Genomic DNA, 288358 nt, shown 5'->3' on the forward strand with positions numbered 1-288358 from the left:
AGTCCTTTCTTTAGGCCATTTTTAATCTGAGTTCTACTGTGAAGTTTTACTTTAGGGGAAAATAAACTGCTTGGTGTTGAGCTACTAAATATTACTGATTTAACAAGTTAACAAAAAGGTAATATTCCACTGGTAACCAAACATTTTAGTTTTAGTGAGTATTTTGTGAATGGCTTTTCACTTGTCCTTTACAATATTTTGGATACCGTAAGTAAAATGGGAACCAATCAACTAGATTGCTTTAAACTTGAATTTCACGTTATAGTGTGCTTGTTGTTTTGAGTTGCTGTGATTCAGGAAAACTTGAAACATGGTAATTAATATAAAAAGACGCACACATAGATGGAAAGGTAATTTTTATTAGGTGCTTTACAAGGTAGCTTCTGATTGTGTATGCAATGGAAAGAACTCATGCTAGGAATTGCAGGAACTGCAGCAGTAATACTCACAATTAAGAAAATAGACTCTGAGCTTTACTGTGGTGAGAAACTTCACAGAGCTCCACATTGTACCCAGATACAATTTTAAAATTTTTACTCATCCTAAATTATCAGTGAAAGTTCTCAATTATCATTTAGGTTACAATGAATTCATTTACATCCCTGGAGCATTACAAATGTCAACATTTTTGTGGGTTTACTGCTTCATACTTCAGCCAGAGGCTTAAAGTTTTATATCTCCTTGGTTTTTCAACATCTATAGTATTACAATCCCTCTTATGCTAACTTAAATCTACCTAATATCCCAATAATGCTTGAATTCTAAAAGCTGATTATCCTTTCCACTTCTGCAAGGGATGAAATGATGATCCTCTTTCAAGAGATGATGAAGGAGCAATAGCAATAATCCTCACTTTTTTAGGATTCCACTGGAGCTCTGTGCAGTCAGAGGTCCCCAAAATTTTGGAAAATGGGCAAAATTAGAACAATGTGGTAGAATACTCATTTCTGAAAGTGAGACTTCATGTAATCTAAAGTGTTTGAAGAGCAAGCCATGTTATTTGCTACATTGTTGTCCTATGGTCCTTCTGCTGTAGCTGTTCTGTGTAGATGATTAGTCTTTGGGAATGGCAGGAGTGATTGCTCAGGAAAGATGCTCCACTGGGTTGTCAGTGTAGGGCCAAGCAACACTGAACACCTTCCTTCCCAAACTGTGACTACTGTTCCATCACATCTGTGACAAGATCTGTATCTCCTTTGCTTTCTTTTTCAAGCACCTGCTATATGAGAACACAATAATCTAGAAATTCTAAAAGCTAATTTGTTCTGGTTTTGTAATCATCTACTATGATATATTTCTCCTTACGTATCAACTTCTTTCTGTTCATGAGAAGCTACCAAAAAAGTACAAAGTTGCTTAATATTAAAATGACCAATAAGGAGACACACTACCAAGCTAAAATTCTGATTCATTTCCTTTAAATGCTATAGCAGTTCTTAATGTGCAATTTGTAGGCTGAAGCCAGATAGTTTGTTATTATATGTTCTTGATATTATGTCCTTTCATCTTGTTATATTTTTATTTGTATAATTATGTATGCTATTGGACAGAATACAAACTAACTGCATATATATTTCTATCTAAAAATGTACAGATTTTAATAATTTTTCCAGCATCCAAAAGCAGCAAGATCCAGCTGCCAGAGATGCCATTGTTTGTCCTCCAGAAAAATTGGTTTTTGATGCAGGTAACTTACACAAAATCTAGAAAAGATATGTGGCTACTATTTTCTTTTTTTTTTTTTTTTTATTAGAAATTATTTATTCTATCACTGTGGCATATCAGTAGTAGCTTTATTCAGTTCATTGCTATACTCACTTCAAATTAATACAGAATTTAGAAACAGTAACTTAACATCAATGAAATTTACCCTAGAATAAACATAATAGTGCTCCTCATAATCAAAGTTTTTCCTTTGACTTTATTAGAAATATGTTTTCCATCCTGTAAAAGCAACAGATTCTTTAAAATTGTTGCATGCATGATAACATCCTATTATTTTTTCGACAGACTTGAGTGAATCTAAAATAATTTTCAGTTACACTGTTTTGGAATTAAATTCTTTTAGAATTAAATTAATTGTGTCCATGTCCTAGAATCCTTTGTCATCTAATATGAGACTGAGACTTAAAGGGACTGATGCCTTTTGCAATGTTTTTATTTTAATGTGGTATTGGCTGCTTTGTCTGCAGTAGAAATTAGGCTATAAAACTGTCAGAACAAATACAAGACAAGAACCAAAGAAGTTCTTAAAATAAGTGAGTAAAGGAATCTGGTGTCTAGTTGTTCTGAAGTGTATGTGAAACATAAAATGCATGAGAAACTTGCTTTTAATGCATTTGTTCATTTTAAAACATGTAAATATGGAGTCATGGTGAGTTAGGATTAGTAATTAACACCTGTTATTAGTTTGTTATTCTTTTCTCCCATTTTTCCATCTCATCTGCAAGTAAATTGCAGACCTGCTGAATGGCTCTAATTTAGCCAGAGTGCTTACTTACAAATCTCATTCTTTCTCTAGCTAAATTTTTCTATAATGTTATATTCCAGTGTGGTTGAACTAGACTAACATCTTGAGTATATATGAAATCCTCAAATTCTCTCTCCCTCCCCACAATGCGAGCAGTGGTAATTACTACAGAATGGCAAGTATCTCTCATTTCTAAAGTCATAAAAATCACCCCAGCTGTATGATGAAATAATTCCTCCCTTTCTCCCAGCATGGCAAGGAAGAATTCTCAGCTTGTCAGGCAGCATATGTTCGTTCTCACTGAGTTTCTCTAGTTTCGTTACGTTTCCCTGTTAATACTCTGAAACAAAACAAGCAAACAAAAGTAGAAATGTTTGTGTCCAGTTCCACAGTAACCCCATGATGAAGGGAAATGTAACTGCCTAAAACTCTGGTATGTTATCCACTACACAGAAAAACAAATGTTATCATAATGCAATATTTAACTAAAAAGATGTTTTATATTAAGTCTGAATAATTAAATTTCTATTATGAAATTAACAAGTTTGAAGGCAGGTTTATACGCATTCTTAAGTGAATACTTGTAGAGTAAGTTACTCACGGTTCCTTCATAAATGCTTCAATTTTGGAGTGTGGAAATATTCCCTGTGGTTAAGACTTATAGGGACTGTGGTTAAACCTTGACTTGTGGGCATGATAGTAAAATATCACAACTTTTGAACAAACCTGGTAATTTCCTGGAAGGCTTTTAAAAATTCACATCAGCCATGTGAAAGCCACAAATCAGATTCTGGTAGTTTTAGATGAATGAGAAACCATGTTGTTATTAAGCTTGAAAGGTACCAACATCTCTGAGCTTGACAGCATCCCATGGAAGATATATTTCCTGCTGCTACAGAAACATTAAGGTGATCCAAAGGTAAATCAGCAGTGACAGATCAGTGACCATATTGCACACTCAGCATCCTCAAGAGAACTGTGTTTGTCTGCATATCTCATGCTTTTCTTGTCTGAAGAGTTTTCCAATCCATAATTAACGTGAGGATTTGATAGCCGTAAAGCGTTTATTTGCAAGGTGTTTTCAGGCAAAATAAAAAATAGCTCATGCTGTGACTGCCTCCCTTTCTGTGACTGGACTACAGGTTTGGGCAGAGTGGTGTATAAATTGAAGTCTCTGACACTTTAATGTTGCTGTAGCAGCTTCAAAACAAAATACATTGAAATCAATTATACAAGAAGCCGAGATATGCATTGCAATATTGCAAAATATGCAAATACAGCTCAGCAGTTCGTTGTATCTCTTATCTCTACAGACTTTATATGCTCATATATTTTACTGATAGAATAACTCCATATTTATACATATAAATAAGATTTTAAATTATTCATAATTTTAAAGGGACATTATGGGTAGCCCTATGCCATAGCTTTCCTTCTTTGGATTGTTTTATAAGTAATATGTGATTACTTACACAGGGACAGAAGGTGTTTGGTTTCCTTAGTAAATCACAAGTGGGATGTTTTTCTAATAACAAATTTTAGTATCTACATGTATGCTGAAAGAAGTTAAGGAAACAATATTGATTTTTAATTAAATTTTAAACAAAGTCTGATTTAATATGAAAAAATATTTATTAATATTATGACACAATTATGGTTGCTGTAATTTTTTATGAATGCCAAAACTTCCAGTTTACTTCTAGCTCTTAGTAGCAGTGCCCGTCTCTGCCTGAAGAACTATTATGTGGCCGCTATTTTATAACAAAGTGCTCAATATATGATTAACCAAGAAGCCAATAGCTTTCAGAGCCTATGCATAAAGTCTTCAGTAATTTCACCCAACTTAGTATTGGGTTGGAAACAATATTTGTAAGAAAAGTTTGGACAGATGCAGAAATAGTGGATGGCATGATTATCACATATTTAACGATTGTAACACAGTCCACAGCATGTAAGTGATAGCAACACCAAAACTACTACATTCTCAAGGACTCGGTTTCCATAAAATTGTTAGGGATGACTTTGTAACTATCAAACAGGTTGAAACTTCTGAAGGAGAAAGGATTTGCCCAGTGCTGAGGGCCTTATCTAGCACAGTTATGTATCCGTGGTGAACCACAGTGAAATTAAGCTCACATACTTTGCTGAATTGAAGCCTAAGCCTATTGCCAGCATCTGAGCAAGCAGAAAGAATGGTAGCTATAATGCAGCTTTTTACACCCAGGAGAAAAAGGAAAATACAAAAATTAGTACTGTAAGTGCCTGTAGAAAAGCAGGGGTTTATACATATTTTACAGAACAGATCTCAGGAGAATTACTTGGCTACCTTCAGAAGAATGTTTCTCAGAACTGCACGTGATACTACAGGATTTCCTCAGATAATATTTTGCATTGAGGAACATGTGAACCTTTGACTGGTTTGTTGGTTGGTTTTGGTTTTGTTAGGTTTTTTGGTTTGGTTGGTTTTTTGTTGTTGTTTGTTTGTTTTTGTGTGTGTGTGTTGATGGGAAGGTGCCTGTACACTACCACAAGATGAAAAATTTGTATATCAGTTTTTTTCTTGCATTGTAACAATGCGAATACAACAAAAATACAGAACCCCATATAATTTCTAAGGAAATCTTCTCTCTTCTCTAGCTAAAACGAATTGTTATGCTCAGGGTCAAAACATGATGTGACAGAACCTTCAAGAGCAGCTGTATCTTTATCCAACTTGAAATGCCAATTATCTTCACTGAGACTCTTTTCTGCTTAAAATTAAGGAAATTTTTAAGTCCTGGAGAATCAAAACTAATCTCAGCTGCTTATGTGATTTTTTTGGTACCATAATGGTTAAGCACTCTGTAGTTATGGTTAGCAGTCTGGCCCCAAGACAGATTACTGACTACATGAGGTCTGATAATTCAGTTAGAAACCCAGTTTACTGCAACGAGATTCTGCCTGTCATTGGTAGATTATATTAAGAGCTCAGTCCCCACTGGGACATTAACGTGGCATTTCAGGACTCTCAGAAAACCATATTCTGAAGGATCAGCATCCCCTCTCATTGTTCCATCGTTTTGTCAAAGTAGCTTCTCAGTAGCTACTGCCTTTTCTATGAGAATACAGGCAAAGCAAATCAGCATGAATGACTCACCATATACTGTGCTTTTGGGGGAGAAACTATGCTGTAGAGATCTTTCCAAAGCAATGCTTGGGTTTCACCTGGAGCTGGGTGACTGTGGTCATTCCACACAGATGTTCCTGACATGGTGGTTTTAGGAAATGGTTCTCTCTCTGCGTGGATTGTTAGAGAGAACAGTAGGAGTGCTGTTGTAGAAGGTTGCTAGGGCAGAGCCTTTCAGGCATTGCAACTCATGTATCTAGAACACAAAATAAGCCAGACAGAGTTCAATCTACTTTTTCACCAGCTGCAACACTATTGCAGAAGAATCTAGGACACATGTTGTGCTTCATAAAGTCATCTTGCAATGACAGAAGTTCTTCAGGTCATCTCCTCTCCCTCCTTCCTCTCCTTGGAGTCTCCAAATCCTTGAGTAACAGACCTGACACAGGGTGTATTCTAAGAAGGGTGTAGCTTGAATTTGTCAAGGTGATATATTGTGAATGGGATAAAAAGATAAAACATATATGCGCCAACTGTGGCAATGTACATGTAAACAACATATCTTTAGGAATTCTTGTTATTTGTAAGTAACCTCCCTTTCTGAGGGATGTTGCCGTAGAAGACCAACAAAAATGCCATGCGTTCTCATCCAAACAGCCATAGTAGCAATAGAGCACAATTAATTTGAGCATCACATTTAATTAAAATTCCAAACCTTCCCAATGTATTCTCTTCTAAAAGAAAACACTGATTCCAAGGTACATTCCATTTCCAAAAGACAGAAGAAAACCACAACGCCCCTTGACGTTACCCCCTTTAAGGATTAATCTTGCTTTTATTCATTATTATTAGATCCTAAAGATACTACATTAGATGACTTTAAAGGGCCTAAAATACATCAGTAGTTTCTTCTTCAAAGATGAGATTGAAAAAGTTACCATGATCATACCTACAAGAAAAAAAAATCATAACACTGAAAACTTACCGTCTAGAATTTTCACTTGTCTTTCTTCCTTTGATGTAAAAAAATCTTTTGAGAGATGAATGTAGACTTAAAACCAGTTAAATTACTTAAATACAGTGGAAGACTTACCTTTTGACTTCTGCCCAATATCCCAAATCCTACTGAAAATGTTCAAGGTGATTCAGTGAAACGAGTTCAAAGCTCTGACATCTCATCTGCAATTAAGAGTTGAAATGGCCCTTTTACTTGAAAAGCTTTCTCCTTCCATTTCCATATTCCTCTTCTTTCTATGACATTCTATTAATTCTCTTAAATTCAGTCTTTCCCCCCATCTTTCACACCTTTCAATGTCGAGATTCCTGGTGACACTGCCAGGTCACTTGTTTTCTTCCAAGCTGAGTCAATCCTTTCTGCAGCTGCAATTCCCAACAGCGAACAAGGAAATTCTGCTTGCAGAAATGCTGTGTCGGCAGAGGGTGACCCTAATGCTAGAATCTTGGAAATTATAAAAAAATACGATGAAGATGAAAGCAAAACACTGTTAACACCACCCACAAAATTGGGCTGGTTACCTATATGCATATTGACCACTGTTTGTTGTTACTGATATGCATATTAACTATTGAAACTGGGCAATACTGTGATATTACATTCTCTGAGGATTTTTGGAAGTGATTTTTGATTAAGAATTTGACAGTTTAAAAAAAAAAAAAAAAGCAATTATATTAAATATTAGACCTGTATAACAGTAGGAAACCTATTTAGGCTATACCACAATTACAAATAGTATCATAAAAATCTGGTAAAACCCTGAAATAAATAACACAGAAGGAAATAACTGTCGTATGTTTCCATTGTAATTAGTGAGGTATCAACAGTTAATGAAGTGAGAATACTGTCTCATGATAACATTTCAGCTAAAATTGGAACTCTCTGGTTGTAGTTACCACCTATTTTCAGGTTTCTTTTGGTGTTTTTTTGAGGTTTTTCTTTAAATGCTTCTGCTTGGTGAAGTTTACATTACGAGTTCTTTAGGGCTTTTTACACTGAATACATTGGCTGTAAGATGAGAAGGAAAAAGAGCACAGAGAGGCAATAAAGTGCTCTCATCTACATTACTACTGAACTTACGAACATTTAGTGATGAAAAGAGGTTGTTCAACAATAATCAAATACTAATAACGGAGCTGATGATATTTCTTTCAAAGACTCTGTCAGCTACAATTGCATTGAATCAGTTATCAGAAGCTCTAAAATGTACAAATAGATTCAAATATAATTGCGTGAGTTACCATTACTTCAGCTTTCATTTTAACATGCTTCAAGCTAGTCGCCTCCTTGTAAAAGCTTTCTTGCATATAATCAATCCCCTCTGGCCTTTGCTTGGATCTACAGAATAGATTTTAACTCTGCCAGAAGAAAAAAAGTAAAAACATCTGAAGGAAAAATATTTTAGAATATACAGAAAAATGAAATTCAAAATCTCTCATGAAGGAAGAATGAGCTGGCTTGGTAGATCAGGCAGATCCAGGCTTCTTCATCCCCCCTCATCTACAGAGCGCTTCACTTTGCCCTGTCCAGACATGGTACCTGGGTAACATCTGCAGAGAATGTGGTTCTTTGTTGTGTGCTGTGTGCAAAGAGTTCCCAATTAGAATTACAGCTCATCGAGACAGCGCCAGCAGGCTTCTGGGTGGTGAAGCCTCCAATTTTAATTGAACTGCCTGTAGCTGCTGATAAAATCTGTCTTTTTAAACAGGCAAACTGCATAGCTTCTCTAGCAAGTTAAACTCAAGTTGGGTTTGCATTCAGTATAATTACATGGAGTTGAGTATAATTGTTTTAGTTGAAATGTGTATTTTATTCACCAAAGTGCTACAAAATGTAACTCTTTTGAGTATCCTGCTTTTTTCCATTTCCTGTTTCTCTCCTCCTCTATTTTTCATTTTTGTCATCATGTTGTTCCTTTCAGAGTAATTAATATGTAAGGAATAAGACACGAGGAGAGTTCTCTGGTTGAAAATCAAGGTTCTTCAGAGTTTCCATACATATGGAAAAGTAGTTTAAAGACTAATCTTAATGCACATTATCCATTTGTACTGCCAAAACCCCTCAGCACTCTGTGAAATGTCAAGAAATATATTGCTCTAATTTATAAGACAGCAATACCAGAAATCACTGGAGTTTTTCCAGCTTCCTGTGCAACAAAAGAAAGAACAAGGAAAGACTCTATTTTTTTTCAAGACATTCACTAACTAAAGTGTAGTTTTAAAACAAGTCCCCTCCAAGAATAGCATGAGGGTCTTTAGAGGTATGGAGTCATTCCACTATAATAAACACATCAGCCATGTAGACATAGAAATATAAAATTATCCCTTGGGGGTGGGAAGTAAAAATGGAAGCAATGCTTGTATTAAATCTCATCACACGAATGAAGTTATAACAATGAAATAAAATTCTTAATTAAAGGAGTAGAATAAGGATACTTTTTTACTATTACATGTTATTTTTAAGATTCACAGGTGTAACTGGGACAATATGAAACTGGTCACAACTGTACATGGTGTAATTAAGCTACTTATGTTAACAAATCTATCTGTCCCTACCCAGCAAAATGGGTAAGCACAGCTATGGCTTTGAGTGCTCCAGTAATCGCCTCAGCTATGTTTTATTATATTAATAAAGAAAAGTGGAGATGATAACAAAAAAGGTATATTTTGCTTTCTGTGTGCATCGCCATGCAGGCACGTCTGACAGCAAAATCATCTGCCTGTTCTACCCTGGCTGGCTTGCCCAAGGGGTGCCATTTAGCTAAAGGCCTAATTTGCAGCTGATCAAATACGTGGACATGTCATTATTTTTCAATGACGGTGGGAAAGTAATTATTGATCTTCTGTTGTAAAAGCTGTATTCAGAGCAAAAAAAGGATTTTTGAGACATTCAGCAACAAAAGCTAACAAATGCAGCAAAAAATATTCTCTGAAGTGTGAATGTTTCCTATTAAAAACATTTTAAAAATCAGATTTTTCTATCCAAAATAATAATGATGCATCTTCTAACAATGTGTTGTGATCTTTTTCTGGACAGAGGTGTTCATGGGAGGTACCCAGAATTCAATCTGAGTGCACACGCCTGGAATACTGCACAAGAGTTTATTTTCTTACAATCTTAGTGTCGTTTCCAAGTTTGTATCTCAGGTGATACCAGACCTGCCTTTCAGGATTATCCCAGCGTAAGGGTGGTCAAACTACCTCTACAACCCCTTTTGCGATGCTGGAGGAAGCCCAGAGTTACATTTTCCATTGTAACTAGTAAGAAGTAAAACAACAAAACATATCGCAAAGTTGGAACGCACTATCATCAAAGATTACTGAGCTTTTTCTTGACTGTTTTTCTCTCTTCATTTTTATGTTTGCCTCGTTTTTTCTAGCAGTTAAGTTAGATGTTAATGGAAAAACCATTAAAAAAATCCATTATCCTATGAAGAAAAAATGAATGCACTCAAGTGGAAAAGGAAGACTTATGGATCAATTTTCAGGTAAACCTTCTTGTCTGACACTTTGCAACAAAGGAATGCATTTTTATTACTTGGCCAGATAGTTCAGATTTCTGTTCACTCTTAGTAAAAACCTTTTTTACAACATTTATAAAACTTTATTGCAGAGTTATGAGAATAAAATTAGATTTCATAACTCACATGAGATCTTGAGGGACCTGCATCTATAAGCTTTAAAATCATTATTAAACTTAGCACATCTATTCTGATAAAAAGTGTGTTTCTTCTCATTTCTTTGAAAATTGTAATAATATTATTTCTTTCCTTGGACAAGTGAGATTGTCTTTGGCAACCATTAAATAAGTTATTTTATTTTTTAAAAATCCTATAACTATAATTAGTTGATGTTATAAGTCACTTGGAATTTACAGGCATATACTGTTGAGGAACTTAAGCTGTATAGTTGATGTCACCTGAACTTGCCTATGCAATGAGCATGTTTTACAAAGCTAGTTGCTGTTCTTGTAAATGCATTCAAAGTAACTACAAACAACTATTTGTACAATCTGTCTCAATAAATAGTTGGGAATTGTATATGTTCTAAATTACATGTACTAAATAAATTCTAGAGATGTCAAAATTAAATAGTAGTAAGCAACTGGAACATTAGGAAGGAGATATTCCCAGTACTGAATGAATTGTATCTGCTTGAGGTACAGTTAACAGAGGTTCCTCCAGAGCAATATTCAGAGTTTGGAGCCCAGTTTGGATTATCCAAACTGGTGCCTGGGGGATCCTCCCTCTCTTTACTGTTCATACAGCTGGAAGAGATCAGCCACACACATTAGATTTTTCGAGTAGGTACCTAAACCAAGGTGGTACCGGTATCTCCTTACAAAGAATTTTTGAAGAGTCATCTTGCAAATCCTGCTTCCCATGTTTTGTATTTTAATATAAACATTTAAATTGTATACTTTAAAATACATGTCTTCTGAAAAAAAAGAAATTTCTTCTAGTTCTAGATTTGAAAGGTGCAAATAAATTAGGATGAATGGTGTAATTTACCTGATATTAAAAAGCTTTGCTCACTAAACATAGGCTTATTTGAAAAGTTAAGAAATGTTATAAAATCATCTGTGTCACATCCACAATTATATTGAAATTAAAGATACTAGGCACGATCCTCACCAGAGGTAAATTAGAAATGGTCCAGTTAAGTCAACTACACTATGACTTTAAGTCTTTTCATTGAAAGCAAATCTGTTTCTTTTTTGGGGCTGTTTTTCTGGAGTGAAGTTTTTGTATTATATAAATTCTGGGATATGTTTACCACATTATTGTGAAAATTCCCTTCTTTTCAGGTCATCTCTGAGTTTAAAGACTCTCTTCAAACTCAGCTCAAACCAGGACTCATTAAGTAATTTACTCTTATTTCAGCTTTCTGCTTTTCACACTTTGGATTTGATTTTTTTCCCCACTAGAATTCCCACTGGTCACATTTCCATGACAAAGGCTTATTTCCAAAAGCAGTAAAATTCTGAAGTTATACTAAATGGGTAGAGGTGGGATAAATAGTGGAAATCCAGTAGTGTTTTAGAATTACAGACAAATTAGTAGTGTTTTAGATTATAGACAAATTTACGCTGTCCTGACTATTCCAGGGTTGCTTTTTTAAATTATTCCAGATATTTCTGTAATTATTGTCATAGATAGCATCATTTCTGCACGGAAGCGATGTATGTGTTTAAGTTACCACAGAGTCCTAGCAACAGATGCAATACTGGAAATAACTGTGAATTTGCAAATTCTATCTTCTGGTTTCCTCTTAAGTAATTAATTTTTTCCACAATCCTTAGAATTCTGCTAAGTATGTTTGCACAAAACTGATTATCCAAAGGGGAATATATAGCTATTTATTTCCAGGATCTAGAGCTGAAATAATTTATTCCCCAAATAGGACTTCTGAACGAGGAAGTTCAAATTCAGTCATGGCTATGTCAGACTCCTCCATTACAAGTTTCTTGAAGCAATACAGAGTACTTTTCCCTACTGTGTGAAGTGGAGACCATATCCAAAGGTAAGAATAAACTGTAGAATATAGAAAACTAAGATAAGTGTTCCCTATAGTCATAGATATTTGGATACACCTGCTTATCACAGAATCACAGAGTGTCAGGGATTGGAAGGGACCTCGAAAGCTCATCCAGTCCAATCCCCCTGCCGGAGCAGGAACACCCAGATGAGGTTACACAGGAAGGTGTCCAGGCAGGTTTGAATGTCTCCAGAGAAGGAGACTCCACAACCCCCTGGGCAGCCTGTTCCAGTGTCTGTCACCCTCACTGAGAAGAAGTTTCTTCTCCAATTTAAGTGGAACCTTTTGTGTTCCAGTTTGAACCCATTACCCCTGGTCCTACCGTTGGTTGTCACCGAGAAGAGCCTGGCTCCATCCTTGTGACACTCACCCTTTATGTATCTGTAAACACGAATGAGGTCACCCCACAGTCTCCTCTTCTCCAAGCTAAAGAGCCCCAGCTCCCTCAGCCTTTCCTCACACAGGAGATGCTCCACTCCCTCCATCATCTTTGTTGCCCTGCGCTGGACTCTCTCCAGCAGTTCCCTGTCCTTCTGGAACTGAGGGGCCCAGAACTGGACACAATATTCCAGATGTGGTAATTGGTTTCATATCACAGTCTATTTTCCATCTGCGGTTCAGCAGTCTTTATTTATTTATTAATTTTAGCAGAATTGGCTACTCCTGTATTTTCTTTTTTGATCATGAATTTTCTCAAAGTCATCTGTTATCACAAGAAAACAGTTTTCAAAATGTAACAAGATATATCCTTCCCTGAAGACTGAAGAACTTGGGCTTACTAAAATGGCAAGTTTCACTATTGTGAATAACACACACAGATTTTAAAAACAGAAATGAGATGTGGTGAGGCAATGTCCTAATTGGTTTTATGCATTAGGAATAAAATTTTCATGTAGTTTAATGCAATTTTTAGCACAGGCTTGATAAAGCTTTTCCAAATAGACGGAAGACTTAGCTGGAAGCCATGGCTCTTCAGCTTGTATTAGTTAGTATGATTTAAGCAGACATAACTCAATAGTCTAGACATGTTGTGGTTTAAATAGCTTTAATCTCATTATTTTAGATTTTGGTTTAAGTTTTGAGGGGATATTAGGAAAAAAATCAAAAGGGAACAAATAAGTTCTTAAAAGTCACTTTGATTCTTCCTATGTTAGATCTCATTATTAAAAGTCTTAAAGAGAAATCATTTTCTACTGAAAAAAGCTAAACTTGATGCCCACAGTGTTCTGTTCTATAGGTAGCAGCAAGTGGACAATGATAAGTCTCTGATCTTCATAATATTATACGATAATTGAAGTTGATGGGGTTATTCTAATGTAACTGAGAGGAGAGTGAGGTCCAGTCTTTTGAATTCCCTGCTTAAAAATCATGAATGAGAGTAGCTTTAATAAGAGGCGTTTCTGTAATGAAACATAATTTTGATTATTCCAGAAGGCTGGGCCCCCTGACACAAGATAATTCCTGAAACTTCCCAGGCATAAAACTGGAAACATTATAAAGACGTGAGAGGAAGAAACGCGGCTTGTGATTTTTGAAAACTCGTAGTCTTTCAGTCTTTTTGAAAGACTGGATTTCGAGGCAGTGATGATGAGGACATTTGTATTCATTGCAGCTTAGTTTTATTGGGCATAAACATTTATACCAGGCTGATATAGCGACATGCTGCAAATTTCTCTACAGAAAGTAGGAGGCACCAATACATATCAAATAATCTTCAAGTGAAAATAAGAGTAAATTTTTGGAGTCAGGTACTGAATACACTGAGGTGTGGACAGTGCAGACCTTGGCACACTCATATGCGCATTCAAGGATATTCTTCAGGTATTTTATGTACATCAGTTAACTAAAAGTGGTTTAGAGACTGACTCCCACCAGGAAGAGAATGCGAGTATATGACTTGTCAATGGAGTTAAATTAGGAGGCTCCTGAAACACTTTACTGAATCATCATCTTATAGCTTCAATTTTCCTGTGGCTTATTAATTGAATAACATCATTGTTTAGTGATATTTTTTTTCAAATAACTGTAAATAATATGTGATGTTTAATGAATGAAGGACAATGAAATCTACTGTTTGATTTTTTTTTTTCACGTAATTAACTGTTATTTATAGAAGTAATTGTATTTAAATCTAGATAAACAGTAGTGTGCTTTCTCCTATGAGCAAGGCTTTCAAGGATAAATCAAAAGTTATCTATAAATGCATACTTTTTATATTGGGGAATAATTTAAATAACTTACTATGTGTCATTTATGCATGTTTGCCATATACCACCTAGAGTTATTGCAGGATCCATAGTCATTTCTAGCTTTTTAAAAATGCTATGCAAGACAGACTAAATTTGGTTGGTGTTTTTGCCACAAAATTGAATTCTTCATTTGTTGTGTCTTGATTACATGATTATTAATTCCAGTGATAACTACATTTAGCACAGATGTAACATGTATTTCTGTGCTATTATTGATATATATATATTATTTACTATTTAATCTTTTTTTTTTTTTTTTGAGGTGGAGCTTTGTAAAGCCGAGCTTATAAAGCATTACAAATGTATTTTTACATAAAATATTGGACTTGTTTATATACAATGAACCAGTGAGATCAGTAGGATCACACATTCGCTGTTAAACCTGTACCTACCTATCTGGACCTCAGCTTTTAAATGTCTTAAAATCCAAGGCAGGCTCAAACACAGGATTAGGGCATCTGTCAGAAAGAGACAGATTTGGTTAATGCTTTACTCAACAAGGATAACTTAAAACCCAGTGTAAAAAATTGGAGGGGCTTTTAATGGCTCATTTGATCTTAGATCTCATTCCAGAAACAGTTCTACTGAAATCAGTTCACACTGTGTCAAGTACATGCATGTGTCCTTACGCAGTCACGGGCTGAGTGTGAAGCCCAAACAATGACTTAAAAATAAAGTTACTGAACTTTCCAAAAAATATCACTGTGCATCTCAGAATTGCTTACGTACCACAATTAATGCAGGAATGGCATTAAAACAGAGGAGGCAGGGCAGTCAAGAAGCAAGGTGGTTGGCAGAACCTTCGGTGGGTTTTTGTTTACAGTACTTGGCTACTTTGGATACACTAAATTCATGTAAAATCTAAAATGCAAAGGGAAGTCCCATGCTATAAGAAGCCATGGCTTCTTGTGCTGCTTTTGTCTCTTCCTTACATCATAAAAATTTTTCATTTGTCAGGTTCAAGCAGAAGTTGAACCTATCCTCAGAGTTCCAGCTATTCTGATTTACTGCCTGATTCTGTACCACTTTAGAGAAATATGAAACTTTAACGTATTGGCATGTTTAATACATCTATGCTTAACAGAGATTCTTTGTTATTTGACTCATACAGTAGCTGTTATTGAATGAAAGCTATGTTATTAATTTTATTAAATTAAAGCTCTTGCTTTGAAGGTGCTATTAAAACTTGTTTCTGACAATAACTGTAGCTTTTTTTTGTAGGAAGAAGAACATTATTTTAGTCCTCAGTACCTACAAGAAGTTGGTAAATTGTACCAATTCCTTCTGATATTTTTGTTACTTGTTTTATGTTATTGATACCTGAATAGACAGAGATTAGTTCCTTTAACTCCTTCCTTTTTGATCTTCAGAGGTTCTGCCATTCAGCAACTTGCAGGACAGGGCTCAGGAGGAAGAGTCCGATATATGAAAGGTTATTTTTCTTTTATTTAAAAGGAGGAATGGCGGGATTCAATCTGCTTTCATATTGATCATAGTACTTGTAAGATTCTCTATCATGTATTAAAAGCTGTAACTGTTATTAAGGCAGTTATTAACAGAAGAAATGCACCAGAGCATTTCTGAAACATATCTGTCATATCAAGGGGGAGTACAAGAGAACACAAGCGTATTACATGTAAATATTTTAAAATATAAGTGTCAGGAAATAGTATTTCCTACTTTGCTATTTCATTTCTGTAACAGCACACAGAAAATGCCAGGAATGTGTAGAGCCCCTAAGCTCAATAATGTGACACCAGACTTTTCGCTCACACTCCTTAAGATACAGAATAATGATCATTATAGATTTTTGCCTCATGCTGACATCTAAAACTCACATGGAAAATGCACCAGAGTGGCCTATGATGTTAGAACAGAGAAAGGAGACTTTTAAAACCAAAAAGAAAGTACTGTTAGGAGCCAACACAAATCTTTTTAATTGCCATGTGGTGAATAGGGAGGCTGTGTCACACTATGCCACCATCCTGCACAAGACCAATGCAGCATTTCAACAACCCTTCACACCTAATTAGTTATTTTTTATTACTGCAATAGGAACACGTCCCAACTGCTACCAAGGCCCAAGTGTGCAGAGTGCTGGAGCACACAGAAGGTGCAACTCTGGAGAGCATCTCTTTAGAGCTCAGAAATCAGGTGCAGGGTATAACTCTGCTACAGCAGTTGATTAAATTATTGTGACTCTCTACCATGATTCTCTTCTTAATTTCTTACACCTTAGATCTTGCTCTCATTTCACAGATGGAACTTCTCTGCACCTCCTGCACGCAGCTCCCCAGGCCTCCTGCACTGGGACTGTTGGGCAGTTCAGGACTTTCATCACTTTAAATAATATTTTTATTGTTATACCTCTTACTTTCCTTGTTGATCTATAAACGGCCAAAGCAATTGGGTAGATGTGGGCTAGGGAGCAGGGTAGATGTTAGCAAAATGACATTCTCTCATTACCCAAAATCAGTTCTCACTCAGCATTTTGTTGCACCCTTCAACTGATGGGAAGACCCAATAATTTCAGAGAAGTGTAAAAAAATACTGCTTTTCTGAGCTGCCATTAAGCCGGGCCTCAGCAGCTGGCAGGAACCAGCCATTTGCAGGCACTGCTTATGTAAAGAGGTAAAGAAACGCGTTTCATTTGTCTGGATCTTGATGCGCCCTAATGATTTACTTTGTTTTAATTACAGGTAAGGGGGCTTCCCCGTAATTAGGGAGGAGTCGCTCCAGCGAGGCCGCCACCGGCCGCTCCCACCGCCAGGTGGCGCCTCAGCGCCGGCAACCGCCGCCCCCAGAGCGATGGGGGCCAATATCTATATATTTTTTTCAGGTCTTGAGTTGCTCGCGGTGAATCGTGGCAAAGGGAAGGTTCAGCGATTTAATAGAGACGTATCGCAGTTGTCTGAGGAAGGACTTTGCTTTCCAGTGCTTGCTAACACCCTTCTATGCTTGCTGGGAAGATTCAGCCCTTGAAGTACGCATGTCTCCAGTTAGTATATTTCTGACTTGCTAGTTGGGTTTTTAAGTCTCCACTAGATTTGTCCTAATTGTTCCCAAATGCATAAATATATTTCCTCTCTTAGCTGGGCACATACTTAGAATATATATACACACCTTTGGCGTGAACCTGGTGCGGTGAGCTGTGTAATGCCCTTGGGAGCTGAATGAGCACTTCAATGGGCTGTGAAAGTGCAGAGGGCACCCCAGACATGGGCAGGGACACAGCAACCCTGCTGGCCGGTTAGTAAAGGTTTTATGGTTTAATGTCTCTTCTGTTGAAGCCTTCTTGGCTAGAAGACAATGTACAATATTAAGACAATCTTAATATGTGGTTGCACTAAAGCTTCAGTGGCTTAGATGGTATTTCCACAGGAGTTCATTAGCCCCTTTGCATACAGTGAAGATTCATCAGTGGTGTTTTTTTCTCCTGTGTTGCTTTTGGAATAGTAAGACTGAAGGGCACAGATGGGCTGGAGCAGTGGTTGTGGGTTAGCATAGTCATACATAAAATGTTACTGAAATATCACCTTTCAGGTGTAGCCTCCTTCCAAGTGGCTATGCCTTCTGTTGTGATGCTTTACTTTTTTCTTCTTCCCTTGGGAAAAAGAAGAATACCGTTGCAATGTAAGCCTTTCCTTAAAATGATACCTTTGGGTATGACATGGCTCCACGACAGTCAGACGCAGAACACATCTGTGTATTTTTGGGCTAGAAGGACTGGTGAGGAGATGGGGAGCTCAGGTGGACATTCTCCACTTATGTTATACTGAGGCACTCGGTTTTGTTAACATGTTTTCTCTTTTCTCTGCTTGTTACAGGAAATAGCCTGAAATTTGTGTCCTATGAGTGCTCTCCATTAAGTCAAGCATGATCTGGGCTTCCATTTACAATTTCTAGAGAAGTGAGCATACGTGAATATATATCGCTAAATTGTTTTGCCTTGCTAAAGTTGACAGTAAGTATCATTCTCAAATTGCTCTTTAGTCGGTGTGATAAGACTTTTCTTCTCTCTCTTTGCCTCTGAGGCACGCCAAAGTTATTAACCAGGTCTAAATGGTATCACCACCATGTGATTTCTTTGAAAATCATCCAGCCAAGGATGTCACTCTTCTTATGGTAATAAGAGACAAGTACATCCCCTGATGTTCTTCTCATAAGCCTAATTTAACTGCTTGAGGGGAGGCAGGGGCAGATTTAAAAAAAACTGGTTTAACTAGCTTGTGGCATTGAACTGTTTGCCTTTAAGCTTTTTTTCTCTTTTGGAGGAGTTTAATCTGTAATGAAATAAATTTTAGATGGATACATAAATATACCTTGCATTTGTTTAAGCTTTGTGTTTCTCACATGTTTGGTTATTTTTCATGTAAATAAATGCTGGATCAGATCAACTGCTGAAATGGAGCAGAACTGTGCGGACATGAAAATAGCTGTTCTCATTTGTACCAGCTGAATGTACGTCCCTGTATGGTCAAAACCTACATGTGATTTATTTTTAAATAGAGGATACTATCAGTTTTTAGTCAGATACAGAATTAATTGTCAGGAAATACAAGGTTTTTTTCTGCCCTGGTCCTGAGTTCTTGTGTAACCTGGAGCAAGTACATAACTCCCTTATGCTTTGTCTATAAATTGAGAACAATTCTTTCCCCTCTCACGTGGGTATTATTAAGTTTAATTCAGTGGTGCATAAAATGGGATAAATACTTAGATTAAAGTTGGTATGCAGAGTGTCAGTCAGAATATGAAAATAAATACATTTTTAAGCTATGGGGCATTTTCTCAGCCAAGTTAAGTTGAAATGGTTTCCTTAAACCTCTAAGGTATGTAGGTTCACACAAGCTCTGAGGGTCTGATCTGTATGTATTTCTTGAGAGGTCTTCTGCAGTTCACCCTATACAAGAATATCGGGTTTTCCATATTGGAGGTGCTGTGAAGGCTGGAAGGAATCTGTAAATGTTACTTATTAATGGTCTCTATTAATAGCAGGAAAAAAGCTTGTGTTAAATATTTCAAATTGGCAATGCATTTGATTCTGCTGGCTGCACATAAGTGAAATAGGTCACCATCACTACTACTCCAGTGGGCTTTTTTTCCTCCCTTAAATTGACAACACCTTGCAAAGCTTGAGGAGAAAAACTATGCACAGCTTCAGTATACATACTTTATTAAAAAAAAAATAATAATCTGTGCGTATGTACTCGAAGGGAATAATAAAGCTGAGGAAACACCAAAGTGCCTGCAGGCTACTTAACTTTGGTAAAATGACTTTGTGTTGAATTCATCTAAACTGTACTTGCACAATATAATGTAAAATAGCATTTATTTACTTTGTGATGCTGAGTGACCCACTTATTTCTGCCCCATATTAAATGGCAAGGGGGATGAATGTGATCTCCAGGTGAAAATTTCACTGTTCTCCAAGGACTTCTGTCCTTGGCAAATATTCCACAGCTTCTGTATATGACTGAGTTATTCTCACTAGATGTGGTTGGATGAGAAAATTAGTTTTGGCCCATGCCGTGTAGACCTTTAAAAGAAAAAGCCTGAGGGGGAGATTTTATTTAATAACCCTCTGCACCCCTGCATGACAATCAAGTGCTTCAGTACAGCCAGAAATGGATTTGTGCAGCTGTGGAAGGTGCTGGTTGGTGTGGGAAGGACAGTCCAGCTCAGAAATGGGCTAATAGTGGCACATCCCGCTAGTCCTGAACTGGAAAAGCTGGATGGAGAGTCTGTACAACACTTCTGGCCTCAGGCTGTGCTATAATGACACACTGTAGCTTCTTTACAGTCCTTTGTTTTTTTGCCTGTTGTGCTTTTATGCATCTCAGAGCAACTAGCTGCTATTTTGTAATGCATATAAAAATGCGTGGTTATAGAGAAGGGATGCCACTCTGCAGAGTGTTTTGTGTTCAACTTAATGCTCTGTACATACGCAGGGCACCTGTCTTATACTTCCTTGTTTACTTATCTCCACCGCTATTTCTTTATATTTGATCAGTCCATTCCTCTTCAGTCGCTGTGACCGTCAAAGGGTGCCTGGATGACAGAGTAACAGAGATCATTGCCTTCCCGGAAATGTGTTGCCTGTTACTAGCACAGGCTACTGATACTGAGAACATCAGGATACTAAGAGTGAATAATGAAAGTGGATGAACGCATTTGATTTTCATATGGACTGGTGGATTGTGCTGGTATTAGGCACTCAGCAGTCTGTAGCTTTAGGATGTCAGTGTTGGAATATATACAGCAATAACATGTTGTTTCCAGACATCCTGTCTATAGGTAGATATCCGCATCAAATGGGTAAGGTGTAGGAGGGAGAATAAGGTGGAAGTTATAAGACCATCCCAGGCAATAATAGAAAAGCATGTAAGCTATGCTAATTGATACTCTGAGAGAATCTGATTTATTTCCCCCCTCCTTATATTGTAGATAATGACAAATGGTGAGCATGGTTCTATTCCCCCACCCCAAGGGTTTATATAAATATATCTACACAGCTTGTCTCCAAGGGCAAGTTTACTTTCATCACTCTGTTCTTTATACTTAGCCTGTTTGCAGTTGTCTCCACCATTTTGCTAGAACTTCGTTTTCCTCCAGGAAGATTTGAATTTTTATTTTGCCAAACATTTTGTTATATGTTGGTTTCCTTCTCTTGTAGAAGGATAAGTTGAGTAAAGAGCTACTACTTTGTCTTTGTGCTTTCTCCTATTTTGTGTCATTTTGTTCTGCTAGACAAACTATCTTTGATTTAGTGGGGTTGAAGTATGAGTGCATAATAGATTATCTGTCACTGGACCAAATCAATCATGGTTAACAGTGTATTGACAGAGCATATAGCAAGTATCCTTGACCTGAGGTTGAAAATACCTGTTATCAACATCATGTGGTTCTTGCTGCTGCTTGGTGTGAACTTTGAGGCACAATATTCCTTATCAGCTTTTTTAAAATCCTAATAAATGTATTAGTTTTCTCTCTGTTTAAGCCTTTTTGAACTAATATAGGTCTCCTCCATTTGTGGAGCACACAAAAACCCAACCAAGCATGTTTCAGAGTTTTAGAAGTAAAAGAGAAAGAAATTCTTGCGCTTTAAGTAGAAGCCAGATTTTAAATGTTGAGGTTACAGTGAGATTTTTCCCTATAGTTAGGCTGCCATTTAATTACCCAGGCCAGAGTGTTTTACATATTCATTTGTAGTATCTAATACTGTATGTTGTTGGAGGGAAATGATGGAATTGGTCTTGTCCATTAAGGCAGTTGATTCCTCCATTTATTCATCATAAGCATTTGTGTTTGAGCATTTCTTTCACACAGCCTTGGGCATTTTTAATGGTATTTTTTACTGTTAAAGCACAATGTTCCTGCTGTTTGTTGAATAGCATTGGTGCTGTAGTATTTCCTGTTGGAGGAGGAGTGTCTTTTCCCTCCTTGATGATGGTGTTTTGATATTTGTCCTGCGCTTCTGCACAAATGAGGATCCTTTGCTACTTGCAAAAGTGTTCAGGAGGTGAGAGGGTCAGACCAAAGCCTTGCTCTCCATTGCAATGAACAGGTGAGGTACGTGCTCAATGATTTCTTGTTCCCAGTTCCCACAAACTGCTGTTTATGTCTGAATGCAGAAATCAGAAGGGTGATTATATCTGAGCATAGGAACAGCCCAGCTGAACTTGTTGGTATTTAAGTTCAACACGTGCTTAAATGCTGTGCAGAATTAGGAGCTTATTTTGGGTCTTCATGTGTCTTTGCAAAGACGAAATGGTGATGTGGAGTAAGTAAATTATTTACTACCAAGTGAGAAATAAAAGACTTGGAGGAATATTATTGATGTACTTTTCTACTTCAGGAAAAATGTATTTGGTAAGCTTCCAGGCAAGCAGTGTCTTTGCTCTAGTTTGGCTTGCAGTTTATGGACTAATGAGAATATATTCTGCCTATGGACAATGTAATTAGATCTTCTATGTCTTGCTTATCAATATATACATATATTCACACAAGAGTGGCCAAACTTCTACCAGAATGGATTTTTCTTCATTGTTACCTCTTTTGCTTTATGAAGATGCTTCCTTGTGTTGTCTCCTAATCCTGGCATCTGAATGCCTTCTGTTTGCATAATCAGTGATATGTTAATATCTTGTCTGCTCCTTATCTCCCAAACAAGGAGTATACATTTTTGAAGGAGAAGGTGAAATGTTTTCTTCTGTGGACCAGCTTGTAAATACATGTTGTTGGCAAGGACAATATTGTAGGTTGCTTTCTGTTGCAGTCAGAAGTGAGGAGGTTTGTAGTGACTTTTAGCTCCTGCTCTTCTGTATTTGTTTCAGTTTCTTGCTTGATCTGTGCAATAAAGAGAAGCTTGTGGCACAGAGTTGGGAGCATGGTGCCACTGGCCCAAGTGTGGTCTCTCCCAGTCTCAGGAAACCACATAACAAATTTTGAATCCCAAAAGGTCTGTGGAACTTCTGCTGCCTGGCTACACAACTGTTTCTAGTGCTCTGTAATAGGCTCAACATACATGTGCAACATTTAGCATTTTGCTATGTACTAAACCATCTTTGGTTTCTTGACTAGTTTTGTCAAGAATTTTGTCAACTAGCTTTTGACTTTCAGAGATCCTGGCCTCTGAAATACCTGGGTTTGTGACAGATGAAATTCACAGATGATTACAGGAAGCAGAAATTCCCCCCCAGGTTGGTTTTTCTTAGTCTGTCATTGCAAACTGACCTGGAGAAAACACTGTCCCCAAGTTGCTGATCAGTTTAAATCTCACCATGAAGGCACAGCCAGGCACTGGGGGGTTGATCTCCACCCATGTATCCCATCCTACTGGCAGTCATGTTTCTGCCCCATTCATTAGCAGAAATAACGACATCATGCCCAGTTGTCTGTGTGCCATGGCGGGGACATTAAACTGGGGGTGGTGGAATGTCTGATCGTTGAGTAAGCAGATGATGGTTTGCATCTGGAGTCCCACATGATGTTTCAAATGACCAGGACCCAGGCTCCTGCTGCTATGAAAACAGGTGGAAACTCTGAGCTTTTCTCACTATTTGAAAATGTCGAGATGTGAAATCTGTTTTGTTCCCTCAGGTATTGCTAGTTGGCCGATTTTTTGTGAGAATTCCAGCATGCATGCAAAAGGGTAATTATGTGAACTATACTCCTAGAAAAGTTTCAGACATAATTCTTAGGTGAAACAATATCAGGCAATATCAGTTGATTTGTATGTGGACATCTAAGCAATAGATCATGCTGTAAGAGGAACACGTATTGGAAAACTGCAGGGTTCCAGCAGATTTATTCCTTGGGACTAAGCTGTGGAATTAAGTAATTTTGTGTCCTTCTGTGAGCAGACAAAACTTTAAGAAACTTTGCACAGTATCATAAAAAGACTTTAGACTACTCATTTTGCTGAAAACTCCCAATGAATAAAGCAATTCAAAAGAAAATATAATTTATCATGATAACCTGTAGTCAAGCATAGAGTAGTTGAACTGAAAACACAAGAAGAGAAACTACATTTTATATTCTTCATGTTCTTCTTGTGGCAAGAATTTGAAGATACCCATCTGTTATGGTTTGATTTGTTTGTTTTTTTTTTTTTTCTTAGTTGGATTGGTAATATCCATATATTTCTCATGTCCAGACCAGTAGAACTGAAATATGGACAAGGCTGTGTGTGAGAGCTGTGATGGATTTTATAACTCTGTTGCCAAGTTTCACATCCCTAGATGCCAGACCAGGGACCTATGTCTCTGTTTCAGAAAGATGAACTTGCAGCTTGCCCATGGTGTGATTTGTGTACCAGTTGCACCTGTTGTCACTGTGTTCAGCACACATGGAATATACTTCTGTACTTTGCTTGGCTGAAATATGAGAGAAGCCAGGTTATAAGGAAGTGTTTGAATTTTTTGTTAATGCATTTATTGTAGTGTAGTACTGCAATATCATGGAACTTTTCCTACTATCCCTGTGGGAGCCCAAACATGAAAACAGTTTTGTGACATCCAAATAATACAGCACTGGTTTCACAACAAGAGATGAAGGAGCTCAAGTGGAGAACTCTGATCACTGTTTGTAGTAAATATGGAATAAATAAGCAGCTACTGGAGGGCAAACAGATAATATGGTAAGAAATGCCACTGACCTTTGTTTTAATCTGGGCAAAATAATTAAGCCCTTATTTCTTTACATCTGTATAAAGCAAAGGCAGAATTGGCGTAACATACGCAAATCTGCCTTCTCTACTTATTTGCAGTGACATATCCATATACTTTTTATTCTCTCTTTCTTTAGGTGAAAGGGCTATAGTATAGATACTGAATAAAGTAAATGCTGGATATTTTAAATTTTCTACCTTCCCTGGGCAGAAAAATACTTATAAATGTGGCATTCAAACAGCTACTTCCTCTTGTTGCTACAAAGGTAAATCAGAGCTTGGTAGAGCTTTCAGGAGGGAGAGAACAAGTGGAGGTTTTGCATAAGTAATGTTATTTTCTGGGGTTATGACAGAGGTGGTGTATGTGCATACAAAGTCACGGGAGGGCATAAGCTGAGGACAAAAAAACAAGGTGTCTCTGGAGATCACAGCTTTCTGTTATGGGATTATTTTAGATCTTGTCTGGAGCTTTGGGACCAGTTGCTGTTGTAGAGAGAATGGTATGTTAGGTCACAGATTTGACCCTGAATTTTTCTGTTTCTTTTCTGTTAGTATTGGCGGTAGCTAGGAACTGAAATGGGGGCTGTTGTTTTCAGCTGTTATTTGCTTTTCAACATTTCCTCTTTATGTGTAACTAATGACCTGTTCCACTGTTAATTCCCTTGTTGTCCATTCACTAAGAACCTCATAAGAGGCTTTATGACAAACTCAAATATTTTTCTTAGTGAATTTCATGACTGCTGGACTTTGTCTACAAGGAAGTACTAGCAGCCGCCTTCTCTTAATCTCTTATGACATCTACTTGTTCCTCTATTGACATTCAGTGTCGTACCACCTCTTCAAGCCACCACTATTTCTCCTTTCAGGAGTTCAGAATACTCTGACCAGTCCGTTCCTCAGAACTTGAGTGTGAGCACATGCTCCTTTCCCAATAGCTTCCCTACAGGGCTGTGTTTACATACAGCCACTTTATGTTATTACAATTTTTTTTGTAATGGTATATTTGCCATTTCTGAAATAAAAAGTTTAGTAGGGTCAAATTTAGTTTAACCTTGGCTCAGTTGAAATACCACTAGCAAGCAGATTGCTTGTAACAGTCTGGAACCAGCACAGTCATTGCTAGAAAGAAAACAAAATCAAATAACAAGAAACATAAAACTCAAGTGGGATAACTGTCATCCACCCTGAAACGCAGCACTTTGGGAAACATAATTGTACTGTAGATAGTACAGAAAGGTTGTCGGTCATCCAGTTTCTCAGCAAGCTCATGTGAGCTTGACAAAGAGTTTTCAACTGAGCCAAAGTTTTTTTCTAGGTTAAAAAGGAGAAAATAACAATTTACTGTATTAACTTGTGGAGCACAAAATACTGATAGCAATAACATTCCAAAGAAGTGAAATTGCCAAAGACATGAACAAATGCTAATCCTTCTCAGATTTAACCCAAAGGGTAGTACTGCAATGATGCTCCTTTGTCATTGTCATCCTTGGGGGTTGGCTGGGGGAAAGTTTGGGGTTTGGGGAGATTTTTTTGTTTGACTAGGGTTCAGGGGTACAGTGACACCGAAGGAGCAACCACCTGATAACATTTCAGATTTTCTTTCTGCTTTCTGATCTAGAAAGCTGGCTACTTTATCAAAGTATCAGTTTTCTTCAAAGTTAATGATGAGACTTTATCATGGGTTTATTTTATCTTGAGAGATCTGTTTTAAGCTATGTTCTGGTTCAGCCCTAGCTAAATTAGGGCAAGTTTTCATTTTAAAAATCAAGCAAAACAAAGCTCTGGATACCACGTATTTTCCTTTTTGTAACTGCTTGGCTTTAAATGTCTTTGTGTGAATGTCTGGTTGAGATAGAGTATTACAAGGGAGACGTAAACTCTCTGCTAATAGTGTGTAACTTCTGTGAAGTTTTTCCCTTGCATCAGAGCTATAAACAAGGTTAAATGAAAAGCCTTTCTAGCTGTGCAGGGGATGGGGAGAACCCCAACGAATGTGGTGAGCAAAAGGAACCAAAGCACAGCAAGCAAAGAGATGAGAAGAGCAGCATTGGAAGGATCTGACTGTATTTCTGCAAATGGATGGCCACATTGCCTGCAAAAACATCGCCTCAGAGGCCAGGGGAACTCACATGAGATGGTCCTGGCCATCTTCACACACCCAGCACAGCCCATTGCTTCAAAAATCTGTAGTGCATTTGGTGGTTTTGTTTGGGTTGTTTGATATTACAATTCCGTTATTGTGGTTCAATATTCTTCACTATTAACATCTGCTGAAGTTTTCCAAGCATGGTGGTGGACACCAGCTCATTACAGAGAAGAAATCCAGGCTGCTGTGGTTCCTGGCATAAGGTCTTGTGGAGAAATGTGAGAAGATGAGAGAAGGCCTTGAGGTCTTTTCCTATGGTGGTTAAATACCAAGGCTTTCAACAGCTTCAGTTCGAGCTGGGTCATTGGGATTCTGAACTAGGTACTTCAGCACAGCTTATGGATTTTAAACCTGTCACATTGTACTTTTATTATAGATACCATCCTGCACTTGCAAGCTGTTTTCTTGATCTTTTGCCAGCAGGGCTTTTGTAGCAGTCCTTCGAAGATATACTATAGCAGTTCCCTTTTATAATATCTATCATTAACACCTCTTTGGCATCTGTAACAGTTTCTTCTTTGCTGGAGATCGGAGCAGTTGATTAAGCAGCCTTTTGCCATCCACAGGCAATTTCTCAGATTTCCACCTTGTTTCAAATCTGCCTTCCTAGCAAAGGTCCTGGAAAAAGGTTGTGGCAGGGCAACTGCAGCCCTTACCTTCATGGTTATAATAAACTGTTTGAAAAATTTCACTCAGGCCAAAGCAGTGAGACAGCTTTAATGAGGATTCGTAGTGACCTTCTGTTTTATAGTAGGTGGATTCTGGCACATTGTCGATTTTAATTCTTACTGATCTTCCTGTGGCTTTTGATACCAGAGATCATAGGTTTCTCTTAAAATACCTGTGGAAGATCCTGGACCCCATGGGCACTGTTCTGACATTGCTTCATTAGTATTTGCCTCAATGGTGCCAGTTTGTCACTGTAAATATCATGTCTTCTGATATTGCCCCTGTGAACTGCCAGGTTCCCCAGGGCTATGAATTGGGCGGGTCTCCGGGTTTCCTCTATGTATATATGAGCTGCAGCTTGCATTTTCGGAATTTATACCCGTTCTAATGGCATGCAGAAAGTGCTTGGACATATTTATTTCTTACAAGCATTTCTGTGCATATGACAGCAGAGCGTGCCTGCCAAAGTTTAAACTGTAAAATGTTGCCAAAGTAAATACAAACAAAATGGGGTTATGACTGCCTGTTATCTCTTTTTTGATTAAATCACATTGTTTTGGTCTTCATTTGGTATTTTAAATCACAGAAGTAGTCTAGGCATGGGGGTGAATTTTAGTCTGTTTCTGGTTAGTTGTGTGATGCTGGAGAAGTATTTCTGCTGTTACTGTTTGAGGTAGTAATGACAGTAAGACTTGCTGATGGAATAACTCTGCTAAATCACCAACTTTTCCTGTCCTGTAGAATTTTGCTAATGTGCCATCTGTTAGAGGCTTCTACCTAAAAACAAACAAACAAATAAATAAATATCTCCAAGATGCAGCACCTTGTATGGCAGGAACCTTTTTTTAACCTGATATTCTTATTCTTTTTTCTTTTACTCCAAGTTATTCTAGTAACTTGAGGTACAGTTAATCTTGTTTAGAGGGTATCAAAAGTTAGATAAATAGCTACCACTGGGCCAGAAATCTTGACTGTGGACTTCTGTCTGTGGAAAGATGGAATAAACCTGTACCGTGATTCATTTATTCCATCGGAAGGCTTATACAGTGTAGACATTTAAATCTTGGGCCTCAGCCATGGAACTGAACCATCATAGTTTATGATGGTGAGTGGATATAGAAGATTGTGGTCTGGAGATGTGTAGGCTTAGGAAGAAAAACCACAAAAAGGCAAAATGTCAAGGGACTTACAACTCGTTTGTGCAATGTTTGCATGTCACAGGCTTTTTAGCAGCGCTACTTCTGGCAATCTTGCCCACCCAGGATGTGCAGTGCATCTGCCAGGGGCTGTATGATGGACTGACTTAGGGAAGTGTTGGGATCTGTTCTGGGGGAGTTATTTTTGGAGTGAGAGAAGAAAAATGGGGAGAATTAGTTCCCGGAAGGGCTCCTGTGTCACAGCACAAAGATCAGGACAAGTGTGCCAAACATGGAAGGTGCTTGTATTGCTGCCAACTGCCGTAGCTTCATCTCCCCTCTGCCACTCAGGCAGTGGTTTCGTAACCCAGGTTGTCTGAGCTCCTGGTTCATCGTGGTGTCCGTTCAATTATATTGTCCCTGTCCATCTTAGAAGAAGAGCTAGTGGATAGTTTACCTTCTGACTCAGTGCCTACATCCTCAAATTGCACTTGCCTATTTGGATCATGTTTTACTTTGAAATGATTTCTAAGGTCTCTTATTCACAACCTCAGCGGATTTAGATGTGGCAGCTAAATCTGACAGGGATTATAACCACCGCAGTTCACAGTCCAATGTATTAAATTGAACTGAAATCAATACTGGTGTACATTATAATGTGCCTGGCCCCGAATTGGAAACTGAAGAATGGACACATCACCTGGTTTTTCCTCTTTTGCTGGAAGGCAGCAGCCTCCAGCAGAGGGTAAGGTGACCATCACCTGAACTTTGCTAATAGGACTTGGAAAATCCCACAAGGAAATGTTCTTCTTTGATAGCTAGTTTGCTTTCTGTGTTGCTTGTTCACTTCTTCCCTCTGTTTTGGATTATATTTGCCACGTATTAAGTTTGCATGTGTTTCTAATTTACCTAGTTTCTTCACATTCTGTAATCTCATGCATTTTTGCCATTTATCTCAAATTGCTACCAGCTGTAAATATCATGAGTAAGTTTTTTCACACTACTTTCCTAATTACAAATGAAAATGCTAACTAACACCAAAATTACAGCCCTTCTATTCCACATGAGGCAATTTCTGTATTTAATACACTGCTGCAAGTCAGTTGTTATACAGTGCTGGAGTTATTATCTGTGTAATTCACTGTTCTGTCTCCACCAGCGGTCATCAGCAAAAAGGACGAGGCAGCAGCTTGCTTAAATACATGTCTAGAAATTGTGTAATGATTTCAGGTTATTTTGAGTGTTTCTAGTTTTATCTAGCTGCCTTTTAATTCTTTATTGTCTAATTAAATGTAAAAGAGGTGGTAGTACTAGATGCCTCGGTAAAAAGGAAAATTGCATTCACATTACATCGCATTATCAGATTAAAATAATGGATTAGTAATTTAATTATATTTGAAATAGTCTATGTAAACCAGTGATATTCTGTAGATGCGATCCTGTTTTTTCTCGGAGTTCTTTTAAAGCTGGAAATCCGTAAATGTTGTTCCTACATAATGACACTTTCATAATAGAAGCATGCCTGTCTTTCCAGTTCTGCCAAACAGTATTGTGTTTTCTTTTTCCTAGTTTCTCAGTCTCTCCCAGCTGGCTGCAAGTTTTCAAACATCCTCATCAGTGCTGTGCTAAGTGTGGCAGAGAATTCCCTCCAAGCCCTAAGGTGTGGACGCCTGAACCATCCAGGTATGCTTGTACTTTGTTTTCAAGGGCCTTGCCCGCTCTTTTCTGTAGTTGTGTTTGATGAATACAAGACTACGTGACCATCAGATAGCATTGTTGAGCAGCAATGTTAAAGTCCTATTTATTTCCGTGAAGCAGAAAGACAGCAGCAAACCCTATCACCCGAACTAAACATTCGCGGCGCAGTCTCCCTCCCCTGGGGGATGTACTGGCTTTGTGTTAAATAGCATATTGATTACAAGATTGCAGCATTTTGTGTACAAAAAGTGTATGGTCATGAGCCTTTAGATTTCAATTGCCTATTTATCTCTGTGGAAAATTGTATATATTCACAGAGGAGCTGGTTGGAGTGGTTCAGCACAACATGGGGGGAAACAAGTTGGGACAAAGCAGCAGATTTGACGGTCTCCTGGGGACTCTGTTCTTCAGTGGCCCCTTGTACCTTAGTGCATGAACATCAGTGGCAGCAGAAAAGGTGTCAAGGCTTTGTCTGCATTATCACAGATTCACAATATGGTGTCTCCTCATTCCTTCCTCTCCCCTCCCAGCCACCAAGGAGGATGTGGGAAACACAAAGGATTTCTTCATCCAAAATGCTGTATGTGCAGTTGTGAAGTATTTCTGCCATCTCAGGTTGGGAAAGTGGCGTTATCTTTCCAGTGGCTACAACCACTCTCATAGAAGAAATCAGGTGTTGGGTTAAAGCGTATTTTATGAACGACTGGGTAAAGCAATTTCCTGTGCAACCTGGGAATGCCCGAGATGTGGAGCATGTTGTGTGTGGATTGGCACTGGTACAAGTAATGTATGTTTGCATAATTTGTAATAGGCCATGGTCAGCTTCATCTTTTAGTTGTAATCCAGTCCGTTTGGCTGTTCACTTTATGGATGACTTAAGTACGGCTGCTTCTCGGATAATATGATATTTCACCCTCTGGTGAATTAACTTAAAATCCCATTGCTATTCTCCTATAAAGTGCCTGCCTCTCTTTCTTTAAAGTGTTCTGAGATCTGGCTGCAGCAGTGTATTGACTTTAATTTAAAAATAAGAATAAAATTCTGTATTATATGAGTCTATTTGGTCATTCAGGGCAAGTAATAATAATGAAATTTCCCACTCTAGTTCTCTGGTTTTAACTAGTTGCTTAATTTTTGCTCGATTTCTCCAAACTTTCAGTAAAAATTTGGAAGACTAACCTGATAGTATGAGCTCAATGTTGGTATAAATGTTAGAAATAGTGATGAGAAACTTGAATCAGTACGGCTGTATGCAAAACTGTTGTTACTGAGTAGTGGAGAATGGCAGATACTAGGAATTCCCTATGATTTGGATGCATTTAAAGTATTCTCTTGACAGCCGTACACTACCCATGTAAAAAATATTTATTTGATCATACAAAGGTCAAGTACAATTCAGTGGCCATGAGAAGTGTAAAATAGGCCTGTATTTGCTAGAAGAAATATATATTTTAGGACTGTTTTGCACCAGGAAATGCTGATCCGTTATGAACCCAGTAGGAAAGGAACTCAAACTCTGTAAGGTGTCATTTAAAATGGAACTTATTAGAGCTAACACTAAGAAGATAAAGAAAATACTAAAGTCTTATATCCCTTTAGATGCTGGGAACCCTGAGCTGTGCAGCATCAAAATGGGCTGCGATCCACCTACAGCACATCGTGTGGGCCCGTCCGCGGAAAGCATTGCCCCATTTTGGTCATTCAAGCTATTATAGCACTTTCTAACAAGAAAACAACTCTATTCATCATTCCTACTGACAATGAGAAAGGATGTTCACATGAGAACTTGTTGCTGCACTTGTTAGATAAAGGCAAGGTGCCATTATTGCTGGTACCAAGCAGGAACTGTCCACAGACTCCTCTACTACAATTAGCGCTAAGTCAAGCCTAAGTTTATCCTGCGCCCAAGGGATACACACAACACGTCATGGTCCCTAAGGCCAGGGCTGTACAGGCAGCATGGCACAGACCCAGGACTGCTCAGGTTTACTGTCAGCAGGATCACTAATGTCTCTGTATACTTTGCCTGTATTGCCGTTCATCACATTCTGTTGCCCAGTGCAACACCAAAAGTAGTGTGCACTCTAGCTTGTAAATGCTGATGTGTAACAGGTGTTTTAAGGATCAAGTCTTCTGTGACAAGAACTACAGTGCTCTAGGCTGTCAGGGCTCGGAGTGGCAGGTAGAACAAATAGGCTGAACCGTAAGGGAAAGAGCTGTATGCTTCTGATTACACAGAACTACCTGGATTTCAAAATTTGAATATTTGTGTGGTGTTTGGGTTTGGGGTTTTTTTGTTTGGTTGGTTTGTTGGTTTTATTTGTTTGGATTTTTTTTTAATACAGTATGTTAAACCAGATGGAATCCTTTTTCTACTTCCAAGGTATTTAAGGATATTTTACTTTGGAGGGACTCCACAAAGTAATTATTACCCTGTTCTATAACTGCTACAGAATGCAAGAAACTCAGAGAAACTGCTAATTAAAATCTTGAAGGAGTGTGTTTCTTGGGCTAGGTTGTGTTTCTTCTTCCCTCCTAGAAAATCCAATTGTTTGAATGCCTGGTAATTACAGTAGGGATGGTCTATATTAGATTACCTTCTCTCCTCCCACTTTCTGGTGTATTTGAAGAGGCATGTTTCAAATTATCTACAGCCTTGAATTGAGATATTCCCAAATGTTTCACTGACTTTTTTTTTTTTCCTGCTGTTGCCTTAGATTTAATGTAATTAGTTCTCTCCTTTTCATTAGGTCACTCAGGCTGATGTATATCCTGGATAAAATCTTATTTATATTTAACTAGTAGTTATAACATACTTAACCGAGTAGGAGCTGATATTTATCTTACTGTTTTAAAGCCCTATCTTCTGCATTCTGAAAATGTGAGGGTTAAGTTTGTAACGATACCTTAATTATTTGTTTTGATTTTTATCAAATACATTGTTTTGTAGCATCATACATTATTTTAATATTCTTTCAAACTATTGTGGTTTTTATTTTGTGTTCTGGGTTTTTTTTGTTTGTTTGCTTCCATCTGGACCACATTGTCTTAAACTTACTCTGAACACACACCCAAGCAATGCACAGTGCTCTTGAACCTGTTCGGTTTTCATAAGATAAATGAAGCTTTCTCTTCCCCCCTCCTTTGTCTGTTGGGTCCCTTTCACTCCTTGCGGGGAGCAGGAAATAATTCTCCTATTAAGACGAGGATACGCAACCTATTTTTTTTCTCTGCCACATTTAGAGTGGTCTCTAGTTGCTAAATGTTTTGTCCTGTCGACTCTCTTGCAGATCAGGTTATTAGGAAGTAGAATATTGATTATTTAGGATGAGATTTTCAAAGCTTGCCTAGAGGGTTGGGGTGTCCAATTAGAAATTAATGACCTAGAGGCAGCTTTGAAATTCCCACCTGTAGAGCTGAAGCTTTTAAATTAGTCTGAAGTTAAGAGTGCAGCCATAATGAGTGCGCAAATGGTGTGATATTTTCCTGCGACTGGAAGGAGTGTTAAATAGCAGCTCTCTGTCTTCAAGTCAAATAATTAAGGAAGTTACCAGAAGTAGACTTCAGATCAGTAAACTGATCCTCTTTTCTTTGGAACAGGCTAACAGGCACTTATCTGAAAATACTAAGGCACAGTACAGCCCTGGTAATGACAAGTTTTGTCTAGGAAGCCATGTTATATCTGTTTTGTGAAGATAGTTAAGCAGAAACTTTGAAATAAGCCTAGAGCAAGAATAAAAGCAGGAAACATAGATATAGATTTTTAATGTCTTTTTCCTTGCCAGTGTAGTAAGTGAAAAATACATTTTAGTTCTAAGATGCAAAAGTAATAGTACATCAGCTATAAGAATAAAACTAAACGAAGGCTCTTGTGTGCCAAAGATTTTTTCCCCCTCTTTTTTAATGAATCCAAGGGTATGGCAGGTGAATCCATTTAGCAAGTCTAATGACTGGAAAGCGGAATGTTTTTCAAATAGCATGGATGAAACGATCTGTAGCCCATCAGCGTACAGCTGGAATGATGTCATACATGGTTATGCTTTAATTCTTCCTGCATTGCTAAAGGGGGAATGGGGTCTGTAATATCCTCAGACTGCCTTCTTGAATGCAAATCCTCAAGCTGGAAATGGAGAGCCTTCTCTTTCCCCACATGACTAATGTTAATTTCTTTAGCAGAAAAAAATTTAATATGTCTCTCTAATGGTAAATTACCATTTATTGTAAATGTGCCACATAAAGGAAGTAATAAGTCATTATTATTGACCTATTACTGTTCTTTCTGTTTTACCTCTAATTAAATAAAAATGTGCACTTTGAGTTAATATGCTTTTTGTTTGAATATTCTTGTATTAGTCCAGAACTGGGGCTGATATTCCAATACACCATAGTAATCAAAGCTTCCTTTTAGATTTTGCTTAAGCTAGAGCTGAAGTTTTCTTCTTAGTTATTCACCTTTAATTGGCATCCCCCACCCCATTTCTCTCTTTCTGAGACTTCTAATCCCAATATCATGTTGTTAGGTGATGTTTTTAGTCAATTGTTTGCTCCTCAGGTACAAAGGCAGAAGGGAGATACAAAGGGAGGTACAAAGTGGGGAGATAGTGCCCTACTGAGCTAATGATAACTTAAAATACGTTAGCACTTTAAAAAGTGGATTATAATATAGCAAAATAAGTGACAGTAATTATAAAGGAAAGCCAGAAATGCGCAGGGTGTGAGTGATGTTACAGTGCAGCTGGAGGAAGAGCTGAATGATTGAGGTGGTGGAGAAGTCCATGTGCCAGACAGTGTTAGAAAAGAGCCTCAGTTCTTTCTTCTCAGGACAATCTATGCATTTACAGAAAACTGCCACTAGGGCAGAAGCTATCCCAAAGTGGGCTCAGGAACACATCATAATCTGGGAACCTAGAAGCAAAGTACCTTATCTATAATACAAAACCAGCGATGCTCATTCTTTCTCATGTTGGCTTGTTTGGTTTTTCCCCATGGGTCAGTATTTCTTTCTGCATAATAGCACAGGGTTAGCAGGAGGAATCACAAGAACCATTTTGTGACTTGATATACACCCTGGGGGAAAGACACTTTTCTTGGAGCTGGAAAACCTAGACTTGAACCTCATTAGGTAAGGAAGGCATTGACACTCCAAGCAGAGATATGAGTGTTGTGGTAGTATATGAAGGTGAACAGTGCAATCACCACCTTGTTATCAGTCACATTTAGAAAACCCCCAAAATAAAACAGAGAACCCTGATCAGATCTCACAAAGAATAGATGCAAAAGGCAACTCTCAGAAGAAGATCCAGTACTCGGAGTGCTGGCGCTTGTCTGCATCTCTGAATAAATATATTAGCTCTGGCATTTAAGATGCTCTGTGCGCTCAAATTTTTCTTTGGACTTCAGTGCACTGGTGGTTTTGAATCCCACTCTGAAATGCCAAGTTCCTCCATGCATTGCAGAAAGCAGGCTCTGAAATCTGAATTCCCTCCTTGGGATCAGAAGCCTAGAAGTTAAATGTCACTGCTCGTTCTTTATGGACTCCTGTGTCTTTTATTAGAGTATCTAATCCCAAGTGTGTAGGCAAAGTGCAAAGACAATATGTTACCTCGTGTCTCTTTAGTGATCCTATTGCAGTAATTGTCATAGAACTCCAGAGCCACCCTTGTTCAACTGCATGTGGGCAAGAATACTAGAACTACAGTGAGGCCAAATCTTCGTTTTGTAGCTCTGTTAACTCTAATTAAAATATGGTGACATCAAAGTAACAGTGCACCAAAATGATTGCAGTATGATGGAAATGCAACCACTGAAAATTTATTTTCAGCTGACGATAATGATCACATTAATAAATGTTAGTACTTTCTAAGTCAAAATTTAAAACTGAGCCCAGTATTTGTTCTCCAATGTACATGACTAATCCCACTAAATTTGATTCAGTACTAGCTCTCTAGATTCTTGGCATTTTGTAAAAAAAGATATTACAACATTTTGAAATAAAATTGCTGCCTTTACTTGAAAGAGCAATGCTAAGGAGCATTGCTAACGGAGGCCTGTAAGTCCTCATAGACCATTAGGACTGTTGAGAAGGGTGGCGGGCTGTGGATGTTGCTGTAGGAGTAAGCAAACCTGTTAAACCACCCATCATCTTGAATTTCTCTTTGCACGTAGGCATTTTTCTGAACTGTGAAGTCTTCTGAAATGCTGAGTCAATTTAAATTTTGCTTCTTGGTAGCCATAGTTCCCTTCGTTGCCTCTTCTGCAGCCTTTCTATTGCTTCGCTGTTCTTCTTAGATGCACTCTGCTTCTTCCTTTGCCTCTGAAAAACACCTCTGACCTTGGACTCTTTTCCCAGATTTCAGCCTTTTCTTTCCAGCAGTCCCCTGGTACCCTTCACTCTGTGCTTTTTTCCTTCCTTCCTTCCTTCCTTCCTTCATGAGCCCTTTGCTTACTTGAACTTTATATGAGGAAGACTTTGAGGAACACTGGTAACTGAGACCAGATAATAATGAAGTAATGCATTTTAGCTAATTGCCTATACCCAAAGAAAAAAAACATCCTTTCTAGTAGAAGTGACATTGTTCCATAGTAAGAACTCTTCAAAAAGAAGAAAAATTTCCTAGAATTCCTAAATGTTGATCTATTGGGCTCAAACATTTAAATCTCTGGTGTCTGTGTTATTCTTCAGCAGTGGTCCTCAATAAGATGGAGAAAAAAAAATAGGAAGTATAATTTCTCTATTAATGCTCCTTGTGTAAGAGTTCTGATGTAGAAAATCAATACTTGCTATTCAAAGGAAAGCTATTGAAACAAATAATATTACTGGTTGGCAGGCTCAGGGGGCTGTTTGCTTTGATTGCATTCTTGCTGACATAGTATGTCACTGGTGTTTAGAAAACCTAAAAAACAATTTTAATTAAACAATTTAAGAAATTTAGTGTTTGGGATATAGTTGAAATAAAGCTCCAGAACAGATGAGAATATGTTGTTATTTGTGCTAAAAAAAAAGTTGTATTAATAAGCAAATGGATTTTGTATGTCAACTGAATGACAGCCACTGTCCCACAAACTCTTGATTTTGGGTTTTCTTTTCTTTTAAATTTGTTATTTGAATTCTTAAGTGAAAAGTAAGATAGTTGGACTTTTTAAAGGTACCTCTTAGCCCATATTTCATCACAGGCATTTTCCTTGTTATACCTGGAACATAGATTACTCAATGGTCTTTCTTTCTCTCTGCCAGCTCATATAATTCACATTTTTATTACCTTGATCAATTGAAACATTTTATTAAAGGTCAAAAGAAAAGAAAAATTGTAAAATTAGAAATGGAAATGGATTTGATTAACGATTGAAAGCATAAATATGGAAGCAAATGATCCAATTTATTACCTTTTTTCTGTTTAATAAGTATCTTTGCCTTTGATTCTAGTTCTACTTTTTACTCCAGCTGCTTTGTCTACATAGCTATCTGTTCTTTGTCTATCTAGCCATTTATTAATATAAGCATGGGAGAAATCTGCGTTAACCTATGCATGTGTAAAGCGGCTGGTAGCAGTGGCAGTATGTGACATAGTATCGAACTTGGTCAAATGTGTTAAGCATTCTTTTCCAGATGTGCAAATTCAACATAACACTGAAACTGCGTGCGTATGAGATTTTTGTTTTCCCTGAAGACTTAAACTGTACTGCTAAACATTTGTTCCTATTGAAAGGCTATTTTGCAAACAGAATACGCACGCATAGTGCTTAGAACAGCAGTCACTAGGGTTGTGCCCGCAGTCCAGTAGTGATTTGTGACACTGGCTGTTGGCTGTAAACACAGATGGTGCAGATTGAGACTTCTGCTGACAGTCAGACCTGCTCTGAGCACCCATTGTCTCCCAGTGCTGGCACTTTCCTCTGGAAGGAGATGGGGTGTTTAGCAAGAAGGGAGCCCAGGTACAGCAGATCAACAAATCTGGTGATGGGGTGACCAGGACTGGAGGATTTTCTGCATGTCTGAGCATACTCTACTCCACAGTGTATACACAGTGTAGGCTACTCCCGTTTGGTGGTGATGATGTAACTGCTGATTTCAGTGGTGGTAGAGTGTTTAATGGATATAAGGTAGTGGAAAATGAAGCCAGTTTAGCTGTGTAGTGGAGGGTGTTCTTCCTGGTCAGCAAAATACTAGGTACTTCCTTAACTGTTCAGTGTGTGAGTGGTTCCCTCAAAGTTCGTGCCAGTTAAATGTGAGCGTATGTAACTTGCTGAGCTGTAGACTATTTTATTTTTTTGGTTAAGAGGGGGATCTTGAGACCCTTTGGGAAAAGAAAGCCCTCTATGCAGTCAGTGACCAAAGCATCAAGCAGGAGAAAGTGAACCCTGGGCATGATGTGTTGTCCAAAGTGCAGCTAGGCTACCTCGGAAACAGATGGTGAGGGCAGTTGGGCTTAGAGGGGGAAGCAGGGCTGACAGCACAGTCGATGCCCCCCAGAAAGCTGAGCTGGCAAGGCTTGGTTCCCCATCACAACCCAGTTAAGATTATTCAGTGGGCTGATGGTCCAGCCATCCCTGTGACAAAGGCTGTGAGGGATGCCTCTTCACAGATCTTCAGATGTCCAGCAGACAAGTGGGTGACTATTATTATGGTCTTCATGTAAGTAAGGCAGTAATACATAAAAAAATCATGTAAAGAGCAGAAAAACACTTCCTGGACCTTTAATTACACAAAACAAATCGCCAGGTGTAACGCCATTGATGTAGCTGAAGACTGAAACAGACTCAAGTCTTTCATCAGTGAGCTGAGTGATGACTGTATTCAAAAGAGAAGGAAACTGAGGTTATTTTTTTTTGGTTTTTTTTTTTTGGACTAGTAGTAGTGGGGTTTTTGTTGTCTTTTAGGAATCATGGCATACCATTTTTACCACTATAAACTCATGTCCCTAATAACTTGTATAAATCTATTTATATGTAGTACTTTACCTTCTAGTGTGAAGTGTTTATCTTAATGCCTACTGCTTCTATCTGACCCTGAATTAACAACTTCCTCATAAGCTTTTCATCGATGATTACAGCTCCATTATCCAGCACAGCCGTGCCTCCAGCAGTGACTATGGTCCAGTGGTCCACTTTGGCTGCAGGAATCACCATTCATGCTCCCAAGCCTCAGTGAGCTGCGGTCTTTCCACCTGGTCAAGTGTTGATGGTAGAGGTCAGTGGGAAGCACAGAGAATGTCCAGTGAGAAAGTAAAACTGGTGAAAGTTAGAAATGAGTAGGATGGGAAGACAATGCTTAAAAGGTTTGTTTCAAAAGAGCTAGGAACCACTGCACTGATTCTTGGATACTGAATGTAAGATGACTAAGACATCCACTTGAGAACATTTAGTGGCAACAGGCACTTCGTCTGTTGAAAGCTCAGCTTGCATTGAGGTCACTTCGAACACGCTCTATTTGCAGAACTTTGTTCACACTTCTGGAAATCAAACCCTGTGCCTGAAGTCAGGACTGACAAAAAGAAAATTAAGGAATTAGTGACCATCTGAGGGGAAAAAAAAGGGATGCCAGTGATTTATATAGCGTCATATAGAACTGCTGAAGAAGTTGTATATGCTTTCCAGGTCAACTTGTTTGGTATCATCCTGGTCTCTTTCAAAACATATATGTGTATATATATATATATATTTTGTTTTTCCCACCTAACAGCCGAAGTGGGTGTTCCTTTGGTTACAGTTCAGTTCCCTTCCCTCAAAAAACTCTACCATGTGCAATGAATGAAGCAAGAGACTTGTTACAATATCGTTACAATCTGTTTTGTGTACATTGCATCATTTCACACTAAGGAGTGAATGAAATTTTATGACCAGCCCTAATCTGATATTTCTCAGGTTTGGAATTCTAGATTTTTGAAAACTGTGTTGTAACAGATCATACTGTTGTAACACAAGGTTTTTGTGTGTGTGCAATTATACAGTACTGCAAACACATTAATATCCAGTGGTTGAGCAGATTGATGGATGCTAAATATATCAACAGGGAATTAATGGAGAATATCTCAAGGGGTTATTTTAGAGACAAACAAGACAAGACAGTTATTTTGAGCAACAGTCATATAATTCTTTTACATGGAACAAGTCTCTGAGAGATGTCTGATTCACTGATAATTAAAATTATAAATGAGTCTTGTTTGGCCTGAGTGATTATGTTCATGCTCCAGTGACCATGGCCTCTAAGTACTAAGGCATATAATTAGACCCTTCTTTGACCTTTCAATATCACAGTGACCATATCTAGGCTATAACAGATCCATAGCCTAGATAGTTGTTTAGGGCCAGATGGTGTTTTCATGCAAAATTAACACAAGAGGTTGCTTCAAAGCTCCTTGTTCCATGCATAGCACAAGAATAGATTATGGAATCGGGGGGTCTGGTATGATATGATGAACCGTAACTGAACTTACTGAGGGTGGGCACTTTGTATGTATCATCTTCCGTCCCGTACAGCAATTTTCCATGTCATTCTAGCTGATTTAACTTGTAATTTTTAAAACTTTTTTTTTCCCCATACTGCAGCAAGACGTAGGTTGTAATCTGACTGTAGGAATAATTCGTACATTTTACCAATAACAATCATTTGTGTATTTAGCTAAATATAATAATTCAACTTTTAGAATTGCGTGTGACAAGGTATATAATTCGCATGAAGCATCTATGTATTTCGTACATCGAAAGTAAGCATTACCTTCCCAAACTTCAGGAATAAGGTTTTGTTTTGTTTTCATTCAAATGTAATTATATAGTATGGCAGACTTTCACATACAAAATCCAATTACTAATTCCTTTTCCTGGAATTTTAGTTTTGCAATTTCCACTTCAAGCGTTTTAAATTTTGATGATCTTCATAGGATGAAGGGTCACACTAAGGCAAATGACAAAACACAGGACAATAACAAGTCTGTCAGACACCACTGTGAATTTCCTCAAGTTAGATGAAGATAGCCAAGGTAAACGTTCCCTTGAAATATCCTGATGAGCCTGCACTTTCAGGAGGTAGTTGATGTTCAGCGTATGAACGCAGCACTTATTTTAGGTACCTAAGAATACAAATAATTATTTTGGAAATTATAATCATTATGGAAATAAAAGAAAGTTATGAAATAGATACTAGGAAGAAATACATATTAGCTACATCTTGACTGCAGCTGTTACTTCAGCTTCTTAGGAATTCATCAAGAAATAATGAAACAAGCCTTAATATTCTGTGAAATCTTTAAATCTGTGCATAGGAAGAGGAGACATACAATTTTTATATATTCATTGATTTGATGCTAGCAAGTTGACAAGATATGGGGCTAAACTATGCTCTAGTGTAGCTTTAGTACTGCAGTACGGAGAATTAACATTGACTGTCAGTTGTGAGAATTTCAGCAGTGCACAGTTTCCTTTCAATACACTCAAGCAGACTTTGGAGATGAGGTCCAGCAGTAACTTTTTCTGGCAGTGCCTCATTTTGCACATGTTCATTTAAATTATTTACATAATTTTCTACCCTGACCCCAGCCAAAGTCTGCATTTTGTACCTACTGCTGCAGGTAATGGGCCCAGGATGTATTTAGGAGCCCAGATGAGGGGTTATTGAATTTACATACTTTGTGTATGAGGCATACGAAAGTCATATAAAATACTCTGATGTCAACAACATAAAGGAGCGGAGTACTTTTCAATTATTGATTTTAAACTAGCCTTTTGGTAAACATGGCTTTGGTTCTGCTGTTTCTGGCACTTAAATGTGAATTAAATTGGTGTCTTTTTCTGTTTGGTTTTTAGCCTCCTAATCTGTTTAAACTAGGCTGCTACAGATGCTGTTTTTACAATGCTAGCTTCACGATTTTCTGTTTCCTTTTGTTGGCTTCACATATAAGTCAGGAGGAAGCCACTAACCTACCCAAGTTATGTAATAGTAGCTTTGTGTGGTTATGAAATAGATGAAGAGTTGGTCTCAGTGTTCGGTTTTGTTGGGTATCATTTCCTTCATAACTATTTATGATGAAGTCTGACTTGCTGGAAGTGCTGTGCCTGTTCATGGTGTGGAATTGTTTCATCAGCCTTGTTCCTCTTGTTCCTCTGAATCTCATATAAAACCTGTACTGTGCAAATGTTTGTTCTACTGCAAAAGTACTTGTAGGCAAAGGTTGTGCTGAAAAGGGCTGAATAAACTGTAATTCTTCATTTATGGGGCTGAAGGTCCTGTAAAGTGTAATCTGAATCTGAAGCTTTTTTTAATTACCAGGGAAAATTGCTCCCACTTGTTTAATTCCATCTTTCATTCTAAAACACTGACAGGAGGTTGTGTCATCCACTGCTGAAATGGATCTAACACTTGTATTTAAACCATGTTATCAGCAAGAAAACGGCCTCGGTAGGAAAGTAGTGGAGAGATGACCCTTTATATAACTGGATATTCTGGTTTGGAGTTTACCTCTCTTAGAAAAGAGATGATGGGGAAAGGATGGATCCACAGCTGGATGGGAAAGGGTTTCCTGTCACCCTTTTGGAAACCAGCCTGTGTCCCAGGGGGACACTGTGTGCTGGGAGCTGTTGGAGTTTTAGCTCTAGGGGGCAGAGTGCAGGAGAGATTGGGGCCAGAATGGATCCAGAAAACACTGCACCTCCAGTACCGGGTGCTCGGGGCATCACTTAGGGTTGGGGTCTGGCCCGTTCTGATCCTCAGACATTTTTCATTCCCTTTCTGTCACCTCTCATGTCCTGTCAGCTCCACAACTTTTACTTTGAAAGGGACAACAGGGAATAGATACAGTTTGACCATATCCATGATGGAAATTTTGAAGCCCCCTTGGGAAAGAGAAGATAAGACCCCTTAGAAGAATTTTCTAAGATTTTTTTTACCAGTGCAGGACTTGCTTTAGTTACCATGTAGTTTGTTTTATTCTCTTGTATTTTATTAGTACTGATACTGTCATTCAGTTTTTCAAAATATGAATATTCCCTTTTTATTATAGAAAGAGGATTATGAAAGGATGCTGTGTTTAGGCCTTGTCCTTTTGTGGTTACTTGGGAGAATGCTGTCCTAAAATAACCCCCTTCCAAGTCAAGCATATCAAAAGCATCTCCTTTCAACTGATTGTATTTTAACTATTGACTATGAAATCCTGATTTAAATATTAATAGATGTGATTGTTTTTTTTTTAACTCGAGTTATATTATTCTATTTGATTTTAGGTCTTTGCCTGTGTATTCTCATTTTGTAAGGCAGCTGTAAAGGCTTATGCAATACTAGATAATGCTGACTGAACCTCCTGTGTTTGTTTGCATTATGCCTTTGTTTTAGTCTGCAGTTCCAAATGATAGGTTGCAGTAAGTATTCAATTTTCTGATGAGGCTTAAAAGAACTTTGGCTCTCCAGTGCATCAGCACATGGCTTCTGTTTCGCCATGATAAGAAAGTGTTTGCCTTTAGGGAAAAGGAAAATGATTGAATGCGTGTGTTTTACATTACTTGAACCATGATCATTTTACTGAAACAGGCCAAGACATTAACAAGGGTTTGGCCATAAGGGAATTAAGAGTCAATCATGTATCTTATATCCTAGTCAGATGTTACTTTTCTTTTCTTTAAAAAAAAAAAAATACAGCACTGGAGTTAAATGCAGTTGGTTCTATGTAAACTTATATAGATAAGAGCATATGTGTGTCCATCCACGTGCACTGGTGGCCTGTATGCAACATCTGTATGTAAAGTACAGTGTTATCACTGAATGCTAATAGTGATCGTCAACTAGCAAAATGTATTCAGAGAAGAAAATATCGCTTTTAGCATTTACATAGTGGTCAGAAGTAATGAAGAATGAGATGTGGTTATTCCAAGTCCAGGGCAATTATTCATATAGATTTGAATATAAATCAGAGGTGTGTAAAATTCATATGTAAAACTGTGTTTAGTTATATATGTATTGTATTATAGTTACTTGGTAGTTATTTTAACCTCCATCTAGACTTCACACGATTTTCAGACCTTAGATCCACTCTCCTTCAGGTGTTGTCTGGCCATAGTCTTCTTTCCTCTAAAAGTTTTAGTTTTTATCTTTGAAGTCTCCCCTGAGCTGATCTAGAAGTATCATTGCTTATAAGACTCTGAGATTCCACGTGTCACTTTGCCCCCTGAAAGACTGGGAAGCCACTAGGATGGTAGTTCGGATTATAATCTTGATGTTGTAGCATGATCCTCCGTGCTGTATCAGTGCCAATGTTTGTCCATCCACTTTCTTTCAAACAGTAGCTGCATTGATCTCTTCTTGTGCTGCGTGATGTAAGGGACCAGTGCTGGACCATTTGCTGGTATTTTGTAAGAAGATGTTCCAAAATATGAGAATTGTTTACAGAATACTTCATAACCAAGGTACTTCCATAGATTAAACCATGCCAATGATTAGGGCATGCAAACAAAATACTGGAATCTTCTGACCAAAAATACAATGGCACAATTCATAATGCCTTATAATTTCAAACAACGATATGATAAAAATGAATCTTCATTAGATGAAATTCAGTCTTTCTCCTGAAGCTGATAGGGCACTAGTGGTTTACCACAGAATTGTTAGGAAAAGACCCGTAAGATCATCAAGTCCAACCATTAACCTAACACTGCCAAGTCCACTTTAAAACCCTGGAAATAGTTATCCTGTTGTTTGAGAATGATACTGCAAACTCTTGGAGGTATTTGGCTGCCGGCCCCCTGAGAGTCACCATCTGGACCACTGAAGCTTACGCCACATCTGCATCCCTGGGCAGCTCCAGGATTAACCCTCAGCCAAGCCCTGTTCTTTCGTGCAACCTGGTGAGACACATGGGACGATGTCCTCCAAAAACTGAAAGGGTTGCAGTTTGCATGTTTCTATCCACTAATTGCATTGACCAGATCCTTTGGCTGTTTATGTCAGCCTGTGCTGATACGGCATATACGTCTGTCTATAATGTACAGGAAATAGACCTTTCCTGTATATTTTTAGTTCTAATGACAGACCTGATGAGACCACAGCTCTTGTGACATTTCCTTATGTGTGCCTGGAGTATCACACTGATCTACAAGAGAAACTGTTTAGACTCCAGCCAAGGTTTCTGGTGGTAGATTTTGGTAGTTTCTAAGGCCTGTTGTTTTCCCTGGGCTGCCAGGGTTTCCTGTGGGGAACACGGGAACTTTAGGCCTCACGGAACATGCAGCATTAACCTGTGAAATCAAGATTTTCACTGCAACAGAAGCTGTCACCCAGGAAAGCAGTGTACAATGCATTTGTGAAATGTATGAAAAGAAGTCCAGGAATTCAGTTAATTAACCACATCAGTTTCTTAACGTGATCAATTTTAATTAAACTGAATTTTAATAGAGATCTGTGTAGTCTGTAGAGAGCAATTGCTAATTCTACAAAGCATGTGCTGCTTTTCACTTCAGATTTGCTCCCATCTAATTAATATGGATAGGGCATTAAGCCTTTTTGGACTCTGGTGGTTTTCATTTCATGACTATTAATGATTTTAATGAACTGGACTAATTCAGTAGTTTTCATCCTAGTGTTTCAGAGCTTTGTTCATCACAAATTTCAGGTTTATAATTGGTTTCCAGGTCTTAACAGTGGTCATTGATCAGCTTCAGCAGTTTCGTTTACAACTCAGTAGGAACATAAGAAAAGTTTTTAACCCTTTGCTAGCACAAGGGCACATCAAAACTGCCTTAGTATCCAGAGAAAGATGGGATCTATGAGTTCATTGAACATGTTAATTATGTCTGAATGCAAGTTGAGTAGAAATGTTGCTGTTTACAACTTAAGACAGATGAAAAAGCAAACACACAAGGTGAAACTGTCACTTAACGTATAATTGTGTCACAGAGTTTACAATACAGAGGACCTGATTCTGCGCTCTTCCTCATGCTAGTTTTTTATGCCAATATAGAACTGTCTTAAAGCATTGCTATTCTAAATGTGTATTACCTATCTGATTTATATATATATATATATATATATAATGGTTGTGAAAAGTGTGGGGACTTCTTGTTCACACAGTGCCAGGTATATACAAAACTTTGCATTAATAAATCAACAGACCTTTTTAACTCTTTATTATGTGTTTAGTTGGAAACCCTTCATAGGTTCATTTCTTTGGCTGCACAAAGACTATCTCAAAGTGTCCTTTTTCAGTAGAACCCTTTAGTGTGCTATGTATTATTACTAATAGCAGACACCTTCTTTCAGGAAGTCTTAACTCCACTATTGATATGAGTAAAAATCCATCCATATATAATTTTTGCATTTAAAAATATTAAATATTTTCAGTGGGGTTTGAGTAAGAAACCTTGTACCTGTAAGACAAGTTTTATTGATTCCTACATAAAACATTAATGCTGGAAGTTCTCTTTCAACAAGCAAAGCCCCTGGTTTTGTTCACTCTTGTAGCTACTTGCACTGCCTTTGGGACAACCAATTTGAAGGAAGCTTGGGAAAATTAAAAAAAAAAAAAAAAAAAAAAATAAAACAAAAAAGTAAAACCACCACCAACAACAAAAACTTTTGGAAATTTGTTTTACATGTAAACACTCACTTTCATTTACAAGCTGCATGGAATGCTTTGCAGTTGCTACAGACAATGTGCAGAGCCATGGAACTAAGCAGCAGCCATATGTGTCCTGGTGCCTTGGCAATGGTATTGGTGTTTTGTTCATTAAAAATCTTGGCCATCGATGAAGATGAGTGTAGAAGGTAAAGCAGCATTAGCCCATGACCCCGTGTGCTCAGCAGTGACCTGTCTGTGTGCAGCTGTCTGTCTGCAGAAGGACACTGCCCACCGTGGGACCACTGTTTGTGGGCCTGGGAAGGCAACATGGCCTGGTGAACTGTGGACGTTGACTTTCTCTCAAATGAGCCAGGAAGAAGCTGTGCTCTACAAGTCTCTTCTTCAGTTACCTACCAACCTTTTCATTTATCTTTCTTATGGGCCATGCACATTTGGAGTCAGTGAAGATGAAGAATTCCACACCAGCAGTTTCCCAATATTTATATATTCCCCTCTACTCCGCCCTGGTGAGACCACATCTGGAATATTGTGTCCAGTTCTGGGCCCCTCAGTTCCAGAAGGACAGGGAACTGCTGGAGAGGGTCCAGCGTAGGGCAACGAAGATGATTAAGGGAGTGGAGCACCTCCCTTATGAAGAAAGGCTGAGGGAGCTGGGTCTCTTTAGTTTGGAGAAAAGGAGACTAAGGGGGGACCTCATTAATGTTTATAAATATATAAAGGGTGAGTGCCATGAGGATGGAGCCAGGCTCTTCTCGGTGGCAAATAATGATAGGACAAGGGGTAATGGGATCAAACTGGAACACAAGAGGTTCCGCTTAAATTTGAGAAAAAACTTCTTCTCAGTAAGGGTGACAGACACTGGAACAGGCTGCCCAGGGGGTTGTGGAGTCTCCTTCTCTGGAGACATTCAAAACCCACCTGGACATGTTCCTGTACTGACCTCCCCCTGCTCCAGCAGGGGGATTGGACTAGATGATCTTTTGAGGTCCCTTCCAATCCCAAACATACTGTGATACTGTGATATACATTTCTAGTCTTCAGTTACTTGATTTGTAGCTGTTAATGACAGCTTGGAATTAATTTGCAGTCTGGAAAAAAAAAAAAAAAAGCACCTTTTGTCCAGAGGAAGATCAGAGACCTCAAATATGAACCTTCAGTAAAGCATCAGGAGGCTCTGAATTAAGAGAAAAATAACATGGTGTAGGTTTGTTTTTTGTTGTTATTTTTTGTTTTGTTGGGGTTTTGTTGTTATTGGTTTTTTGTTTGGTTATTTTGTTTGGTTTTGTTTTTTAGCTTTCATTTGAAATCTACCAGAAGAAATAATAGCAGCTTTGATATGTTACTAGAGATGTATTTTGTAAGCTTGGTCTTGAATGGAACAGTATTCGTGCCACCAGTATCAGTTGTTACCACTTGCTCATCATCTACTGCTGAGTGTTGGATGATGGTGTTCAAGTTCTGAATGGAAAAGAGCAAGTAACAAGACAGAAAGGCTTATGTATACTCAGAAGATTAAACAGTGATCATAACTATTCCTTCTGGTCCTGCAATCTCTGCAGGCATTAGCACAGGGTTCCCATTCCTTCAGAAAGACACCTTGCTCTCTGGCAGAATGATCTCCTTCTTATTGCTGCCAGCTATGATCTCTTTGGTTGTACATTAGATGAGATGAGATGAGATGAGAAATCAGCTGCAGCAAAGATCCATCATGCTTTCCAACCATCTGTTAATCCTGATTCAGTCCTTGTAAGGGCTTTGGTTTTTTTACTAGTTCTGCCCTCAGACTGCGCCACTTCTTAAGAATATTGCAAGGATATAATGCGTGGATGTGTAAGACCAAAATTGTCGTATTGTTAAACAATAATGGTTGAAAATATGCTAATGAATTTCATTATTCTCTGAAACAACACTCTTATTTTGAGCTCCCTTTTTTCATTCACCTAGTATTTTTAGCTCTTAACATTTCTAAAACAGTGCTGTCTGAGTCAGAGCTAAGAAACATGCTGAAGTAGTAGGATCTAGTGAACAGGATAGTAAAAGATGGTGAGTGGCATTAGACAATTAACGGCTCAATATTTTCACTGAAAAGTAAATAAAGCTATCATTTTACTTACTTGCTATTTGCGAGGTTTGAGCTGATTTGTAGTCTAGCAAGTTTCTGTTATGAAGCATTGTGGTGATTCATTGGAGTGAAAGTAGGGTGAAGATTTGACTGTATGTTTGTTAAATTTCAAAAAAGAGGGAGTTATCCTTAGATTTCTACTCTGTCTTGAATAGATTTTGAGACCACTGGAAAAACACATTAAAAAAATTCTTCTGGACAAAATTAACAAAGTAGAATGTCTCTGTGTCCCAATCTCTTTCCATTTGTTCCATCTGCCCTCCAGAACAGACTCCTGGGAGGTGAGCAGTATTCTGATTTTATCATGACTTGCAGCAAGATTTGTACAACACGATCTGTGTGTATGTGTGTGTGCCCCAGGCAGGATTTTTTAATTTCATGTAATTTCCAATATGCTGCAATGATTCTGTAAAGTCAGAAACATTCTATACAGAAAGATTAAGACGTGGCTTTACGGCTGTAAGAAATACAGATATGTAACCAAGTTTTATAATCTCTTAACTCCTCTCAGTGATGAGTGTAAGTGTTAATGTGCTGACATAAAATCTATTGACACTGAGACATCATTGCTAAAGATATCGTATAGGTAAATTCTTGATCTCATAGTGTGATTCACAAGAATTGACTGGAAAGTGTTTCAGGGCAAGTGTATGTAAGGAAGTGTATGGTTTTATTAGAAGCAGTTTGCCAAACAGATTTTAACCATTATGATTGGTTGGCTGTTGTCATATCACTAAACCAAGAAGTTGTTAAAAAAGCAGATGCCAGCTTATTCACTTAAGTTGAAAGCAGCTTTTTCAGTTTGCAGTTTCTCCCTTTGATATAATGCAATTGCTACTGAAGACAGTAGAACAAAAGGAGAATAAATCATAGGGAAATAAAGACAAAGTAACACCAAAATACAACAAAATGCAATCTGTTTAAGTATGTGGTTTTGTGATCAAGGGTCAGAAGAGAGGAAAAATGTTAAAAACAGCAGCAGAAAGGGATAGAACTATATTATGTTGTGTATCTAATACAGTCCTGAACATAGTGTTGCTGCAACACAAAAAGCAGCTGTGATTTAGAAAATGGTCACGTTTGAAATGCCTAGGTCCCAGTTTTCCTTTTTCTTTCATCATTGCAGTCAACAGAGTAACAAAAAATAGCTCTCATGATGTCATAAACTTTACTGAAGAAAGCAGTGTCTTTCTTGAATTATTTATTTTACATAAAACATTCATAAAGTGCTAGCAGACAACATGTAAAAGCAGTATAATAAAATCAATAAGCATTAAAATCAGAATGAATTTGGGCACCTCATACATTCTGTGGGATTATTCTTCAACTGTGTCCTGTATGTGGCTACAAAATACCTTTTCTGCCATCCTTGATCCCTTGGCATCTCTGGGGAGGCTCTTGATACCTGAACACCAATGCTGGACTGTCCTCAGCCAGCTCCCAGCTATTGTCAAGGGATGGTTTCCCAGTGGGAAGATGCATCTCACAGCTTGTGCTGGCCTTACCTCCTCCTCCCTGCTTACAGTGCCTTTCTCATGCCAGTGAGCACCAGTATTCCTGCAGAAGTTTGAAGTGTAGCATGGAGTTGGTCAATGTGGCCCATGAAGCACTGTCCCTATGGTTGGGCCCCTATAGCTGAGCTTTATGTCCCGTGTGCCACCTTGGAATAGTAGAGCTTCAGGTCCCATAAACTCCCTTGTAACAGCAGAGTAAGGACCAAGGAAATGACCTATTGCAATGAACAGTGATCCTTAATTTCAAGTTTGGAAAGATGATGAAGTTTTCAATGTAAGAAATAACGAGCAGCTAAGGAGTTCAGGTGATGTGGAAAGGATATGATAGCTTTTGTTCTTATTGAATAAATAAATTTCTAGTTATCGGAATTAATAATGTCACACTAATATGGGGTTTCTAAGAAGTGACAGCATTATATTGAGCATAAAAGCGTAACATGATGACATCGCTTTGTTTAAAAGCTGAGTGTGTGCATGTGTACAAGGCAAAGGCACTGAACTTTGCAAATGTAGTTTGGCAAGTGAAATTAGATCATCTTGTCACACACACAAAAACCTTTGCAGTGTACGCTCTGGTGTCATAATTCCATCACAAAGTTTATTTTTGGAAATGTTGAGTGATAGTTTTGCTGTGAGGTGGTGCAGGTGCAGCCAAACACCTCTTCGAGGTGCTGCTTCATCCCTTCATATTGTTCTCACGTGCATCTTTTCAGTTCATTCTCTGGTGAGATTCATACCCTGGTGAGGTAGGTTACCCTGCTACTAACTTTTGCTGTACTTAACGTTTCTCATCTGCTGTGTCATCTGATGGCTTCAGAGCGATCTCTCCAGGTTTCCTGAATTAGTACAGTGTGATTCTGCTGAGACAGTATTGATATTTCCCACTGATAAGCTGTCGATAGTTTTCCCAATAATAACCTGTCAGATGCTGTATGCTCTGATGTGATTTTGTGGGTTTTTTTGGCATGTAATTTGTTGGTGGGGTATAAAAGGTCCCATCTAGTTTCTAGACAATATCAGCTAATAGATGGAACTCATACTTGTGCCACTTCTTCTTGGTAATCCTGTTGGTTCCAGATCTCAATCACAATTAAGTATCTGGAAATAATTGTTTGTTGGTTTTTTTTTTAATAGTCTTTAGATCAGCTGTCTGGGGGGGGGCGGGGAAGCTGGCAGAAAACTTACTTTGATTTGGAGCAAATCTTTGCTGTTTATTTTCTCATCACAATGGAAGAAGGGAAAATTGAACAAAGCACATTCAACAGAGCATATTCAACTTTAAATGAGCACAAGAAAAGAAGACTGCTGTTTCTCTGCTTTTCCCACAAGAACATGAACTTGCATCTGTCAGAAAATTGACCATAAGACCAGGCAATAGAATCACTTTCATATGCTGGGGTTTTGGTTTGGTTTGGTCTCAATAAATATTTATAGATGTTGTGCTATCTGGAGGTTATCAACAGCAGAAGCTGAGAGCACACGTGCAGAGGCTGTATATGATTTTGACTTGTGGAGTGAGAAGTGAAGGTTTGGATTTTCCTAAACAGAGAAACATATTGAGCCTGGCCTTGTTTTGCTGTTACTGGACATTGCTGCTGACAACTTCACTAACAAGTTGGGAAATTTATCTTCAAAGATATTTTTTCACTCTCCAAGACAGTTTTGAGGGGTTCCTCACAAATTTCCTATTAGTTTTGACCCCTGTAGTTTTGAGGTGGCCCAAATTAAACCTTCCTGTAAATTACTTGGATGATGTTTTCAATTTTGCATGTGTGTATGTGTACTTGCTTGGTTTTTGTTGTTACGTTATTGTGGTTTGTTTTGCTTAGTTTAAAGGGCATTGTCTGCACGACAGTCCCCTGCAGCAACAGACAAAAATATGTAGTTAGAGTGATGTTTTGCCAGATTTCGCAGTTTGTGAGTATATTGAAGACTCAACAGGTAAAAATATTTTAATCATACAGGAGCTATTTACTTTCAGAATTGCAATGGTCACTAGTACTGATGAATGTGCTTTGTGCAGTATAATAAGAAACCTAATCTTATTTTTCCATAGTGTGTTTTCCTGAGTTGATCAGTGTACTGGTGTCATGGCTGAACTGCTGAAGCACCTAAAAAGCCTCTGAGACTTGATAGAAAAGCTGCTCAGGTGTTAGAATTCTACTTCGAGTCGGGTTTTCTCCATTTAAGTACTCGCCAATAGTCAGGTGTAATTATAATTGAGCCCATTCTTCCTTTCTTTGCACAGGAAAGGCTCCTTCTAGGAGACAGGAGGAGTTTTGCATAAAGGAGACAGGTTGTCATCTTCTAGATGAGCAATATTTTCACCAGACCTGCTCCTATTTGCTTTCTGTCTTCAGTCCCAAATACACATCTACCCCTACACACCATAGACACTACCAGCCTCTCCAGGTAGCGACGTGTCACAGGTCCCTAACCAGTAACCACCAGTGCCCCGATGGGGAGACTCAGTTTGGATAAAGTTCTGAGATTTCGTTACTGATCTTGTGGTTTCCGATGACTTCGGATGCTGTGATGCGGGAAGTTCAGCACCTTCAGGTCTGCGCTCCCATCACAAAAATAGCAGAAGTCCTTTGACTGAAGTGGTTTGTGGCAAAGTGCCTCTTCTTATTAAAATCTCATGCCACCCAAGTGGCAGATGTGATCTGACAATGATGGAGGATCAGGTCAGTGAATATCCTGGCGAAATGCAGAGTTTGGGAGTAGCAACATGGAAAGCTTCTTATTGGGTTTTCCTGTCAGTCCTTGCTAGTCCTCCAAGTGGAGTCTGCCTGTGTGGGACAATGGACAAGTGACTGTATCTCCCTTCTTGAAAGGTGGTGGGTGCTACTGGTTTGTGTTGAGTACTCTGGGTTAGGCAGGACCCAAAAGTGGTACCTGAGTTTGTGAAGGCAAAAAAAGAGGGGAAAATACCCAAACCTACCCCCACAAAAATGAAACAAAAACCCCAACCAAACCCCAGATTTCCTTGTTTATTTGTTTGTTTTTTAAGGGCTTATAGCTTGTATTCTCATTGGTTAGGTATTTCTACATTTAGCACACTACCCTGTCTTGTAAGAGTGCAAAGTGGGGTTAGTTTTTAGAGCTAGCTGAACAGCTATTTTTTATTTTAGTATAATTATTCAAAATAATATCTTGTTATTTCAGAAATTTGTTCTTTGACAGGTTCTCTGGTTCAGTTATAGCCTGGCTGGCTGGTTCCAGGGCAAAGACTTTGAAATCTAATGAAAAAATGACTGCAATAATGACAAATAATTTCTAAAATCTGCAGAATGTATTGTCTGGATTTGTTTTGAGTTTTGTTGATTTATTTTTATTATTGTTATTTTTAAAATAAGCCTGTCTGGTCTCAGAAATTAATACATAGAATTATTACCCAACTAAAATCATCTGGCTAAATGTTAAATATAAAGTGCTAGTTAGTCAATGGAACTGCCATTCTCCTGAAAGCCCAAATCTGTGTCATATAGTACTTGTCTCTGCCATGCATTGTTCAGTTTTGTACATAGTGCCCAGATAAATGTGCAGAGGTGGCTTTTCTCTAGGCAGCCACATAGGACTACTGTAATTGATGAGCTCAGTCTGTGCATCCTCCACATTGCCGTTTGTTCTTACTACTGCAGAGCAAAGTGTGGGAGTGCAAAATGAGGTGACGAGACAGCATCACTGAGCAAGGTCACCTGGAGCTCGCATTTCACAGCTAAGCAGGATACTGCTCAGCTAAATTCCTGGTGAGTTCACTGCTTGAAGAATAGGTGGCCATGGCAAAGACACGATTTGCTTGCTTACCTTTGGTAGGATGATAAAGGTGAAGTTTTGTGCCTGAGACAGCAGTGAATTCGGTCTTGGAAAGTTTTTATGCTTATTCTTAAGGTATCAAAATTCAGTTTTGCCTGTATTATGTGGAGCCAACTGTATGATGATACCTTACACTTAATTCTAGTAAGTTATGGTTGTAGTTTAATCCCAGCCTTCAAGTAGGACCATGGTAGCTGCTTGATCACCCTCCATGCCTCAAAGTGGGATGGAGGGGAGAAACAGAAGGGAAGATAAAAACAAAGGGTTGAGATAAGAACAGTTTAATAAGATAATATTAATTATATATATATATATAAAATAAGTGAAACTCAATGCAACTGCTTGCAAACTACAGTCTTTTTGTAAAGGAGAGAGAGAAAGTGCCCTCCAGTATCAAACAGCCAATCCCATCAGGAGAAGCAAAAGGCAGAAAGGCCAGAGGCCAACTGTGAAACAGCAGAACAGTAAAAGGCCGAACTAACACTGAACTCCAAATGTAATGGAAGTAACCAGAGTGAACTGACTAACTAGCTGGAAGAGCCAGCTCCAGCTACATACAGAGCATGATGCTAATGGTAGAGAACATTTCATTGACTAACCTGGATGTCACTCTAGGTGCTGTCCTGCTATTGCCCCCCCAGCTGCTATCTGCACCTGCAGCTGGAAAATTGAAAAAGTCCTTAGTCTCCTTGGTGAGCACCAAAATATCAGTGAGTTCATACCTTCCAAAACACAGCTTGGCTACCAGAAAGAAAGAAGTTAACTCTTCTCAGGCAAAGCATGGGAAACCTAGCATGTTTTCACATTATTCTCATGCTAAATCCAAAGCAAGACCATGCTCGCTACTAAAAAGAAAATATTCTAACTGTATGAAGGAAATTAACTCCATTTTAGCTAAAATAGCACAGTGTTGAGGAATGTGGAGATGATAACTTTGAAACAAGTTATCACAAGTGATTCAGTTAAAATTACATAGGAGCATGTACATAAGCACCAAAGTAATTTCAGAAGGGAAGAATTTGAGAAACTTATCAATTAAAGATCAGTGAAATGAACTGTACTGAAGAATTTCAGGAGTGGAAAAGTGTTCTGCGCCTTCAATTTAAAGAAATTCCAAGGTGCAGCATGGATTTTGCAACCAAGGACCCAATTACAGAGCATTTGGTGCAGTTACTATGGAGATAATTTAGGGCCAAAATTAAGGGATGCAACCCATAAACAACCATGTTCATTGTGTACCCCGAAACTATAATTAAACTAATGCAGATCTGATGGGAGAACAAATGTGTATAATTTTGCTTTGAATAAATTCAGGTTGAAAAGTAGCTATTGAGATTCTGGCACAGCTCTCTGAAAAAAGCATCAAGAGACAGAAGACCTTAATGGAGTTAAGGTGGAGCCCAATGTACTGTTTAAATATGTTGCCTAAAAAGAGGGTGTAATCTGAGGGTGTAAACCAGATGTGAACTGTAAACTGCCTCCGGTATCTTTTTGCATTGTACTGTATCGGGTGGTGTAGGTTTGCCCTGGAAATGTGTTGTTTATAAACCTGCTGTACTTTTTCAAGGCTCCCATTAACTATAGCATTTGAATTATGCCCCAAAGCAGCAAGTGAGGTTTAATTTGCACAGCTCCTAGTACCTCAGCTGAAGGTATTCTTTAGTTTTCATTTCTTGCTTTGTAAAACCAGAGAAATCTGATTAGCAATATTTTATGCATATCACCTGCAGTTGATATTTTTAAATAGAAGGGAGGAACAGAGACATAGAAACAAAATGTGAAAACCAGTATCACACTTAACTCTGACAGTTTAGTCTTAACGAAGGCTATATTTGTGTGGGAGCGAACAGGGAGAGCGGGACCCGAGGTCCTGTCTTCCCTGGTCCCCTACTTGCTTCCTCTTCAGTATTCAAGAAACTCTATACCTCTGACTTCTAACACTTATCTGAAAACTTACTTTAAATGAATAGTATTTTGAAGGTGTGCAGGTTATTTTATCTGAAAATAAGGTAAGTCTAGAAGTGCAGAGTTACACATATATATGTGTGTGTGTATATATATATATATAAAATTTCAAAACTTGTCTAATGCTTAGCAAGAAGTAGTCCCATTACAATAAGCAGGATTGGTCATTGTCTTGAATTAAGTGATTTGCTTAGCTGATGCATAGAAATATCAAAAATTCCAATGCTTAAGAAATCAGCATAATATATCCAGTGTCTCCTTCCTGGTTGATATTTTAGGAACCCAGGGTTTATATCTTTTTCAAACATATTTGAAATCAAATCTAAGAAACAATATTAGCAAATCAACTACAGAGGATATAACACTTAAAAGAGAGACAAAATTTGAAACAATTAAATCATCTCCAGTAGTACCCAAAATATTTTAGCTTCGTCTATGAGAACTTTGAAATTTGCTTTAAGAGCTGTATAGTTAAATGCTTTTTAAATGCACTGCTTAATTTTTCCTCACATTGTAATTCACTGTTGGCCTTTTCTGCAATGAATTGTTGGGATTAACCAATAAATCAGCAGAAAAGACATGCCAATTTCCTCAACAGTTGACAAATTACAGTGCAAGCAAAGTACTGTATGTTTTATTTATTTTTTTAAATTTATTTCATTAGGAGAGCTAACATTCAGATGCCCCAAACCTATGTTGGTTTTATTTGGTAATATTGCATTTAATTATGTTTCACTGTTTCTCAGGTAGCATTTGGACATGCATTGCGAGTAGTCATTACCGTTATTAAAGTAACATTTTCCTTGCTTTGCGAATATTTACTTAGAAAAATTGATATATTCAGGAACAGAAGATTTGTAATTACAAGGTTTTGCTTTCTAGAGCTTCATTTTAATAGAAGACCTGTGTCTTGGGTGTATTTTTTCAGAAGAAATAAAGCAGAACTTTGAGGTTGAATACTGTAGTTCTGAATTATTTAAATGCTTGCATTCTGGTTACCACACATTCATTATTTCCTGATGTTTTGGGATTGTAGCTATGCAGTCAAACTAGGCACAGTATCTGCTGTATACAAATCCTGTATCTGTATTTACAAGTGGATATTTAGCAGGCCATTCATAAGAAGCTCTTGTGTGTGAAAACTCGTGATAAATGGCTGTGCAAATTAGACCGTTAATTGTGCATTACCTTGGATTTCTCAATTCTTAAATATCTTTGTCTGCAACAGTTAACACACTAAATACAATATCATTCCTTGTAAGGAAGTAGTCTCTTTTGTCTTTATCATAATAAACCTATTGTTTAAGACAAGCTTTTGTTAAGTGGTTAGGAAGTGCCTGTAGAGAGAAAATGTTCTTGACCTTGGCCATGTACTACACCCTCTGAAATCGTATTAGCCTTTATACTGCATGATGTATGAGCAGCCTTTTGAGATCTAGGAGTCTGGAATACAATGCTGAAAAATCACCATTCATGCAATCCCTTCAGTATTTAAGGTTGGGCACATCAAAAATATTACAATGCTGGACTGTATCACAATGTGATGGGGTTTCATACAGCTCTGAAGTTGCAGTTTGTACCTGGGGAGCTTCTTGGTGGCACAGGGAAATTTCTGCCTTGTAGACACTATCAAGACTTCTCTGAGAGACACCCAAACTGTGGCAGGGGAGGGTGTTGTATGAAGCACAGCGTGCCAGGTCCGTAGAAATGAGCCAAAGTAGAGAAAATGCTCCGTAGTCACCATCCTGAGCTTGGCTGCTCCTTGTGCACAGACCTGAAGCTGCTCCCTGGGCAGCACCCTTATGGGGGTGAAGATCAGATCCTGTCACAAAAGAGGTGAAACTTCCCAGGGACAGGGATGCTGCAGTGACTGAAACCCAAATGATAACAATAAATCGCCTGTGACTTACCAAGATCATTAATTGAAATGGAGTTTATGCTGTGTAATGACTCTTTAAGAGAAGAGTTGTGTGTCCCCAGTGCCTGTGGAGAGACAGGCATGGGTGGGTGAGGAAGAATGCTGGCAGAGAACATGGAGCTTCCACCTCCCTCTGCATTGCACAGGGAGCCTATCTCTGCTTTTGAGTCAGCATACATGTTTGCATGTATGGGTGGCATCGTAACTTTCTAAAGCCCCGTGGAAATTGCAGGAGCTCAACTTATTCCAGGGCCAGGGCGCTGATCCCATCCTGGGCAGCCCCCATGTCCCCATCACCCCTTGGTGGCTTAGCATACCTGTGTGGGTGAGAGGCAGTGCTTTGGGAACACTATGCTTTTTCTTTCTACCTTTAGCGAAAAATGGTCTGATCTTCAAGTATGATCTCAGTCAAAAATGGTATAATATCTACGTTGCTGTGTGATAAAATCATTACCCTGCTTCCAGATAGGGAAAGTTCTGGGAAGGGTGAAGGCCTTGTGGGGGCAAAAATGGAGATGGGAGCCATGGGGAAGTACTTACAGCATGTTTGCATGTTAAATCTGAATTTCTGTTTGCTCATTTAAAACCCTACAGAGAATACAGCTAGGTCTATATTATTTTAGAAACTGCATATTATTTACTTAGCTGTGACAAACATGCTCCTGCTTTAAAACCAAACTGTGCTGCTTGTTCAGGTACCAAGTAAAAATACCCCCCTGCGTAGAGGGACGTGTAGCTAATGAAAAGCATTCGCAGCCTTACAGTGTGTTTGTGGAAAGGGACTGGTTTGCTTCGGAAGCTACAATACTTGGTGGTAAGATACCAGTAATCAGGCGGATACAAAGTAAGTTCTTGGGGTATTAGCATGTCTGCCATACTGGCATTAATTAAAGTATAGTTAAGGGTAATATAGTGAGAATTGAAGCAATTTGGCTTTACATCTAGACTTCAAATGATCAGCTAAACTCTGCTGTAAGTTCTATCTGTGTTTCTGTGTTATCCTCAAGGTATATAAAACGTGTCTGTTTGGATGTAAGTATATCCCAACTTTTAGAAGTCAGCTTATTTACATAATGTGAAAAGTGTGAGAGCACCACTCAAGGTTTTCATACAAGTGTCTCCTGGAGGGGACACTTGCACTGGTGAACCACAGCCTGAAGGCAGCTGAGAAGACAAAGAACTTGCTTTTTGGGGTGGGGAGGGAGAAGACCCCTGCCAGCAGAGCCTGAGGCTTGGGAGACTTCATCCTCCTCCTCAGTTTCTGCCCTGGCTTGTGTGTTTACTATTGAATTCAAGGCTTATCAAATGCTTTGTTACAGTACAGCACTATTTCACCTAACAGTTTCTTTTTGTTTTCCACCAGGTATTTCAAAAGCAAGCTTCAGAAAATTGTTAAGGAGGGAAAAGGAAGGTTTCCTTTAGGTATTTTTTTCTGTAGGCACTCTACATCTTTCATTGCATATAAATATTATTTACCTGTCTTAAGAAGGTTGTAAGGGAGAGCCTGATAAATTGGTATTTAAATATATGTTGGAACAAAATGGTCTTGGAAGGTTACTTTAATTTTGATAGCAATTTGCAACTATGGCAGGAATCACTATTTTGGCAATACTTTACTTCTTTTTGGTTTGTAAACAAAATACAACTCATAAAAGCATCATACTAAGAATATATAGAAATATGCAATGCATACAGTACATATTTCTCTTTTGCACCACTAATAATGCATGATGAGATATGTACTTTGTATAAACAGTCACAGATGGAGCTTCAGTTTTACTATTAGGATCTCTCATAAAACACTAATTACTTGGCTTAAAGGAAAGCACTAGGGAAAAAATGGGCTTCGCAGATCAGAAAGATGGAATCTGAATTGAAGTTTCTGTTTTATAATTAGCTACACCTTTATTTTTATTTGGGCCATGCCATGACCCAAAACTCTCTGAAAATACAGGTTTCAATTTACAGACTTCAAAAGCTGTATCTGATTTTCTGTTTTCCTATTGCAAATCTTACAGGAGGCAATAATTTAAACAACCTGCCAATTTTAAGTTAGCATTTGAGTGTTTTTCTTGCTGTGATTACTGGCAGAAAAGAGATTCTTTCCTTGCACCTTATTTCCCAACATGCGGATGCCAGAAATGAGCTCATGACAAAAATAAAAGACTATCTCCCCAAAAGTGTGCATGTTAGGACAGGACCTACATTTGAAGAGTGAACTCAAAGAAAAAGCTGTATTTACAGTGCTTTTTGAAGTTAAAGGTCTTTATAAATGCGGTTAATTTAGAACTAAGATAATTAAACTTTTGTCTCAAACTGCGCAAGTTTCTTGCTCTAATAAGTACAAGCAGCCTTTTCACTGTCTGAAAAATGATTCAGATCACCCACAAAGCCTAAAGCTCTCATTGCTATGATTTCATCTTCTTATCCAGTGAGGCCACCCTGAAACACCTTGAACATTTGTGAATAACTTTCACAGTAAAGCATCCTTCCTTGTGGCAGAAGCAAGTTACATTTTTATTTCAGGGTTTAGCTGGGTTTTCTCTGGCTGATGAAATTTGGATACGAAGCCTTAACGTTCCAATAATTTAACTTGCTCTGGTATTCGTCCTTTTGTGCTTTCAATTCTCGATTTCATGACTCTTTTGATTAGAAAGAATGTGTATGTATGTGTGCTAATAACTTTATCTAGGGATTAATAATTTCTGTGGAGATTCATTTACGAATAATGATGATTTGAAAAGCATTAATTAACCAGTCGGGTTGAGAGCCTTGGTTAGCAGCACTAGATTTCCAGGCATTTGATTTCTTAAATGTACTTTTGTTCCGTGAATCTATATTTTTCTGCATCTAACTCTATTTAATCCATAATCAAATTTTCTTGCATTTCTAACCCATTGCTTTTAGAATTCTATGGTCTTGTTGTGTTTATTAAATAAAGGTTGCTTTCCAAATACAAATATATACTGAAGAAAATTAACACTTAGAATTAAGTGGATGTTGCAATTTTGGGGTATTTAATTAATATTAGAACAATTGAAACACTGTCCTGAAACAAATGGGGTTTGCTGATGAGTTGGTTTATATTTGCTTTTTACTATCCTACTTCTCCTAAGGGGAAAACATATTTTTTGTTCTTAGTCCAACATTTGTCTCAAGAATAAGTGTAATGAGCATCTGAGAGTTGACTGTGGGTGAAATGATGTGACACGCCAATGACATTTTCATTAAAAATATTTTAATGAGAACAGGAAACAGAAGGGGGAGAAAAACCCTGTAGGCTCTGATGCACTGTTATATACCAAAAAGTACAAGTATTTACTTTGGAGTGTGGCAGTATAGATATATACTCCTTCCACAAAATAATCTTTAAAGAGGTGCCCAAGCTTTTTGTAATGGAATATAAATAATACAAACATAAGGGTAAGGTAAGACTTTGAGTTAAGTGACATGAACTGCTCTTGTTCTTTCTACTACTGGAAACAGGAGACTCTCAGTAGTAGCTGTTTTTAACCATTTTGACAGTTTGAAACACTGTGTCATGGAGAGGAACTGGGAAATGCATTTCAATATGCATTTTGTTTAGAGTAGGAAAATCTATATTATTAGAGTGAAAATCTAAAAAGTCAGAAAGAAACAGACACCATCAGCGGATCTCTCCCAGGTGGATCCAGTTATAAAGCTGCAGCAGAATCTTTCCATTTTGGTTACCTGTACTATGGTTTATTTGACTAGTACTTAAACAATTCAGATTTAACATGATGGAGAGTAGAAGCTAGGTAAGTAATAAGACTAAATTAAAAAAAAAAAACAACTAAAACTTTGTTTGGAGAAGTAGTCTCCCTTTAGCACATCAACCGTTAATCCAGTACTGTAAAAGCATAGAGGGCAGAACGATCATCTTCCCCAAAAAGCTGAAAATAGAGAGTCATTCTTATCTTTTGTGGCAAGTATCTACTAATAAAAGAATCACTAAATCCTTAGTGTCAGATTTAAGCTTGGTCTGCAGAAATTATTTGTAAAAGGCCATGTAAGTGGAAGAGAAGGAAGAGCAACCCGTGCAGGAGTCCCTGGGTCTGGAGGGGCCAGTGCCTGAGGTACCTCCCAGCAATTCAGGTACCCCCTTGGGGTGGGAGAAGAAAGTGTAAATGCTGCACCATTTCTTGCCGTTAAAGCCAGTGAGGCCTTACAACTGCCTGCAAAACTATTTTCACCTACAGTTAAATAAATGTTCAAAGTCATGTAAGGGAAGGCAAAGGGAAAAATGTCTGTTTAACCTTGCGTCTCTTGGCTAGTGTGTATGAGCCTGAAATTTTTGTTTGAAATCAGTTATGGTGTTCTATAAACTTTTGCAATGTTGTCTCAGTCAGAGCCTCAGAGGGTAATTCAAGTGGGTGAATATTTTTGTTTATCTCAGAACACTTACACAATTAATCATTCCTTTGAAAAAAAAGGTTTGAACTTTTGCAGTGCTTAGATTGGTACAGAGCCAGTGCAGAAATAATTGAAGGGTCCTTGTGTGTAAAAATTGTAATATGTAATTTGGGGATGAGGAAAAGATCTGAGTTGACGTTGCAGCAATGGCATCCCAGGGCTCAAATACCTTGTGAGAACAGGGGATCCAGGCTCTTTCTCTTTTCAACTCTTACCATGAGGCTCAAGCCCTTCTCTTCTTCCCATTGAAATCCAAAGCCGTTCTTGGTCCAGTCTTCAAATGCAACAAAGAATGAGATGTGGAAGTGTCTTCTGTAGGGGGTATTTAGACCAAAATAGCAATAGCTCTTTAGTTTGGATTCTAACAATGTGAATGGGTAAGGACATCTTTGTTAATACCCCTTTCATGCCCAGTAGGCAAGGGTTCTGAAGCTCTAAGTATCAAAAAAACCCACCGGAATCTGTTCCTGAGAGTAATAAGACCTGCGTGATTCACTTCAAGCACACCCAAAGGTGAGATCCATACAAATGTCATCTGCTGTCTCAGCTTCATCTGCCAGTGTCTTGGTTGTTCTTTCAAAACCCCTTGTATTTCTGCTGTAAAGTCCCTTAAAACGGAGACTGCCTGTATCGTGCCAAACCACGCTAGGCGAAAATTAAAACATGAATAATTTCACCCCAGAATATTTTTTACTTGTGCCTTTTGGTGAATACGTAATAATAAAAAGATTGTCATAGCAGAATAACCTCATAAAATCCTGACTAAGTAATATAATGGTTGCTTATTTTAAAAGAAAGCCCCATATACATTTTATCTGCAGAAAGGGAAAAAGGGAATAGGAAGTACTTTTAATGTACTTAGTCCAGTGTTTAGAGTTCTAGTTTCTAATATTTTTTAATTCAAAAGTATATTTAAATGAAAATGCATTAGGTAGACCAATTTTCATAGCAGAAATAATGACATGTTTTCTTCAGTCTCTGACCTTACAACTTGTGCCACAGGCAGATTTTTATCTTTTTACACAAACCAAGTATTTGTGTGCAATGAACTAGCTCTGAAGGGCTGAAATTCATAACACTTAATTGTAGTAGAGTTAAAAGAAATTTATTTTTGCAGCTTCTTAGCAAATAGATACCACATTTTAATGAATATATGTAGTGCACAGGTAACGCTCCGCATCTGGAGGAAATGGCATTTATCCTGTAGATGCAGAAGATATATCTTGCACCTTCCCCAGATGCTGAATTTAAGTGGTTAGTATTAGATCTGTAAAACAAGAAACTGTAGGACAAGGTGACATGTGACAAGTGGTCAAAAAGGAAAAAAAAAGTAAAAATAAAGTTTGCTCTCTATGCTTACATAGATAAAAACAAACAAACAAACCTAAATATATAAAGGGGATATATATACTATGGAGTGTTTGGCAAGGGTTCACAATACTGAAGAATTGGAGTTTCTTGATCCTCTTCCTGTCCTCAAGTCTTGGGCTCATGTGAGGACAATCAGTTCATTCCAGGTTTGACATTTAACTTGACTCAGATCTTCAGCATCCAAGACTTATTTGCTGTTCAGGAGGCCAGTTAAAAGCACCTCTGTTTGAGGTGGAATTTTTGATGAGCTCCTGTGTTATTGTTGCTTTGTGAGTGTGGAGTCAATATTGTCTCTAGAGATCATTCCACAAAGTTCTTGCAGTCGAGGGATGGGGGCTTGTTTGGTTTTTTTTGTTGTTTTTAGTTCTTGATGGCTCTTTCTGCATAATGTCTGATTAAATTAGTGCCTCTAGAGTATTTTGGTGATGATGTTTCCCAGTAATATGAATCAGCTGGTTTTCATTTGCAGTAGAGGTAATGTAATATTGATAGTGTTGCAGTGGTTATCTTCTAGCAGACAAACAAAGCACTCCACTGGAAATCAAATAACCCTCGAGTTTGCAGTCCTAGGCACCAAAAACTGTCACTGGTGGGTTCAGATAGGGGAGAAGATGGTTTTGCATAAGCCAGGCTGTTGATGCTTCCTGGCAGAAGAATTTCACGGTTCTATCAAAGAGAAAAGATGAAAAACAAAATCTTACGTGCTGCAATTTTGCTCTTATCTGAGAAGTGAAAAGTGGACTGATTTGGGCTAAGATCAGTGTGATCGACTTGGAGGCTGTCTGATTATAACTTGGATAACAATTTTAACTCAATTCTTTTAGAAACTGTTCCAGGTCTATAAACCACACCAGGCTAAATGGATTTAAGGTTCTCTTAAATTGATTTAAGAGACACTGCACCAGGGAGTTGCACAGATTTAACTAAATCTGTTTCTAAACCACGTGAATTAACTCGCTGCTCATACTGTATATAAACCAACCTTTAGATGTGAAGTTGAAAGGTCTATAGTTTATCATTGCTCCCTTTGTTCTTTTGATTCGTCATGTACAAATATTCACTATACACAACTGTTTCATAAGCAGTGAGCAACACAGAATGAGAGTCATATTTTTTTTTAATTGAACTAATATTAGGAATTTGAGATGCATATAACAGTGCTTTCTGCTGAAACCTTTAGAAGGATGAAAAGAAACTGGATGATAATGAAATTGTATTTTGAGCTTCTTTCCATAAAATGAAGTAGTCATTCTAGTGTGTGAAGTGCTATAATTATAAAGCAATTTGCCACCCTTAATGGGAGGACTTTTATTTCATAAAATATTAACAAAATATAATATCGGTGCAATAGGTTAGGAACAGTCTTATTTTCTCCATAAAAAGTCAATTTGTAACCACTGCAGACTGTCATTCTCAAGATGACTATATTGGGGTAACTAATCCTTTTATAGAAGTATCAAAGTATAAGCATTAAAATAATCACAACAGATGTCTCATTTAGTTTTCTACTTAGTGATAAAATATTTTTCACTGCCTCTCTAATTTAGAGGCTGGTGTTGTTTCTGAACACGAGTGGCCAAGGGAAGTAGCATTTAATCAGTACCTAAAAAAAGTTAAAACATTCGAGACAAAACTACATTTTAAAAGGGTTATCAACTAGAAAACAGGGACCTATCTCCCAGCTGACCTAAAAAAAACCCACTTGTAATAGGTTAGCAAGTAAGGAAAAATGTGTCTTCTTTTTCCACAGTGAAGCAAGAGGAAGGAAAGTGAGGGAGCATCTGTAATTACAGCATTTCAGCTCTGATCTGGGCAGCTGCAGAGCATATGTATCATATGAAGAACAAAGGACTGGAGATGGCAGAATTAGCCGAGTCTTAATGGATTCAGTCTTTCATTTGCTGTCTTTGTTACTATTTTTAGGTAACCAGTAGATTTTTGTTTTGTTTTGTTTTATTTTTTAATTTGCTGCTGTTATTGTTCCAGTATCCACTCAGGCAGAGCACGATCAACTCCTAGGGAAATCCTTACTCATATTCATTTTGACAGTGCTTCAAGATCAACTAAGAAATAGAACTCTCTAAGATCATGGAGGAAACCACTTGAGCAGAACGATAAACATAATTTTCTCCTAAAATAATTGAGATTCCCTGCCCCCGCCCCGGTTCAGGTTAGCTTGTGCGTTAGTAAGGTAGAAGGGTAGAGAAATGTCAGGAAACACAGAACAAAATGTTCAGTTAGCAAAGGAGGATCAGAAATTAAATATAAACCACCTCTATATCCAGCTTTCTGCTCTGGTCAGTCGCTAAAAATGAATACAACAAACCTTATTGCAATATATAATTGTTGCAATGAAGGTAATAATAGATATTGGGTCTGCCTCTGCTCTGTGAATCTGTCAGGGGTTGAGCTTGTGTGTTTGATGAAACTAAAAGGCCAGGAAATTGTCCTTTTATTTTAGCAACAGTTTGGCTTCAGTGCAATTGCAATTCCACTTCACATTAAAGGTGATCTGGATCCTATGTCTGGGAAAAGCACTGAGTTCTGTCCAGTTTTCCCACTGACCCAGAACTCTCAGGTGTGATAACATTAAATGATAATATTCAAGAGATAACCACTGTTATCTCTTTAAATAAAGAATGAGTATATATTAGTAGCGTAGCCCTGTGTATTTAAAAACCAGCCAGCCAAACAAAACCGTAGGTAATTCGTGGGCTGTCATTTGTACGTACAGTAATGTTCATGAGACAACATTCAGCAAACTCTTTTTTCAAAAGCAGCCCAAATCTGTTTGGCAAAATATATTAGTAAGCTTTTCTAAGTGGACTAAGCCTCTGTTTTAATGATTATTGTTGTTTGCATTTAAAAAATAAAGTGAAAGCAAAAGAAAAATAGGAACAGCAACACAATAGCCAATTGAAATCCTCTATCTCTAATTGGATTTTAAGAGTTTGTTTCCTGAATAGCACAGAAATAACCATGAGGAAATTACATTTTTCTGATTGAGAATACAATAAAGGTCATTAGAATTTTAGCCATTCCAATGCCATGAGGTCCCATCTTCGTGTCCTTCTTGCAAGCAAAGCTTCCATTGATATTCCATGGGCTCTACTGAGATATTAGCTGGGGTTCAAACTGAAGGATGGGATCCCAGCAGTGCAGTTAGCAAACGTGTTTGGTCCCTAAGAATTCAGTGTACAGCGTGAACTTGATTATTAGCTAACAAATCACTGCGAGCTGAGTGTTTAGTCAGTCTGCCAAAGCTGCTGGTTGGAAAATCTGTATCCAGCGAAGTCATTCATGCTGGAACTGACCCTGGATCTATTATTAAGAGGGTGGAAGCAATCTCGCTTATGTCTCTATGTATGTTCACAGCTGTCTGGCAATCAGGAGTGGTGGAAAACACAGAAGAAACATTGCCTAAACTAGTTGCTTGTGGGTTGGAAAAGCAGTGTGTTGCTATTTATCCCTGTCAACCACAGGCCCTATTAACTATTTTTAATGAATCACCACTGCTTTTACTTTTGCCATCAGCCATGACCTTCACCATTTAGAAACACATGGTCTCTCATAAACGATGGTCTATGACATATAAACTTGAGAAGGATTCTATCACGGCTCAAACTACAATATCTATCACTGAAACAAACTACTCATTCCAGCTGAAGAGACACTCATATATATCATGGAACCAGCCTTCCATGTTTGGAAATTTACTGCCCTGCATTGATGCTTCTTTTTCTTGGCTTTTTTTTTTTCCAAGGAGGCCATGCAACCTTGCTCACTTAATACTTTTGATAAACTTCTACTGACAAGGAACTTGATTAATGACGGTTAAAAGAATTGAATCAAGAGCAGGAAAGACAGGGCCAAAAAAGCAGACTGCTGGGCTGATGGAAACTAACGTCTCCACAGAAATATATGATGGACCCTCCTTTTTGCCATGCCAAGTAATTACTCGCACAGGCCTGTTGTAATAATTCCTATTACAGCCGAAACGGAAAAGTCAGTAACTCACAGCCCTGGGACAAGGTGAAGGCAAGGCCAGAGTAGCGTGGATCAATATTTCATTTACTCACTGAGGTTAGCTTCTATCCCTGTATCAAATTCTTTTGCAGAAAGCCATGAAAGAAATGAGGTTTGCTGAAAAACACCAATACAGGGCCCTCATTTCCTTGGGGGTACTCATAGAGTACACGGAGCAACAAAACCTTTCAGCAAAACAATATGCACTCAAGGTCACTCATTACTTGCTACTGTTGGAAAATAAAGTGCCATTAGCCTGATATGAGTAATGTACATCAATCAACTGCAGACCAGCAGAAGTATGTTTTCAACATGGTATTGCAGCTGAAAATGAATGAACCATGTTAACGCTTTCTGAACAGCGTGACAACAGTGAAGAATTTTTCTTTTGGCATTATCATTTATTTTAGAGTTTCACTGCAACTCGCCTCTGTAAAATCAAACCAGAGCATCTCGGTGTTTGCTGTGCTTTATTATAATTGGATTAATTCTCATTAAGCAAAAGCCATTATTGTGATGGGGGCAGTTGGATGCTTTCCAAAAAGCTCCTGTCTGTGCCTTACAGGACACTCAGTCTAAGGGCAGATAAACAGATGTAAGAAGAAATGATCTATCATGTTAGTAAAATAACTTGCTTGGAATATGAGAGGTACACATCCTTCTACTTTGCTGTATAAGGTAACTCTTTTATTTCATAAGGAAGTTATGAGGAACAAGATGACTTCGCTATATAGCTCAAGAATTGCATGTTGTATGTAAGGCCACCACTGTGCTGATCTGAAGGGCAAATGTGATATATGCTTCTGAAATAGCTAAAGTACTCTGTGGTGTATTTTTTTGCTGCTTCATCTCACAGGCTTTTTTTAATACTTTAAATGTTGCCTTGACTGTAGATTTGTGGTTTCCAGAGAAGCAACTGGGGGAAGGTGGTAACTGGATGTGTTCTGGAGTCATGTACAGGAGAGTTTATGAAGCACAGATACACTTCTTTGCACTGGTAGAGATACAATCTTGTTTTTAACTGTTTTTTGGAAGAAGTATTTTGTGGGTTGTTTATGATTGCTCATATGCGTATGGTTGATGATGTTTTAGATCTTTTCAAATCATCTCAATTTTTCTCTGGTCAGAAAGTTGTTTTGCTCCTTGGACCCATCACCTTGATGTGTGTGGCATGTTTTGGGTATTTTTCCTTTCACTTATTTAGGGAATTCATAGTTCAGGAATAGTTCAGAATTCTCTAATCTTACCTGCCTAACTGAAAAAATGCTACCATAGTTATGAAGGGGTATCTTCCCAAGAACCGCCATGTCATTCTGTTTAAAAATAAAGGCATTACGTAGGCATAAACTGTTACAGATTAGGGAAAATTCCTGTGTGATGTGCACACTTCTATGAGATGGTAATATTTTATTTCCTTCCTCCTTTTCACTTATGTAGCATTCTTTTTGTCTTTCTTTAGCATTTTAAAATAAGTTACTAAATAAAAACATTGAGTCTTTATTCCAGGATCTTCTCACAAAGACATAGTGAGGCATGCAAAAATAGTTGAAGTGTTTAGGATTTTGCACCATTTACTGTCTTTTGTAGTGATTAATAGTTTCCTTTTCCAGCACCATCTCCTGAGATCAGACACCCAAAGCAAAGCTGGCTCATCCACAATGAGCACTGAGCTATTTCCAGTGTTGGTCTCACTTAACCCACGTTAATTCCATGCAACACTGTAATGTGTAAATAAACACAACGCAGAAATGAGGGGCCGAGGGGAAAATGAGTGATTGAAGGTCATATGCTGATTCAGGAATAATTGTGGTCTTCCATGTTTGGAATTTTGAAAGTATCTGTTAAGTTTACTGCTGTTGAGTGGAGTCTGGGGATGTCCAATGAATTAATTCATGTCTCCTGCATAAAAGTGTCCTCTACAGTTGTTGACAACTTGGATGATGCTCTAAAGTTTTCTACAGTCATGATGTTTTGTATGTTTGAAGTATTGGTAGTTCAGAAAATATAGTCTTAATCCCAGTTCCTTGCAGACCACACTGCTTCCATTTGAGTAAATCAGTTGAACCACTGGTAAATGTGAGTTTGATCATATTTTCAGTTGTTGTGTTTTTTCCTATGGATTTCCTTCTTTAAAAATGAAGATTATAGTAATTACAGTACTGCAGAACACTTGGCTCTGCTCCGCATTGTTCTTCCTCTGTGCTATTTCTTTCTAATGGTTTAGTGTAAAACAATGCACAGTGTATGAGTCCTGAGACAGTACTGCTCCCTTCTTTGTGTCTGCAAGAAGGAGAGATGACCATTTATAACTGCCTATGAAACAAAATAGATCAGTTTAAAGAGAGACTTTCTTTCTAGTCACGTAGAGAGGCTCTCTTAGGTTAAAAGGGTCCACTACATTTGATTTGCTCCGTGGTTTAGATGTGGAGTCAACTTTGTAAAGAAGGGGTAGTTCAGTCATAAAATGTCTAATAATTCCCTAGAGAGAATTTTTTGAAAGGCACAGAGGAGAATTAGAGAACCTGTCTCCTGAGAATTAGAATCACAATTTCCTTTCTTTAAAATCCTGTTGTTGGGATTAAGTTACTTTTAAAAATCTCATTCACTAAAGGTAGTAAGTCTATAACACTGTGTGGGGCTTATTTATGCCTATGTTCCTACAGTCTCTGAGGCCCAACTCCTCAAAGTTATTTAAGTGACTAAATATAATTTGAAATGACTCAGTGATGTTAGTAGTTCATTCTCATGAACCTTCTTTGAAACAGGGAGACAGGATTACTTTCGTTTACTGGGAGAAAGAGGGGTGGTGAAGCATAAATATTAACAAGTTTAAAGGCATTTAGGTGCCCAGTGAAACCAATAGGAAATAGGCATCTAAATACCCGTGGAAGATTGAGGATTCACTTACTATAGGGAGGATCAGCACACAGGTATTATAAATCTCTGGAGGTTTCCTATACTTCTACTCGCAAGGAATAAATCTTTCAAGAATGTCTCAATCAGGGCTGGAGGGCCTTGTGATGGGAGGTTGAATGCTTCAGCATGTTTTAAAAGAAAAATAATCCACTATTTGCCCCCTAACTTTCACTGGCGTAAAGGAGTCAAAGATTTCTTTCTTCTGTTTGCAAACTAGCACCCAGACTTTTGGAGTTGCTTCTTTTCTTATTTCACTAGAAATTACCCCGGTGGTTCTCGGTGTCACTGAGAACTAGGAGTCATTACTTTGTGTCGGTGAGCACCCTTGAATAGCTTTCATAACAATAAAGTTGCATGTGGCAGAATTACGCTTTGAACCAGAGTGGTAACTGAGAGATTGGGGTCACATCCCTCGCCCAAATGTGAGGCGGTTTTCCTGCACCTGTAATAAAGAACAAATGTTTGGTCTGGAGGTCAGGATTTTTGGATTCACAGTGCACTCGCTTAGATCAAAGTCTGATCTGGGGTTAAAATCAATATCGCAAATTGCCCCTAAAATGACAAAGAATATGTTTCCATCTATGTTATATTTTAGGTGCAGTAGTCTTAATGTATAAGTAGGTCAATTCCATTAAGATATAATTTCATTAAGAGACCATAACTGCAACTGGAATTCAGCCACTAGATGATTTTCTTTTGTCTAAAGCAACCATACAGACATTCATTTCTCTTGGATGCTGCTCACTTGAGCAGTTCTGCTTTAGAAAAAAGAAACCCAGTAATCATACAGTGCACTCCACAAGAAAGTTTGAAGGAAATCAGTGAAAACTGTCTGCAGCGAATGCATTTTTTTTTTTTTTTGAACTGTCACAAGGATACTTGTCAAATTAGTATAGAAACTGAGACCTGCAGTTTAATGCACTCATACAGGTATGTATGCAAGTAGAGTATTTAGAAGTAGAGCCTTCAGGCTTGCTTTTCTAATGCAAAATGGACATGAGACAAAACATCTGATTTTAGGAAGCTTCACATTGGTTTCTATAATGTGGAAAATCTGAGCATAGTTGACCATAAAAGGCTTGGAATAAAGAGATGTGTCATTCAGGAGAAGACGCTTTTTCTGCATTCATGCTGGCTAAGGTACAATGTGGTGCATGAAGGGGTGGAAGGTGGGGGAGGAAAGGGGAAGAAATCTCAAAATCTTGGAAAATCCTCTGTGAGGATTAATTTCATGTGCATAAAGGTCATATTGAGCGTTGTAACAGCGCGTGATGCCATATTTACAAAGGGTGGCTCTATGTCTACTGGTGGCTGGGCCATGGGTTGAGAGTCATCTGACTCTCATAACTGTTGAGCTGGAAGAGGCTGCGTATTTATTGCACAAACTGGAAAAGTTTATTTTGTGGTTTCATCCCCACTGCCCGTTCCCCTAAGGGCATCACTCATCGTTGCCATAGAGTACAGAGTGTGATACACTTTCATCGCATCCATGCATTGGGGAGGAAACACAGCCAAAGCCGAAGCCAAGAGAAGAGCTCTGGCTCTTTCTCTCTGCTGCGGGGGCCTTCAGAAGCCCCAGCCTGCAGACAAAGGTCTGCTGCATGTGTGTGGAAGACGTCTGGGGAGAGAGATGATCATAACTGGGCAACAGCTGCTCTGTATGACTTGCTTCCCTGGTAACCTGGCAGCTCTCCAAGTTGAAATCTGAAGAGGAGTTAAACTACTTGAAGCATTAATTCCCCTTAGAGTCGTGAGACTTCTCTTTCTCCTCCCTGCTGCGGCTGGAGCATCGCTCAGCAGAAGTGGAAGTTTCCTGTGTCTGTGCAGGATTTGGAAGGTTCACGCTGTCTGCAGAGGTGGGGAAGGCATCGCTACGCGATGTGGTTTCTCTCGAGTATCAGCTGCAATGAACGGGAGGTCCAGGATATTGGCAATGGCTCTTCTGTCTTCCCTGGGCTCTGTCACTTGACACGGCCTGATCTTATAAGGGGTTAAAGGCTGAATCTAAAAGCTTTTGTGATTGCACTGATATTTGGTGATTCCTGTTTACATGGAAGGCTTTTCTGTAAATTTCCAGGCAATTGTAAGGATCTCAGGATTACTTTCTGCTACCTCTGGATGACTTGGATATCCTCCCCCCGTGCTCCCCCTGGTATTCTACACAAGCAGAATTTCCTTGGCAGCATTTCAGGACTCCCCAGCTTATCATCAGGTCCTCTTAAAGTTCAAAACACTGCTCTGAATCTAAACCCTGTTGCAAAAATGCAGTTTTATGTCCCTTGGATATTTGTAGACATGATGTTTTAGATCTTCCAGTTTTAATCATATTGTAATTTGTGGGGTTTTTAAAGTACCTTTTAAATTGTCCTGTTTCCTTCCTGCTGCCTTTTGTAACAGTTTTGTCTTGAGTTTTCAGTTAGTGTACAACATTAGTGACTCATATAATCCAAAATACTGCAAAGAGGAAAAAATAACGTTTCTATCTGTTGGAGAGCAAAGAGATGTAAGTTAAACTGGTTGCAAGTTAGTATCTCTTGATGAAATACTGATGTTTATTTTGCCAAGATACAAAAAAAACCAAAAAAAGCAGTATAAAATTAAACAAGAGTAATACATAGAGCTACTTTGTGCTTGCTAGTAAGTTTTCTCTCTCTGGAGGCTGTAACGACAGCAGCCCAGACAGTTTCTTAAGGCTTTTCCTGCTCTTCTGTGCCCTCTATTTGATCATCTGCCAAGGTTTGTGAATAGTGCCAAATCAAACAGTACAGCATCTCCATAAGTCTGCTCTTGGCAGCCGAGGAATTCAGCAGTTGAAGTGCAATGCCAGATATAAAAGCAGCAATTATAGTGAACTTCCAGGAGTTCAGGTTGAATAATATTTGTATAATGGATATTTTGACGCTCCTTTTACTGCCTGCTTTCTTCTGCTTTCTGTGTGCTTTATCAACAGAATCTTAATCTATGCAAATGTAATTTTGCAAAAACATGTTTGTGGTTTTGTTTTTGGTGGGGTTATTTTTGTTTGTGGGTTTTGGTGGGAGTTTTTGTTGTTTTGGGTTTTTTCAGATTCTGAAGTTTCTTAGCCCATTTCTGTGTATACTGGCACTGGTAACTGAAGTGTAATATTCACTGATGAAAGAGAAACTTTGCAGAAGGAACCATAGCAGCTATTTTGAGTATAGAAGACCACTTTCCTCTTTGCAAGTATTTATCTTTTTTTCATACTTATGAAAGGAGTTTGTAGCATGGAGGGTGTTGGTATTTTCTCCCAAGTAACAAGTGATAGGACAAGCTCAAGTTGTGCCAGAGGAGGTTTAGATTGAATATTAGGAGAAATTTCTTCGCAGAATGTGTTGTCAGGCATTGGAACAGGCTGCCCAGGGCAGTGGTGGAGTCACCATCCCTGGAGGGGTTTAAAAGGTGTTTAGATTAGGTTCTTATGGACATGGTTTAGTGATGGAGTTAGGTTATGGTTGGACTTGATGATCCTGAGGGTTTCTTCCAATCAAAATTATTCTATGATTACGAAGAAGCCTTCTCAAGTTGTTTGTCCTTCTTAATTAGTAAAAGTGAAGACAATATTTGATGTGAAATCTCACAGGTTTTCAAGCTTTATGCAATGAAATTAATTGGTGGTGTAATGGCATTATTTAGAGTGAAAGGAAGAAAACTTGGATTCCCTTCATGAGATTGCAGTGTGGGCACATGCCAGTTCTGGCTGAAGTAAAATTCATCTCGCTGTGATTGACCATCCAAAATCTATTCGCCATTTAATCGTTAGGAGCACAAAGAGGAGCTTTGCCCAAAATGAAACTATTTTTACATACGTATTAGTGAACAGCTGTACTCTCTTGGGGTCTAGAAAACCAGAGTCCATTTGCACTGATTTAACACGCTGCTTGCTTAAATTCTACGTGAGGGGGCAGGGGAAATCTAACTGAACTTGAAACTTGATTACAGCATGACAAGATTACGGGAGTAAATGGGCAAAATTACTCATCACGCATTTACTCATTTTCCTTGTAAAGATTCCCTTTTTAGCTCCGTATATATTTCCTAGTTGTCTCATAAAGAAGAAATGGCCTATTACTTACCCACATGACCCAGCCCTCCACACTGTGCCTGTTTGTTACATTTGCACCACTGTGTTCAAGGGTGGAAATGATTTCTTTGAATTGCTTTAATAAGATAAAACTTCAGTCTGTTTTCTTTGTTGTTTCAGTCATTTGTACCTCGGAATACTTGGGCTATCATGATAAAGGGAAAAATGGTTGAAGATTTCCACTTTTATCTGAAATTTATTGAAGTAGCTTTTGATGGTAGTGAGCTCTAACAAACACTAAAACAAACCAAAAAATCTTTCTTCTTAATTCTACGTGGATTTTTTCCCCTGTTATTTTACAGTGCAGGCTCAAGTCTTCACTACAGTAGATCAATAAAGAACTTGTTTGCATTAACAGGGCTAACTTTACACTTGATGTAGGTGCCTGGCTGTATACATAGGTCACTTGCACTGTAAATGCTTGAGTGAAATCAAATCGTTTACCTGCTTTGGCTGAATTTAGGGACAGCTTCAATATGTAAAAAACTACTCCTTTTCCCTTCAGGGACTTAGTTCTTAATCGTAGCTGCTAGAGTTATTAATAGTCTTCGTCAGTCTTGTAGGAGTAATAATAAAAACCAAATCTTAGATTTAATTTTATTTTCAAGCTCACTGCCAAAATTCAGTCTATTTGTCTTGTGAGTTTTGCTTCACAACATCACAGTCAAATTCATTTTGCAATTATTGATTCAGAAACGCTTTGTAAATTCTATTTCTTGGACTAACGGGTGGCTTCATTGCTGCATAGGGACAAATTTCCTACAGTAACATAGTGAGGGCTCATTGTAAAAGATCTCACGCTTGCGCTCGAGGGAGTTCACTGTCCTTGTTCGCTCCTTTACCTGTGGTGAGCTTCCAAGTTGTGCTGGCATCTGTTAGGGACAGGGTTACTTTCTGTTTCCTCTTCTTTTCCCTTGTTCTCCCCATCCCTAGCGAAAGCTGCAGCAGAAGTGATGGGTTCAAGTATATATAGGCAACACTGTGGCAGTGTGCACAAGTCAGGGAAGCTGGGGAAACAATCTTTGTGATATGCATTTGTATTTAATAACGTAATGACCTAACTTCGCTGTAGGATGGTTTGTTTCACCCCTGCAAATGTTGAACTGGTTATGCACCCTATACATATGAATTCTTTGGCACCGTTTCAGAGGGCAGTCTCTTTTGGAGTGAAGTACAGAAAGGCAGAAGGATGTGCATGTGATGCAGTACAGTGACAAAAAGCTGGGACTTGGCTGTGGAAGTGGATGGCTGTGTGGCCTGGAAATGCTGGATCATCATTGAACTTACGGCAGAGAGTTGGGTGCCTCATTTCGGACTGACAGCGGGCACTGCACTGAGCTGAGATGCTAAAAAGGCACGTGCTAGGAGCTGCCAAAGAGAAGGCTGCTTCTAAAACAACTTTCTCCAGCATGGGCACATGTGCTGATGCTCAGGATTCAGCCAGGCTCTCGTGAAGGCTGGTTTCGGAATTTGGAGCTGTGCTCAAGCAGAGGTGTGGGAGAGGAGGGGGATCAACTCTGTTCAGCTTCTGAGATCTCACTAGAATAAAGGTTAAATTCACAGGAAATATTTCGTCTTCAGGATGCTGCTGTTTGATTTAGAGTAGAATGAAAATGGAAAAAAGAGTATTCTAAGGAATTTTTATACTTCCTGTATGCAAGCCTAGGGTATTTTTTACTCAGTACTTAACATGGGGAGGTTTTTTCATTCAATAGTTTTATGTTTTAAAGAAACAAGTTTCTAGCTTTGGGTTTTGCTAAAAAATAAAATCTACACACATGCACACATATGTGCTGTCCACCAGGTGACATTTTCTAGTATCTCTTTCCTCGAGAAGTAGGATACACTGAAAAGAGAAGTAAAAGTAAAATATTTCCACTTTGGAAAGCAACTTTTTGTAATGTGCGATCCTGTGTTACCACTTGCTTGAAAAAGCTTTCTTTCACCTAAAATAAACTTTCTGAAATAACTCTCACCATTTGGGAAGCTTTCAACACATTGTGGGACAGGGTTCTTTCTTTTTCTCTTCCAATAATGCTTTGCACTGTGCTGTGACTTGAACTTTATTTTCACATGTTGTGGGAGCATCTGAAATCCTTTGCCAAGCCACTTTTCTCTCCAGATCCTTGAAACATTAGCAGAAAAACAGCATGTATATAAAGGTATGTGAGAAATACATGTATATGATAATTATTCTATAACGATGGGAAGTAGCAAAAGGAGATAAGCTGCAAATGGAGCTTTATGACATAATTTCCATGACAGATACAAATAGCAAATGCTGGTTTTACATCAAGTTTACAAAACACTGATGGAAGTTCGGGTTGTGAAGGGACAGACCAATGATAGTTTATGGTATAAAATAACGTTTACAAAATGATTTTTTTTATAATGGCAAATTGGGTAGGAACTCTTCTAGGGGAAAAATATGATCACATAAGAGGTAGGGTTTTGTATAGCAAAGAGAAATGTTGGACAAGCCAACTGTTTAGAAATGAAACTAGGTTGTAGAATCCAGGCATAGCTATTACCTGTGGCATGGTGAAGATGCTTTATCCACAGTCTGCACATTTAAAAAAAAATATGAAGTTGGGTTTAATCTGATTTGTGGTAAATACTAATACATTTTTCACTTTGTGCAGTTATGTTTGTTGTTGTTTTTACTGAAGCAGTTGATGTAGAAGTTTGCAAAATCCGGAAACCCAGTCAAGCAACGTTTGAGAATTCAGCAGTTTGAGTGAGTAATCCAAAATAAGCTTGCTAAATGGGAATGTTGTTCTGCCTTTCACTGATGGAGTGTTTTTCGTGAAATTTAAGTTCATATTAACCCACATTATGTTCAAAGAGAAAAACTAATTAAGAACCTGGTCCTACAGTCCCAATTTCTTTGAATCGAGAACTGTATGATTGGGTCTTGATATAGTAACAGTTAATGTTATAGATTCTTGCATTCACCTTGAGCAATTATATGGTTTAAAGTTTATGCAGCAAATTATTAGGTTTGGCAATGACTCAGTCGTCAAGATTAGTTTTACACCAAATTGCTTGCAGATACCAAATGACAGGTTTTGTAATGAAAGGTTGCAATTATTTCTAATTTCTTCAATAGTAGTCACAAATCACTGATGCTGATTCTGCCATTTGTACGTGGCTTTCTAAATTAATATCCTGGTGTGTCTGCCTTACCAGTCTTTTATTCTGTTCACAAAGTTGAATAAATCAGATAAAGTTACAAGCGTGCAAGAGGAATTTTCAGAGAAATTGTTACTGAATGAGCAGGGTGGGTGTTCTGGGGTTTTTAGTTCTTATTTATTTTCCATTGCTTGTTGATTATGTTTGTTATTCAGCCCCCTTCCCCCCACATCTGAATGATTACAGTGAACTGCAAAAATGGGTAATTAGCCATGGTGCGGCATTATACTGATGTGATTATTCTGCTCCTAGTTGTGCAGGTATCATGCTCGGCCCTGGCTCAGGGATCTCTGTGTTCTGTGCTAACCAGTACAGCATCAACGTTTTCAGTCTTCCCAAGCTTCTGAAATTATTCAGTCCACAGAGGTTTATCACATTGGCAAGCTCATATAATCTCCTTATCGTGGTCAGTCTCACACAAGTAACACCATGACTTTATGCTGTCCTGGCTAACATTAATGTATTCTTTCCAAATAAGACAGCTTCTAATTGCCTAAGCTGTGTGTGAGCTATCGTCCACATGGGTACGACTGCTATTACAAGTATTAAATGGCTTTGTAATACCATGAGTACGAAAACAAAAACTATGTAAAAGAAACTTTGCTTTATTTTATATCACGTTTCAACAACTTGCTGTAACAGCACTGTCTGCAATAGGTATTAACTGGGTTTCCAGTGCAAATTTCTGATTGATGCTTTTGTTTGTGGTGCATGTTTAACTGCATTTTGTCAAGAACAAAACTGTACTCCCAGAGAAACCACCTAAAATCACACAAACTATGTGAATTCTTTTCATTAAATACTTATTTCATCTCATCTGAAGTTTTTGGTCAAAGCCGTATTAGCAGTTTACACCTATTCAGATCAGTGCATTCAGGGGGATGGCAACACTCCTTTGGATTGTAGGGATATGCAGCAGCCTAAGTTTTCAATATGATCTGGATTTAGCTATTCATCTCAAATTCTTTCATATTTTGGTTACTTGCAGGAAGTAGCACAACTAATGACACTTGATATCATATTGTAGAGTTAAGGCAATATTTCATTTGGAGAACACATTCTGGGAGCTTTCATGAATGTTTTGAAGGGAATTTCTTCTTTTCTGTGCCTGCATGTTTTGTGAGGGTGCTCCCCCCAGCCCACAGGAGTGGGAGGTTTGCATTGCATTTGTTTGCTCAGTACAGGTATTCTGCTAAATGAAAAGTGGAGTGCAGATTGTTGCAAAAACCTTCTCTTCTTAGTGCTTCTCTCTCATTCTGACAAGATGTTAACTTTCAGAAAATGACTATTACTGAAAAACTACACCAATAGTATCTTCTATAAATTGCAGTAACTCTCTTAGGGTCGAGCCTCTTTAACCTTCAAACAATTCTCAGACAAAGAATAATAGAAAATAAACTACCCTCAGTGGATGTTAAATAAAAAATTAACTGTCCTTGGTCAGTCTGGGTCTCTTTGTGCTCAATTTTTATATGTGCAAATATGGCCATTAGAGAGGGAGCACATTATACTTGGAATAAATATTTAGGATTCTCAAAGGGGATTCACACAGAGGAAAGTCTGAGACATGCAATTCCTTCATATCTGTGACCACTTATAAGCAAATGAGACATCTCTGCTCTACCAGTCAAACGCTGGTATCTGCAGTGTAGTGTTGCTATGTTGGAATAACACTGTCATAACATTCGTCAGTACCCTAAAAATGACAGTGGTAGACGCTGACCACCACACTAAAGCACAGCTTTTCTGAGATAATAACAAAACCAGCAATATGGGGCTGAAGTGAAGATGGTAGTGTAAGCAATCTTCTGGCCATTTAGCACAATGCAATGAATTTTAGGAATGCATTGCAGAACATGACTCTTCCTGATGGAAAAATAATCCCTTCTACTGCCTGGCAAGGGAGAGGGCAGCAAAGCATTTTAACACCATGTTTTGGGGAGGCAGCAACCATATTTCTTCAATATATTTTATTTGCTACAGGCTTGCAGTGGTGTTTTCAATCTATGGCATCTTGGTTCTATACAGCTAATATGAGACATGACATTAAATGCAAAATAGGTAGGAAGACTTGCAACTGCTTGCAGATGAGATATGTCTCCATGTATAATCACACTGAGTCAGTATTACCAGGGCTTTGGCTAGCATTTCAGACCCTTTGGTGTTTTGATTTTCTTTTTTCCCTATTGCCAGGTGGTTCCTGCTCCCTAATTGCATTTACATGTACTGCGTTCTTATGTGACCTACCAGGCAGCCTCTATTGATGGTCAGGATTGAGCGTATTTCTCATTGCATTGCAAAGGGAATCATTTTACACTCAGGGTGTTGCCTTATGAATGAGGCTTAAAGCTGACCAGAGCTTTAAGTCCAGACCTATATTCTTTCTGTATTACTTAATCTAATTTTTGGGGCAACTAAATTCTTTTTCACTTCTCTCTGCAGTTTCAGAGAGCTGTTTTTCAAACAATTACTCTTCTAAGCTGCAGTAAATGTGAGGAATTGGCAAAATTATATCTGTGTGCTTTCGGAATTGTATATTTACATGTAGAGACAGAAGAGACAGAAGATCCACAGAGACAGAAGGCTCTTTATAAAACAGAAATTAGAATTCAAACTCAACCTCTGAAATAATGCAGAATTTTAAATTACTCTTAATTTAATTCTCTTATTTTCATTACTTGTCAAATGTTACCTTAATTTCTGTCAGGTAGCCTTTGATGTAGGTTGGAGTCAGGCAGAAATACAGCGGGGTCAGAGCAGAACAAAGCAGGAAGCTGCTGTGTCTCTTCCCACGCCTTTTTGTGTGTAGGTTTTGTACATGAGGATGAACACCTGTCACAGGGCAGAACTGTATATATTGCAGACTTTTCTCTCTTAAATCTGGATGGTTTCAAATATATTATTTTGTTTGAGAAGCTGAAGGATAAGAGGACTATGTCTTTCTAATGAGACTTCCTTCTAACACCTCTGCTCATCTCCAGAAACACTAGTCCCAAAGTAGCAGATTTTATTTTGTTTTTAATCTGGAGATATAATAGCTTCCTCAAAGGCATGCAGCCTGCAGTTAACTTTTTTCTTTACCTTTTTTTTGGAAGAATCAAACTTTCTAATATACTCTTGACAGCCTGAGTCATTTGATGGGGTCCTTCAAGGTAAAAGGGTCATGAAACATCACAGAAAAAAAGGAGACTTCTTCAAAAACCCCAGGCCTTAGCCTTTGCTATAACTACACTTCTTTTACTTCCCAAGAAGAAACACTGTGCTTCAAAAGGAAGTATTTCTATCATGTAGTAATAAACTAGTGTTGAATAGGGAACAGGCATAAAACTGCTCATCAGTTCTGTTATTTTTTATATTAACGTCTGCATTGGGAAAGATGGTTAGTATAAGAGCTGTAACAAAAATTATTTATTTATTTTCCATACCCTATTCTTTGGTCCAGTCTCTTCTTCCCAAATCAGTTTTATGAGACGCTATTTGGGACTTTTGTTTAAGTAATATCTGCGATACCAAGAGAATTTGCAAAAGTGGACTCAATAGTACGATTGTTAGGATCCACCAGATGCCAACTGAACATAATAATGTGTTTGATCCCCAACATCAAACCTGGCAATAGGTCTAATGATCGACTGTACCACCAGTGGGAATAGAATCTTGATGCCATTGCCATGAGCGGGGATCAGCTGCATTGCTGTCAATGCTCAGACTCCGAGCTGATCATTATTAGCCATACGGTCTGCTTTTTTCAAGCAAGAGAGTGACAATTATAGAAGTTCTTTTATTAAGAGAAATGATATAAAGAAAATCTCTATGACAACTGTGGCAGCTTACCTGAGTGTGCTAATATAGATATAAAGAACTATTGATAATTGTGTAAAATAATTTTACCCTTTAAATGGAAACTAAGGACATGAAAAGTATACTAATCTATCATTAAAAGAAAATGAAACTTCAGAAGAATTTATGACATTTTCCCTGGCTCACTGTAGCCCTGTGACACTTGTTATGAACATTAATCAGGAAAGGCGCAATGGTGGTGATAACAGCAGTCAGGTGTGTGGCGAGGTAATTGAGGGAACCGTCTCATCTGATTAGAAAACTGGCAGATGCCATGAGGAACATTTGAAATGTTTATGGGCTGAGCAATGCCAAGGACCTCGACAGCAAGATGAATGGACAAACTTAGCATGGGATGGACACCAGACACTAGAGAGAGTCTTAAAGCAAAGGTGGGTAAATGGTGGCGTCTGAAACATGAAAAATAGAAATTAAATTAATAATTCATCAATTAGTTAATTATTCATTAATTAATTAAATTAATAGAAATTAAATTTTCTGTGCTAACAAATCTGTAAAGTAATACAAAATAACAGAAAGGCTGAAACAAGAGGTTTGGAACTAAAATGGTTCAGTGTCAGCTGAACAATAATCTAATGGAGAGAGCTCTGTGCTACCAGGATAAGTTTTGGTTGTGAGTAAAGAACTTTGTTTGACAGAGCACTGTGAGAACTGCATTGTGGTGAAAAGGTTTGATGTTCCACATAAAAATGGGTGATAAATTGAGAAATAGGTGATAGGAACCAATTTTAATTCAGTGTGGGAGTTGTGAGGTTTTTTATCAAGTTGTTACAGGAGAAATAAAAGGTGATACTATGTTGTGGTAAGCAGTGAGTACGTAACAAGAAGCTGTTCACAGAGAAAAGCCTTAGCTTCGTTGATCCTTTGTTTAATTTCAAATTTAATAGAAATATAACTCAGGCTGTTTTTGAAGAAATGACTTAAAGAAACCAAAGTAAAGATCTATGCAGTGGAGTCACTTGGGCTGTAGAACTCAGGACTTGGAATTGCTCTCTACTATTAGTTTTAAAAAAAATGTTTGAAATTTGCATCCTAAGCAAGAGAGAATAAACTTGTAAGGAAGGGTTTGAGGTCCAGTTTTGTGATGTTGAGCTGGGTAACCATCTAAAAGATTATTAAGAGTGAAAATCCTACTAGAAATTAGGAAAGAAGCTGATGAACAGAGGAAGAGATCTGTCATGGGTAGGAAAACTATTTAGTAAGTATGACATGACAAGTGGCAAAGTCAATGTCTTGGTCTTGGGAAATAAATTGAATGTAAATCAATGGTAAATAGTTCCTCATCTATATTTTTAAAGAAAAGAGGGTGGTGAGAGAAAGTGGGACTTGCATTTAATGTAAAAGAGGTGTAGACAGAAGGTAATCTGGTTTTGGCTTAACTAGTTGGGTTGGGGGGGTGGGGTGTATCAAGGAAGCAACACCTTCCTAATGAGAATACAAAATATGAAAACACAATATTAGTAAAGCCAAAATAAAATGAAAGCATGATATACAAATTTGTCAGAGAGAAGGTAGGAGAGAAAAAAGGGTTGAATAACTCTTACCAAAAAAGCAGAATGTGAAACTGAGGTTCCTGCAGTTCCTTTTTACTTTTAAAAGATTGGTAAAATCATATATTGTGCCAAAAAATAGGCAAATAAAAGTTTTAAGTGTATGCGTGGTGGTGAGGATGGTCCTTTGTAAATGTCTGTTGTTCTAGTTTTAATAACATGCAGAGTTTTAAAGAGGAAGTTAAAATAAGATAAATCAGAAAGTTCTAGAAATTGTTTTAAAATGGAATAGCACACACTGGATTTACCAAAGATAAATTATACCACATCTCTCTTTGATAAATTAAATTCTTCATGGAAAGGATTTTTTGATTAATCCTGACTTCAATAAACCGTCCTATGTGGATCATGTGGGAAAAACCATGAAGAATGATGGGGTAGAGGGAAATAAGAGAAAAACTGTGAGGTAACTGAAAAGCTCTACAAAAATCTGTTCTAAAAGTAGAAAATTTTGAATGAATGGACTTTATTTTAAAGGTCACCTTTGAATCATTGTTATATAATAACATTGGAATAAAAAGCAGGTACAGCATAATTAAATTATTGCAAACCCCCAAATTATGAAGTCATTGCTATTGCAAAAGGAACTTCATAAAGGAAGAATTTGGTGACTGAGAATAATGGAAATGGGGCGGCATTTGATACTACAAAGGATGATGCTACGCTTTTGAAAACTAGTAATGAGGATTTATTTTGCAAGATCTGAGCTAATCAATTGGAAATTACAATAAAAAGAACTTAAATATATTAGCAGATTACAGGATGAGGATGAGCTACCATTGTGATGTGGGTTGTTGATAAATCATTTGACACCCCTGGAGAAGTGTCCCCAGAAGGGACAGCAAACTGCTAATGTCATATATGTAACAGTGCTCAATGTAATTTAAATTATTGCATGCTGTTCTTGCCCCTATTTCAGTAGCATTGTTGTAACTGAAACAGGTGTAGGAAAAGGCTGCAGGGATTATCAGTGGGATGGAGAACCTCTCTACTGAGAGGAGACTCAAATAGCCTGGTTTGTTTAGCCTAGCGAAGTGAAGCTGAAAAAGAGCTTGCTTGCTCTTTATAAGTATGTTAAAGAAGCGAACAACAGACAAAACAGCTGCTTAGGAGGCGGGAAAATATTGGCACAAGAACAAATTGTGTATTGCCTGGTCTTAGATGTGCAGTTTTGGACTGGAAATGAGGAGATCTCTAAGGACTGGAGAAGGGAGATGCCAGAAATGCTGCCTGACAGTGGAAATGGGAGAAGGATGCCAAGGTACTGTTAAGATGAAGGATGATTAATTTATAAACCAGATTGTATGATGATGTGACTTGTGATAGCAGGCAATTAATTTTGATTTAGGAGGTTCGTTCCTGCCCTGTGTTTGGGATTCAATAAACGGTCTATCCACCTGCCTCAGAGCGTGCATTGAGCGTGATGGCACAGCACCGAGGAACACCAACTGTGTCATTTTCAACTGTGTCAGAAAATCAGCGGATAAACCAGTTGAGATTGCTAAAGATCCTGTGACAGTTTTCTTGAATGCTTTCTTACTGTTTATGACCTTGCTAGTTTGCCATTTTCGTACCTACCTTCTGTCTCCTGCAGTTTTGTTGGTCCAATATCGGTCAGAATATTTGGCCAGTTCTAGACTTCCCTGTGGAGCGCTGAAGGGCAAGGAAGAAACCAGACTTAGCCAAGGGGTAGGTCTGAATTCCCCGTCTCCGTTCAGGTTTTGGGTAGCATTCTACAACCCTCGGAACACCTCTGGCACTGCAGGAGTAGATGTGGGAGTCAGAGGGCCATGACCAAAGTGCCTTTGAGCTTCAATGGTTAATGCAAGGTGGGGCACCCCTTTTGGGAACCACAGCCAGGCAGGTCTCTGGCTCCTTCTGAGACATGTTCGGACTCAAGTTTACCATGAAAACTGCTCCCAGAATCAAAAAGCTGTTGTGTTTTTAATTCCTTTCTACAATTTTCTCCTGGTAAGCCTTTGCTTTCTCTGCATTTGCTGCGCAATAGGAACCTGGTGAAGCAATAATTCACTTTGTTGTTGTCCATTAATAAGCCATGGCTGCATCCCTCTTCTGAAATATATACGCTTTAATGAATTAAATTACATTTATACGTAAACTAAAAAAAGTATAAATTAATGTATCTGAAATAAATGCCATGATATTTTTATTGCATTTAGTAAACTAAAAATGTTTATGCAGATGGCAGGTTGTTAACACAGTGCTTCAGCCTCAAGAAACAGAAAACACAGAAATTAAGTATGAAGAATAATCTGGTTTGGCTTTTTTTGTTTGTTTGCTTGTTGGCTTTTTTGTTTATTGTTTTGTTGGGGTTGTGTTGTTTTGGTTTTAGGAGGTAAAATATTAATCATAAGAATTGGATCTACAATGGGATTTGTGAGGTAGGGTAAGAGCTAGATATTGCCTGGAAAAAAACATGCAACTGGACTGTTTAACAACGTATCTTTGTAAGAAATCTTTAAAATAAGGAACCTATCTCCCAGAAAGTCTTTTCATGTTTCTTTCTACTAAATTGTCATGAAGCTTTGACTCTAGATAAGAGAATTATAATGAAATAAAGGAAACATTGTTTAGTTGTCAAAACGAATTTGAAGTGTGACATGTGTGGGAAGAAAGAAACCACAGAAAATTGGATATTGGCTCCTTGAAATTTACGTATGTAATGTGATGACTGTGGATTATCTGAAAAAATCTAGCCCTTCATGGCTGGTAGAATCAACTGTTTTATTGACCTTTCTGTTTTAATGTTTTAAAGAGTATTGGTATTAATGACATGTAAACAAATACTGAAAAAAAACTCAAGAAGTATTTATTTGTAATCAACTTGATATCCATTGTCTGCTTTTTGCAAGTTTTATTATTGCGCTTGTTCAAATTCCCTAGTAAATGAAATAGTAGATTTTAACTGAATGTTGTAGAGTGAAACAAAACACTTTTTGCATCCTAAACAGAATATTGGGGTTACTTAGATGATTGAGATTTGCTTTTATACAAATAAGAACTAGTTACATGCCCTGCCTGTGAATGAGAAATCAAATATTTTGGTGTAAGAGAAAGTAAAGCTATTTCTCCTAATTACACATCAGTAACTTTCACAAGGCAGAATGCAAAAGTATGTTCTGCCTCTTTTACATTTATATATGAGGAGAGTCAAATGATGAATGAGTATGTTTTAAAATACAGATACAAATTTAAAGCATTGTGCTTATTTTCTTGTAGCCACCTATTTGCATAATCAGGATCGTATCAACTTCAAAAGACACGTATGGAATCCTGAATTCATTCTTGACATCTATAGCGCAGGGAGCTACCACGGCCTTTTGTTTTTGATGTGCCTTTATGGAGAATACCAGAGTATGTGATAATGAGCCTGCAAATGAGCCGCTGTAAGACAACTTGTTCGCTCAAGAATATTAACAATATTGTTCAGTTCTGTATAAACCATCAGGAAATTTTTAAGTTTCTTTAGGTTTCTCTATGGCCTTTATAAAATGGCTCAGGAATATGCATATGATATGTTTATGTTGACAAGGCTAAGAATTTACAGTGAGGTGGGTGAGGGTCTGTGTTATCACAGCACAGAGATAGAGATGGCACTGCAGACCTGAAGACAACACTATTTGATGCTTGTTTTTCTACCATTTTACGCTCAAAAATTGCTCTTGAAAACTAGGACCAGCAGTACTTTCCTTTACTAGTTGGAAGTAAAATTTTCCTTTTCCAAAAGAGTTTAGAGGAAAAATTTATGAACACCAACCGATCAGTCTTGGGGGTGGGGGGAAGGCCTGATTAGTTGGTGATGTGTCACTAGTTAGAAACTGCTGGTAGCTACTGAAGTATTAATAGTTATTCTCTGATGGCTCTTTGATAGTTGTGTAAACCACATTCATGTTTCATTCAACACTTAGTTGAGAAATGCCTTGAATTTCAGGAACTACTGTGGTGGTTATCACCAAGTGCAATGCCTTTCTCAGTAGTTTTGCACTGAAATTCAGGAATGAATGAACTAGAGAGGCTTAGATGTTCCTTTGCTACTAAAGGTGCAGTGGCCCTCCTCTCTGCAACTGAAAGAGTCCATATGATTTATAAAGACTCAGGGGGTTTGAGCCTCAGCTTGGCTAGGATTATGGCAGATTCTCTCCCTTTATGCTTGTCTGTACAATTTTCTTTCTTGTGTTTTATGAATGTGGGCTTCCTGGCCAAAAGGAGACTCTCATGAGACTCCATGTGGTTGCAGGAGCAGGACCCCAAGCGAGGTGTGGGTCAGACTGGCAGAAGACGCTGCCCCCAGCCATGGTCCCAAGGAGGAAGGTCTTTCCCTCTGCTGGACTTGCTCGTGGAATATTCTGCTGCCCCCTTAGTAATCACAAGACCCACCACATGCACACCTTCTTCCTCTGCTGTGAGGTAACTGAAATGTTGAGGAAAAGCTTAAACTCATTGCTTCCAACCAGCCCTGTGCCTTATTTACATGAGGAAATGTGAAATTGTGGCTATAATTCCCTCTCTCCAGGTGTGCATTCACACAAAATGAGATGATGCTATGCAAGTGCATGGCCTCCGTTGGGGAAGTGTGGGGAACCAACCAGAAAAAAAACAACAGTGCCCTCACAGAAATAACAGAGCACTTACAGTAATACCGTGTGAAATATTTCAGCAGCAGCTATTTTATATTGAAACAACAGGTTACGAAGTCAGTTCAGCAAATCAAAATTCAGTGAAAGGAGGGGTTTAGTTAAAAAAAAAAAAAAAAAAAAAATATTTTGAGACATTTTAAACTAATTTGGAACAGAATGTGTTACCAGTGAATGAAGTCTGCTCAGGAAGACCTATAGCTGCAGTTAGCCAGTGGGGTTGTTTCCCAACACAGCCTTTCACACACCCCATCTCTCTTTTCCTCTTCCACTCCCTATGTCTGGATGCAAGACGTGATTTCAGCCCAGGGTGAGACCAGCAGAGGCGCCGCTTCTGCTCCTGCTACAAGCTAAAGTAGTTCCACATACTTTAATGGTGTCAATCCTGATTTACTGTGGCACAACTGAGCCTGTAATCTGGCTCTGGAATAGCAAATTGATGCACACTTGAGGGAAAAACGGTCTTATGTAAAATCAGGAAAATGCTTTTGTTAGAGGAGGACTATGAGGTTTGTTTTTTTTTTTAATCTTTAGTAAATAATTTTTTTCTCAGGCTGGTGTGTTGCATCTATATAAAGAATATAGAGTAAATAATACTTTGGGGCTTTGTGGAGCTAAATGCAAACAGTGTGTTGTCGGTATCAGTGAAATCTGTGTCTTTTTCAACATGTCAGGGCACTTCTGATACACTTGTGTTGGCATCATTATACTGTGGCAGGAGGAAGTCATTTATTTGTTCCCTTTTGGCATCTGTAGGATTTAGCGATGAGACATTGCCCTTCCAGATACATAATCCAATTCAGATGCTTTTGTTTTTTCCAGTAAAACATCAATAATTTGATATGTTTCTATTGTCTAAAGCAGTTTTGTCTTGATGAAAGACGTTTTAAGTGTTTTGGAACAAAATTTCTCTTATGTGGCTTGTCATTATGTGTATAGTATGTAACTAAATCTTATCTATTAAATTAATGAGAATGTGGGGAGAAGGAAATATTTTTGATCAGCAGTAACCAAACTCCGAGAACAGGGAGGGAAAAAAACAAGATGGGCAAAAAGCTTCAAAATACAGCACGGCATTGTTTGCAAAAAAGCCTGCTGTTTCCTTTATGTCTAACTGATCCGTGCCAGAAGCCCTCTTGAATTTCTACAAGAATAGAGCTTCAGATCATCTGCATTCAGTGCCAGAGTCATGGCCCTGGAACCGATAATTGCCTCTGACAGGATTTAATTACCTTCTCCAGGACCTTTTCTCTGTTTGATTGGAGACCACCCCCTGCCTCCGATCAAATCAGACAGTAATAACAGGCCGTGGCGCCGGAGCCAACACTGAGGCTGGGCGGCGCGGTGACCTTGCCGGGCCGGGGGAGGCCGTTGGCGGTGGTGGCCATGGCATGGCAGACCCTCGCCCAAGTGGCCTCGCTGGCGGCCACCGCAGATCAGAGACCAGCAGCGTTAATGCTGATGGGGCCTGTCAGCACGCTGGGGTGTATGGGCAGGCACAAGAGCTGCAGGGCCATCATGGACCCTGGGTACCCTGGGTGCTGTTAGCACAGTGGTTCTCAGGGGACAATACTCCTGTGCTTCCCTCCCGAAACAAGAGGGGTGGATTTCCCGGGGTTAAACCCACCGGTGTCTTGTTACGTAGATGGAGAACATTGCTACTTGGTATGCATCATGCAGCCCCTGTTTGTAATATTAACTTGACGCGTGCAGTCACTGTATTATTTATGGTTGTTTTAATGTAGAGTCTAAATGTACCCTCGGCTTTTTAAACTGCGTTCATACAGCAGTCGGCTCTTGGAGACCTAATGCTTTAAGGTGAAATAGCAGAATTAAAGTGAGGTGCTTTTCAGCAAGTATTTTCTCCTTCTCAGAAATTAAGCAAAATCATTTGCCCGCACCTCATTTAGCAGCTGGGTGTCTTGACAGCGTTATGGCTTTGAGAGTTTAATTGGCTGGACTTCAACCGTGAGGTGTGTGTAGCAGCCAAGAGTCAACGGATATTCTTTTGTTTTTCTTCAAAGTTATATTGACCTCGGTGCAGGTAAAGGGCTTGTCCCTGCTCCAGCAGAGCCGATGGCCAAGCTCCAGGTCAAGCAGGGGAAGGTCCAGGCTTATTTCATGTTGTATTTGTTGCTTCATCCTTTTTCACCTCGAAGGGAGATGCAAATGCCATGTAGTGAGATGGAGGGAGGGGGTGATTTGATGTCATGGTAACTTCTCCAACTATCTATACAGCTGTACGTAAAATCCAGAGCTGCTGGAGGCAATGCGTCTCACAGCACCTCAGACAGCAGCGGGGGATGCTGATGCGATTCTTTCCCTCGCGGCTCCACTAAGAAGAGCAGCAGATACCCCGGTGAATGCCTTGCATCCCAGTACTGCCCCTTCAGATTCTAACAACCTACCGGTACGCACAGGAAAACAGATCCCTAACAGGAAAATGGATCACAAATAGGAAAATGGATCACAAACGGTGCTGCAGAAGCAACGTTACTCAAAGAAGCAAAAGCACAGAAAGGGGGTTGGGAAGGTGGGAAGCTTGATCAGTTCTGCGTTACCTAATCTAGTCCTTTGTGTAAATGCCCTCTCTTCATTTTGCCAGTGACCCTGTTTTTCCCTTTTCTTCCGTTTCCATATAAATGAAGATCCAAGATTTTTCCAAATGCTCTAAACATGAATTACAGGACTGCAGGGCTCTCCTATCTGAAGGCTAAGAAACTTCCGTAGGAAAGTATTGTCCGGTGAAATAAGTTGCATCTACAAGGCATCAAATAACCATGTATGTGTGACTCTGTTCTGACCAAATGCCAATTTAGTGGGGAGTTATTTCAGCCTTTGGTGGGTGGTCTGGCAACACAACGGCCTTCCGAGGTGAAGAGAGGTTAGAAAGAAAAAGATGCTTTTTTGTTTTCCTTTCAAGCCTCTGCTAGCTTATAGCAAAGTATACAGACTGCTGGTATAGACTGACACCGCACAAATGCTTGTAACTGTGGTGCAGAAGCTCTTGCCTTTCCTCAAAGCAAAGTACTGAAAGATCAAATACACAACAAACCATTCTGAGCGCAGGTCCCTCTGGAAACATGGAGGGAAAACCCACTAGCCCCGACTCTGTAAAAATTTTAATTTATAGAATGGATTAAACCACTCATTTTCTTCTTATTTCAAATAGTAACAGAATAAAACAGAGAGTGAGTGTGTGTGTGTGTGTGTTGGGGGAGGGCGGGTGGAATTTGAGGCAAGTAGCATTTTATTTCTTTTTCATTTGCCTAGACAGATTCCACTGCGAACATGTAATGGTTTTCACTGAGGCACTGTGTTATTTTAAGGTAAATCTGCTGACTTCAGAATGCATAATCAGTTTCATGATCGTAATAAATTATAGCACAGCCATCTCTGGTGGGAAAATGGAAGGAAACACACAAAGCAAGAGCACTAGGACGGCTTGCTGGTTAGAATGCTAGCCTAGAACCATTTCTTTGTTGCTTTTTAAGTAAATAATTTTGAAAGCATCTGGGTCAATTAAAAGCTCAGTTTGAAAGCATTGTAGGCACTCAAAATTCAAGAAAGATATTTTTGAAAATGTTGCTTCAGTTCAGTTCCATAGCTGTAAATTGGGAATTGCAGCACTTCTTGCAAAGGTGATGTGTGAAGTAATATATTTGAAAGAAACTGGGACAAAACAGCAGCTCTCTAAGGACCTAGGAGAGACAGACAGGCTACATAGGCTGTGGTACTGAGGGCATTTATTCTCTAGCAGCAGTCATAGCTTAAGCAGCTCAGGCATCGATCCCTCTCCTGGCACGTTGTTCCCAGCTCTTGGGTTTGTTGCCACAACTGTTTGCACAGCAGCACAGTGAACTTGATCAAAGAATAGATCCAGCTGGTGAAAGACAAAATATATGCTGACTACATGGCAACACAAATGTCTGTGCCAGCCAAAACACTGGTTGGCACATGGGGTGGAACGAAGGTTGGGAGAAGGAGGATGGGAGCTACTTAAGCACCCTGTCACCAAACGCAAAACCGCAGTCTATTCTTATTTTTCAAAGTATATTAAACCAGAACAGTAAAGTTTCTATTCTAATGTGCACAAAGGATTGGCCGTGGTCTGATGAGAAAGCTTGGAGATTTTTGTCATTGGTTTCTATACAAGCAAAACTGGCTTTCTGATTCATATTAAAAAACAGCAGTAAAATAAACCACAATTTATTAACAATGGCAGTAGCCCATGAAAGAGATGATTTAGGAGTCATACTGTCAAGTGTTATCTTTTGATTTTTCTGAAGGATTTAATAGAAAACACACAAATGGAACACTACCTTTAAAAAAGACAGCTGTAATTTTTTATAACTTTTCTTAGAAGCTTGTATTGTATGTCTGCTACAGTATTACTTTTTTAATTACTATTGCCTAATTGTGAGATAAATCATGGTTGCATTACCCTTTTATATTTGAGATACAGATACTCATACTCCAGGTTTGTCTTTCCAGGCTTCAGTGGCGGTATAGGAAAGATGAATTTCATCTATTCCATGTGACACAGGTTGTTTAACAGGAAAATGTTTTGATTAGAAGAGCTGGGTTAAGGGTCCATCTGGAACCAATTGAATTCTCTAATGGCATAACCTCCTATTTCTGGAGGGAGAGAGGAGAAAAAGCAGCGAGGAAATTCAGGCTAACAGTGTAGTTCTGCAATGCGAATTTAAGAACTTTGCCCCTCTGCTCTCTCCAGCCTCTTCTTCCCGCTCTCTTGCTGCAATTTGCCACGTCCTCTGCAGTGTATGTACAGCTACTTCTACGACTTGCTGTAAATTATACTGTTCAAATATCTGCTGTTAAAAGTCATCATCAAAAAAGGATGGGGGAGAGCACTTAAATAGGACAAATGAGGAAAGGGCAATGAGGATGGGGCTGTGAGGGAAGCCCAGGAGCTCCTCAAGCCTTTCCACTGGAGCCACTCATCAAGGAAGCCCACGTGACAAATAACAACAGACTTCAATGAGCAACGCCCCCTTTAGATCACCAGGGTATCACTGTGCGCCCCCCAGGACTGCGTGCAAAGGCCTTATCAATATAGGAAGTACTAGAAAAATGGAAGGCTACATATTGCAGCCTGATTCAGTGATGATCCCTGGTGTCTTTCTGTTATTCCTAGTGGCTTTGGCCAGAACCTGTGTGTAGTATTTCCACATTAGATGGGAGTAATTCTGCCCATCATGCTATGAATCAGGCTGACCTAAAAAAATAATGATAAAAAAAAAATATTTGCGGTAATATATCTCTGAAGGACTTTTTCAGATCAAAAAGACATTGAGGCAGCACTTGTCCTGATATTATGTTGTTCATAAACCCAGAATTTACTTAGCTCCCCCTTTTCTAAACCTATTCTCACATTCAGGCACAATATTAAGCAATTTCTTTCTCAAAAGCAGACAACCTTTAAGACAGCAAATGATTGCTACTTGTCCAGGATGAAAAGGGCTACAGTACATACGTTAATATATGCCATGGGATTCTGAACTTTTTTATTGCATTGCTTGTTTACTTTCAAAGCAGTGTGTAAGAGTCATTACTGATATATCACTATTTGTCTCTGCTGTTTTAGTAGCATAAAATAAGGTCTCTGCCCCAATCACCTAAAAATTTTGTTAGTAAGCGAGAGGGAAAAAATTATCCAAAAAGACAATGCTTTCCCTTTTTGAAGTTGACCATTGAAAACATTTTATTCCTAAGTCATGTTGTATTATTCACTCATATCAGGGTGGACAGATAGCAAAATGTAGAAAAATAATATTTTGCTGTTAACAGGTAAAAAACCACCACAGCTGTGAAGTCTGAAGCTGTGAATTTTGTGTGGCTTGTGTTCCTTAGCACCACATCCCTGGCAGAAACATTATAGGGTAAAGCATAGCTAGAGGAAATGAATGTAAAAGATGTTGATTGTAAAATATTGGTGAATGCATTTGTGTATGTGTTTGGAGAGGAGATAACTGTGCAGTTCACTCCTAACCCCATCTGCTTAAGTGCACTGCACAGTTATTTGAAAAACCTTATAAAAAAAGATAAAATCCTGACTGCAAAGAGCCTAAAAATGCATGTATATTGAGAAACTGTAGCCAATTGATTATTCAGCTGGCAAAATGGAAATTTCAAGTTGCATAGACAGCTAATTGTGGCCTGCCTATAGAATGACAGGTCTATAATTTTTAGTTTTGTGCACATTCAAAGCCAGTCACCTTGACACTTAACAGTCCATTATCTGCCGGCCACCGACCATATGATGATATTCAAAGAGTGACAGGTCTTTTCCATTACAGAATGATAAAATGCGCTATGCTTTATTTGGATAAAGCTGTCTTCACAGACAGAACAAACCAGGTGCGTATCTGATCTTTGCATGCAACAATGACATTGGGACACCTTTTGCTCCACGGGACCAATCTGTTGTTGTTGCTGCTGTTGTTCTTTTGGGATAAAGATGAGTGAAATGAGTGAAATTGGTATCCCCGGGATTGTTTTCTAGAAGAATAGGTAAGCTGGCATTCATATCTATGATTTCTTTAAGTATTAAATAAGATAGATTGCAGGAAGCACTGAGACCCAGGTCATGCAACTACATGATTCATAATCTAGGGAGAAATGTTTATTTTTTTATACAAAAGGTTGCTGTGCTTTCAGCATGAATACAGAGCAAGGTCAGGAAACATGTCCCAGGATACTTGCTATCAAATAATAAAAAGCAACAAACCGCCACAAATCAAGCTGAGGTCTAGCATTGAATTCAGACTTAGAAGAGAGGCTGAATCCACCCAGGGAGGTGGGAAATGTGTTTGTGGCTCCATCCCTGGGCTGCAGCAGGAACACGAGGCTGGTGACCATCTCTCTTTGTGGAGAAAACACAGCTTGAAGAGCAGCCGGTGCTCGGAGCTGGTTCTTTAGGTCAGGGCATCAATTCAGGGGTCGTGTAACCCGGGGCATGGTGCTGCCGTATCAAAACTTCAAGCCAAAGTGGACAGAGGGATTCTCTCCCTCATAATTTGCTGTGCAGGGAAAGCTGGACCTTCGAGCGCTACAAACAATTTGAGTACAGGAGCTTGTGGTTTTCAGGAACCTAATGGGAGATGTGCCCGTGCTAAAGTCATAAATGCCGTTTTGGCCTCAGCACTTGTTTCCGTGCCAAATTATTCTCAGTGAATTCTGTTTATTCATCTCTAGATGTGGAATTTTAGCTGGGAATTCTGAATGTGCCTTTAGAATAGCCATTTTTAAATTATTTCTGAAGTTTTAACAAGAGTCAGTGTTTTTCTTTGCCAGCAGGGCCTGTTTCGGCTCCCAGTGACATTAGCGCAAAGACACTGATTCATTGCATATTGGAGCGAGCGCTATATGAGTAACTGAGCAGAACTTCTCAAGAAATAAATTCCATCAACAGTTCATTTTGAAATGATCGTAAAATGATAAAAATCCTGTGAATTACAAGTTTAAAGAGCAATTTTCTTGAGCATTTAGAGTTAGGAGTAGTAACCTTTGCCACTGGAAAAGGTGACTCGTGGATTTTCCAAATGATACAGTGCTACTATTTCAGTGTTAAATATTATTCTTTTAGTTCCTTGCTTATTCAGTAATCACCTACAATACTTTTGTGATTTTTTTTTTTTTTTTCCTATAAGAAACATACTTCATATGCAAACATTCAGTCTCCTATGTTGTCCTATGTACAGTATGTTGCATGTATTTATAGCTGTGGAGAAAAGGCTAATGAAGAGAGCGCACTCTGAAGAGAACAGTCATGAGACTTCATTTGTTCCCTACATGCTGCAATAATACTAATACACCTTTTACTCTACAGAATGGCTTGTACTTGGGGAATTGTGTTTCATCCAATTTTCTTGCAAATAATGAACAAGTTCCCCCAGGTTTATTGGCACTATCTTGTGCACACTTTTTTGGTGTAAATTATTTATTCTACTAATTTAACTGCAAACAGTCTGGGATAGTGAGCTTAGTGAGGCAATTTCATACATATTGGTTGTAGGTTAATTATTTAGGGGTTGAGATATCTCTGGTAATGCCAAATAAGTACAGACCTAATCAGAGAAAGCAATTGAATGCATCTAGGTTTTCCAAATCTCAGATCATGCAACCATTATTTGATGGTCATTAAGTTTGGTGTGTTATTGCAAAAGAACACAAATGTGTTTGGAGGTAGCCCAGAAGTTAACCCTTATAGCTCCCATCATTTCCCAGGCGATTGACACTTTGTTCACTATGAACCAACTAACCAGAATGTTCAGATCCATATATTCTATTGTTCTGGAAATGGAGACAGTTAAGGATGTTTTTTGGATATGCATCTCATGGGACAGCTGAACAGTTTGGAAGCTGTTGAAATATGAATGCTGAACAATCCACAGATAAATCATATTCAGAATTAAAATAAACATTTTCTGCTGATTCTTTTAAAGGTGGTGTGCAGCCATACAGAGGCAATAGTTTAACTGTTATAATTGTCACTATTTTTACATAGAGATTTTTATGCTGATCATTTGAAAAACATGAAATATCTCAAGCCCTATGTAGCATCGCTCTCCAGCGTCAGTTTAGTGGGAATGAGTATTGTGTATTTTTTTTTAATTCAATGAGGAAAACATTATTCTTAACTGGTATGAGTCTTTTTCAGATGACATAAGTTGGGGAATTCATTGAAGAGAAGTGTAAGTTCAGAGCAGAGCCTGGGAAGACAATCAATGAAAAGCAGTGTGGGGAGAAATCTGTAAGCAATGCTCAGGCAGAGTTGCTTCCATTCTGCCACCTTTATTTATACAACAAAAATACTTCTATATGCTGTGCTTGATTCCTTAAATGGCACTCAAAGCAGTCTTTTGGAAAGGCTAGAAACTCCCTATATTATGTCCATGTTCTAGCACCCATTCAATAGTGGTTGGCAACGGGGATGCTTTATTTTTTGAAGATCTCCAGTGGCATAATCTGTTCTGTTTTCTTTTTTTGGTAGGATTTTTTTTTTCTTAATTTTCCCTTTCTGTTTGTTTGTTTTAAATATACGTGTGGATTCTTTTTTAATGTTAAATTTACAGCAGGTTCCTAAAATGTGCCTTGAAGTTGGAGCAGATGGTGGGGAAGATTTGAGATTATCCTTTTTTTCAAAGGCAGTTCATTCCAGAGTTTAGGTCAGCCTCCACAGAAGTGTTTGCTCCCTTCCAGATGAGCCTGACCTTCTTGCTTAAGAATCTGTTTTGCTAGAGTAGTAGGTCATTGCAAAGCTTTAGGATTCACAGGCTTTCCAGTGTAGAGTGTAGAGGATATGATGATGAAAACAGGATAGTTTGCATTGTTGAGGGGATGTACTGAAGCATTCTGCAGTAATTGGTGTTTCTTTAGCACGCAAGCCTTGGTGCCAGATGTGTTGCACTGGTAAGAGAGATGAATAACTGAAGCCAGATCATTAACAAGCAGGACAGGATGGAGTCACTTAGCGGCAGATTCAAGGAACCCCCGTTCATTGCCATATTCTGCTAGCAAGGATTCCAAGAGTACAACTAAACGTGTTTCCCATTTCATATTCAATTGATCTGGGATGGATCCTGACAATATATTATTTTTCTCTATTTCACTACGTAAAAATAAACGCAGTCCTTCAATGAGGATGAAAAGCTCATATACACCAACTGGTAGGAAGACACACTCATCTACTAAATTCTCCTGTTGCTGTGGGGTTTTTGCATTTCTAAGCAAAGCGCTAATGAAACTCAGTATTGGTGGATGAAGATAAGAGAACCTTGGGTAGTGCTTTAATGATGAAGTGCTTGAGGGAAGCAAGGAGGAGACCAGGGGCTAGAGTCTAATGGCCCGCTTCTGAAAAGAAGCCCAAAAAGATGGGTGGTAATGTCTGCCCCAGGTTCTATGTAGCTATAGGGTGGAATAAAGAGGTACTTCCAGTCATGAGCTTAGAGATCATTCAGCAACTTATGTTTTATGGAACCATGGAAACTGAAAATTAAAAACATGAAAGGAAGACTGTAATAGTTGGAAGAGTATATGAGGATTCTTGGCAAAAGTATGAAATAAAATATATACAGCTGCGTAAAGAAAAATATTTAACTTAATTTTAAATGTCATGAGTCATTAGGATGTGTTAAGAGGCAAAAAGCAGCATGGTATGGTTTTCCAGCAGAAATGAAGAAGGAAAGCTGCATCTCACTTAACTGTAAAATGTTTTAATTACAGGAGTGTGCTGCACTGCTGTTTAGGTGCAGTCCCTGTGCTCTTAAATCCACCTGCTTAGTATTGTGCAATTACAGGTGGAAATGGAAACACAGATAAGCAAAGGCTTCAGGGCCAATATAGGAAGGATTGAATGGGTTATGTGGAGGATTTGGAGTGATTGGACATGTGCTAGTTCTTGTTATTTTAGAATCTTATTTTGTTAAGACAAGGTGCCAATGACAAGGAAGAAAAATGACTCTTTCATAATTCAAGAATTATACGACCTGGCAGGCTGGAAGAAAAGAAATAATCTCTTAATATTTGGCTGCTGTGGACCATTCATGCAGTACAGCTATTTTTCCTACAAAGTTGAGAACATGTAAGAAATTGAACTGTGTGGTGTAATTACAATTGTGGAGTAGTGCATCTAATTCGGTGATTCTAGTCTGGACAGTGAAAGAAAGCAACAAATGAAAGACACAACTTCGTAAGATGAATGATTTTCTGACTGTGATAAACCACTTGTTCATTCAGTACAAGGAAGAAAAATGGATGTGAGCTTAGAGAGCAGTGATGGACCAGTCTTTAAAAGCCTCCTACTTTAGGGGAAAAAGTTAAATATTTATTGTACTAACCTAGATGAGGACACTTTAGCTAGTCCAGTGTTTAAGGTTATGCCTGTGTTAGACATCTTAGAGTCCTGTAAAGAGCTACCTGAACTAGAGGTAAAGGAGCAAGCCAGGTACTGGAAACAATTTGGTTTCTAAAAGTAAGGAGATCAACAAGCTCTATTTTATCCTGTTTAAGAAAACACTGGTTTTAAGTTCCTCAGTTTTTCTTTCCTGCTTACACATTTTAAATCATCAGCGCAGGATGCAGTGAAGGTAATAGGTTATGAAGTAATTTTTTTGGTTGCAATACTTTCCCTGGATGAGTTTTCAGTAAGAAAACCCTGGGTCACTCTCTGCCAGGTTCCTTGCTTCGGCTTTGCTGATCTGAGCCCAGACACACTTGCCGTAATACGACATGAGATCCAGCACTGTGTTTCTAGTGACAGATTTCCTCGAGTTCCCCCTCCTCTTCGTGGCATTGACTTGAAATTTTGCAGAGAGGATATTGTAGACAGGCACAGCAGTAAGGATTTTCAGTCCTTTTCATAACAAAACTCAGTGAAAATGCGCAGAAACTCAGCACACCTTGTCTGCTCGGCTTTGTGCACTAGTTGCTTTTTTATTTCTGCTGAGAAGCAGTTCTTGAACAGAGCGCAAAGCAGGAGGAATGACTGTACAAAAGGTGTGATGCTTTCCATTGTGTGACTGAGCTGCTTCCCAGTTTACTCCCTGGCATCCCTGCTGGCGTGGAGACAAAGCTCACAGCCTGTCGACATGAAAAGGAGGGCACAGGCCTGATTTGGATACAGCCAAACTGATCAGGGAGACTTGGAATAAGAACACCCGACAGATTCGGGGGTTTCTGGGCGGAATACAGCCTTTACAAGTCTCAGGAGAATAACACGTTGCCTTTCAATGACATGTCTTTCAATGAGCCCTCTCATTTTCACATTGTTCTTTACTATGAAATGTTAAATGGAGATTCCACCTGCCTGTTCCACAAGTAGGTCAGCATTTGATAACTGCATTAAAATTGGCATTTCCTAAATCCTCTCTCTCACTGTAATCCTTCCTGTCCCTCTCAATTTTCCTATGTTCTAATACTCCATTATGGAGAAAATGTTGAGTCTTTTTTTTCAGATTATTTCCAAACTGTCACCCACAATAGGGCTGTTTTGGTTTGGATTACATTTTTTCCCCAAAAGCTTGCAACGATAGACATCGCAGATATGGTACCACATGGGAAAGAACTTTTTTTATGCTTGTGCAAATTTCTGTATCTTTTTCTATTCTCCTGAAAAACAAAACAAAGACCAAAAAAAATGTTTTGGGCTTGTGAAAATGTCTTAAAGAATATATTCAGAATATTTAAATATATTTTTTTAATTGAATTCTGAAGCCTAACACCCAGTTTGTTTTCATTGTGGCCTATCACTTCTGGTGTGACATTACTGAAAATCTTCTGATTAAAGCCAGCTCTCTTATGCATACTTTGCCTCTGTGACCTATGAGTAGGTTGAAACCATTTGAACTCCATCTAAATTGGATCCCCCTGGTTGTAAGTGTTACTGCATGTCAGTTCTATGTCAGTTGGATGGAAATCTTGCTGCAGAGGATGAAAGTTCACAGCTCAGTATTAATCTACTGGGCAAACTACATCTAACGCCTCCAGTTTTCTTGAAATACAGCTTCTGATGACCTCTGACAGGTAAAATATAATATAGGATTTTCTAATATTCATTTTTAGTGTAGATATTTTAAACATAGCATGTATTGTCCTTCTGTACCAAACAGATGCTATGAGAGACAGAATTTAAACGGTGACAAGTGGGTTATTGGATGTGGAGACTTTTGTTAATAAAACACATCTAGGTCCACTACTTCACAATTGTCTTGTTCTCAAACTAGAAAATGCAAATCCTGGTGTCAGAAAAGGGGGCTGTGTACAGGTGAACTTCTGGCTGGGATTCCCTTGATATCTGTTGGACGAGACATTCAACATGCTCTGAAGAAGAGTTTAACAATAAGTTCCTGAAGTTGCATGGACTCGAGAGTGGGCGACATAAATCAGTCAGTGCTGATGGAGTCTGTCTTTAACTCATGAATAAGCACTTCAGATTTAGCACCAGCTGCTGTTTAAAAGAGAATCTGTGTAGATTGGTGTGGTCTAGATTACACCATTATCAGCATCCTCTGTTCCAGAGTGGCACATTTCCTCTGGTCTGTCAGTGCTGGGGAGTCTTACATTGCAAGTACATTAAATTTGGGTTTGCTTTTAAAGGGACACAAAAAATTCCAAGCTAAATAAATAAATGGAGTCTAATAGGTGCAGGCTTTCAATCTGCAACTTCATCTCACTTCTGTTTAAACTAACGAGATAAAACTCAGCCTTCTTTCAGTAGGAGCAAGACTGGCTTTTAAATATTTAGTTAGTATCTGAAAGGAAACTGATCCTATGTTCCTTGCAAATCTGAAATTGTCTCTGAAAACTTTAGCCTATAGGTTGTGTACCTGTTATAGTTGACGGTATCTTTTGAGCCCTTACAACACCTCTTATTCCGTAACTGCAGCTTGTCATTACAAAACGTTGCCATTTCATAAGTCAGATGAAATATCTGATGACTCTCACCCTGTCATTCCTCTCAGGGAAGTACAAAACAATAGTAATAAATCAGTATTGGTATGGCCAGAGGTATTTTAAGACAGTGGCTATTCAATCAGTTCTTGGACAGTTTAGGAGCATATTTTCCTGTTGTTTCAATTTTTAAACCTAGATCTCTAAAATCCTATGAATCATACAAAGAAATAAATTTTGGATTACAATATGTTCAGAACCAGAGTCCAAAACCTTGGAGTTCTCTTCTGTCACAGGCCCCAACACCTGTTATCCAAGATACACACATATATATATATATATATAAAAATATATATATATATAAAGTCAGTTGGGGCTCCCTGCAGGTACAATGTTCAGATCTCCCTGATCTCTGGGAGACCAGAGCTCGTTCAGCAACAATACCACAGTTTTCTACAAGCACACATGCTGTATGTACACACATTCTAATATGAATACAAAACAGAAGCATAGGGATTCTTACAACAGTGTAACAAGAATAAAGTATTAAAAAGAAAAAATTAATCAGCTTGCAGACTACGGCAATCTTGTGGCTTGCGGGCTTTAATAATTGATTTTTGCTTGGTTAATTTGACTGTATTGAACATAGGTAACTGTAGTGTTCTGATGCAACAAATATGTGCAAAGGAGCAAACTGAGGAAAATCAATCAGAAGATAAATGAATGATTCAAAGTAACATGAGTGTGCATAGTCAGATTCTGAACTGAAAGTACTGAAGTGTGGACTGACAGCTGTGATCTCTTCCTTTACTGAGTGTTGGCTCAGACTATTCATTTTAATAGAGACCCCCAGATATGGAGAAGTTTTCTTTTTGAGCTTACAGAGTGCTTTATGACAGGCTAAACTTGAAATAATAGAAAGAAATAAAAAGCAATGGATGAGATAGTATGGTTTAATAGTTCTTGCAAATGAAATAGCTGCTAAAAATCATGTATACTTTGAAAAAAAAAAAAGGAAAAACAGCTATTATATCAACAGCTAATCTCTCATCTCAAATATAAGGATCTGATCTCAAGGCAGAGCAGAACATCTGTTCTTTTCAATTTTATCAATTTAGCTAGAAATGAAGCCAAGGATTTCAGTGGGATGAAGGTGATTCTGTAGTTTCTGCTCTCTGACCCAACAACATAAAGTGTAGCCTTTAGTCTGAAGCTTGGGCAGAAGCTTAAATATACATTTGTCCAGGTTTAGTCTAGATTTTGACCTTCGCAAGGTTAACAGCATGTTCTAAGTGTGAGTCATTGTCAAACTGTTAGTTTGTCTTGCATCTGGGTAGAGACATCAGCTAATCTAGAGGAGCTTTGCGTCTGGTTTTGGTTTAGAAGCTTTAAGCTTTGTAGGCCCCACACTGGATATGCCACTGGGCTTGTGGAAAGTTGGGAATCTGAACCCCTACTTTTTCCTTTATCTTTTGCGTTGCCATTTTTGTATTTTTTTAATGTTTTTTTTTTCCCTTTTCACCTCTCCTTTCCAGAGGTGAGACATCTCAATGGACGGGTCACCGTGACAATGAGGGTGCTGCAAACAGACGCTGTGACTCTGCTTCTCCCTGCTCTGGTCAAAGGCTGCGCTGTGTGCAAACCTGAAGCACAGCAGGAATCTACGGGAGCCCCGTGCACCTGAAAGGTACCCTGGTTAAATTTGAACTGAGATTCACAAACTGATTTCCTTTTAAAAGGTGGTTGTTTCTTTTTTTTTTACAATAAGATCACCATTTTGAGTTTGCAATAACATCACAAAAGAGGGAATTGTGGTCAGTAGGTCTAGAGGGGGCGGGAAACACTGATAAAAGAAAACCCCTCACATGCATAGTTCAAGTTCAGGATAACAGACAGAGAAAATGACTTTTTAACACATAGGGTTTGAAATCACCTCATGGGAGATGATGATACCAAAACCCATGGAAATCATGGCTAGATTAGTTTAAAAACTCGGATGTATTATCAGAAAATCCTCTCAAGATTCCACTTTACCCTTTTTCTACTAAGCCTCCTATCTGTTTATTCCCTAACAGAAAGAAGTCTTCCAGATATCTGTTAGCACAACTTTCTAATTAGGCTTATTGATAATTAATCTGGATAATTCCGTGTGCAGAAACTTCTCATTATCATTCTTTTAAAGCATTAGACAGGACCTTCAAGAGATGTTTGTTTATAGATATTTTCCATTTAATGGTTTCCACTATGTGAATGCCATGCTGAGATTGTGGGTATAGTTTAGATTTCCAAATCAGACTACACTTTAAAGAAATTAATGCTTAGTATCCACTGCCTGATCTTGATTGCCTTTTGTATGTGGAAATGTTGATGTGACTGTAATAAATATCTGGACATAAATATTTTCAATGACAATAGCACACTTTCTATCATTTCTGGGTCTTTTTGTTTGGTTTTGCTTTTTGTTGGTTGGTTGGGTTTTTTTTTTTCTGTTTTTTAGTGGGTTTTTTATTACTTCCCAGTTCTTGTTCAGCTCTACAAACACAGAGCTAAGTGGCAGGAGGAATAACATATAGCTTGCAGTCCATCATCTGCATTCCCTTTGCATTAGGTGTAACACTGGCATGAAAATCGGAGCCCCTGCTCCAATTTTTCCAGCTGTCTCAGTCTCCCTGTGATCTTTTAGTACAAATTTTCTGGCAAGTCTTTGATTATGCAAGCTTATATCCCTTATATACACATGTTGCTATCTAAAAACAGGAGTATAACTGAATAGAATCATTAATGCGGTTTTTTTTGGAGTAATTTGAGTGTGTTTACTGAGGTAGGCAAATCCTTAAAACATACAATATCTTCTTCCTTTGTCCTCTTGCTCTCAGATCTCTATGTGAGTTTGTTTTGTTTTCATTCAAAATGTATGAATAAAGCAATATCAGGATCTTTTCACTGCCATCTTCAGGTCTTATTTATAGAGTACTTTTACAGCTTCAGGAATTGTTAACTTTTAGGCAATAAGTGCCATCTTGCTTCTGAGCTTACATTTGTTTTATTTTCCTCAGCAATATTATTGCTTTAAAACTGTATTATGTTTTCTATTTGGGTCTTTTTCTATTGCCCCGGGGGACCTGAGCTCTAACTGGGATTTGCATTGGCCACGGTGCTGTTCTTATTCTGCACATGGTCACGGGTAGACAGGCGCGAGTGCCAGGGCCAAACGTGGTATTCTATTGGGAGAGCTCGTGCCAAGATTTGGCTTGAACAATTTGAAGGAGACATGATGTCACTGTCTCCGTAAAGCGAATTTGGACAGCAACGTTGTATTGTATGTTGGGCATGTGTTTCAAAAATAGCGATTAAAATAATATCTTGTGTGTTTCCTTATTATTTTGCATTTCCTCTCTAGTTTCACAGCCCTCACCCTCCATTTCTCGTGTCCTAGTAGTATTTCTGTTTCATTATTTTTCAAGCAGAGTTTGATGACACTGATTTAGCAGTTTCTCACAGTTCACTGCTTCAGTTTTCATCAAATTATACTTCCAGTTATACTAGACGCTTTCATCATCAATTTCCATATGCCTCAAAGACATGCAAGGACCAGTTTGCCAACACTGAACTCAAATGCTAGACAATAACTGGAATACAGGATTTTTTTTCCTAGGGTGTCTGAGACAAAGAGTGTAGAATCCTTCGGTTCTTAGCAAGTGTTTTCAGCCTCAATGCATTAAAAGTCTAGATGATAGCTGCAATGGAATATTGATTTCAAAACGTCAAAGCGAGGGATAAAAATTAACATTATCCAGAGATTATACCATAAGATCTCATCTATTTCTTTCTAGAAGCCTATCTTACAGTAGAGAGCAATGCATGTGAATTGAAGCTTCGTTCTTTTGCCACAAAATGATAGGATTCATAAGCATCCTGAACTATATTTTCTGTACAACAGAGTTTGATAATTATGATAGTTAACACATAATAAAGGTTTTGGCTTCAGGCTGCTCTAGGTTTACATGTACGTTCAGATCAGCAGTGTCACTGGGTACATTCAAAGTGACAAGATTCCTGAGAACGACTGTGAAAGCCTTTTCCTTTCTTTAGGGAGTCTTGTTCTTAACTTCATGCTCAAATTGGAAAGATCACCATGTTGGAATGCCTGACCATTTTAAAGGCTTTTCATTATGTTCACCTTACAGTTCCCTACAATTTTCTATAAAGGGACCACACTCCTGACCCAAAGGTGATTTGGGACTGGGTGTAGATAAGTCAGAGACCATGGTTCTTATGTCTGTCAAAAGTGTAAAGTTAATTATGCAAGGCATGAAGTGAAGCTCTGGTGCCTATTTGTTTAGATGTAAAGAGGTTAACTCTGAGTAACTGTTGACAACAGTCATCATCATCAGATGAATTTGCTGTTAAATCTGTAGCCTTCAAAAAAAATATACCAGCTAGCATAGGAAGAATATTCTCTCTTCTGCACCACCATGTAAATTGTTTTACTTGCACTGTGAGCTAAGGTCTGTTTCAGTTTTGCAATTTGCTTTTCATGTGGAATTTTGGCTGATGTTGAGTATTTCATACGTAACTTTCAGTGCAATAGAGACCTTGTCTCAGGAATAGAGTGAAGAATCTTTCTCCCTGTGCAGAAATTCCCATTTGTGGAATCTGCCATTTGCAGGATGCACTCAATGCGGTATAAACCCACTTCACAGAATCTTCTCGCCAGGGTCAGAAGGACATGGGTAGAGGGAGAGCATAGACGGGAAACTGTCTGATATCACCGTGACTTCTCAAAACCCATGGGGACACAGTTCATCTTGCGTTCAGGAGCAGAAATGTGGCGTGGACAGAGTCTGCCACAGGATGAGATAATCTGTGCGATGAAGAGGGAAGGGAGTTGTTGGATAAGTTAAAGGTCAAGGAGAAGAGAGGTTTGTAATACTCTCTACTGTAGTATTAAATGTCTGTTTCCTGACAGAACTTGAAGTTTTGGGATTATTTGGTACAACGAGCTTTGAACATCAGAGCTGCAGCTGAATTAAACTGAGGGTTTTCTCATGTGTTGGATTTGATTCAGTGCATTGTAGGCCACTTAAGTGATAAAATGATCACTTGAGGAAAAAGGCATCCACCTTCTCCTAAACAGGTAAATAAATATGTAAATAAACAGGTAAGTAGATAGGATGTTCGAGCACCTCACATTACTTCCACAGTATTCCCTGTATTACTTCTGTATTCCCTGCCACAGCTCATTGACTGCACAGCGACTGCCAAAAACCTTTTGCGCCCTGGGCCTTCAGTATCTGGGGGTTTCTGCACTAATATATTTGCAATAACTACTGTGCATCAAACAAAACTTGCATTGTTATGTACATACAAAACTGAAGTCACTGCCTGCTCTAATATGAAGGAATAAATCTCCCATACATAATTCTCAACTTTGAAAAAAATTGGTGGGATGTTCAGAACCAAAATAAAATTAATAGGAATGGTTGCTTCTCCAGGTACCTTGATGAGCAGTTACACTGGGAGTTTTTAGAAGGACAAATAATACAACTACAGCTTTTTGCATCTCTCTTCATTTCTACAGAGAGCAAGTGGGAAAGTTCCAATCAAATATTTAATTCCATTTAATAGGGGCAGGGCAGCAGACAATCACTATCCTGTGACAATGTTCTGGTCCAACAAATATAAAAAGAAGGCCCAGAGGACAACTAGTGATATTTTCTTTGGTAGTCTGATGCTCCACCAGCATTATAATGACATTCTCCTCTGCCCACAGATTCTGACAGAAGGCTGGAGTTTCACTTGCTTTTGAGAAGCTTCTATGGAGAGGCCATGGATTCTTTGTGAAGATGTAGGGTTTGCTGGAGGGTTGAACCAGGTTAGTGTATGGGCTCATATTTATGAGATAAAAGATAAAAATTCGTAATGGTAGAGCTTACAGAAAACAAAAGCCAAGAGGCATTTTCTTTTTTTAAGTCAGTTTTTAGGACTTAATTAGCTGCTAGTTCCAGTCTGTGATTTTCTTAAGGGAAGGAAGCTATAAGAGCTAAAAAATAAAAGTTAGTGTCTTCAAAATTTGAATCCTGTTTTTTTTTTTTCTTGGTTTGTTTTTATATCTATTACTATGTTTTTCTGCTTTTTTCATGTTGTTGGCCAGCATGCACACCAAAGGCTCTGTGACTTATGGGATAGTTTTAATCTATTCAACTATATTCTGCAAATTTGGAATGTAGTATCTGCTCAGTGGGGCATGAAGCCTAAACTAAGAGTTTTCTCTGGTTGCTTTCTGTTCCACAGTTACTGCAGAATTTCTACTTTAATGAGGGCAACAAGCCTGTTAAGATAGAGTTTTCGGCAGAATCATGGTGGTCTCTATTGAAATCTGGAGAGTCTGGTGACTTTCAGAGTGGATTGCTAGCAGTGGACACCCACTGGATCCAACTCTTTCTTAAAATGTTAGCAGTACCTCCTGACCAGGTAGGACCTGTGTCAGGACAGTAACCACAGACCAATGTCATGATAGACATATTTTTTTCTTTATTATTTTTATTCCTTTCTATGTAAAAGATCACTCCAGAAAATCTTACTATTAAGGAACGAGTCCTCAGAGGTGGATTTTAAATTATACCTTTCTTGCATTGCTCCACAGATACTTAGGGAAGATGTTTCCCAAAGCAAAGAGCAAAGTAAGATGGGTGTCCATGGTTCACTCTGGAGTACCCTATGTGTGTCTGAAAAGTTGTGAGCTCTTTCGTGTGCTTGGCAAAAACTGGAGATGGTGATACCTATGGAGTATATTAGAGATGACATAATAGATTTTGAAGAATCTGTATGCTTTTTGTGATTCTGTAGTGTTTTATAATTTCTGACACTCATCTGCTGCATCTGTATGTTAGATGATACTCACTTTGGGTGATCCAGAGCAAACTCTGAACATGACTCAGGTTTCATGTATAACATACACTTTTAACATTATGAATAGGAAATATTAAAGTAAACAAAAGCTGCTTATTTACTGGTTTGTATTTCATCCAACTAGCAAAAGCAGCCCTGCAACACAGTAAACAGTGGGTTTACTTTGTAAGTTTTCGAATTTTTCTCTGAGATCCTCTTGTCAAGTGTGTATTAGTGAATACATGTTCTAGACAAAATAAAGAAGTTTTCTGTACTTACAGGCTTGCATTTTGATGCTGCTCTTGTGAATTAGAGAAGAAAGGCAAGAAAATGAAACTCTTTTCCTCAGAAAACCCTTTAATCAATTTCAGGAAAATGGTTTTCTAGGAACCTCTGGGCCAACGTGTTTCTAGAAGTACATCTAGAGTTCCAGTTTCTAGAAGTACATATTTGGAAAGCATATAGTTCTCAGGGAAACAGAAAACAAGTAGTTTGTTAAAAGGAAGAGGTTTGTTATGTGCTCTTGACAGAAAATGCTTCCGAGTTTTCAAGTCATACATTAAAAACAAAGCCCCCAATGACTGTATTACAGCTTTATGTTGCTGCTGAACACACATTGTGAAAAAGATGTGGTCTTAGAATCAGGTCCCACTCTGGGTTCATATGAGCAAAACCCACCTACCGCCAGCTTTCAGGCCACATACCCTGCTTTTTATGAGGAATGGTGAATTAGGTAAATGCTTATTTTGGCACTAGGACACTGAGACGCTGGGGTCATGTCTGATTTGTCTGTCACGATACAAGGAATCAGAGAGAAGGTCTTTGAATTTTCTAATTCCCAGTCCAGTTACCCACCCAGGCTCCTACCCTGTCTCTCCCCATGTGCTAGAAGCTCGTTTTGGCAGTGCTGGGGGCTCCAGATATGATATGAGGACACAAATACAGGAAAAACCCTTCTGCTGCAGCTGCAGAGAATGGATGCAGCAGGTTCAGGATAAAACCCTCTCCACACCCCCAATGTGTTTATATTTAAGCTGGCAGCGGTACCAATGGAGCTCTCCTGTCCTCTGTGTCCTCAGTTGCTCATCCCGCTCCCCGTGTTGTTCCAGCAGGAGCCTTTGTGGAGTTATGGAGCGGATCAGATGGGGAGACCGACCCACACCAGAACAAACTGCTTTTCCCTGCTGCAAACCCGATCAGTTTCCCGGGTGGGGTTCCCTGTTCTCACACCAGGACTATGCAGGGACAGAAGCGGGGTAAGTGGGCTGAATGCTGGATTGCTTATTTTACAGCAGCGTCAGTCAGCTAAAAATATTTGTGCAACTATGGCCTCAGACTCCATTCCAGGCAAAGATTCCCCGGAAATGTTGCTTTGATTTAGTGTGGAGGACGACTCATCTGTGGGCCATTCTGTCTGAAACAGGAATTTTCTGTTGGTAGTTCACAGCGCTTACTTCTATTAGAAGGGAAAATTACAAGAGTAAAAAAATCAGACTGAAAGGTCTAATATAAAATTTGGAAAAAACTTACACCGTTTGGTCTTTTTTTCAATTTTTTAAAAATTTATTTATTATTTGCCAAGCCTCTAAACGGGACAATCCATCCTAGTGGATTTCTCCTGGTGGATTTCTTTCTGGCAATACCGTGGACCCTTCTCATTGTTTTCAACAACAAAGAGAAACCTGCCTAGTTGCCACGCATATCTGAAGGTTGGCCACAGTCAAAATTACTTATTTAAAATATGTAGGACACTACTTACTCTTAGAGGCCTGTTAGAAGCGTTTATTTTCTGTCAGCATGATTACTGCAAATTATTTAGAATTTTTTCCTTTTTTTCCTTTTTTCCTCCCCGTTGTAAGTGTATGACTGTGAAAGTCCCCCCTTCCGTTTGCAGTCTTGAAAGTAAAAGAACAAACACCTCTAATCTTTACTTTGTTACTGTTCTGGCTGTTGACACAATTGCTGTGGATTTTGGAAAAAGAAAAGAAGAAAAAAACAAACAACACAGCAAAAAAAGACAAACAGCAACCTCCTTGATTCCACCTCGCCAGAGGAAAGCCCCAATTACCCTAAGATGGTGTTCAGCCTCAAAGGCTGACCCTACACTAGTGATCCTTTATGTTTTCTTCTGGTTGCTGCGGTTAGCTTATCTACAGGAGCAGAGCACCGCATTAATACCTAATGATGAAAGGTGCGGGAGATAGGAAAACCTGTTTCGAGGATTTTTTTTTTTGTAATGTTGTTGTTATTTATTTATTATTTATCTAGGCAGAGGAAGAGCCGAGCAGCGATGCGCGGTGCCGGGCTGTGTGTAAGCGCTGCGACCCGGGCGCTGCCCCGCGGCGGCGGGGGGGGTCCCGGAGGGTTCCCGGTGCTGCCCTCCCCGCTCCCCCGGAGCCGTGGCAGCCGGTACCCCACCCCTGACCCCGGCTGGGCGGCAGAGCCGCTGCTCCTGCCGGCCTTTCCTACCGGCTCGGCGGGGGGAGGCTGTGCCGCACTTGGGAAATGCACCAGCGATCGCTCCCTCCCTCCCTGCCCGGGGGGGTGAAGTGCGAGGCAGCGGGAGGAGCTGTGCGTGTGTGTGTGTGTGTGTGTGTGTGTGTGCGCGAACAGCGCTCCGTGGCCGCCGTGTTTCCTGGTGCCTGCTCCCTGACCCCAGTGGCAGTCCCGCTCATTGCACCGCGCCCGCCCTTGCCGCCGCCCCAGACCCGGACCCGGACCCGCACCCAGGCCGCCGGGCACCGCCGCGGGGTCGGGCGCAGGCTCTGCCCCGGCCGCGCCCCCGCAGCCCCATGGAGCAGCCCCGCTGCCCGCGCTGAACGCATCCCCGACCCGCCCGCAGCGACAGCCGGCGGGGAGAAGGTGAGCGGCCGCGGGTCGGTGTCTGTGTGCCGGGGGAGGGGCGCGGCGGGGGGCAGCGGCGCACAAAGCGGCGGGTTAGAGGTGCCGTGTCATGGACGAGAGCGGAGGGAGGGGGGGGGTGCGGGCAGGAGCTCCGGCGGCGGCGCCGGGGCCAGCCTCCTGCGAACAATAATGAGGATAAAACTGACCGCCTGCTCTCCCTGCCTCCCCCGGCGCGACCGCCCCGAGCCCGCTGGGTCGGGTCGGGTCGCTGCGGCGGCGCTTCCCCGCAGCCGAGGCGGCTTTTTCGGCGGCGCTGAGCCAGCCCGCCCTGCCCTCCTCCCCCAGGCCGTGCCCCCGCTGCCCTCCGCCGCCCTGCTCCCCGGTCGGGGTGGAGGCGAGAGGGGGTTTGCAGCGCTGGAAGTGGCCGGGGGGCGGCTTGGGGTCGGGGCGAGGGGCGCCGCGGCGGGGCCGGGAGGGTAGGCCGGGGAGCATTGTGCTGGCTGGGGCCAGCGGCAGCCCCGGCGGGCGCAGTGCCGAGCGGCCGGCGGGGGACGGAGCTCCCGGAGCGAAGGGACCCGGGGTTGGGGTGGAGGGGGGGACACCGCAAAAGTAAGGAGGGTAAAGCGCTTTGCTTTGCTTTTCCCCGGCGGAGTTTCCCTTCTCCGTTTCACCGGCGGGAGAACCCGCTTTGAAACCCTGATCCTGGAGGCCTCAAGCACTTGGAAACCTTCCGGGGGTGGGGGCGAGATGCGGGGGACGGCGCGGTTGGCACTGCCGGAATAAAAAGCGGCGGGCATCCCCCCCGCGGCTCGCTGTGGAGTTTATTGCATCCCTCCCCCGAGCATCCTCCCTCCCCCCAGGAAAAATCATTTCGGTTCTGTGGCAGTTGTGCGTGCGGTGGGGTGATGTGAACTTTGTGCGCCGTAGCACGTACCGCACAGAAATTACAGAAATGCCCCCCTGGGTGGGAAGCCGGGGGGGCAGGGCAGGGGGTGCGGGGCGGGGGCTGCGGCACACGCCGGGACGGGGCCGCGCCGGAGCCATTGGCCACCCGGAGCTATCAATCACCGTGGGGGCGAGCCCGGCGCCCCGCGGGGCCGCGGCCGGGGCGGCCCGGGAGCCGGCGGCGGGCAGAGGTGGGGAGCGGCCGGGAGCCCAGGTATGGGGGGGTCGGCGGCGGGAGGAGTCGGGGTCCGGCTCCCCGGTGCCTCCGCCGGGGACTCGGTGGGCAGGCTGGAGCCCGGACTTGTCCGCAAACTGCGGCGCAGCATCGCGGGGACAGCTGTTAAATGATCCCCGCGGCGCGGGGTGGTGACCTGTGACAAACTGGGGGTGCGGGGGGGGCCCGGCTAACGCGGGGCTGTTGTAGCGGCCGGTGCCCGCGCCCGGGGTGGGTGTAACGTGTTCTGTTGCTGTAGCAGTGTCGGGATAGTGGATGTACCAACAGAAGGTGTTGACACGGAATTAACCCTTTCCCTCTCCCGCCGTTCGCTATTCTCTTTGACACCGCGAGAGCAGCCAGCAGGCAGAGCTCTGAAATTCAGATGAGGAAGGCGTAAATATTTTATTTGGGGGAAATGGGTTTTTCGCGTGCCTGTGTGTGCATGTGGAGCTCTCCGTGAAATGTAACGCTGCGTTTTCAAATTACTTATCCGCGCTTATTTCGTGGCAGGTTTTTTTTTGACACGGTAGTAGCGTGCTGATTTAAAATGAGCTGCGCCTAAGTTTGTGTCAGCCCTTTGAGCAAAAAGTGCCGGTTTGTACCTGTAAAACCGAGCAGATGTGTACAGTCGCACATCTGTCTCGCTGTTGGTGTGTATCCACGCGGGAAAAGGATTGTTGCTCCCAGGATAACGACTATATTTGGGATGCTAAAAGAAAGAAAGAAAATCTTCATTTAGGTTTTTAATATAGTCATTTTTACTTAAAAATGCCACATAAGGCGTGGAAGATACTGCGCATTGTTTCACTTGACAGATGTGAAAAATAACGCAACTTTTATTCTTCTGGACTCATCTCCTCTGTGTGATCTTCAAAGAGTGATTGTAGTTGGAGAAAGAATTGTGGTGATTCAGAGTAGCCTTTTTTTTTTTTTTTAATCTTGGGCCTAAAATAAATGTTTTTAAAGTTTTGAAGTGTTCAGCTCCTTTTTGATATTTTCTTCAGAGAAGTTCGCAGTAAAGCAGGTAATAATCAGCTACGTCTGGTAGGTGAGCTGTCGTAGTCTATAGAGCACTAAATGGAAATAAGAGAATACGCCAGCTTCAAATGTAATGTTTTTCCAGTCCGGCATTGTTGTTGAATTTCATTTTAAAAGGATGCTTTGTTCGGCTTTCTGTTAATTTAAGCGTAGAGATTTATTCTTAAGATTAAAGATTGGAACAATGGGAAGCAATTGCAGCTTATATACTTATAATCTTACTGAAAGTCAACTTTTATGTATTTAATACAGCTATTCAAGTATCCTCTTATAATTTGTTTTATGCTAGTTAGTTGTAATTTCTTTCTGTAACATGGATTGTTATAAACCTTGTAAAAAATGCTTATTATCTTTATGTATAATTCACTCTTATGAACAAATTGGATTTTTTTTCCATGAGTGAACTATAATATGAAATTTAATGTTCTGACCTTCCTTACTGAAAATAGCATGATTTAGCTTTTCGGAAAGCCCAAATGTATTTTTGTTGTTGGTTTAACGTGTTGTTTTATATTGTAGCTTTCAATTACGAAAAAATAACATTAGACATGTAATTTTCACACTGTTTAATTTATGCAGACGCTAAAGTTCTTGCTGTGTAAAAGAAGAACTTAGTTTTTTTCCCTGGGAGCTGTGATGGGTAGCATTCCTGTTAATGACAGTCATTTCTCTAACAGGAAGATGTTTTAATTTGTATTTACTTTTCAGTGCAGGGCAATTATGCTGCTCTGTGTTGCACGCTCTTTCGCAGCTCCCATCTCAAAAGAATTACAGTACTTGGAACAGGACTGCAATTTGAAGCAGGTGTTGTGTTTTACTGTTATGCAAAATAACCCTAAAATATAATTGTAAGGGAAATTAAGGAAACAGCTGCAAACTTGGTGTCTGGTAACCACTACATTACGATTCGTGAGGAGTTGTTGCACACGTCTTACATCACTTCTAACGCAGCAAAGAATTGGTTTAATCAAGCTCACCTTGCTGATTTTTTACTCCTGAAACTTGTGCTTTTTCTTACAATAGGGGATTAATGCAAAGACCAGGGTGCAACCTTAGTTATGGAAGTGTACTGACTCACTAGTGAGTCAGTTTTTAAATGGGGTTAGTTTCATCTTCATTCTTTTTTTCCCTTCCAATAATAAAGATGATGAAGGATAGAACACAATTACTGGAATGAAGGTTGCAGAATGTCTTAACCCAACTAACATATGGAAGCCTACATAGGCCTGAGGTTGTAAAATAGTAAAATAAATGGCCTATAGCAGGCCATCTGCCATTTGCAGGGCATTTTTATCATGCTTCATGCCAAACTGGAAATTAGTCTTTGTATTAAAAATATATTTTGAATACAAATCAAAGATTCCAAATGTTTAACGTTACACATGGCAAACACATTTCTATCTGGGAGCTAAGAAAAGTCCAGGAATATCACACTGGGAAAATATTGCTAGTTTGATGCTTGGGGCTGAAGTCATTCTCTTTCCTATCTCTTTGTCTTCGCAGTAAGCGCTGATTTACTTTTGTAAAGTACACACCAGATATGACAAATCCACTATTGTGTGTGACAGCTAAAGGGGAGGATCAACTGATGCAAAGTGTCATGATTTCGTCTAAGTCCTTGCAGCTGGGATGGCGTGCCCAGCCGAGGATCTACCTCATAAATAGTGCTTGTAGAGAGTTGCTCATCTTGAAAGTATTCTTGGAGCATCAGCTGATCAATTTTCACAAAGTCCCTCTGAAAGGAAGGCAGCTGAAGTATCCTCAGTGTATTGATTGAAGGAATTGAAGCTCAGATTCTGTGCAGGGAGCTCAGCAGAGATCGGGTTTGGGAAGTTTCTGGCTCTTGGGGTTGTGCTCATCTAGAATGCTTCTGGTCTTAATGCAAAATATGTTTAAGAGCACTTTAAAGAAGTGAAAGATAGGGATGTAGAGAGGGAAGAGCATATTTCTTTCATCTTACGCAGAAATATTTATGTGTAAAATCGCACTTGAACCTGTCAGATAAATCGTTACTGTCTGGTAATGAATCCAAACCAGTTTCATTGCTAGTGCACTATAACATGGATATTTTGTTAACATTGTCTAGATTCTATTCTAGCCTTTCTCTGGACAGATAAAAACTTGGGTTCAGAGGTATTTGGCCCTACCTTTTGCTATGCAATTGTAAATTTCCCTACTTTGCATCAGCTTCTCGTAAGTTTCTCAGATGTAACTTACTTTGTGAAGCTAAAACAAGGCCTTGAAAACAAGCGCATGTATTTGTGGAAAGCCATTTGTCCTTCAGGAAACTGGGTCCACTTCTTAATTTTCATGGTTGCAATTAGCATGAGATATTATGTGAAATAAAGACTGGTAAATGTGGACTATTTAACCGGAGCTTTCAACACTTTTATTCCCAAAGAGAAAGCCTTACATTAAGCATTCATGCCTTGGATGTATTTATTGATGTTGGTGTTAAATGATGAGGTAATTAAAAAAATTGTGAATAGCAGTGCTTAGAGTTAGGTGATGGGTTCATCAAAAAACATAGTTGAATGGAAATGAGGAGAGGATGGAGTAATATGTCTGTGTACGTTTCCACCTCCTTTGCGTTCACAGCCGGGTGTGCTGTCCTTCTGTCCTGGCAGAGGCCCGTGGAGTTGATGAGGAGCTGCTTGGCGTCGGGAGCTGCCGGGAACACGATGCCCAACCGCGCTCCTGCCCTTGGGAAGCTGTGAGCTGCTCATGTCCATAAGGAGGAAGGATGGCTCATGGAATTCCTTCACAAGGCAAAGTTACCATCACGGTGGATGAATACAGCTCCAACCCCACGCAGGCGTTCACGCACTACAACATCAATCAGAGCAGGTTCCAGCCTCCGCATGTGCACATGTGAGTATTCCCGGCGTTGCCTTTGTGTGTGTCTGCCTGGAACTGAGAACTGCTGTGGAAGGAGTGGGTTGAAAGCTGGAAAAATTGGTTAGTTGCATTAGCTACTAGGCAAAATGGTTATCATGTTTCTTACGTGTTTGAGAAGCCCTGCTCCATCATCTCCTGGAGGTAACTCCTTCCCAAGGCTCACTGGGCTTTGGGAAACTTGCCCCAGCCATGACTAATAGGTACATTTTCTGGAACTTGTATCGCTTGAGGAACCCATTGCTTGAAAATTTAAGCTCCCTTCCCCCAGCCCTTAACAATTCGGCTGCGAAATAGGCCTAATTGGGACTAATTGTGCCCCCTGATCACTGACTCCTTTGTCCCGGTGTGTGCCACATGCTGCACTCCACTGCACAAAGGGGCTGCCCATCGCCTCCTCCCAAGTAATACAAATTCTGCCATAAAACCAGGTCCCTGGGCTGAACTTAAACCAAGCAAAGCTTGGGCGGTGTGGAGCTGAAGGCTCCTCACCTCACCTTGTTATTCCTGGGGATCCTGTGACCCGCAGGATCATTCTGCTGCCCAGTACCGAGGCACAATGGTTTGTGTTAAGAGCTAAGTACCAGTTTTAACTCTGAACTTCCTTCCCATTGTTTAGTTAGGTTTGATCTTTATCTCTTATTTCTGTAAAGTTTCTTTTTTTTGTCTTTTAACATTACTAGACTAAAAAGCACGTGAAACTAAAACAAAGACGACATCTCTTGACCTCCTGCCTGCCATTGTTAGTCAGGATTTTGAACGATGCCACACTATTGAATTTGATAAGGATTTTGCATAATAAGGGGGGAGAAGTTGTATGGTGCTTCATCGCATTTTTGTTATGTAGAAGCCTGCCGGAAGAGTCACAATGTAGGAGTTCAGCGCCTTCTAATAGGATTTCATGTGGTTACAATCTTCCTAAAAGCAACTTTAGGAAGGATGCTGGAGAGTGTCTGTCCTGCATGTGACTTGTCAAGGTGGAAAAAGTTTTCATTAATTACATTTGATTTGTTATTACAATGATCACGTAACTCTTCTCTTAGAAATATTTCCATTTCTTGAGTTACTTTTCAGACCTTTATCAGCAAATTTCCATTGCATGTTTTGCACTCCAGGCTGCACTTTTTAGCACAGGTTCTATGCAGAGACTGATTCAGAACGAACAAAGAAATCCAGAGAACAGTTTTAAAGAACCCCTTCTATATTGACATTGATGTCAGTGAGGACTGATTTTAGGACCATCTAGGTGTGGTGTTCTACATTGTAAAAATTACTCATGCTTTATTTTGTAAACATTTTATACAGCTGCATCCCTAATAATTTGTGTATCTCTTAAAAAGATATTGACATGACAGATGTCTCAGAAGGTATTGTCTAGAGAAATCGTATGATTGAAATAAATACTGAAACTATACAATATAGGGATAGTATTTCAAAGACTTTTAAATGGAAATACTACAGCTTTCTTAAAATCAGTAATTTGGTTGTAAGGAAGGTTGTGGTGTACTGAAGGGGAGATCAACATTTAGAAAAAATAGAAGGGGTTTAGTCTCAGATTTAGGATGGAAGCAAAGAAAGCAATGTTGCAGTGCGGGAGGTGAGTTTAGGTGTAGGTCTGGATAGCGAATGATGCGTTTAGAAAACCGGTTGAGGAAAAAAAAATGACAGGATCCTACCAGGTATCTGGAGTTGTGAATAGAGGAAAGCAAAGAACTGAAGGTGGACAATGGCTCTGGGTTTGTGTGATGGGAAGCACCGTAGAGTTATTTCTGAGCAGGAGAGACTAGAGCGTGTAGTAGCTTCTGAGGGGCTCCTTACTTGTCTTGCCGGTGTTTTGTAATGGAAGGAATTTCTGAAAGACGATGTCATCAAGCAAGAAATCTGAGCAGAAAATTGGTAAAAGCAGTATTAACAAAGAAACTGTCATCTTTTTTTACCCTGTTGTATCTTTGCTAGTGCCATGTTGCTGCAGCTGCCAGGATCGTTTGATTTGATATTGCAGTCTGCTTTTCTTTTTTGCTATCTTAATGCATGCTTTTTTTTTTTATTGAAAGGGAGCTTGAGGAGGTTTTATTCTCTTGTGAAAAATGTATTTAAAAAAGCAGTGGGATGATGAAAAATGAGTAAAGCAACACAGGAACTGAGCATTATGACACGTATGTGAATAGCAGGGCGATATATTGCTACAGGGTCCTGCTGCATGCCATAAATCAGCGGCTGGGTGCAGCTTAAGGACAACGTTCTTTCCTAAAGGAAATTTTTCTAAAGTGCTTTCTTTATGGATGTGCATTTTCATGTGGAAAGATGAGAGCTGGATTCTTGGTGTGTACTGAGACATTTCTGGTTCTAGTGTCCTTTGGGCTCGACTCTCAGAGTAAACAGGCAGTCAGTGGAACATCCTCAGTGTACACCTGGTTAAGGCACCACTGATGTTGGTGCCTTTCGTGGGACACGTGTCCTGCACTTTTTTGCTCACTTTAATTTTGTGCCTTTCACGTGACAGCATCATATAGTTAAATCAGCAGGGGCACAGTTCTGTTTCATTGTCTTTATATGTATTTTTACCCAGCATTTTTGAGTGAATCCATTTACATGTACTCTCAGGTAAATAACCTTGTATTAAAGCTCTCTTTGCTTGGGCTGGCTGTGACTGCAGTTTTGTCTGTTACTTAGGTGTAGTATGAATTTTGAGTCAGTTTGTCCAGTCTTCGTGTTTTATTTCTCTACTAATTAATGTCTGAACAGGTGTTCTAAAGACAATTTTTACTGCGCGGTTATTCTGGATAGAGGGATATCACGTTAAATGAGTCATCTTGGAGCCGTGCTCCCCTCACGGCTTTCACTTATTTTCTGGAGATGTTATAAAATGTTTGTATTTGGGTGCTAAGCCACGTTTACTTCCACTTAGTTTTAATTAACTGCATCACCTTAGTTCCCTGCTTTAAAGGGCAGCCGCAAAATAATAACAATTATAATGTGCCTGCCTTTTTTGAGAAAAAGACACTTGTAAGGCTGTTTAGACCCTTGAGATGTTTGTTGTTTGAGGCTGTGGTCAGTGGTGCCCAGGACAGCAATGGCAGCAGCAGGACACGGGATGGGGACAGGCAGGAGGAGCCGTCGGCTCCAGGGGCCTCATCCTTTGAAACTGCAGCCTCCAAGTAGAGAGGGTAAAAAAGATTTCTCCTATTGCAAGCAAACAGTAGGCAAAAAGTATAAATTGCTGAAGGTAATTGAATTAATCATTCGATTAGGGTGTTCTCCCTTTTTTTATAAGGCTTATATATATATATATGTATTTAACTCTTCAGCTTTACAGCAGCTACCACAGTGGGTCTTTAAACCATTTTAATTTAACAGGAATTACTAAGGCTCTGTTTTGGGGAGCCTTCCCATCTCACATGTTCTCTTTCCTCAGTCTAATGGAAAGGAACCGAAAAGAAAATGGGGCAAATCCAAATGGAACATTATTTACTTATGTTTGGGTACAACACACCATTCACTTTCACAGGGTTAAAAAAAGGGGAGAGTGAAATAAACTGTGTGTATTTATTGTGGAAAATGCCGGTTTGGACAGGCCCAGCTGGTGAGGGAGTTTGGTGGAGGTAAAACTACCTGTATCCTGAGCGGGTGCAGGCTGAGCCTCATAGAGTTCATTAACTCTCTTCTGGTCTCAGCAGAATGACTTGGTGGATTTATTTCTGTTAAGGATACTTGGAGTACACGTTAAAACTTTGGTATGGTTTAAATTCCATAGTAGGGGAGTAAGAAAGATACAGGTTTCTGTGCCAGAGCAGAAGTCTTCTAAATGAGTTTATGCATACCTGGAGATACATTGAACAATCTGTAACTGTATAATTTTACTGCCTTTCCTGTACTGGAGGAATTCCCCATCTGAATGTTCTTATTTTAAAACAGAGTATAAACAGTGTTTTATGTTAGTGGAACTATATATGTATAGTTGGCTAAAGTATTTAAATGTATGACTATGTGTAAATGTGTGTATATAATCATAGTAATATAAGAATATAGCTGTATAATCATAGAAGAAAAAACTTTAAACTGTGATGAAACCTTAAATTGTTAAAACCTAGAGATCTTATTAGACAACTAACCTTGAGAAACAGAATCTTACTTTTTTTTTCTTGGAGAAACCATCCTATATTTAATAGGTTTTAGGAAATCGCACTGAGATTACTTGGAAATAAAGCATTTGTTTTGTAAAAACTTTGTTTCATAGAAGATGTGTGATAAATACTTAAGGGGAGGGGAAAGGAGTTGGCATTGGTAGAATACGAACTCATTTGACGTTTACAGAATGGTGGGGCTTGTATATGTAATAATATTGGTTGAGAGAATAGAGAGATTCAGTCTTAAGCTAGTCGGCTGTAGCTGGTGTGGCTGGGCAGGTTGTTTCACTTGATGCTGATGCGACAGGCGCCCATAGTTTTGGTGGAAATTGTTGCTCTGTCCATTAATAACACTTATAAAAGCGTACATAGCTCATGAGAACCTAAGTTCCGTATTTATTTTTCTAAACGAATTGAAAAAACCAGCACTCCTTGCAACAATCAAGTCACATTTAAGCTCTAGTAGTGAAAACATGAGTACGTTGAACAAGCGTCGTTAAAACTCAAGTCCTGTCTTTGGACACGGGGACTTTTACCGGGGTCAGGGCTCACGGTGGGTCAGCTCACAGAGCTCGTGCAGGTTTGGTCTCCTGTCCCTCAGTGACACGGGTGGCTACGGAAACACAGCACTTCACAAACTGGCGGTGAAGGAGAACAAACCAGTTTTTCTGAAGCTCCAGAGCAGCTGCCCCGGAGCAGCTGAGCTGTCCCTGCAGCATCCTGGGGATTCCAGCAGAAAGGAGCGGAGGAGACAGCTGGAGGTGACAATTCTTACAGCTGTGCCAAATTAAACACGGGGCCATTAACTGATTGCGTTCACTCGTCCTTCTGATACAGAGCAATGGAAGCTGAGCTGCAAAGGTGTTGATTTTAGTCTTCCTTAAGAAAACTCCTTTACTGCTGTGCATGTGGCTGTGTGAGTTAAGAGCTCTACCAATCTTAATGATTTTATGTTACAAGTTACTTATTTTGCAAATATCTAAGCATAAGTTCTAAACTTAATTTTTACACATAAAATGAGAATAAAGACTTTTCCATGAGGATATATTTAGATTTAAAGCCTTTTGAGATGCTGGATTGGAGTATGGTGAAAGTGAAGTGTTAGTACGGTGGTAATATAAGGCTTGGGGTTTGCAATTTTGTAACTAAAACTCAAATTTAGGCCCCTTGTATTGTGTGTATGCACTGTAGTCATAATATGCTAAACTCTTTGGGAAAATTTATTAAGGTTCTGACCTCTTTTTGTCATTGGAAAAAGGCATAACGTCAGCCTACCTTTAAAAAAATGTAGTGATATCTGTGGAAGGTTGGTGCTGTAAAACTGCTAATATTATTGTTATTATTATAAATGTAGGGCAGGCTTAAAATAATTTTTTGTCACGGTCACCCTATTAGCTGCCCACCCAGATTGGCCTGTCCTAAGGTGGAAGGCAGGTCTGGTTTAAATTGGTGATAAACCCCTTTGCCTCTAGTGCTGGTGGGAACAGGCTGCCAGAGCAGTCTCCGTTCCTATCAAAATCAATCTGTCAATCAACTTCAGTGTGAGTTACCGGCCTCGTGTGATTACCAGGGGCTGTCTGCATGGAAAGCAGTGCCTGTAGGTTATTCGCAGGGCTGGGAGGGAGGGGGGAAGTTCTGGATGGACAGACAGACTTCAGCACCGAACGTGCTGCTCCCCAGCTCCTCATTCCTCTCCCACATGCTTTGCCACCTCCTCGGTAGCGTTGGCACAGACTGTGAGGCTGCTGTATCGATCGTACCACTGACGTGGTCTGAGTTTTATGTCCATTTAGTGGTGTTTTTTTTCCCCAATGAGCTACTTCTGGTGGCCTCTTTGTTGTAGCCTCACCAGTGGTGGGTGACAACAGTGAGCTTATGGACCAGCCAATGGCCAAGGGTAGGAGGAGATGGACATTTCTTTACCTTCTTTGTGGATGAAATCATACTGTTAAAGCAACACCTTGGAGAGTCAGTCTGGCCCCTGTGGTAAATCCTGACAGGGAGAAAGAAAGAAAACAGGCTGTTTTTTATGCGTGTGTATGTTAATGTTTTTTTATGCTGTATTAATCATATAAAGACGCCTTCAATTGTAAAGGCCTGTTTCAGTAGGTGAGCTCTGTAAATGGAAATTTTCATTACATGATCTGATTCTGTGTTGTAGTATTACCTATGTAGTTCCTTTAGTGGTCAGTCATCCCAAAGGACACTTGGCTTAGGGTTTCGTGTCTATGTGCAATATACGGTGTGTTCGTATCTTCTGGGAGGTGTGTGTTGGGATCTGACCAGAAATGTTTTCTGCAGCAGTAGTGTGGCAAAAAAGGTGGATATACCTTACAATCAGGATGTTGTACTGTCACTGAAAGATTGTCCTTTTTTTTGGTATCAGAGTAGTAGAGACATTCTTGTGGAAGCAGCAGATTCTTGCTTTTGTGTAATGCTTGAAGGGTGAGAGTGCAATCTATCCTGTGGAACAACTTCTAGAGCATAGATATCCAAACGTGGAGTTAACTCTTTACAAAATTTGCAGGCCCCACGCTGGGAATGTCATCGTGGAGTTTTTGGCTTGTGGTTTTCTCCCAGTAGCAGAATGAGGCTGTTCCTCCTTGTGATGGATGGCTATTCCAAGCCCAAGCAAAGTCCTACACCTACCCACCACACATTTTCTCATTTTAATTTACAAATCTTTGTTAGAATATCTTATTGGACAAATAAGCAAAAGGAAAGCCTTGTAAACAATGCAGATCTTAGGGGTCTATGTTATATGTTAAATTACTATATGCAGCTTACTTACGTTTGATGTAGAACTATTTCAGAAGTGCTGGTGGTGGACATTGATTTTGTACTGAATGTTGCAGTTATTTAGTTTACATTTCCATTCTTGAGCTACCAGAGGTGGCTTAATTTCCTAATCAGTTGTCTAGCATGGGTATCCATGGAAAAATGTAGAAATGGAGATCCAGCATGTCGCATTCCCAGAAGAGCATCTGATAGGTTTTGGCTTTCAATTCTTAAAATGTCCTGGCATAACTTGAGAAAACAAATGTGCTTAGGTGTAACAGAAATACAGTGAGGCAGTGGGTTGGGAAGGCTCCTCAGTCGTGCATGATAAAATCATTCACCTTTTAGTTCATGCCAGATTTTTCCCAGTCCTTCTAAAGGATTCCAGCAAGTTGTGAGTTTTTGTCCTTGAAGCGTTGTCTTGTTGTTTCCAGTGGTTTGAATCATACTTGGCATATGTGTTGTAGTTTCATGGACTTCGTCATGGTTGTTTCTTTTCTTCTTTCTGCTTGCAGAAGGCCTCATACTGGCCTTCTGATTTTTTTTTTCTATAACGTTTGCTTGCAGATAAGTGGAAAAAATAGAGGAAGGAGGTAACCGTGCTTGCAAATATGTCATAGAAGATATTTCAGGGGATATAAAGAGCTTGTTCTTTGCTGGTATTTGGAAATTCAGGTCTTGCCCATGTACTTTTGGTTTTGATGTGGGCCATTAAGATTGGAATTTTTAGGTTTTCCATTGCAGAGGGTGAGTTTGGTGATATTGTGTATGATTGATTTTAATTATAAAATGAGGAGGCTGTGGCCAAAGCGTGTGTGTTTAAAACGCTGAAATCAAACCAGTTCTGTCCTGTAGTAAATGTGACTAGACTTCATTGAATTATTATTTTGATGCCTTTTTCAAACAAGAAGACAGTGTTTTATAATCTTATAGTGGTAACAGTACCAAGTGGTTAGAGCAGAAAATGACAAGTCCGGATTCCAAACAATAAATTTTAGGTACCTGGTATTGCAGTCACTTTATTTATTTCATGAAGAGTTGACCATAAAGCTTGACCTTAACCTCCATACACCTGGAGATTTCTCGCAGTGCTGTTTGTGTCCTGCAGGATCTGCTGCGTGAAGGTTGCCTGGAACAAGGTGCTGGAGCTTTTGGGGGTGGGAGCAGAGGAGATGGTTAAAGATCAAGTCAACATGTAATGCCCAAATACAGTCGTCCTCTTCATCACTCCGATGGATCAGGCCCATGTTATTTTTTCCCTTGTCTTGTAGATCAGAATGCTGTCAACAAGACTTTGCCTGTGTACTCTCCACTGACAGCGAAACGCTTGCCCCTATTTTTATACATCCTATTTTATAATGGGTGTGTTGTCTAAATTTAAATCATCACATTGAGGGGAGAGACAAATAGGAAAATCCCAAGTTTTTACCAGAATGTTTTTTTAATGGTTATGCTGTGTGGTGTCTTGCAGGATTTGTTTTTGTCCCAGGTTGTATTTTGTATTTCCAGACCCTCTCTTCCTTGCATGCTGCTTGGTTGTAGGGCTGCTGAGATTCCACTGGACGTTGACAAGGAAAAAGCAATACCGGAGGCTTCCTCGCAGCAGAGTCCCCACTTACTGTACTGGGCATTAACTTATGTCCAGCACATTAGACTTAAAAGCACAAAGCCATTAAGTGTAGCGCTCCCTTCCCAGGAGGGCAGCAGATGGAGGGAGAATGGGGGAGGGCAGGAGAAAGGAGTGTGATAGAGGGACTTTATCTGATGTATTTGGGAGCCAGGAAACTCGCTATTTACCACGTTTACAATTTCTCTGGTGTAAGGAATTGAATGTAGTGACTGGGAGCATCAGGGTCAGCACATTACTCCTAAATGTTTAGCTATTTTATCAGTTTATGGGAAGGAAAAGGCGCTAGGCCAGTGTATCTTCCCTCGTGCTCCTTTCATACAGGGAGCACAAAGAAAAAAGTCATTACTTTTTAATTACTCTAGGCTTCTTTGTTTCTTAAAGCGCGTTCACTTTTGGCCAGCAGTGAGAATTACCCAAGGGTTATTTTCTTTCCCATTAACAGTGGGACTGTAGTTTTGGGGAAAAATCATTGTTTAGAATTAAAATTTCATGTGATCCAGCATATTTAATAAATAGGAGCCTTGTCCTGTACTTGTTAAATGCAGTGATTAGTGACACTCTTACTGATTCCACTGGGACAGGACCAGTCACTTAGAGATGCCAGATTAAGTGGCTTCCTCAGTTTTATCAACCATGATTCTTTCAGGGACTCCCTTTCTCTGGTTGTTAACAATGTATGTACAAGATTAAGACAATTAACAGATATTAAAGAAGAGGGAAATTTCATCTTTGTGGCTTATTTATTTTGCACATTTCATGTCAGCCAGACATTAACATTTCCCTGCTGGTAGAAAGGAGAAAATATATTAAAACTATATAAATACATAATTATACATTGAAATATATATATACTATATATAGAACTTGGATGTAATAATTTAAATTACTTGAAATTTATAAAAATAATTTAAATTACTTTTAAATAAATTGTTTTCATTTTGATTATATTTGTTTTGACATTAGTTTGATGTTTTCCATCACCTTTTGTTTTTAAACAACGATCTTTGCCACTTTGAAAGGAAGGCAGGTTTATAAGAAGAACAAGTTTTATTCTGTCATTATTATACTGTACCTTGAAAGTTTCCACTTAGCACGCTGCCTTTGGGCTACTGAGGGAACTTATGAGTCGCTGCAACTTCTTAGATCTTTTGGAGGTTATTTTAACTTTTTGCACAAAATTCTTAATTTTTCTGGTAGAAACATTGACTGTATAATGAGGCTGCACAGATCTAATACTGTAATATGTGCTGCTCTGAGAGTGCTGCTGTGTTAATGGAAGGATCACACATACTGTTCCTCTCAGAACCTGATACATCATCTTGGCAACAGAATGAAGACCTTTAACTCTTGGAGTTTTCATCATTTGTTGTTAGTTGTCCATTACCATAAATTTTATGCCTTCAAGAAAACAAGTCATTTTTTAAATGCATGTAAGTAGAATAGAGCCTTAATGTTCTCTGAGCCAGAGGAGAAAGGAAATCCTGGCATTGGTTTCAAGGAATTTAAATGGTCTGTGTTTGGGGGTTTTTGTTTTGTTTTCAGGCTCATTCATTTTAGATGTTATTAATACAGAGCATATTTTCCTGAAAAGAGTCTTTGCATTCAGTCAAGGTTGTCAAGAGGAATATTAATTTAAGATGAAAATTAACTTTGGGTCTCCTGTCTTCATCGATAGTCTGTTGGTTCCATCATTTAATACTGTGATGTGCGAGAGTCACTGTTTTCAGTCAGTATTTCTCTGGGAAGGTTTTTAAACTACATTCTACAGAATGGGAAAGACCTTTTATGAATCACTTTATTCAGTGCTATAGAGTTAGAAGTTGTAAACTGAAACACGTAGAGTCAGGAAGTTGGTAGATGTTTTTTCTTTAATTAGTTAGTTCAAATTAAATGGGGACCTATAAAATATTTGATACAAGAAGTGGCAATTTTCTGGCTATCTAGTTATAAAGAGGCAATACAATTTCTTTAGGGTCCAGACACTTGTCCAATAAATGTGAGAGGAATGTATGGGAGGTGACTAATACAGAATAAATGGAAGATGAAAAAGGGATAAATGATCTCAAGTGCCCAGAAATCACCAGAGATAAGGTGTTGGCCTGAAGTATAGTTCATAACACACCTTGCACCTGCAGCTGTATTTCACTTGTTAAGATCCTACCATCTGCATGTCTGTTTAAAGGCAATCTCGCTCTAGCATGCAGCGTAGCAGGAATACACAGCACATCATAGCTGCACCAATAGTATCGGAGTCTGTCTTTCGGGTTTGTATGCGTTTTATTATTTCCCTAACAAAAGCTGGTTTAGATTTTGAGCTTGCAGGCTTGTGCCTTGTAGTTGTTCACCAGGGAATCGGGCAATGCTGACCAAGAGGCTGCACGTTAACGTACCGAGGCAAGGTCATCTGAACCTTTCAGTGCTGTGCCCAGAACCCAGCGCTTAAAAGGCACTTTTTTTCCCTTTTTTTTTCCCCATTCTTTACAATTTTTTCTTCTTTTGGGCTTAGTGTGCTTGCGAGCAGTGTCAGACAGTGTGCTGGGAACAAATTCTCTTTCTCCACGTGTGCACGCAGAGCTATTGTAGTTACTGCCAGAGCTTCCCTCATAAGTTCCCACAAATGACTCTCGTCTCTTACCTGTGGGGACTTCACGTGGAAGCGGGAGGGTCGATTAGTCTCTGCCACCATTCAAACCGCAGTTTCTTTAGAGAACACCAGTTGCCGTAGTGGTCTTTGTTGCATTAACGTCTTTATAGCAACTAAAGCGGAGGCCTTTGTGGTTTTTTTAAGGCACTAAACAGCTGTCAAGGGGTAGAATTTCTGTTTATTTAGGGACAGATTAGACAATGAGCTCTAAATGAAATATCGGGTGTCCTGCTATCTGCCCGGAGTCATCTAATCTTAAACAATATACTGTGTGTTCATAGGGCATGAACAGTGCTGGCAAGTATTTTCAAAGAATTTATGGATCTTTTTCATCTCTATTTTCCAAGCAGAAAAAGGCAGAGAACTAAGTTAAAATGTTGACTCGCTAGTGGTGTAACTTAAGTATATATGATATATCAGCTACAGCATATGGCTGCTGGGGTTGCCATCCCCAACGCTGTTGTTTTTGCACCCTCCTGAAGGCTGTTGTCCTGCAGAGGGGCAGTTGAATGGCGCATGAAAATGTTCCTGAACTGCTGTAGTTTGCACGTCAATGTATTAATCTAAATTAAAATCTACTCCAGTTTACTTGAATACTTTTGACTTGAGACAGGTGATAGTCAAGAACCGTGTTATGTAGGTGGCTATATCTGGGGAGAAGTATTTCTTCCCAGAAAGGTTTAACAGGCTGCCCAGGTAAGTGGTGGAGTCACCATTTCTGGAGGGGTTTAAAAGATGTTCAGATGAGATTCTTAGGGACATGGTTTAGTGCCAGAGATAGGTTATGGTTGGACCTGATGATCTTGAGGGTCTCTTCCAACCAAGATAATTCTACGATTCTAAATGTTTATCTGACTTTTGTGGTCATTTTTGGTCCAGTACTCTGGAAGGCTTGTGTTACTGTATGTGTGACTACAGATGGATCCACCTGTGTTCTTTGAGCATGACGGAGCTGAGGTCTGTTCTCTGTGGACATCATCTGTTTCACCCATTGTCCATTTGCAGCAGTCGTACGACAGGATCTCCAAGCTGTAGCAGGCGTTGTGGCGACTGCATTAGCTGCAACATGAGATTTCAGTGATGTTGGTTCAGTGGTTCTTGCGGATCTCATAACTGAAACGGCTTTTAAAAACAAGTGGGTATGGTATTAAAGCAGTGACTATGTAGGGCGTAGGAAAAAAAACATTCTGATGGTGTTACTGATGCTCCTGCCCGTGTTTTTGAAATAAAGTCTTCTGCTCTGTTACACAGCTACACTTCTTTTTCCTCTGAGGAGCCTCGGACATGTCTTCTGCAATGTGCGATACAGCTGCCAGGTCACTTAATCAAGTTACGAGTTCAACTGTACAAATTAAAGAGAAACCTTATTCATTAACACCCATGTATCTTTTGGTAATGAGTAAAGGTGGTATGGGTAATTACAAAAAACACACTTGAAGGTAAATTGAGACATTTTAGTAGGTTTTTTCCTCCACTGTGAGAAGCTGACTTTGCAATGGCATGGGCGGACACCAGCCCACATATGCAATTTAAGTAGGTCTGGATTCTGCATTATAAGTATGACTGGATGCAAGGGAGAAAACCAGCACATTCTCTCAGGATGCTGTTAGGGCCAAGCAGAATCTCATTAGGGACAACTTCAAAGATCAGTTCCCCAAGTCCATAAAAACAAGTGTAAATTATCTTCTGTGAGCCTGCTGTTAGCAGTTGCACTGTTACATTATGCATGATTCCAGACTGCACGTGGTATGAACAAACTGCGCTATGTTAGTGTGTTTCATTTTTATGCAAAACCTGGCAACTTTGCTATTTATTGGTGGTGTTTTAGTTAATACACTGTTTGACTTAAAATTTCCTACTAGCTGTTCGTAGTGACACAAGGTAAGAAAAGGACTTCTGAGGTTCTACCGTGCTTGTGTTTTTACAGAGGAACAGCATATACACAGCTCCCTGCATTGACAGCTTTACTTGCTTTCTCATTCTTTTGCTCCCTGCACTTAATAAGAAGGTCTCTGATTCTGACTCTCCTGGAGTGAATCTTGAAGGAGCTTTCTGTGATGCTGCTCTGCTGCACTTGACCTAAATGTTTATGAAAATGCTAAGAGGGTAGAACTTGTGCTTTCTGTGAGCTACTTACCCCATCACATACATATATATGTAAGGCCTGTTTGTAATTGTGACTGGGGAAATGTTTTGAAATAGCCAAGTGCACGGAAGTTTCATCACAAGTTTCAGTGGCATCAGGATTTTTGAGTGTCTCTTCATTATCCTTGCAGAAGGGGTAAGATGCTGTGGAATATTTTCCAAAACTGACCTATATTGCTAAAAAGGGCAAATTGTCTTTTTAATTTTTTTTTTCCCTGGTGGTATTTCTGCCTTTTTTATTTGGCTTAATCACTGGTGTAGCCAAGAAAAGAAAACATTTGCTTGTCCACCTAGTCAAGGTTGACCGCAGCCTTCAGGAGTGATGTTGAACTCCAGAACGGGTCAGCAATCTGATTTGCACTGTGGTTTCACAAAGAGCTGCAACCCTTCAAACATCCACTGTGGTTTGAGAACTGGTTTAAGCCACTGCTTGTTAAGTTCATCATGACAATGAGTGTGTGAAGCTGTGGTTTTATGAGGGCTTTTATGCCCTGTTTTTTTTGGTTTATTTTTTTTTTGTGGAGGGGTGGTGTACTGCTAGTTCAAATAGGCCTTACTCCTTTGCTCTGCTGTTCTGCTCTCCCACATGTATCTGTGTTGTGTGTGTGACATATTGGGAATTCAGAATAAACCCTTGGAGTGAGAGGGAGAGAAACTGTAGCCCAGTTCAGTTCTCCAGGCTTTCTGACCATCTGTCCCTGCAGACAGTTGTACTGGCACAACTGGGGAGACGGGAACCAGCGGTGAGAGGGCCCGGGAGCAGCAGAGGTTGGCGCTGATGCTGAAAGTGAGGTTATCAAGCTGTGTACCTGCACTGATTAGTAATGGCCTTGTGTCTAATGTATGGCTGACTCTGAAGTTTGTTTGGAGAAGTACTTCACAACACAGACATGAAATTGTTGGTTTATGTGTCTCGTGGTGTTGAATGGTTTAGAGTTCAGTGTTCAGGTGAACTGCAAAGGTAGAATGAACCCACATGGGACTTAACAAGACTTAAACCCAAACAAACAAGACTTAAACAATTTCCCACCATTGTTCAAAGCTGCAAGAATAATCTGAGAGAATTTCTACATCCCAGAGGGCCTGAGTGCATCTGTGGCCATCAGTGGGGGTTTGACTTTCTGCAGGGTCAGAGTACTGCTTTAGATCCTGGAGGGTGCTGAGCCACGGACTGTCCTGATCTCTGGACCTTCCCTGGTGTGCTGGTTTGGCTGAAAATGAGTTAATTTTCCTCATGCAGTTAGAAACCTTTGTTTTTCATAGTTAGCATGGTCATTATTTGGACTTAGTTTGAGAACAAGAGACAACACCCCAGCACAGAGTTAATGTTTTTAATTGCTCTGGTCTGAGAGCCAAGGATATTCTGAGCTCTACCCACAGGTGTGAGGCATCAAGGAAGGGGGTCAGGGATGGGGCAGAGCTTGACTGACATCCAAACTGATCAATAAGAGTGTTCCATCCCATTAGTGTCATGCTTCATATTTAAGGAGAGTCAGGATCTTCCAGTCTCTCACTTCTTGCTTTATTCGCTCTTTTTGTTGGAGTTGGAGGAGTTCTGTTCGGGACGTTTAGTTCAGCTTTTTGCCATCTTGCAGAGGCCTCTGAGCCTTTCTGCCTTTTTAAATCCTTTTTTCTCTCTCTGGGATCAGCTGTTCAGGACCAGGTGCTGCTTTCTGGGACTGGCTGCTCAGTGTGGATATATATATAAGTATATATATATATGTGTATATATATGTATATATGTATATATATGTATATATATATGTATATGTATATATGTATATATATACACATATATATATATGTGGATATATATATATGTATATTTACTAGTAGTGTATTAGTAATCTGTTATTTTATTAAACTGTGTTTAACTCAGTCCAAATGCCTCCCTTCCCTTTTGATTCTGTCCCCTATTTGAGGGGTGGGGCGGGGGTGAGCGAGTGGCTATTGTGGTTGTATTGCCAGCTCGGGTTAAGCCACGACGCCTGGTCCTGAGGCCCCTGGGAGCCACAGACAGCCCGTGTGGTCCCGCTCCATCTGCGCTCACAGGCCAGGACGGATGAAGGATGCTCTTTGCCACGTGGAGCTTTGGACAAGATGTTCTGCCCTTGAAACCCCTTAATCCTCATTCAGAGCTCCTACCTGTGGCTCCCCTGGAAGAAAGGGCAGTTAGGCTGAACACAGGCCAAGTCTATTTTAGTGAAGTTTGCTAGTGTAGTTTTAATGTTAATCATGTTAACAGATCCACCTAATGAGGACACAGATTATGCTGGTAAAAAAGCTTATACTCTTTGACAGCACGCAGCCAGATGGAGAACAACTATGGAAGATAAAGTCTTGCTCCTTCCTGGGTTTGGCTTTTTTGTTTTGTTTCATACATACCAGGTCTATTACTGTTATAAAAACATGGCAAAACTAATTTTCTCTAACTGACATCACTTTCTGGTGCAGAGTTGTCTGAATTTTAATGAAATTTTAAAATGTTAAGTTCTTTACTCTGGAAAACTCCCAGCCACTTCAGCTGCCTTCTTAAATCTAATGAGCCAAAAAGCCGCCTTTAATTTTTTTTACTGTGTTTAAAAAATGAAGGAATCAAAAAATCTGCATGGCATATATTTGTTTCTACATGTGTGTATGTATATACATACGTATAGAGTTGGTGCTTACCTGTTGCCCAGAGGGTATGTTTACATGCAGTAATATCTTTGCCATTCCCTGGAAGCTTTTGACATTCTTTTGACTTCGATTTCAAAGCCTTTAAAACCCCGACACGGTCTGTTTTCTCGCTAAGGAGTTGCATTTAGTAGTTCAAGACTGCGTTGGGAGGAAGCCTTCGTTTGACATCATTGTTTAGGTCTGGCTCTTTGTCTGACCACAGCGGAGGATGTTTGAAAGGGCGATAAGAAGTGGCAGCGATAGCCGTGCTGCAGGGTTACTGGGAGGGCATGGAGCAGCGTCTGGCCATTGGGCTTGAGGGGTCTGATTCACGGTTGTAATGGGTGATTGAAATGTTCTTCTCGTGGAGTTGGCAGTTAACGTGGCATTCGTGTCAGCGTGTGTCCCTCGGGAAAAAACGAAGTGGTTGTAGGAAAACAAAAAAAAAGAAGCAAAGTCTGTAAAACTGAGCAGAGCATAACTCTGTTTTTCATATACTGCGTGGTCACTTGCTGCTCTTCAAGTGAAGGCGTGAGGCCGTGGAAGGCTACAGTTTTGTATATAAAAATGGAGTAACAAAAAAGCGTGTCTGGTTGGGACTGAGATGCAGGGAAAGAAAGGTGTGAAGAAGGTTGTGGAATATAGTCCCTTAGCACAATAAAGAAGCTCCAGTCAGGGCTCTTGTGATCTTAATATATTAAGTTAATTGCTTTTCCATTTTTCTTTATTAGTTTTGTTTGTTTGCTTTTAATTTGTATGTTTAGGAAGTCTGTTTCCCAGCCAAGCCTAATACTGTCTCTAACAAAAGCAGTCCTGTAGAAGTCAAAACATATGATGCAAGATCAAACTGTGTCTGGAAATAGAGAAAACTCATTAGACCAAGGAGTTTCTCATTTTTCACTCGCACTGGTGAGCTGAATCTGCCTGTGGAGGGGCCGCACGACTGGCAGGACTAGTCCAGATCAGCAGCGGCACTGCAACGAGTGGCAGGGTGGGCACAGGAGAGCAGCTGGGTCTAGGTCTAGGTCTAGGTCTAGGTCTGCACGGCTGTCCTGTGAATATTCCCTTCTAGGTTGTGATGCCTGAATTGGGCGTCTGGACTTGTATTACTGGCTCAAGATGGTTGTTAGCGCAGTTGTGCTGTGAATGGGATTGGGAAGGGGTTTGACTGAAAATACACCTGGAAATGAGGAGTGGTTGGGAGTGGCTGTGACCAGCCAAGTGTTTGTACGCTCCCAGTAGAGGTTCTGGGTTAGTGGGGAGGAAGAAGGCCTTTTCTCCTCTTATTCCTTTTTCCTGATGAGTACCCGTTAAATGGCTCATTGCTTACATTTTACGGTCTGACTTTTAAGGCGGGCTAAGTCTGTGTTGGTGTATTTTACACTCTTAGCCTACAACAGTGGCCTTCATCAGATCTGTGAATGGGATGGATGGTAAAGGCGATTGTCTTCATAGTCTTCCTGATACGAGGTGTGATCTCCAGTGGGTCAGAGCTTGGTGCCACACTCATGAAAGAGAGATTCGCAGGCTGGGAACCATCAGGGAAAATGCAGGAGACAACAGGTCTTCATGGTTAACAGTTTCCCCTGTTTGCTTAGTGGTATGGAAAATCACAGTATACTTTATGCAGTCAGCAGCATTTCCCTGCACTGAGTTCAAAACAGAAACGCTTCTGTACATTGAATTATCCTCAGGGTGCAGCTTTGACATCTTGTTAAACTGCGGGCAGGCCATACTTCATGTCCCAGGGCTGAATTCCCTTGTTACCGTGCCGCAGTTGTCCCTCCACATAGAACACACTTGGACTGGAATTGCGTTTTTGCTGTCGAGTCAGAGACCTTGTTAAATTCCTGGGAGGTTAGATTCCCTTCGGACAGCCGGCTTGTCCCCAGCGAGCACAGCCAGGCCTGGGGCTGCCGTACCAACACCTGGCAGGTCGCCTCGGACCGAGAAATAGTTCAATGGCAAGTCTATAATTCAGACTATTCTCTGGACATGGTTGTTGAGCAAAGGTCAAGGGCAGAGCGACTTACTGGATCGTGTTTGGGGTGTGTGTGTGCACAGAGGGAGAGCAGCTTGTAAGGAAGGGTATCGTGACACGGTGAATGTCATTGATCTACGTGGAAAAGTGATTGTCAGCCGCTTTAATTAGCTGTCTTACAAAAAATATACACCTGTGCTTGTTCAGCTACATTTTATCTGCTGCTATCTTGGTGACACACTAAAGGGGGTGCAGGTATCAAATCATAGCAACAGCAAGGTGCGAAATGGTCTTTGGGGAGATTGTGACGTTTCAGACAAAATGTCATTTGTGTGGGCGAGGTAAGCATAGCTCTTTGGAACTGCATGATTTTCTCTTCATGAGTTAAAGATCATCATTATTTTAAAAAATCTAACATATTACTTGACAAGGAGAGAAGTAGATGTGATCCTTGTTGCTATAGGTAATACCAGTGGAAAAAAAGCAAGTTCTAGAGATTTCTTATGCAAAAGTAGGTGCTACTGGAAAGCCTCTGAGTGTGTTGCCATTTGGTTTCTACAGCCACCTGCAGACAAAGCCATTCCTGAGGACAAGTTTAGAGCAGTTGATTTCCCAGAAGGCAGATTGACCAGAGCCCCTTAATTCTAGAAAATGCCACTTCTGCCCTTTAAAGGGGTGTAGTTAGTCTCAAGTCTTCCCAGTCTGCAGAAGATAAAGGAGCTCCAGGTTTTCTAGGCCAAAGTAAACCAGCAGAGTAGAACTAGATGGAATAATCAATTGCAGAAGAGATTTCTGGAACAGACTGAAGGATCTTGCCAGTTTTACCCTTCAGGGCAGTATTAGTTGTGAAACAGTCTGTAAGCCTGTTCTTGATTGCCAAAAAGTTTGGAGGGAGGAAGGAGGGGAAAGGTTGCAGGAAATTAGTCATTTTAGCCAAAGAGCTGAGAACCTTAACTGCTAATATTGTTTCATGTAGATGACTGTTTGTCGGGGGTTTTGATTGCGGGGTGACAATAAAACCCTGGCAGATGTATTGTTAACCTCCTCCCCCCCCCCTTTCCCCCTTTTGCCTCTCCCTCTCCCCCCTTCCCACTCAGGACAGGCGATCGGGAGGGAAAGAAGGACAGAGAGAAGAGAGGTGGAAAAATTAGAAATGTTTTACTAATGCTACTAATAAGAATGGAGAAAATAATACAAAATATACAAAACCAATCTTGAAAGTCTCAGCAACTGCAGAGCCGGCACCCAAAGTCCTGGACTGGACTCTGCAGCCAACCGGAGCTGGATTCAGTCTGTCACTAGGCCTCAGTTCTCAGGGACGACTAGCAAGGTCGTCTCCTAATGTCGGCCATAAGCAAAAAAGGGAAAAAAGGGACGAAATCCTTGCGATCTCCCACTTTTATATGAAGTATTCACGTGAATGGAATGTTATACACAGTTGGTCAGTTTCTTGGTCACTTGTTTCTTGTCGCCCCTCTTGCAAGATGTCCATTCGTGCTTATCAATAACCTCACATTCCATTGCTAGGTTTACCAAAACATGTGTCTGGTTCTCCAGGAAAATGCAGTTAATATGAAGCTTTAGCTGACAGGCAAATTCACTAAAAGAGAAACTTGTTTTTTAACAAAACCAGGACACTGTTAAAGAATTGAGGTGAACAAACTAGTTTCACTCAGCTCACATTCCTGGATGCGAAATCCTGGAGATTTCAGTGGCAATGCCAGAACGCAGAAATGGAGAGAAAACCTAAAAACAGATGGATCCAGACATAAAGGAATTTGCGGTTCCCCATAGCGTTGCTGAGCTGTTGTGGAATTCTGTCGTACTCTGTACCTGGAAGGTGTCTTTCCATATTCCGTAATGACAGGGAAAAGAACTGGCATTTCATTTGCATGCTGAGAAAAATTACAGTGGATGGGTAGGTGGGTGCGATTTTGCACATATTCTTAGTCAAAGCAAAAATGGTTTTGATTGTTTAAATAAAACCCCACAACCCACCCAAGTTAGTATAGCTGAGGATGAGTGCACCCTGATATTCCATATATTTTGGTTTTGCCATTTGGTCGGTTTTACTGTGAATTTTCAAGTAGCTGAAGCTTTCATTAAGTTTTTATTATTGGAATACATATTAAAAGCTTTAAAGTTTCTTTTCCTTTTATGTACTAAGAGGAATATGAAGATGAAAACCAAGTGTATCCATATAGGGAAAGCGATTCAGTTAGTTGCTGTAGAAAAGGCTGTTGTGCAGCTGGTGCTCTGCAATTCCTCCTGGTGTGGAGACTCGTATCCCGAGGAAAAGTGCTTAAGCTAAATCAGAAAACAGGACTGTGTCTAATAAACAGACTCCTGGGGGAGTCATAGGAAAAGCTATGGTACTTTTAATTCACACAGCCTGGCTTCCTTCAGAGGAACCTCCTCGTATTCTCAGGCTTGAAGAAAACAGAAGATAAATTAAAAAAAAAAAAACCAAAATATTATTTTGCATTTAAAAAAGATGTGGAGTTGTGGGGTTTTTAAAGTGTTGTTTGTTTTTTGCTTGTTTTTAGTTGTTTAGGTTTTGCGTGTGATTTTTTTTTAATTTTAATTTATAGTTCAGGGGAACTGCGGTATGATTAACTTATTAATGATAAGTTTTGTGGAATTAATCTCTGTGCATGACACCTTGTGTACCGCTGACTTCAAATACTGCGTTACTCAGTTTGTGCCTTACCAGCACCCACCACAACAGGGTGAATTTCACCCACCTTGGTTATTCCCGTCTAAATGTAAAATGATGGTTTCTATTTGTTCTGCTGCAGATAGACGTTTCATAATTTTTACATGTCTAATGCATTGGTTGAAGTAATGAAATTCTGTCTTTCATTTTGAAGTGTAATCAGCGAGATTGCATTTGCATCGCTTGTAACTGAATCACGTAAGTGAAATTACATTGCCCACATCTCATTTTGTATCGTAAAATGTTATGCGCTGCAGCTTATTTTCCCCCTTCCCGAAGCTTTTCAGGGCGATATTCTTTCTCTAAATTTCAAAGCTATAAAACATTTGCTTTTTTGGTACTTGGCTTTGCCATTACTTTCTGCAGTGCCCTTCTACATCTGCCACGTGAACCAAATGTTGATGGTGTGCAACATACGGCTTTGGAAAGCAGCTAGTTTTCAAAGCTCTCGAGGTCTTGTGTTCTGTTGCATATTAAGTGATTACTAAGTAGGTTTGTACAATTAGCAACAGCCTCTGAGTTGTATGTGATAATACCTTACGGCTGTTCACGTGTAGAAACTGCATCTTGAGGGGTTTCAGCTTATTTGGCTTTGGAATTGACTTGTAGATAGTACTGAAATCAAAATGATTCTGTTGTTCTTCCCTCTTTTCTCCTGCCTTTGTTACTGGCATAGAAGCGAAAGTAAATGCATTTTTAAATTGAATTTACTAAAAGTATCCCTGAGGTAGATTTCTATCTTGACTATAATTCATTTTTGGATTTATTTGATTTTTGAGGATACGTATTTGGAAATAAATGGTTTAACACAGTAAGAGTAATTGCTAACTGCAGAAGTCAGTAACAATTCTCATAAATATGAATGTCCCAGATATTCCCACTGAGGACTTTTAAGTCATTAATTTTTATGATAGAAGTATAAACAAACCAAAAATGTTCTTAGATAACCTATAACACTGTGGTTGCCCACAAACCCTCTGCCTATTAACTACATTATTGATAAAACCTCTTGGTCGTATAGGCGGCAGTGTTTCTCATAATATTTTCTGAATGTGATGTGTGTCAACTGCCATAGACAAGTTATAGTGATGGTGCAATGAAAGTATTCAGTGCTGGTTTTTATCCGTAAGATTTTTATTCTTATTTTCTATAAGAGGGCATTGGTGCTGAGTTCAGCAGTCTCTATCATGTAAATACTCATTGCTTAGGAGAAAGTGTATGGGAGCACCAAATCATGAGCAAAACTTGAAGAAGAAAATAAAGGGGGAAAGAAAACAAGTCAGAATTAATTGTGCATTTCTAAAGAGTGTCTCCAGCTGAAGCTACATTAATCCAGTGTTCTGCTAGTGCAGATGTGAGATTTTATTCCCCTCCCTGCTGTAGCTTCATCTACCAAACTAGTGTTTGTATCTTGAAATATTGTGGAATGTATACAATTTGACCTGCGGTTTCCTCGTCATAAATTGTTTAATACTGGAGAGAGAGAGAAAAGAGGGAGAAGGCTATCATCTGGCATAATCTTTTTAGCTGGGAATGTATTTGGCACAATCTTATACAAATAAAAGCACCTGCTTTCAGTGTCTACGGTACAGCGCTCCATGGCCCACTCCAGCGCGGTCACCAAGCAATCGCAGCAGGTTGTCCATTGAATCCAGTTTTGTCTGCAGCTGGGTTTTGTGTTAGACATGTGTGTCAGGGAGACGATTTTGGCTGTAATTAAGACAATTGCACTGCAAGGATAAAAGGTGGAAAGATTTTTTGTCCAGTAGATACCCAGAGTCATCTTTAATGTTTCTGTGTCTCCAGCAAAGTTACTGCAAAGGGTTGAGAGTGTGTCTAAGAGCTGAACTTGATTCTGGTAATTTTTTTCCCCTACTTCAAAGTAAAATATGCAAATACATATTTTTATATATATCCAGAGACTGATTCAGATCTTTCACCAGTCTAAATCTAGGACTCAAGTTGAGTTTAAGAAGACTGGTGTCAAAATTTGTGGCAATGGAATTACTAGAGTATAGAATATTAGGCCAGCTGTGTGACTATGTGACATGAAAGGTTATATCATTTCAGTCAACCATTTTAATGTACAGAGCTTTTCAGTAAACTGAGTGCTGGTAGGAGCCTGTATTTTGGTGTTGGTAGAAGCTACTTAATAATCTCACAGAATCACAGAGTGGTTGGGGTTGGAAGGGACCTCTGGAGATCATCCAGTCCAACCCACCTGCTGAAGCAGGTTCACCAGAGCAGATCACACAGGAATGTGTCCAGGAGGGTTTGAATATCTCCAGAGAAGGAGACTCCACAACCTCTCTGGGCAGCCTGGTCCAGGGCTCTGGCACACTCAGAGTACAGAAGTTTCTCCTCATATTCAGATGGAACCTCCTGTGCTTCAGCCTGTGCCTGTTGCCCCATATCCTGTCGTTGGGCACCACTGAAAGGAGTCTGATCCCTCCTCTTGATACCCACCCTTTAAGATATTTATGAACGTTGATGAGATTGCCTCTCAGCCTATTTCTGTTAAAAAAAAAGAATTAACTTTAAAAGGAGAGTTAAATTGCTCTCTACATTTTATTATCTTCCTGCAGAAAGTTTCCTAAACCTTAAGACGGGCTAAAGGCTGAAGCCTTTGACAAGGGCTGATATAATTAATATACATGAGACTGAGTGGCAAATTGTCTTTTAAGACAGCATAGCTATTATGGAGATTTTTATTTAGTAGGAAAATAGTGTTAAGTGTCTGAATTCCGATGGGAACCATTTTACTACCAATATCTTCAAAAAGTTTGTTATACATCCTAACAAAGATGGGGTTTGGTGCTGGTTCAGATCCACAAATGGATTTTGTAGGTAACATACCGTGTCTGCCCATTTACTTCCGTAAAAACAGTATCTGATGCTGCATGGATGCTAGGAAATTTCTTTTTGTTTGAGTTCTATGTTCCGCTCTGTTTGTTCACCAGTCTACTAACACCAGTGACAATTTCATAGGCGTGTTGATGGCACTCGGTGCCCTTAGGAACTTAAAAATGGGAACTGGTGGTGTTTGCCCAGTGTGAATCGTCCTTCCTTTGAACAGGTTTTTTGGACTCAATTCCATCACCCCTGTGGAAGTCAAACCATAAGGCAGAGCAGCAGAGGTATAGGATGAGCAGTCTGGTTAGGAGAGGGCTGACGCTTTGCTTGCATGGAGATTGAATCACCTTCATCCCTGGAGAGCGTGACACGTTCAGGTCAGAAAGCAGAATGATTGAGAAGGCAAAGTGCAGAGTTTCTTACTTGCACTGTAGAGTTAACTTGTGGATTAAAGAACAACACTTCTATTTCCTGAGCTGCAAGTCAGTGAAATTTCAAGTAATTACTATACTTTGGACCAAGTATGTGTTGAGGGGAAGAAAGAAAATCAGAACCAACCTCAGGTGTTTCTCAGCAAACACTCCAGGCTCAATCCTGTAGGTGGTTGAACACTGTTTGTTTCTGAAACATGAAGATACATTTTAGATTTCATTGCAAATTCTGCAAGATAAGCAGTGATCTTCAAAATTTTGTACAACTTCAAGTCCAGTTGCTGTATGACGTATCAGTTGTTTATTGCTGAATTTATCACCTCCAAGAAAAAGTATTGAATTATGCTTATGAATTCTGTACATTTTAGGACACTCCAAATTTCATTCTTAATGCAAATGTGCATAAGAAGTGGAGTATATTATAATATAAAATTATTAACCCTGTGATTATAAATCTTCTCATTAGTTTGCTACATCTGTCCCTCTGATCAGAAGTGTCCTGTTTTCTGAGAAAGATGCCATTTTTGATGTGTCAAGTTAGAGTAAAAATAATTACATTTAATCTGTCCTGGAGATCTGCGTCTATTTGGTTTGGGTTGTTGGTGGTTGATTTGTTTGGGGTTTTTTGGTGTGTTTTTGGTTGGGTTTTTTTTTGTGTGGTTGGGGGGGAGTGTTGTGTGATGTGGTGTGTTTTTTGGTTTTTGTGTTCATTTTTTTTGCATTAGCATTTGAAAAACTGTTTTATTGAAGCAAGAGCTGAAGCTTTCTCTGTGGTTTCCACCCTAGAAATCAGTACCCCCCCTGTTTTCTGACTTGTGAAATTGAAATAATTGGAGGGTTACTACACATCAATTTAGCCTCACTCCTGCTGGAGTCTAAAAATGTGAATTTTTCAAATCTCATTTTCTTATATTCAAGTTGGATCTAAATTCTCTTCTCTTTGGGGTTTTGGATGCCAGATCATATTTTGAGTATATTGAGTGAGTAGGTGTTTGTAGAGCTTGTAGTAGGGAAATGCAAACGTGCCTTTGGTGTGGAGAGCCTATTGACGTACCTTCCTAGTAGGTGCAGTTTCTTCAGCAAATGATTTCTTTTGGGATGGAAGGAAAGTAAAATTTATAGCAGTCCCCCAAGGAAAGAATGTGGGAAAAGTGCTTCTTAATGACTTCTAATTGAAACCATACCAGCACAAAAAATGGTGATTTGCTGTTTTGTTTAAAGCAGAAACTTGTGCCTGGACCTTAGAGTGATGCTGATACTGGTGTTCAGTACTGTTTTCAGTTCTGTTTTGCTTCGCTAACCATTGAAAAACCACTTACACCTGAATTTCAGAAGGTATTTCATTGACTAAGAAGTTTCATCTCCAAAAGGATAATTAATAGGATTTTTCAAAAGTGCCCAAGCAATTCAGTTTCTGAATTCCCATTAATATCAAAGGAGGTTGGGTACTGCAGAAAAAAAGACCAAGTGACTACTTGCCCCCAAAGAACACCATCGAAAATGTGGATTTTACCTCCTTCTGGTTTTATTACTGACCAGAATCTGGGATTAAGAAAGTTCGGACTCTTAATTAGTTGAGGTTTATATTGGGCTGAGAGGATGTATTATTATAAATTCTTTATAAAGGAGGGTTTTTCTTAAGTTTGCTCAGATGACGACAGTGGATAATGTAGGTCTTTTCTGTTTAATCTCATAAATCTCACTGGAAGTAAAACAGCTCCAAAACCTGTAATAAAAAGATCCATCATTTCCCTGCAGCTATAATTGTTGGAAATGTTAGCAGTAAGCTGCTGAATGGCGCATTGAATCCTCCTGTGGGTTTGTAAATGTGATTTTTTGTTTTCATATTGCACCAAGACACAATTAATGCAATTTCTGAAGTAAATATCAGACCTCTGTATTGCAGTTTCCAGAGCTCCCTCCAAGGTTGTGATGGGTGACACATGTACATGGAGGATCCCAGAAGAGGTGTGGCTTTCTAGCTAATTTGGGGTAGTCTATTTGTAGATACGTGTGCTTGCATAAATAAGATCTACCAGTGGGAGTGTTGAAAGCGATTTGCATCCCTTCTAGCCAGAGAAGAAACCAGATGTGTTCTTGGTGTTTGACCATACTGGAAGATGGAGTCAAGTTAACAAAAGCACTAATATGTATGATTTAAACAATTAATGGCTGGCTGCGGCCAACTAAAGCAATGCTATATTTTGACATTCATTGTGTTTATCGAGAGGAAATGAGTATTTGGCTTTGTGTCATTCGGCATGTGTTGTATCACAGAATCAGCTCTGTGCGTGTGTACATTTTTCTGGCTGGAGATGTCTTGGTATCTACACGTTGCGCTGAATTTATGCTGTAAGAAGTTGCAGACAGTCCACCTTTCATTGGAGGGTACAACATGATCAGCTAATCTATCTGTCCCCTTCATCCAAGTTTTTGTAGTTTCCCTTTCAAAATCAGGTGATCAGTTATGACTAAGAGAAGTTATTTATTTGCCAAACCATTTTACAAAATAGTCACTACAGCTTCAAAAATATTTATGAAAGGCCTGTTCTGTTTGGAATTTTAAAATTCAAGTTATGAAGTGATAATAGTTCCACCTAGAGGGGCCACCGTGAGGTCTCTGATACAGAATCACAGAATGTCAGGGATTGGAAGGGACCTCGAAAGCTCATCCAGTCCAATCCCCCTGCCGGAGCAGGAACACCCAGATGAGGTTACACAGGAAGGTGTCCAGGTGGGTTTGAATGTCTCCAGAATAGGAGACTCCACAGCCTCCCTGGGCAGCCTGTTCCAGTGTCTGTCACCCTCACTGAGAAGAAGTTTCTTCTCAAATTTAAGTGGAACCTTTTGTGTTCCAGTTTGTACCCCTTACTCCTTGTCCTATCGTTGGTTGTCACTGAGAAGAGCCTGGCTCCATCCTCCTGACACTCACCCTTTATACATCTGTAAACATTAATGAGGTCACCCCTCAGTCTCCTCTTCTCTAGGCTAAAGAGCCCCAGGTCCCTCAGCCTTTCCTCATAAGGGAGATGTTCCACTCCATCACCTTTGTTGTCCTGCGCTGGACTCTCTCCAGCAGTTCCCTGTCCTTCTGGAACTGAGGGGCCCAGAAATGGACACAATATTCCAGATGTGGAACATTCCAGATAAGAGGCAGGTGTGCCAAAGGAGCCTCTGGAAGGGCTGTCAGAGGTACCGAGGTGGCCCTGTGGACATCGTTTCCCTGTGGTCATGGCTGGGTTTTCCTCTCCTCCCCGATGGCAGGTGTTGGGCCACAGCAGCCATTGCCACCACCATGATGTGCTGTTGCTGGAGCATTTGCTCTGCTGGCTTTCCTTCCAGTCCTACCACCCCCTTGTCTTTTTCCCCAGTTTCATTGCTGCCATGTTGGCTGAGGAAAGTCATGGTGAGTTCTGGTGTCTAGCTTTACCCACGGGTACTAGCATTTCACACAAGAAAATGAAAAAGGTGATTGGCAGCTGGGTGTGATATTCTCCTTCACCTCCTCCACCCTTTTCCTGACACACGCTTTTTAATTTTAATCGGTTTCTATCACTGGGCACCCATGTAGAGTCATTTAGGATTGGGAGCTACAGCTGTGCTTGGGAAACCAGCATCTACCCTGTGTTGAAGGACAACCATGGTGAGGTTACTAGAGATGACGATGCAGGGCCTGTTGTACTCAGGGAGCAAAGCCAGCTGGTAGGAGCACTGGGGAGACACAGCCGTCCATGCTGGGGCCACGTTGATCCCAGTGTGGGTGGCTGAGCCTGCGGCGAAGGAGAGAGCGCTAGGCAAAGCATATGGGACCTGGCGAGTCCTTGGAGAAAAGCCAAGGTCTTGGTCACCATCCCAACAATCTTATAGCCTCCCATAGTGTAATTCGCCTTTTTTTCTGGATTCTTGTCATGCAAGAGCCTTGGTCTTGACTGTGTGCTGTTGGGTGTAGTGTATGATGGCCCTTTAGGGGTGTTTTGTTGTGGTGAACAAGGATACTTGCTCTGTCACAGCTGGGCTGCATCTGTGGGAAAGCTGTCCCCACACCTGCATCCTGCAGCTGGGGCACCTGGGCAAGGGGAGATGTTGGGTGTGGAGATGAGTGCTGTCACAGCCATAACTGTAAGAAATAAAAGTGCTTCGGTAGAGGAAGAAAGAGAGTGCCTGGATCTTCCAAGACACCTTACAAGTTTGGAGAACCGCATCCAGAGCCGCTGTGGGAGGTGCAGTTGCAGAGCAACACAGGCACGGAAACTTGGGCCCTGGTAGCTCTGGAAGAACAAGGCAGCTCAAAATATTTGGAGTAAGTTCTAATGAGGAATAGGAGCACCGTGTTCACTCTGCACTTGATACTGGAGTTTTATTTTTATTCTGATAGTGTATGAAGTCTTTAGTATCGTCTCATATCAGCCTGCTCAACTAAACTAAATGACTCTACATTTTAAAACTTATGTTGACGTTATGAGGTGAAGATTTTAAATTCAGATGTTAAATTTTTGTTTCAAAACGTAGAGACACAGTTTGATTTTGATATAGTCCCTCTGGTCTGTGGCATTGATTCTAAAATTACAAATTTGGCCCAATATTCCTGAGATATTTGAGATATTTTTTTTTTTAATAAGAACAACTACACATCTTTTATTTTCATTCAATTTCTTCAATATCTGCAGGGCATACAGATGCATTTCATGCTTTTATCTTCAACTGAGCACCCCGTTTATATATTTTGACAAAAATAATCAAGCCACAGGTCTCACATGATCACCCAATTCCAGGACTTGGGACTGGCTCTAAGTGGATTAAAAAGTATCACAGTATAACAAAGCTGTGAGATTTGGCTATAGTAACAAATACTTGAAGTACCATAGCAAGGAGTTTTCACAGAAATTCCCGTTATTCTTTTCTCTTGAACTACCCATGCCTGAGGGAACATGTGTAGAGGTATGAATTCTATGAGGGGGGGAAAAAATATAGAAAATACATTGCTTTTGTTTTCCGGTTTCAACAAAATTGTCTTTTGTTGTCTTAGCTGAGTAGAGGGGACTCAGAAATAAGCCTTTAAAAGTGTTATTGAAGAAAAAGTTTGTCTATTAATCCTAAAATAAATACACCAAGCTAACTGGCTCTTTGAAAAAGTATTTGGTTTACAAATTTTGAAAAAAGGAGTAGCAGGAAGAGTGAAGATTTTGCAAGAGGAAGCTAGACTGTAAATAAATACAACTATGACTATTCATAGCAAGTGTGAGTAGGTGTTTTTGTAAAAGCTAATAATATAGATATGTTTTTAATTTAGAATAGTTACTAGATAGCATGTCTCCAAATGACTTGCAAAACAGTAGAGTACGTGCAACAACACATACAGATTTTGTGTGGTACAGAGACTTGAAGTCTGTGCTTAAGTCAGTTGTCGTGAATGCTAATTTAAATGTCATAAAAAGCAAACCCACAAATTCAGTCACAGATACAACCCAATAGGGAAATTATTAGGAGACGAAAGGACAGCATACAACGTGACAGAAAGCTGGGAAGGACATGGGCCCATATGCCATGGGTCTGTTCAAGTTCCCCTGTAGCAGAGCCAACAGAACCAGCTTATAAAGGAGTGGACTGTAAGTATTAACAGTTGGAGCTGTAGGGTTTGGAGGGGGTTGGAGGGATTTTTAGCATCTGTAAATGTTTTGTCAGGCATAGGTGCTGCATTCGTCCGAGTGATTTATTTGACTTTAGGAACTGGAAATTCTTCCTGGCTCAATGCTTAAGATTTTTATTCCGTCTTCATGGATGAATTGGTTTCTTGGGAATTGTCCTATAAGGGGGGATTTGGGGTCTGCATATCTCAAAACCCAGGAGAGCCGGGAAGTGCAGAGGCTGTGTGTTCAGCTCTGGAAGCACAGGCGTTCCTGGGGACCGGCTGACCCAGCCAGAGCCCTGAATTTTCAGCATTTGCACTCACCCGTGCAGAATTATCCTTTGGAATCAAAACTTGTTTTCTTTCAGAAAAATGGCACTTGTGTCTTTTCTAAATTTTCTTTGAAAACAAAATCCCGGTGTAATTCTGCCTGCAGCAGAGTCTCTTGGAGGACTGCACTGCCCTTTCTGTCTCAGAGGTACTCGGGAACACTACTGATTTATAAGACATCACTATGAGTAACTAGCATAAGTTTGGGCCAAAATACACAGCTAACCTCTCTGTTCATGGTGTGATATCCAAAATCAAGGCCTCCATGCACCCGAAAGGCCCCACATTTTCCTCCTCTGCGGGTTGCTGAATTCAGCCCTCCTACCTCGCTGTCAGAATCCCTTCCATAACTTCTGCATTGCCGATTGTTGTTTATTTAATCTCAGCTTTTAAAATGTAAAGCCATGACGAAATTCGTGGTCTGATTAGTGAGAGCTGAGCAAGGCAAATCAGAGCCTGGTTTATGTTGTTGTTTGATTCGGCTGCAGCAACGTGTGAGGAACTGTGAATGTGAGATTTGTACTTGAGGGACTCTAAATGAGAACAACTGGTGGTAAGGGCAGTTTAGTAAAGCCAAGTAATAATCTCATAAACAAGGTCCTTATAGAAGTGTATCGAGATAACTTTGTCCCTTCTGATTCCTAAACCCTTGTCATAACTGCATTAAATGTGACAGATCTTACATTATTGTCATGGTGTTGGAAAGCAGTCATCGCTCAGCTGCCTGACAGGATTTCATTCTGGATCTTACATAAACTTTTGAAAAAACACCTCAGTGCCTTATTTTCTAAGGTGCAAGATATCTTAGGAGAGATAAGTGCCTGCTAACAGCTCTCTGGAAAGGAAGTTAGATGCCCCAAATCATTTATTAACTAAATTGTCTTGACGCTTGGCTATTTTGTTAGATTGTTTTCCATTTCCTCATTACTATATTAATCCTAATGTATGAACGCTTAAATTACTCTGGAATAACATTTATTGCATCTTTGCATGAGTATGCTTTTCCAAATGCAGCGATCACATAATCCGTGAAGTGTTTCAGTCTGCCAGCTCAAGAATAGCGTATTGGTGTTGATGGGGAGTGTCAAAGTGGATGCGCTGGGTTCGGAGCACATGGTGCAGAATACATTGAATTTCTTAGGTCTGGGCTCTGATTCAGCAGACACCGGTGGTGGGCAGGGTTGGAATAATTTCACCGAAACCTGCGAAAGGGTCGCGCTTCACCTCCCGCGGCAGCTGATCTCGCAGGGTCAGAGGCCAATCCTCTCGTGATGTAGTGAAAAGGAAAAAGCTTGGATTGCTGTTTGCCATACTGTAGCTGTGGATGAAAAGAAAACTTAAGCCTTTAGGACTGGCGATAGCAGCACTTTTATTAAGTTTCTGTCGAAGGCCTATTTTGAGTAAGATAAATTGATGGGCTGAACACAATAACCTTCAGTATCTCACTTTCAAATACTTAGTAGGCGAGCGCTACTGAATAAGTGAAGAAATTAAGCTAAGATGTAGGAAAAGGGTTACTTGGCAACATCATAGTGTTTGTAAAGAGGAGAAAGGAGGGTCAGGAACTTAATGAATTTTTATTATAGACTTTTCTGTAAGTAAGTTATTGCGTGAATAGAAAAATCCTAAAGCAGATTTTGGTGTCACACTTTTGATAGGGATTGCCCAAAGCAAAATAGGGTTTGTTTGGAGACAAACTGCAGAGAATATCCAAAGTGTAGCTGCTGTGTGTGAAAATTGGACTCCCCAGAGGCAGGTAGTGCTGGCCACAGCTCATGCAGAGACCATCTGAACAAGGGATGTGGTACCAGTGTAAGCTGGTGTTCATTTTTTGTGTTGTCTAGAGAGGAAATGTTAATTTGGAAACGCCAGCGTTTCCTGTGTGACATATTCCTAAGAAGTTTCAATTTCTCTTCCGTAACTGGGAGGAAGGCACAAAATACAAAAGCACTGTGGCCTAACATTACAGTTCTGCCCGTTGTGCCAGTGTGATTTGAATGGTTAAGTGAGTTTTCCTCTGTAATAATAGCCTTCTTACTTTCTTACCCTTGCAGAGAAGGAAAATCCATTGATCCTGCTGGCATGCAGGTTTTTGCAGTGGTAGTAGTAACCAGTTTTATGGCTCAACTAATAGTACCTGGTGCTTTTGGTAGAATAGGAGGTGCAATACCAAACCCAAAAATGTTATCTGCCAAAATGTCCCTTCCCATCCTGTCCAGTCTACAGTAAAATCTGGTTTTAAAGTAAAGACCATATTGAGGTAAACATCATCTTGTAGGGCCTGAATTTTGCAAACTGATTCAGTGGACCATGGCAAACAGATGTGGTACATCTATGGTAAATACAGTTTGATTGGAAATACTTCATTATGGTACCGAGGAAAATGTTGTCTAACAAATAATATATCTCCCCCTTGCCCTTGTGCTCAAACTTTAGCTGTTAGTAAATATTCTACCCAATCTAAAAGACTCAGTAAAATCTTGCTCTAAGAGTGTTCATGTGGATATATTTCCATTGCAGACCAGTACATATCCATATAGAGTGTGATTTCTGGAACCACTATAAATTCCCCAGTGCAGGGAGCTGAATTGCGCTCTGAAGGATGCTTTTCGCCTCTCTTACCTGTGTAGGCAGCTGGATTTAAGACACTGTTAGAAGTTTACACACAGTTCAGTGTATAGTAAATACTAATTTAGTTTACTAAAAATAGTAAATACAGTTCAGTAAATGAAGAACTTTAAAAGTGTATTTTCTTAGGATTTTTGCTTTATTTTATATTACTGCTCTTAAATCCTTATAGTTGTAAGGAGATGTGTGAAAAACAGGTTAATAGTGATTTGTGCTAGTTACTTGGTTTTCTTTTAATTCAGTATGGAGGGTAAAACTAATAAAACCTAATTTTCTTCTTACTTTCAGACACTGATTTGTGAATGTCTGCTGTTGTGCAAGTTTTTCCCATTAAGTCTTAGAACAGCATAATTTTGGGTGCTTTAAAATACTTAGAGCTTGGTTTCACTGCTCTGATGATTTGAGGTGTGAGGGGACCATTATTCTGACATAACTCCTACACACGTGAAGTTTTCTAGCTGAAGCGAAGATCTCACTGTGATCAAAGTGGCACCTCAGTGGAATGGGCTGAAGTTTTGTGGAGTTGGGATGGGATTTTCCGTAGTGTTAATCCAGATGCTGTGCTGTTAAAATGCCGAGCAGATCAAATTATGGTAAGTCTGCAGAGAAATAATTCCCGTTACAGAGTAGGCAATTGATTGCCTTCTGTGTTTTAAGCTGTTCTGTGGCAAATTAGATGTTCTAACCACTGAGTATGCGTAAAGCGCTTATCTTTTCTTTGTTCTGCTTAAATTAAAAAACCAGAACATCTCAAAACCAAACTTTGTGTGTAGTTGATACGATCAAACTAACAAATGTAGCTTGCAAGCAACCAGTTGAACTACATTTTTAACATAATTGTCTATAGAAAAAAATGTTTTATCTGTAGTTGCTAAGTGCTCTACCACATCAACTCCTGACTTGACAGATTTTTGGGAAGATGATCTCAGGATTTTGTATGAGAGGAAGAAGTTGTTGTTAGGCTCAGTTTTGCAATTTCCAGGCTTCATCAAAGTGCTCTTGAATGCACCTGATTGTGTGTAGACAAATGTTCCTGCTGGGATCTGTAGGTGTGTCTGTGCCCTTGAATAAAATAGATGCTAAGCTGCTCAGCCCAAGTGAGAGCGTGTTGCTGGCTCACCTGCGAGACCTGTTATTGTACCGTGTACCTGTTCATGTAAAAGCAGATGATGGAAAAAAATACATCTGAATTCAAAGTCTCTCAATTCTGTTCTTACTGATGTTTAAGTTAATTTTGATGTAATAAACTGGCCATATCTTGTGTATTTTTTTTTTACTCTTCCTTCCTTACCAGGTAAGTATTTAAGAAGCACTGTGGTCCCTTCTGGATTTTTGTCAGTGTTGCATTAGAGTCGTTTCTTTCAGCATGGTGTGTGCAAATGTGCATGTGTGTGTGCGTGCATGCGTACGTAGAGATGGATCTGTGTTGATATCTGAAATAATAGACGTGAGGGTTTTAACCTTGTAACTGTTACAAGATCTTTATGTGTCTGCTTTAGGGTCGACCCTATCCCATATGACACTCCAAAACCAGCGGGCCACACGCGATTTGTCTGCGTCTCAGACACACACTCCAGAACAGATGGCATCCAGATGCCTTATGGGGACATCCTTCTCCACACGGGCGATTTCACCGAACTGGGACTGCCCTCAGAGGTTAAGAAGTTTAATGACTGGTTAGGTAAGGAATTACTGCGTTTTGGTGACCCCAATTAACCTCTCCTGTCCAAGTGTCAGTCACTGCCTCCTAATTCAATTAGAGCACTTGAAAATCCCCCCCCTACCCTTGCTTCACTTGTCCTCATGCGATGTGCTGTTTCTAGCCTCAGTATGATTCTGTTAATTAAGACAAATGTAGAGACATTGCTGTATTTCCGTGTTATCTTGGGTGAATAGACCCCGTCATTTCACAGCATGGACTGTGTAGCCTTCTGTGTGCACTGGGGGGTGGTGGCACCTCATATGAACACACACAGTCTCCTGTTTGTTGGTGCTGAGGGCTTTTATGTCCACAGCCAAAAGTATCACTCAAATATTTTGGGTTTACCATAATTGAAAGCAGAGCTGAAAGCTACAACATATTTGGAAACGATGAAAGTCCTTCTTCCTGCAGTACAGGATGGCAAAATCAATACTGTTTGGAAGAGGATAATTTTTTGGGGGTGGTATTCACGTGATTTGAATTAGAGTACTGGCAGTTTAACTTTGAGTGCAGGCACTCAACGCCTGTTTGGTAGAACGCCTTCTGTATTCTGCTGTATTTGATAGCAGTGCCTTGATAGCGTGTTGCTACAGTTGAGGGCAATGAAATTGCAAGAGCAGAAAACCAAAATGAAGGAGGGGAACTTGTGTAGGATGCTCCTGATATAAATGCCACTGGTAGGCTGGCTGTGTACTGCCAGGTCACCACTTGCACTAGAAGTGTTCAGAGACGAGGGCGACTCGTGCAGGTGATCTTCGAGAAACGTTAGAATGAATTTACAGCGTTATTTAAAAGCCTTTGAAAGCAAGCACTGCTCTCTCCTGCCTGCTGTATGATGGCCACATCTTTACATGCCTTTAATAGCATCATTTTATTCCATTGGAGTTCCTTGGCTGACCCTTCAGGAGATAAGTGAAGAACATTTGGGTTTACAAAAGGACTTTTTCAATAGAAGAACTTCCAAATTATGTGCCTTTTCACCTTTCTTTGCATTTTCTCCATACTGTTGTTTTATCTTCCGTCTGACCCCCTCTGATTTCCATAGCCCGCTTCTAAAGATTGTTTTTCCTTTTTATTGCTGTGCATGTGGGATACTGCCATATTACTGTAATTTAGTTATATTGTTCTTATTTCTAGAAAGCTGTACTAGATTTTATGGGCTCAAAACTAACCTTTCTCTAGGAATATAGTTGCAGGAGTGAGAAGTAAGACGTGATATGAGAAGTAGATGGGTATGTAGATAGGTTGAGGGAAGAGACACTATAGGATTCATCTTCCTCAACTTTTGTGTGTTCTTTGTGATAACCTGTAGATGTTGTTGTGGAGGAGGAGGAGCAATCAACAAGGGCGGCGTGAGGCTGCACAGCTTCACTGGGAGCGCGTGGTGTGGTCCTACCTACCTCAGTCCTGCTCTTCAACCAGGTCCAGTTCTTAGTGGTGCCAGGCAGCTCCAGGAAAGGAGTTGCTTTCTGGAGAGCATCAACATCCAAAGCCTACCCTGAATACACTGCTAAAAGAGGGGTCTGGTTGCCAAATTTCTTCTTTGGACCTTGGGTCATCCCACAAGTATTGTTTTGATACAGCCAGAACTCATGCCCAGTGCTTGGCATTTGAAAACACTAACTCTGTACTGCTGAAAGCCAAAGCAAATAAACTGCTATTGGATTTTCACCCTTTCACAAGGAATCTTACAGTATCGGCAGCCACTTGGCATTCCTTGTATTTAACAGGTGTTTCACGATGATCTTTTATCACATAGATCCTTGGTTTAATATTCTCAACAGAAGAATTATAACCCTTGGAACAGGTTTTGTTCCAGCCTCAATAATTTACCATGGGGCTTTCTTAGCATATAGATAATTCTTGTAGGAGTCAGTATGGTATTTATTTCAGAAAGCAGGTTTTGTGTTCTTTGGCAGTCAGTGTCATTGAAACTGGAAGCTTTGACTGTGAAGACCTACTGGCATTGGCATCGGGCTTTTACATTTCAGGTACAAAGAAAATGACTTTTTGTTATTGCATTTTATTTATTTTTTACATGCACAGACACCACTTGCATTTTCATGTATATGACAATACCCATTATTAGGTTTCTGCCATAAGGTGAAGCAGCAAATTGATTCTCCAGAGGAATCTTGTTGTGCTCTAGTGCTGTCCTCTCCTCATCTGGAATCAAAACACTGTGAAGTTATCCCTCTTGCCACTTTATTTCAGGCTCCTATCTGCAATTGGGAGTAATCATGCTTTACTATTTACTATGTATATTCTGAAGATTAATACCTTCAAGGTTGTGAGGTGATGGCATGTAATAGTTTAAAAAATATGTACCAGTGACAGGTAGGTTCAAGCAGGATTCCTTTTTCTTCTGGGGGGCATCTTTTTTTCATCGTAGTTGGTAGGAACCTTGTTCCAAAGCAGTGCACTGAGAACTCCCATCCAATACAACACTGTCCTTATGGAAAGGGGTTTCATATCTTGTGTGTGCATGGTTTTCTCCACTGGCAGTCATGCTGGAAAGCAGTAATGAAGATAAGGCACCTCTATCATTTGTACCTTGAGGGAGAGAAGTAAGATCAAGGCAGGTTTTGTTCTACAGTTTATTTTAGCTACCCTGTGGTAAAAAAAAACAAACAGGGCGTCGTCTTCACTACGATTAAATAGTGGGATAACTAAGACACTATAACTTAACTGTCCGTAATTTTCTTAGCAGTAAAAAGCCAAGGGAAAAGGTAAAAAATGACCATTCTGAACATCTGCCTCACTTGTCCTTCGCTGTTTGTTACATATGCCAGAGTTGTAGTTACGCAGGACTGAAAACACTTCTGTCAACCCTACAATTTCATATTTTATGGATCACGCATCCCTTTGCAACTCTTTGGGTACCTCACCTGAGAAAAACGTTCAGCATTTAGTCCATCCGTTTCATTAACAATTATCCTTCCTCCTTGTCTCTGCAGCCGCATCACAGAACTTGCTTTCTACACCCTCATTCCTGCTCCTCCTGGTGCTCAGCCCTTCTTGCAACTTTTACTGATTCCTATGTTTTTTTTTCCCTTTGTCTGATAAATTTTCATTATTGGTTTTGCCTGAAAGTCATCTGGGCTCATACATTGAATAACCTCTGTGGTCACTTAGTGATTACATACACTGGCTGAGGCAATTTATTCACTTTGTTTTGGTGTGAACATGTCCCTTGGGTCTTGTAACTGCTGTAATCACTTGACCCTAGTGACTGTTAAATGCTTTAAACACAGTTATTTTAAATTTATAATTGTTTTCATTAAAAATCTCTTATAGCAACTTAACTGACCTTGCAGTAAACACAGCATTTTATGCTGAGGAAGAATTAAGACGTTATTCCAGTCCAATGTATTTCCTACTGAATGTTTCAACATACTGTTATTATCACTGTTCATATTTTTCTCATCCATTCTCCTTCAGTCATATATGGGAAATGAAATACAGCAATATCTAATTATAGGTCTGTCTTCATAGTGCAATATTTCCTTTCCTGCATGATGGGAAGTGATTGAATAACTCATAAGAGCTGAAGAGAAAGCAAAGATAAATTGGGGCAGATAGATCTTTAATGAGTGCCGATGTGTTTATTATACTCAATTAGTATGGGTCTGATTGCGCATATTCTTACTTGTGTGAAAAATTCGCATCTGGTTTTGTAGTTTTTGTCAAATAGCCAGTTTTTTCCTTTTGTGTCTAGTGGGTTTCTCTCAATGTGTTAATTTTTTTGTTCTTCTGTGTAGTATTTCTAATATAAGGCATATTACTGGATGAGCTAGGCAAAATTCTGTAGTGATAGATACAAATAAGTCCAGGAGGTGAAATTACTGCTGGTTAATGTCTGTGGAGCTGAGAGTAGCATTTGGCTAGGTTTTTCCTGAGTTATTCTGGAATTTAGTGACATGACTATATCATGCTTTTTCTTTCATGCCTTGCTTTTATTTTGAATGCATGTTTCTTTTCATTTCAGTGGGAAAATGACTTGAACTTTGGAAACGGTTTAGTGGCCAAACACATGGGTTTGTACTGGAAGAAGTATTTGTTTACCTGTAATATATATATATATATATATATATATCACAGTATCACAGTATGTTTGGGATTGGAAGGGACCTCAAAAGATCATCTAGTCCAATCCCCCTGCTGGAGCAGGAACACCTATGTGAGGTCGCACAGGAACATGTCCAGGCGGGTTTTGAATGTCTCCAGAGTAGGAGACTCCACAACCCCCCTGGGCAGCCTGTTCCAGTGTCTGTCACCCTCACTGAGAAGAAGTTTTTTCTCAAATTTAAGCGGAACCTCTTGTGTTCCAGTTTGATCCCATTACCCCTTGTCCTATCATTGTTTGTCACTGAGAAGAGCCTGGCTCCATCCTCATGGCACTCACCCTTTATATATTTATAAACATTAATGAGGTCCCCCCTTAGTCTCCTCTTCTCCAAGCTAAAGAGCCCCAGCTCCCTCAGCCTTTCTTCATAAGGGAGGTGCTCCACTCCCTTCATCATCTTCGTTGCCCTATCCTTGCCATCAAGTTACTTAAAGTGAAAAGAACAATTCTACTGTTCTGACATGGAGGTTTTCTCATTTGTGGGTTCTTTTAAAGTTCATTTTTGTGTGAAAGTTTAGTTACTGAAAATAGCAGTTTCAGCTTGGAATTTCTGGCTGTGACATGGAATGTATAACGGAATGGGAAGAGCGCTGGAAATGCGGGGTTGCCCTTGGAGGTATGGCCAGATGCTTGGTTCCAGTCTACACTGAGATTTCTGCACTTGTACTGTAGAAACTTGCAGTTATATCCAAAACTGTAAGCCAGACACCTGCCAAAATAGCGTTTGATCTTGAAGATGGTGTAATTTTGTCTGAAGGAAAAAAAATGAGCTGTAACAAAATAGTATAATAGCGAGATCAAGCTCTTATCAGTGTTTAAAAATTCAGGGTCGCATTCCTCTTGTATCCTTTCTCAGTCTCTCTGGTCTGGATCAGCTATTCCTTCATTTTCTCTGGGCTTCATCTCCTTTCCAGGCGTATTTCATATTTCATTTAGGGTTTTATGTGAGTGTGCTCCTTTTGCTACTGTGCACTGAAAACAGCTTCATTGTGATGAAATAAAGATTTCTTGAGGACTTGGGCTCCTTAAAAATGTTTCTGATGTGAAATATTTTAGCATCTGACATGACGCTTTTGTTTTTTGATAAAAACAAACCAGTAAACTCTAAATTTCTTCAAATTCAGAGGGACGTTAGCTCAAAGTATTCTGAACTAATTTAGAACGAGGAGGAAGCTTATGCATATTTTAAAGTAAAATTATGGTAATAAAAACAAATCTCTTCCTGTTTTTTATAAATGGATGTAGTTCTGATTTGTGCTTTTACCATCTGGAGCGTATTTTGAACCCTATATTGCTTTACTTGTTATAGCCAGAATGAATAATTGACTAAACATAAAATAACATTTTGATGAACAAAACTCTTAGCACTTGAAAAAAAAACAATTCATTGCAAGTGAAAGAAAATGCTGAGGTGGCTCTAATGCTGTAACGTCTGAGTTTTGCACAGCTGTTCGGGGTGAGAAAAAAGCAACTCCCTGGAAAACCCATTAGTCTAATTTTGAAAACAGCTCTGGCTGCTGTCTGGAGCTGCTTTGGGCTTCAGACCCTGCAATGGGATATGGTGATTTTCACTAAGAGTGAGGTGGAGAGAGGTGACTTCTGGTGGTGTCCGAGTCCTGTCCTGTGACACCTTTAGGAGTTCGGGGTGATCTGCAGCATCCAGGGCACGTTGGCCGCGTCCTTCAGAGATGCTTTGAACTGGAGAGCGATGGAGACCTGCAGGTGCACTGACAAGTTTGCACAGTTTTATTGTGTCTATTTATTAATACTAGTTACTAATAGATGCTGAATGAATATTATGAGTTTGGAACGTGTTGATGCAATTTCTTGAAAAAAGCTCCACATTTAGCATGATGAAGTCTGAGTCATCTTCAGTTTTTTTGGTTTAGTGTGGGGTGTTTTTACTTATTTAGTTCCCTGGGATATGTATCTCACTCCATCTTTATGGTAATGAAGTTTTAATAAACTTCTTTCAAGTTTATTTAGATCTTATTGCAATATCACTAGTTAAGAGTATTTCCTTTTGTTCTAACTAGAACTGTGTTTAATGTCGCTATTAAACTTTCATTTGTACTTAGTTTTAAATTCCCATATGGCTTGAGTAAATTAATCATCAGTGCTCAGCTTTTATTTGCATAAAACTTTTTTAGTTACATTAATACTAATTTTATTTTTTTTTCTTCTCAGAGGAATACAAAAATAATTTGAATGTTGCAATTTTTTTTGCATTTACAAAATAATGAGAAGGTAGAGCCATGTGGATTTTTGGCAATAAGCTGAATAATCATATTTTCCTGATGTAGCAATTTGCAGTGAAATGTGAAAACAAAGTGCAAAGTTCTACTTTTGTGCTGTGGTTTTTATAGCTGCTGCTTTGTGTTTTTTCTCTGGTCTGAGGCAGATATTGGGTGCTTTGTTGAAAAAAGAACCCTAGAAGTCTAACTTGTAAAATAGAAAAGATCGTATAGAAATGAGTGTCAAGATTGTGAGTATAGAATGAGTGTTAAATTTCCACTGGCCGAAGTGGAACTTGTGCATGAGGAGCAGTGTAAGTTTATTCATACCTGATCTGTTGTTTCTTGTTTTATTCTTGTTATTCCTGGCAACTTTTCATAAAGAAATGTCACAAGAAGCTATCTTTTCTCTCTGATAATGACATACAGAGAAACTGAGGGTTTTGTCCTAAACTGTAGTCACTTATTAGAGATACACTGTAAAATTCTCTGTAGAGGTTGTGTACTACCTGTGATGACCAAACCAAACATTAAGGTGTTATTTGACAGCTTTAGAAAACTTGGCTCAGGTGAAATGTGCTTTCGAAGAGAATAATGTGCTGGATTGAGTGGCTCTTCATATGTTTCAACCCAACATATTCATTTGGTAATTTTCAATGAAAGAGGGGAGCCAGCGAGCACTGGAAAGTATTGCTTAGTTCTTGGGCAGGACTTTCCATCACAATAATTGCTCAGTCATTTCTTGGATCTGCTTTCCTGGACTGCAGTTGTCTTAAAATGGGGGGGATGATCCCATAACCAAAACAAATTTATAGAATAACCAAAATAATTCTTCCTTTCAATTCCCTCTTTCCCGCAAATCCACTTTAAAACAGAACGAAGATTTATGGTTGGTATATTGACCAGGCATGAAACAAGTGATGCCACCCAAATAGGAAGTTTTATAGACGTTGTCATCAAATTCTTCTTCCAGCTTTGCTGCTATAGCTGAATATCCTAATGTGACAATGATTTCAGTGGAAAGCAAAGTATGTATATTTTTGTACACCTGCAATTTATTTGCCACTTACAATTTAAGTATTCTTTTAAAAATACTAAGTGCAAAAATGCCTTTCTCCTAAATTTTCACATCATGCACACCATATTAACAGTATCTAATTGATAGAAGTTGTTTTTCTGTTAGAGCATTGCATTCCTGCTTAGAAAGAACAATGGTTCGGGATGAAGGAGTTGCTTTGAGCAGAGAGAGCTGGGGCTGGGGGGAGAAAGCGCTGCAGATTTTAGTATAATGTGTAGTGTTCAAAGAAATTTTATTTCATCGTAAAGATTAGCAGGCTGTGTAATTCAATTTAAAGCTGGTTGGCAGTGTCCTGTCTATTACAAAGCATTTTTTTTTCTAATCACCACTGTTTTTTTCATGCTGCATGCGACTACAGAACCTAGAGACAGCAGGAATTATCTTCGGTTTTGTGCTTCCCACCCCCTTCCTCTTCAGTTCTGCGTGTTAGAAAATGTATGAGATTACCTTAAACTGAGCTACAAAACGGTATCTCAGTGAAGTGTCATCCTGCTTTTTTTTTTTAATTGTATAAAACGAATGTTTTTAATGTCCAATCAGCCACTGAGAGTGAAGATTGCTAAAAACATTAGACTGGGGGGGTTGAATCAAGCTGAAAACTCAACCCTTAGCATTTATTCACCCTGTTGCGGATGTTACTATGCTGTAGAAAAGCAACATGCAGCAATTTATGTTAATGCGAAGCTCACAGACCTTTATCTTACAGTAATTGCCTATACTAGGGGGTTAATAAATGTTCCGAGAATTACTGACTTAATTTTTTGTTAAAGAAACATAGATTGTTGTTTCTTGCTGGCTATATCCAGCCTGCATGGCTTGTTCATTAACCCTCTTGCTGCAGTGGGCTGAAGCTGAGTATTTGAGCGTGTGTGTTTTATGTATCAGAATGATGAGTTTTGGCACAAAAGGGCTGTGAAAGAAAGACTTGTGCAACTCCACCTTTCCCATCCACCTCCATCATGCCTGGTAGAAGAACCTGAAATTTTATTGACTGTATTTGGGGAGTATATTGATTTCAGAGGATGGGTGATATATGGGCAATTTGGTGTCGCTGGTGGGGCAAAAAAGAAGAGAAGGCCTTTTCCCTGAGCTAAAGGAATTTGTGTTTTCAGTGTGAGTAACGGTGCTTGGTCCATAGCGTGGTTGCAAGACCCACAGGCAGCGTCTTCTCTTGGTGGCCGCGGTGCAGGGCTGGGAGGACTCACTCTGCGTGCTGCTGGGTCCCATGGTGCCAGGCCGCTCTCAAGGTTTGGCTCACGTGTGGGACGGTTCAAGGGGGCCCTTCCACAGCTTTGGGGACAGAGTTTCTGAGGACTTGAGATGCTGTGTTCAAGACAAGTTCCAGAAGGACAGGGAACTGCTGGAGAGAGTCCAGCGCAGGGCAACAAAGATGATGAAGGGAGTGGAGCATCTCCCGTGTGAGGAAAGGCTGAGGGAGCTGAGGCTCTTTAGCTTGGAGAAGAGACTGAGGGGTGACCTTATTAATGTTTACAAATATATAAAGGGTGAGTGTCAGGAGGGTGGAGCCAGGTTCTTCTCAGTGACAGCCAATGGTAAGACAAGGGGTAATGCGTTCAAACTGCAACACAAGAGGTTCTACTTAAATTTGAGAAGAAACTTCTTCTCAGTAAGGGTAAACAGACACTGGAACAGGCTGCCCAGGGGGCTTGTGGAGTCTCCTCTGGAGGCATTCAAACCCGCCTGGACACCTTCCTGTGTAACCTCATCTGGGTGTTCCTGCTCCGCGGGGGGATTGGACTGGATGATCTTTTGAGGTCCCTTCCAGTCCCTGACATTCTGTGATTCTGAGTGGAGGCTCAGGTCAGGCCACTTCAGTGCCTCACTTCTGGAGGGAGTCCAGCGGCAGGCTGTGAAGATGATTTGGGGCCTAAGAGCACCTCTCTTATGAGGAGAGACTGAGATAGTGGGGTCTGTTCAGCCTGGAGAAGCTGAGAGGCGATATCAATTTTCATAAATATCTGAAGGGTGGATGTCAAGAGGATGGGACCAGACTCTTTTCAGTGGTGCCCAACAATAGGATGAGGGGCAACAGGCACAGAGTGAAACATAGGAGGTTTCATCTGAATATGAGGAGAAACTTTTTTACTCTTGAGGGTGCCAGAGCCCTGGAACAGGCTGCCCAGAGTGGTTGTGGAATCTCCTTCTCTGGAGACATTCAAACCCACCTGGACACATTCCTGCGTGATCTGCTCTGGTGAACCTGCGTTAGCAGGTGGGTTGGACTGGATGATCTTCAGAGGTCCCTTCCAACCCCAACCGTTCTGTGATTCTGTGATTTCCTGAGCTGGTCTGGTCTCTCTTTTCTCATCCTGCCCCCCTGCTGTGAGGTGATGGTTACCAAACCCTCACTTACTATTGATGGTACATTTAGTAGAGAAGGAACTAAGCAGCACAACAGGGGACAGCAATCTAAGGAACGAGGCAAAAAAGATGCAAAGCCAACACAGAAGAGAACAAAACAACATCAAACTAGGGGAGGGATGGAGCCCACAAACAAGAGGGAGACAAATGAGACCGCAGGGATGTAAAGTAGTGGAGATGCACCTGCTTTTTCCAGAGCTTCGTTTCTTCCCAAGTTAATAAAATTAAGAAATGAGAGCTCAGGAGCACTCTGTACTTGAAATTTCCTGTAACTGTTGATAAGTGAACCTTAAAGACCTCGGAATTATGTACATCTTTTCTAATGAACCAGAATCTTTAGTATTACAGACCAGGTTGGTATCAGAGTGCAATAGCTACTTTTCTCCTGAATGTTGCCATTAATTTTTTTTTTTTATGTGACCAGCTACAGAAACATGGAGAGTTTTAGTTTAAAACAGCTGCAAATGGCAAAAAATTACCCACATTTCCTTACTTACTGAGCTGCTCTCTCTCAGACATTACTCTTAAGGCTCCTCGCTCCCTAAGCAGCATTTGGCTTTGCCTTCCCTACTGAGAGATGAGCAGAACGGCTGCAAGGCAACCGTGAGGCTTCCTGCAGTTTCTTTGCAGGAGGTTTCTCCTGAGCCTTGTGGGGAAGATGTTTGTTCCTTCTGCTTTCCTCTGTCCCTGCTGCACGCTTCGGTGGTTGCTGGGAATATAGTAATTTACCTGGAGTCATACTCATGGTTCTGAGAGTAAAGGTCCCGGGCTAACATCCCCTCATAAAATCCTATGCGAAATAATTCCCAGACTAGCGCTGTGAGGAAAGCCATTTGCCATTTCCACTCTTCTGGCTGTAAATGATAATCCTGTGCCATTAGCTGGAGCATGAAAGCAGGGAGGGATTGGATGGCTGAGGGGATGCCCGGCCAAGGGGCCACCCTGGTGCCACCATCGTCCCCATCCCCCGGGACAGAGGGAAGGAAGATCCATGGCTCTGGTGACTGGCAGCTCTGGAAATCTGCGTTAAAATGGGTCCCTGCATTTCTGTGAGTTGCTGGAGAGGATGTACATGTGGTTATAGTGGAAGCAATATAGCCATTCATAAACAAATGCTTCTGTGAAGCCAGCTGTAAAAACAATGGTGCTTGCCTTTGGGGTGAAAGGGCAAAACCTTAGCAGAAAGGAGTATAAATAAGAAATAAATTGTTACCTTTGTGTAAGTGACTGAAATAGCTGTTCTCTTAGTGCCTTGTCTTAATGACTAGCTCTGATTAACTATAGTTGTTGCTTTATTCAGCAAAACTTAAGGTCTGCATATTATACCTTTTTATGGCAGGTTTTTCATTCCTTTTTTTTTTTTTTTTAAGTCAGGAAATGATGGCTAAAATGGGTAAATCAAGAGACCCTACTCTGCAGATAGCACACCGATGAAAAATTGCAAGTGCTTCATGCCCCAACAGTTAATGATTGCGTTTAATTACAGAGAAATATTTATTCATGTACCAGAATCCTCGGTGTGCTTCTGCACACAAAAGGGAACTACAGATGCCGCATCATACAGATTTTGCAGCACCTTGTGAAAATGTTACTGTAAATTCAAATGCACACATACAAATACCATAAATCTCACATGTCCATTTAATTTGATTTAAAAACGTTTCAGTACCTTAGTAGGTGAGGTGTTTACTGTTGTCCGTATTATGGAGCAGAGATGGCGGCAGCAGAGTGCTTGTAGTAACCAGGATTGGAAAGATAAAGAGTTTCACCTGAATTCCATCACAAATACTCAAACTCTTTGTATTGCAGAATGGGGTTTACATAAGATACAGTGTGTTCTGTCCTTCCTGCTCTGGAAGGCCAGTTAGGAGGTATTTCAGCACATAGGTTTGCCCACTGAAATTCAAAGAGCAGCGCCCTGGATTTTTAAAACTCTTCAATCTGAACTGTGTGTCCTGAGGTCCTGGGATGCTGTAACATAAATCATTTGGTAATTGAAGGTCTGCAAAGACAGAAGAGAGGAGGTGGCAAGAAATAGTATCGGGGTGAGATTTGGAACTCAGAAATCCCTGGCACCAATTTCCATCATTACTACTCTAGACCTTTATCGGGCTTAAAGTTCATTCTCTCTGTTTTTATTGTATTTGGGGTTACTTTATATTTCCATCATTACTGTGTATTTTCATCATTACTACTCTAGACCTTTATCAGGCTTAAAGTTAATTCTCTCTGTTTTTATTGTATTTTGGGTTACTATATGTGCTTAAACTTACAAGGTATCTGAGGCTACATGCCATTCTGCTCAGGTAATTCTAGATCACAAGCTAAAAGAACCTGCATAAGAGGAATTCAGTTCCTTGTAATAACATGATAGAGCCGGAGTGATTTGGTTGTCTCCTTTAGTAGCTAAGAAACCTTTCTGTGGGCTGGGTTATTAAAGGGAATTTCCGTACAGGGCTCAGGAGATTCCTGGTATCCAAGTTCATCTTGAAAGACTATACTGGAATGTTTGGGTTTATTTAGAATAATAAATTTAAACGTGAGATTCAGAAAATAATACCATAGTTTCAGAAAGGCCTTCCTGAGCATTTTTAGCTGACTATAATTTCTGTTTATGTTCTCTGTGTACTTTGGTTTTTATTCTCTCTACAAATTTCAGGATAGGAACATGAAGGTGGTTCTGAAATACAGTACATAGTGCTGTCAAATGAGTATCAGGCTGCATCTAGAAGTGGGATTCAGTTCAGGTTTTAGATTTCTCCTCTTCCAACTTTGAAAAGGAAGACGTAATTCCCAACAAACATCAGCAACCAAAAGTATGTTTAAAAACACCTTTGAGTGTCAACGTTGCTTCCTATACTTAAATGTTTACAAGTAAAGCCATGAAAGGTGATCACAAGGTAAAATTTCAAAGGCAGCGCATTGCTTTAGCACACTGAGGAGTGTTACATTCTCAGAGTTACTAAAAAACTGATGTCCTGCTTTTAGATGGCAGCCCATGCTTTTAAAATCTTTGGGATATTTAAAAAAAAAAAATATTTCTACTTTTTCCTTTCAGTTTTATTTTCTTCGTGATTATTCTTACCGTCCCTACTTATTACTTTTTCCCTTATCATTATAGGAATTTATCCATGTTACCTTAGTACTGGTAGTCAGTTAAGTCTGAGCCCCAGTATATTTTGTAGCTTGCCAACAATGTAGGCAAAAATCATGGTCTGGAAAGGAAGGATTTCAGTTCCACGTATGAAAATTAAGAAGTTATGTCAAATATACTGTATTATAGGAAGAAAATTAATAGTTATCAGAAGCTTCTTGTTTATGCGTTTAAGACTTTTCATTTTATAAGAAACACTCTGATCACTTTCCTGGGATAGAATAAAAATGAGGCATTTAGAGGGATTTCTTTTTGGAAATAGTGATGAGGCTTTACCAGCCTATGAGGTAAAGGGAGGCACCTGCCTCCTGTTTTCTGCATTTCTAAGCCTCAAAGCCTTTCGTTTAAAAATGAGAAAACAAATAATGGGAACAAGTTCAGGGAGGAGGGAAACAGGAGAATGTTTTTGGTGGTTAAATGTGTTTCCTGGTGGATTTATGTATTTATCTTAAGGTAGGTAGATATTGGAAGTATCCTGGCAGAGGTGTGTTTTTCAGTCCTGTGGACAGACAGAAAAGGAAGTTCTCATATAATGGTCCCTGGCAATAAGGCAGAAAAATTGGGGGCAGAATCTAGATCTCTGGGTCCCGTGTTCATAATTCTTATTTCCTTGAGTAAGTTTTCACTCAGTAAGTGGTGCAGAATTGATATCCAGACTTGTTTCTCTTTTAAATAAAGAATTTGCTTTGTCTGGAAAATCTTGTCCTTAGCATCCGCTGGCCTTTTGCAGAGTGAAAATATATGTACGTGAAAATACCAAGACATTGTCTCTGATAATTATGATTAGCTTAATTACTTTCTGTGTAATTGTTTCTCAAGATGACCTTCTTTTTGATGGCTTTTATTCGTTTATTGTAGAAAAAAAGACTTAATTGGAATTGTAAATTACAGAGACAAAGGGTATGTTATGGGAAGGAGGTCCAGATCTGTTTGTGTCAGACCGTGACTGTTGGTTTTTATATTCTTAAGATTCATGGAGAAAAATCGTTTAAATTGATACAGTATGTGCGTGCACAAGGTAATATCAACAACCAATATATTATTTCAAAATCTGGTGAGTTTCTTTAGAGAGGATTAGGTTATATAGTGGAGGGACTCCGAAAAGAAAATAGAATTGTGTATTGATGCCTTTAGAAATATTATTTGAGGGCAATAAAATGTTCCCTGAAATTCCCTCCTGAGTGGAGAAAATGGAGTTTGTTTGCAGTAATTGCATTTTCTAGCGTTTGCTTTCGCACTTTCCAATATGAGTTAAGCCAATTGGAACCTATGATTTCGTTTTGCTTATTGGCGAAAGTACCATGTAAATTGATCTGTGATGCGTTTATAGAGAATGCTTTGAAAAATTTGAAATAGAGATGGTTTTTTCTTATTAGATTTAGATAGTATTAGGGTTCATTTCTATATTTTAGCCTAATGTAATAGTAACCAAAAATGTTCTTTTTCAATTTAGTCTTAATCAAGTTCCAGGAGAACATTTCTACTTAGCCCCACTGGCACTCGGAAGGCAGAGTTTATGTTCCGATTCTCAGCCCTGGTATTCAGAATTCAAGATCCGAGTCATTTGAAACCACACCGAACTGAAATTGATCTAAAACTTGTCAGCCCTGGTGCATTAAGATCTTGATCACAAGAGAAAACGTAAAAGTCAAAATACAGCATATTTCTATGTGTTTGCAGTAGACGTGCACAATAGACCTTAAACTATGGGAGCCTAGATGCAAATGTCATTATAAGTGTAAACATAGGGTAATTCTATATAGAGGAACACCCTTCACTTCTGCCAGACAAAAGGTGTTCGTGCCTTAAAACCTTATATGTTTTCCCAAGTGAGTGCTATTTCATTTAAAGAGTCTCTTTGAGAGCATGGATGTAGCACCAGTGCAGCTGTGTCGGTTCTTCATCTATTGCTGTGCTATGGGGAAGGAGCTACCATTTCTGCAAGAAACATTTTGAAAAATGAAGGGGAAAAAAATAAAGCTATTGTGATTTGCAGGGAGGGTGTTGTTTTCCGAATTTTCTAAATTTAAAGGGAAACCATAGCTGACAGCTTTTTAAAATTAGATGATTTTTTTTTTTCTTGAAAGCTCCGTCTTTTAAGTTAAGCAATTACAAGCCTGAAAAAAAGCCTTTCCAGCCACTAACAAGCAGAGAAAACTGTGCTGCTTCTGTTTCACATTTCATCATTTTAAAGTCAATTTGCGGGGGACTTCTTCCACCTAAAGTTGGCAGAGCTGTGAGCTGCAAAATCTGGAGGCTTTTTTGATTAGAGGTTAGACTAAACAAAACCTCGCATTCGATCTGTTTCAAAACAAATAAATCTTATGTATTAATTTGCAAAACTTTAGTGAAGCTTATGTATTTATTTGCAAAACTTTAATGAAGCTCTTTATGTTTCAAGAACAAAATGTTAACAGTAGCTCGGTGAAACTCAAAACAGCTTTGAGATCAAAACCCAACATGTGTAATGCCAGAATAATGCTGAGGAAGACACGGAACACCGAAGTGAAACGAAAGATGGTCGTTCATGTTGTGCTACATTTTTTTCCTGTTGACAGGGAGGAGAAGGATATTAATCACAAACAGTTACATTAGAATAATGTTATGGTTGAGACGTAAATACATAAAAGCAAGGAATTGTTACCAGCGTCAGAGCATCGTTAATTCAGACCCATAATTAACTAGGTTCTGCTAGACATGGTTCGTACTGCGCTTGGCGATGTTACAGCCCAGTTTTGTGCCAAATTCACTATATTTACCTGTGAGGGAGAGAATGAGCGGCAATATTTGGTGATTCTGCAGGATCAGACTCTCCTGGGTGCCCACAGTAGCTCCTGTACCTGTGGTCACTCGCACGGACGTGTCTGCTGCCATACCTTGTCACCACACAGCTGGGTGACAGCCGCCAAGGCGAGATTCCCTCGATACTTCCTTGCTTTCATGGGTTTATGGCTCACCCTTGGCATTATTGTAACGTAGTTTTTTGTGTTTAATGTTTCTTAGACTTGGTTTTCCATTGCCAGCATGGAAGAAATCGTAATGCATGAGTTTCAGAGGAGAAGGTAGCAGTCTGAACCTGCTGTGTGGCTCGATCCGCAAGTGTGAGTATTAACGCTAGAGCTGTCAGGCCTTGTGAAAATTAATGAAGCCTGACGGTTGCAGAGTGAAAGGTCAGAGGCAGCGCTTGCACTTACCTAACATTGCTGTTGTGTTGTGTCTAACAGCGTTTTCAACAAAGAGGAGCTTTAATGTACAAGCTTTAGATTTATCACAGGAATTCAAGGGTCTCAGCCTTTGCTTCTCCCTGTGCTGTGGTCTCATGTTTTCTTTGCATAAAGGCAAAACAGTTAAACTTTGATTCATCTACTCCTCTTGCTGTGTTGCCCATGTGTGTTTTGCTTCTGTTTTTCCTCCTACAAAATTTTCTTTTGGAGGGGAAAAAAAAAAAAGCAAGCGGCTTTGGAACTGCCGATAGTTCAAAAAGCCGGTGGAATACTTTTCATCAAGAAGATTTTGAGAGATATTGTGCTTCAGTTCTTTGTACTTCTTTAGAAGCATGTCCTGGTTTTGTGCATGTTCTGTCTTTTATTTGTCCACTTTTTTGTTTTTAATTCTTTTTTTCTGTAGATTCACAGAGAGGTAAAATGCATAGAAATTCATGGGTTATGTTTTCAGCTCGTATGTTGGTTGACGTTAATTTTAGGTGTTGCATTGAGGACATAATGTGAAGGCTGTTTGATTAAAACAGCCAGGATACTTGTCACAGTCAGTTGATCAGTCTCATCCTAGAACAGATGTTTGTTTTTCCTTCCTAGTTTTGGATGTCAGTACCTGCAGAGAACTCCAGTTTATTATTTGAAGCTTGAGTCTATATAGCTGTACTTACACAGTCTAACTCATTTGTTGCTGCTGAAGGAACAATCAGAGCCTTTGAGATACTCTGTCTTTCTTTTAAAAAGCCAAAAGCAGCCTGTGTGTTTTGCGATTGTGCCGTAAATGCTGGGAAGAGAGAGTAACCATGGCCCTGAGGTGTGGTGGGCTTTCCAGGAGAAACCCTATGGAGTGTTGGTACAGAGCTGCTCACCAGGACCAGGGTGTGCTGCTCACTTGCTGCCCATCAGTGGACAACTGGCAGCAACTCGTGCTGCTGCGGGGACTGGACGTCCACAGAAATTACACAGAATTTGCTCCTTCAGTGTTTATCTCTGGACGTGTACATGGTTGGTTATAGGTGAATGCTCCAGGAGCAGTTTTGCGCATTTGAAGCGTATATGATATACCATAAATTGGAGATGATTCACTTGCACAGGCGTCTTGCTTCTACAGATTTCCGTCTTTTTGAAGGGGCTATGATTTGTGCTTCAAGGTTTCTTAGCCCATTTCTCAACATATGGCCAAAGGGTCTATGAGGCTATGAAATGGGCATGAAAACACTTCACATTTCCTGGAAGTCTTATGTGAATAGTTAATGCATGCATATGCATATTCAGAGCTTCACATTAAAAGCACTTGCATAGCGTTTGTTTGTAAATACAGGTTTCTACCACTATATAGACAGATAGTGTCACGTTATTTCTTATTCCTCTACTTCCCTGTGAGCTTTGTAGGTAACAGTAGTCAAAAAATAATGTGATTTTCTGTTTTTGTAGGGACTCAGCAGTTAACATTCATTGCCAGTCAGGCTCCTTTTCATGTCTGGCAGCTCTGCAGAACTCGAGTTGTGTGACTAAATTGTACTCGTATGAAGCATGCCATTAAAACGGGAACGGTTGTTCCACAGATTAAGGACTCCTAGGATCAAGTACTTAAGGTGAACTTAAAAAAGCACTGAAACACCTACTTATATAGGTTAAAAAAAGCCCAACAGTTCTCCCAGCTTCCCCCCCTTGTCCTGTGTAATAGGTGTATTAAAAGTGTTGTTCAGCTGATGCTTTAAAGTGGTGTAAGTGTTTGCAGCCAGCAACAACACAACAGTGCATCAGAGGCAACATTGCACCAGCCAAGACTTTCTCATTCCCACCCGTAAGTTCATAGAATCGTTTCGTTTGGAAGAGACCCTCAGGATCATTGAGTCCAACCATAACCTAACTCTGGTATTAACCCATGTCCATAAGAACCTCATCTAAGTGCCTTTTAAACCCCTCCGGGGATGGTGACTCCACCACTGCCCTGGGCAGCCTGTTCCAATGCCTGACAACCCCTTCTGTGAATAATTTTTTCATAATATCTGATCTAAACCTCCCCTGGTGCAACTTGAGGCCTTCTCTTCCTATCACTTGCTGCCTGGGAGAAGAGACCAACACCCTCCATGCTCCAGCCTCCTTTCAGGTAGCTGTAGACAGCGATAAGATCTCCCCTCAGCCTCCTGTTCTCCAGGCTGAACAGCCCCAGTTCCCTCAGCCGCTCCTCATCACACTTGTGCTCCAGCCCCTCACCAGCTTTGTTGCCTCCTCTGCACTCTCTCTAGTATTTCAAGTTGATTCCTCAACTGGAGAGCCAAGGAGCAATGAGTAAAAGTCACTCACCCTTTGACAATTCCATATGGCCGGTGTGGAAGTCTGATGGCAAGTGAAGACTAAGGGTAGACCAGCCTGAATGAAGTGATGCTGCCATTAGGTGCTGCCATGCTGGACATGCTAGAACTGCAATCCCAGCTGGAATCAAAGGCAGCCAAGCGGTATGCCACAGTAGATATCACTAATCCCATTTTTCTTAGTCCCTTTGGCATCCAGTACACCTGGAAGTGACTGCCCTGGGGTGGAAACACAACCCGGACTCCGCTGGAACAGGGTAAAGCTGCAGAACATCCTTAATACGTTGATGACATCATCGTATGGGGTGACACTGATTTTGCAAATCTATCAAAATACATGGGAGAAAGTAAAAATACCTGAACATTTATCCAGTAAGATGAGAAGTTTTCTCTGCTAAGACTGGCAAATGTTGATAACTTGGCAGAAACCTGAATTTAACTTCTCCATCCTACTTCTCTGAGAATTTAATCACATCTAGCTTGTTTGGGGGGATTGATAGTTATGACAAGTGTATCAAATTTCATGCCAGTGCTATCTTTTATGTTTCCTGAGAGAGGAGAAAATAGCAATTTTACCTTATGCCCAGGAGTCACAGAGAGCAGGAATTGTAGGTACCTGCCACATTGAGTTTTTAAATAAAAATGAATTGTAGAGCAGCATGTAGCAGAGGTGGAGAAGGGGAGGGAAGAGGGAAAGGAGTGAGGCATAAACTGTAGAGGAACATTTATGGCATTCCCCCAGCTTTTAATCTAATGCAGCACTGTGGAGAGTTATGAATATGTATGATCTGCACTTTGTTCAGATGTGAAGTGTCTATGGGGATGTCTGCTTGTTTTTTTTCAGGGGATTTATAGCTTTTTGTTTTTTCTATCCAGAATTAACTAATTTTGCGAAGATGATGTTCATATATGTATCTTGTAGTAATTCCTGTTTCCTTGCTGTAAATATTAAAAAGCAGAGGGTTTTGACTGGTTCCCCGTAAGTCTTATTTAGGCAAAAGTTAATCTTGTTGTAAATACTTACAGCTTTACTTTGAAACTTTAAAAAAAACCCAAACCCTCAAACCCAAACAGTTTTGAAAGTTGAAAGGCAAGTTTTAAATTAGCAAAGCCACATCTATTTAGGGGAACTGTATTCACAAGAAATATATAGCATCTGGTTCTGTGTTCCTTGGGACAGATGATGGGGGTACCGGATGTGGAAGATGGACCTATAGATTTCCACATACATTTTGCCGCCTTTCTGGGGGAACAGGGGAAAACAACCACAAAAACCAATCAACTGAAACCACCCACACAGCAAAACCAACCTTTTCTAAGTGATTATTAGGAATAAACACCAAAGTGAATGATTTGGTATAAGACTAGAGAATCAGGCTTATGGTGAAGATGGTAGAAATCAGATTTGATGCACAATCACGTGTGATTTTTGACAAGTCACAGTGGGCCAGATTTTGTTAAAGAACCTAACTCCTGTGAAGACAAACAACATGGTATGTGACCATGTTTTCTAAGGGAGCTCAGCACCCAGTATGTTTAGTGTGTATTTGGAAGATCTGGCACTCGTTTGTACCAAGTGCTTGAAAAATCTGTCCCTGAACTGCAAAAATCTGGCTCCATGGGCCTGATCCATGTCTTGTTCCAAACAAGGGGAGTAGTTGCTCTGAATTGGGGTGATCCAGCTTATGATCTTTGTCTCTGACCCTCACGGTAAATGAATTAACCACGCTGCCTTTTTCCTGCCTTCTGTCTTATTTGCCTGAGTTACATGTGTACTTCTTACAGAAATGAGATACTGCCATACACGGAGTAATAATGATAAAGTGAAAGTCCATTGCGAGTAAATTGGAGCTTTGGAGAATAGGCTAGATCTGGAATAAATGCCACTTGAATGCAAATTAATCCAAATAACGGCATAATTTAAAAATAACCAACAGCACCAGCAGCCTAATTCAGTACCCAGGCCTGGTACCCTCATGACAGTTGTGTACTGGGTGTGTAACACCCAAGGTATCTCACTGCAGGTTCCTCCTGTGGATTAGGACTGGGGCTGCTGACTGTGACCCAGTCCTGTCAGTGAACTGGTAGGACTCAGTGTCACATCTTCTGCTGATCTAAATCAAAGTGTTGTCAGCTGAAAGCAGGGGAGCGGTGGTGTTTTATGCCACCTTTGGAGCTGCTTTGGTGCCTGCCGGCTTGTTTTGTTTAACTCTGCAGTGAACGCTTTTCGTTTTTTTATTTATTATTGCTTCACGTGACGCTGCTTTACATTTTAACACAGTTTCACTCAATGGAAGAGAAGCAGTATTAATAACTTTTGCTCACAGAATTCAGGTGTTTCATTCTGTCACTGCTAGCTGTCTACTTATTGTGCCGGCAATGCTGGTGTGGGAGGAAAATGTGCTAATTAAGTCCTCTTTTTTGTTATTTCAGGAAACCTACCGTATGAATATAAAATAGTGATTGCTGGGAATCATGAACTGACATTTGATAAGGAATTCATGGCAGACCTTGTTAAACAAGATTACTACCGCTTTCCCTCTGTGTCCAAATTGAAACCAGAGGACTTTGACAATGTTCAGTCACTCCTGACAAATAGTATTTACTTACAAGATTCAGAGGTAACAGTTAAAGGATTCCGAATATACGGTGCCCCATGGTAAGTCTCCATTTAACTTTCTTTGCTATTTATTACTTGAACCACAACAGGAATCATTCCTGTTGCAAATGTATGAAGCTGCTTTGTTGCATTGCCCTGCAGAACAGCATCACACTAAGCTGTAAACCACTCTGAAACAATTGCCACGTTTTTCTGTGGATAAATAGGTTATATTTGGCCATGTGTGTGAAACAGGAGAAAAAGAACTGTAATAATTTCTGTTCTGGCTGCTGAACGCACTTAAAAAATAGAGGAGTCAATATCCACTCTGTGCTCATGGGTTAGCTGCAGTGGCATCTTAGTATGCATTAGGGAAAGAAGCTCCGTTATATGGTATGTTGTTTAGGCAATTATGTCTGCTGTGCTAATAGATTAGCATGGTAGCATTTAACACCCACACAGCACAAGGTTCAAGGCAGCAGGTGCTTTAAGTGTTATTTCTGATCAGTTCTAGGCATTGTTTTCTTTTGCTTGTAAAGTTGTAATAATGAAATTTCAAGCCAGTTTTGATCTCATTCCACCCCCCGTGCCAAGTATGAGCAGGAAAAATTGCTGTTGAGTCTTCCTTGTTTTTTCTGTATGTTGTTTAATTGCGATGGGTGATACCTCTGGAGTCTTGGGTAGCACTTGTTTAAAATTCTCATGCAAACAACAGCCACAGTCCTTTCAGGCTCTACCAGAAACCTGAACTTCAGTGATGGTGGTAATCGTTACACTACTTGGCATTCTCAATTGTCAGCTGAAGTACTCAGATGCTAATTTATGCATACCTATAAGAAGGGTTTATTATAAGCTAATAGCTCATATTTTTGATGACAAGCTTGCTTTAAAGGTGAAAGTAGGAGAGGGAGTAGCAGGGATTGAACCAAAGAATGGGGCAAAGCTGTATGGAGACTAGACGTTTTCCTCCTCATCTCTATTAACTGCAGGCCTTGGTGATTAATACACCACCACAAAAAGTGATGCTTCTGACAGTGGTTTTATTTGTCAGATTGTGTACATTAGTGCTGTTTAGAAAACTGCGTTCCAGCTCTGCATCTCACATTCTTGACTTAAGCTACTGGGCTTTTTTAATTTAAGTCATAGCCTTTCGCTAGTAGTTTAAATCAGCCTGAAGTCGCTTACCTAAAAAACCAACCAACCAAAGACAAAAAACACAAAACACCTCTAAATCCTGCAGTATCAGCTAATTGGGGGAGATAGTCTTAATTCCAGTTAGGAATCACCTGTTAAAGACATTTTAAAGGTTTTTGTTTGCTTTTTTAATTAGTACTAGCAGCATATGACACCCAGAAGACAGGGCACACGATGCCCTGGGTGGCATAAGGCGGATTGGAGACTTGCTGCAAGTGAGCAGCTGTGTGAGCTGGAAGGTTTGCTATTAACGTTAAGATTGTGTTCAGCTTCTTCCATACGTACATCTCAGACTCAGAGGGCTTGTATTCTGCAGGCATCCAATGACTGCAAAGCGGAGGCATCTTTGCAGATTTATTTGGGGCAGGTTTACCCAGACTCTCTTTACTGTAGAGCTATTGGGGAGATCTGGAGAAGGGGAAGAGAGAGCTTGGTATTCTGAAATGGAGAATTGTGTCATATGCCTTTACATTTACGTTTGTATGTACTGGCAAAATATAGTGATCTTTTTTGCCCCTCTTTTGCTCTCTGAATCCATAATGACAATCTGTTACCCTTTTGTCTCCAGCTGCATTTTGCAGGTGGGTTTAAAATGTTTGTTCTGAAATATTAAGGGATGCCACCTCAAGGACCTGAGTTGTATTAACTGTAACACATGTATGCTATGTATTCTGACCTAGTCATGGAAGACAAATCTTCATTATTCCTCCCTATAATCCACTGATAGCTGGATTTGAGCTCCAAACAAGTGCAGACTTCTCTCATTAATGATGTTTCATTTCTGCTCAGCATGTTTTGAACAACCGTTGATGTCGATTTAGGGCTATCATTTTGAATATAACTTTTTAGGTCAGCTTGTGTTTGGAACATAGCGATGTGGTATCGTCTTTTCTTTCTCTCTTTTATTTTTTTAAAATATAATGACAGTTCCTGGAAAATGTGATAATTCAGCCGGTTTCCTGCATTTCAGTTGGTCTTTGAGAAGAGGGTAAAGTCACATCAGATACAAGAAAAATCTGTTCCAAATCTGTTCTGTGCCTGGAAACTGAGACAGAATGATCAGACAAGCCTGTTAGCGCTTAAATTTTTCCTCCTTCCCCTCCAATCACATCTTGCTCAACTACTATAAATCTTCAGATTACCCCAAAGGAAGAGAATTTGTGGGGGGTTTGCGTGTATTTATGGGCTCCTTCCCCCAATTAGTTCTGTCACAGAAGTGGAACACTGGTCATTAACCCAGAAGATGCTCCAACCCTAAAATGAGAGGAGTTGGCATGTTCAATTTATGTGCATTTTTGTAAGTATTTCCAGAGGGAAAAAAATTCTCATTTGCTGATAAAGCTACTGGTTTTAATTTAAAAAGAGGGATCAAACCAAGAATAACAGCTGTGATTCTGGAGGGTTTCAGCCTGTCATGGGTTTCTAAGAAGTAATTGCCAGAAGACTGGGAAAACTGGCTATAAGTCATCTATCTATTTAGAAAATGTAAATTGCCAACTCAGTGTAACTACAGGAAAGAAATATCAGTCCATATTCATTACATGTTATTACTCATGGTACATCTGAAAGCTTTCTAAAGACCTGAGAGAATTCAAGTAGTGCCTCCTAACTTACAATTTAGTAGAATTTGTATGTAGAAAATAACTTACAATACACGGGAGCATTCATGTGTATTTGCAATTGGAATGTGCAGTGGTGCATATCAACAGCCTCTAAGGAGCAGAAAATTTGAATTTAGCCTGATAGTTCTAAGCGTATTAAATGGCATTAGCTGGAGGGGAGTTGAAAACAGAGTATCAGCCCCTAGAAGAGAAAAGAGCAAGGGTGGGACATGAATCACACTCCACTCATTTGCAGAGGTGGAGAATGTAAGTGACATTTTCACACCTTAAATAGGAGATGCTTTGATGTACCTTGAAGGAGCAAAACGGCTGAAGGTTTTCCCTTTGGCGTGTAGATAACAATCCACAAAAACGTTTCCCTCCTTTCTCGTCCGTCTTATTTTGGCCAATTAACCTGGCTTGTTTGGTGGGAAAATAATTGATAGTTTGCACTTCATGCAGTCAAATCTCTTAAAGATTCCAATGGAAACATTTTCTCCTTTGGAAATTTGAGACTGAGGCTACTTATTGAGCAGGACAAAAATATATAAACAGTAATGGGCATATGAATTTTTAAATCTTAAAACTCCCTTTGTGAATTGTATGTGAGTACAACTCATATTTGAAGTATCTGTAAAAGCGTAGGAGAGACAGTCTGGTTTTACTGCAGCTTTGGGTGCTGAATACGTATCAGTGAATATATATAAGTTTTCTTTAAATTTGAATGTTGTTATTTTAAAATACCTCTGGTCTTTGAGGTATTTGGAATTGTTCATCCATGCTAAGGACTGAATTTACTATAATGTTATGGAGGTTTGATTGCGAGTATTCTAGCAACGTCTATTTCTAATGAAGCTTTTAAAAAGTTAAAACCACCAGCGAACGGCGGTAAACTGGAACCAGGATTTGTTAAACCACGTTTTGATGGAAACAATTGTTCAGGAGGAATTTCCTCTCTTCTATTTTGTTCTGCTGTTCAGCTCTACAGGTAGCTCTTTTAGTTAGTTTGAAATACAAAAATAGTTGAAATGAAAAGGTATTCTGATAAACTTTGTGTGCATAGAAATTTATGGCAGTTAATTTCACAAATAACGAGGCAATAGGCTTATTTATGGATTTTAAATTCTGTTCGCCATAAAAATTCCACAAAAAATGTCACAAGCCGTAAGTATGAAATAGTCTAATAAAGCAACCATTTGCATTAGTTTTAGCTATTAAAATATATGGGCAAACTGCACCCATATCTAGCAGAATAAAAGTAAAACTGTAGACCCAAGACTTTCAACATATATATTTGATTAGATAACTATAGATAAACCTTTTTGAGGGCAGAAAATGTTTAATATAAAAGCCAACTTGATATAAATCAATGCATTTTAATGGTTAGTGGAATCAACTTTATGAAAATAACTGAAAAGCACAAACGTAAAAGATTAAAATTGATTATTTAAATAATTACTGAAATCTGCGATTTGCATCATTGTGATGAAAATCAGTGAATCCTGAATGAAGCTCTTCCCCTCGGTCAGGAACAGCAGCGTTGTTCCGCAATATCCTGCACGTTCGTCAAGCCGTGGCTGGTTCAGGTCTCAAGAACAGAAGCACAAAGCAGCCTCCCAATAGCTTTTAATGAATACTAGTGGGTTTTTCCTATGTCCAAGAATTTGATGTGTAGGGTGATCCCGAGGTCAGGAACAGACGTCGCGCTATCGCTCACCAGGGCTTTCATGGGCTTTTTTTAGTAACTCCAGAGGAAGAGCCTTAACTCCTTTTCAGAAGCAAAATTTTAATTGGCGTAGGTAATGCAGCCTTAAGAAAGCATAGACAGGTTCAATCATCTCCTTTAAAAATAATGTTTTGTACGATTTTCTTTTTCTTTTAGCCCGGAGGAGAATTCAGGGGCTTCATCAAATGGTTTTCCTTCAGTTTGAACTTATTTCTATCATTCTCATTTGTTTCGCGGCTTCGTTTGCAATCGTATTTTAATACAAGTAGCTCTGAGTTAGTACATCTCCCTTCTCCTGCTCAGTCTTTTCAGACTTTGTGTTTATCCTGTCAGAAAAGCATCAGTTGTTTGGTTTATTTTTCCTTTTCAATTATAAGTTTTGTGATGCATCACGGATTTTGCTGACAGTCTTCAAGTTCTTGAAATAGCAAGCAAATTAACAGCAGATATTGAGCGTGAGGACTGGAAAGCCAATTGACAACTCACGTGATCGCATTCAGATATACTGATGGGTTGGAATAGATCTCATTTCTTTTATTTTCATAGCCTTAGCTGGTAATCAGCTTGCGCCTGGAAAAGGGAGGAATAGAAACGGCGACTACTCAGCAATAAAGTTCTTCATTGCTATTTAGCAGTGAGGAAACCAGGGGGAGACTGGACAAGGCTGCTGGTTGTACCAGTTTTTCAGGAATTCCATATTTATACAGTCGCAGTGAGCAACTGAGGAAAGTATTGGCAAAGACTGGAGTCCTCTGTCTGCGCGTTAAACAAACACAGCACCACTGTGGCGTGGCTGTGTTTAGAGGTGCAGGCTTCTGTTTCATTTTTCTTGGCATCGGTCCTTCAAGTCTCTCGTTTTAGGATCGACTAATGTATTCCCCCCGGTCTAGAATTGCCGCCGTTTGTTTACATTTTTTGCCTTGTTAGGAATGTCGCTGATTTTTCTTCTGTGTCCATATCAGGTTCACTTGTAAGTAAAAAATTGTCCTGTTTACTTTAAAAACTTACCTTTTTTTTTTAAAATAAATATTGGGATGTTTGTAATTTCGAATATAGTATCTCCTAAGTAATTTTTAATACTGCGATGCTAACCTGTCCTAGCTAATTCTTTGGAAAGCTCTGTATCCTGGTGGTGGGACAGATCATATGAAGTCCCCACCTTTCCTTCAGGCTTGACTTCAGCAGGAATAAGAATTTTACGGTATTCATTACTAGCGTAACACGCAATCTGTGTCTTTCTGTGGGTGGAAGTCTAGACAGTTAAAACAGACATGAATTGGTGGCTCTCCCAACTCTTTTGAATCTTTCCTAGCGTGGAAGCGGGGGTTTGAATTCCTTCAGAGCCGTACCAAACAGATGATGGTGGGAATCTGCCCTGTGTCTCTAATTCCTGCCCCATTTTCCTGGAGTTCAGTAGGTGCTGTGCAGAAAAGCAAAGAGCCAGAATGAGCTTGAGCCATGCTGCTAATTCCTTATGGTGGTCTCCTGGTTGTGGCTTGAAATGTTGTTTTGATGTGCAAGTCGTGCATGCAAAACCCACAAGTTGTGCTTGTGTTTGCAGTTTGGCTTTGTTTTGGTGGTTTTTCACTGGCCAGCTGTGCAGGAACAAGAAGTTTGCTTTCCTTGTGCCGGTCACTGGAATAACACAGCGGTGAATGTGGCGTTTGTGTGCACTGAGCAGGCTGAAAGCGCCCAGAGAGGAGTTAGGAAGAGTAGGGATTAACTAGAATACTATGAAACTCCTGAAATTGTCAACTCAGCTGCTATAAACTTCATCTTGGAAGGAGATCTGAACCCCTTTAAAGAGTGGGAGCTAGGGAAGGAAAGAGTTAACGCGTGTAGTGATATGCGGTTCCTTAGAGGGTTGGACTGCGTTGTGTGGTGATACTTGCGTGAGTAAATTGTTCCGTGCAGCTTTTGCACTCCAGGGCTCCTGCTTTACCATTTTCTTCTGCCTGTGTGTGCCGTACCTCTTTGTGCTGGGCTGGTGCAGAAGGCAAGAAAGATAAAACTGTACATACCGTGCTGTGAAGGTTAAGTGTAAAATTATTTCGCTCAGGGACAAACCACCTTCACAGTAGGAGACTGGAGAAGTAAGAGAGGGGCTTGAGCTTTGAACTGACATCAGAACAGATTTTTGTGTTGGATTATGGTCTTCCAGCCTTGTTATGTTCTTCATTTGTTGTCCCCGTGTGATGTAACCAGAGCAGGACAAAGTAGGGAGCAGCTGGATGCTCTGAGTGACAGGCAAAGGGGCTGTTGGAGGATGTGTGGGCTTGGCTGCTGGAGCGCACAGCAGGAGCAGGTTCAAGGCTGTCTGGAGGAGCTGGTGACCTGGAGAAACCAGGACTCCAGTGAGGAACTAAGTGGGAGATCAAGACTTTGCTGTAGAGGTAGGTGGAATCCGGAATATTGTGTCCAGTTGTGGCCCCTCAGTTCCAGAAGGACAGGGAACTGCTGGAGAGAGTCCAGCACAGGGCAACAAAGATGATGAAGGGAGTGGAGCATCTCCCGTGTGAGGAAAGGCTGAGGGAGCTGGGGCTCTTGAGCTTGGAGGAGACTGAGGGGTGACCTTATTAATGTTTACAGATACATAAAGGGTGAGTGTCAGGAGGATGGAGCCAGGCTCTTCTCAGTGACAACCAGTGGTAGGACAAGGGGCAGTGGGTTCAAACTGCAACACAAGGGGTTCCACTTAAATTTGAGAAGAAACTTTTTCTCAGTAAGGGTGACAGACACTGGAACAGGCTGCCCAGGGGGGTTGTGGAGTCTCCTTCTCTGGAGACATTCAAACCCACCTGGACACCTTCCTGTGTAACCTCATCTGGGTGTTTCTGCTCCGGCAGGGCGATTACACTAGATGATCTTTCAAAGTCCCTTCCAATCCCTGACATTCTGTGATTCTGTGAAAACATGAGGGCCATATAACTGGAAGGGTGAGACCCATCCAGCCCAATGTGCATGAATATGTGTATGTGTCCAACAGGATATTTCGATCCAGACAACACCAGCTTCAAAGCACTGGATAGATGTGAATCATTTCTAAGTCAGGAGTTGTGACCCTGAGTGAAAAGAGACAGCGTGAGCCAGTATCTCCACAGTGTGTCAGCCCACACTGGAAAAATGTAACCAAAACCCCCACGTCAACAAAGTGCCTAAATGTGCCAAGTTTGGGACATGGGTAGTTTCACTGGCACAGTGAGATTAGTAATAAGCTTTAATTCATTATATAATTATCACTTAAATACCGATATACATAGTAAGAGCTTTGCTGAATTAAACTGTAATTAGAAAAATGGGGATACTTTCAAGTGCGTTTACAAAACCTGTGACATGAATGAGATGGAGGGTGATGTGGGAGAAGGTAGGTCTTGTCCCGTGCACTGTCAGGATTGTGGAGTAGGTGGAGTCTGTGGGTGGTTTGCTTCATAGTTATCTACTCAGGACGAACAGGAAAAGAATTGTAGGAATTTACATTGCTTCAGGTGGAGCTGGTGATAAAGCTCGCGAGATGTGATGGCGATAAGATGCAATAGAAATGGAAGAGAAATAGTGTTTGAAAAACTGTACTTGGTTTTAATACAAAAGTAAGTCAAGTAGCAGGTGACTAGATTTTGTTAGCTCCCAGTAAGGGTAAGCTTTCTCATGACTGTCTTCAAGATGATTTGGGTCTATTTTTTCAACCTGGATGATTCTGTGATTCTATATTTATCTAATACTTATTGATCAGAATGCTAACTTCACCATGACGTATATAAAATGCTTAAAGTAATTCACAGACACTATGAAATAAAGCAGAAATTGCACAAGCACTTCGAATAAGAGAACACTGATCGTGAATCTGAGCAGAGACAGAAAGGTCAAGAGTGACAGCTGCATTCATCAGATTTTCCTGAGAGTCTGTTGAGTAGAATAGATCTGGCACCTTATTTGAGATGTGGTCAACCCTCATGGATTCAGTTGAAAATCAATGACACTGCTGGGTGTTCATAACCATCTCTGAAATGTTTCGGTGCTAGTCTGTATTATGGTTTGTGTGCATCTGAAGTATGAGAATTGCTGACATTTCTGACTCTACTAGTTAAATATCAAAATCTTAGTGTGGCTGAGAGCGATCTTTGTATACGTGCACACAGAAGGCTTAAGCAGTGGTTTACAAGCAGCTTATCGTCGCGCCCTCATAGCTGTGGCTGCGTTGCACACACACGTGAGTACAGAGGCCTCACAAGTTGTGGTTCCCTACTACCACCTCAGTGAGTGATCTGGGTTATCCCAGTGTATGTGATGTAGCCCCAACAGGTGAACTCTACCTGCTTATCAACTCTGCGTGTGCATGAACACCTATAATTTGACCAGTCTTTCTAGAACATAGTCTTCTTTTAATGTATAGTCAGTGGCATTATATAAAACTTATATCCCAAATAAGGTTTGTCCTGCGTTTGTTGTCTGCCTGTCCTCTGGATGGCATGGAATGAAAATAGTTACAGGGATAAGTTGCTATAATTTTGTACAAATAAGGACTTTGGTTTATGATCCGCATGTATGGTGTACCTGGGAAAAAGTCATTGCCACCTATTAACTCCATTCAGTATTCCTCCTCTTTAGCATTTTGTATAAAGCCTTCTCTGTAAACAACTTGTTATCCTTTGGTATATGTGCTTAGCTGTTTGCATTACATACTGACAGACATGTCATGCCTGTGCCTATGGCTACTTTGGCAAAAGAAATAAGGCTTCCTAGAAAACAAGCTCATGTTGATTTGAAATCATCTGACACGTTTGTCATCATATTTCTTTTGCAAATAATGTTGTGAGTATTTGAGTATTGTATCTGCAGATCTAACAACTTGTCTGTCTTCTGATTCTGGGGAGCTCTCGCCTTTTGATGCTTCAGCATGGATGGGTAGGACTGACAAGAAAGTTGTATGGTCTGGTTCCTCAGAAAGCCCTTTTATTTCTCTGTGTATGTGAATCAGTGTATCTTACCAACAAAAGCTGATATTTGCAGCTGCTAACTGTGTTGCGTTCTTGAGTAGGTTTTATGAGTTTGTATCCTGCGAATATACTTATGGATTGTGTATCACCTCAAACTTTATATAAGAAAGCTTTATATAAGGCAGAAGGATGAACCTTCCCATCTCCTTTTCCTGGCACAGATTTGAATGCATCTCGTTTCCAAAACTGGGAATGTAATAAAAAGAAGTGCAAGAAAGGTGTTCTCCTTAACACCTCTTGGTGTTCCATCTGGGCTGCTTGGGACACTTCCATGTCTTGCATCGCAGGAAAATGGAAGGGAAAGGCAAACTGAGTGCTAGGCTGAAAGCTCTAGTCCTAATGTGTTCCCATTTTTAATATGGGATGCCCCAGTACACTGTAATCTCCAGGGTTATGGGCACCTGAATTTGATTTTTCAGTTCTTAGTAAGTTTGTCTCCCTCTTCTGTTTGTGAATATAACACAGATTTTATAGTTGTTGAGAAACCTGGAAAATACCGTTTTAAGAAAGAATGTCTTCCGTTGCCTAACCCGAAGATCCTTTTTCATAAACTAGATTTATAAGGTTCAAGAACGGCATTGCTCGTATTCTTGTGTGTATAGCACTGGAAGAGACTGAGCTTTTGGGAAAGCTCAGAAAATACAGAACGTCAGGTATAAATCACTTAGATAGAATTCAGTATATTGTCTGTAGATAAGGATGTATTCTGAAATACAAAGGATGAAATCCATCCTCCCTGGAGTCAGAAGGGCTGTTTTTGTTTCATTCAGGACTTTGGGCAGCTGTTCCCCTGTGTTCAGTACCACTGGCTGTCAGTGGTACCCGCACTACTCCGGGGCACTGACGGAGGCACAGATGCAGCATTTTGTGTTGCTGTTACCTTCACTACGTTTTGTTATAGCCACTCAAATGCTTTCAGAAGCAGAGAAATAGTTTTCCTCAAAGGCATCAATCCCTTTGAAACCAAATGCAAGATAACACACATTTTTTCATTCCTTGAAGTTTTGCTAATGTTCAGCAACAATTAGAAGTCATGCATGAGCTACGTGGAGTGAGAAGTATAGGTCTTGCAGATTTTGGCATCACCTGATCTCAATAGAAATTTAAGTAATACTTGAAGCGTGAGAGGAAAGTATGCTTTGTTTCAGAGAATTTTGTTGTTGTTTCATAACCTTTGGAGTTAAAATACAGATAAAATATTTAGAGATGCAGAGGCTGATCGTCCATCTGGAAGTGAGCCACTTTAGCACAGAGCAGCAAGATCTCCCCGTAAGGATGTGCCGTTAGCTGATAATTACTAGCAGTCGAGCTACCTAGAGCGTACACCTTTTCTTATTTATATTCCAGTCCTGTAACCTCCCCTATTCTCTTGTGCCTTTGTTCTATTAATCTACAAAACAGGGCTCGACTTGTGATTAGTCCTTAGAGGTTGTTTCTATTAATCAGGCTGCAAAACAGGTCCACTTGGATGTTCTGTTGCAAGTGCTTAATGTGCTTTCCTCATCAGTCCGCAGTATAGAGCTGCCAGAGTTGGCTTAAATGGCAATGAAATCAGTGATGTGTCTGCTACACTTCCTTTGTGTTTATGTCTTGATTGTGTTGCTGTAGGATGGGGAAAATAGAAAGAGGAAAATAATTGCAGTCCTATAGAAAATTGCTTAAGTTAGTGACATTCGTGACATCCTGTCACAGCAGAACCGCTCGTTAGGTGTGTTTTGAATCAGAAGAGACTGCCCCATCTTTAAATGCAAGAATTGAAATTTAAGCTTTGATCGCAGATAGAGGGCCACGTTTTCATCTATGATGGAGTTTTAAAGGTAAATCTATCCCCATGACTTTTGGAGGGCCATTTGAGATAGTGCATGTTTTTCTGCACTAGGTAGAAAGCCAGACAGATTTCTGCTGATGTATATATATAAAAAAAATAATCTGAGTTGATGGAATATAAACAAAAAAAACCCTAAAGTGAACTGTTCTATAACACTTCCATTATTAAACCTTATTTTAAAATTTGGACAATAAACAGCATATGTAATGAGTAACTAATCTAGTTTCACCATAGTAGATATTACTAACTATAAAAGTGTAATGATTTATACTTCTAATTAAATACAGTATTTCCTCCCCGTAGGAGGAAAGTTATCTATTTTTAAAAGGTATCAGAAGAAAGAAACCAGACCCCTAGTTATTTTTTCTAAACCGTTCCTTTGATTTTATTTTGAGAAGATTTTGTTATGTTGATTACGTATTTCTTTGCCAGCTCAATAAAGCCTGTCGCTGAAATAAAGAACTTGGGCTGCTCTCTGCAAAAAACCCAGGCCCTGAGGCGCAGGTTTGTCTCAGCTGCAGTGCCTGTTTTTTTCTCTATGTGCCTCAGTTTTCTCATGCACAAGCTTAAATTAGTGGCCTTTGCAAAACTGGGCCACTCTTGACTTCCAGTGAAGTCCAGACCTGAATTCTTGCTGGTGGTGCTGAAAGCTGGTCCCTCACCTCTTTATGGTATCTCTTACTGGTCCCTCACCTCTTCTTTGCATCTCTTACTGGTCTTCACCTGTCAAGGGTTATGATTGCGGGGTGACAATAAAACCCTGGCAGATGTATTGTTAACCCCCTCTCCCCCTCCACACTTCCCCCTCCCTCTCCCCCCTTTCCACTAAGGGCAGGCGATTGGGAGGAAAAGAAGGACAGAGTGAAGAGAGTTGGAAAAAATTAAAGATGTTTTACTAATGCTACTAATAAGAATAGAGAAAATAATACAAAATGTACAAAACCAATCTTGAAAGTCTCAGCAGCTGCAGAGCCGGCACCCAAAGTCCTGGACTGGACTCTGCAGCCAACCGGAGCTGGATTCAGTCTGTCACTAGGCCTCAGTTCTCAGGGACGACTAGCAAGGTCCTCTCCTAATGTCGGCCATAAGCAGAATGGAAAAGGGCAAAAGGGAAAAGGGAAAAGCCAACAAGATCCTCGTGATCTCCCACTTTTATATGAAGTATTCACGTGAATGGAATGTTATACACAGTTGGTCAGGTTCTTGCTCACTTGTTTCTCGTCGCCCCTCTCGCGAGATGTCCATCCATGCTTATCAGTAAGTTTGCATTCCATTGCTAGGTTTACCAAAACATGTGTCTGGTTCTCCAGGAAAATGCAGTTAATATGAAGGTTTTAGCTGACAGGCAAAATTCACTGAAAAAGAAACTTGTTTTTAACAAAACCAGGACATCACCTCTTCATGGCAGCACTTACTGGTCCCTCACCTCTTCTTGCGTCACTTACCGGTCCCTCACCTCTTCATGGCACCTCTTACTGGTCCCTTGCCTCTTCATGGCAGCACTTACTGGTCCCTCACCTCTTCATGGCATCATTGATCTGCTAATTTGAAAGGCTTCGTGCTGCATCACCACCAGCTACAAACAGTGTCATTATGCTGGGCTTTGTGCAGTTTTTGCGGCCTGAAGCTCAGAGGTAAATGTCCAGGTGACACCCCTGTCCCTTAGCTGACGCGGTGCAGATGTGGTGCAGATGTTGTGCCTTATCCTGACACGAGCAGCCGAGCGAGCAGCTCACGTGCACCCAGGTGAGCTGTTCCACAGCCACTGAGCAGAAAGGGTTCCCGAGCGTATTGTGCGTTGCCAGTTCATCACGCCCGCTCTTGGTATTGCTGGCAGAGTTGGAGCTGGGATTCTGGGTGACCAAGCCCAGGTGCTGGCCTGTTGAAGGTGCCCTATAGTAAAGCCATTTTTCAGAGATTTGTAGACTAGTGGTAATCATCGCTTAAATTAGTAATAGTAGTTTATGATGTCCAAGGTGATTTTCTTTCCAATATTAGCTGACTTTGGATAGTGCTATTTCAAAGCCACCACAGTGAAATTTTATATATGTTGTTCTTATGCCCCCTAACATGGTTTTCTCTAGTTCAGTTTTGGTCATTTAATTTTCACTAGCTGTTTCTACTGGTTTTCTTTCTTCCTTTTCCTCCCTCCTTACATTTTCCCGGTTATCAGGGAAATCACTCTTCTTGCATTGATTCGTTTCAACCAGAGTCTGGAAGGCACGGAGAATCAAATTAACTAATATTTTACTTTTGCATGTGATTAATGCTAATGCTCACAAAGAAGAAAATACTTTACTGTGATTTAATTTTCATTCTCTGGTTGATTCCCAGTGATTTGATTTTGCAGAGGGTTGTCTCTGCTTATTGTCTCTTATGGAATCGTTGGAGTTAAAGATGGAAAAGACCCATTAAGTCATTCTGCCATTGCAGGTTTGTCTCCTATACTGTATTTCTGAATGTTTTGCTCAGTTTTAATGAATGAAGAAAAGGATTTTTGATTAATTTCTTTTGAGATTTTTCCTCAGTGCAATAGGTGTTACTAATGGGAACTAATATTCTGCTTACACTCTTGCTATGTTCATTTCATTAAAAAAAATCCATGTTGTACCATACTTGATGAGCCTAAAGGTTTCTTATACCTTTAGTGATGTTTATATTCTTGTACCTTTCAGACCATGTGTCAGTTACAGTTATACAGTCAGTCATTGTAATCCTTCCAGATATTTGTCTTTTGCTCTTTCTTATTTCTCATGAAGCTTTTTTTATATCTGTAGATGTTTGTTGTTGGTTGGCTATTAAAAAATAAAAGAGTAGAGATACTGGGTTAGTTGCAGTACTCCTGTAGTATGGTGACCATATGTTCCATGGCCTCTGCAGAGTCCAGACATGTGTCGTGGTGTCTTTTCGATGTCTTGCGATGTCTCCGTGTGCGTAGCCCAGATAACTTTATACTTTTTCCCGTTCGTGTTGCAAGCTCAGGCATCATTTGATCATTTGCCCTTAGGTCTTTTGTTTTAGTTTAATGGCTACTGGGTTTCTTCCTCTCACTGATTATTTACATTTTTTAATTCTTCTCAGATGTATTAGCCTGCATTTTTCTTCAGAAAGAAACCCGTTTTCTCCTCTCTCTTGTAACCTCCTTTTGCATAATTTCTTTCCCCACTGTCATGTTTATAACACCTCTCACTACATCGAAATCTGTGAATTTAATTAATGTACTGTTTGCCCATTCTTCCAGATCATTAATAAAGATGTTAAATAAAACTGATCTTAATACCAATCCCTGTGGCAACCCACTAGCACCTCCCTTGTGCTGCTGCAATCTGTTTGTTTATAGCCCTTTAGCCACTGCTCAGCCCTGTGATAGTCCTCACGGGCCAGGCAATTTCAGGATTTCGAAAAGCGGTTGTATCACATTTTGCTAAAGTCTGGGATGATACAATCTACCATATTATTTCAATCTGCTGACTTGACTGAATTTAATAAATTTACAGAAATTAACTATCGTGAAATAGAGCTTTGGTTTTGGAGCACTTTTAAATCTCAGCAGCTGAATAGCTATAATTCTCCTTTCTTATAACAATTACACCTCCTCCACCCACCCCCACCCCAATTACACTGTATTTTTATTCTGTGCTGAATTTAGACTTACTAGGAGATAATTCTTAGTGTCAGTCCTTAATTCACAGTGTACAGATCAGCACCACGTTTCTCATTGCTTCTCCAGTGTCCGATTTTAAAAACAAAAGTGCTCCAGATAGAATTCTTCTGTTAACACTTTAAGCTTTGAATGGTCTATTGCTTGTTTATCACCAATCATCATGGGCAGAGCTTTATTATTTTGTGATTTATACATAATATATATATGTCTATTTGAAATTTCAGTGACCTTTTTGCGAAAGCAACAGCAAGCTCTTGCCTTAATTTTAAGTGCACACTTTCATCCTTGCGAAATTTGTAAGATTTATGTGTTTGCTTAATTTCCACATGGGCTTAAGTGTTTTCTTCTTGTGCCACTTTGGGGTTTGTATAATTTGGTTAGTAGCCCACTGAATTTATATTTCATTCAAATTCAAAGGTATTTTAAATCGCAGAAAGAAAAATCCTTTGCTTCATGACTTTTTCCATTTACATTGTGTGCATTGGTATGAACTTGAGTAAGTTCTGTCGTCAGCAGATGAATAAAAACAATCTTGGGAAATTTCAGTTTCTTTTATGTATGTTTAGCTTGATTTTACAAGCTCTGTGCAAAAATGGATTTTTACATTATAAAGAGTTGTGGGGACAGTTTATTTGTCACAGCTTGGCTGAAATGGCATGCTGTTCAAATCACAGCTGAACCCTCGTAACTGGGGAAAGAAAAGGTATTAAAATATGGGTCACAGCCCTGAGTTATGACTCCGCTAATCCGGAGCTGTGGTAATATAAAACCAGAGCACTCGTTGTTACCTTTTGGTTGGAGTGGGCTGGCGAGCGACCTCTCTGCACCGGGATCTCTTGCTTTCCCCCTGCTGAAGAGGGACAAGTGCTCCAGTGACACTAAGCAGCGAGGTGCTGTATTAAATGACTTCAAACACAGTGATTTTGATGTCACCCTGCAAGCATTTAAATCCCCCTGAAGTTGGGGAAGGGCTGGGACGCAACGTAATCTCAGTTCCACAGTCAATAATACCAGGTCTGAGCTCTGCCACATTACCCATTAATACAGATTTCCTCCGAGTCGCTGGGTTTCTGAGAACACGGAGTGTGTGCTGGGAGGACACGGTTGCTCCTGCATTTGTGCTCCAGATTTAGATCTGAGTTTACACTGGGAGAATGTTTTGCATCTTGTTGCCGCAGTGCTTTGGTTTGGAGTTTGGGGGTTTGATGGAGTTTTGACCTAGTGCTAGGTATGCTGAAATGGGATTTACTGTCTTGTTGAACGGTGGCTTCAGAAGACACGTAGTGCTTCTGCTAATAATGAATAGTGAGAGGTGGGAGTGACAGGTTTGGCATGTGTCTCTACTTCTGTAAACGTAAGGATGTCCCGTTTGAAATAAAGTGCTTTCTGTGTAAAGCAGGTAATGGAAATTGGCCAGAATATATATTTAAACAATGTTAATTAGCTGGTGTATTTTTTTTTAAGTGTGTAGAACCCTTGGGGAGAAATCCATTAAGAAGTTACTATACCCTCCCATCAGAAAGCTGTGTGATTTGCACTTTTGCATGTATGTGAAAGGTAATTTCACACAGGTGACTCCTGTGAAATAATTTGAATTCATACATATTTCAGAAGGATAAGTGAGTAAGAGGGACAATAGGATAAATGCATTGGTTTCTTCAGGAGCTGAACTGTTGGATCGTGGCTTCTCGCTGTGGAGGACAGAGAGCGCTCATGGTTTGAGAAAGCTGGTCACGTATACATATCAGAAATGGCTTTGAAATTAATAGTTAGCACAGTTACTACATGAGTAGAACAACACATATCTTCAAGGAGATCTGGTCCTTTGCTTCTCGAATGATACTGTGCTTGTGTGCATCACAGTTAAATGATATGACTATTCTTATCTATATTAATTGCTGCGGTCTGTACTAATTGGTAGAAATGAATCTTTGAGGTTTGTTTGCAGGCTGCCAGGGTGGTGCTTCCAGTTAGAGAGCCCGGAGGTGTCAGAAGGATGGAGGGTTTGGTGGGGAGCGGGGAAGGGGAACCCCAGCTCTGACACTGTACGAGGAGCAGCAAGTAACTTGTTTCTGTCCCTTAATTTCTTCATCTACAAAATGATGCTTGTAGTACTTACATGCTTTCCTCACTGCTTGCCATTTGGACAGTAGTTTCAGCACGTGAAGCGCTGTGAAAGTGCCAGGTATGACTGCTAATTTATTTTTAGCAGGATGATCCAGCACAAGGTACTGAGCAGATGCAGACTGAACTTCTATGAATGATTTCAAAGGAGCCGGTGGGACCGTTTGCCTGCCTGAAATTTGTGTACTTGCTGAAGTACTTGGCTGGATCATGGCACTGGAAAGCTAAGTAGGTGTCTATTTTTTGCAGGATAAGAAATGGGTGTATTTGAGATACTGTTGAAGTGGAATAGAGGGCTGTGTTACTTGGGGTAGGAGCTGATAACGTGTGCTTTCAGGACACTTGAAGTGTCCAAAAAGAGGAGGGATAATAAAAACTCTGGACTGAGTTTACTTCCTGAAATTTCTGTTTGGGATGGTAAATGCATCACTCATTGATAATTAGTTTATTAAGAAAGATTAAAAGAATGCAGACAGGCTTCAATCTGTACCACAGTGTAACGGAGTCAAGGATAATAAACTGAATTTTTTTGCTGGAAATTCTGTGCTCTCTTGCTGCCATCCACAGAATCGACTGGGTTGGGAAAGACCTCAGAGATCATCGAGTCCAACCCTTGGCCCAACTCTAGTCCGTTTACTAGATCATGGCACTAAGTGCCATGTCCAATCTCAGTTTAAAAACCTCCAGGGACGGCGAGTCCAGCACCTCCCTGGGCAGCCATTCCAATGCCTGACCACTCTCTCTGTAAAGAATTGCTTTCTAATATCCAGCCTAAATTTCCCCTGGCAGAGTTGAAGCCCATGCCCCCTTGTTCTGTTGCTGACTGCCTGGGAGAAGAGACCAATCCCCACCTGGCTAGAACTTCCCTTCAGGTAGTTATAGAGAGTGATGAGGTCCGAACCCAGCAACGCGCTGGCTAATGTACCATTAGTGTAGAAGTCGTTCCTAGACCAAGGCTGTACCCAAATGCATGTTGAGAACTTCTTCCCAAGGGCTTGATGAGTTGTGTAAGACATGGCCACCCCAGCCCTCCACTCGCCACCCTGAACTCCGAGTCCAGCCCGTTTGTTTTCCACAGAGCTGTTCGGATGTTGCTTATTTTTCCAATAGACCCACCTTGGCACTGAGAGTCTGTGGGGGAGGTAATTAGACTTGGAAGGAATTTAGGCCTTCATTTGAACTTGGGGGTGGGCGACACATAAGCACCTGTGGGAAGAAGCGCACCTTTGTACCTCGCAAAATAATCCTAATATTCATTCCTACCTCCTAATAACCACCTCCTGCTCTTTATTTAAAACCAGACTAAAAGTAGAAGATCCAATCTTCAATCAAAGGGACTTGCCGGGTATTTGAGAAGAGAGTCCTGAAGTCCAGGCGGTGAAAACCGACACTACTTCTTACCTTCTATCAGAAGCAGTGTTGAAATGTAGGGTCTGTTATTGTATATTTATTCAGGCATCAATCACAATCAAACCTCCTGCGAGTTCATCTGTAAGGGCATTGTAATCCTATTTTTATCAGTTCCTTCCTGTACAACAGACAGTTAAAATAGCATGAGTAGGGGTCAGAAATATCTTAATGGCTTCGGTTCCCAGAGATATCGGTGACCGGAGGAAGAGTTTTGCCGAAATTTCTTCCTGAGCTGATAAGGTGGATAAACAGGGTTGAGGTGCAGAGTGAGGGCACACGGTAGGGAGCGGAGCGTTGGGGGGCACCGAAAAGGAGCTGGAGAAAGATTGGACAGACAGGGTTTTTATGGCAAAAAGCCTCCGGAGCAGATGGAAAATAAACGTTACTGATTGTCAGGTTGCCCATTTGCAACAGAAAATGTTTAATATCGTTTCAGGGTGCGCTGTTAACTTTGGATGGTATGCTTCAGACTAACATTACATTTTTATTTTGCATTTTTACATTTTATATTTTTGGTGTATGCATTTAATTTTTTTCTGGTTACAAACTAATGAACTATGCTTTTTAAACCTTATTATTTGTCAGTAATTCAGGCTGCCTTTGGATACATATTATTAGAATTAATTTATGAATGAACACAGAGAATGGTTTAAAATTTCTTCTTTTACCAGAATAAAACTGCCTTAGAACTTCTAAATACACAAAGTTCATTACAGCAAATTTTATCTTGTAAGACCTGCTATTACCTTTGTCTCAGTTTTTAAACTGGGCTTTTGTTCCTGGTCAAGCTGGTCTTTCAGGATTGCAGAGATAATGGACCTAGTCTTTTGTACTTAGTTTTTAGTCAAAAATTGCAGGTGACACCTTTGCTTTTGCAATTCCAAGTCTTATTTATTTGTTCATTTCAGCTGAACACTAATATAGACTACTTGTATGAGTTAAAAAAATATATATATGTGTCTTCTCCAAGAGACTTAATCCTTTCAGCAAACTGATTCTCAGAGCTTATTTGGTGACTTCTGCCAGTTTGGTGGCTTGACTTTTAACTTCAGGAGCAATTAAACATTGATGATTTGAATATATTATTGTAAGTGTAGCCTTCGTGTGGGTAGTTACAGATTGACGGTAAATATTAAAAATAATTAGCTGTCCAAAATAGCAATAATGTGATCTGTATAAACTAGCATTCATTATGTAAAAACCTCAGACAAAAATCCATGTTAATTAAATCAGAAATATAAGCTTGTCTCCCTACCACCATTAGTTATGAATCTTAGAAATTTCTGCTGCAAGTCTGGGATAAACTTGCTGAAGAGAACAGACAAGCCACACTATTTCCCCCTATTGTGCCAGGGGTTGCAGCTGCTTATGACACTTAGTTTTATTTCAGTTACACCATATGAGAAGTTTATGCTAACAGTGCGCTGAAGATTTTGGAATGGCATTCCACCCTGTTTTCATTTGATTTGTTAATTATCCTAATAGTGTATTCTAAAATATCCCTTCCCATGGATACTTATTTAAAATAAATTGCACAAGAAAGCAACCAGTTGCTGAAGTCAGTAGTTTTGGAGACTGAATGGCTTTTGCAAACAAGAGTGAAGGTGTTAGGGTTCCTCTGTTGAAAACAGTGAAAATAACAAGTAATAAGAAACCATCCCACGCATTGCAAAATAAAGCTGTACAGGTACTAAGCTAAATGTCAGTATTTCTGTACCTCTGGAGTTGCATGGTGCTTTCCGGAACGCACGTTGAGATGCATGTGGTGACCTTGGTGCTCCTCACCAAGCCTGCAGAAGCTCCTGGGATGGGTGGTGCTGGGTTCCATCCCTCAGGGCTTGCAGGTAAGTCTTCCCCAGGGATCTCTCGCAGGTCTCGTTTGCCTTTTTTGTGTCTGTACTGGGAGTTCCCCATGTTTTTCAGCCTACCTGTCCTTCTTCCATACAGAAACGCCATGCATTAAAAATCTTAAATAATCATTTCGTAACAGCTTCCTGTACAATATGAGCAATTAAATCTTACTGTTTGAGGAACAAGCTTTGGTTCAAGAAAAAATCCTGCACACTTCGAATAACTTTTTCGTCGCTGTTCTTACTGTCCTTTTGAGAAGTATTAATCATTTTCTGGAGGCATGGTATGGAAGTTAATTTAAAAGTTGGGCTGGCATTTTTTTTCTCTTTAAATGACAACGAGGTAAATATAGGTGCGAGCAAAAGATGTTATTCTAGCTGGAATAAATAGTGGGGTTGTGACTTTCCTATCATGGTTTTCATGCAATCCTTGTGATTCTAATTATTCCCTCTCACCCTGCTCCAATGGTCATATTTTTGGTGAGTTTGTTTTACTCCAGCAAAAGCTGACAAGCAAGGGCAAAGTTGGTAGAGGCATAGAAGATGCTTGTTCTCAATATTCTGTCCCAGAAAGTAGTTTTTGTCATTAGCATGGTGATTCTTTACAACAGCTGCCCAGGGGGTGGCCGAGCAGCACGGGGAGCTCCCCAGGCTCCGAACAGAAAATCCCTCCCGTGCTGCTGCTGCTGCATTCCCAGCTCTTCAGGATTGAAAAGCTGCCGTTAAAACTTGAAGCAAATAAGTCTACAGGCTGTGGTTTCTATACTTGATTTCTCATATATGCAATGAGGAGCCCCACTAAATTCCAGTGTGAGAAATTTCATTTTCTGTGGGTGGATCCTCTGACTACGTGTCAGTAATTGTGTCTGTGGAAACATGGTCTTACTTCCCTTCCTGCTTCCTCACTGTGTTTTTGCCATTTACCTCTACTTTTTTAGATTTGGTTCAGTGGGGATTTTGTATAAGTGATCAGTAACGTGTCTCTAATCCTTTGTGTAAAATTTTGCTAGCTCTAAAGTTGGTGCTTTGTAGGGAAGGAATGATCCAGAGCCCCCTTCATCTTGGATATTAGGATAAAATTCTTCCCAGAAAGGGTTGTTGGGCATTGGAACAGGCTGCCCAGGGCAGTGCTGGAGTCACCATCCCTGGAGGGGTTTAAAAGGTGTTTAGACGAGGTTCTTAGGGACATGGTTTAGTGCCAGAGTTAGGTTTATCCTGAGGGTCTATTCCAACCAAAACGATTCTGTGATTCTGTGATCTTTCCTTTGACTTCAGTGAGCATTTGGTTTGGTCCTTCTGATAACACCTTTGTGGATTTTTCCAACCTTTTAGTATAATTATCATTAATGAAATATGTTTTGCAATAACTCCGCAGAAAAATGTCTTGCTGATAGTCATCTGGAATTAAATCTTGGTACAGTTTAAATCAATGGGCTCCTCATTTCAATGTGAAATGAAGTTCCATCCCTGTAAATGACTGTCAAATCTAAGATGAGAAGACAGAGCACATTGTTCCCCCAAGAGAGACTGGGGCTGTGTTTTGATATATTCTGCAGTCAAGCAGAAGGTACTGTACAAACCTTGCATTGTGTGCATGGTATTCTCCAGCTAAAATTATACATTTTGCTTGTAGATGCTTTAGTAAGCATATGTTTAAAGGTTAAATGGTAGATTATAAAACAAAGAAAATGGCAAGTCATGTTTACCTGTGTGCATATGTAGGTCTTATAAGAAAGCAGACTGACCTGAGTGACTTTGGAAAAGGGAATGGATTGCGGTGGCTGTGCAATATTGATATAGCAGAGAGAAGTGTGTCTGGATTTTAACAAGACTGGACTAACAGGTTGCAGTGATTTTTCAGTGTGCTAATGCCAAAGGAGACTGACTTGGCTATCAAGTAGCATCTGATTTTGGTGCCGTGTTATAAAATGTGTCTCTTATTATATATACTGTAGTCATCATAATGAACTATCAGATAATTATCTCTGATAGTTACCCCATGTGAACTGGTTTTCATAATTTAATATATTTAAATATGCTTTAAAAGTGTATGCGTTTCCATGAACAGTGTGAGCAAAAGGCCTCGATAACTAAGTTATTTTCTCTTTAACAAGAATAGAATTGCCATCTAAAATATTTGTAGGAAGTATCTCAGTGACCATTTAATATATCAAGTCCAGTTTGGAATCACAATTTCCTACAGCTTGAGTTCAACAGGAGCTAAAATATCTTTGCATAACACGAGTAGAAGTTGCAAGTGTTAGTAGTGCCTATTTCATCCTGAAGATCTGTTGTCAAGGACAAAGTGCCCAAAGGAGACCATCATTGCAGCTATATTTGGAAAGGTTAAATGGATGCTGTGCTTTCCACAGTGTAGATGTTTTCCACTATTTCATTTTATTATTTTAAGGACTTCCTTACGTTGAGCAGATATTGGTTCATTATGTGGCTAAAAATAAAAGATTAGGGATGAAAGCCAGCTCTCTCTGAAATCAGTTCTATAAAGCCAAGATTTCATTTCAAGAGTTAGTTCAGAAGACAAAAGCCTTCCCAATAAAAGGCATGGCCAATATCATTTCATACTAGAGCACTAAAATAGGGAACCCTTACAATTCCAGCTGCTGTTTAGCTTTACTGTGCATGTTGGAGACGTCAACATACCTATTTGAAACAGTGTGTGAAATTCTTCCAAATTTCTTTAAAAGTCTTAAAACTTTCACTAAATAATTTTAATTCTAAAAATAAATTGGTTTCCATTTGTGTTTGCGATACAGTCCAATACTGTCACACTTTAGAAAGGCAGATGGGAAGGATAAGGGGAAAGCATCTAATCTGCACACCACCTTTAGAATAACCCTTTTTCTAGTGTGGGCTGAAGATGGAGAGCTTTTTAAGTTAAATTGTGTGGACTTGAAAGCATCATTGCTGAATATTTTATGTGAAGCTTGTCAAGGGCCTTTACTAAAATAGCTTAAAAGCACTATCACAGTTGCCTCCTTATAAGCATTGCACACTTTCAAAGAAGAAACATGCTGAAGGGTTTTCAATATTGCCAGAAGTTGGTATATTTATTTTTTTAGGTGTCAGTTTTTATATGCTGTATATATACACATGCATGCTCATGTCAACAAACACCTTTCTCACCACCTTTTTACAGAAGCTGCATTTTATATAATGCATGATGTTTCTTAAGGTGTAATAAATGTGGGGTTTGTTGGTTGGTGGGGTTTGGTTCGTTGGGTTTGGGATTTTTGTTGGGTTGGTTTGGTTGGGGGGTTGTGTTTGTTTTCGGGGGTTTGGAGGTTTGAGATGCTTTTTAAAAAATATTTAGGAGTTGAGAGTTCAAGCTAAGCTAAGTTCAAGCTAAGCTAAGTTCAGCTCCCTTTTTAGTTAAGAGGGATAGAAGCAGCCCCTGGAATCCATCTCAGCTGCTTTAAATATCAGCCTGCAAATTGTGTAAGTTGAATTACCCTCTGCAAGCACTTTTCTCTCTCCATTGCCCATAAAGGAGCCCAGCAAACCAACTTGTACCAAACATTTGACTTCTGAATGGCTAAATTTAGCTGACAAGGCCTCTAGTATTAATAAACTTGGATTCACTGTACCTAATAATAACAGGTCATGTTTATTCCTGATGCACTGTGTGAAGGGATAGACTTGATTCAGTGAGGATATCATGACAGTGATTTAGACACTGAAACGTGTTAAGCGTTGTGGAAAACTCATTCCTGATGACAGCAGGCAATAGCTTGTATTCTGAACTTTGCTAATTCGTCTATCTGGATACAAGTTGCAGTAAAGCAATTAGTCATTGAAACAGAAAATTAGGCACTACTCTCGCTTTTAAAAATTCGTCTTTACAAACAGATGTTGAACTGCTGTAACATTTGATGAGCCGAGTTTGATAAGGACTCGTATGTTTTGATATGCATGTATGTCAAACTAACATTTCAAATAATGCTCATTTTCTATGCACTTAAAAAAAATTGATCACAATTATGTAGCACGTAACATAGCGTATCTTGTTCATATATATATATGGAATATATTATGCATATGTGTGTATGCATGCCTAGACCTATTGGCCTTGCCTGCAGGGGATGGTGAGCCCATTCCTCTAGTTTTTTTGTTTGTTTTTTTAAAGAGTATTTAATTCATGCCTCCTGGATGAAGAGGGGTTTCTGGGGAGCTTTTTCAACCACTAGAGTATTGAATAAACTGAAGTCACCACCCGCAGTCTTGTGCTTCCCGTCCCCATCCTTCCCCCCGCAGCAGCAAAGGGATGGTAAGCGATGGAAGGGGCTGGGGCTTGTGGGTCTCCTGGGGCAGGTGATCTCCTGGATCCCTGGAAGAAGGAGCTTTCAGATGTATCCCCACTATTGAGCTCTGAAAGTATATCCCCAAAACATGGTATATCTCACTTGTACTGTCTCAGTCGTGGAAGATTCTGAGCATTTGGGGCCTCAGTTCTGTACTGTTAAAGAAAGTAGTTGTTTCTTACATCTTCAGGGGAATCTAGTCAAAACGGGGTGCAGAACCCTATTTTTACCCTCAGTCTGCTACTCAGAAGTTCATTTCTAATCCTTATAAGAGAGACAATGATGACCTCTGTGTTTTGTTTTTTTTTTACAGAGAGGGTATTGTGATAGTCAAAATGATTTCTTCTGAGGATAAAGGCAGGTGAAGGCTGAATAACAGCTTGTATCTGAGAACGGATGGCAGCAGGGCCTTATAACGAGGGTAGAATGTGAAGTTTTGAAGTGGATGTTACTAATAGAAATGCACCTTTCCATGCCTTCTGCGCTCTCAGAAGCAAAGCAATATCAAAGAGCAGAGCAACGAGAGATGACTTATTGGAAAATAAATCATGGGTGAAATTTTGAACATTGACTTCAGTGAGACCAGTATTTTGCACGCTGATACGGGTGCTGGGTGTTTCTAGGTTGAGGTTGCTGCATACAAATGCTCGCTGCTCCTTTTTTAGCGTTGCTCGGAAAATTATTGTAGTGAGTGGCAAGTCTTCATGTCTCATCAAGGTAAGGTAAATAGGAGTGTTATTCAGAGTGAGCAGTTGCCTGAATAAAAGAGAATAAGCAATATTTAGGTGTTAATTGATAGTATAAACCCATCTATTTTTCTACTAGTGGTTACCAGCGCAAGCCTATATAAAGAAGTAGCCTTTTAAAGGCAGATGATTATTATTTCATTATAGCGAGAAAAAGAGATTTAGGAAAGAGAAAGCCAAGGTCAGAGCTTGATCTTGAAGTTGTCCTTAGGACAATTCATTGCAGTTAATAGAGATATAAGAGTAATGATCAGTGTCTTCTCCTCACTGTCACTGAAAGGATTCTGAAATCCCAGTAAGCAGGAGCCATCATCTCTTAAGCAAAAGTTTTCTGAAGAATGCTTGCTTGGTTTTTTTATCAATACCATCCAAGCTTCAGTCTATTAATCCACATAAAACCTGTATTATGGCCACATGGCTTGCAGGGGTTTTATTGTTGTCAGTCTCTCACTACCCTCAGTGAGATAACTTCTGGTAGTAAAGTAAAAACTACTTGCAAGATTTGGCCCTTACTGGTGTTTTTTAATAATGTGTGTATGTATATACACATACATGCTTGTCTACAAAGTTTTCTTAACTCGTGCTCTATATTTCAGCCTGCATGAAGTCACATAGCAGAGCTTACCCCTGTTTCCATTCATACCTGGGAGTGGACCCGGAGCTGGGGGCAAAAGTAAATGCTCACATTTGCCAGGCATGGTTCATTGCAGAAACCAGCTCTGTTGTTTTCTTGTGCCTTTGCTCATCTGTCATTGTGGCAATACATAGTGACATTTCAAACTGCTAGCATGGAAATAAGATAAAAAGTGTTTGGGACAACTGGGAAATTTCATTTAGACAGAATGTCAGACCCTAGTCTCCAGTGAAAATACTGTAGGTTTACCATGTCCAGCTTTGCGATATCATTTGATGTGAAATTAAATCAGAGGCCAGCCATGAACAGGAGAGCAGTTGAGCCTGTTCTGTTTTAGTTTGTCATACAATTCTTGTACTCCTGATCTCCATTTCTTGCAAAAGTTACGATATCTAAGCATTTATAAAGGTGTTTTGAAAGCGTGATTCCCACAGAAATGTCTTTTAATTCCTTACATTACCTTGAAGTTTGAAAAGTGTAAGTCTATAAAAACCTTTCTCTGGCCTTCATTGTTCTTGTGGGTCGAGTTCACACTGGCTACCAGTTATTTTGCTTTGCACAGTAACCTAACACTGATATTTCAGGACAAATAGGCACCAGCGCGGCTCCTGAATTGAGTGAGTTACGTGTATTCATAAGCCGTTCCATTCATTTCTCTGACACAGAAAAAAGGGTAGGGCTGCTTTCATCCTGCTGCCAACCCTTTTATCTCTAAAGAATCAAATTTCAGGAAACCTTTCTGCCTAGGTCAAAATTTCAAAGCTATCCCGTAATATTTAAAAAGTTTAGCATCTTAATTCTCATCATTTTAAGGGGAATGTTTCTTTTCCCGCTGTGAAGACAAAACAAAGCAGCCTCCCCAAAACAAAACAAAAAGCAATGAGAAAAACTGAAGCAAAATGCAGATTTGGAGATGTGGGGGTTAGTAAAGATGTGTTTAGTGTTACTTCACTTCCTACTATTCAGGACAGCACATTGTTAGAACTGATGCAGTGTTTATACACATTGTGGTTGTGGCTGTAGTCGGGGCTATTGTTGAAGGATGTTATACGGACATTTATCATAGTGTGTCAGTAAACCCATTGTAAAAACGTCCCGGCAGTTAAATGAGTCTTAGATTTAATGAGGCTGTAAGAAAGGACCTGGTTTTTTTACCATACTGTAAATAAGGTTCCTATAGCAATGTCATTGGGATTAACATGTAGATTTTTCTTTTGTTTCAAAATAAGAGCACTGTCTCCATGAAGTTAGGCAGGCGATTTAAAGAATACACTTCCACAAAGCCTTGGAAGAAATAGTTCCTTGGTCATACTCCAGCTGCATAATGATACCAAATGAAGGTGTGACATTATAAAAAATTCAGACCTCCCCCCAAATAAACTAATAGTACAACCTAGGTAATAAAATCCTAACACTAATAAAATACGTTATTAATGGCTAAGTTATACATTGTCAATGGCAGAAAAACCTTCTTTAATACTTTTTAAAAGGATACTGACTTAACATAGTTCCAAATTCGTGTGCTGCTTCATATGCTGGATTGGCTTTAATACATGTTTTTTAACACTGCTGACACTGAGAAATGTGCAAACGAGGCTCGTAACCATTATTAAGATTTTACCCACTGACATTTATTTGTCTTGTAGCTGTGAAAGAGCCATTTAAAGCTCCAAAAGGTAGACATTTGGGCCACATTTTAGTCTTCTGTATTTATTTTCAATCTGACATATTTTCTATGAAGTATAGGGGGGCATGCCTTACGTTTAAATTCGAAAGTATGAAGCTGCAGGAGGAAATAAATGTAATTTCAGCCATTGGAAAGAACATTGTCAACAGCCAGAAGATAACGAAGGGAAGAGTCTCTTATTTATTCTTCTTATGTTTCTTTTAGAGGAGGGGTGAATTTTTATCTGTAAAGCTGTAGTTTTGACGATAAAGCTTTAAGTGAGTTCTCCCATCAGAGAAGCAGATCCTGCCCTTAATGACCAGTTCTGATCTCAGCGCTACCGTTCTCAGTCCCCTATTTGTGCTCTTGAGGATTTGAATCCTGTGAAACCAAACAACTTGGAAATATAGTTTTTTTGGACATGGGTGATGTCAATGATCCCATCTCGTTCTCACCAGTACCCCCAGAAAGGAGCACAGAGGAGCAGGGAAGGCTCAGGAGCGGGTCTTGCCGGCTTTAAGAGCAAGATCCAGAGAGTGGAGGATTCTGAAGGTAAAAAATAAGAAGAAAAAGATAATTCAGGATGAGGATATTTGCGTCCATGGCAGCAGCCATCAACACAGCAGCTTTTTTCTTCCACCAAGAAAGATTTTGACCTGGCCAGGGATGTGCATGTCCCATTGGTGTCGCAGGTTCCCCTCCCTTTGGCAGCTCATTTCCCTTCGGCTGCGACATTTGCTGCTGAAACCTTTCCGGGGGCATTGCTGGGGACGTGATTCTGAGTGCTTTATCCTACGAGAGTAGATTCCTGCAGCTCTCGATTTAGAAGGCTATTTAATGTTAGCTCTCTATTCATTTGGAAATAATGGTGTTGGGGGAAAAAAAATTAATTAAAATGGCTTCAGAAAGTAGTTAATTATAAAGCCTACCATGGCCCGAAGTATAAAATACATTGCAGACTGAGAAATCACGTAGGGGTGCATTACTAAAATAATTAATTTAAAATTTTACATATATCACCCACACAGCAAATGCCATGGCTGCTGCTAAAATGAGTCCAGTGCCCTTCAAAAACTGTGAGAATCTCTTCTTTCTCCCACTCACTCCCTTTTAGATGTGCTTGTTTTCCTCTTTACTATGGGCATGCTCTTCGTGTTAAGAACATCAGTTTTGTGGAAAGACTTTGCATAAGAAATGAGGTCTTCACCATGTTTATTTTAGCATTATCATTGTGTTTTGTGGGGCTGGGGCTTAACTCGTTGAGTGTCTGATCTAACATAGACCCAACTGCTACCTGAGCGTCTGGTGCAGCCTCCACGTTGATCCAGATCAGTTAGAGTCAGCTCATAAACTGGTCTTAGACCATTTGCAGTCCTGCCAGGTCTCTGAAAGGATAACAGTGATGTAGGGCCACATCGCTGGCCTTATACCACCATGGGATCCCATCAAGGCAATCCTTTAAATTCAGCATTGTTGTACCCAATTGAGCGGGTTTTTTTTGCTGGTGCCACCTGTGTTTGCCTATATATGCCAAATAGAAGTTAAATATTTCAAAGCCTCACCTTTAAGTGCAGGAAAATAGCTGGTGGGTTTTGGTATTTGGGGGCAGTTTGGGGTTTGGTGGGGGTTTTTTTGCTTTAGTTTTGAAGGAATGAGGATGTGTGCTGTGCAGGCTCCTGTTTTGTGCTCACATTTAAGCCGTACCTGCTCTCCAGTATCTATCAATATGCTGAGATTCTTGCCTCTTGTCAGTCTAATTTCTAGTTGGTGCAGGTTCTTGACATTCAGCGCTTTATCAAACATAGGCTGCTTGGCACCTATTACCACTGATCTCAGCATTGCTAATAAACAGCAACATCAAGGCCATATTTTCTGGTTCCTGTCAGACCAGTGCTTTCCTGGGTGAAATAAAAGTCCTATTAACATGCTCCTCCTCATTGGCTCTGACAGTTTGATTAATTAGGCCCCCTCTTTAGATGACCTCTGCACTGACACGACAAGGAGGTGAATATAAAATGAATAGTTTGCCCACATAATGGCCTACTGCAAGTTTCATGTTTTTATCAGATCAGGCTGGAGTCCGGGGCCTGTATTAAAACCTACAGTGTACAGCAATATACGGCTGTGGGTTATGAACCGCAGGTTTTACAACATGGTTAAAGAATTAAAACCAAACCAATCCTAGCCATTCTGATATATTGACTTCTTCTCTAAGAATTAATCTTGCCTTTACTCTTTGGACCATACAATACAAATCTAATTCATTTACATTATCAAATAAAATGACCTTTTGTTTTCAACATTTTTTTTATTGCCAGAAAATACAGTGTGTTAACTCTGTGGTTATTCAGCCTCCCATAAAACACTAATGTAAGCCATTATTCTAGTGCCACTCTGTTTAAATGTCAGTCTGCCTTTCTGTTATAAACCACCAGTTCATAGGCTTGTAACTCAGTAAAAAATTTACTTTAGGTGAGAACTTGGAATGTGAGCTCATGTCTTTTCTTTGGAAGTGTGTTTTTTAAAAATACAAGTATATACGATCCCAGGGCGTGAACACGCAATTGTGAACACGTAGCACGGCATTTATGGCACCAGAAGCATCTGGTCGTGCCAGGACGTTGCCCACCCGATGGTGCCTCTGCCTGGGGCTGGTGCCCAAGTAGGAGGCAGCTCAGGCTTTTCGTAAAACCAGGAGTTTTGACCGGTGGTCAATGAGAAAAATATCTTCCCTACCTCTTTTCTTTTGCTGCTGCTTGCTTGTGCTTAATTATGTTCTATTAACGCTCCCTTGAGGGCCATTAAGTGTTGGATGTTGCCTTGGAAAGATGTGGGGGCCAAAATCCTCTCTCCATCTGGGTGAGAACTTTAAGGAGCATGAACAGCATTTTGTTGATGGAGTAGAGTCACTGGTAGTGAGGGAAAATATGTTGTTTTCTAACTCAATTTTTCATGTTAGTTCTTTTCACCAGAAGAGTCAAGTTAGCTCTCATTCAGTGTGTGGCAGTCTGCATCTCCCACAAATCTCTTTGAAGGGACGATATGAAGGTGGATGAGCCTAAAATTAAATGTTGTGTAAACTGACCTGCATGTAATCTGAGTGCCTTGTTTTAATGATCTTGAAGCCAACAAAAGCAAGTGACCCATGCTTAAACAGAACCTTTTCAATTAAAATAATGCTCCTTTTACCTGTGTAGCCAAATGCTCTCTGCAGTCTTTTGAGCAGCTTCTACCTCATTCTGACCCTCATTTGTTGTTTTTTTTTCCTCAGTCTCTTCTGTCATTTTTTTCTTTGTGCTCATCTGTTGATCAAGTAACTGCATTACTTTAATTGATTTGCTAAATTGGCTTGTACATAAGACAGCTCCTCCAGGTAATAACCTGAAAAAATTAGCTTATATTTCTGAGATCATGTTTGAGCGCTACAGCAATTGGAGTTTTCATTCGTTTTGTGAGTGCATTGTGCTGCTTCTTCGAGTTATTTGTTGGACTTCTGACAGAGCAACAGGAGATAAATATGTTTTTATACATACATATATACATACACATGCACAAGTTGTATGCATGTAGTCTCAGGTATAGGATTTTTGTATGTGTGAACTTTGCATACGAGCCTCCTGAGGTCTCCTGAGCTGAGTGAGAAGGTGTGATGTGCATTTGATACCCATAAACACCCCCCCTTTTCCCAGATTACTTTTGTTTTTTAGTTTCTTCATTGACAGAATTACAGAATTTGACAAATTAAGTAGCAATGGTTTTGGATGAAGACTGGACAGGAGTTACTGACTTTCCCTTCCTGCAGACCCCAAAGTAGGATCACAGTTTTGAGTAAAGGTGAGATTTTGAGTAGGCCAGATGTTAAATTTCTGCACAAAGCAAAGTCTCTAATAAATCACAGTATCACAGAATGTCAGGGATTGGAAGGGACCTCAAAAGCTCATCCAGTCCAATCCCCCTGCTGGAGCAGGAACGCCTGGGTGAGGTCGCACAGGAACATGTCCAGGCGGGTTGGAATGTCTCCAGAGTAGGAGACTCCACAACCCCCTGGGCAGCCTGTTCCAGTGTCTGTCACCCTCACTGAGAAGAAGTTTCTTCTCAAATTTAAGTGGAACCTCTTGTGTTCCAGCTTGATCCCATTACCCCTTGTCCTATCATTGTTTGCCACCGAGAAGAGCCTGGCTCCATCCTTGTGGCACTCATCCTTTATATGTTTCTAAGCATTAATAAGGTCACCCCTCAGTCTCCTCCAAGCTAAATGAAGAAATTTAACCAAATCTGCATATATTTTAAATAAATGACATTTCCTAAAACTTATAATTAAACAGTAAACCAGTATTATTGCTTAAAGTCCAGCCATCATATTTTATACCATACCTAAATAAGCATCGATTGTGACTCTGGAAACTCTTTGATTGTTTTGGCTGTTTTCATCTGGTCAGCGAGGGTAAGTGACCTGACATGCAGCTCCAAGAATAAGCTGTAACGGAAGGCAGCGCAGACTTCAAACAAACAAGAAACGCTGGGAGCATCCTGTGGCCTAATTATAACAAACGGTTTCCATTCTTTTCTGTAAATTTTCAGAAGATTACGTTACAGGTTCCTACAATTAAACATGATGAGCATGGAAGGCAAATACATGTGAACCTCATTTGGTTTTCTTACCAGGCATTCTGGAAAGTTTCAGTTTTGTCTTGAAGAATGCAAAGCTGTGTTTTTAGCAAAACATAACTTAAAATAGCAGTGGTGTTTATAAATAAACAGCACCACCTGGCAATAAACAATCTCAGTGTCTGATTTTAAATCGTGGGAGTAGATAGAATTAATTGGCGTATTGTTAAAGGCTAATAGTGAAAATCATGGCAGCATTCTGTGTCTACTACTCCATTCGCTTTAAGCAAGTCACTTAGGCATATATTTTGGCAAATCTATTCTTGGTGTAGTCAGCCTAGTTCTCCGCAGTCCCTCTATAAACAGTGCTCTATCTCGATCATTCTGGGGCCAATTAATTACTACTTGCACTGGAAAGGATTTTTTCAAAAGCCTTTGAGTTCCTGTGATTGTGAGGCAGGTTTGTACTTAGTGGGGGTTTTTTTTTGCTTGTTTTTTACTTTTGAGAAACAACAGACTGCTTTGTTAACTCTGGAAATTAGACCAGGAAAAGCAAGGGGAACCCCAGCATCCCAAACATAAGGACACAGAGACCAAAATATTTTCATCTTGGTGCTACATGCTAGAGCATGGAGGTTACATGGAAAGCTCTAAAGCAGTGCAAACCCAAGACCTAAGTTTAGCTCTGATGTAAACCTGCTGTTTGACAGACTTTATAATGCACCTTAATTTTGAGTCCTTTTTAGGTGCGTACTAACCATAGTGATTAAAAGAAATGGTGTTGGGTTTCATTCCCAAGGTGACTCAAAACATAGATGTGACATCTAGTCGGCATTCCTGTAAGAATAAAGTGGGAAGAAGTCTGTTGTTTTCAGGGGGTTATTTTCAGAGAACAACAGAGTGAGAAAAACGTATTTCTTTCAGGTAGCCCCGCTGTTGCTTTTTCCTCCATCATCTGTGGTTGGGGTTTGCGCTGTGGCCTATCCAAGTAGTGATACCATCTGCTGTTCCCCTTCAGTTGTTAGTCAGGGTTGGAGCAGACGGCCTACAAGCACTGGAGCTGGTCCAAGGGCTGATGACAGGTGATTTGGGGGGGCCATGGTCCCTCTGGGCAGCCCTGGCCTGCTACATGTGCTCGGTGGCCAAAACTGATCCTCTGGGAGAAGAATCACCTTTCATGTTGATGTCATTAAGTTACACATATTAAGAGCAGTACAGGTTGCAGATGCAGAGTTACGTAAAGATGCTGAAACGCTACATAAAAGTATGTATCTGGAATTCCTGTGTTTTGTGGCGTTGGCATTTATTAATGAATAAGTGATCATGTTGTTCTCTGACCAGCAAAGCCTTTTGGAGGAACTACAGAAACTCTCTGGTGATGCTAAAGAATTCTGTTTTAAGTAGCATTTGAAAACATGCGGTTTCTAGAGGCTGTTTCTTAGGAGCAAGAACCAAATTCCCCAATAGGGCAGGCAGGCATAACTTCTTTCAAACGTTTTATTTGTTATGCTAACTTACACCTGGCAACGTTATTTTCACAATGCATTGAAATGTAGCTTGCTTGTTTTAAAGGCAGCTGTCTTTCAGTTAGTATTTGCCAAATGCTGCTTCTATAAATATATAAAATATTCAACAGAAATATACTGGATGTAGTTACACCTGTACAGATTTTGGTTTTTTACATGTTGAACACGTGCATATGCTGGTGGATCAAAAATATGCCCACATACGTGTGTGTTGGATGAGAGGTCTTTCCTTCCTTTTTGCTTTTGCTTCACTTTGTGTTGTCGTTGCAGAAACAGAGCTACTAGTAAAACCCTCTGCCAGATCTAAATGTGTTGGAAGCTTTATCAGTTCACATATCCTGCATGGATAAAAGAGCAATGTATAAAATTAATTAAAGATGTAATACAACTAGTGGATGCAGTGTGGGAATGAAGGGGAGAAGCAGTTCTGGAAATTGGCCCAGTGTGGTACTTATTGGCCTGAGCTGCTCCCATCACCATTCGGGGAAATGCACAGTGATGTACCTATTGTATGGACCCAGCTGAGGCTGGTGGTACCTTAGACCAAGTCTATACTTCAAGCCCTCCTGACCCATCCGCAGCACAGAAAGACGCGAGGTCTGATACTTCTCTTACTAGGCCTTTGTAGTTCTGTTCTTGTTAAAAGTAGAATGAAATTAGCCCTTGAGTCAAGTTTAAATTATTGTCATATTTTTGGGATATTAAAATATCTCCCAGATCTCATTAAGCAAAGCCCTAAATAAAATAATCGCAATACAGCTGGGGATTGGAAAACCTCTCAAGATTTGGAGGAAATTTCCTCTTTGATGAGCAATTCAGCTCCTTGAGCAAAGGTTGCCTGAGTCATAAACTTTAAAAATTCATCTACTCCATTCTTCTCCTTTCTAGTATGTGCTGGTTTCCTGGTGTTGTCCCCTCCTCTGCTTCACTGTATATTCTTTCCCTGTCCTCAGGGGCCCCTGTGCTTTGCATCCTGCTGTCCTCCCTGTCTTGTGATCTTCCAGGACGTTGCTGGCATTGTAACCTCCTGCACGTCTGCTCCTTTGGCCTCAAGAGTCTGAAACCCTGGCATGTTTTTGTATGTGTCTTTATGCAACCTCCTTCTTTCTTCTTTTTGGTTTTTTAAAGTCTTCTCCACAGAAGACAAATTGTGGTGCTCTGGTGTTGTTAACTCAAAATATGTGGACTGAGCAGAAGTTTTACATTCCTCCTCCAAAATGTACCACTAGCCATTCAAGACAGAAGATGCCAGTGGTATGGACCATCAGAGAAACCAAGCACTGAAAGGTATCCACAGAGGTCCTATTAATTAGATTTGGGGACCAGAGCTCAGTTGAACTGCAAGACGCATAACGGATTGCTTTTCATATACTGTTTTCCGGCTGTATGGATGGTTAAAGCCGCTCTTCTGTATCTTTCCCTATTTCAGGTGATAATCCAGTTCCAGCCATGGAACGTGCTGGATGGCAGCAGCTCTTTCTTTTACACTCTCAGAGATCCAAGCACATTCCAAGCTAAGACCTCTGTTGACCAGTTGGTACAATCTGAGGTAGCAACTGAGCACAGCTTAGTGCAAGGGCTATTCCAGGTCACACTAGCTTGTGGTCACAGGGTGGTTGATGCCACTTTCCATTGTGAAGAAGGCTGCTTAGTGGAGAAAAGGCACCCTGTGGACACTTTCCCTTCAAACACACTGGGGATGGGGCTTTGTTTCTCAAATATTTTGTCATTTAAACAACCAGCAAGTGTTCAGCATGCAGTTGTAGTATGTAAGTTGAAAGAGACATAAGACCTGCAAAAAAAAAAGTAGCAGTCACTGTTGAGGCTTCAACGTTGTAAAAATAGCAAGAACTATGTTTTCCAGACTTCCTGAGTCCTGTGCGGGGCAGTAATAAGGAGATATATACAGTAACACGGCTAACACAATCAGAGTACTGGTAACCCACTTTTGTGAGAACTTTGGGTCTTTAAAGATGCAGGGTAAACAAAATCTCAAGGAACCAGACCCCGTGGCGCATCTTTTCGTTGGTATTATTGACCCCGCTTCCTAAATGGAACACTGAGACACAGCAGGTCAGTGCTGGTGGGAATGAAATGCAGCTCGAGGCACCTGACTGTGCCTTTTACTGATAGCACAACATTACATCTCATGAGCACATTTAGGAAATTATTTATTTACCCTTTAAGATTTCCTGGTTGTTGCTACATTATGAAAAAAGTATTTGACTATTCACTATAATAAAGAGCTTAACAACAACAACAAAAAAGCTTTTGTAGCATGGAAAGCAAGTTTCAGAGCCTTTAAGGAGCTCTTCTATTATAAAATGTGCTTCCTTAATACATTGTGTGCTTGCTCTGCTCAGCCTTTTGTTTCTGTAATGACACACGCTCTCCTCTGCCTCACACCACGGTCCCTGTCTGTTTATCCCCAGTGTCTGTGTGTCCCCATGGTCCCTGTCTGTGTGTCCCTGTGGTCCCTGTCTGTGTATCCTCACTGTCTGTGTATCTCCACGGTCCCTGTCTGTGTATCCCCACTGTCTATGTATCCTCATGGTCCTTGTCTGTGTATCCTCACTGTGTATCCCCAAGGTCCTTGTCTGTGTGTCCCTACAGTCCCTGTCTGTGTATGGCCACTGTCTCTGTGTCCCCATGATCCCTGTCTGTGTGTCCCCATGGTCTTTGTGTCCCCACGAGGCACGTTCTGCCCAGGGGCTGAATGGAGACGGGCACGTGTGAGCTGCTCTGCCCGGCAAACGTTTGTTCGGGGCAGAGGGAGGAGGACTGAAAGGCTTTATTTTCTGTCCACAAAGGTTTTGCTGTTTTGTTTTCCCCCCTTTGCGGTTTGTTATTTGCCGTAGCTTTCATCTGTGGCTGTAATAGATACTTTGGGGATAAGTCCTGTAACTGAACAAGTTGAGGAGCATGTATCCATGTCCTGTCCCACTGTTTTTGTTCTGTTAATGGAACTGTCTCCTGCGTGAACCAGCTCTGTGTGTTCAGTTTGAATGCTGACAAAAATAAAGAGCATTTCATTATTGTTACTAGTTGTGTAGAAGCACTCCCTGCTGCGATGCCTTTTAGACACCCCCTCGGCTGTTGTCTTGTGCACGGAAAGAGATTTTTTTGCCTCCTGTGCACTTTACTCATTGGATTAAAGATAAAATTGAAGCTTTCCTTAAAGACTTGGTAGCCTTAAAAATGAATGAATACATGAGATTAAAAACCCGTGAGGTAATTTATTTTTTCTAATCCTGTTTAGAAGTAACAATTGAAATAAATGGATTTACTGGTGAAAGTAAAGGAAAAACCTGAATCTAAAAGGTCTCATTGTACATTTTCCTTTTGAATTGTTGAACTCTGAGGATCAGGTAATTAAATCCATGAGCCAGAGAAGAGAATGAAGTAGTAGGAGATACCATCCTTAAAAAATGTTAAAGTTCCAGAAGGAGTTTAAATGCCTGTATCACCTGGATGAACTTGGCCATGACTTTGTGTCTCCTGTTTCCACGTGTGACTGTGTTGCTTCTGAGGTGCGGTTGTGGTTTTGTGTCGCAAAACAACGCTCTGTCACTGTGCGCCTTTTTTTTAATGAATAGTAAAATGGTAAAACCATACAAAGTTGCTTTGGAGAAGAGAGATCGGATCACGTGCTGAAGAGGCAGCTCTGCCTTTGCACACAGGAGGATTTGTGCATCTTGTCAGGGGGTTCTCCCAATGCCCCTGCAAAGGGGGGTGAGTGTTGTTGGAAGCTCAAGATCCCCTCCTCCTTGGTATTATGTCAAGTGATGTCTGTGTCTCTCGCAGCACAGGGTGTGAAGATAATAACGCAGCCTACTGCCCAAGCATTCTTTTAGTCGCAGAAAATGTAACTTCCAAGACGCCAGGTGGAGGGGGATCTGTGGGGATTCCTGCGGAGAAATGAAGAACTGACGGGGGTAACGATGGGCCAGGTGTCTGCCTTTCCGGAGGATATTCCCTGTGTCACATCTGGTGCCAGCGTAGCTGCCAGCCCTAAATGATAAGTTAGCTTTGCTGTCAGGAGAGCCAGGGATCAGGAATTAGCGTGATGGTTTGGTGGCAGGTGAGGGATGCTGCGACGTGCGGTTCTGATGAGCCTCAATTAGGTTCTCCTGGACACGGGCTGACACGCCGGGCAAGCGGGACCTGCATACAAGGGAGCGTTCTGGTCCGTCAAATGTAAAATGACAAAATCATTTGTAATCCCTCGTTACTAATCCCTGTGGGTTTTATGTGCATGCCTCCCATGTGGCATTATTCAACATTATTTTCTTGCCAGCTACTTAAAAATGAAGTACACTATTAATGTGCTTAGGAGTTAATGGAAATCTTAAGCTCAGAACTTCATAGGAAGGAGAACTAGGTCAGATCTTAAATGTGGTGACTGATGACTAAGTAGCCTGTACTAATTATTTGCACCTGACTGGAACTTACACAGGTGGATACAGCCCAAGTTCATTATGGATGTTTCTTCCTAGATATGAGGTGGTTTCTCTCAGTAAGTAACCAGCTCGAGAATGTATTGCAGAAGGCACGTAACTACGTGCACAGTTTTTTTCCTCTAAATTATTTAGAAGTTGAGAACGACTCTTTTTAACTCTTAAAAAGGGCGCTAACAGGAGTGAAAAATCCCTATCTGATATCCCCATGGCAGGGATATACCCTGCCCAGGCTTTGTCTCTCCCGCACACATCTAAAGTTTGCTGGGGGTGAGCAGCTCCTCCCCTGTCCCCTCACGGGATTCACAGCACATCAACTCCGTTTTGTCTGTGCTGCAACGCGGCTTAGTGCAAACACGGGGTGACCTTCCCTGCCATCTCATCTAAACCTGAATCTGTGCCATAAAGCTGCTCTTCTCTTCTCTTCTCGGTGGTGTCCTGAACATCTCTTTCCTCTTGGCGTTCAGGCAAGGCCTGAGCTGCCTCAGGTTGCCAGTGACTCTCGGTTTGCATTTTTGGGGCGCAGCGCTCTCATTAAACATGTAGAACAGGTTCATGTTTTAAATGCCTGCACCCTAAATCCGTAATCCAGGCGTTCTTCCAGTCGCGCCATCTCTTCTCCCCAGTTTATTCATTTCGTATGAAAATATTTGGTGTATTAAAGAAGTACTTGACCGTCTTTTCTGTGCACATGCTGCGTCACATGGAAGGTTTCTGGAAAGTTTTCTTACAAGTGGATTCCCATGTGGTGCCTGTTGGTCACAGCTAATTACAGAGGCTGGTGAATGAAGAATATAAAGGAGATCAGGTTCCTCTCCTCCTCCCCCACTGCTTCAGAAGAAAATAAAATAGAAAAACCTGCAGACAAATCCAAGTTTTTCTGTGGCTGTAGTCTCTGAAGAGCTCCAGAGACATCAGAGATGTGGTTTCACATTTCAGGTTTAACTATGGTGTAATAACTACAGTATTATCTGCAGGAGAAATGCAAGTGGGGAAAGAATCATTAATTGACAGAGAAAAGTTCAACTGATGTGCTGTGTGTTTGGTTTTTTAAGCAGCCAAATGTTTAGCCAAACCATTATTTTAACTTTTAACTGCAGCCCTGAAGGTTACGGTTATCTTGATATGTTAAAACTTAGGAACGTTATAGGGAAGGAAATTTAGATCTGTGTTTCAGAAAGGTCAATCACAGAAAAGCAGAAACACATGTGATTTAGCTAAAGCTGAGACACATGGTTCAGTTTTAATTCAGTTGCCTACAAACCTGTGAGGTACGCTGACCTTACTTTACCACGTATTAACTTCTTTAAGTGTTTCAGTGGGTGCAGAATAAGCCAGCAGTGAGAGGTGGAATTTCATTGCTGCGCACATGAGGAATCCAGAGCTCACATAAAACATTTAACTAACATTTAATTTTCCTGCCTTTTGTTAGTCTGCTAGGTTGAACAAGTTCTTATATATGTGTAGTGTAAGTACTAGCACAGTAGGACTACATGGGATATGTCTATTATTTGTTACTAAGCACCAGTGACCTTCCTGCTCTTGTATTATCAGCGCCTGCTGTTTTCTCATGCTGCCGATGGTCAGGAATTCATACCATACTTATAATTGGGTATATACTCTTCAAATTATTATCTCCAGAAAACAAAATCATTTAATTACAAAAAATCAAACTCAGAGATGCAATCTCAGCAGGACATTTCCACTTAAATGTGTATTTCAGGCTAAAAGAATGCATAATTTAGAGGGTGCAGGAGGCAGATTGCATAATGAAATGATGTAGGGCTCTTAATGTCTCTCTTTTAACAAGAATGCTTTTCCTTAAGGTTGGTTTGTTGGTGGTTTTTGGTTTTTTCTTCCTCCAATTTTGATCTTTTATCTTCAGAACTGCAGTACTTAGAAGACTGCAGGAGCAGCTTGAACTCTCAGGAAGGTGGCACAAAATGATGAGGGCTAGGACAGGACTATCCTATCTGGAAAATGAAACAACCCAGCTTAAATCTGTTGCTTGAGCTCTAGGAAACACGCACACAGATTAAAACTCTTAAAATCAGTACAGTCCTAACAGCTGTATAAAAAGTTGTTAGTAAAAGGTGTGAATATTATATTATCTCTTCAGAACAATTGGTCAGTGGACCTACCTGTTAAGGAAAGGTTTGTTATAATATACCTGCATCATAATGATTCAGTTTGGGTGTTGCACATTGAAAAACTACTCCTAGAAGGTCCACTGTCCATCACCATGTTCTTGGGTTGGTGGATAAACCAGTGTCTCAGAACAAGATGCAACAGTGAAGGAGGCTGAGGATCTCAGTTTTCCTTAAGAAATACTAAATGAGTTTTAAAGTGTAAGATCTCTTTAGAAAGTCATTGTGACACTAAATATTGTGTGATCACGACCTCTAGGAGGCTCGGGAGTTCAAGGCCAAGTTACGTGACAGTGTTCTGATATTACAAGTGCTAAGAAGGAGCAAGTTTGAGTTGTGTGTAACCACAGCATGGTACAGCTTTACTGTTGGACTGTAACCCACCGGCTGCCTTGTGCTGCCAGAAATTGTCTCTTGCCTCCAAAAACCTTAAGAGAATTTTGTTTGTTTTGGTAGGTAACATGAGGCGGGAATTCTTATGTCTGAATATCCCCAAACTTTGGAAAAAAAGTTTTAGTTTTAGACTTTTTCCTTTCTCTCTCTTGGATAAACACCCCAGGGCCAAATACTCTTGAAAGAGCATGGACTGTTAACCTAAATTCAAACATATATGCATATATCCAAACCAGTTTGGTTTAGAGGCATCCTCTTCAAAAAGGCTGTCTGCAAGTAATGTCTGAAGCACGGAAAGTATTTTAATTCAGAAAAATTGGAGAAGGGAAGGGATTTTTATTTTACACTGATGCAGTTAATCTTATTTTCCCCCAAAGGACACCGTGGTTTAATGGATGGGGCTTTAACCTACCCAGAGGTCAGTCTTTGCTAGACAAGTGGAACCTTATTCCTGAGGGAATTGATATACTAATGACACATGGACCTCCCCTTGGTAAGTGAAACAAAAGCTGCGTGTGATTTTTTGCATGAGAATTTTACTTTTAAACTGAGCAAAATTAATAATGCTATAAGCTATACTGTAATTGCAGCCTAACTCAAAACTTACGGAAGAATCGTAAAGTGATGATTGGGATTAGCAGATATGTTGAGCTTCCTGGTATTTTTAAATAAAAGATACATTTTTTTTCTTTAGCTCAAGCAAAGGAAGCTCGAATATCTCATTCCATAGGCATTAGAGTTCTGCATTTTATTTAAGCACAGTATTCATCTGACAAACAGTTTCCAATCTCATATGATTTTTTCAGACATTGACTAAAACTTTTAAAACATTTTTCCGCTACAATTACATGTTTTCTTAAAGTTTTAGAGTGCGCACTCAAGGGTGTGCGGTCACATATTTGCCTTGATAATTTTATTGGAAACAGCATATGTAACAGTATTTTTAAAGATATTAATTGGCTTGTAACAAATTTGTGAAGGGACAAAATTGTTCTCAGTTAGTTATTCCTTACTCGAACTAATGGCAGATGAGCACAAGTATATGAACGCATAACTTGTTTGTTCATTAATTAGTTGCAGTTTTTCATTTAGTTAAATGTTGCTTGCTTCGTAAATGTGAGCAATTCACTGACTACCATTTCAATTCTCAACTTTAAGTTCTAAACTAAGTTCTGATGGTCTCAAAACGACACTGCCAGGATCATTCAGCAGAGGCAGGAGCACTCAGTTTTGGCATATCTAAAGTTATTGAAGCCCACACTAAAACCATTTGAAAATTCCTACTGTGTTTTCCCTGCCCTGTTCCCCACAAGATAGTATCACATACTGTTTACTGCTTTTCTCTAAGACGCAGTGTGGCAAACAGTCTAGGGCCATATTTTAAATATTTCAGTTGGTTTTGCAACAGCTAAGCATCAACCTTTTACAAATATGGTTTATGGGCATAAGGAAGTGTCAATCTTTTCCTCATTACTGTTAGTAGACTGGGATTTTTCGGGATTTTGGTAAGCTCTTGAAATCCAAAGGGTCGCATCAACACGTGATCACATGAAATCACCGACTTTTGGGGTACTAGTGAATATGAAATCAATAAAAACATCTCAGAATTGCAAGGTGCTATTATAACACAGCATTTAGGTGCTGCCGGGCTGGCTCAGTGCTCTCGTAGAGCTTCTCTGTGACCGTGGAGCCAGGAATTCGTGCATGTTTATGTTTCGTATCACAATTAAGAGCCAGCAATCTAAGCGGGGCAGGGGAAGTACAGAAAGTTTTTGACCAGCAATGTACTTACCACTCCTTTTATATCCCAGTTACTCTTTTCGTACTACTTGGAGAATGTTATATGAGGATCTGCAGATTCTCTTTAATCTTACTAGAGCCACCAGCGTGCTGTGCTAAAAAAGCAGAGATGCACCATCCCCTGACAGCGAAGTGCACCAGATATTGAAAAACAACACTTTGAACAGCATTCTTTTAATCTGCTTGATTTTCCCAAAGAAGCAAAAAACCCTACGAGCGTGGTTGTAATGTTTCATGGGTGCTGTTTTAAATGGGCTGCTAATCCATCTGCTCTGAATTGGGTTCATATAGTAATACTGTGACGCTGCAGACACTAATGAGTGCTTTAATTGAATAAACGTACTTAAATTTTGGTTTTGATGGAGATAATGAAGTTCTGTTTCAAAAGGTTGTCGCCGTATTTTAACTGCAGACACATATTAGGTGATACTACTATGCCTAAAAGGAGGGGGTCTAGCTCTCAGCCTGTATGGTAATATTGACAAAATACTGCTTTTAAGATTAGGTAAATATTAGTGGATGTAGAACCGTAACTGGACTCTTTTGTTCTCTCCAAAATTCGGTCAAGTTCATGTCACAGTATTTTTTTACCACCTGGGATAAACTTGGCACAGGGTGTAATTACTTTAAAGTCGGTAGAACGGTGCTGCAGTTGGATGTGGCTTCTGATTTCCCATTTACTCCTCCTCATTCATCTTGCCCTGCTGATCCTTATCAGTGCTAGTCCAGGCAACCGACTCCTCTAATAACTGATGTCAAGTTTTGTGCATTTTCCTATATTTTCTGTAGGACTGAATGGCAACGTAGTCAATTAGCACCAGCTTGTTGAAAGCTGTTTATCTACATTGCTTGTTGGTGACCAGAGACTCAGAAGTAACCTGACATTTGCAGACCATGGCAATTTGTGGGAGACTGTATTTTAAATCTTTGGGCTGACAGAGGTGTCGAGTCATAGATAAGCTGGTGTTCCTGAGATGTTTTGTTTCTGGAGTGAGTGTGGGAAGCTGGCTGCTTTAAAGGCAAGGGGAAAGGGAAGAAAAATCGGCAGCAGTGCCGGGAATAAATGTCCCAGGGTTTCAAGGTGGAAGATGAGTTTAAACCCATAGTTTAAAAAACCAAATCACATCCAGAAAAATATTAATGTGGATGAGGAAGGAAATTTTAAGGAAGACAAAGTGACAGTGAAACATTTCTTAAAAGCCGTTGTGTGCTTTAATGGGGAGGTTACGACTAGAGATAATGTAATAAACCTTCCGTGATTTATGACTTCCTGAAAGACGACGTGAAACCTTACCTGAATAGCGAAAATTAACCGTATTGATTGCGTTTTGCCTTCAGGTTTTCGAGACTGGGTTCCAAAGGAGCTGCAGAGAGTGGGTTGTGTGGAACTGTTGAACACGGTGCAGAGGCGAGTACGGCCCAAACTCCATGTGTTTGGTGGGATTCATGAAGGTAAGGAGCAGCTGCTCCCCTCTTCCAGCTCAGGCTGGTTTCAGAGAAGCGCCTTTCGATGGTGTGTTGCAAAGGATGGATAAGAGCATATCGGACTAAAGTAGGTGGAGATTTGAGGGGAGCCAGAATTAAAAAAGACCGTTTCAGGAGCATGTGCTACATTATCCACCTACATCTTTCACTGTGCAAAGGTCGTTCTATACAGGTTATTTGAAAGCAATTCAAATTTTGACAAACTTGGTTAGAGAAACAGATGAGATTCCCCACACTTGCATGCCAAAAATGAAAATCATCCCCATTATTCCAAGCACAGGAGCCAAGAAAAGTGCTAGAAAAGAAAAAAATCAAAGACAACTTACTGTCTCAGCTTACCTCCCATAAAATGAGAAAGGAGGGCATCTTGAGTCAGACATCAGGTGGAGAGACTGCCAGAACTCATTTTGCATACATTTCTAAAAGCATCCTGTAATATACAGTTCATACTGTGTATGTAACCTTCCAGCGGTCTCATCTTTTAGAAGAGATATTTCCCCACTGTCAGTACCAGAGCAGGCAGAGTGTGAAGCTTCGGAAACAATAAGCTCAGTTCGTGGCGGTAGAAGAGACAGAGAGATTAAATCCGTTTTGGAGATACTTAAATATTTAATACAATTTTGTAGCTTTCATGTGGCTAAGAGACAAACACTGGGAGTTCTGCCTGAGAGAGAGTGTAAGACTTTGTGACCCTAGAACTCAAAATTACACATTAAATGCTTTATATTGTCTCCCCTGGAGGTTTCTCCATTGACTCTAATTAGGTTCTCCATAGGCTTAAAGATTTGGAGGACTTCATAAAAGAAAAATAATAAAAGGACAGCTTTCTCAACTAGTGGTGTTGGTTTTTCTGAAGCCCTTGTGACTTCATGCAATGAGGTTTTTGCCTGGTCCCTGTAAATGAAGAGTTTATAATGGAAATATTGACATGACCTTAAGTATAGTGGCATGAATAGCAGTCTTTTTATGCACACAGGAAAAGATTGGATATTTTGTATAAATATTAATCCTTGCATATTAAGCAGATATGGCAAAACAGGTAAATAGTCTACAGCATTTGTAGGCACGTTGGATGATGAAACTTTTAGTTGTAATAGTGTTAAGTAGTGAGAGAGGAAGGTATTTTACTATACAGGATCATTATGATGAGAAAAGCACTGAGCAACCACATGCAGCACCTCTCATTTAAATCTCACAGGAAAGGTGGTTGCACATATTCAAAGTGAATGTTCAAATATATTCTTACAAGAATGCCAACAAAAAAGTTTAAATCCTGTTTAGTACTTAAGCAGGAGACATGAAGGGCTTGTTTCAGTACAGAAAGAAATAACCAAGCATTAGGAGCATGATCAACACTGCAATTATTTCTCATCCAGCTCCAGCTGAGGTGAACACACACCACATTCCATTAAATGGTGGCTATACACACATTTTGGTGATACAGTTTTTTTTCCTGGTTGATAAGCAAGAACAACCGCCAACAAGGTTTTTCCCACCATGAGATGATCTAAATCAAAATTGCCAGTCTAAATAAATAAAGTAATACAGGCGGACAGTGCAGCAATTCTGAAGTGATTACTCTTTCTGATAGACACCGTGGGTAGCTGTATTTATCTTAGCTTTCAGACAGCAGTGATCTGTACTATATCATAATGGTTTAAAAGGAAAACATCGTTCCCCTGTGGGTTGGCGATGGGAAGTTCTCTTCCTCCATGAAACTCTGATTTTTTTTTTTTAAATACATTTGGTGCCAAGTCCTTCCTAGATTTTTTTCTAGCTGCTTTGTTAGCATTCTGTGGATGTCAGCTGAAAACAACGGCAAAGCTTTCTCTCACCTTTTGCACTGGTGGAACTGGAGCCCCCGTCTCCTGATCACTGAGTTCTGCAAGAGCAGAACTTCTGCCTTCTCGGTATCTCTGTAATGTTTTTGTCATCCCTTTTCTCACATCATGTTTCCTGCATGAAGGCTCAGATGTGACTCTATTAATGGGTTGCTGTAGTTTGTTCCACCTGCCCAAAAATCAGGAGTGCACAACCCTCTGTTATGTCCTATTCATTTGCATTGCTGGCCAGATGTTTGGAAGGTAGAGGACAGTCTTCAGCATCCTGAAACTGGTGCCATAGTGTTGAGGAGTCAAGTCCTTGGCATGCTGAAACCCCTGTGATTAATATTCACTGTTTCTTGCCTTTTTATTTGAGAACGAGTTATTAAGATCCCTTCGTAATGAGAAGCATTCACGTGTTTAACCTTCACCCCCATTTTCTGGTTAAGCTGAGGATCATCCATTGACCTCCAGTGCTTGGTTGTGTTTATAGCAGGAGATTCCTTTCCTCAGTCATGATTTTCACTGGTAGATAACACCATGTATATATATAGATATAAAGTAAATATGTGTGTCTGTATATTTTTAACATGCCAATGAGGTTTCGCAAGCCCATGTGAACACCAGCTTGGCAGCCCAGCGATGAGGAACTGGACGAAAAAGGCCAGCATGAGTGAAGCTCACTGGGTTCATTGCCCAGAGAGGGGTTTTTGTAGGTGCAACCGAAGTTACTTCTAAATGATTGAATGGTTGGGGTTGGAAGGGGCCTTCAAAGCTCCCCCAGTGCCACCCCTGCCATGAGCAGGGACATCTTCACCAGCTCAGGTTGCTCAGAGCCCCGTCCAGCCTGGCGTGGGATGTCTCCAGGGATGGGGCATCCACCACCTCTCTGAGCAACCTGGGCCAAGGTCTCACCACCCTCAGCATAACAAATTTCTTCCTCATGTCAAATCTGGTCTTTTTCTTATGACAGAATTTACAGGCATGTAAATTGCAGCTCACTAATTAAGTAATTAGAAAAAGTACGTGTTTGGTTTTGTGGGTTTCTGCTGTATCCAATTGCAACAGACGATTTTCCCCGGGGGGGAAGAAGTTTGTACATAAAACAAAAGCGCGAGTTCTTATTTCAGATACACTACATTGTATTTTTTCAATCAAGCCTTTGTGGCAGCTTTCAAAAGCTCGTATCATTTTGAAGGGATTAATTTAATTTTATTCCCAAAGCGCTGATCCCACAACAAGCTTTCGGTGCAGCTGCCCACGGGCAGGATCGTTTCTTTACATTACAGTAAGTGTGACACGTTCTCCCTGCAGGTTACGGCATCATGACAGACGGTTACACCACGTACATCAACGCTTCGACGTGTACAGTCAGCTTTCAACCGACCAACCCTCCCATTATATTTGACCTTCCAACCCCTCAAGGATCATGAAGCACTACTGCACATTTGGAACTGGGGAAGGTCTATAAACTGCCATTTTCTAATTAAAAATCTTACATTCTGTTACATGTTTGTTTCTCAATCGGGGGGGTGGGGTTTGGGGAGAATTTGGGGGAACCACGGAGTTTTTGTTTTACGGTGGGTTTGGGGGGTTTTTTGTTTGTTTTGGTTTCAATTGCTGGTACAAAACAAACAAGAAGAGAAGTTAGAGGTTGTGCTTTTTGGAAATGCAGCATTCATATGAAATTGGTAAAGCATCGTGAAATTGTAAAATGAATTTCGTTTTTCAATAAATTTGCCATTGTAAATTGTTATAGTGTTCTCAAAAGGACAGCCAAGCTTTCTTTTAATAAGTGAGAGACCTTATTTTAATATTATATTATAAGCTAAAAGTAGGCAGCATTTAAAAACACCCAAATTTGCACAACTTATGTTATTGTCGGGGTTTTTTTAAGTGTCTTTTATTTTTTCTCCCTAAGTCTAAAAGTTAGCTTTTCATCTCCATTTATATCCATTGTTTTTAGTCACACAAACAATATTTTGGGGTCCATTTACCTCTTGATACATGCGCATGTGCTGAAACTTGTTTCTATTCACAGTAGAATGCAGCAAGGGGGGAATAGACTTCTCAGTTGTTTGTCCCTCCCTCCTTTATACGTTAAAGACTGATATGGCCACGGCCTGTATGTGTTATCTACCTTTTATTGTTTGTTTTTAAATTATTTTAGCTTTAAAAGACTGGGGGTGAAAGCTGCAAAGAAGCAGGTATTTCATGCAGTAAAAAAAAAAAATGTAAATGCGGACTCCTTTTAAATATGAATTTATATATATATGTATTTTTTGTGCATTATAACTAAGCTAGGATTTAATATTGCCAGTATAGCATCTGCAAAATTATGCTGTACAGCACATCTAAATTATGAAGGATGTGACACATTTTCCAAGTGCTCAAGGCCTTCAAGAGCCCGAGTTAAATCTTTGTCGTAGTTCAGGCATGTATAGAGTCAAATGGATACAATCAAGCCTAACTAAAATAAGGCTTAGTTGTCCTTTGTATTTAAATGTTCTTGTCTTTTTTATTTCCTTTTTCTTATTTTGCACTGTGTGTAAATGCAATCTCGCTAGCACAAAATATCGTTGCAGATAGTTATTTCTGTTCTGCCACTGTAAATGCTATTGAGCTTTGTTCTGTTTTATGTTACCTTATTAATGGAATTTAGAAAAGCAGTTGTTTCTTTAAATTTATTGTGATATTACATCTAGCGGCCTTTATATGCAAATAAAATTGCAAGATTTTTAAATACGCGTTTTAAGGGAATTTTGCATTTTTCTGTGGCATTAACCATTTGGGACACAGTGAGAAGGGTAGGTAAGAACTTCTATATTTCTCAATAAACTTTTATGGCTTATCATTCGTAGGATGTCAGTTGGGTCAATAAAGCACTCAGACTTCTCCTTCCGTTTCTCTGCCATCCATCTTTCCATTCCTTTTAGATAGAAGAGATTTTGTCTTTGGACGTTATAATTCAGTGCAACCACGTTTGTGCAGTTAAGCCGTGTAGGGGACTATTCTCAACAACATGAGGAAAAATCGATGAGGCGGTAACCTTTGTGCTTCTCACTGGTCATTAGTGCCGTTCTTCAGGTGCCTTCTGCTCATCCACTGTGGGTTAAGAAATGAATAGTCATAGGTGAAATAAATCACTTCTTATTTGGACCTCTCCTCTGTTTTGTGGCTCCAGCAGGATCCATCACTGGCAGGAGAACTGCAGGGGCTGTGATTTGGTGTGTGCCGGTGGAATGGCAAACACGGCAGGACCTGCTGGTATCGCTGCAATACGGTTAAGTGTATAATGACAGAATCTGTTCAAAAATAGAAGTTATGGCTGCAAAAAATCCCGTTTCAAGTGTGAGAGGATAAGGCATTGTTTTCATGAATCTGCACCTGCAGAAACGTGAAACAAGACTTGACATTTTCAGATCCAAATTCAGTACCAAATTATTTTCTGGGAAAGAAGTTTCTGTAACTATTAACAGTGTTGTACGTGGAATTTCTTGTCAGGTGTCCTTATGGAACAGACAGACACCTCCACTCTTTAATGGTATCTGTCCTGCTTTGCTTGCAGTGCTGGTTATTTTATCAGTTGGGCCAAAGGGAAAAAAGTCACCGGACATTAGTCCTTCCTTTTGGATGTAGATGCAGGGTCTGTCTTGTGGGGTTGTTTTCAAGCAGTGATGGGAAGATTAGGGACAAGTTTTTGGCAACCACAGATGTTTGCTATGTTTGAGATGCCTGTACTTCCCTACATGGTGTTTTCTTGGAGCACATGGAAATTGTATATATAGTGCACCTTAGATCATCCTCTTTCACTGACATGTTGCTTGTTATCGCTGCGTAAGGAGGAAATATCTATCATCTGGGATGCTTTGTAGTGCCATGAACTTCCAGGCGAGCAGAGAAGAGCCGCTTCGTCTGGATCGCTCTCCAGCCTTCTGAAGGACCTGACTCCACTTTAGGTATCTGCCTCTAGTGAAAAATGTGTTATTCCTAAAGCAAAACTTTTAAGCCAGCAGCTTTGGCCCAGGATTTGCCTGATTCCAGCCAGGAGTCTGTCCTGGGTAAGGCTGGTAGTGAGACAATACCAGAAACGACACCTTGGAGAAGGAAAATCTGTACCAGAGTCTGCAACAAACTATAAACCGGTGCGTGTAGCTGTAGATGTCCTAAAGGTCTGTATCTTTTGGTTTCATCTGTTTGCCGTGTGACTTTTGGGCTCTGTGGTGCAGCAGGGGTGGTTCTGCACTGGAACATAGGAGCCTGGATTTGTAACAACAGGCTGGGACTCTGAGCTTCCATTTAAGCCAGGATCAGGCATGGTCACTGCTTCAGCACCAGCTGATGTTGGTGCTGAATACAGCTGTTAATTTAGAGAAATACCTGATCTTCAGGGGTGCTTTCTAAGCGTGCATTTTCACGTGGGTGTTTCTTCTCTCTGGCTCTGTCAGCTGTCTCTTTCATATTTCCATGCCCCTTCATGTTCAGCACTGAGCTTGTTCATCTCTGTGGTGGGATCTTTTTGATTTTATTCCCTCTTTTTAATTTCATTCCCTAAATTTTCCTTCGTCCTTTTAGAAACTGATGTAGCTTTTTCTCTTCTGAGAAAGCTATCATTTTGGCTAGCGGCAGTTAGAAAAAAACCCAGGAAAACATAAGCAGTTTGGCATTTTTTCTTTGTGTAGTCTTTAGAGACTTTGAAATGTATACGTGTCTGCCTTTGCTGTCACAGGCAGGTAATTTTTCCCTTGCTGGATGTCAGCCATATCTGACAATTGGGGTAAATGGGACACAGTTTGGTTTGAAGACGTTTGATTTCACAGGGAGGCGAAAGTGTGATGAATCTGCTGCTTTTCAAGGATCCTTCACTCCTAAAAGTAGCTCAATATCTATATGCAGAGTAAACCTTGGATAATAAGTCTTTCTCCGGGGTCTGATCCAAGCCCATTGAACTCACTGGGAGTCTTTCTATTGACTTCAGCTGGCTTCGGATCAGACACCTGGCATCTCTCTGGATGGGGTTTCTGTCTATTACTCATCCCTCCAACTGGAGGAGATGCTCCCTGGTTAACATGCAAGAACCTCTTGGCAGGAAGAGGCACCCACCTATTCTAAGTGCTGAATCTTTCCAAGTGATTGATTAACAGCAGCGTAGTCGATTAACCTTTCTTCTTCTGAGAGCAGCTTTCATCTCGTCATCTCGCTGAGGCTGAAAGCAGTCAAGGCCTTTATCAGGGGAGGGCTGCAGAACAGGGTGTTCCCCAGAGGCGATTGGTTCCCAATTCTCTCTGCATAGTGAATTTAGTGAATTCAGCAGACCTCGGGGTCAAGCATTTATTAGGCTAAGAGACTGTCAAATCAATCTGGTCTACTGCAGGCAGGTTCTACCAGGAGAATGGGTTTTGCCAAGACTCTGTCTAAGTAATAGATTGATGAGTAACTCCTGGTTGAAGCTGCCTTTCTCTTTTCCATTTTCCCTGAATCAGATTTTTTCTCCTCACTGACACCAATATTTTCTCCCTGGATAAATTTTATTAAGGAAACTCCTGGAAACCATCTATAATTTAAGTCGCAGGGAGACTTCCAAACCCTGTAGCCCTTCCCTTTTGTGTTAAATTGACCCAAGGGTTTGCTTTGAGACCTTAGTTTTGACCATACCTGATTGAATTACGTTTCTGGAATTTTTACCACCCCCATCTCCCACCTTACCCCCCCACTTTTATTTTTTTCCTTAACTTTATCATTTCCAGCAGTTCTAGACTATCGGAGACCCTGATGTTCCCTGCCCAGCATGATAATTTCTTACTGGAAAGAGAAATGCATTGTAAAACTTCATGGAACAAAGCCTGCATCACAGCAGAGTATTTTGTCATTCCTGTATTTTGACATATAGATCCCAACTTCCTCGTAGAGTCAGTCCTCTTTTGCAGTAACCAGTCCTTTATGCACCATCATTGTGTCTAATCTACATTCACCCACTACTCAGATGAAATCTTATGATCAGGCTTGACGGCTGTGTCACTGTCAGCCCTTGCAGGACACCCTGTGCACTTGTGCAGAAGGTCATGGCCATCAAAGCACCGACTGACCTACAGAAGGACGAAGAAAACGACTCTAATAAATGAGTGCAGCCTAAGAGCACCAAGGAAGGCTGAAGTTGGGTTCTAACATTTTCAACTTCAGTTCCTGTCGGCCTAATCAAGAGAAAATGCAAGGAGAAGTCTCAGTTTTAGTGCACTAAATCAGTTTTCAGTCACCTGTGTTGATTTATTTTTTCCCCATCTAGTTATTGCTTTCCATACCTCTACCTCTGGCTTCAGCCAGCCAGTTTTGTAATGATTCAATGAAGATGTGGCTGTGAGGACACATTTTGCTTTGTTTTACCACTAAGTTTTTCTGAGGAAGCTTTCATCAAGCTCTATTTGCTTTTTGTTGGTTGTAGAATAGAATCAAGTCCTTCATTTCTTCTAGGCACCTTTTCCCTACACTTCTCATTACAGAGTTTAATCACTTATTTTGTGCCTAAGCTTTACATTCGTGGGAGAGGGGCTGACAAAAACACGTGTCTCAGTTTAGGATAAATGAATGAATGACGTATATTAATTTCTTCCCCAAACAGTGGGTAATATTTGTCTAGGTAGAATGTTCAGTGGTACAACAGGACCTGTCATCTTCATGAACCGAAGAGGAAGGACTGCAAGAGTCCTAGTTTAGATCAGACTTCTAAACTACAAAATGTTCAAAAGTTGACTTGAAAATATAGACTTTTAAAGCAAAAGACTTAAAAGTCTTCCTCAAACCCCATTAAAATATTTTTGTACTACTGTTACTATTAATGTGGCTCAAGCGTGTCAGTCTGTTGCCCAGGGCTTTCAGTGATTGACTGTTAGAAAAGGAACAACACGACAAATTTGGGTTTTTGTGTACTGTGCACAAGCATTCTCAACATTCACTGTCATGTGAGTAATTCAGCAAAATAGGTTTATTTTATTTATATTTTAGGACAATGAAGATGCTGAAGGGAGTGGAGCATCTCCCTTATGAGGAAAGGCTGGGGGAGCTGGGGCTCTTTAGCTTGGAGAAGGGGAGACTGAGGGGTGACCTCATTAATGATACATAAAGGGTGAGTGTCACAAGGATGGAGCCAGGCTCTTCTTGGTGACAACCAATGGTAGGACAAGGGGTAATGGGTTCAAACTGCAACACAAGAGGTTCCACTTAAATTTGAGAAGAAACTTGTTCTCAGTGAGGGTGACAGACACTGGAACAGGCTGCCCAGGGGGTTGTGGAGTCTCCTTCTCTGGAGACATTCAAAACCCGCCTGGACACCTTCCTGTGTAACCTCATCTGGGTGTTCCTGCTCCGGCAGGGGGATTGGACTGGATGAGCTTTTGAGGTCCCTTCCAATCCCTGACATTCTGTGATTCTGTGATTCTGTGGCTGTAGAGATTCACTGCAATTGGAGGGAGAGTGTAACTTTTTGTTAATTGTCTATATATCTAGTATTGCCCAAAGTCAGTGTGGATCTGGTTGGTTTGGGAGCTCGTTATGCACATAACAAGGGATCTCCTGGGTACGGCTGAGTCTGAAGGGGCAGGATGCTGAAAAGGCAGAAGAAAAGGAGTCTCTTGGGTTAACAGACTGAAAAGTGATCAGCTTGCTCAGGATCACACAGATCTCACAGCCCTAAGAACTGAGTCCACATCTCCTGAGCAGTGTTATAGGTCTTTAATCACAGCTTCAGGTTTTGTACACTTTTCTTTGCAAATAGATGGTGAAACCAGTTCCTTTGTTACTCCAAGAACAACGCTGCTCTTACGAAAATCATCTCCAAAACCTGGACCACAGGCTGGCTTGTGATAGGGGACACTTCCAGCTAGGCAGAAAACAAAAATCAAAGCAGATTCCTGCATTTTTAATCAAACTCAAATAGAGGGAGGATGAAAAGGTAAAACCAAGCTGTTGGTGACAGAACAAGCAATCTCTATTAGATGCACAGCAAAACTTCTATCAGTCATCTCAAAGTGTTAAAGTACATCTTATGTTTTTTCTTCAGTGGGCAAATAAGTGATGAATTAGCTTAGTTCAAACTCTCTGAAGATGATCACTGGCATAGATTCTTTAAAAGGTCTGAAGCGGGTACACAATCTTTACATTGCTGTAGGATACAGACTGCAGCTCTGTCAGTAACAGCACATTGTTATTGGTTTTGTGTTATGAGGTATCTAGAGAATTTTGGAGACAACGTATTTGAGTATTGTATTGACATTACAAGGCATCTGGCTAAAGCCCAGCTCAGGCTGGGAGAGTGGCAGTTCCTAAGAGGAACTAAATTGTATTGATTAAAGTTCCCTAATCAACAGAACAACTTCTAGTACAAAGTACTATTGAATTTACTGTAGACTTAAAACCACAAAATACCAAGGCTTATTATTCATAATCAATTATACTAGATATAAAACTTTGAAATTCAATAGCTATATCAGCTTAAAATGAAACTCAAGTGGTTTATTTTTATCTTTGATTTGGGTTTCTATTATCAAACTGAGGCCAGATTTTCAGATATCTTTATGTTGCCAGGAACATTGGAAAAATCCTATAGGGCACCCCATCACTTTGGTGGCATATAAGTTTTTCATCTTACAGTGTCTAGAAGTATGTAAAAAAAAAAAATACCAGTTTTGTGACATTTCCTATGCAAAAATCTCAACCTGTTGCTCCAAGATTTCTTTGGAGCTACTGCAGTTACCCATTAGACTTACGCACAGTGGATACCCGCAAATACAATTCACCATTCTTGGTATAACGCGCTACAACAAACAATCAGTGATGCAAATACCGGCTCGGAAATGCTGCAGCTCTGGTTTGCGTGACAGTGGCACTCCGGTCAAAGCTGAGAACTTCTTGACATGTCCCACAATGTAAGAGAGTCCAAGTCCATGGTAAGAGTGAAGTCCAAGTCAAGCAAGAATCAAGGAAAGCAAAAAGCCGCCAACTATGTTATTCTTACTTTTGGAGGAGCCACACGACAAAAATAAAGGCAACCAGCTGAAGTCACACCAGTGACCTGTGGCCAAACTGGGGATTGAACCCGTATTTACTGATCCAACAGCTTTTGCTGCTGCTCTGCTTCCCACAGCTTTTTATTTGGAAAGATCTCACAATTATGAGCCAGCTTCCTAGGCTTAACTCAGGGAAACAAAATCATTCAAAAACACACAAAACCATTCACATTAAAGCTATAATTCGAACTAATGATAACCAATGGATACCAGAAAGCGCGTTCTAAAGATATACTGGATTTTCAGACTTAAGCGCATATATAACTATATGTGTTATAACTATAACTACTATATATAGTATATATACTATAACTACAGGCTATAACTACTGGAAATGTTAGACAAATGTTATTTTGTTAGTTACTTACTGAAATCTTTCTTCTTCTGATAAACACTGGAGTGTATCCAGGACAGGGAGGATTTCAAGACCATCTCACCTCAGATTTTTGACAGGGAGGAATGCTTGGTTTGGTTTTTGGGTTGGGTTTTTTTTTGGTTGGTTGGTTTTTGGTTTGTTGGTTCATTTGTTTAGTTTGGGTTTTGTTGTTGGTTGGTTTTTGTTTGGGTTTTGTTGTTTGTTTGTCTCCTTTCTTGCCAAGCCGTTCTCACAGCACTACTCCTTGGGTAGGACTTGGTTGAAATCTTAAGCCCAGTTCAATTTGTTTCCAGACCAGCCTGTTGGACTTCTGTACGCTGTGCAGTAAATCTTTTCCTTAAACTGTGTTTTGATAGATGTAGCTCCCAGCTGCAAGGACACGCTCGAACGGCGGGGGCTGGTGAGCGCCACGGTTGCTCTGATGATTTAGAGTTTGCTGGTTTCAATACGGAGCAAGAGGAAAGCTGCTCTGGGTCAGCACTTGTTACCTTTGGTTTGTGATGTGCTTCCCCAGCACGGTGGCGCTTGAGGGGCTGCTTTGTAGCCACCTTACGAGGAAAACAGACTTTTCCAAGGAGCGAATTATCTATCTGGAGCATAGTAACCAGACGCAGACAAGCCCAGCTGTGGCTTTCATTAGTATCGTTTACAAGCCCGAATATTTGTATGAATGCCAGTTAAGCTGTGGTAGCATTATTTGTCACAGAAAGCTTGGCTGTATAATGAAAATACCTCAGTTTCTGTTGCCAGACAATTTGAAGATGACTTTTACTGCAATAATTCAGCCTTGCATGATTACAGGAACTGCGTTAAGTAGTTTCAGAACTTCTGTGGATCTGATTTTATGAGGCTGGTGATGCTGCTTATGCAGGTGAGGGGTGAAGGATGAGGTGCTGTGAAATCACTGACGAAACAGCAAGGCCTGACGGGTTATAAGAAGAGCACTTCTATCTGATGGAATAACCTTAGAGACCAAGAATATGACAATAGAAAAAAACACTGGAAATGTGTTTAGAAGGAGATAACACAAAATTTACTCCCTCCTCCAAACATACATTCGAACAAGAATATCTTGTCCAAAGTAAGTTTGACCACCAGCAATCACAGCACTGATTTTAGAAATGAACATGAAACATGTTACATGTACCTATGAATCATCCTATGGATTAATTTATATATCTATGTACTGAAATGGCTGTCTATACTTCTGTAGCCTCTAAAACTCAGCGTGTAGCCGTGCTATTGTGTATTTGTTGCCGTACGCCCAGGCCAGCGCTGCGGTGATGACCCGATCCATCCGTGGTAAGAAGCAGGTGACACGCCATCTAGGTCAACTGGTTCTTCTTCCTTCGAGACAGGATGGTAGCTCTTCACAGCAAATGAAGCCTCTCTAATCTCCAACCATTGTCCATTTACACATGAGTAAATAGGTTAAACTGTTCGTACAATGACAGAATCATACCGACGAGTAATGCGAAGTGGCAGTAGCAAAACTGAAGAGCGGTCCATTATTTTCTGCTCTGCAAAGTACCTGCCAGCAACCCCCAGACTGAGCTCAGTATTGGATAACGATCGAGTTAATGGCTGTGGGGAAATATGGTTATTCAGAGCAGTCTTGCCCTCATTCCTCCTGTGCTCTTACCACAGCCCTCCAGAGCTCAGCACAGAAATGGAGCATTTTCCTGCGAGCGAGGACCCTGCCCCAACAGCTAAATGGCCATAAGGGAGTAAAATGTGCCCGATTAAACTGTGATTGTGTCTCTGCATAAAAGTTGAGTGAGTTTCATCACATAATTAGTTCTTATCTTCCTGCCTGCTTCTTTGTGGTTTGGGTGGTACAGTAACCTTTCGATCCTATGGCACGGCAGTGTGGTATTCTTCTAAATAAGCATTAAAAAAATCAGTATTACTCTATCAAGCAGGAATGATTAACTGAGCTAGGCAATTTCTCATAATCCCTTACACTCTAGAAAGCTGCTATGATCCTATAATAATCACTGGACGTTATCTTTCCATTTGGGTGGTTTGTCCAATGTAATTCAGCCAGGACTTACGGCTCATCCCTACTGTAATAGGTCACCATATGCTTCACATCTGGTCCTACAAAAAAAACCATATTACACATACGATGGCAACTATTTTAGGGGACAGTCTCTGGAGACCCATAAGTGTGACTAGCAGTCTTGACAGTTTAGCGGTTTTATTAATCAGCATTAAAACCTCATTTTACTGTTAGAGGCATAATTACTACTAGTTCAACTGATGACTAAAATAAGCAGTTTCATGCGTTTTGTTATTTAGCAAGCTGATATAGCAATTTTTTTCTAAGATGTAGGCACTTAAAAAACCCCAAACAAACAAAGAAAAAAGTCCACCACTTTGTCTCATCGAAAGCTGCTGGACCAAACTGACCCTATAAGTGATGGCAGAGCAAAAGTGTATTTAATCAGAAAACGAGAGAAGGATGTAGGCTGCTTTGTATGTATTTTTCCCAGAATTCAGATTGCCTGTAATATCTGAATATCTGCAGTCAGGTGAATATTTCCATTTACAATTGGGATCTAACTCAAGCCTTATGTGAGAGGGGGGAAGGGGAAGGGGAAGGGGAAGGGGAAGGGAAAGGGAAAGGGAAAGGGAAAGGGAAAGGGAAAGGGATCTTCTCTTGCCTCACATGTCTCATCCTGGAACCCACTGCTATTTAAAGCTTGAAACATTTTATTTTCTATAGGTTTACCATAGAGGACTGAGTAGAAGGATACAACACACATTGCCATGTGCAATTCTGTGCGTGTGTGTATTATTCTTCTCCAATGTCCTGAAACACGTTTCTTAACCTCTCATCCTCTAAATCCTCAATGACGGGGGGGGGTGCGCAGGGTGGACAAGTATGTTCTAGCTTTCAATAGTTCGATAGCACTGGAACAGACTGCCCAGGGCAGTGGTGGAGTCACCATCCCTGGAGGGGTTTAAAAGATGTTTAGATGAGGTTCTTAGGGCCATGGTTTAGTGCCAGAGTTAGGTTATGGTTGGACTTGATGATTTTGAGGGTCTGTTCCAACCAACATGATTCTATGATTCTGTATTGTGAGACAGCTGCCTGCAAGAAGTCAGCCTGGCAAACTGAGAAAAATGTCCTTAAAAAGAGCCAGAGAATAATAATTTGGTTCCATTCTCCATTACCCACTGAATCAGAATTCATCCTGTTGGCCACAACCCACAGCTGACAGCTTTTGCCTTCACTCGCTCCAGGTCCTCAACCTTCAGTAGGAGTCCCCTGTGACCCCACCAGCAAATGGGCCAGGAAAAGCAAGCAAGCAAGACGCTTTTTTCTTCCCTGCTGAAAGAAGAGTTACTTTCCATCAAATTTAGTGAACATTTGGGGTTTCTGCACCTCAGATTCAGTGTAGCAGCAAGGTAAATGTCCTGCCTTAACACCTGGCAGATAAGGGCTAATTTCCAAGTGGTTCATTGTAACAGGAGATTTTCTATAAGTGCTCTGGAATAGCAGATGTGCCTCTGCTCTGGGTATGTCCTGTGGGCATCTCCTCAAGAACAAATAATTCCTTCAGCACTTGCAGCCCAAATTTCCCCTTTCCCTGCTGATGGGCAGAAAGTTGTTTCATTCTCCCAACACAAGAGTGAGCAATTGATTGTGTGTTTGGTGGGCAGCCTTTGAATACTCTGCATTACAAGCTATGATGTACCCATTTCAAATGAACTATGTTACAGCTACAACGCAAGGAAAGGCGTTTATCCCAGGCACTGCAATAGACTGGGTTTACTATATACATCCCGCTTTCAAATAAGGTAGATATTGGGGTAAATGAGTGGGGATGCTGGCCCAGAGCTGCGTCGTGAGGTCCCTTTAAAGGCCACCCGCTGTCTTTCCTGGCTGGCTCCCTGCCACGCTCCAAACTGGAGCAGGAGGCATTGGAAATCCCTTGAAAACTCTCATTTTTCGACCTGCCAAGAGCTGTGATGCTAATCAGGGAGAGCACGGGAGATGTACTGGATTCTTTACATAAGCGGGTCCCCAGGGTTGAAATATATTTTAAGCTTGGGCTTATTTTTAGAGAGTTTCTTGCTGTTGTTGTCAAGCCTATGCTAAAGCAATTATTGCCTGTGAGGGTCACCTGGAGTTCAGTATTAAAACTTAGGCAGAGCAGCCCGCACAGACTCTGTGGCTTAAAGAAACAGAGCAGCTTCCTTCCTGCCTCTGCCTTTTTTTTTTTCTTTTTTAGTAAGAAGCAGGTTTGAACCCTTTTCTTTAATTGCATCAAGCCAAAAAACTGGTCATGGTTCCCTGCTCCAAGAAGCCAGGTCCCTCCCCAGGTGCAAACCCTGACCTGCACCAGGGTGGCAGCTCCATCCTGCTCTTGCCTGGCCCCCCAAGGCTGTTGGACAAGCCACCATCAGGCTTCAGAGCACCCCACTATTTTGACATAGGTCTAAAATGGATGAAACAAGCAGTGGGTGCCGTCCCAGTGAAAGTCTGCAGCTTCATTTTAATTTTTCACATTTGCTAACTGAAACACAAACACTCTTCTTAAATAACATCATTTTTGCGTTTAGACAAGTTAAGAGACTAATTTTCCTGCTCAGTCCCTTGGGTGGGAATTACAGAGTAATGCGAGGCAGCTGTTCCTGCATTTGAAAGCCCCAGGACTAAGAACTTGCATGGAGAATGGAGCCTGTGCTGGGGAGGCGTGTGATGAGAACTGCGGGGATCCTGGGCTGGTTGCTCAAAGGAAAGACAAGGATTTTATGAAGCTGTGTCAGAGCACTCAGGACATCCTCTCCACCATCCTCTCCACCACCTCAGCAACCCAGGTTAGTACTGCATTTCTTGTGGGAAAGCCACATTCATTGCTTTTCTCCTGGCTATAAAAGAGCAGAATGCAAGTGTGGCCAGAGCTGTCCCAAAATGCGTTGTATTTTGACAGTTATGCTCTAGAAAAAAAGTAGGATGGATGTAGTTATGTAGTTGTTGTTTTAGAGAGAGAGGAAAGATTAAAAAAATACATAAATAAACAATCATCAAACTGGTTTCTTTGACTAATGCACTTTTTAAAAGCAGATTATCAGCTGCTGTGAATTTGAACGCAGGGCTGGGGAGCTAAACTGCTTCATTTATAGCAGCTGCAGGTGGAGGGCTGCTTTACCTATGTGTGTTTTTTTATATGCATGTATTTTTATACGAGTGTATACATACAACATCGTATTTTTTCGCCTTTTTATGTGTATGTGTGTATATATATACACCAAAAATGAAAGCACATTGATGCTTTGTACATTGACAAAGCATTGTACATTGAACACAAGACCTATGGGGAGAGGCTGAGAGAGCTGGGCTTGTTTAGTCTAGAGAAGAGGAGGCTTAGAGGTGAGCTCAGCACTCTCTAGAACTACCCGAAGGGAAGTTATAGCCAGGTGGGGATTGGGCTCTTCTCCCAGGCAGTCAGCAATAGGACAAGGGGGCATGGGCTTAAACTCTGCCGGGGGAAATTTAGGCTGGATATTAGAAAGCAATTCTTTCCAGAGAGAGTGGTCAGGCATTGGAATGGCTGCCCAGGGAAGTGCTGGACTCATCGTCCCTGGAGGTTTTTAAACTGAGATTGGACATGGCACTTAGTGCCATGATCTAGTCAATGGACTGGAGTTGGACCAAGGGTTGGACTGGATGATCTCTGAGGTCTTTTCCAACCCAGCCGATTCTGTGACAAGCACCCACAGGTGTTAAGGCAGCTGGTTTTATGGGATACATACACACACACAATTTGAGGGCTGTTTTCATTATACTCAACCAGGAGGATTTTTAATACCAGGGCTCAGGAAGTTGTAAAAGAGATTTATTTTCAACTTCTCTGTCATTCATGCAAAATGCCCGCTCACAGATAAACATGTTTGTGAGCTTAAAGAGTTGTGATTATAGGCGATCCTCAGGACAAACCTCTTAGACAATGGAGAAATGCCACAATTTTCATCACAAAGGGGTTTGGTGAGGTACTGTGGTGCTGCAGAAGAGCAGGTACAGGTGATCCTGCACCCAGTGGAGTCACAGGTTTTGCTGCAAGTCTCAAAACTGCGGGCGGGCTCTGGTGCTGCTAATACTAGCCAGGCACAAGGGTTTTATTGAGTAACAGAAACAACATCAGAATTCTGATCCCAGCGTTTGATGGAAATTAATACATTTTGTTCTCTGATCATGATTCTCATATTTAATAATGAGAAGTGTGTGTACTAGGTGAGCGCAGCAGGATCAAAATAATTTCCTGATGAGAGACTGAGGCCTTCAGGAAAGGGTCAGTCTTTACTGCCTGTGAGGGCGCTGTCAGCATAAATAATTATCATGAACTTCAACTTCAAGCAGTCAAACTTCATCGCATTGAAGGCGCCCCATTAAATGCTCAGATTGTCCTTAATTTGATCTAGTGCAGTCAATTCCTTAGGGAAAGAGAGGCTGAAAAAAATCAATACAGCGTCGCAAAGGAAGCCGAGGTGTCTTGGTTGTGTCTACCAGAGGAAGTGGAACCATCGAAAGATGGAGTTTGTCTCGGATCTGCTGAGACACAATGGAGGTAAAGCTTGCTCAATGTGATGCCCACTGCTCCAAAGTCCAGTTCCATTTATTTATTATGTTTTTTAATCTCTACTCATCACTTTCTTTAGAGGAGATAGTGAAATACTAGACATTAAAAGGGAAATATCCTGGATTTGTGGGCAAAACTAAAATTGAAATATAACCCACTAGGGTTGAGCTTTAATTTTCATAATATTTAGACATATTTAAGTATATGGCTGGGACGTGTACAAATACCCCTTCGCCACGAGTCCCTTTTCCTACCCTATATATACTGCACTGTGTGCTTCTGTAACTTTCCCTGTTATGACTGTTATTAGAGGGCGCTAAAGAATTGCAATAATTGGCACAGATTTTTCCATTAGAATGGCTTTTATCTCTCATGAATTAAAAATGACCCTCTGTTACCTTGTAGTTATTCTTTTAACCAAAGTTTGTATTGAAGCATTTCTAAACAAAAGAACAGCTTGTGGTAAGCAAAGGGGTTTTTTGCTTCATATTTAGATCACAGAACTGTGGGAAAAAATTAACTAAAAAAAACCTCAGAAAAATTAATTAAGCCAAGGCCATTTATAAAGTAAAATGCCTTTTCATTTGAAAGCTCTCAGTACCTGCCCATTCACAGGAGTGGGTATCACACGTGTGCTTCAGACATCCGAGTGTTCTACCAAAAAGAGAATGAGAGAAGTTTCTTCTGAATTGCGCCTCAAATAACTAAATTCATTTTGCGTCAGAGATATTGCAAATGATATAAAGATTCTACAGAAAGATTTCACGGTATTTCCCGTCCTCATTGCTGGTTGAATCTTGGGAAACTCGGCCTAATTCAGAGCAGGAATAACAAGGCCTGCTCATTCAAGTGGGCTTCAGTGGACCAAAGATGCCTTTTGCCTACTCCTGGGAGGTAAAGAAAGAAAACAGGCTTTCGTATCGCTGCAGCCTTTCCCCTCCAGCAGGTTCAGAGTGCACGCTTAAATCTGCGAAGGGACGGTGCCCAGTGTTCCTTGTCTTTTCAAAATGAATGAGAAAAACTTTTAGCTTGCTCGTCCCAAGCAGCCACCTTTTTGCACGGCAGAAAATGGCTTTTGACTGACTGACACGGCAGGTGCCGCGGGAGCCAAGACAATTCCGCATTTCAACTGAATGTTGTCACTACCAAAGCCTATTATCTAGGGTAATAAAGTTTAAGATTAAGGGGATTCTGCATGTTTGTGTTATTCTCCACAAAGCTTATCTTCTAATAGACCAGCTGCTTTATTGCACTTCACCCACCCCTTCTCATTGTATAGAGAAGCCACATGTGAGAATGGGAACGCGCTGAGGCAGACCTTGGCTACCAGCTGGGAATATCATATCACCCTCAGACTCCATCTGGGAGTATTAAGTTACCAGCAGTTGCCAGCTGGGAACGTCACATCTTCCACATTGCCCAGCAAAGCACATCGCATTGTTGTCAGGCCTGTGCCAAGACCATAACCTGGTTGCGTTCATGCTCTTCTTCTTCATGACTTGGGTGCTGCACATGCAACTGCCACAGCTCTGCTGGCCCCCCATGGCCATGCCCGCTGTGTTCTGGAGATGCCAGTGTTCCAATGAGAACATCTCCTCATTCTGTTCTCTGGCGTATGCCCTTGGAAAAAGAATGTTAAACATCTGTAGCAGAAAGTACTCAAATGAAACTGCCAACCATTCATCACTCTGAGAATTTATGGATGTCTTTCCCTCAAGTTCTAAACCTTGCATTCACTGAAGGCCGCAACATTGAGATATTATTGCTGCATATCTTATAACAAATGGACTCAACTAACCTCGGGTTTTGGGGTGGAGGGGCAAGGAGAGATATTGTGTGTCACTGTCTCTCCCCCTCTTATATTCAAGATGCATTTTAAGAAATAGCATCTTATCAGGATAACATCCTGCCTTCCTCACAGCATGTGGGAATGCTAAAATAATGTTAACATTTCACTTCTGATCCAAAGATTTTGGAGTGTTTTGGAGGGACAGAAGCGGGCTGGAGGAATGGGAACCTTACAGTATTCAGCAAGGACAAACGTGAAGTGCTGCACTTGGAGGAACCAACCCTGTGATACAGTGCTGGGGAGCAGCCACGCTGAAAAGAAAGCGCTGGGTCATGGGGGCAGTGAGCTGGCGATGAACCAGCAACATCGGGGCTGTGTTAGTGCACAACCAGCAGCTAAAGTGATGAGACCCCTGTCCTGGGCACTTCTTAGACCCCCACCTGTAATATTGCATCTGGTTCTGGGGCCTCAATGTAAGGAAGATGAAGAAACTGTGAACTACAAAAATGATTTGATGTGGCTTCTCTATTACCATCCAATTCTGCAACAGGAGCATCCTTAACAGCCCCCCCGATAATGCAATGTGGGGAGTACAATAGTGTGTCAACCCTAAAGTCCCCGTCCTTCATTCAGGGCACTCAATATCAATCTTATAATACCTTATATCTCCAAAATGAAGACTACAGCTGACAGTTATGGTCTTTGGGGATGACATTACCCTGAATTAGCAGATAAGACTACCCTTAACTTAGAAACCGAGTAGTCTTTGGGATTGACATAGCAAAGCCAGAATAAACTGTCTTGAGGTTTGAGAACAGCTTCAAATATCACTTATTTCCATGCCTGATTCAGACACACTATCTTCATATTGGCTCAAGAAAACAAGCACATCCAAGATCAATATACTTTAGGGAACAGCTGGGAGGAAGAGAAGAAGAGTAATGGTGATGATGATTCTCATATTTCTCAGAGGCATATTAATATTTCCTTGGCCACAAAACATAGATCATAGGTGGTTTAAACTTCAAAATAAAGTAGGTCTTTGTTGCAAGATGCGTAATGCTTGTGTGAGCTGAGAGACCTGCCAGGATCTTGAACAGGTACCAAACTTTTATTGGGAAAAAAGGGGAAAAGAGTGGCAACTGGGAGCCCAAACAGTCTGCATGGGTGGGAGGACTCAGGCTCTTCTTCTGTTCTGAAACATTTGCAACATTAATACAGAAATGCAGGCAATAATATGCCTTGCTCTGCAAACTCAGAGCCATGGATAAAAAGACTGGGTGACAATTAACCAAATATCAACAAAAAAGCCAAAAGAATATCAAACAGGAGATTTTCACTTCAATAATTCGCTTTTGGGAAAATATCTAGCTGTTCTGACTAGAAACTGGGATCAGAGCACAGAGTGTCGATACACTATAGTGACAATACCACAGTTCACACTCCTGTAAGCGGCTTTATCATAAGGCAACAGCACTTAATTTAGCTCTTAATAAAAAGTGTCAGAAGATTAAGACCAAGCTGAAGATTTCTACTGCCATCCTGGGATTTAGGGGTTATGCTGAAATCATTAATACAACCACTATTTGAACTCTTTTGATCACCCAGTATTAAATTCATCCATAAGCGCATAAATCCTAGGAAGCAGGAAAGCAAAGCTACCCAGCATCGACGGTCCTTTTTCACTTGATTTTCTCATCGTTGCCTGTGGTTGTAACATCTTTCAATTGTCTCCTGAACTACGTAAAGAACCAATACTACAGCCCCTGCCAATAAAACGCCATCTTAAATTCTTTCAGAAGCTCCATTCTCTTATTTCAGACTCACAGCATGCATTGAGATCCCAGAACCTGCTCTACTCTCAGGTTTTTGGTGAAGGACAGTCCCTTTTGTTTCATGCTGTTATCGTGCTAGTGTGTACAGCTTTTAGATTTACCCCTAAAGAGTTTATTCTGTATTTTATTATGATGCTGAGTCCATGGCTACAAGTACTTATCTTCTGGCAGAGCTGATTTAACAGAGGTGTTCTGGCTTGAACATGCTACCGTAGTAGGTCTGGTTGTAGGTTCCACAACCTTATTCCTGTGCCGTGGTGATAAAAAACAAAGCCTTTTTTTCCTGTATTTTTTTTGTTGGTTGGTTGGTTTTTAATAAAAATGGGTGGCTAACATAAAAACCACCCTTTAAAGTCAGAAGATCTCGAACCATTTATTAAAACCTAGTCTACAGTGGAAGTGGATGAGTTAGCACAGCAGTCAGGGAACTCCGAAAGCAATTTTTTTGATGTAGTTTTAGAAGTTCTTAAGAAACATTTCTGAATCAGACAAAGGATTATGCTAATGGTCCTGCTGAGTTGACACTGCCTGCCCACAGCAGCAGCTTTTAAGACAACAGCCACGTTTTCTTCTGAAAGCAACTCGTTCATTAAAAGAAAGACCTCCAGAACACACTGATTTTCACAGAGAAACAATTCCTCTAATTATATTTTCTATTCTACTTTAAAGAGTATTTGGATAAAACTGCCACTCCACAATATTATGCCTTTGTTTCATATTGTCTCTTTTCACATCCTTTCCTACTCTTAAAACAAAGATTCATATGAAACCTCTATTTACTATTGCAGAAAAGTGTTGTTTGGGTTCTTTTTGTTTCAGTGCCCCTCACTGCAGCACTGACAGCTCAGGTTAGATTACAGAATCTCTTTGGAGGTGAAATGGTCTTAGTAATGCTTTCGACTTTCATTACTCAGCCAGATTGTGGAGTCTATCAATTATACCCACATTGACACGCTGGTGAATTAATTGGTGCATTTGACAAGGACAGCTATTACCCTGTGTTGTTCTGTCAGCTGGGTTTGATATCAGAAATTTGTCAACCTTCCCCTTCACGTGAGCTGCTGAGGAACAGTTGAGTAGATCAGGTGAGGACATTGCAAGACTTTTTTATTTCCCCTTGTACAATCTCAACAGCTGGTGACAGCCTAAACCCTAAATAAAATCACAGACATTCATAACATCAGTAAGCAAACCACATGCCAGACCTGCACTATAAAACAATCTCCTGTCTGAGCTGACAAAGCATTCGAGGAGTCAGAAAACTAATTTCTTATCAGAAAAGTTAGCACCTTTCAGTAATGACTTTCTACGTGTCCTTCAAGCACCAGTTATTGGGTGGAAGTATTTTAAGTTTATCTGAGTTTGGGGATTGGCGGTTATGAGACAGCTGATGACTTAAACTTCACCTCGCTCAAGATCAGGGGCAGATTTGAGTTACAATTGGATGTAAATAGCTCTGGGCACGGAGCACCTTGCTGGAGAGCTGTGCTGCTCACTGCCTACTGCCGCCCCATTTTGACACCGTTCCTGATAGCTTCCCACTTTCTTTCTTTCCCATGGCTGCTCATGAGAGCTTTTCCCTTGCCTTTTAAGACCAGATTAGAGAATTACTCAGAATTTTAACAAAGAAAACGACATGCTTCCTCCTCCAGAGGGAAACACTTTGACTGGTCCCCAGTTCAATGAGGGATCATTCCTTTCTCGAGGAAAAGCAAAAACCAAGCCTTGGCTTTGCGGCCTCCGCATCCCACCAATGGGCACTGATGCCCTTGCAGCTGTAGTCCCTCTCTGAGCCTGATGGGACAGCAATGAAAATAAACTTATTCTCACAGCCTAAAGCAGCTTTGAAGCGAACTCTCGGACATGTGACATCATTAGGTCTAGAATTTAGCAGCAGTCATGCTCAAAAGTTAATTGGTAAACAATTAGCATATGTTGAAGCTATTAAAGAGTCAAGACTTACAGCAGCTCTGTAAAATGGAAAAAAAAAAAAAAAAAAAGAAGAAAAAAAAACAGCCTGAAACTTCCTAATTCCCCATATCAACAAACAAATAACAGCTACTTGGCTTTACAAAGGCCACGTGGCAAATTGCAGGTGTAGTGGGGAGAGAACCAGGTGCTTTGGGACAGTCCTTCAGCCACAAAGCATGTATATTTTTTTCATGGAATAGAATGATTTTATTTCTTTTTTAATAATAATCTGGAGAGCAGGTTATTGGCATCCCTTACCATAGGAATGCAGACATGGATGGACTTTCAGCTGAGCTCTGAAGGGGACTAAATCCACGTGGAGACTGGTGTGTGTGGCTGGTGGTGCCGTGAGAGCAGAGTCCAAGCCTGACAGGAGGCCTCTCCAGGCACTGCTCAGAACTTCTTCAGTCCTGTATTTTGGAAGACAGCATGCTCAACAGAGCTCAGCTCAGCAGAGCTCAGCTCAATGGGGAGCTGCCCAGAGCTACATGAACTGGCCAGCAAAGGATGGCTGAGTCTCCAGCCCAACACTTTCCTTCAAAGCAAGTGAAGCGTTTGTCTCCATGTAGATGGTCACTAGAAGTTCTTTCTCTTACAACTCTGGTTCCCTTCCTTGAGAAAACACAACGAAGGGGAGCTGTTCCCTTCCACCGGTTAGCCAGTTTTCCCTGGGTTAATTGTGGGCCTTGATGGGATTCCAGCATGAGCCGGGTAGTGAAGATTTCAGCAAACTCTGGCTATGCCAAGAGAATTTAGAAAAGTTTATTGGGAGACACTTAAACACCTAAGGGGTTAAAGCACAGTGGCTCGGTGGTAAGGCTGAGGGAGCTGGGTCTCTTTAGCTTGGAGACTGAGGAGACTGAGGGGTGACCTCATTAATGTTTACAGATATATAAAGGGTGAGTGTCATGAGGATGGAGCCAGGCTCTTCTCGGTGACAACCAATGGTAGGACAAGGGGTAATGGATTCAAACTGGAACACAGGAGGTGCCACTTAAATTTGAGAAGAAACTTCTCAGTGAGGGTGACAGACACTGGAACAGGCTGCCCAGGGGGCTTGTGGAGTCTCCTTCTCTGGACACATTCAAAACCCTCCTGGATGCCTTCCTGTGTAACCTCATCTGGGTGTTCCTGCTCCGGGATTGCACTGGATGAGCTTTCGAGGTCCCTTCCAATCCCTGACATTCTGTGATTCTGTAAGAGAGCAGGAGGATGGAGGTCTCGTTACATCCATGGCAGTTAGATGGGTAGGGGTTTTTGCACTTTCCAAGCCTCTCCACACTAAGAAGCTTTTAAGACTGTGTTTCTTGATATTACTCTTGCTGCTCAGAAGACCAAAAAGGACTTAATTTTTAAATATGGTCAAGACCATGACATGGTGAAGCATTGTTATCCTGGATAGTGCTTGGCTAAAAGCTTCAAAATGCCAAATGACCATATTATCATTAGATTTGGAAATTACTGATCTTTTAAAAAGATAAAAATGCAGCCAGGTTTTTGATAGTAAGTGGTATACAGTAAAGATTCAATCATCCAAAGCCTGGTGAAAAGGTACATAGGAACTGCTATTACAGTGTTTGTGACTCTGTTGAGGGGAAATAGCTGTAACCAGCTTATTTATTTTCTGTAACCTGGTCACATGTTGGTGGATGGCAAATTAATTTTGTCCAACACACAGACACATGGTTAATGACAAACTTCTTCAGTCCAAGAAAAGTAAAGTGAAATAAGTAAAGGTCTTGTTATAACACACTGAAAAAACTAGCAGAAGGCGATCTGGCAGGCTCAGTCCCACAGATTCTTGTAGGAAAAATTTGCCTCATGAAAGTCAGTTGTTCCATTTACACAACTAGGAGCTGCTCGTGTGTGCGAGGGATTCCAGAGCTCAGCTGCAGGGCTGCTGCCCCGGAACGAGCTCTGTGGTACCGTAAATAAACGGATTCCTGCATGCGTTCTTATTCTGCATTTCATCCCAGAAAAACAAGATGTGGGAAGAATGCAAGCGAAGCAGCTTGCTGCTTCTTTCTGCATCCAGCTGCAAGGCTGGGAAGTGATAAATTGTTTGCAAAGAGCTGGAGAAGTACGATGGACAAAACATACCCCAATCTCTTCAGGTGTGGTGATATCACCTCTGAATTAAATGGATTATTTAAAAAGATGATTCAATCAGTGATCAGAGAAAGCTGCAAAAATTAAATGCAGTTTAATGGTTAAAAATTTCCATTTTCGAGGCACTGCGTTAAATTATGCAGCCGTACATCAAACTAACTTTCAAGTCAAAGTGACCTTTGGTTAAAGTACATTGAAATAATCTTAGTTTATGAAATATCTGTTAGGGGAAAAAAAACCCTACATGTGACATAAATGAGTTTTGCCACTACAGATACTCATCTTACTAAACTAATAAATACAGCCTTGTAAATGTTCATTAGCAGCAAAAGAAGCCCAGGGATACACACAGACAGCGTGATCACACTGAAATGCTGAATTACCTGAGCCACAACTGCAGGAGTATATTCCTTTTAGAAAAAAGAAAAGATGGTCAAGTAGACATGGATGGTAAGATTACCCTTAAAATGTTTTACTGTAGACCTAAAATAGCTACCCAGCTTTTTTTGTTCTTTTTTTTTTTAAAAAAGAAGGAAAAAAGAGTGAAGAGGAGGGGGGAAAAGAGAGAGAACATAATTTCAAAACCCTTAGCTTATTTTTAATTTATAGCCCTTGGAAAAAAAATAAGTGGATAGCCCAATCATTTATATGCCTGGGCAAAAGCAATACATCTATATAAAAGTACAGTGATATATTTCTGTTGCTAGTTTAATGTGCTGCTCTGTGCCCTGCGTGTTCTGATTCATTGGAGAGCAGCAATCATGTCGACAGGAGCTGTTCTTCAGTTCCCATCAGCGACAACTAAAGGCCAATTCAAGGTTGTGGTGGGGTCATGAATCTCACATAGTCACTGATAGAACAATTTCCCTTCTGCGTGACACCGTCGGTGGGACACAGAGGGAATATATACGGCAAGGACTGCTGCAGGTATGTCTTGTTATTCCCATCCCTCCTCTCCTTCCCCCCCTCCTTACCTTATTTTTAATTTTTGTGTTGTTAACAAGGAGCCTCTGGGGAATACAGAATCCGTCAGTGGAAAATAAGAAGAGGGGAAAGTTCTAAGCCTTTGAGAAACCAGCATACTCCTGGCCTCTGCGCAGGGCAACTCAGCAACATCAGCTCAGTTTGAAAGCTGGATCCACCCCAAGAAAATTAGAACTGTATATCCCTGCCAGTCTTATAAATGAGAAAGATGCTGGACCAAACTCTGCAGTGATTTCACCTCTGGTCCCGCACCCTTTGAATTGGATATAGAGGCATTTTTATCTGGATATATCCTCACCAGAGTCACTATAATTTTGCAGTATGAAAATAAGTCTTGAGTTTTGTCTGACACTATTGTTTTTGCACACTGAAGCCCGTAGATGATGCTTCCAAGGGACTTGGCATGAGCTTCGAACAAGTCACGAAAAAGAAGAGCCAACCCCCACTATAATTTCTGCCATACATGTCCCAGGGAGAGCAGATTTTGGACCAGATGAGTAATATTTCATTCTCATGCTGGTATTAGTCATCCCGAGATTGTACAGATAATACTGTGTGGCTCAGCCCTGAAAATGCTGACCACCGGACATGGGGCTGGTGTTGAGGAGCAACTGCATTGCAGCTGGTAGAAATACCTAATGCAGGAAGCTTCACACCTCAGTTCTGCAGACTGTACTGTTTTCTGCCTTACCTATCGGAAGCAACAGACTTGGTAAATGTGGTTTTGCAGATTTTGTTACAAAGAGACCACATAGTACTACAATTCGTTTGCATTTAGTGTTAAAATGATGCTAGAAATAGCTGCAGACCACCAGTTCAAAATCTAAAATAATCAGCTGCAGCAAGGTGTATGGTTCTACTCAATGCTTTTTATTTCCTAAGTATCAAAAGCTCCAGTTGTATCTGCAGTGAATATGGATAGGTCCAGACTTTTCTTATGACCAAATTTTCCTCCCTTGTGCATTATATTCGTCCACACCTGGACCAAGGCCGTGCTGCAGAGGTCTCTGCAAAGGCCGTAACGGAGCTTGACCTCACTGAGGCTCAAGTTCCCCTTCAAGAAGCTGAGCACAGAGGGCTGAAAGGACAACAACCCTTCCTGTTCACATAGATGCTGTTTGATGTGGGTACGGGGAGCTCAGGGGGTTAAGATGCTCCCAGGTCCAGGCTTCCCCTGCTGATACAGATGCAAAGATGGGGGAGAGAGAGTTGCAGCAGCCCCAGAAATCATGGGGAGCCCTGAGATGATCTCTGATCTCTTGGGGATCTTCCCATGTTTCTCGTGAACATCTTGTAAATGAAGTTTTGCCCTTCCTTTAAAGTAAGACAGCTGCTTCCTTCTTTTAAGCAGCTTCAAAGCTGGATGCGCCCCTGTCTGCCATTCCCCTTCGATACCAAAAGAGTTTCAATGATAGTTTACATGGAATTATAAACACAACACAATTTAGTTATTGAAACAAAATCTGTTTTCTTCCTGTCTTTACTGCTCTGGCCTTTAGGACTTTTCAAGAGCATTGGCATTTCACAGCTCGTTGTTAGGAAACTTAAATGGCCTAAATGGCTTACATGTCGGTGTCAGGACCCTTGGGGGTTTCACGCGGGTTGTGTGATGGAACCAGCACAACCTCAAGCCCAACCGAGGCCTCAACACATTCAATAACATTATAGAGAATTCGGATGGTGCTTTGCTGGCATCCCAAGAGTCAGCACACGGGGTCACAATCACATCCCTTGCACAACTGGTATTGTGAATAGGACCTTGGTGGAGGTTGTGGTGAAGGACCTTGCTCTGAGCACTCTTAAATCGGTGGGCAAAGGTGTTGTGGGAAGTCACCTGCTCTTTTGTGGTGGTTGCTTTCATGGGCACTGCTCATACATCTGCTTACACACACTGGTATTAAAACACAGACGGTGAATGAGCTAAATTGTCCCTTTTTCTTGGCCAGTGATTCTTCAACAACACGCAAAGCAGCTTTGCCTTTGCCTGGATTTCGATGGGTCTGTGAAGCTCCAGACAACCTTCTTGGCCCCAGAGATGATCCTGCTTGGGCTGAGGCCCATTGGCGAAGCCTGAAAAGTGATAGTGGGTCTGTGTATATGCTGGGTTATTAACTCAAACTGAGAGCCTCAAAGCCAAGTTGTTCCACACTCACCAGCTGCAAATGCTAAAATCACAGTGTTTCTGGGAAACACTTTAACCAAATGAACAGAAAGCTCAAATCTAAAAATACAGCTGTAATTTACAACTCTCTTTAACAGAATTGTATTCCTGCGCTTGTTGTAATCGGAGATATTTATAGACAGTGTATAAAAATGGACTGGAAATTTGTGTTTCTGAATAAAAATAAAGGGCTGTAAATAGAAAGAAAAGAGGTTGTGCAACAGTCCTGCTGAAATACAGGCTCCCCAACAATGTCCCATCAAGAATTTTAACTCTTACCTACTAACTCTAGACTGGCTCAGGCTGTCAGCTGTACGCAGCTGTGTCTAAGTACAGGATTCCTTTTCCACTCTTGTTTATACTGTTGTGGTTGCTCCTCATCAAACTCACTGCAGATAATACCACAGCATGCATTTGAACTTGAAGATGAAAGCACGTCTTCATCTTTTTACTGAGCAACTTCCATGAGTGCGTGTGTGGGCATCTGTCACACCTCGGGTGAAGAAAATGGAGCGGCATTACAGTTAAAATTCAGTTTTTAGCCTTTCTTTGGGCAGAATGTTTTGCCATATTGATTTCACTTGTGTTAAAAATTCCTCTCTGGAAACGAGAGGCTTGGATCTGTCTCATTATTTTAGATTTGAGCTGGCAACTGAGTTAGTATTGAAATGACATACACACAAATCACATTTCCTGTGTTACAAATAACTGGAGCAAAGCGAATATACCAACATTAATAATTTACCTTATGAGCATAGCTCCTTCTTTCTTTTTCCTTCCTTCCTTCCTTCCTTCCTTCCTTCCTTCCTTCCTTCCTTCCTTTCCTTCCTTTCCTTCATTTTCTTCTTTCTTTCCTTTCCTCCCTTCCTCCTTTCCTTTCCTTTCCTTTCCTTTCCTTTCCTTTCCTTTCCTTTCCTTTCCTTTCCTTTCCTTTCCTTTCCTTTCCTTTCCTTTCCTTTCCTTTCCTTTCCTTTCCTTTCCTTTCCTTTCCTTTCCTTTCCTTCCCTTCCCTTCCCTTCCCTTCCCTTCCCTTCCCTTCCCTTCCCTTCCCTTCCCTTCCCTTCCCTTCCCTTCCCTTCCCTTCCCTTCCCTTCCCTTCCCTTCCCTTCCCTTCCCTTCCCTTCCCTTCCCTTCCCTTCCCTTCCCTTCCCTTCCCTTCCCTTCCCTTCCCTTCCCTTCCCTTCCTCTTTTTCCTGGAACTCCCACAAGCAGATTGCAATTTCCTCCTATTTATTCATTATTCTAATTCAGTCAACAATTTAAAAGAAGATGTTTACCTAGCTTGCATTTTTCTTCCATTTTCACCACTCAGTATTTGCGACAAAGTGTTAGTCACAATCGTGTAACTACATCACATAATTTTTGTTCCTCAGCTAAATAAAAATGTAAAACTTCTGGGAAAAAGTACTGTCTGTGTGTCTATATAAAACAAATTTCAACAGTCTCATCTATGATGCCTGAATTTTATCTACATTCATTCTCACAACTCAGCTGTTTAGCGAATTATCATTAAAACAGGCAAAGCAGCTTGATTTCCTTCTCTGTAAAGAAAGAAAACACCTTTTCTTTCCTTCAGCAATTTTTAATTCCTGCTACTCATTTCTTCCCCTTCCCATTACAAATAAAAGGCTACTGACACTAACTGGTTTTTAGCTGATTTTTATTAACTTCCTAGAAGTGGTCCTTGGGTTTCTGCAGATCCATGGGCCACAAGTGGAGACCAATACTAAGCCAAAGCAACCTGGGGTATCAGGAGCTGAACAGTAAGTCTTTTACTGTCCTTCCCACTTCACATTTTGCTTTCATTTTTCTTACCCAGGACAAGGTTTTTCATCCCCTTCTCGTTATTTTTTATTGTTAATTTCTAATCTTATCCTCGTTTATTGGGGGTTAAGGAGACATGAAGCCTGAAGATAGAAGCTTAAAAGGTACCAGGCAGACCTTTGCCACTTCTCCCAGTTTGAGTTTCAGGTAAGCATTCAGGTGTTCCTCTCATTCTCAGAAATCCACAGTATTGTGATAGGATTTATTTCCATTACAGCTGGAAAGACAGCATCTCACCAGCCCCAAGTCCTTACCATGTACTGCAAATCCAAGCAGAAGACCAAATTTGATGAGACACAATCCTCTTGTGTGAACAGCGCAAGGTTTTTCGTCAAGCCCCGCGGGCTGCGTGGTTCCTGTGACACGAGCCACCCCGCTGGCTCCTGAACATCTCTACCTTCAAATGAGAATAGAAATAGTAGAAATAAATATACAAAGACAAAGACAATCTGTCCTGGGAGGCAGCGTTACTAAAGCACACTTAGGAGAGGTTTCTCTCTGCTGCCTCTCTTTGATGATAGCATAATTTTCAGCTGTCTGCCACGGCGATCACGGAACGTGGTCATGTTGCATACGGAACCTGCCGACTGCTCTGTTAGACACCGTGACATTAAACATACCCAGCACAAGCACTACGAGACCTGCAGTGGGAGATGGAGTTCTACCAAAAAATAATCATCACTTATGGAATTAATGAAGTAAAGATGCGACGCCAGGTGACAGCTGTATGCAAACTGTGGATCTTCTGTTGCTAAAGCGTGAAGGGCTGCTCTTTGTGAGAGCGAGATGGGATTCTGCAGCTGTACTTGGCTGTCCCATCAATAGGGTTTGTCCACAGCGGCCACCAGCTGCCCCAGCAAGAGCTGTTAGATACCTCCAAGGTCTGTCCCACATTCAGCTGGGCACTTAACAGCAGCTGCTGGATCACAAAGCATAGATGCGATTCAACCGTGCGAGAAGACGTCATTCCACGGAGGATTTCAGCTAACTGGGTCTTTGATGCCGCTAAATGAATGTAACGGTTTTAACACCAGTTTACGCATGTAGAGCCATTAGAAATAAGCGTTTTTCCAAAGCGGAGCGGCAGCAGGAACCAGGCTGTGGGTGGGAGGGATGTGCGATGGCAACGTCTGCAGCAGGTGTGCGGCTCTGGGAGGGCAGGGATCTCCCCTCCTCAATCTGTTCCGCCCATGGAACCACAGCGCTCCCGCCGCCGTTTGGGAGGAGGCAGAATGGATTTAGAAAGCGGCTGCTTATCGATTTATAGCCTTTACACTGGACATAGCTTTTTATTAAGGAAAGCAGATACTCAATAGTGTTAACTAGTAATGGGAATTGACTTTTCACTAATTGCACAGAACCTGGCATTAATACACTTTAATAGAAAATAGGCCTGTGCACTCCGGATCAATCCAGAAGTTTTTCCTGACCACGCTACAGATAAAGGGCTCCAACAACACCATCGTGGCTAAATAAGACATTTTATTTATTTATTTATTATTCCTCCCGTTATCGAGATAGGGACATATCTCCAGGGAACAAGGGAAACACTTGAACTCAGCTGCTCTTCTGCTGTTTGTTTGCTCCATGGAGATTGTTGTTTCCCGGTGTGCTATTCTACCTCATTCACCGAGTTTGTACATGTTGGACCTTTTTGTCTGCATCAGGTACTGTGGGATGCAGGCAGAATAAATATCCTGGAAGTACGGTTGACATTAGAAATAAACTGATTTATCATTTAATAAATGTAAATAGTGATAAATATTATTATTGTTATGATTATAGGCTTGTTTTAAATGTTGACATCATGAAACAAATTCTCCATGTGTTCAGCTTCACCTGGTTTCTCACTAGAGGAGCAGAAGGGGATTAACAGCCATGCCTTCCCCAGCCCTTCGCCAGCCCTCGCTTCAACTACTCCACTTGAGAAGTTCTACCTTGCTGGGTTTCTCTCTTCTTGCCCAGAGAACATGCAGCCTCTGAAGTAATTCTCTGTGAGAAAAAGGCTGGTGGTTGTTAAAAACAACCCCAAGGTAATCTCAGGTGTGCAGCCCCCGGGGCTCCGGAGCTGGTTGCTCAGAAGTCCCCATGAGTTTGTGGGGTACAGCAAAGGAAAGCTGTTGTGCTCAGTTACAAACACCACATTTTTCACCCAAGCATTACCACTAATTTTAAACATTGAACAAAATACGTTTTGCTCCTATTATGCAGTTTACATTTATTTTGTACTCCTGTCAGCCACCTCCATAAAAAGTTGAAGACAGAGAAAATAGGATGAAAACTCAAATGACTGTCCCCTTGAATCTCTTGTAGAAAATTAGAATATGTGCTCTCACAGCAAATAGTAGTTGAAAGTGGAGCAAACTGGAGTCCTGGACCCTTTTAGGCACTATTACCAGTCAAATAAAACAGCTAATAATGAAAGATTGCTGTTTTATTTCATGCACTTAAATAAAATAGATTGGAAAAAACCTTATTAATGCTTTGTGACACTCGAGCCTTATACCTGGAGACAGGGCAGGTCTTTCCACCAGCTTCAGCTTTGTAAAGGGTGCAAGTCCATGATTCCAGGTGAATACAGTATGAAGCACCATCACCTTTAGAACCACCCCTCCTTTAGTGGTTATTTTAGATTTCCCTTCAGCCTCCTCTGAGCCCAACAGAGAAACAAGCCCCGTTCCCCAAGGCAGTGACACAGGGGCTGACAAAGGGCAGTGCTAATTGATGCTTCATGCTAGTTAATGATGTATGCTCGTCTCATGAGAAAGTCATTTTTAGGTCCCCATAGTTTGCACAGCTTGACTTCTATGGCCAGTCTCGCATCAAACAGACCCTGAGGAGCCGGGATGCAGCAACGCTGTATTTCTCCCCATAGAGGTGAAAGCAGCTCTGAAAAAGGGACCCCAAACTATAAAACCATGTTACGATACTGCCTGTAAAACACTGCTAATATATTGTTAATACCCTATCCTGCAGTGAATTTATGCCATTATTACTCAGTGAGAAACACACCTATACTTGTCTTTTCATAATATTGAGTTTATACGCAAAGAGCCACTCTACTAGTAGTGCCTGACATTTGGTTTCTTCTGGATACCTGCAGATATGCAGAGTAATTTGCCCCACAGGAAAAGTTTTATTTAGTAAGACAGGACCTAGAAGTGAAAGGGTAATGATTTCTGATCATAACCTTGGCTTTGCACTTCTGGTAGTTATCCTTTAATTGCATCACTCTATTTGAAATAGAGTTGTAATTGGTAAAAAGACAACAATTTGACAGTACCTGATGCGTGCTCCGACATGCATTATTTGCTTTTTATTCAAATATAAATGTTCTCCACAATATTATCAAAGAAAGGGGAAAAACGAAGCAAAATGGAAACGTCAGTAGCAATCTCTGACATGTGAGAAGCATCATCAACTAGTGCTGGATGGTAGGCAAGGGTTTTCTACTCACTTTAAAAAAGAATTCAAATTGCAAAATTAGCAGAGGCAGAGGAGAGATGTAAAGGGGGAAAAGAGGTACTGCTCTGTTACTCCAGGAGCTCGCTCTGTTGCACATGGTAGTACCAAAATACCCAACCAGCTACAAGCTGGTGATGAACGGGCCTTTCAGGTTGCATTGGAGCACAAGATGCAGGAGGATAATTTCCAGCCTTCCAGTCAACTACTGAATAATTGTTAAGGCCAACAGAAGTCAGTGAAATGCAGGTTCCCTTCACTCATACCCTCCAGGATGGAACATCCACTTAGGTGGAAAAGTGGTTTTGCATCTTTCTTCTCAGCTCTTCTCTTCAAACAAACCCACTGCGATCAGTGGAAACTTACACCATGACATTTGCACCTTGTATTTCTGAGAGATAAACTAGTTTGGCTGTAACAACTACATATACAGTCCTATAAGCACTTAATGTATACACACAGCTTTACACAGATTTGGGAGAAGTAAAAACTACCAGATGGGGTTCAGGATCTGAATCAGCCTTAGACCTCTGGGCGCACTGTGCCCCAAAATAAAATGTAATTATCTAAAATAAGTAAATACGTTATGGATACAAAGTTAGTGGGTTAGGTTCTGTCATTCTGAGGAAAATATATTACTTAAAAACAATAAATCAGTATATGCCCAACCAGTACATGAGGAAAACGGTGGCTTGGCATGTTACCCCAGTTTGGGATGGAGGAACCGGCAGGGATGGGGGTGCATGCGTGTAGGGCTGGATGTTGCAGTTCGCTCCCACTGGAGGAGAAAGAATTGCAGACATCTTCTGCAGTGATTCCTATGATGGATGTCCTTTGTCAGCGGCCCTGCATTCTCATTTGCTCCCAACCAGATCTAGCCCAATGTTTTACTTCAAAGAGTCAGCAGTTCACAGGCAAGGAATTAACACAGGGGAGTCGTAAAGCAGAGGCACTTGGCACAGACAAGGCTGGATAAATTGTGCCTTTCTGGTTTTTTGATAAAAGCAAAAACAACCCCAATCCACCACAGTAGGAGGAAAATCTTCTCTTGAGAAAAATAAAATTCTAGGTTTGCCTAGAGACACAAACAACTTTAATTAGTGTAAGTTAATTACTCTGTGCTTTCTACCCAGCCAGTTTATTATGACCACACCCAGCAGAAAGCATTTGAAAAGTCATCTATTCTTCTCCTCTGCATTGGGCTGCCTGACCCTGAACCCAAATGGGAAGCCCAAATATCTGAGTTCAGACCTAGGCATTTGGCACTTTACATTTCATAAGGACTTCGGCTTCTCCAGATGTGGTTGTTAGGGGACAATCCTGTAAAGGTTACCCAAATATTTTATTTTGGGATCCCAACAACAGAAGGTGATTTTATTTCGAGCATATGCTGATGGTTGCTCTGAGCTGCTTTCCCCAGTGGCTTTGTAAGATCTCGGGCACAATCTCTGCTCCTGTGTCGGTGCAAAATCAGGCGTAACAGGTGAGAGTCAATGGGGTCTTTGTCCAAACAATCCTATCAGCTTCAGCATTTTATCATGACACATTTCACTCGTGCAGTACCCATCTCTTTGCTTGGCCTGCTTACTAAGTCATTGCGCTGAACTCAACAGGACAGTTTGTATAAGCTCAATACCAAGACAGAACACTTTGCTATTGCTAAGGAAATACATAGAAAAAGTGGCTTATTGGAACAGTGTAGCTGAGATTTGGGGCTCCCTCTGTGATCTGAGGAGTTTGTACAATTTAAGGGGTCTGGCTGGACATTAGGTTTACTACACAAGTGTATTTAACAGAATAATAACTCTGATTTTCTTCTTTCTTCGAGACTGGGCGGAAACTTCCAAGAAGCAACACAACGCTGAAAGCTAAGCTGCAATAGAATCACTCTAATTAATAAGATAACTAGTAAGAAGAGGTGGTTATCAGAAGAAAGGTTCCAGCCACATTGAAGTCAGCTGGCAGGATCCAGCCCCCTTGATTGGGAACTGCCAAGGCCATCACCTGAGCACTACCCCATTATAAAACAGAAGGGAAGGAGCATCTTGGAGGTTTGCTGGTTGTGGGGTTTATGTTTGTTTGCTTGTTTTGGTGGTGAAAAATGAAGTGAAGAGGAAACCTGTTCTCCTGAATACATCTGGATTATCAGGTACTCCTGGGAATGATGAACTAGAACATGACATACTGAATTTTGGAAATGTGTTTTGCTACTGGAAGTCAGTCAAATCTGATTTTTCTGCTTTTGAGCAAAGCAGTCGCATTAGTGGAATAGCTCTGCAGTCTTTATATATACATTAGATTTTGATGCTTTCTTCTTCTCTATCTGGGATGGGCTCTGAAGAACATACTTTGATCCCCAGTTACAGTTTCTTAGATGGCTTATGAGGCCTTATGAACTGTGAACTGAGTAGGATCTCAGTGATTTCTCTTTAAGAAGCTTTTAAGTTCTGATAATTCTAGCAAGTGGCTCGCTTAGGATGCTTAGCTGGTACTTGCTGGGACTATTTTGTTCCTTTTTTCTATACGTTAATTAAATTGTCTGCTTTGTGGCATTGATTTGGTAGCTAAAATGAACAATTTAAAGTAGGTAGAGCTACCAATTAAAATGAAAGAACAAATGGAAGAATAACAAGGTGAGTATCAGAGGTGATCTAATAGAATTGCTTTTATTTTTGGTTGTAGTGTGGGGCTGTGCATGGACACAAGTTTGACTCTCAGGAGATTCTGTCTCCTGTGGGTGAGATGGAGAACTGAGTTTCTTATGTGCTGGTTGTTAATGTTTTGCTAACTAGTGCCTAGAAGGGCACGTCGTTTAGTGTGCTACACAGATCCTGTTTGCTGATAAGAATGCGTGAAGGGCTGCCAAATGAAGTTGGGGGAAGAAAAGAAGAATTAGGGCAGTTTTATCTCTGCTTACTAACAGCAGGAGACCCAGAGAAACTTCTCCCATCTCCAGCTGCCCCCCTTGTCTGTCTCCACCCAGGCCTGCCACAGCTTTTGTGAGGCTTCTTCTGGTTGCTATTGCAGCTACTCTAGTAAAATATTGCTGGAATATTTTGTCTGGGAAACAGGACACGTGCGGTTCTTCAGCTGCATGTTGCACACTGGCAGTAGCAACAATGCAGATGTTAAAGTCTCCCATTTTGCTAACAAGTGCAGGACCCTCCTGTGGGTTTCTCTGCTGCCTAATACTGAATTTCAAAGGGGATGCACAGGCAGAAGCTTTAAACCAATGTGAACACTCTAAGTTGCCAATGTATCTATAAAAAAATTGTGTTGAGCTCTACTTAAAGAACTAACAATCAGCAGGGTATTGGGGGGGGGCTGGGTGACAAGCTTTTATAAAGACCAAAAAGAAAATCAATTTATCTTATTTTTAAGAGATAATCTCATACTTGAGCCTGCTATATTTCAACCTCACTGATGCGGGTAATGATTTCTCATCTTGGGCTCTATTCCTGAGTCTGTCCAATATAAAATCCCCTCTGCTCGGACAGCTGGGGATGCATCTCTAAGAGGTGCAGCAGGAGAAGCTCATGGTTTGCAGTAAACTGATGCCCTCTGCTGGGTACGAGAATCTAAACGAAAATGTACAACCCCAGTTTCAGAGGAGGAGATTGTGTTTTGAAGAAAGCCCCTACAAAAGAGTGATCTGGGAAGTTTAATCACAATTTTTCACACATCCCTATAATATCTTTTAATATGTACTTGGAGGAGAATTCTTAATTTGAAATCTAGTTGCAGTGAATAAATATAAGAATAATTCTCGTTATGACTCCCACATGGGCAAATATTAGATGCAACTTGTAATTAAATATCTTCAAATACAAATATAATCCTTTTACTAAACAGTTCCTCTACTACTAGTAGGATTTAAAAGCATATACAACTTAAAGTTGGAGAGAACTGTTTAGCCTGTTTATAAAGTTGTCATTGCTATGATATTGACTGGTTGGAAGTCAGTATAAAGTTGAATAAAACTTCAAGAATGTTTGCTGAAGAGTTATTGGGTGAAATTATCTGGATCATGAAGGACAAGCTACTGCATATCTGTATGTCCTGCATTCCACTGAAAGCTTAGTCGAAAAATGCTGAATCTTTGCCTTTATTAGGGCACAAATATGACTGGAAATGTGGCTCTAATTTCAGAGGAAAACAAAATAACTGGAAATGGTATATTTATGCTTTTTCATGAGACTAGGACTCGAAGGCTTGAGTGCTGATTCCAGCAAGATGATGTAGCTGTTTTTGTCACAAAGCAAGTGTCACAACCACCTGAACACTTGACCTCTATGCAACTGTCACTGCAGCATTTCAGTGTGAGCTCTTGTGCCGTTGGCTATTGGTCTGTTCTGGCTAATGTGGGAAACACCTGTATGAAAAGGCTAAAGAGAACATTAAACCAGGACTAAAATCAGGTTAAAAAAATTACCTTAATTCTCTTCGGTTTTCCTTGAGAGACTTTAATTCTGACTTTAAGATTTATAAAGCCATACTTTTCGTTTCGGTTTGTCCGCTTTCCGCACTTTCTGGTATCTTGAATGATCAGCCAAAAGATCCGAAAGTTGAGAGGCTCCTCATCTTAGATTCTAAGAGTTATGAACTCAAGTGATTGAAAGAAAAACTAATTCATGCTGCGGCTAAGGATAAGGCTATAATGCATCTCCCAAAGATAAATGCTTTTTAGTAGCATAATTACCAAAAATATTAATATAACACGTTCTCTAATTACTTGACTGATATTGATATTATTTGAGTATTTATTTGCAGTCATAATTCAACAGAAAGCATCCCAGGGCATCTTTCACCAGTTTTAAACTCATCTCCGCTAAGGGACGAGAAAGGGACACATCCTGTCTCAGATACGACCCCAAAGTTCTGTGGTAACCCTCACTGATTTAAGGATGTTGAACTTGACCGTGTTCTAAACTCGGTGTGAGTTTTGCTCTGTGTGAAAAAGAAACCAAACCAGAACTTAACACTGTACTCAACAGATGACAAATCTGGAGCTTCTGTTCAATAAACTGCAGTTGATCCATGTGATATATATTGTTGGTAGAATGAATTATTTTATTGTCATTGATTTGTCTTTTGAAAATGTTAACTTTATTTAGGCTTTAATTTGTGCAATTAATATCAAAAGGCAAGTCTTAACGTGGTAACTGGGCTATATCTGCAGTTGGCTTTTCTCTTCAATGCATGCAGAGTTTAAAGTGGTTTTTATACCTGGTCTATGAGCTTTGGGTTTTATGGAAAGTAGTTATTTTCTTTGGCTATATTAAGAGCACGTACTGTTTAATGGGCTGTTGTGGAGTAATTCTGAAAGATGGGGAACTACATATGCTGTTGGGAACAATATGCAATCACTTATAGATGATAAAATAGCTTGCTGATGGGATAAGTTTGGTGCTTATGAAAACATACAGGAAAAAAATGGAGAAATTAATATCTCTAAGCATTTTAAAACTAGCAAGATAGTAAAGTTTGACTTTCAACAATGGCTTTTAACAGAAAAATAGATGAAGGGGACGTGTAAGTATATAAAAACAAATTATTGAACTCAACACACTACAACCTAGGCACATTCAGGGAACAGAGCTAAATGGAAATGCTCTAAACATGTAAGCAGGACATGAACAACCAACACCAAAAGTCCTATTTTACTGGGGAGAAAACCCAAAGTCTCCTGCAGCATCTATAGCAATCAACAGTACCTAGTAATTAGCACAGGTTTTTATTCAAACACCAGCCCCATGCATTTTGTTAGGCAACAACTTGAGTGATTTGGCAAAGTACTCATTGCTAGTGAGTCTGTGAAATCGAAGACTGAATATGCTTTTCAGAGACTTAATGGAGATGGAGAAACACAGTTCTAATAATGGGATGCTCTAGGCAATTTAAACTACAGCTAGACCTGCATTTCACTTCAGTGGAAAGCTTTAACAGTTACGGAATCCAAACTCTAACTGTGGACTTCAATGATAAGTTATACTCAAACAGTTGGAAGCCTGTCAGGTTTAGTAACAATGGGTACTGCTGACTTTTTGGTCTAATATAAAAAATAATAAATACATAAAAATTAGAACACTGGACCAGCATTTTCCCTCTCCCATGGAGGAAACCATTCATATCTAATTCAAACAGCTGCTTAAGAGATGAAAGAGCTCCAAATATGGATCAAGCACACAAGATGAATTGCTGTGTCAGGATAAGCGTGCTCTGTAGTCAACAAAGTAAAATGTACTAAATGCTACTTGCATGTCAGGGAAGCCAGGGCTATTACTCATCTGTGGTGCTGCTGTCTGGAACAGAATGTAAAGAGCGTTGTGCTCTCCCTAAATAAACTCACATCATGGTTCTTGTGATACATATGACCTACGTGGGAGACATCCATTGGAAGAACAGACAATGTTCTGACCAAGAAATGAAAGGCTGTTTATTTTTGTAGCAGATGTAACAAAAATGTAGTGTAAGCTGATGCTTCTGCTTCACTAGGACCAGCAGGGGTCAGTACAATTCAAAGCATAACTTTGGGTTTTAGTGATCAACCTTCCTGATGCTTATTAGAACATACCCTAAACAAATAGTATGATTATACAACTAAGTCTTCAGAAATCAGTAGTTAAGTTTTCTTGAATAAATTTGACCCAATAAATATGCAGATCTTCCAAGTCTATCACAGAAGTAGGAAATTTACCCAAAGCACAACGACATTACCAAGGATTAACACCTGATGTCACTTAGATTTCCATTATAAAAATCTCTTTTCCATAAATCTTGTTATGCTGTGAAATTTTAATGTTCTGAGGACAGATATTGCATCAAACAAACAAATTCAACTCTTTGTTATTGTTGTCTACATATTCTTAGCTTGGAAACAGATACTCAAATTCATTTCAGTCGCATATGAACATTTCCCTTAAAAACAAGCACAAATTCAAAAAGAGGAGAGGGCTGTTGAAGTACTAGTCCATATGAATTACCAACTGATAACAAATACAGCAAAATTGTTTCAATTGTGTTGTACAGAAACCAGCAAAACAGTATCAACAATTAAATAGCTCAACATTTTTTTCAATACCTTGACAGTTTTGTAACACTTTAACAATGAGGCTTGAATTCATAAGGATAATTTGATCTTAAATCCCAGTAACTTGGATGGGATCTGAACTCCCAAATGCCTCTGAATCCATTTTAGTGAAAAGGATTTAATTCATGAGATGTATCTGGGATAACCTATAGAAGATACAGCATTTGCTATTAATACTAGAGAGAACTTTATTGATACTGCATGTAAATTTACTGTGAACTTCAAGGATGTTTCACATAAAGCAGATTCAAAGCATGAGATCCTGAAGTAGAGAAGGAAAATGAGATGGTAGGCTATACAAAACAGTATATGGGACGATGGTGAGTGGCTCAGGATATGTCACATGGAAATTCAGCATCTTAAATACAGTGAAAGACTGTTCTAGGAGAACTTACTCGTATGACTAAAGAGTGAGGACAAGGTAGAAGTGTGAAAAGATGGTAGTATGATTAAGAATATTTCCATAATCACACTGAAAATGAATGTGAGCACATTAATCATGTGGATCATGATAAATTACAATGGTTTTCATTAAACCACTAAATGATGAATGTGCTGTGTTTAACTAAAGCATTAAATATATACTCAGGATAAACAACACACATATACACTAACCAACATGCTTATTTCTAATTATTTCTCCTCCTTCTATCTCAATTTGCTCATAGAGCCACTTGCGATCACAGCGACATTCGGCTCCACACTTGTTGGAGCCACATTTGGGGCAAGCGTAGAAACATCCCAGGCAGTCTTCATCGAGACAATCACAGAGGTCCATCCCATTGTAAAGCAGGAGCCCCTGGCTATCGTAGACTTTACTCTTGGCTGGTATAAGTTGCCTGTATAAGGAAAACCAAGATATTTCCATGTTAAAAAATCCACCTATTTTGATGCCAAGCTGCTAACAGTTGAGAACAGAGGTTTCCTTTCTTCAGGTGTCCATTTTAACACTGTGTCCCTTTAAAAGATGTATATATGTTACTGTATTTGACGACATTTCTCAATCATAATTCTATCTCCACTATAGTGCTTTAGAAATAAATAAATGTGAAGTTTTTATTTCTTCAATAGCACACTTATTTAACCACTTATGAATATTCTTATGATATGAACTTCAGATTACCTTTCAGATGATGGGAAACGCTCCCTTAATTTACTTTTCTTTTATAATGTGTAGCTGTAATTCAAAGAAGCTTATGTAGCATTATTAAGGTGTGCACATGCTAATTTAAAAATATTTGTATGGTTTTATCATTATCCATCTCTGTAACAGTTCTGTTGATGTGCAGAAACACTCTGTTTGGAAGGGACCCCTGGAAGTCACTTTGTCTGACCTGCTGCTCAAAGCCAGGTCAACTCAAATCAGGTTGCTCAGGGCTGCATCTAGTTGAGTTCTGAAAAGCTCTAATGTCAGGGATGCCACAACACTTTGCATCTGTTGTTTACTATATACACAGAAAAAGTTTTCCTAACATCTCATCAACATTTCTCTGGTTGTAACTTGTGCCCAAACTGAGCAGAAGAAACAAATAGAGGGGAATAGCACATCTAGTGTCTGTTTCTGTCTTGTGAAGTTAAACTTAGATGGAGAGCAGGGGAAAAGTATTAATGTGATCTTTCTTGCACATTTTAACAAACATTGTGTGACTAGTTAAAGCTGGGACTTTATCACCCTCCTACTAGGACAAGATTGAACTGGTCCAAACTTCTAGTGGAAAATAACATACAAAATTCAGCTGAGTATACCTTTCCTCTGTAGAAAGTATGATTTTTAAAACCAGTCGCATTAGAAGGTTGTAATTCGTTATCCAGTATTCTCTAACTTGGACACCAACTTCCTTTTTTAAAAGGAAGGTGAAGTCCTAACTTGCACATATTTGTTTATAAAGTATAATCACTGAGTTTATTGGAAGATGACAACTCCAGCATTTAAGTGTAGTCTATTTGATCCGTTTTCAAACTTAGCCTATTATCAGAATTCCAGCTTGTGCATAAATTAATAGCTTAATCTGGGTAGTATTGTCATGCCTTACCAAACATTTGTTTACATTCTAATTGCCTGAAATACAGACTGTATGGTAACACTTTATATTCTGTTTTGTTTATCTCAGTCATGACAGTGAGCAACATCCTCAAAACCAAAAAAGCAATCAATGAACACACAAACATCCATTTAAAAAAATGCTATAGTGTTACAGGGACACTGACCATTAAGGTTATTTTATTTTGAAGTGAAAGTTAATGTAAAGCCAGGAAAGACCTCACCTGTCTGAATTATATGATGCATTTTTTGTTTGCAGCCTTCTCTTTTCTCTTTTACTGGTTTCAGGAGTGAATTCAGTCTGTCGTCCTGGATTAGCAAACTGTAGAGACTTTAAAGCTTTAGCTGTACGCCCCTGAACAAAGACAGACAATCTCATTTAGTTACAAATACAAACCTAAGTTCATAAGAAAACAGCCAGTCAAGCCAGGATATTATAATAACTTAGGTAAATTGTCGATTGTTGACTTCAACTCTAAGCACTGGATTTCCCATAAGAACAAACTTAAGTCTTAGAACTTCTATACCAGAGAACTCTACAGGTCTCAAAACTCAACAATACAAGCTTTATAGTAGCAGTTTTAATCAATGCTTTCAAATTTCACCCTGTATCAGTCTCCTAATCATATTGGCATGTAACTGAAAAGTAGAGTTGGGCACTAACCCTGCGCTGAACAGGACAACAGCTCCTCCAAGGCAATTCTGCTTTGCGACAGGGCATTTATGGGTGAGCTCTTGCTGATTTGGCTGCCCACGCTTCTGCTGATGACTTGCGCACATCTTGAACGATGCATCCAACAACATACAAGCTGTATTCCAAACTCGGCACTCAAAGCATCATCCTCCCACACCAGTTCATTAGTGGCGCTGAATAAATGCCACGGCATTCACAGCTCAGATACCACAAGAGTACATTTAACTCACCTCAACGCATGTTCACCTGGTAATGAACTGCTAGAAAAAGTGGATTTTTTTTTTTTAAACTGAAGAGACTAAAGCAGAAGTAGCTTCCCTTGGCATCCTTAGAAGCAACCTTTGAAGTGTTCAGTTTCAAGCACCTGAGCTTGTTTTATGTAAGGCTTGAGTAACAGCTTAAATTACCAGCAACAGTCTGGTATTTACATAAACTTACGAGTTTTAAGTCACCCTCATGCATGCAATCATTTGAATTTAAAAAGCCATAGTATTAGGGAAGAGGATTTTTAAGGTCCTCCAAATAAAGGCTTAAACACATTAAACTCCCACACATCTATAAAGCTACACACTTTTATAATTCTATTAAAAAACCTTAATTTCTTTATGTAGGACTTGTATGAAGCCCAATTCCAATAGCTTGCGGCACTTAAGGGGGGTGGGAAAACTGATTCATATACATACGTCTGAATCTAGCTTTCTTCTTTGGCGATCTTCGGATTCAACATCCATGCTTCCGTTTATTATCTGCATACACTTGGGACAAAGCTTCCAACCAGGTACAAACTGTCTTCCAAACTTGGCACTTAGAAAAGCTGCATCATCTAAGTCAATTGCACGCAAGTTTTTCTTTGAGAGTTTTCTGTGCATATTAAAGGGATCACAACACGATTTTTGTAAGTCTTCAAATCTTTCGATGTAAATTTTTGCATGGTGGAAGCAGATTGTATTGTTCTCTGAAAGGGTGATTCCAGTCCTAAGCTGAAGTAACAGTAGGTCAGATGAGGATGTATCTTGCTTGGTCTTGAAGCCAGTGTGACGGGTATAGTATGTTTTATGGCATTCATTGGTAGCCTGAAGCTGAACTCCAACGGAACAAGGATCCATTTTACTGTATCAGAATGTATTTCACTTTTTTTTTGGCCAAAAATGTGTTCTTTGAAGTCTTTAGTAGTTTCTGTGAAGATCACCCTAGAGAAAACATTACAATCAGAGTTCTGCTGTAAGCTTGACAGACTAGATTTAAGTAATTTAAAAAACATGCAAAGAAATTCTAACCTAGTCTAGATAAGACTAAAAATGCACTGAATATAATTCTGAAATTAAACCATGCATCTTCTATTCCTTTCAGACACAGTTTTCCCAGCTACAATAAGTATAAATTCAAAATGTTTAGTAGTGTTACTTTCCCAAAAGCAATGTGGTAGCAAGGTATGAGGTGGATGAGCTGTTCAGACAGCAGCCTGTTCTCCTCATAGGTGTCCTGGGGGGTCCCTCTCTCGGCACAACCCCTACCAGTCAAGACCAGTTGCAAAAATGGCCCACAGGCAGAGACTGCTGATGGCTAACCAATTCACCCATCCTATTTAAGCAGTTTCTAGGGGAAAAAAAGCTGCTGAATGTAGGCTGCCCAGGCTGTCAGTTGGTAATTCACACCCAGCAGCGCTTTCCTGCGTGTTCTTCTCATGGACACCAGGTGCAGGTCAACACACAGAATCAACTTCAGCCTTTTCAAGAACCAGCCTGTGATATTACACACAAAGACAGATGGTTCCAGGTGTCTGCACTTGTGGTCATGTGCCCTCTGTGTGCAGCTCTCTCCAACTGAGTGCCATGTCTGTTGGATGTAAATATTGCGCAGTTATTTAAACACAAATACAATTACCAAATACAAAGTTAGCCACTGCAAAGGGGTTTTGTACTCATGCCAGAGTTTGTAAATCCAATGCTGGCCCTAAAACATCAGAGCCTGAGCCTATCTTGCACTGTTTTCTACTGCAACATAAAGAATAAATTTCTACCCAAAGAAAGGAATTTGCATTCAAAACTCCTGAGAACCTAAATTACCATGAATACAACCTACACAGTACATGTATGGGGCTGTTTTGCATTTGTACTGAAAACAGTGTTGATAAGATGCTGATGTTTTAGTTACTGCTGAACAATGCTTACACAGTGTCAAGGTCTTTTCTGCTGCTCAGACTGCTCTGCTGGTGAGTAGGTTGGAGGTGTCCAAAAGGTTGGCAGGGACACAGCTGGGACAGCTGAGCCCAACTGAGCAAAGGGATTTTCCATCCTGTATGGTGTTGTGCTCAGCAATAAAAACGGGGGGAGGTGGGTATGGGTGCTGCTGCTCGGGGGTTGGCTGGGCATCAGTTGGTTGGTGGTGAGCAATTGTTTTCACCTTCATCGCTTGTTTTTTCTGGGCTTCTATTTTCCTTTTTTTTTTTTTTTTTTTTAATTTTTGTTTTTTACAATTTTTTTCACTTATTTTTTAATTATCAAGCTATTTATCTCAACCCACAAGTTTCTGTCTCAGTTTTACCCTTCCTATTGTCCCTCCCATCCCACAGGGATGGCATGGTGGGGAATGAGCAGCTGTGCGGTGCTTGTTGCCAGCTGGGGTTAAACCACAGCACAGTCATCTGTGCAAACCACCGAGCAGGGCAACATGGCTTTTTTTAATCAATAAAAGTCTCAGCCAGTTGTATAATGGAAAAATTCTGGGATGCTACTTTCAATAAAATAAAAGCTAACAGCATCACATGCGACCTAATAACATGGAATGTGGAAGTTTATCTAACAGACAGGAATATGAACACAGCAGTGCAGAATTCTGACTGAGAACAGTGTGAGGAGTTAATAGGCTTCTGAAAATTACTCTGAAAAGTCACTGCCTGGAGCATTTTTGCAGCAGAAATCCTCTTGATTGTAATACTTCAGTTTTTCTGAAAAAGATCTATGTATCTGATGCAATTATGTAACACATTTCAACATATTAAACTGTATGCACAGTAACTTAAAGGTCTTGCATAGGTCATGCTATATTGTCTAGTGATTTAAATGATCCAAATAGAGATGATAGCCGGGCTGTACCCAGCGAACTTGTTTTAAAGTATAATTTTATATCTGATTCAAGACAGAACTGGGTATAACTGAACAATTATTTTTAAACAAGTTTTCTCAGCCTATTGTTAAGAATGCTCCAGCTTTCACATTTAAATTAATGCAAGAACAATAGAGGCACAAAGAGTCCTGAATGGAGATCCACGATGTTATAAACACCTGAGTTTGCAAAAAAGGGTGTGTACTTCATTCTGAAAATAAAACAAACTCAGTTTTGTTTTTTGCAAGTTCTCTGAAAAGAGACTATTGTAATACTTAACGCTGACTTCTCAGGTCGAAACCTAAACTCTGTATTTTAAGGACTAGAACTAGTCCGGTCCTAAATTTCTAGGCTGACCTCTTCATCACTGAAATTTCTGTATTCTAAGTTAACTAAGGCCTCTCCTGAAGTTTTGACTCTGCACTGAATAATACAAATAATGAGTAAAGTATACATATCAATGGAGTTTTAAAAATTCTTATTCTCAGTGCCTGCTAAATTCTAAGAGTGATATGTTAACTTTTACTACATGAAAGTTCCAGTGCCTTTGCCTAGTTATGTACTTTTACTGTGGTACTGACTTAGAATGACTTACACTTTTCTCTCTTACCATCTTAGTGAACCAGCTATACTCAGAACTAATCTTTTTTCATTAGGTGCATAAAGTTTGTCTTTCAAACCAAAGTAACTGGAACTGTATGCTCAAAGCTCACAGCTGCTGAGTGAACAGTTTAACAGCAATTGAACTCAAAGTAGCTTGTAGGCTGCGCACCAGCTTGCTTCAAATGTTAAAATGCCTGATTTTTGCCTGATTCCTGCTGAGACAGGTGGGGGTGTGTGCAGGTGAGGAAGCACCCTAGGTCAATATATGCCTGATCAGAATTTTTGAAACTTGCAGATGCATTAGAAATCAGAACTCTTGGAAGATGTTCTAACTAAAAGAATCTGTTTTCTATAAAACGGAAAAGAATTACTTCACTGCTATCTTTGGCAGGCATCTGTTTTGACAGATGACTGCACTACCTGAACTATCACTATATTAAACAGAGGGAAAGCACATCAAGTGTATCACCACAGTTTGTTCAAACCGTAGTGAGCTGGTGACACAAATTACACCTCGCATGTACTTGATTGGTAAGAATCCTTGGTGGAAGCTTCAGAGGCATTTCTTTCCTCATCCCCCTTGCAAAGAGTACAAAGCTTTTCGTCTTTAATTTCTCTGTAAATAGGATAGAGCTTCAAAACCCAAGTACTTAAATGAAGGCTTGTATTCACACCTGGGAAATCAAGAATATGGTGTTTGGTGCAGTAAACACTAAAACTACAGCAGAAGATGGTGATGAGGAGCAATGAAGCAAAGCACTTGTGCACAAACAGCAGGGATTTAGCAAGGGTTTTCTAGCTTCTGGCTGCTGGAAGATACAAAGGATGAAGGAAACAAGTGTCTGAACTAGCACCACTGGGTTATAAGAAGTGGAAGGGAAAGGGAAGTTCTGCCATGGCAGATGTGACCCCACACCTGAACATGTTATGCTGGATGTTCAGCAGCTGCACAGCACAACAGACCTTCACCCAGCCAGTGCCCCCAGCTGGGGCTGTGTGTGGGGAACAGTGTGCCAGGCTGGAGGAAGGAGCACTGACTCCTGTGATACCTGAAATCAGCAATTAGTAATAAATTGTGTCTATACAACATACTATAGATTTTAGGCAAAAACAAACTCAGCATTTACTAACAAAATAAGGTTCATAGGTGTTAGGCACTACTTAGGTGTTAACAAATACCATTCTTGTGACTTAAGCAGGAGAAGGAGAGGAGACAATGCTTTTGCTCTCAGAAGATAAGGTGGTGACACCAGTGCAAGCAGGTTATGAGCTGAATAACAAACGAACATAATGCATGTGCAAAGGACTTATTGGAAGTGTGATGAATATATGATCTGGGTGGGCATAACCTGTGTCTGGGAATTGTTTGGGACCCCAACTAAGCAGAAACTATTCTCATGGGAGCTGATGTGTCAATAAAGGCTGCTTGCTTCTAAAACCAACTGCGAATTTTCACAGAATCACAGAATGTCAGGGATTGGAAGGGACCTTGAAAGCTCATCCAGTCCAATCCCACCATGGAACAGGAACACCCAGATGAGGTTACACAGGAAGGTGTCCAGGCGGGTTTGAATGTCTCCAGAGAATGACACTTCACAACTCCCCTGGGCAGCCTGTTCCAGTGTCTGTCACCCTCACTGAGAAGAAGTTTCTTCTCAAATTTAAGTGGAACCTTTTGTGTTCCAGTTTGAACCCATTACCCCTTGTCCTACCATTAGTTGTCACCGAGAAGAGCCTGGCTCCATCCTCCTGACACTCACGCTTTATATATTTGTAAACATTAATGAGGTCACCCCTCAGTGTCCTCTTCTCACCAGGGCAGAGTAGAGGGGCAGGAGAACCTCTCTCGACCTACTAACCAGCCCCTTCTAATACACCCCAGGATGCCACTGGCCTTCCTGGCCACAAGGGCACAGTGCTGGCTCATGGTCACCCCGCTGTCCCCCAGGACCCCTTCCCCTACGCTGCTTCTTGATTTTAGAAGCTTCTCCAACGACCCGATTTACGGTATCACCTTGGCTCGGCAGCACCGGAGAGTTCTCCCTCGGCGAGGCCTGGCCCGGTGCCGCTGAGCCCGTGTTCCCCGTCGGCTCCCACGGTCCCTCCCGCGGCAGGAGGCCGCCTCGGTACCTTGCCCTGGATTTTCTCCCGCGCCCAGCTCCCGTGTGACCCCCGCGGCGGCAGCGCTGCCCCTGGCCGCCGTTAACTGCCATTAACCGCCCCTCGCCCGCCCGACCCCCGGCTCACCATAGAGCGGCGGAACCGCCGGGCGGCCCCGGAGCGGCACTTCCGGCGCGCAAGTGGGAAAACGGCGACACCGGGGAAGCGGACGGAAGGGCGGGGTGTGCAGGTCACGTGGTCAAGCGTGGGCTCGTGCGCGGTGGTTGCGTGCGCGACGTGCCGCGCCGCTGGGCGGGGCTGGGGGTGTAGGCGGGGCTGGGGGTGTAGGCGGGGCTGGGGGTGTAGGCGGGGCTGGGGGTGTAGGCGGGGCTGGGGGTGTGGGCGGGGCTGGGGGTGTGGGCGGGGCTGGGGGTGTGCGCGCGGCTGGGGGTGTGCGCGCGGCTGGCGGTGTGCGCGCGGCTGGCGGTGTGCGCGCGGCTGGCGGTGTGCGCGCGCCGCGCTCGGGGCGGGTGCGAGGCGGGCGGGAAGGTCTGAGGTAACGGTGGTAGCGGGTGAAACGCACCGAGAGCGGCGGTTGCTGTGGGTGTAGGACGCGGGGGTGAAGCTGTGCAAACCCCACTCTGAGCTTCAGGGAACGCGGCGGCACCGAGACCAGCCCGAGCGGTCACGCCTGCAGGGGAGAAGCTCTGTTATCAGACTAGGGCAACCGGCGATTAGAGTATCGTTCCCCCCAGGTTCCTCAGGTCACTGTGTCCCCCGCCCCTGAAATCAGTGATGCTGAAGCTGTTAATTATTTTAAATTAAAAAAAATCCAGAAAATCTGTTACTTCGTTTAAGAAAAAACAAACCAAGCGAATAAAACCGAAACAAACAAAAACCCCCAGTTTCTTGGTCAGCAGAGCGTCTCTAAAGTCTGTTAGTAGGTGGGTTTTGTTTGTTTTTTGATTTTTGTTTGTCTTTTTACGTGGTTTGTTGGTGTTTGTTTGTTTTTGTTGACTTTTGTTTGTGTTTTTATGTGGTTTGTTGTTTTTTGTTTGTTTGGGTTTTGTTTGTTTGTTTTGATTTTATTAAATTCTATAGAGTTTTCAGGACAATGAATCTTTCCAGGGAAAAGGTATGACATTTCGACTAGTGTTTATTTGTTCTATAGCCTGGGTAGTGACTCCACACTCCACCTACGCTTTTGTAACAATAATGGTCCTACACAGAGCGCAGGTGTCCTGATAAGTACCTTAAATTTATAATACTGATACTGGTTTTAAGTTACAATGTTGCTAGAAAGAAAAAAAAAAGCCTTAAATTACCATTTAATGCCCATGCACAGTTGGTTTATCTGTTTTTGTTGAGAATTTTAGAATGTACAAGAAAAAAATGCTGGATGAGAGTACTTTTCTTCTGTTTTTCAGGTTCCTCTCTTTCTAGACTGGATTCAACCCAGGGTTTTTTAGAGGATGTGACTCTTCTTTCCAAACCTCTTTGAAGGCAGGATAGAGCCTTTTGTGTTGCTCCAGTCCTGCACAGTAACCACCTATTGCTGAGTTATGACAAAATGACATACAAAAAATCTGCGAGATAGCCTGCAATATGTTTCTGCCCACTTGAAGCTGTTGCCCACAACACATCAGGATGTCACAGTCCCATAACATCATTAGCAGCAAATTAAGGCCACCCAGTTAGTGATGCTAGAGGCTTAAGTTCCCTCCCCAGTCATTTGTGACTAAATAATTACTGATGGGCTTTCCAGCAGGTTTTCAGTGGATGGTAATAGTAAGAAAGCTGAAGTATGGTCAGAGCAAATACAGAAAGGCATGGCATGAAACTAAAAAGAATCATGAGCCATAGAAGCTGATTTTAGTAACAGAATATTGAGTAATACCATATTCATTACTTGGGGCTTGCCACAGCTGATGGATAGTACAATAACGGCTGACACCTCTTTCTAAACAAATAAGCTATTTTGGGACTGAGCTGGGGTAGTGATTAGTGCAAGGGAAGCCAAAATATTTGGGTGTAGATTTAGGTGGTTAAAGCAATTGAAACATCTTTCGGGCCTGGTTTCATTGGAAGTGTTCTTAAGCTGAAGCTGTGTCAGAATCTTGGCTTTGGCAAATATGCACCAAGCCTGAAAGAAACTAAATTTGCCTTAAAGGCTTAAAATACATAGTCGACTTAAGCTAAAAAAATTTAAAAATAGATACCTTGTTTGAGGCCTCGCAGTAGATTTTTATGGCTCTGCTATATTTAGCCATTAGAAAAAAAATCTTAGCATAATGAAGTACTGAAATCAACGGGGCAAAAATGTTAGAAACAGCACAAAAGATTCAAAGCAGTGAATTGTGAGGGTTTTCTCTTGCAGTCTGTTATTCACAGTAGTCTTTTTAAGTACTGGAGTAAAGATATCAACAAAAGGATATTTTCAGGTAGAAATACAGTTTTCAAATTGTCTGTATCCTTTCAAAATGTAAGACTGGAAATCAGGATGCCTTTTTATTTAACTTTTTGCCCCAGTGTTAAAGAATTGGTGGAATAGTTGTCTGAAAATAGTTAAAAGCCTGTGGAGGTGAGAAATAATTTTTCACTTGCTTCAGGAGACAGCCAGGATTTTAAAGCACAGGAATATAAAGTTTTAATTCTAATGTGACAGTAACAGCAGGTGGGCTTTGCCATTTTCTGTTTCTCCATCTGACCGTTAAAGAAAGCCGTTACAAATTCCATATATATATTACTTAAGTCATACACTGGCTCAAGTGATGACAGATCATTCACGGAGGCTTCAATAAAGCTGCTTCTGCCAACTTGTACTGCTGAGGATGGAATGTGTGGAGTTAATGAAGGGGAATAATTCATGAGGGGAGATATTTGAGATACGGGTTGTGACATCAATTTGTATTAAATAAATATAGGAAGAGCAGTGGGGTGTGTGTATTCACTTTTTCAGTGTTAGTGTCAATCTGTGAGGCCGATTGTATAGGGCTAGATAAAGATTTCAGGTTATATGCATGTTAACTTGTAACAAGTCTGCCGTCTACGCGTTTAGACTGGTTTTGGTCACATTAATTTTTATCTATGTAAATGGAATTGTGCCTTAATTAGGGAGAAGTTTGGAGTTTAGAGGAAAAGGATTCTAGATATGTAAGATGAAAGGTAACGGGCTCATGAGCTAAACTGGATGCAGTAAGAATATTCTTATATAGTTTGGTAATACTGGGATGGAATTTAAATTTCTCTGCCAATGCAGCTTGACTCTATGTGCCATTTTCCTACAGAAGTGTGTCTGAAAGCTGCCAAAGCTTGTGCTGCAGAGGAATATGCACAGCAAGGTAATTTTTAATGGATTTCATGTTGAAGAGTAATAGAAGTCATACTCACAGAATCCAGTTTTGGTCTGCTTGCTAATATTCCATTATTAGTGTGTGCCTCAGTTCATTCACATGTAAAATTGAATGAAGTAGTATTGACACACATCATCACTTTAAAATTACTTTGTCTTTCTGTCACCTTGGTTTTCCAGAATTTGAAGCGGTAACATTTTGTTACTGTCCTGCAAGACACTGAGACAGGCTCAGAAGAAAGATGGTATGAGCACTGTATTCAATACAGTACAAATTCCAGATAGCTCAGCTCCATTTCGAAAGTAATCAAGTGAAATTTTTTACAGGACAGGACTACCTGAGAAAGCACCAAAAGTAAATCTTGTGGTAGTTTTTTTCCTCTGGGAGCACTACCTGGGGTTTAAATTTTTCGTGACTTTGAATGTGAGCAGCATTGTTGTAAGAGCTTACAGCTTATCCATAGAAAACTTCCAGAAATTTAGTTTAACTCCATAATATCTAGGTAGCTTGGCCTGGAAAGCAGCAAAATGCTGGTAAAGGTCAGAGATTTCATTTAATTACTTCTGGAAGCTCAGCAAATTTGAGGATGCTGATAAATTGGTTTTTATGAAAGTGTAACAGCAGATTAGGATAGTCCATTAGTATAGAACCTTTTGTATCTCATGAACTGTCTCTTTTAAACTGAAGTGTTAAAAACAAAATTTGCATAGTGTTGTATTTGGCTTATCTGATAAGGAAAAAAACACTTCTAATTTATTTTATATATTTTACAACCAGAGATCCTGTTTATTTTCTTCAAAGATTGTAGGCAAAACATCTCTGTGAAGGTCCTAGCAAATGTGCTGGAACACTAAGTGTGCATCGCTGTTGTGTGCTTTGAGTTTTTTCTGTGAGTTTCTTATGAAATATTGTCATGTGCTCTTTCAAAAACATGAAGTCAGAGACAGAAAGGGTTATTGTGAATTACGAGGCTCTTGATAATGAAAAAGAAAGATTCTATGAGAGAAAGCAGGTGACAATTTTGGAGTAAATCCTTAGATGTGTTTGGAAGCTGCCACTCTCCTTATGCCTTGGATGTTCCCTTATGCTATGGGGGTCCCCAGCTCAGGGGACTTCTGGATTATCCGACTGAACATTACAGTCTGGGAGTAAGCATTAACCTTTCTAAATATTGCTTGTGAAGCAAAAACATAGTTTGTGGAAGGCTGAAAGAAAAGGACCTCAGATAATTTATTATGTTGGCTTTAAAATTATGTTGTTCAACTGATTTTTTGTTTGTTTGTTTTGCTGTTTGTTAAGTTTTCTTGCATTTACTCTTTACAGGGACCTACAGTTTCATTTGAATGATACCTAAATAAATATATTCTATTACAAATAAGGGTGAGTGCTGATTTAACTTTTTTTGCCAGCACAAACACTAATGCAAGCATAAAAACATTCACTAAACCATAAACAGAGTTCTAAATAAATAGCCCACATGAGTTTTTCCTTGTAAAAAATGTAATGCTACAGGCTGCATTTTATCTAAGGGTCATGAGCTAATCTGTCACCAACAACTGTTTCTTTCACATAAAATCTTAAAGTTGCCAAAACTCTAAATATCACTATAAAACTAATGTTTAAAACTCATAAGAAGTACCATGGCATATTTTGTAACATGATAATAACTTTTATTTTGTAAGATATGGATATAAAAGCTTGAATATACTGGCTTAAATAACTTTCTGCCATGGTTATGGTTGGGTTTTATTTTAGTTTGACCATGTTAAAAAGATTATGGATAATGTTCAAAATTTGCATTTAACTTTTGTCCCACAAATGTTGAATGTTTAGATTCATATTGTGCTGCATTTTTGGAGTCAGAGAAATAACAGTAATTTTGTCAGGCTGAAAAAACCCTAAAATCCCCCCAACACTTTGATTCTCACTGTGTCACGATGAGAATCATCCGCTTTACTGGCATCTGACTTTGGGATGCCTCTTTGGGAATCTTTTGCCCTTTCTAGGCTGATTTCTTGAAAGTCTTTATAAATTTATTGCCTGGAACATTCTGACTGTCTGCTCAGTGAGGTTTTTTTGTGTGTGTGTGTGTGTGTTGAGCAGGATTTTGGCTGTTACTTCCAATCTGCTCCTCTTGTTTGAGCAACTTCACAGATGATGTAGCATCACCCCGTTGCTCTACTGTGTTGTTTGCTTCAGGCAGAAGAGGACGTGCTTAGAAACATGGATGTCTGCTGTCCTTTGGAACTGGTGCAGCGTCTCACTGCCAGGTTTATATCTCATTAGAAAGCCCCAGTAGATAGTATTTTGTTCTTATGTTTGTTTCTCAGATGGCGCTGGTGTTTTGGGAGAAGTTTTCTTTACCCGTCCGTAAAGGTGTTGAATTTTTTTCTCTTTCAGAAAGTAGGGACCTTAGGTTTTGCTGTTATTAAAAAGCAATCTCATTCACCCTCTTTCTAGGCTCTTACAGAGCAACTAATTTTTGCACAGACCTAAGACGAGTTAGTGCTTACTCACTGGTAACAGATTAGGGTGTCTAAGGAATTTAGTATTTGCCTTTTGTTAAGAAAAGTGTCCTCATTATGCTTGGTTTGATGGAAAATGAAGGTTGTTAATCTGATGATCTGATCTGGTGAATCAAATAGGGAAAACCACTGTTTTTGCATTGATGTGTGCCCAAGCATTTATCCATTTATCTGTTACTTCTTCCCAATGCACTCTTATGTGCAAGGAAGCAAACAGCACAGATAATTAATATGTGTCCATGAATGGGCATTATGTCCAAATGTAAGTGTGGGTTTATAAGTCATACATCATTCTAGGAAGCCTGGCATGGTTGTTTCCTGTTAAATAGTAGGGCTTGACAGTGGTTATTCTGCATTTCTTTTATGCTGTCTGCCACAGAGAACAAGCTCTAAGTTTGTCTTAACTGAACACCAAAGTTGAGGGGAAGAAATGGGCCGATCAGCATTCAGGTCCAGGAGTGTTGGTTGTAAAGTGGCCACCAGCTCTTGAGAGGAACTGTAGTTAGGTCCTAGTCTTGGAAAACATATCCAACACAAATAGTTAGCAGTGATTATTAGCCGTATCCTGGAAACTCTAGTGTGTGATATTGTCTGTAAAGGGAGACATTTTCCTGTGATATTTTTATTCAAGGAAAAGATTTACTCTCTTGACATGGTTACACTGGCATAAAAGTGTTTCTGCTCCTGTGGGTAGCTGATACATTCTGTATTTTAAAATTATGTTTTCCAGGGCAAATCACATCTGTCTTAAGACTCGGTTTGTTATCTTATTGGGAAGGTCCTAAACAATAGCACTTAGAGAAGTTAAAGGACTTGCTGAAATCCTGAAGCAGTTCAGTAGCAAGTACCGCCTAGCAAGTCCCAGCATAGACTTATGTCCCCGAGGGCACCTGTGCAAGGTTTTATTGGTGCAGTGGTACTGGTATAATTCGTATGGGTAGCATATTTTAGTATTGCCCACTGCTTTAGTGAGGCCCTGCTGCAGGAGTACATGTGTTTGCTGAGCTTGCTGTTCCTCACACATCAGTTCTACCACACTTCCTTGGTTACATTCATGCAACAGTGAAGGCTGGAATGCTTGTGACAAGGAATGTCAGAAACTGGCTCTTATATTTGACTGTCAAGTGTGTTGCACGACTTCTTATCAAACATAAAATCTTGGCATTAAAATGGTTAGTGCAGCTGGTTGTATACATAAACTAAAGACAAATGTATCTGTGAATTTAGATTTCTTTGTCAAGTCCTCATCTGTTGCAGGGTTGGGCTCTGCACGTGATTCTGTAACTGTTCTTCAGTTCTAAACTTTTCTATCAGCTGTAGCTATGGGAATTGCCATGGTTCCTTGAAACCCTTATAGAAAACAAGACATCCCATGAAACCTTTACTGAAATCAAGTTTATTTATATCTTACTTTCACATTAAAGTGATTTTTTTTTTTTTTTCCGTAAAGCAAGGGAGCCAGTTACATTGTCCAGCAGTTTTATGGCCTTGTGACAAATCAGTGACCTAAAAACACACAGTTTGCCCCCTGGATTTCACGCATCGTTATGTATTTGGAGACAAAATGGTGCATTTGTCTGCAACTGATAGGTCTGTCAGCAGGTACCAGGAAATACTGCAAATAGTCTAAACATAGCTGGTTTTAAATTCCAAAAAATTATGCAAGACCATTAGATATTGGGTTAGGCTGTGTTATTTAACAGTGTTCAAGGAATCAGATTTTGGAGGTTTTACCCTTTGTCATTTTGAAAGGTAAAACAGGAAAGCCTCTGATAAATGATGAGAGAAAATGCAAATGTTTCCTATCCCCCCTCAAAAAAAACACAATAAAACATGTTCAACCTAAGACCATTTTGTTGATGTACTTCAGAGTGTCAAAGCCAAACCAACACTATTACTTACTATTCTGAAACAAACCAACTTATGAATCAGTCAATCTACAATGAATCAAGAGTAGTTTGTAAGTTACAACAGTTTTCTTTGTAGCTTTGTTGAATTCAAGTAACACACATAAAGGGGACACCTCAGCTTCCTGAAGTAAGGAATATGAGTTAATACCAGCAGCTGTATTGACAAAAGAAAACTATTACCAAACTGAAAAGGTGTAACTATGCTAAAGACAACCTAGAAAACGTTTCTTGGTTTTGATAGTACTTACAAGCTTTTATTTTTCAAATTAGAAATTTTCATATTATGTCTTTATTGAAAGCTAGAGAACAAGAAAGATGGCGATACCATGCAGCATGCAGTTCAAATTTCTTTATGAAGGGTGGGGGGATTGGCATTGTATATTAATACTTCATTAAGACTTACTGTTTCTCTAGGTTTTTTAGTGTAATTCCAGTGCCAGCATCATAGCAGAAGGGCAAGAGGAAGGTCCTGGTCATTAGGGCTTCTGAGCAGGTCACCAGGTGCCCACAAATTGCTGAGGGAAGACTCCATGTGTGTATCAAACCTCTTCTCCTGATATCAGCTGGAGACGACACAGACTCGGTGGTGAGTTGCTCTGAGGCTCCAGGGTTCCAGAGTCTGTTTTTTTCACTATATCTGAACACCTTCTCCTAGAATATTCTCAAATGGCTTGTTAAGGCAGCTTAAACCATCAGCTGGGCTTACTTACTCATGTCTTAATATTCTCTTTTCATTGTCAACTTCAAATGCTCTTTTAAAGTTTTTCTCCTGGGTGAGTTGCATGCTAGCTTCACAATAATGACCTGCGAGCATTTCCTCTGTAACACTTTTTCCTGTCTGTCCTGGATGTAGTTGCAGCGTGTCAGTCTGCTGGTTGATTTCTGACAAAGTTCTGCTTTTCCCCAATAATATTTCAGGTATAAGCATTCCTTGTCTTCTGAGAAATCTTTGTCTCTATCATATCTCTAAGGTTTTTGTTTCTTGTGCCAGTAAAGCAAATTTGCTATGATCTCTAAACACACTGTGGAAAAATAAATTATTCACTGTTTAAATAAATTTTTGCTTGGAGAGGCCACAGTTTTCCTGAACTTTAACAGTTAAGTAAATTGTTTTTTCTTCTATTTCTTACTTTGGAACAGCTTCATGTCATTCTCAGATGATTTAAGTGCTTTGTACCGTATTGTTTATTCATGCTTTAATTGTTATTACCAATTTTTTTCCTAAGCCAGTGTACTGTGTTGATGCTTTATTTATGTATGATAGTCAGTGTTTCTTGACAGTTTTTTAAACCAACTCCAATGTTCATTGCGTTTCATAGAAAAGACTGACACGTGATGAGTGTATTATGTGGTTGTTCAAAGGGTCACCACAGATAGGTCCATAATAAATTCTGTGTGACTGCGGATAGAATATCCTCTTATCTCTTCTAGTCAGCAGCAAGATATTCAACCTATTGTTTTGATGGTAGAGACTTCTTTTAAGTTCACTGAGATGTTTTGTGGCTGCTGAGCCATCCAGCCTCCTCCAAATCTGGTTATGTTAGAAAGTATCATGTGCTTTTGCATAAAGCATAAAAACATGCTCAGTGATGACTGAAATCCTAGGGAAACAATGATTTAATGGTGTTATAGGGTTAATTTTGCTTCTGAAATTTACTTTGTGCACTCCTGAAGTACAAAGAACCATTCTGATACTGGGAGAAATACCACTGCATAAAGACTCCAGACTCTTATTCATCAGCATAAAAAAAAAGATTCACTTTATCTGCTTGTCCAACTGCTTTCTAGTCACCTACACATTATTATGAGCTTCCCACTGTAACACAATTGCTGATTGATTTGGACAAATCTCTTGGTACTTTCCCAGGTTTTATTTTCAAAGGAGCAGATACCTTTTTGTCATAAGCAGTTAATAGCTGACTCTTATTTTCATTTCTTGTATATGGCATTTTAAATAGTTCTGATGAGACAAATACTTTGCTAGTCTTTTACTTGTTATTTAATTGCATCATTACAGTTTGGGCAGAACTGCCATGCTGTCAGTGCCACTGTAGAATCAGGTCTTGTTGAACATTTGCTTTCAAATTATACTTCAGATTTTTTTTGTCATGGGCTATAGGTTCAGAGTGTCTGTTTCTCCGAGACCTCTGAAGAGCAGAGCCAAGGAAGGGCAATAGCTGATAAACCATCTTAAAACTTAGGTAAGCAAGATAATCACCCCATTCCCAGCACTTACAACCTCCTTTATGTTAACATGATAAACTGACTACCTGAATACCCAAGTTCACACACTGTATATTGATATTAGAGGGTCTGGTCTACACTGCAGACCGTGAACGTTCTCCAATGTGCTTGATGTGGTCTCTGGTTGTCCAGACTGAGTGACTGAATAGAATGCGTGACAGCTCTTACCACATGTGGGTTTGTTTGGAAGAGAAGAATGGGATGGTGGCCATTGTGCAATCAGGATCTAGAAGCTGGGAAGTGCTCACTGCACTCACAGTTTTGCTTAGAGAAATGTGTGTAGGGCTCAGTTACATACATTAATTTTAGTTACAAAATATTCATAACTATCTAGTGACACTGACTGTGAAGTATCCTAATGAAAACACTTCTTGGGCTTATGAAGTGGGGAGTTAAAAGGCTGATATTTCAAACATTTGAAATTATTATTCTGCTTTCTGTACATGCTTTGTTTTGTTTTGTTTTCCTGTCCTTTTTATCCTCCAGCTATAGGACACAAACATTTGGGCCATTTGTCATCTTGAATTCATGTCATTTTAAGTATACAGACATACCACTGGGACATTGCCTTATTTATTCACTTTAATGGACTGTGACTAAAATTTTATTTTCCTTTTGTATAATTTCCTTTTCTCTAATCTCTATGTTTATGGTGTTTTATATTGTTTTGCTTTATTTTGAAGCTTATGCACATTATTTTCATACAGCCTCTTTATGGTACTGTACTATAATGAATGGAAGAATTTTAGAAGTCTCTGTGACTCTTACTCTAAATGAGAAGCATGAATTTATTTGCTTTTTAATACTTTCTATGGATTTTGAAATATTAGGAAGTCCTTAGCATATCAGAAGTTCTTAGCTTTGTGTAAGTGTCCTATTGAAAATGTAATTCGTATGTACAGGTGCAATTTTTAATTTTGGCAGCCAGGAACTACATTTATGGGCTACAACTTCTGTGTGTCAATTGCTGCATAAAAAAAGGAGCAAACCCCAGAATTTAGTTGTTCTTCTATTGCTGCAAGCAAATGGATATTAGAAAACCTGCCCAGAAAATTATTCAGCAAATAGGTTATGGGTGATGTAGTCAGACTGAGGAAATCTGTCCTTCAAAGAGCTACTTTCTATTGTTAATGTTTTATAGAATCTTGAAATTATTTGCTGGAATTGTTACAATATTATTATGTGTTGATCTGACTGGAGAGATGTTTTTATTCTGGATTTTAATCTGAATCCTCTCTGAATGTAGAAAGGCTTGAACGACCTTAATGTGCAGGCTCATCCTACCTCAGATTTGTGGCTTCTCAAGTAAGGGATATGCAACGGAATCACAGTTTTCTGTCTCAGGGGAGTATGTTCTCATAAATTCATGTTTTGTTTATTTATCAGATGTCTCTGAATGAATGTGCTTTTTCTTTTGGTAGCCACAAGCTCTTTGGAGTGGTAGAACTCAGTAAAGTACACAGAAGTGTCTGCTTTGTTCTGTGTCTGTTCCCATGAGGTAACTTGTACTCTACACAGTGTTTCATTCTTTTGGTGGCTCTTTGCTGAAGGAGGGGGAAGCTAATTTTGTGAAGTGAAATATGGTCACTGTGTACTCTGCTTGAATCAGGAGTTAGGTCAGATTTGTATTCAACAGTTTGTTTTCAGTGCGCTTTTGTGTCTTAGCACAGATATTTTTTTTGCTTTAGATACTGGAAAGCATCACAAAATAATGGCAAACAAAAAAAAATGTAGAAGAAATATTTTGTGTTTGTGTGGGAATCGATTATTTGTCTTTAATCCTCAGATAACACCATGACTAACAAAGACGACATACTGTCCTATGTTATAATCATTTGCATAGAAAAACTGTATATACTATCCAATCTTTTTCAGATTCTTGTCTCCCCAAGCACCAAATAATGTCTGAACTGTCTTTTTTTCAAGCAGAAGCACAAGCAGGCTGATGCCTGTACAGTGCAGCCCTGTGGGAAATCCTTTTGAGCTTTGCAAAAAGTTTAGCTCTGAGAAGATAAAGCAGGTGTTAGAGCAGAAAGAATTTATGCCAGAACTTTGTAAGATGAACAGGAGGGGAAAAAGTAACGGAGGAAAACATAAAATGAGGGACAAGGCTGGACTTGGGCAGAATCAATGGAGGAACATTGAGGACTGACTGAGAACCTAAATTTGATATGAACTGAGAATGCAAGATAGTAAGACTCAAGGCCTGGAGAAGAAAGGGTGGAAAGAAAAAGATGTAAATGGCAAAAAAGGCAGAAGCAAAATAAATAGTGGTAATGGAAGAGACCAGAGCTCTGAAGTTAGTGCAGTATTTTCCCCTCTGGTTAATTTCACTTGGTAAATTTCTAGTGTATGAGAAATCTGCCTTTGGTCCTCCTGGCAGTCAAGGTACACTGGTTTCTCAAAACAGGGAAAACAGCAGGAGAGCAATATGTTTTAACTTTAGGAAGCAAGTGTGAGAAAATCCAGTACAATTATTGCTTTCCCTTTCATTTAAAATGTAGCAGTTGAGTAGATGGTACAGAATACTCCCCTGGTCACCAACTGGGTGCTTTTTCTGTATTTTTGTGCAATTTTATGATCACTGAGAGCCCAGGGTATAGACATGTAAGAATTAAAATGTTAGATAGTGTTTCTTTTAAACTCTATAAATACTCTTGTTGTTCTGTCAAAAGCAACTGCCTCAAGAAAACACAAGGCGGCAAGCGGGGAACAGTATAGAGATAACTGGCTTATGGAGACGGGGTTAAGAATAAGCTTACTAACTCTATTTTGGCTCACATTCTGAAGTAAACAAGTTTAAATTGTCATGTAATGATGATACATGCCCAGAACTGAGGGGAAAAAAAACCCCAAACACACTATTTTGATAGAGAAAACAGAGGTTGAGGCTGTGGCTTTTATTGGGCTTTTCACAGTACTTTACGAAATTTTCAAATAAAATTATACAATACCTTATTCATATTGAAATGTTGCATAATAATAAGCTAAGAAGTTAGATTTCTTGATTCACTCAATTTTTACCCAAAAGTCAACATTTTGGCTGTGAAGAAATTAGGATGAGAAGACTCAAGAAGAAGGTTTGTGCTACTAAAACATGGTAATTCAAACAGAAGAGAAAATTTTCTTACTGTTCTGTGTCTGTTCATTTTAGTAACAGCCTACATCTCAAATGGTTTCAAAATGTTGTGCAAATCATGCTTTCAGGTAAGTCTCCCCACAAGGATCTGTTTGCCCCTGAATAGAACACAGTAGCTCTTTGTAGCAGTGAAAAGCAATTGTTGGAAGCAGTGGGAATCCTTGATAGCAACTTTATTTATATCATGTTCCATCAGTGTAAGGTGTTACTTTTTGGTCTGTCAGGGCAACATGTTTAGTCTTGGCTATAAGCTGATAAATCACCACAATTACCTCTTTGCTATGAAAGCTTGACAAATCTTTTTCCATTCAATTCTTGTCAGTGATGCTCTAAAATTCCATGCAGTGTCACACTGCAAAACAAAAGCATGAGCAGTTACTTACGTAGTAGATTCCTGATCTGAAGTTGAATGTTTAATTTTATATGAGGTGATGCTAGATTTTAAACTGAATGTATTTAAAATTTGAGAAGCAGTATTCAGTGTCATCAGACAATTCGGACTATCATTGCACTTCAGATATAGAGATCTATTGAGTCTACTAGAGTCTTTATGAAATAAGTATATGACAGTGTTCTGTAGTAAAACAAAACAAAACAAAACAAATCATGGAGTTGAATGGGGGCAGAAAACAGAAGGATCAGGTTAAAATTGTACTTTAAAAGTCTGTTACATATATGCAGCAATCAAAGCAGCTAGATGTGGATATTTACTCAACAGACAAATTAGTTTATTTCTAAATTCAGAGGAAACCAAGAAGAGCCTAAAGAGGGTTATTAGAGTGAATTTGCAATCAAATATACAGTTCAAATTACTGAGCTGGTGGGTGGGGTTTTCAAATACCAGGAACCAGAAAATTTGGATTGGCCTGCAGTACTTAGACAAGATTCAGCAATTTTACCCCACTAATAATACGTTGTCATACCCATGAGATTGCACTTTTCTTTATGTTCCCAGTCACTTATTTGAATGTCAATTACAGGAAAGAGATAATATCCTCTAATTTATTATAAGGGAAAGTAATGTCAGTACACCATCTTGTTTTGCTAGAATGTAATAATGTGGGCCCAATTCTCTTATGTTTCTTCTGTTGCAGTTATTTACAATTGTTGAAAAATTATTTCAAGGAGGGCATAAGCAGCTGCTTGCTTTCTGAAGGGTTAACTTCGTTTGCCACTGAAAAAGGGAACTCCCACAAGTATTGGAGTGTACTTTTAATTAATAGACAGTTTGAGTTTGATAGTGATTTTTTAATTGCCTTTCACAGATATAAATAGGCTCATAGTAAAAGATTATAAATTCAGAAGGGATCTTTAGGGTCATCCAATTTTATTTCCTGTACTTATTTAAAAAAATAAAATAAAAAATATCCTGGATCAAACACAGAGCTTCTCGTTGAGCTGGAACATGTCTGTTATAAACATGGAATGAGATGATAACGTATCTGGTTATATTTCTAGTAGCTGTAGTCATTGCTTGCTCATATATAGAACGTGTTATATGTCATTTTGTCACTTTTGAAGAAATGGTATATTTTTCAGTGTAATCAGATTTGCTTAGAATTTCCTTTAGAACCCACGAAATTTCAGTGTAATTTTATCTGTATCCATAAAGCCTCTGTAAAGTAAGTGCATTTATTAATTTTACAACTACATGTGTTGATCATACATATTAAACCAGAGTGAACAACCTTTGCTTCTCTTAGTTTCTGATTCGGTTCTGAGTGTGAAATCGTGTTCTATTTCAAGAGTGTTGACAGTTAAGTGAAATCTGTCAGCTCTGGTGGCAGCAACTTGTGCTTTTTGGAAAAGAAGGATCTGAGTTCTTTGTGAGTCACTAACTGGATGATCCAAGACCACTTGCTGAGACAGCACAGACAACAGTTTTTCTTTGCAAGAAGGGTTCTCCTATGCATGTTAGTTAAAATAAGGGGTACTGTTGTCCCATCTTTTCTAGGGCAACAGGCTGTTGACTCATTGGTGCATAATTTATGCAACAATATCTGTTTCTTTTGCTATTGGTGGCAACATCAACTGTATGATGAAGCAGAAAGGAAAAAATGGTTTGGGAAGTAAAAGTTCTCCGTGTGACAAACAGCATGGATAATTTTGAAGGGAATAAGTAGTATCAGCCCATTTGCTTTTCATCTTTAGAGGTACTTTTGATGGCAATTCTTTTAAATAGAACAGTATTCTGAGCAGCAATATTAGTAGTGTAATGCAGACAAAACAAAAGTCCTAGTCAATGGTCTACATCTAAAATATCTTTTTTTTTTCTGATTGTCATTGCCCACTTTTAAAAGTTTATGGTCAAGTTATAGTGTCACGAGTAGAAATTTGCAGTGTGCAAAACTTAGTTATTCTGGATTTGTAGCAACATAAATGTGATGTGGATATGTCCATTAGAATTTAAGCTTTGCAAAATAATGAAAATTTTCTTGTGAGACATCTAATGCAGAAAATCTAATAATTTATTATGATCTTATAGAAAATATACCATATCAATATGAAGTGTGATAAGTGACCCTTATAGTCACAAAGAATAAATATTCTCAGCAGTTTTCTGCTTCAGCACTATGTTTATTCCTCAGAAAGCAAGACCCGCTGCGTGTGCCCAGCCTTTTGTATCAACTTTCATAATTTTTCCTGTGCAGCTGGAAAGAAAGATGTTATGCACATAGTTTTCTCTGAAGTGTAGCATGAGATAAGGACTGGACTGGAGTGCGTAACTCAGGCTGCTTGCCATGTTATTGCTCCAAATGGCCTTGGACGGTTCTGTCCCCATTCCTCCATACTGTGCACACTCATTGGAGTCTTCCTGGTGGGGAATGTAGCACTGCTGTGTTTAGACTTAGTCCATCCTTTTCACAAACTTCTACATCTTCCTAACCAATTGCCCCTTAATATCCTTCTTAGTATTTTTTAATCCAACAAATATCTAATGAACAGTGAAGTTCATATTGTATGTTGCAGTTAGCAGAAATTCTGCAATCTCTTTAACATTCCCTCACCTCTGTTGAGTTCAAAAGTCTTCAGAGTTCTTGCTTTTTCACACTATTGTCTTGTGGTTTTTTTTAACATCAGTATTTTTTGCTACTTGGAGGACGCCATGCTCTAAAAGATGCGCTTTTCTTTTAGAACCAGCATCTCAATTGCTATGATGATAATTTGATCCTGAAATGTGGATCTGCCCTCAGTGAAGTTATTGAGATCTTCTGTAGCAACCAAGCGGTGTAAATACACTAACGGATGCTGCAGTTACACAGCTTTTCTTTAAAGTTTTTTTGCTGATGATTGTACAAGCATATCTGCTGCCCTGAGAAGCATAAAAATAAAAGCATTCTCATTAGAGTAGCAGGCGGGAGGGCTGTTAATCAGCAGAGTGCCTTGTTAACGAGATAACTGAAAGGTCTTCCTCAGCTAAGGCTTGATCCAGACCCCATTGAAGTCAGCAGGTGGCTTTGAATTAGATCTGGCCTGAAGTGTTTCAGATGGAACTAACAATAAAGCAGAAGCTGCCATGGGTATTTGTTTTAATAGATGCTCCCACTACTTGACCTCTGGGAAAGAGGTAGGTTATATTAGTTAGGGTTTTTAGTACCTTTTTTTTTAATTGGGAGATGTGAGAATTTTCTGGCACTGGAAGTTTAGTGCACACTCTACTGCTGATTCCATGGCTCTGTGTACCATTGAACAGGACAATGACTATACAAGTGACAGCTTTGATACAAATCGAATTTATCTAGAAATAGCACAGTTAGAACTGGAGATCTGGAATAGTTCTACCTGCCCAGATTATCTTGCTCAGCCTCTGAGATGTTAGTTCACAGGATCATTCCCCTGCTGTAGGGTTCTGTCTCAGGCCCTGCATACATCTTGCAGAGGCTTTTCTGCCAAAGCCTCTGAGAAGATACTGTTTTAATCTTGGTGTGGTGCTGGCTTATCTGCAATAGGCCGTGGAAATCTCATAATGTCATATTTTTACTGCTGAGGCAGTATGCATTGTCCGCACTGGCAATAATTTGAGAGGAATTTATTTGACTCTCAGGAGAACACCAAATTACACTGCAGTTTTTTTCTTTAGCTAACTACACACTCTTATTAATTGCACAGAAAGGCTGAGTTCCCATTTTGGTGCTCCATTAATTTTTACTGTATATAAATGTCAAACTGCACTTCTTATGGCCAATCAGCCCAAGTGAAAAACGTTGTTCCAGCCAGAGACTTGTGTTTGGTAGGAACTGAGTGAGCATCAGTGCTCAGGATGTAACTGAACTGCAGTGACAGTGAGCTTATAGTATCCCATACATTGCTCACATACAGTTTCTAAGTAAAATATCATCTATGAAATGAGTACTCTGTGTTTTCTAAAAGGAAAAACTGTAGTTTTGGCTGTTCTGTGTTTTCATTTCTTTATATGTTTTCTCGTGTTACAAGAGCAGAGATCGGGATGTCAGTTTTCTGCACACTGGCTATTAATGGGTGATTTGGTGAGTACTGACTGAATCCTCCCTGAAAATGAGCAATCAAGAGAGTGTGCCAGTGCTTTGCATTCCTCCACCTGGGTGTAGTGTAATGCCATCTTGTGGAGTTGTTGTTGTATTACTCTAGATTAAAACTGGTAACAAATCCTGTGGGTTTGGCGTGCGCTTTCCCTCTACCTCAGAGGAGACCTGCACATTCGTCATTGTCATAAAAGACAGAATAAACCACCAAGCTCTAAAGCATTATGAAGAGAAGTAAATAATTCATGGCTTTAAAATAACACAAAGGTACTTACAGACAGGTTGTCAAGGAGACAATTTAATATTCTTGATCAATATATCTATTTTCATACACAACAATATTATTGGCACCATATCAAAGGAGAATTTTAAGGGAAGATATGAAGGAGAACCAGAAAGGGCCTTTTTGGATGTGTCAACTCTTAACTTGACAGAAAGTATAGAGGTGCTTGTCTGAAAAATTAACAACTAGATGATGGAAGCTGTCACTGTAGCTTGATTGGAGGCCTCTAAACGCTTGATGAGAGATGATGGGTAGAAAGGATCAATCATAAAGAGCCTTAATAGTGAGGGCAAATAGCTTATGGTTAATGCAATAGAGATGGGACAGTCAGTAGGAGGCTGCAAAGAGCAATGGTTTAGTTAGATTGGCAAGCTTGTCTGGTGATTTGTGCAGCAGTGTTCTTCCTAAATGTGTTATCTATAAAAAGTGCAAAAGATTATTACTTTTCCATGCATTTTACTATTTGATGTTAACGTCACTGATGAATAAATATTGTTTATGTTCACTTTTTCCTTCTGTCAAATGTGTCGCTGTGGCACAATATCACATGGGTTAAGGCATATTCTTGGGAGGTTCTGCAGCTAAAACATAGGATATTAGACACCTATGTGACAGAGATGTTTGCAGAAGGTATTTATTCATAGTACAGATCAAACCCTAATGCTTAATTCTCCATTGACTGTTACATTCTTAGCACACAAAAACTGTATCACTTGAGTGAAAGCAGCTAAACAGATAAATATTATTTCTATTAATACAAAATGCCCTCTCAGCTGAGGTGGTATGGTTTGTCTGGTATCTTTCTTTGTCTGTGTGTGTTACTCTGCCATTATTTGCATTATTTGATGCTACCTAAGAGGAGAATCTTTAAGAATCATTTCTATGTGGATATTTTAGGTGTGGCAGTTTTTTTATTGTGGTTTTATTGTACTTTATTTATGCTCAGCTAGTTTTAGCATGTCTTTAAACAAGCTTAGGTAATTGAATGTTACTTCTGGCAGTTCAAGGAGTCTGAATTTCTAGTTACATGTGGGAATGATCATATGTGGAAAAATTCATATGTATACTCGTGCTTAGTGGATTCTTTGTAAGAGCTGACATTCTTCAGCTGAAAAAGAATTATGCTACCATTTATGTGACCCATCACAGCTGCTAAGGCTGATAGGATTTCCAGTATTGAGTCTTTACCACTTTCCTTGCAAATATTCTGAAACACTCTGTGGTGTAAAATCACCAGACAAATCAGTCTAGTTTGCTTGTCAGCATTCTGTGAGGGCAAGATCCTTACCCATTGGAATAAAAGGAAACTGACTCCTTATGAGTAAATGTAATTTACTGGGGTACATTTTAAAGACAGAGATTATTATCATAGCATCATATTAAAGGAGAATCTTGCCATCTGCACTGAAAGTGTATTTCCCTGGAAACTGAAGAGTTTTTGGTGATGGGAGTAAAAAACGGATTGTGGACAAATTTTTAAAAACGACGTTAGGCTTTGCTCCAGTCCTTGTTTTACTGACTTGTTATTGACTTATTATTTGGGAAAATGTACTGCTTCTGCTTTCAAAGAGTCTTTTATAGATATTGTATTTCACTTTAAAATAGTTGCTAATCAAGCTATGAAAAATCTGGAATTAGGTCAAAGTGTAAATTTCAGCACTATTAAATGTGATGAGATTGCTATCTGATGGCTCAGGTTAGGCCTGTGCCTGGACCTATGTTTCCATTTTGAGGTCTGAAATACACTTGATTAAAAAAAAGTTATTTTTTCACACTTACCAGGAAAGCAGAGATAGTCCATTATGATATAATTTGGATTTAATCCAATATAATACCTATGTAGAGAAACAATGTTTAAAAGGTTTTTCTTCTTCTTTCTTTCCTTTCTTTCCTTTCTTTCCTTTCTTTCCTTTCTTTCCTTTCTTTCCTTTCTTTCCTTTCCTTCCTTTCCTTCCTTTCCTTCCTTTCCTTCCTTTCCTTCCTTTCCTTCCTTTCCTTCCTTTCCTTCCTTTCCTTCCTTTCCTTCCTTCCTTCCTTCCTTTAGCGTGCCCTTTCTTGATTTTAAATAGGTGAAGAATATGCAGTGGGTTGTCAGAACTGGTGTACATTGTGTTTAGGCATTTACTGCTAACTATGCTTTACTTTGCTCTGTTGAATGCAAAGGTGATCTTTGTTAAGTTTTTAGTTCTGTGGCTTTAGTTTCTGAGAAACCTTGTAATGGAAGTGTGAAACTTTCCGACTGGGCGTGCTATTTAAACTGAAACCTCACCACCCTTGAGAAGAAACAACTCTTCCTTAGCCACCTATTAATAGATTTTAGGATGAGATTTTAAATATCCTCAACGATATGTGGTTGAGTCATAATTTGTTAGTCACTTGAACTCAGAGATTCCCTTTCTGCTGTACTGCTGCTTGGTCAGTTTTGTCCTTTTTAAATTTATCTGCTTTATCTTTCTTAAGGCTTACACTTAACAGTTGTGTGTTTTGTGTATCTATGTTTTGTTTTGTTTTGTTTTCTGGAATGGACATACAAATCACTTATGTGGAAAGCTAGATATTTTTTTTCAGGTCCCAGGGCAACTAAAACATCTAAATAGATGTCTGTGATATAAATTTGCCAGCACTTATATGACCTGGAAAAATATATAGAGTCCATGCTTCAGGGTAAGTCCTCACTTGGTTGCTCCTAAGTCATATGCTTTGTTTCCAAACATTTGAAGATATTTGGTATCAAGGCATTCCCATATCAAGGGAATGGTATCAAGGCATACTTATGGTAAGTAGCTGGCTCCATTTCATTTCTTCTCAACTTCCTGGAAGGGATGTAGCCCAGAGATGTTTTTAAATGTCGCTGAAGTTGAGTAAACTTCATGATACTGATGTCATAAAGATAATGGGAAGCCACCCATAAGTGAGTTTTGAACCTAAGTACAAGCCCTTTGAATTTGTTGCTGCTGTTAATGCTACATAGGCAAATGAGAAGGGTTCTTATGCTGAAAAGCCTGTTTGTGATTTAGAGTGTGTCTCTTTCATAGAAGAACTGTGCATTTAGGAAGGACTGTTCAATGCAGAGGGTCTTACAAGTTAGGTGGAATTTCAGAGCCTGACTTCAGGCAGCTCCTACACAGACTCCCAGCTTATTCTAGTGAGCTACCTGCAGGCACATTACTGTACTAAAGAGTAAATTAGATTTAGGAAACCTGACTTGTGGAGATTTAATTTAGATAACGAAAGCTATGTTCCTGAAAGTATTGCATACAATGAGTTACGACGTGATTTGTTTTGGAAACTCAAGTGTTCACTGAGAAAATCTGTCTGGCCTTGATTTCCCAATGAATTTTACTTTAATGCAGGTGCCACATAAAGGTCATCCTCATCCAGGCAAAGAAAAACATTGCTTGAAATCAAAACATTAAGCTCAATAAATGCCAAAGGCTGTCTGAGCTGAAGAGGTGAAGGGGGAAAATTATCTTTTTTTCTATGTTGAAAGCAGACTTTGTGAGTTTCATTACTCATATGTGCATTTCTTCTTGTCACAATATCAATTTCATTCTCTTATTTTTTGTGATTCTTGCTCAACAGCAGTAAAATAGATGCAGCATTGTGCTCAGCAGAGATGGAAAGCCAGCTAAAGAAACATTTAAAAATACCAGTGGTGGCTTATTTATAGACTTTATCATACCTCTTTCCAATCTGGAGGGACTTATTCATATAACATAGTTTTTTTTTTTTCCAAGGAGAACCAGAGTTGTAAGTCCTTCAGAAGATTTTTTTGTGCTGTCTTCTTCACTATAGAATATAAGCATTTCATAGTTATGCAGTGCGCTAACTAGCTTTTGCCGTATGTCCTTCAGATGACTTTCTAAAAAGACACATGCGGTTGTGCATTTAAGTCAAAGGCAGTACTGAAAAAATCTGCTTAGCATCTTAAGCAGAAGATGACTGATGATGGTTCTCGGTACCTAACATTACTGCCATTTATCAGTCATTGAAAATTTGACTTTCAAACTTGTGAGTGACATTATGTATGCCTGAAAGTGAAAATGCATCCAGTTAGTATTAGAGCAAAACTACTGAATAACTGGATATATGTGTACAGAAACATTTAATCTGTGAACTTCAATAAGGTGGGCATAATGCTATGCACACAATTTGGAAAAGTGAGCATGATTTTAAGTACCTTCTGGATGAAAAGAATGAGAATGAAATTACTGATACAAAAAATTGACTAGGATTGCTCTTCACAAGACTTTCTGTAGAGTAGATGTGAACTGTTAGCAATGTCATGATCAAAAATGGGCAAGAATTCCTCTCTCTTTCTGCTACTGTCAGTAGTCAGAAAATGTGGTAAGGAAAGGAAGAGGAAAGCAGCTGCTTTATTAGAACTTCTAAATACAAATGTAAAATATTTTTTTTCCTTTTTACCTGAAAGCCTTACAGAGAGTGACACAACCTGAAATCCTGAGCATCAATTAAGAGAGTGAAAGGGCAGTAAGATTTGCCAGGCTGGTGATCCTTGATGTGTTGAATAGATGCCAAAGAAAGACTATTCATCTCTTGGAGTTTTGCTAAACAATAGGGAAAATTTATAAATTCAAGTTCAAGCCTAGGTGGAATTGACAGTTGACTTCATGAAAGAGACTGCACATGCCTCTGTGTTTCACAAACAGATGAAGATTAGCATTTTAAAATTTGCTTCTGCCTGATTGTGAACAGCAGAAGCTGATGCTTCATAAATATTCAGCTGTATTATTGGCTCGTGTCAGTTTGGTTCCATGATAAAAGCCTGTCTGCACACCCAGAGAGGAGCACAGAGAGACAAGG

At 40.0% G+C, this 288358-nt stretch overlaps 2 protein-coding genes and 1 long non-coding RNA gene across 9 annotated transcripts; 2 read left to right on the forward strand and 1 right to left on the reverse strand.

The window, feature by feature from the left end:
• The first annotated feature begins 103144 nt into the window (after positions 1-103144).
• Positions 103145-220528, forward strand: MPPED2 (metallophosphoesterase domain containing 2). Of its 6 annotated transcripts, none has more exons than XM_065065437.1 (9): positions 103145-103292; positions 107379-107480; positions 109606-109752; positions 116168-116411; positions 150482-150663; positions 171625-171850; positions 213055-213170; positions 215816-215929; positions 219100-220528. In XM_065065437.1, the coding sequence occupies exons 4-9, from the start codon at positions 116284-116286 to the stop codon at positions 219216-219218; spliced, it is 885 nt and encodes a 294-aa protein (XP_064921509.1). In that variant the 5' UTR covers positions 103145-103292; positions 107379-107480; positions 109606-109752; positions 116168-116283; the 3' UTR covers positions 219219-220528. The 6 variants fall into 6 exon arrangements, with proteins under 6 accessions (XP_064921509.1, XP_021135573.1, XP_064921513.1 ...); XM_021279898.2 differs by having other exon boundaries at positions 103158-103292; positions 109609-109752; XM_065065441.1 differs by lacking the exons at positions 103145-103292; positions 107379-107480; positions 109606-109752 and adding an exon at positions 111062-111358 and having other exon boundaries at positions 116139-116411.
• A 35831-nt stretch (positions 220529-256359) lies between these two features.
• On the reverse strand, positions 256360-265906 carry ARL14EP (ADP ribosylation factor like GTPase 14 effector protein). 2 transcript variants are annotated; one of them, XM_065065447.1, is made up of 4 exons: positions 265726-265906; positions 260454-260960; positions 259301-259431; positions 256360-257874 (listed from the first exon to the last, which is right to left on the reverse strand). In XM_065065447.1, the coding sequence occupies exons 2-4, from the start codon at positions 260874-260876 to the stop codon at positions 257646-257648; spliced, it is 783 nt and encodes a 260-aa protein (XP_064921519.1). In that variant the 5' UTR covers positions 260877-260960; positions 265726-265906; the 3' UTR covers positions 256360-257645. The 2 variants fall into 2 exon arrangements, with proteins under 2 accessions (XP_064921519.1, XP_005499385.1); XM_005499328.4 differs by having other exon boundaries at positions 265493-265728.
• Positions 265907-270825: 4919 nt separating this feature from the next.
• On the forward strand, positions 270826-275649 carry LOC135579621 (uncharacterized). The gene is made up of 3 exons (XR_010473130.1): positions 270826-271201; positions 273781-273952; positions 275486-275649. It is a non-coding gene; the product is annotated as an uncharacterized LOC135579621 (long non-coding RNA).
• The last annotated feature ends 12709 nt before the right edge of the window (positions 275650-288358 follow it).

This window comes from Columba livia, chromosome 5, assembly GCF_036013475.1.
Source record: "Columba livia isolate bColLiv1 breed racing homer chromosome 5, bColLiv1.pat.W.v2, whole genome shotgun sequence".
NCBI lineage: Eukaryota > Metazoa > Chordata > Aves > Columbiformes > Columbidae > Columba > Columba livia.

Bases quoted from the DNA above. Each gene is read 5' to 3' on its own strand.
- MPPED2 (XM_065065437.1), top strand. From the start codon at position 116,284: ATGGCTCATGGAATTCCTTCACAAGGCAAAGTTACCATCACGGTGGAT. The intron at 213,171-215,815 runs GTAAGTGAAACA...TTTTGCCTTCAG, and splicing joins GACACATGGACCTCCCCTTG to GTTTTCGAGACTGGGTTCCA. The intron at 215,930-219,099 runs GTAAGGAGCAGC...TTCTCCCTGCAG, and splicing joins GTTTGGTGGGATTCATGAAG to GTTACGGCATCATGACAGAC.
- ARL14EP (XM_065065447.1), bottom strand. From the start codon at position 260,876: ATGGATCCTTGTTCCGTTGGAGTTCAGCTTCAGGCTACCAATGAATGC. The intron at 259,432-260,453 runs GTATGTATATGA...GTCTTTGTTCAG, and splicing joins GAAGAAAGCTAGATTCAGAC to GGGCGTACAGCTAAAGCTTT. The intron at 257,875-259,300 runs GTGAGGTCTTTC...TTCCTTATACAG, and splicing joins GCATCATATAATTCAGACAG to GCAACTTATACCAGCCAAGA.